Source organism: Diceros bicornis, chromosome 3, assembly GCF_020826845.1.
Source record: "Diceros bicornis minor isolate mBicDic1 chromosome 3, mDicBic1.mat.cur, whole genome shotgun sequence".
In the NCBI taxonomy this organism is placed as follows: domain Eukaryota; kingdom Metazoa; phylum Chordata; class Mammalia; order Perissodactyla; family Rhinocerotidae; genus Diceros; species Diceros bicornis.
The window spans coordinates 52,190,928-52,479,285 of record NC_080742.1 but is presented as its reverse complement, the minus strand read 5'-3'; the positions used below and the strand labels follow the sequence as shown (position 1 = coordinate 52,479,285).

Here is a 288,358-nt window from a genome sequence, read left to right as displayed (position 1 = left end):
AAGCCACGGGGCCAGCCCCCAAACTCAGTGTTTCTTAAGGTGAATTTGTAATCCTTTCCTCATCTCACCCCACCCTCACCTATATTCTACACCAATCAAGGTCCTGGCAGGAAATAGATAACACAGTCAAGAAGTCACTGAAGAGAGTTTAGTGAAGGGTTTAAGAGATTTAGCTAGCCAACAGAGGAGAAGCTGTGATCCCTGCTGGGCCTAAAGCGGTGTTACCTGCATATGGAGGAAGTGCCGCCTGACAGAAGCTGTGGCCATATCCATTACTACGCTGTGGCCTGTCACCGTGATCTCTTGCTGATACCACCCATTGGGCAAACCCAACCTGAAAACAGTTGGGTTTGTTTTTTGCTTTTTTCAGGCAGGGACCACAGATTTATTAGGGGCTCCACGCATACACACTCACAGCATCACATGACAACGGCTCAGTTACTCAGTACACACAAGGTGGCCTCCACAAGCAGCTTGAGCCCAGAGGCAGTAGGGTGCAGTCTTCTCCCTTGTGGCCCAGACCCAGCTGGGTGCCTTCTTCCTGGGCACCTGAGGGAGGGGGTTGCTGGGGGCGGGCTCTGGGCCTCGACTCTGGGGACTGCAGCTTCAGCAGCTGTTTCAGCACCTTCATCTGGCTGGTCATGTGGATCTTTTTTTTTTTTTTTTTGGTGAGGCAGATTGGCCCTGAGCTAACATCTGTGCCCATCTTCCTCTATTTTGTATGTGGGATGCTGCCACAACATGGCTTGATAAGCGGTGCGTAGGTCCATGCCCAGGATCTGAACCTGCAAGCCCTGGCTGCCAAAGCGGAGCACGCAAACCTAACCACTATGCCACCAGGCCAGCCCTAGTCTTGAGGATCTTGCTAGCCAAAAACACCTCATCCACGACTGTACAAAGCTTACAGAAGTTGAACACCAGGTCCAGTTCACAGACGTTGTGGAAATACTTGTTTAAAACCTCAACAAAGTTGTTGATGGCCTCTAGGTATGCCAGATTGTTGTCATTGACATCGACACAGATGCAGAAGTAGAGGCCCGTGTAACATCAGTAAATGATCTTAAAGTTCCAGAACTCCACAAAGCTGGTGTGTTTGGCATCTTGGATGGTGATCATGGTGGCGTGCATCTCCTCAAACAACTCCTGTTTCTCATCATCATCAAACTGCATGTACCACTTGGTCAGGCTCATCTTGCCCGTCTGGTTCTGGATGAGGATGAAGCAGATCATGAAACTAGAGGTCAAAAGATCCCAGGTGATTCAGTCCACAAAAGTCAGTTTCCTGGGGCACAAAGCAATAGGGTAAAGGGTGGAGAACAGCTCTGGTGGGGCAAATGGAGAATCACCAGCATATCAACTCAATGATTGGCATCACCAACAATCCAGTTTCTCTGGCCAGGAACCTGGGAGTCTTTCTCAACTCTTCTTTTTTACTTCTTCTACTATATCCAATCAATCACCAAAACTTGTACATGTTACTTTCTGAATGTTTCTCACATTCATCCCTTCCTTGCCATTCCTTACCAGTGTTCCAGCTCAGGTGTTTGTCTCTTCTCATCTTGATAAATGCACACGTCTCTTATCTAGTCTCTCTCAGCTTCTAGCTTCAAACCATCCCCTTACCATGCCTTCACACTGCTACTGAAGTTATCTCTAAAAGGCTAATCTCTAAGCACTTTAATGGCAGGCCTTCCCCCCGCCCCAATTTTTAATTTTCCCTTCAATTTTTAATTTAAAGAAATTTTAAATTAATTACCAAAATCATACACCATAATTCCAAGGAAAGCCAAACTGTATTAAGTGTTAAATAAAATGTGAAATCTTCTAAAGAGGTAACCATTGTTAACCTGGTTTTATTTTTTCAGATAGGTTTTTTCCCCCAGCTTTATTGAGGTATAATAGACAGATATAGGGATTTTTTAAATTTTATTTTGAAATAATTATAGACTCAGAGGAAGCTGCAAACAATAGTACAGAGAGTCTGCCATACATTTCACCCAGTGTTGTCAGTTGAATTGTGTCCCCCAAAGAGATATGTTCAAATCCTGATCCCAGGTACCTATGATTGTGACCTTATTTGGAAATAGGGTCTTTTCAGATGTAATCAAGTTAAAACGAGGTCATACTGGATCAGGGTGGGCCCTAATCCAATGACTGGTGTCCTTATAAGAAGTGGGAAATTTGGAGCAGACACAGACCCACAGAGAACACCATGTGACAACAAAGGCAGACATTAGAGGCAGCCCAGGAATGCCAAGAATTGCTGGCAACCGCTAGAAGCTAGGGAAGAGGCAAGAAAGTATCCTCCTCCAGAGCCTTCAGAGAGAGCATGGCCCTTTTAACACCCTGATAATGGGCTTCTAGCCTTCAGAAATGTGAGAGAGTAAATTTCTGTTGTTTTAAGTCACCAAGTTTGTCGTGATTTATTACAGCAGCCCTAGGAAACTAATACACACAGCTTCCCCCAATGGTAATATTTAATTTAACTATAGTACAATATCAAAGCAAGGAAATTGACATTAGCACAATATTGTTAACTAGGCTACAGGCCTTGTTCAAATTTCACCCCAGATTGATTTTTTAATCGCAGGGAAGTACACACACACACACTTCCATTGCTTTTTAAGTTCCTTAGTTTTTAGTTTAGATAGTTTAACCATTGGTAACATATTTGACAGACAAAGGATTTTTGCATAAAGCGCACCCTCAAATCAAGAAAAAGACTAACCAATGGAGAAAATGAGTTAAAAGATATAAATAGGCAATTCATAGAAGGAAAAATATAAATAGCTATTGAACACATCAAAGATGCTGAGCTTTGCTATGATCAAGGAAATATAAATTAAAATCACAATGAAATATTTTTCACCATTAAATTGTCACAAATGTAGAAGCCAGTAAAAGAAAGAGATACTCAGAACTTCAGTTTCCTCATAGGGAAATGAAAATAATAATGTTGGTCTCTATCTCATAGGATTGTTATGAGCATTAAATTAGTTAATTCGTATAAGCATATATTAAAATGGTATCTGGTACACAGCAATTGTTCAGTAAATGTTAGCTACATACTGTTATTATTGTTTATATTAAAAAATCTATATATGTTATCAATACTTTAGCTACATACATACATATTAAATTGCGAGTTCCTCTGGGAAGGAGTGTAACTTTCACCTTCACAATATAGACTTCTATATCATTTGCAGAAGCAGTTGACTTTTGTTATTGTTCTTGGTCAATCAACATCTGAACCACCTCGCTATTTCTGGAGAATCCCATACCTCATGAAGCAAGCCAAGCATTCCACTATAGCAACTGAAATGCAAGATTCATGCTTTCCCATACTCCCTTGTGGTCAGGGCATCAGCTACACCAGTCAGAAGCTTACTGAATCCATTCTGCCCCAGCAGAGGCAGCAGCTTGGTGACAGCTATATTCCATCTCCAGAGGAAGACATAGCAGCAATTGCAGCATCAGTGGAATTAGCAGAACCAGCTGTCAGGTTGATGGGGCAGGGCAAGGAGCTCTTCAGGGGTCATACTGGGCATTATGATTTTCAAGGCTTCCCAGAGGATCTGTGAGCCACCCACTATCTTTTTAATAAAGACTTTTTTCCTAAATTAGCCACAGTTGGTTTCTTTACTACAAACTAAGAACACTGACTGATGGAGTATATTTGTGTGTGTGTGTGTGTGTGTGTGATTTTTTTTAACTGAGCTATAATTGACATATAACATTATATTAGTTTCAGGTGTTGATGGAGTATATTTTTGAAATTTAAAAACCTTCCCAACTTTTTATTATGAACAATTTCAAACATTTTAGAAAAGTTAAAAGAATAGTAAAATGAATACTTGTATACCATCCACCCAGATTCAACAATTAGTAATATTTTGGTGTATTTGCTTTGTCTCTGTGTGTACGTGTGTGTGTGTGTGTGTGTATTTTTTTGCTGAACATTTGAAAGCTTCTTGCATGCACCTAAGTAAAACATAGCTTCTGAATGTTACGGCCATTACTGTAAATAATAAAATAATTCTAATGTTTCCCATTGGATATCCCACAATATCCTCATATATCTGGGACATATTCAAATTTCCTCAAACTCCCAAGAATACCTTTTGTACCTATTTTTCTTCAAGCCAAGTTTGTATTTGGTTATGTCTGTTTAGTGTCTTTTTGTAATTAAAAAAATGTAACTGAAAAAAAATAAGGAAATATATGGGCTTTGGTCCTTCTTGTACTGATTTCTACTTAATGATTGAGAAGATAAAAATGGGAACTAACAGTTATTATTTTTTGTGTGTGTGTGAGGAAGATCAGCCCTGAGCTAACATCCATGCCAATCCTCCTCTTTTTGCTGAGGAGGACCAGCTCTGAGCTAACATCTATTGCCAATCCTCCTCCTTTTTTTCCCCAAAGCCCCAGTAGATAGTTGTATGTCATAGTTGCACATCCTTCTAGTTGCTGCATGTGGGACACCACCTCAGCATGGCCGGAGAAGCGGTGCGTCGGTGCGCGCCGGGATCCCAACCGGGGCCGCCAGCAGCTGAGCACGCTCACTTAACCGCTAAGCCACAGGCCGGCCCCGGAACTAACAATTATTAAGCACGAATCTTATGCCAAGCTTATGAGAGGCACTAGGCATATCAATATGATTAGGACAAGGTCCCTGACCTCAAGGATGCAGGCCCTCTGTGTTTCTCCAAATACTCAATTTGTTGGTCTCACTTTTAAAACCAGCTTAAGGAACAGACAGAGACAGGGGATATCAGAGTTCATCATTTCCTCGGCTCAGAACCACGTTATGGAGTGGGAGAGCTGAGCAAGGCTGGTTGCACACGTCTAATAATTTATCTTCCGCTGCTTTCTGAATCCTGTACTAATTTCTCAGCACAGCAATCAAGGACTGTCACAGCCTGATTCCAATCTAACCTTCCAGCCTCAACTCTCACCACTTCCTCTTACAGAACTCGAACTGGACCCACAATTTCTAGGGTATATTTCATGTTTTCCCACCCATACATTCTACTGAAATGCTTTTCCTCCTATGTCTGTCTTCAAACTCCCACTCATACTGCAAGACCCAAAGTATATGCCACATGTTCAGTGAAAACGTTCTAGAGTCTACTTCTAACTAGAAGAAAGTTTTCCTTCTTTTGTGCTCTTGCTTGTATGTCTTATTTTGCTTATCAAATTTTGTTTTATGTTATTATATTGCGCTTTTCTCCCTACTAAGTAAACTCATTGAAGACAAGAACTTTATTTTCTTTCCCATGTTACCTGTAATCAATTTTTGTTAATTTGATTAAAATTATCATACAGCTCTGAGAGCAATTTGAGAATAACTCTAGCAAAACATCAGGCATTAAAAGGACTTCTAGGGAAAATAAGATTCAAATGTTTGATTTTATATATCTGGGGTTCTTCACATCAAACATCACATCCTTGGGGAAGCCATCTGAGATCCTCCCTAACTAAGGCATATTTCCCCCGTTATAATCTTTCAACACCATATGCATTTTCTTTCTCCACATTTTGTAATTATAAGTTTCTTTTTGTGATATTTCATTAATATCTTTCTCCATGACTAAATAGAAAGTTCTTTGAGGTAAAGGATCCTATTTGGTTTTAATGATTATCATGTCCCCAGCACCTAGCAAAGTGAATGAATGAATGAATGAATGAATGAATAGATATTGTATTATCGTGGTGCCTTAGAATCACAAGTTTACAAAGGGCAATATTAATAACAACATAAGAAAGTCCCAGAAAAGTGATCAGATCCTTAAGCTACACAATAATACCTATTTATCATGTTCTGTGCAATGCACCATTCTTGGATGATCATAATTTTTAGAAACTACATGTGAATTAATTTACTAGAAAATCAGTTTAGGTCTATTTTTATAAACCTGATGCTACTTATTCTAAGAACAGTGGGTAGTTTTTTGAAAATACATTTTCCACATATATGTATGTGTATATATATATAGGTATGCATATATGATATATAATATACATACACATACACACAGCCTTCTTTAATTGGCTTATTAAAAACTATTATTAAATTTGTAAGAAAATTACCTTGTAGCCTGGATCAACAATTGACATTGTGTCTAATCTGAAGAAAATAAGGTGGATATTTAGCAATTATCTGATTCATGTGATAGACATTCAATTGACAATATAAACCAAAAAGTAAAGGTGTGCAAATTAGCAGTTTCTTTACGTTGATCATATCTTCTGGGTGATTTGTAAATCTTCCTTTTCATTACGAAGAGAGTAAGCATAGTTATAAATTTTTTATTGTCTCAAACTTATCATTAAAAATAATGAAGAAATTTCCTTTTCAGAGCACTTTTAATACTCTCCAAAAGAGTCTGACCTTAGACCCCAGTACAAGTACTGTCTTTGTCACACAGCTAAGGTCACATGCTCTTAACACTCCTTACTAAGGAAAAAGCCTCGTTGTGTGTTTTCGATTTTCATTTTTGACACTTAATTAGAATTAATGAATTCACTCCATTTACGGATTGCAATAGCTGCCAGGACTTCTGAAACTTCTAAAAAGAAGGATGAAATCTGTGACTTTGCACACATGAGGCCAAGTGATATCAGACATATTAATTCCACATGTGTAGTTGAAAGTTTGTGTGCCTCCCTGTCTGTGGGGAAGAAGCCAAGTGAATCTTAGGTGTGATCTTTGGCAGCTTTATGCAATACAATGGACATGAAGAAAAATGTTTGTAAAAGAACTAATTCGAATCACTGGTACCTCTCGGTGGGATCACCACATTGTCAAACAGTAAAGGAATGTTTAAATACAAATAAATCATGCTTTCCTTGAAGGAAGTCTCCTTTCTGGTGTGTAATACTGGATGTGTGCTTGGGAGTTCCACATTTGAGTGAGTGTTTCATTTCTCACTTACGGGGTTCAGCTCACCTCTTGGCACCCATGATGCAGTAAACAACAGCTTCCAGATGCCAGAAGTACACTCCTGCCAGCAGCCAGTAAATGGCTGGGCAGATGACAGACGGTTGCCTTTACACACAGCTCCATCCTGGGCTGGCTGCTTGCTTTATGTATTTATTTGATCTTTGATACATAAAAAAGAAGTCACATAATTTATATCTAAGCTTTGAAGCATTATAATAAACAGCCACGAACATACCACCCAAACTTAAGAACCAGAACATAATCGGTTTTTCGCATCTAACTTATATATGTTCCTCTTCTACTTCATTCCTCTGCCTCGTCTTCAGAGGAAACTACAAGCTTGAATTTTTGTGTTTATTCTTCCTATGCTTAAAAAAGTAGTTTTAGGGGCTGGCCTGGTGGCGTAGTGGTTGAGTTTGCGCGCTCCACTACGGCAGCTTGGGGTTTGCGGGTTTGGATCCCAGGCGTGGACGTACACACTGCTTGTCAGACCATGCTGTGGCAGCATCCCATGTACAAAATAGAAGACTGGCACAGGTGTTAGCTCAGGGACAATCTTCCTCAAGCAAAAAGAGGAAGATTGGCAACAGATGTTAGCTCAGGGTCTATCTTCCTCACCAAGAAAAAAAAATAGTTTTAGCACATATGTATATATCTTTAAACTTTATATTGTTTCATTTTCCTTGTTTTGTGCTTTATAAAAATGATATCATATTTAATGCAGTCTTCTGCAACTTCGTTTTTTTTTTATCCAAGGTTATGTTTCTAAGATTCATATGTGTTGTTGCTTGCAGCTGTAGTTCACATATTCATTTTCACTGCTGTATAAAATTCCATTTGATGATAGCAAAACTTATGAATTCATTCCAAAGTCCCTGGACATTTGGGTTGTGTAGTGCGTTGTGTTTTGTTTGCCATTATGAACAATGCTGCTGCGAATGTGTCTCCTGGTGAACAGGTGCAAGAGTTATCTAGGAATGAGGCCTAGAGGGGGAAATTGTTGAGTCTTAAAGTATGCAGAAGTTCAATTTTACAAGATAGTGCCAAATTTTTTCAAAGTGATTGTATCGGTTCACATTCCGACCAGTGGTATGTAAGGATTCCTGTTAATCTACATCCTCACCAACACTTGATATTATCAGACCTCGCTTTTTACCGATCTAGTAGATATAAAGTTGTAACTCATTTGGGATCAATCCTGAGCTTTCTTCACCTTGCCCAACCTTGATGACATTCCAAGCCATCCCAGAGCTGTGGATCTAAAAGGAATTGAAGGAGATAGTGAAGACCCTGAAATTTGTAGAGTTGATCTCTACAAAAGCATTTTCTGTAAGACTCAAGGTTATATAACATGTACATTCATTCATTGAATTGATATTTTTAATTTCTCCTATGGGCCAGGCACTTTCCTAGGCCCAGGAAGATCACAGTGAGTTAAACAGACAAGATCCTTGCCCTCATGGAGCTTACATACCGGTTGGGGAAGAAACAGACAATAAACAAATGAATATATGACATAATATCAGAAAATGAAGACCAGCTTTGGGACCACAGAGGCCAGTGTTCAAATTCATTTTCTACACCACACCAGACACTTGACCTCTCTGAACCTCAGTTTCATCTTTTATAAAAAATAATTAGTATCTTTTAGGGTTATTGTGAGAATGAAAAGCTGATGTATAAAGGTTCCTAGTTTAATGCTGAGCAGAAATGTTGATATTCCCTCCTCTCTGGCCATTTTGCCTCCTGTCTAGGGGTGAGGAATTCAAGAACCTCAAGGATGGGGCAATCTCATCTCCTACATCGCTCCTCCTGGAGGCTGGACCCACAGGGCAACATTTGTAAATGGAAACAGAAGCCTGTGCATCTCTGCCAGCCAGCATCAGCCTGTTCATTTTGTCCTCATAACCACTGCTCACCTTCTCTCCTTTGCTTTGATGTTTTGATCCTGATTCTATTTTTATCCTCCTCCATGAGGCTATGAGACTTGGTATTGAGTTCTATTCTTTCCAGCCACACTACCCTCTTTGCTATTTTTCAGACATTCCAGATAACCTCATTTAACAAATTGATTTTAACAAACCAATTAGTAAAAATATATATGAGCCAATATATATTGGAAGGTTGAACACCAGTGTATATTGGATGATAGTAAGGAATTATTGATAATTTTTTAAGTGAGATAGCGATATTGCAGCATGTCAAAGACAAGTATTCGTAACTTGAGAAATACATACTGAATATTTATATGATGTCTTCGATTTGGTTTCAAATAATCCAGTATAGGGGAGAGGCTGGTGAATTGGTTGGATGTATAGAAGCAAAGTAATGGATACATGGGGTTCATTATACAATGCTATCTACTTTTGTATATGTTTAAATTGTTCCATAATAAAAAGTAAAAAATGATACAAATATACTTCTGCCTCAGAATATGCTTTGCATGTGCTGTTACTCCTGCCTGGAATGTTGTTCTTCCAGATAGCTACATAGCATACTTCTTTGATTTATTTCAGTCTCTGCTCAAATGTCACCTCCTTAGAAGAGGTGAGACATTCCTTTTCTCCTGCTTTACTTTACTAGCCCTTTGTCCCGCTTCATTTTTCTTTACAGCACTTCTCTCCAGCTGATATTTGTCAGATTTTCACTTATAAAAATGTAGGCTCCATTAGGACAGGGCCTTTGTTTCATTTATTGCAATGTCTCCATGCGTTGAACAGTGCCTGGCACATAAGAAAAACTCAAAAAATGTTAATTAAATGAATGAATGTACATGTTACACAGCTTAGAGTTCCCATCAAAACCAGATCAGAACTCCTGCTATATTGAGTTCCTTTTTCTACTACCAATTGATTCTCTGTTCAGAGTTTTATTCATGAATTTAAGGATGGGAGAAAGCACTTTGTAAATGCTCAAGTGCTATATAATTTGTTATCATCATTCCCGATCCAGTTTGGAGGCACTGAAAACGAATTATCAGATTACTACACTGAAGTCACCAGGTCTGCAGTGATTTAGGAAAAGTTTCCATGGTAAAATCAGCTCTTCTCAAGGCCATTGCCTAGAAGCAAATGTACTCTGGCTAATTAAACCCTTAGAAACACAGACCAATTACAATATTCCACAACTGACCACTGGAGTCTCCTCTTCCTGGAGATAATGTAACCACCTCATCCTTTGAAGAATATAATTTTGGATTGCTTTTCTGATAGAAGTGAATTTACTCTGGGCTCCTAACAGCTATAGACGGGGCCTACCCAGGACCAGTCATGCACATTCACATGACACTGACCTGGCCACTGCCTATGGAGCTGAGAAAACCAAGATCCTGGCTTCATTCACCAAGCCACAGAGACTTGCAGGATCCATGCCCCTAGTTCTCCTTCCTTTACCCTGTTTAAGGTGACAACAGTGATTGCTGGACACTCTTGCCAGACTTTGACTTCTTGCTCTTCCTTGGTTCTGCTCCTGGTGTTCCCCACATTGCTTTTGGGGGGGTTAATAAGCATAGACAGCTATTGAGCCAGAAGGCCATTCCACGAAGACCTGCCTACAGGCAGAGGGTAAACAATACCAGCAAAACCTAGGTGTCCTCTTTATGAAGCAACACATTTTGAAAATCCTAAGTTTATTTGAGGATTTCAAATTTACCATATTTTACTTCAGAGAAATAAACATACTTCTCCAAGATTCTAAGAACAATCACATTGCAAACACTATACATAACACATATATCCATGATATCAAAGACCTTTCTTATCTGAACCACACTCATAAGGGAATGCTACATAATTACTGGGATGATATTTGAAAGGAGAGCAAAACTTTAATATGAGAAACTGTTAAATATACTAAAGTTTGTGTAAACAGTGCTAAATAAGCATTTTCATAATGTTTGCTTAACATTTGCTTTCAAGGAGATTTTTTCTGCCTACCAAACAGAGCTATGACTAGGTTTCCACATCTTGTTAAGGCTGACTGGAGTGGACTCTCACTCTTCTTGCATATAAATTTTTATGGAAAAAAGTCTGGGATTCTGGGAAAGGCCTCTCCCATGGAATAATGAAGCTTATTTTCATAGCTTCCATGAGAAAGGAAGCACAGAACAAAAAATGCAGATAGCATAACAAAAGACCAACTTCTGCATCATGTAAAGGTAAGGCTAGGAGGAGACATGCGAGAGGAGACCTAGAGGGCAGAAATGTGATTGCAGTGGGCCTTGGGGGAGGCCAGGATTTTCTCCAGTGCTTTCAGTCTTCCTCTCAGAATAAAATGTCACACTTCACATTCAAAATGGAATCATTTTCCACAGACACTTTGTCTGCAGGCCTTTCCTTTTGTCTACCAACTAAAGAAATCCGAGCAAGAAGGGCATTCAATGATCAAGAAACTCAGAGAGGGGCCGGCCCCGTGGCATAGCGGTTAAGTGTGCACGCTCTGCTGCTGGCGGCCCGGGTTCGGATCCCGGGCGCGGACCGACGCACCGCTTGTCAGGCCACGCTGTGGCAGCGTCCCACGTAAAGTGGAGGAAGATCGGCCGGGATGTTAGCTCAGGGCCAGTCTTCCTCAGCAAAAAGAGGAGGATTGGCATGGATGTTAGCTCAGGGCTGATCTTCCTCACAAAAAAAAAAAAAACAAAAAAGAAAAAGAAACAGAAAACATGGGAAGCAAATCCATGGAAGGATGGCTAAACAGTAAATAATTCATCTATCAAGATATTTGACACAGGGGCCGGCCAGGTGGCATAGTGGTTAAGTTTGTGCGTTCTGCTTCGGCGGCTGGGGGTGCGCCAGTTCGGATCCTGGGCACAGACCTACTCACTGCTCATGAAGCCATGCTGAGGTTGTGTCCCATATAGAAGAGCTACAACTCTACAACTATGATACACAACTATGTACTGGGGTTTTGGGGAGAAAAAAGAAAAGAAAAGAGGAAGATTGGCAACAGATGTTAGAGCAGGGCCCATCTTCATCATAAAAAGAAAAAAAAAGATATTTGACACAGAAGTGTATTTTGTGCTTCTCTTGCCCTAGCCTTGATGAATTAATGAAAATTATACATATGTGTTTAATTTATCATGAAATATTTCAGACATTCACAAAAGTATAAAGAATAATAAATACCCAGGTACCCTTAATCCAGTTTAGGGAACAAAATTTTATCAACACAGTTATAGGCCCCTATTTACCCCTCAAAGATTGCATTTCCCTCCCTCAGGGATAACTACTATTCTGAATTGAGTGTTTATCATCCCATGTATTTCTTGAAAATTATATTTCATGCCAACCCTGTGGAAGTTATGAACATACTCTTTCAATTTTAAAGCTCTAGGGCACTTTTAACATTGTGCTAAAAATATCTCTCTTATTGCTGTAATAAGTTAGTACTAAAAATATTTTTAGCATAACATGAAGCTTTCTATAGTATATTATTTTAAATGGGTCAATTAATTGGTAGTGAATATCTTATATTAAACAATAAATTTAAGTAATCTGAGGACTTTGTGGATTAAATTTATTGTTTTTATTTTACCTTTTCTTAAACTTAAAAAAAAAATCAGCCATTACAAAGTAGAAGGAATCCTTGATTACCTGGAGCTTGGCCAAAATCCATGGCACATGTAATCAACTGACAGTAGCCGGAATGTTATACTTTAAAAGGACTACTGACTAAGGAGTGTACTCTGTACTCTTTAAGGTGGGTAACATTCCCATTGAACTCAGCCTTGTGCCTGACGCTCCCTGGTTATAATTAGGCATGTTTCAGAGAGCTGTATGAATGCTTGTTAACCAGCAGGGCACTGTTTAATAAATCTCTGTACTGTTTGTTATAGTTATCCAAGAGGCCTGTCTGCTAGACACCAAGAACTTTTGCCAGAGTGGTAGAACAATTGATGCACTTAGAAAGGGCATTGTTTTAGGCTAACTCAGTAAAACATGAATGGATCAAATGAAACACAGTTTATTTTGTAAAGAGCCAGTTCAATGATGCTTTGTTGGGAATCAGCAGTGAGGGTAGCTATAGTTCAGTGGCTTAGTTTGCTGGTTTTCAATTCCTAGGACAAAGACCTTGTATTATTAAGTCAAGTCCACAATCTTTTATCTGAAACTGAAAACTAAGGAGCTCTGTAAGCTGACAATTTGTTCACAACTCATTTGATGCCAAAACCATATACATGTCTGAACTCATTTAGTGGCAAATCATCACCTGTATTGACATTAGGCTATTTAAAGTCTTTATTTAAACCAGTTACTGTGACTATTTATATGTTTCACTACAGAAATATTAATGTACTTGATTAGAGGGTTTTGCTCCAGACCCCCTGGGGGTGCTACACACTAAATAGAATTACCAATTCAAAATCCAGAAACTTCTGAATTCTGGAACATAGTTAGCCCTTCAGCTTTCAAATTAGGGCTTGTCGAACTATGATGGCTACCACTGATTTAATAGCAACCGCGGGCTGGGGTCAGCCCTTTCATTATTTCATGTTACTCTCACATCGACACTATGATTAAGTATATTTCTGCACCTTTGTTGTTGCGTTAACATCCATAATCAAATGTTGAATGAGATTTTTCCTGTTGTCTCTGATTGCTGGGAAAACCCCAAAGCTGAGAACATTAGGTGCTAAAACTGAGAAAAACAGGTACTTGTACTTCCCACCTTCCATTCTGAAGAAAGCCTTCAGATATGTGCCCTGGGAACTTGCTAAAAGCAAAGCTAGATCACTACTCCAACTATCACCTCTATCCTCAGCAGCTTATATACAAAAACCAAAGATTCTAAAAGAAATATCAGAGTTGTGTGCTTCCTCCCTCGACCATGCTTTTTTTCTGCTTCTTCCGTTCTCATTCCCCACCCAAGCCAAGTGAGGAGGGCACTAAGAGACCACTGATAGATTCATAAATTTGAGAGAGAAGTGCCTGCAAGAAGAAGAGAGTATTTTCCAGCTGAAGTTAGAATTGTGCCCGGGAATTGCTGATCTACTCTCTGTACCTATTTGAGCAGAGGGAAAAGGAATTGAGGAGTGATGACAAGGAGGAGAGGGGATAGTCGAGGAGCAGCCTGCTCCTTCACTAAAGCAGAATAGTTGATATACTCAGACAGGGCACTGTTTTAGGCTTATCTGGTAAAACATGAAGGCATCGATTAATGTGCAATTGTTTTTTTAATTAGATTCCCAACAGGCATGGCAAAAATGTGGGAGCTTCTTTGGCCAAGTGTACAAAGAAAAAGATGGGCAGGCTTGAGCTATCTTGTGGGTACCCCACTCAAGAGGCCTGCCTGTGGGACAAGATGACCTAGCATCAAGCAGGTAGTAGAGTTATATGGGGGAGAGAAGAAGGAGTTGATGGACTTTAAAATCTATCAGGCTAGTTTATCCCAAATCAGAGAAACAAACAGTGGAGAGGTCCACTATAGAGACCTCCAAAGAACCCCTACATGTGCTCCACTGGATGCCTGTTTCACAGGGAGCACCTGCAGTCAAAGAGGACAACAGCCCAAGTTAAGTAAAAAGGCATTTGCCCCTTTTGACTGCCCTCCCCCCGCCACAATACGTAGAGGAGAAAAGGACCCAGAAGTGTGTGCATGAGGAGCTCCCTTTTAGGCGTCTCTCACTTCGCTATCCACCGTTACCCCCATGTCCCCCTCCATCTCATTCCATCCTTTTCTCCATCCCTCACAGAGAAAGTGTTGTTCCTCAATCTCTGGCTCAGGCATGAACAAAAGAACATTGTTTCTCTCAGCACAGCAAAACAAGCTGGACTTTTACAAAGGAACTTGACTAAAGAAAAAGGAACATAAGCAAAGAAAAGACAAAGTTCATAAGTGTTGTCAAGCTAACAAAGTACAAGTTTCCAACTCTACAACAGCTACACAGTGCCAGGCTCTCAACTGTTGTGTCCACTCTCTCTCTCAGAGTCCTGTCCAGAGAAACTCTGTTTCAGATCATCCATAGACTTTCCCTCCACACATTTCTTTGTCTCCATGCCTTCTTAGAGGAGGTTTGAAAGATATCCTGACTGAACAATGGGTGATACATACATGGATTAAGAAATACTACTACTTTCTTAGCTTTTGAGTCAGAAAGACTCGAGTGACTTTATGAGAGTTACTTCATGTCTCTGCACCTTATTTTTTCTCATCTATATAGCACCTATTTGGTACAGTCGTAAAGTGTTCACATAAATGCTTGCATATGACCAGTACTCAAAAAATATTTGCTATTATTATCATTATTCAGTGTAGGAAGACAATGCTGGGTGGTTTCAAAACCACCCAGCATTGTCTTCCTTCTTCTCCTTATATTTTTGTCTCCATCTCCCCATTCTTACATTCCTCTTACCCTCATGGATAGGTAAAGTCTATTTCTTCATACCTGGATGTATCTAACAGGTTGCCCTATTGATTTACACAAACCATATCATAGGATTATTGGAAAACCATGTCAAACTCATCAATCACTCATAGGTGAAGCTTAGCTTTTTTTTTTGGTTTGTAAGATTGGCCCTTGGGCTAACATCTGTTGGCAATCTTCCTCTTTTTGCTGAGGAAGATTGGCCCTGAGCTAACATCTGTTGCCAATCTTCCTCTTTTTGTGAGGACGATTGACCCTGAGCTAACATCTGTGCCCATCTTCCTCTATTTTGTATATGAGATGCCACCACAGCATGGCTTGATGAGCGGTGCATAGGTCCACCCCCGGGATTCAAACCTGCAAACCTCAGACTGCCGAAGCAGAGCGCGTAAACTTAACCACTACGCCACCAGGCCAGCCTGAAGTTTAGCTTCTTTACCTAAAGTTCTAGCCTGGCATCTGGACCATGGGACCTTAGTACCGTGACACATTATTACATCCCAGGACTAGCTGAACATTTCTATCTGTTTCATCTCTGAAGGACATTTTCATTTCCAAAACTAAGGTGGTGGACCTAGTCAAGGTCAGCCACTCATTACACTTTCCCCAACTAATATGGCTCATGTTTGATCAGGCGAACCGCACCCGTCTCATCCCCATCCAGGGTGAGACAGACACAGGTGTAAACCTTGGCTTAGTACTAAGTTACTAATGGTAAGTGCTTAATCTTTTTAAGCTTCGGTTCACTCTTTGCGGAATAGTGATTAGAATGTCTCCCAGACAGAGTCTTTGAAGATTAAATGAGAAAATGAATGTCAAGCACTTAAGGCAGAGGCTGGCCCACAGTACCACAGGCACAATAAATGGCGGGCGACATCATCACTACATGTTTGTAATATTACAATTACTTTACATGAGCAATTAAGTGGACAATTTATATCAAAAGATAAAAAAAGAACTTTCTTTGACATAGTCTCTCACTAACATAGAACCTAGTCAGTAAACCAGTGGTTCTCAACCTTGAGGTTCATAAGAGTCACCTGTTTACCTCTGAACCCTGATAAATGTCCTACTCACCTTAGATAGAAGGACAAATAGCACATTTATGGACCTGGGTACCCTTGGTGTCCTAATTATGGTCCATCTTTATTGCTAACTCCAATCACACGATTAAACAGAGTTTCCCTGCATTTATTGTTCTTGGAAGCCTGTCGGTTAAGGGTGAAGAATTTGACTGACTACTAATGTGTTTACATTTCACAGTCACCTTTACTAGCTGGGGCCCCACACCCCAGTCTGCCCTTCGTTTCTATCCAAAGTCCTGCCTGCAAAATACAGCCATTCTGCTCCATAGTAGGAGCTAAAATGTTTGTTAAATAAGTGAATCCACAGGCAGAGGATGGCTAGATGCCCCTCATGTTGGCATCTTGTCTGAACAATGAGTGGTTCATGATAGCAGACATGGCATACTTTCTTTGAAATACACCAGTGGGAGGCAGTGCACTGAGCTTCTGAGTCAGACACATCTGGATTAGAGGCTTGGCTCTGTGTCACCCTGGAAAGATCAATTAATCTCTCTGAGCCTCTGTGAAGATAGAGATAATAATAGCATCTGCCCCCTTGATTGTTGGGAGGATTAAATGCGTTAATCAACGAGAAGGGTACAGCTTTTAAGAGACAGTCTCCTGGGTGTGGACCTCATCTCTGTCCTTGGAATTGCCCTATCCTCGCTTATTTTTGTTCACCATCTAGTTTCTGATGAGAGATCTGCCCTGGCCAGATCATATATGGAGAATTATGTTTATTTCTGGACATTTAAAGAGGACTTTGACCAAGATTATAAAGGTCAGAAAACTGGCATGTGAAAAATTGACTTCTGACATTAGGTAAAAACTAAGGAAATATGAGTAGAGTATGGACTTTACTTAATAATACTGGTTCATTAGCTATGACAAATGTACCATAATAATGTTAATATTAGGAAAAACTAGGTGCGGGGCAAATGGGAACTCTGTAACATTATTGCAACTTTCCTATCCATATAATCCGATTTTAAAACATTGAGCTTATTAACTGTTAAAAATATCTATCACTATCAAAACTATAAAAAGTCAAAAATTATATCTATGTTTATAATTTATCTCTATATGTAAATAAGAAAATATCAGAATAAAAATGGAAAGAAATTTTTTAAATGGACTTTAGCTGGGAATAAGGAACACCTTGGTAAGATGATAAAATTGATCATTTTCTTCAAAAATTTGCAGGTTTCTTTTGTGTGGAAGATAAGGTACATGCTGTATAGTGCCCAAGGCAGAAATAATGAGCAGAAATTACAGATGATCCAGTTTCACCTAAGGTAATGATTAAAACTGTCCACAAACCCACAAAAATGTGCACATCTGAAGTAGTGTATGACCTCTTTCAAAGTTGTTCATGGAGAGGGTGGATGACAAGCCGTGAAGGGCATGTTGCAATAGTGGGTAGGAAGTTTCACTTGATAAAATTTTGTGTATTTATGATCGCCTACTTATCCTTATGTCCATCTGTTCTACCTAGCCCTTTTCTATCTTTATCCTTTTGGTACATCTAGTTTCGGATTTGGAAAGGACTTCAGAGACCGTTTAGTTCTTATCTGGTGTGTGGATTTTCCACAGTCCTCTTGGCCTCTGATATTATGTACAAACATATCACTAGGAATCCCACTTGCTCAGCTTAAACCTTATTTGTTGTTCTTTCTTACATTGGCTCAAGATCCTCGTCTCAGGCTTTCCCTGCTTGACAACCTGTTTGGATACTCCAGCTCTGACATCAGAACGCCCATAGATTTGTTCTTGCCCTCCTGCCACACACTGAAGCCATGGCTGGTCCTGCTGCCGGTAAAGTCCCAGAGTCCTTCTAGGCAACGAGGAACAGAAAAACATCTATCACTGCCTGGCCCTGGGGCTGACATCCAATCTCAGTAATTCTTTTCATGCAACACTTATAATCAGGCCATGGCCTTTCATGCCCTTGTACATTTGCACAAATGAATCCTGAGAAATGACAGAAATGCAACTTGAAGAACGCATCATGACTCAGAAAACAGATCAACCACGCTGAACCACAATGTGCCACACACACTAAGATCAAACTAACTGAACTTTAGCTCCTTCTGATTCTGATATCTTCCAAGACTAAGTTAACAATTAAATTTGTAGACTCTTGTGTTCTATAGATAGGACCACTAGCTCTTCCAACAGCTCACCTCATTTACAAATTCTGACCAGCTTCTGCCCAGACCACACCTACTAACTGCTACCTAAGACCCAGTTGATGATTAACTGCAGCCTCTAACTAAGCAACCTTCCCTAACTCCTCCCTTTTGAGATGCCATAATGTATGTGCTCTGCCTCACTAGATATATGTAAAACCAACTTTGGATGGTCAACAGGTTTCCCTAGTGATCTTTGATTAGGGAGTTGAACAATTCTTTTGCCTGGTTATGCCCATTTTCTTCTTATTTGCCCAGCACACACCTACTCGTGCTTCAAGAACCCATTTACATACCACTATGAGTCTTCCCTGATTCCTTCTTTCTCCTCAGTTCTCAGCGCCGTTTGTTACTGCATCCACGGTGTTCCCCAAGCACTTGGCTTAGACTTCCATTAGATTTTTTTCTCACTATATTTTCAGTCTTTTATTTATGTCTACCCACTGTCTCCACCTTTCCTTAAGGGCAAGATCGCTTCTATGCATCTTTGTATGTCCAGTGTCTACTCTGGTCCTGGGCACAGACTAGGCACTGAATAAATAGTTGTAACTTAAACCCAGGTTATTATTCAAAACAAGACTGCAAACAGAGCCGTAAGGGATACATGTGTTAATTATTTTTTCTCAGGCATTATCTATATATGGGGGAGATTCATGGGGAATAAATATCTATAATGCCCATTCCTTTGTGGTGAGAAGAGTCTACATAATCAAGTACTGAGTGGCCAGGGTCACAAGTACTGATATAGGATTATAGGGACCCAGATGATGGGCATAGCAAATGCTGTTAGCAATTCTGTTTTGCAAAGAGGAAAATCAACCGCATTAAACATTTTCATTTTTTGAAATTCTTTTTTTTTTTTTTTTTTTTGCTGAGTAAGATTCGTCCTGAGCTAACATCTGTTGCCAATCTTCCTCTTTTTTTTGCTTGAGGAAGATCCCTGAGCTAACATCTATGCCAATCTTCCTCCACTTTGTATGTGGGACTCCGCCACAGCATGGCCGACAAGTGGTGCAAGTCCACGCCCAGGATCCAAACCCGCAAACCCGAGCCACCAAAGCGGAGCGCGCCAAACTTAAAACCATTAGGCCACGTGCCCCTAAAATTCTTTTAATTATTAAAATAATAAATATATACATACCATAGATAAAGCTAAAGTCTGCTTAGAACAATATCTCCATCCTGAACCTAGCCCTACTTCCCAAGAGGTATTCGTTATTATCAATTAAGCATGCATCCTTCCAGATTATTTCCATGCATTTGCATACTTAGGAAAAATAAAGTACTGTTTTGTATATGTGTTTAGTATAAATTTATCAGTAAGTGTCTTTAGACCTTCATAAACACGAAGTTTTACATGTGCAATACCAATGGCAAAAAATGCATAAAAGACATTCATTTACTTGGCTGTTACTTAACCTGTGTCTAAGTAAAAATGTCAAGAATTAAGCATACTCAGAGTATGTATTTTATATATAATATAGAAATACCTATATTAATAAATGTAAGTGTTTATTACATTAACCTTATGTTCCCCAAAGATTATGACTGATTCCCAATATAGCTCAGGGGAACGTTGTGAAGATTAATGAGATAATTCATAAGACTATTTCAGCTGTTTAGAATGCAAAAGTTGAAAATAAAGCAGTAAGCTTTAAGTGACCAAAAACATCTAAATGCACAAAAGCCATATATTGTCTTTAGTAGAAAATTTATTATTACTTTATAATCAAAAGGCCTGCATAGTCACAAAGTACTTATTCAACACTAGAGAGATAATAAATGCAGATATCACTTTTTTCTCAGTTACCTATATAAAACTCTAGTTTGCCTATATAAATGGGTCATCATTACATGTAGAACTTGATATCTTATAATACGAAAATCACATTCATGCTTAATAATTTTATTTAACACCAACTTGAAGTTTTTCCAACCAAACACTGAGAATGCACTTCTGAAATGTTTGATGAAAAAGTATCAAGGAATGATAAATTGATGCATTCACATTTGGAAAGTAGTGTTTGTGGCTGTAGACTATATTTGCTAATAACTTGTGTTTTAAAATCTGCCAAAAGCTTTTAGGATGCAATTAATATGCACATTAATAATCATTCCAGGAAATCACCAGCTCAATATTGAAAAGTAAAATGAATAAAACATACAGTCAATGTAATACCTTATTTATATAGTCCCTACTTTATATGTGAAGGCGTTGTCTGTCCTAAACATGGCTGGAATAGGCAAGGTATATTTATACTCAGCTAAGAGTTTATTCTTTCCTCATTTACCATCCTAACAGAGGTTTACTGTAACCAATATTCTTGGTATTGGGTCATTACCTTGTGATATCAAATAGGCTGATGTTTAAATGACACATCTTAAAAGGGGTGATTTTTACCAAGGGAGAAACTAGGCTGGAGGAGGCTACAGTGAAATTAATCCCTGAGTTTTCTGTCAGAGAATGTATTAGTCAGGCTTCTCTAGTAAAAGAGAATCAATAGAATATATTTATATTTATAGAGGAGAGAAAGAGAGATTTATTTTAAAGAATTGGCTCAAGTGATTATGGAGGTTGACAAATCCAAAATCTGCAGTTCAAGTCCGAAGATCATCAGGCTGAATCCACAGGAAAGTGCTGCTGTTGCAGTCCCAGTCCAAAGGCCGTCTGCTGCTAGAATTCCCTCTTGCTTTGGAGAAGTCAGTCTTTTGTTCTATTCAAGCCTTCAACTGATTGGATGAGGCCCAGCCACATTATGGATGGCAATCTCTTTACTCAAAATCCACTGATTTAAATTTTAATCTCATCCAAAAACGCCCTCACAGAAACATCCAGAATAATGTTTGACCACATACCTAAGCACCGTGGCCCAGCCAAGTTGCCACATTAAATTAACCATCACAGAGAACTTGACCACTATGGCAGAAAAGGCTCTGGGGCTTCCCAGAAGGAAACAAGCGGCAGCCCATTAGAGATAGTTCTGAGATCCAGGAGAACCAATTAGCTTTTGCTTGCAACATGAAGTCTGCTGTCCTGAGAGGTCCTTCTAAGTACAGCTCCAGCCTTGGATCTCCTCTTTTAAAATCACTTTTCAGCAGATAAATTACAAAAAAGCTCCCACTTACTACCTCATTTAATTTTTGCAGTAACCTTGCCAAGCACTTTTATTCTCCCCATTTATTCAAGAGAAAATTAGGACTCAGATAGCAGTCTGCCTGAGGCCATGTAGTTAGTAAGTAGCAGATGTAGTACCAAAACCAGGTTTCAGAGAGACTACAAATTTCATGCACTTGCTCCCTAGAGGAACAACTGTCCTTGCTTCAACTCTATTTTCATCGCCATGGGGAGTTTTGTTGGAAGTCTGACAGAAAGCTAGTCGTCCACCTAATATCCATTCTTATCTTCTTCTTTAGTATAGAATCACTATCTTTTTTCGGGCAACAGTGTGCCCATCTAAAAGAGTACAATTCCCCAGCCATGGGAATAAGTTCTGGTCCAACTACCCACTTCCTGCTTCCTGGCTGGAATGCGGACCTGATGGGTCAAGCATGAACAAGGGTAGTCTGATCTTTGCGGCCAATAGTACATAGAATATAAGCCTACTAAGTTTTTTAATAAATTTTATTTTGAAATAATTTTAGACTTACAGAAAAGTTGCAAAGCTAGTACAAAGAGTTCCCATACTTTGAAAACATTATGCAAAGTGAGAGAAACCATTTCAGAGGAGGAGAAAGTTTTCTTCAACTCTTAGGGTCCCTGGCTGGGTCTGAAAATAAAACTGACAAAGACAGACTAATAGGAGAAAAACATACAAATTTATTTAATATAAGTTTTACAAGACATGGGAGCCTTCATAAGGAAATGAAGACTCAAAGAAACAGACCTGAGTATTTTGATGATAGGATTGATGAAGAGTGGACAGTCATGTAGAAATATGATAGATTAAGGAGTACGAGGTGATTGTAGTAAACTGGGGGAAACTTAGCAAGGCCTGTTTCTTCAGATTCTTTTCGGTGTCCTTTTATCTTAGGAGATAAAGATGCTCCTTTCCTCCAGGTATAGAGAGGGCACCTCTCACATGGGGGTTTTATGACCTGTTTCAGGGGAAAAGGCTGGGGGAGGAGGAGGTCAGAGTGACCTTCCTGCTTCTGCTGTTTCCTCAAACTCCTTCAGCTTAAAATATTCAATATACCAAGGTGCCATATTTTGGGGTAACATGTCCTGAACCCCATCACCAGTCACAAAATGCCACTTGGTGTATGATTCCATTTATTAAAATATTCAGAATAGGCAAATCCATAGAGATCAAAAACAGATTAGTGGTTGCCAAAAGCTGGAGAGTGGGGAATGGGGAGTGACTGCTTAATGAGTACAGGGTTTCTTTTGGGGGTGATGAAAATGTTCTAGAATTAGATAATGGTGATGGCTGTACAACATTGTGAATGCACTAAACACCACCAAACTGTACACTTTTAAGTGGTTAAAATGGTGAATTTTGTCTTATGTGAATTTTATCACAATAAAAAAAGAGTTCCTATACACCTTTCAACCAACTTCCCCTAATGTTAACATCTTACATTTGTCAAAAGTAAGAAATCAACATTGGAATAATGCTTTAACTAAAGCATTATTCCTCACTGCTGTACATTTCACATTCTCTCTTTCTCTGAAAAGGTGTCTTGATGGCAATTACCTTGTTGATAAACCACTCCCTGCCCCCCCAACTATTATATGCTGGATGTGTTGGAGGCAAACTTGTCTTTTAGTTTCTAAGACCACAGAGGATCACATCCAGACATGAGAGTGAGGACTGCGTCTAGAGATCTTAGAGTTCTGCTGGGTACGATAACTGGAGGAGGCCTTGAGAAAGGGGTGAGTATATTCTATGCATGGGGAGAAGGGTGTTGGATCACCAAATGGTCAGACTGTTCCAGAGTCCACTAACTGTGTACCCACTATCCATGCTCCACTTCCTCCTGGTTACAGGACCCTAATTTAACTTGGGAGGGCAATGTGCTCAACTAAAAGTCTTCATTTCCCATCTTTCCTTGTCGCTAGGTCAAAGTTCTGGCCAATGAAATGGAAGCAGACATTCTTAGGTGGGGCTTCCTACAAAGATCCTTAAAATAGGGGCAAACAGCTGGTTCATGCCCTTTTCCCCCCCTCCTCCCTTCCTCCTGCTGGAATGCAGACATGATGGCTGGAATAAGAAAGGAAGCCATGCATCAAGGATGGCAGTGCTTGGGTCCCTGATGACTTTGTGAAGTCATTACACCAGCCCTAAACTGCCATGTCTGGACTTCTTTTTTTATTTTAATTGAGATATAATTGATATAACACTGTGTAAGTTTAAGGTGTACAACATGTTGATTTGATACATTTATATATTATAGTGTGATTACCACCATAGCTTTAGCTAACACCCCTATCCCATCACATAATTGTCATTTCATTATTGTGGTGAGAACATTTAAGATCTAGTCTCTCAGCAATGCTGAAGTATATAATACAGTAATGTTGACGATAATCACTATGCTGTACATTAAATCTTCAGAACTTATTCATCTTCTAGTTGCAAGTTTGTATCCTTTGAACTTATTTTATGATAGATAATTAATATACTTGAGTCTCTGTTGCCAACGTGGGGGATCAGAATTGGCCACCCCAAAATGTGTCTCTTGGGCATGAGGATTATATTGGGCTGGGTTACTTTTAAAAAACTGCAGACAGGAGAGAATCTCTGAAAAGTAGAAGTTACCCTTTGTAAGAGACATTTACATTTGTAAGGGAAATCCCCATTTGTAAAGTTATCTCCCTGTCTGTACCAAGAAGGGGAGATGACCTTATCTCTAGAAACTCTTATCAATGCTGAAGGCAAGGACTTAAATATGCATAATAACTTTACTCTTGTTTACTGTGTGCTTTTCTGGTAATCTCCCATAACTGACTCCCCCCTACCCCCAAAATCCTCCTTTGTCTTTAGCTGAAGATGGTATTTAAGATGACAACCTTGGCCATTTTGGTGAGTTGCTCAGTATTCCTAGGTTTCTTCCACGTATACATTATTAAACTTGTTTAATTTTTCTCCTATTATTCTGTCTCACGTCAATTTAATTCGTAGACCAGCCAGAAAGACCTAGAGTGGGTAGAAGAATTGTCTTCCTCCCTACACCAACTGCTGAGCCTAATCCTAACTGACATAAGGTCATAGATCATATGGAGTTAACTCAAATTTTCCAATCTCACAAAGGAGATTCAGGTACTGTCAATAATATTGACTCCATATTAAAGAACAGGCTATGAAGGGAGAGACTACAAGACGAAGTGATTTAGTCAAGATTTTATATTTGAGCTCCAAATTAATTCAATGATGGCCTCAGGATAGATAGATCTGACTCTTAAGCCAATTCCCAAACATATTTAATGTCCTTTCCATATTTTATTCTTCTGCGTAAACAAATAATTGTGATGCTTCTAGGAGACAGTAGGTTTTGCCAAATTTTCTAGCTGAGAATAGATGCAAAAGATTCCTTTTGCTAATGTTCCTAAGATGAACTCAAAACCCAAGGTTTAAATATTTACATTTTTGTTTCTTCTGGTTTGTGATTATATGAGAATGAGTTGCATGAACAAAAAATGGAAGTCAATTTGTTTTTCTTTTTGAATTCTTATCACTACTTTTGGCTCTTAATAGCTGTGATTCTTGTCTTTTCATATTTTGCATTCCACAAACCATTTTATCCACAACGATTTTTAAAAAACTATCTTTTCTGAGAAACACATTTTTATGTTCACAGGCATTCTATCTTATGTTTATAGAACTATCAAGGAGAAAAATTGCATTAGTGTTGGGGTAGGTGAATTTTGTCTTGAAGTATAAGCAATTGTCTCACAGACCATTGTTCTACTTAGATTTTACTTAAATCTCAAAAAATGGCATGTATATCTTTAGTTGAGGACTGCTTTTCTATAGCATCAAAGAAAGTGCATTGAGAAATAACCAAGTAGATACTAGGAACTATCTGAAAGGCAACTTGAATCATCACAGAGTCAGACTGTTCGTGCTGGCAAACTATACTGATTTTAAGAGTAAATATAAGTTAAGATGCTTTTGGGTGGAAGTAAAAAAATAAATAAAAATTAAAAGCAGCTTTAAAAATAACTTATTTTTATCACACAATGAAAGTCTAGAAAGCTCTAAGCTGGCTTTTCTGCAATTTCTTGATCTTTACTCTCATTGTCACAAGATGGTTTCCTGGGCTCCAAGCGAGCATCACATCTTCACACAATCACATTAAAAACAGAAAGGCTGGGCCGGCCCCATGGCTTAGCGGTTAAGTGCACACGCTCCGCTGCCGGCGGCCCGGGGTTCAGATCCCGGGTGCGCACCGATGCACCGCTTCTCCGGCCATGCTGAGGCCACGTCCCACATACAGCAACTAGAAGGATGTGCAACTATGACATACAACTATCTACTGGGGCTTTGGGGGGGAAATAAATAAATAAATAAAATCTTTAAAAAAAAAAACAGAAAGGCTGGGGTGGGAAGTGGGGAGAAACTTTTCTTTCTTTTCTTCTTTCCCAGAAATTCCTGGCAGACTCCCCCTTCCACCACTGGCCAGAACTGGGGTCAAAAGGGAGGCTGAGAATGTGAGTACTTGGCATTTTCTGCCTCTACGGTTGAGACAGTCCTGCCAGCAAGGAAGACAGGGGAGAGGAGATATGACCTTGGAAAGGCAGCCAACAGTGTCTGCCTCAGGGGCCTTGGAGCTACTTGTAGCTATGGTCACTGCGTGTGCCTTGCCGGTTCCTTATGGCCAATGAGCTAAAATATGCAATGTGCGATGTCACATGAAGATGACGAAGAAGAGAGAGTAGAAAACACATGGCTGGTATAGAAAGGCAGTCTGATGAATCAATAACCTGCGAGAAAAGTTGTGCTATCCCTACTCCACAAAGCTATTCAAGTCAGTATGACAAAATCACAAGGTTCATCAGCTGAATACTAAGTACTGAGAGTTCCCTCAGAAACCCTCATTGATCTTTTCCCCACTCTCTGAAGCCTCACACATATTGAAAGTGATCTTTCTGTTGAGGTTTCCTCTCTTAATGGGGAAGTTTACTTCACATAAGTTCTCTTGCACTGCCCTAAGATCAGGTCAGTAGGTAGTTAGGAATTCATAGTTAGAAATTCAGAAGCCAATGGACTGGGCCGGCCCCGTGGCTTAGCGGTTAAGTGCACGCCCTCCGCTGCTGGCGGCCCGCGTTTGGATCCCGGGCGAGCACCGACACATGGCTTCTCCGGCCATGCTGAGGCCGCGTCCCACATACAGCAACTAGAAGGATGTGCAACTATGACGTACAACTATCTACTGGGGCTTTGGGGGAAAAATAAATAAATAAATAAAATCTTTAAAAAAAAAAAAGCCAATGGACAGAGCATTGTTTACTCTGCTTATTAAAGACAATATGATCTCTCATTTGCATTTATTAATGACACCCTTCCTTACAGAATCCAAAGAATGATGCCATGCCAGATTTTTGTTTCATTCAGTACAATTCCATCTTCCCAGCAGCCTTGAAAGAGCTATTCTCGGTATTTTCATTTGAACAAAACAGTTTATGCACAGCAAAGAAGAGGGGGGTTGACGGGTCACCGTATATTGTAAAGTGTAGACAAACATTTTTTGTCTTGTGGTTTTTAATAAAAACATGATAATAAACATCCTAATCAAATTTAAAAGGTGGGCATTTGAATATTTTTAATTAGAAGGATTAGTGCATAGTGCCATATTTAGCCAAATCTAGAGTTCCCATTTCAGGTTTAAATCATAAGTGTGGGCATTATGGCTTTTACAATACACCATTGATAGAACACCAACTTTAAAGCCAATTAAAGGTTGGCAATCTTCCTACCATTGGCAAAGTAACACTTGTTAACAGTTCCCCTTGTGACATGTTTCAGCATAATCACTGATTTCTGGAAACCTTATTTAGCACTTACGGATATTTTGAAATCTCTAATGAATTTCTTTTTATAGACATTTTTACATTTTACTCTAATTTTTTAAAGGTGTTCAGGTAGTTTAATTTTATACACTCAGATGGTACATGTACCCAGATATTTATATGTGAAGGACAAAATGTTAGAGTATGTAGAACTATACTCTATAAATAATAGTTTGCTCATAATACTCAGAGTTTAATGGTTCCATATCTGAAATCCAAATGTACCCAAATTCATTCAGAAAAATTCATATTAGCATGTGAATACGCAGATACTCTTCTATTTAATAAATTACAAGTTCTTGTCATTTAAGAATTGGTTCAAAATAGTTAGAATAAGTAAATTCTTTCACAGTTATTTACTTCAAATAAAAGTGTTTTGGGGGCTAGTAAATAATTTTTTCATTTCATATGGAAATAATTTGATAAGCTTGGCAAAGATGTGACAAACAAATGAGCTAAGAACAGTCAAGTTATTTTAGTCTTGAGTTACTAACACTGAACAGAGAACTAGTTTTCACCAACTAAAGAGCAGCTTGATTATACGCTATGCAAATGCTAATGAAAAAATGAACAAGAGCTAGTTCTCACTTAGGTTTTGTATTCTGGCATGCTTCAAGTAGATAATATTAATTCAAGATGACACAATGCATCCAGATACTCAATATTAGAAATAGACAATATTAGTACAAGATGATAAAATGTATCAGGATATTGACAGTAGATTGATTCAGGTAGAAGTAAGCAATCTTCAAAAAACCAGTAACCATCAGGGCTAGCCCCGTGGCATAGTGGTTAAGTTCATGTGCTCTGCTTTGGCGGCCCAGGGTTCGTGGGTTTAGATCCCAGATGTGGACCTACACACTGCTCATCAAGCCATGCTGTGGCAGGGTCTCACATACAAAATAGAGGAAGATTGGCACAGATGTTGACTCAGCGACAATCTTCCTCAAGCAAAAAGAGGAAGATTGGCAACATATGTTAGCTCAGGGCCGGTCTTCCTCACCAAAAAAAAAAAAATCAGTAACCTTCAGCAGCTGATTATGTCATTTTTGCTTTGTGTCAGCTAGTCACACATAAATTAACAATACTGTACAGGATCAGAGAATCATAAAAGCCACATAATTTAACATATCTTTATCTTTAGCCCTCTATTCCTTGCCCCACATGGTATTTTTCAGGACTAAATATCAATATAAATGTTTAATTGCCCCCTTTTGCTGGTAAAAAAATGAACTCTACTATTGTTATCATTGCAAGTTTAATTAAGCACATATTGTTTAGTCTGATTTAACAAATGGAAAAATTCTTCCAAAGAAATGTACTAGTTGTTTAGGAATATGTTTTTAAACATTTAGAGGAAGATACAATTTAAAAGTTTGTAAATGATATTGATAATGCTAAAAAATCAGAAACAATCCCCATAAATAAAAATTAAGATTTTGATTAAATAAATTATATTTTAGGTTGGCATGGCAGAGACAATTCATTGCCTATCTGTATCAATTAACCGTTATTTCTTAGGAACATCATTCAAAGTGGTAATGTATTCAGCAAAAGGACTACATTTTCCAGGAGCCGGCCTGGTGGCATAGCGGTTAAGTGCACATGCTGGGCTTCCAGCGGCCCAGGGTTCTGATACTGGGTGTGCACCACCTGTCAAGCCATGCTGTGGTGGCGTCCCACATAAAAGTGGAGGAAGATGGGCATAGATTTTAGCCCAGGGCCAGTCTTCCTCAGCAAAAAGAGGAGGAGTGGCTACACTTTCCAGCCACACTTAAGAGTTAAGTCTCATGATTAAATTCTGGCTCTCATGATTAAGTTCTGGCTAATGAGGTGGAAGGGGAGCTGGGCTTGTGAGAAGACTCTTTCTATGGTGCTGATTCAGCCTGGAGAGCTGGCCCATTTGTACTTCTCCCATTCTCATTTTTGCCGATGTTAAACTCAAGCAGCCAACTTGGATTATGAAGTGATCTCGAAGATGGAAGCCCACACAGAGGATAAGGGAGAAAAAGATAAAAGGAATCTATGTCCTTGAAGACTTGGTGGAGTGTGCCAGCTTCACAGAATGCAAACTGTGCAGTCTCACAAGGACCCCCGCTCAGAAGGACCCCATGCTTGGCTTAGTGCTCTATTGTTGCTATCTTGAAATTCTTGATAATTTTGTCTTTGAAGTTGTATTTTGTAAGCAAGGTCTGATAGAACAACAGAGCTTGTGTGTCTGAAGAGGGGTACACGCAATATGCTTGTCTGTTGTTCCTTGTTGCCACATTTGCATATAGGCCCATGAGCTCAGAATTCCTGCGGTCCCACAATGAGCCAGAGTCCAGCAGGACTCAAAGTGAGTACAATGAAAGTGTGTTACATCTACAATCTATTAAGCTGGGTCTCTAACAGCCCTCAGAGGCCACACTTTCCATTTAAACCAGAAGTCGCTATGTAGAAAGAAGGCAATGGAATTCCTAGAAACACGACAATCAAGGAACTCTTTTGTATCATTTCTTACTCATGTTACTTCCCTTTAGTTGTCAGTTAACTTACCCTAAAATGATGACATAGCAGGAAAAGGAAAGATAGACAATCCACAGCTCCTTTCCCTTTCAGTCTTTCTTACTCATCAGTAAGCTGAAGGTAGAGAGTGCTGGTAGAAGGTGTGTGTATCAAGAAGTGAAATAGGAGCCAGCCTGGTGGTGCAGCAGTTAAGTTCATGTGTTCCGCTTCAGTGGCCCAGGGGTTCACATGTTCAGATCCTGGGCGGGGACCTACTCACCACTGGTCAAGCCATGCTGAGGTGGCTTCCCACACAGAAGAACTAAAAGGACCTACAACTAGGATATACAACTATGTACTGGGGGCTTTGGGGAGAAAAAATAAGAAAAGAGGAAGCTTGGCAACAGATGTTAGCTTAGGGCCAATCTTCCTCAAAAAAAAAAACTGAAATAAAAACAGTTGATTTCATTTTGTGCAGCGTTGCTACTGTTCTGGTAAGAACAAGGTACAAATGCATGCACATGCTGTGAAATGCAAATTACACGATTTTAGTGATTCCATATACAATTTAAATGTTCTTATATTTGCATTTAAAATGGGAATTAATCAATATAAAGATGAAGGATAAAATTCATACTAATAATTAAAAATTTTATTTTTTGTTACTTAGATTGACATTAAATAGAAAATAAAAAACACCATGATAAATCAAGAGAGATCTCAGAAGAAAACAAGAATCTTTGTATTTTAGTACTTTTAATGGAACTTTCTCCTACTTTTTAAACAAAAGGACCCATATTTTCTTTTAGCACTGGGCCCCACAGTTATGTAGCCAGCCTTGACTTCTTGGGGCCAACACACCATCTGTAATCTGCCTACATTTGTGTTTAAATAATTGTTATTTTGTTATAGTCAAATCTAATCCTAGGTGACACTCATAGTATACAGTGTAGCCACAAATCACTACTAAAGAAAGATATTTGATTATTGGGGAAACTTACTTTTGTTTGGTTTTTAAAAAGTGAGTTATGCACAGTGTGTGACATTTTTGTTTTTGTTTTGTTTTTTTAAATACACAAACACATAAACACACATAGAAAAAAAAGACCAGAAATAATTACACCAAAATATTCATAGTCTTTATCTCTAGGGATTGGGATTATTGATGATATTTATTCTCTTTTTGTGTGTGTGATTTTCTATATTTTTCAATCTTTTAAAAATGAATTTTGGTTAATTTTATAATTAGATAGAATTTGGAAAATTTACAAATGAATCCTGAGCCAGTATGAAATTTACCATTAAATCTAGAAATTGTGTGGGCCGGCCCTGTGGCTTAGCGGTTAAGTGCGCGCACTCTGCTACTGGTGGCCCAGGTTCAGATCCCGGGCGCACACCAACGCACGGCTTCTCCGGCCATGCTGAGGCCGCGTCCCACATACAGCAACTAGAAGGATGTGCAACTATGACATACAACTATCTACTGGGACTTTGGGGAAAAAAGAAAAAGGAGGAGGATTGGCAATAGATGTTAGCTCAGAGCCGGACTTCCTCAGCAAAAAGAGGAGGATTAGCACGGATGTTAGCTCAGGGCTGATCTTCCTTACACACACAAAATAATAAATAAATAAAAATAAAAGTTAAAAAAAATCTAGAAATTGTGTAAAACTCAGCCTCATATAATTTTCTACAGTTTCCTTAATTTGGGGTTTTTCAAACTATAAAAATCATACACACTGGTTGTAACAACTGAAACAATACAAAGTTATATAAAGAGAAACCGATTTCATCTCTCTATTCTATCCCTGCTGTCTGTCTAAGGTAAACATGTTAAAAGATTGACATGTATTTTTTCACAAATTGCATAGTATAATCAAACCTATATAATTTGTTCATCACACAGACATACATACACACATAGATTAAAAAAAGAGAGAGAAAGAGAAATTGACTGATTTGGAAGTTTACTTGTTTTCCGTGAAATAGCATTCTTTTATACACATTACTCCACATTACTCCACAACTTACTATTTTCACTTAATATATCATGAACTTCTCTAAAAGTCAAAAGATACAAATTTAACTTCATCATTTTTCTCATTTCTCTATGCATACATAGAGATAGATCATTTTATATCCCATTTTACCCATCTTATTTTGGAGCTTGGAGGTATCTTTTAAATATAATTTATTAAACATTCTGTCTATTATGCTGTGGAGGGCAGGAGGTGGTTGGTGTGGGTGGGATGTTGCTTCTGAGTGAACTCACTCTGCCAGTCTTGATCAGAAGCTCATCAAAGGAAATGCTTTAAATTTGTGTTTCCAAACAAGATAAATTCCCCACCTATATGTTTTCTCTTTGCCTCTACTTTCTTATTCCATGTCTCACCTTGTATCATACTAAAATGTCTAGTCAGTCCTCTTGGTTGCAATTTGCTTTTTGATGCACCATCCTCTTACTCTTTAGAGAGAAACTAGATTTGGTGCCTTGAAGAAGTAAGCCAGCATATAATTTAATATTTATTAGTTTTACCTTAGAAGGCTAGGGAAACCAGAAGCTTTCAATATAGCAGTACCTGCTGAGGAATTGAGGAACTTGAGGGAAACTTTTTAGGACTGCAAAAGAATTACAAAATGGACCATGTTGGTATTTAAAAATTAACGTTATTTCTACATGATACTGAAAACAGATTTGTAGGCATTGTCTCAGAACTGACCAATGTGGGGCTTTGTGTAGACAAAGTCTCAGTGAATTCTCAGTGACCTCAGTGTCCTTATTAGTAAGAGATAGTTAAAAGAAGATTCTATTTTCAAGTGCATGTGCATGCACTTAAGCGCACTTAAGTCTTCATTTAACCTGAGCTGGTGAGGAGTTACTCTACAAACCAGTGGTTCTCTTATCATTTTAAAATATATTGCATGAATAATTAAGTTCTTTCTTCTCTGTAACAAGATCACCACTGCATCATCTACTCATAATGAATTCACACCTTCTTAATTTTGCTTATTTATGGCTTTATCATCATTAACAATTATTCATTGTGCACTGACTGTGTTCTGCTGTCTCTGCTGCTGAGACTAGAAAATGTTCCTTTCACCACAGGGAATATGTAATTACCCTTTGGGGATTATTTTCTTGAAAAAAAAATTGATGGAGGTTTTACTCCCCAAATGAGTGGATGGAAAGATGTTTACAGGATGTAAATGCAAAATATAGATGGAACAGCCATAACATTGAAAATATTGTGAAAACGAGAAAATAAGAGAAACCCCTCAAATTCGATAGCTAGAATATCTTCCTGAAAGCTCGATTTTTGTTCCCAAAGATATAGTTTGATCAATTTGTTACTTTAAGGGCTTGGCCCACCATGCAGATAGAAAATAAAAACTAAACAAAGAAAAACGAAATAAAACGAACCCTCTGTTCCAAATGCATATCAAGAAGTTACTATTTCTCCCAAACCAAAGTTATGCCAGGCTAAATGTGGAGGTTAATGAGTGCCTTGTCCTCAAGGACTGGCCTCAGCAGAGGCAAGCTTGTGCAACAGGAAGTGTGTCCCTGGCACATTCACTCTGCAAACAGCTCCCTTTGCCCTTTGTAGCCACCTCTCCACCTCTCTCTCTTGCTCTCAGGAGTCTTTCTGTCCCTGGCTAAATTTTGCTCTCATTTGGCAGCTAATTAATGGGTAAGAGGGTATGTTTGTGGAGAAAACTGTGTTGCTAAGTATTTACAATGTCTTTATACCTTTCCACATTTTTCAGTTATTAGAAACAGGGAGGAAAATTCTGGTAGTAGAAAAAATAGTTTGGCTCTGGGTCAGTAAACCCATCTGGCAATTTAATAGAACCAAACCTCAGTAATTAATTTTGCCTTGTATTGTGTTAAATGACCCAAAGGATATCTAAGCAGCAGAGGGGGAAGAGAGAAGGTAAAAGTTAGTAGTGCTTTTGCAATTGTATTTTTCATAGTGTTGAAACAGTCACGGGATCTACCAGAGCCTGGAAAAACTGTTATTTTCTTCTTCTTTGATATTTGGGGGTGGGGGGTGGGGAGTGGGGTGGAGGGTGTGTGTGATGGACAATGCCAGGAGAACTGTAATCAGAAAGTTTTGGTCTTGTGGGGATTCAAATATAGGCTTCATAGGCTTAAATATCAGGAAAATAGAGTTTAAGCACCAGCCACTTCCCATCTACAGCATAAACAAACAGGCTGAAAGATGGTGGGATGGAAAGCTTTAGTATGTCCTCTGGCCAAATTCCATATTTAACAGGAAGAAACCCACATTTGATTAAAGAGTAAAAAAGTTAAGTCAACATGAGAAAAATGTTAGCTTCGTTAAGTATGAATTTTTACTAAGATGTCATGTTCTTTTACATCATTCTTTTAAATGAGACATTTTTCAGAGTTAATTATAGCTGTAAATTATATAGTCATATTTTCCTCACAAAGAGTTTAAATTGCTTGAGATGGTTTCCTGGTTCTTTAGACCAGAGATCTTCAAAATTCTTTGCATATGTAATCCTGAAAGCATTTGAAAAACGTAGAGTCCCCTTGAACATTTACATTGATATCTAAAAATTTTTTTATCTTAAGTTTAAATCATTGCAAAGAATGTACTTCCTGGTGTATTGTAATTTGAATACATACTTTAACTTTGTTTTTATCAAATCCCTGGAGCTGTAGGTTTAGCTCATTCAGTTTATGGAATAAGTCTGCCATATAAATATATCACTTTTGAAGCCAGTCTTCATTGTCAAACCAAACAGTTAAATCAGACTTAACTATCCATCAATTTAAAATTTGAACGACTGGGATAATATCCTTTTGAATCCTAATTCCACTTGACGAGACAGAGGAGAGATAGAGAAGGCATGGGCACTTACCAAAAGTTTGTTGCCTAGATAAAATAAGACTTTAGTACTTTTTACTGAGGCTTTCTTTGTTTTATTTTTGGGTGGGGATGCCTCCTCAGAGGCAGTCCATGTTTAATTATCCCCTTATGAGGTGCCTCTAAGACTTTTATAGCCCAGAGCAATGCACTAAGGTAAGATTCAGGTTGGGAGAGAAATAAGTCTGTCTTCTGTGGGAGGTGGGAGAAGGGTGAAGGTGCAAAGGGAGGTATTGACAGGCCTTGGGAGGAGGGCTCTAGGGAAAGGGACGTGTGGAAGTTGAGATCTGGAAATTGATTGCATTAAAACTATCCAATCACCATGTGTTTTTGGAGAGTCCTCATGTACCCTAGGAGTATGAGTACCCAGTTTGAAGTCTGCTGCTCTAAACCTTTTTTAGAAGAGAAGTGCATGTGTTACAAAGATACAAGATACAACATAGCCTTACCAGTGGTGAGACACTCAAATAGCAACAGGCATTCCAGAAACTTAGTAGGACAAAGGGAATTACTTTGTTAATACTTCCCATTATTGGAACATCTCATATTCTAAGGCGTAATTCTCCTATTTTGATACAGAATTTTTAGAGATGAAAAAGCCTATAAATCACAAAATTATAAAGCTAGAATGGTGGGGTGAGTAAAGAGTAGTGAGATTATTTTACATTTTTTGCCTCTGCCTAAGTAGCATAAGGCATCTTCTGATTTAATGTTTCCACTGAAGGTTCTAAATTATCATATCGCAGTAAGTGAAAACTTAAAGTAATAGCAAATGTCAGAGGGTTTGAAAGCATGCAAAAATGGTGCCCCACTTTGAGAATACCAATTGAACAAAAATCTAAACTTCATAATAGATAAACTAATATTTAAAGGAGTGCTTCAAAGGACATCCTTCAGTATTACTTTATGTTAAATATGTTTTCATTTTACAGTTCTTTCCCACGAAGCATACCTTTCTCTATTGTTCTCCAGGAATTGTAAAAACATCCAAAAAGAGAGACCTGGCCATGAGGAAGAGTCAAATCTCTACCAGTAGTGGATGTTTGTTGCTTTTGTTCTCTCAGCATTTCTGTCTTTCATCTTCAGGTACTATTTCCCATTTCCTTTGGAATATTCTACTTCCCTCACTCCATGCAGTTCTGGGCTGCCACTCACACTTCCCCCATCATAGAAGTTGGCATATGTTAGAGATCTAGTCAGTCATACTGTTCCATCCTCCTGACCATACACTGGCCCAGTGGTAGGCACATGACCTAAGCTGGGCCAATTAGAGTCCTTCCCTGGAATATTTATATGAAATTGGGAACACTTCAATGAAGTTGCGCAAACACAAAAATGCTGAGTTTTATTGAATTTCTTGTGGAACATGATAAAGAATGGAGTTTTTCCATTGGGGTCTAATGTGGAACAGAACCTAGCAGGCCATGTGGATACAATGGACAGCAAAAGAAAGAAAGACACAAATAAGGACACATAAATTACAAAAAGGGCTTGAGCTTCCCCAGGCCCTGGACTAGTATTCAAAGATTTACCTGCGTCACTAAATCCGAGACAGGGAGGCCCCCAGTGACATAGGGATGACAGAGTCTAAAAACCAGAGGTCAACAAGTAGAAGTTGCTGGGACAGATGCAACAGGAAGGTCCTGTTATACAACTTTTAGGCAAGCAGAATGCCCATGGGCTTGTTTGCATTGATGGAATTTCCTGTGCTGAAAGGAACTGTGTGTGAAAGGGTAGAGGGATGCTAGGTTTGTAGAGGAGATGTAAGCTGGTTCACTATAAAGCTTTGCATGACTTGGGGCAAGCTGGGGTTGGGGTGTGTGTGTGCATAGGGGTACTGAGGCAGCTGCAATGCCTGTGTTTCAATAGCACCACCATGTGGCTGTGACACCAGCAACAGCCTAGCCCTAGCCCAATATGCCACCTTGATGGACCAGCTGAATTTCTAGTTTTCTCTTCTGGAGGTGACTATGTAAGGCTAATTCCCCAGTCCCCAAGACGTATGGATTTATTATGGTGGGAGATGGGGAACGGTTAGAGAGCAGGGATTACAGAAAAGAATGATGTTTTCATGATATCAGAGAAGCATTATTTGGATTAAAAGAATAGATGGGTCCTCATTTTGATCCCCAGGTCAGAGAAGTGGGGTTTACAGGTAGTGGTATACTGGAGTTGGCTTGCGCCAGCTTGTGAGAGCTGATTGTTAACTTTTCAGGAATTTTGCAAGCTGGTTGTTAAGCAAAGCTGTTATGAAAAATTGACTACATATGTCAGACTTAATGACAATAGATTTATTAGGAAAAGAGTTAGCAGATTGGGATGCAACTCCATTCGTCAAATAATAGTTCAATTGCAACCATATGTTGGCTACAGATACAAAAGTTTGGCAAAAGTCAACAAATGCATTCTGTAAGAATATACATATATATATATACACACACACACACTTTTTTTCCCTGAAGAGTTGGCTGTTAAATATTTACTAGCACACCACTGCTTATAGGTTATATGTTTATAATGAATTGCTAGTAATAACAAAATATGAATAATACATACTTTCACTCCACTCACAACCGCTTAGTTCCAGACTAATATAACTCCATCCTGAGTCATACTCCATCAATGCTACAAAAAGTTCAGGATGTCACAATGTTTAATAGGAATACCCATTCAGTTGTTTCCTTAAATGCTTTGGTGATAAACAGACAAGTAAATTCCTATGACGTCTATGGTGATACTTTAAAACCATCTTGAAGGACTAAGTGCCTAATATTTCTGGAAGGTGACATTTTATTCCCATCCATATAGTTCAACTTTATATAATTATATAAGCAATTAGATCTCACTAATTATATAAGCATTAGATCTACTTTTTCTATGAAAAAGTAGACAGATGAATTCTTGTGCATGATAACAACCAACACTATTATTTTGAGATTCTAAAAAATAAGAAGGACTAGGGAGAGGCTTCCCACTTGAATGGCAAACTGCACACATGTTTGATCTGGATGTAATTAAAATGATAGTAAAGGAACAAAATCAAAAAAGGAAATAAAATCACAAGAATGAAGAGAATAGGATGAAAGTCACCAACAGATGAAAGAGCTTTTTAAATTTATGGAAGTCAGAAAAGAGATGCAACCACGTGATGGATTAAACACAGGGAAGGAAGCTACAATCCAGATACAATCACGAGGGACTGCAGGGGCAGCAGGAGTGAATTTGTGCAGTAGAACCTCAGAGATGTTCTGGCGTTGGAAACTTGGAGTTGACTGTCAAATAAGCAATAGAAGAAGATAAGGATATTCAAGGACTCAGAAACTCCCTTTCTTAGAAGGTTACCTCACGTACTTGAAAAAAACAAGTGGGAGGGAAATCAGAAAGAAAATGACCCGGAATATGGAAAACATAGAACTAACCCAGGGTTCAAAACAGAACAGAAACTGTTTAGAACAGAAATCCCAAATGACTGCTTGTGCTGTAGGCCTAGAAATGTCTTTCCAGATTAAAACAAGAAGTCAGTGGGCACCAAAAGTAATGTCTGTAATAAGAAAGGAATAAATTCCATGCTGTAGATAGAATAAACAAGGTGTTGGAAGATATTTGAATATGGTGAAGAAAGCATGTTCCTTTATTTAGGGGGAAAAAAAGAAAGGGAAAACTCTGGGAAAACAAAAAAAACTGAAATAAAGTTGTGGTCCAAATACTAATCAATCTAAAATACAGTATAATTTTGAGCAGTTGGTAGAGTATAAAGTAAAACAATCTATTTGACTCTGATGTCAAAAAATGTATGCATTTTATATTTTAACAGTCACTGCCAAAATCCCTTCTATTGATTCTGGTTTTATTGATTTTGGCAATAACTGTTAAAACATAAAATGTACACACTTTTTTTTTTTTTTTATAATTTTATTTATTTATTTTTCCCCCAAAGCCCCAGTAGATAGTTGTATGCCATAGCTGCGCGTCCTTCCAGCTGCCGCATGTGGGACGCAGCCTCAGCATGGCCAGAGAAGCGGTGCGTCGGTGCGCGTCCGGGATCCGAACCCCAGCCGCCGGTAGTGGAGCGCGCGCACTTAACCGCTAAGCCACGGGGCCGGCCCAAAATGTACACACTTTTTGATCCAGATATTCCACTTCTAGGAATTTCTCCTCAGATTTACACTCACATCTTTGTTTAAATACATAAATTTAAGGTTGTTAATTTCATCATTATTTATAATGGCAAAAAATAGAATTGCTTAAATAAATTTTGGTACATCCATACAATAGAATAGCATGCAGCCTTTAAAAAGAATGAGATAAATCTATACGTATGATTTGAAATGACCTCCAAGATTTATAAAGAACAAAAAGCAAGATGTTAGAACATTGTGTATATTGTGCTTCTATTTGAGTATAGAAACAAGGACACACATGTGTGAAACTTACTTTGTAGTTGACTCTGGAGAGGTGGATGATGTCTGAAATGAGATGGACGTTTATTTGATTGTCCTTTTATACTGTTTGAATGTTACCATATGCTTGTAAAAAACTTTTTAAAGCTTTAAAATATTTTTAAAATGAAATAAAATTAAAACTATCTCACCTTTTCAGGGGGATACTTTTGCCTGAAAGTAACAGAGAAAAAGACTCCATTTAGTTTTTATTGGCTCAGGAAACTGGGAATTCATTGGTCCACATAATAGAAGTCCAGAGCAGGGCAGGCTGCATGTTCAGTCTAGTCCAGCCTGCCTAGACTGTTATTTCTCTGGATTCATCCTTACACTGGCTTTTCTCATGGCAAAATGCTGCCTTCACATCTGTTGTCCTCAATGTCCGGAGAAAGAGAGAGTATTTCTTCCTGCGATTCTCTTGTAACAACACAGAAAACTCTTTCTCAGAAGATTCTGCACGTCTCTTCTCATTTCTTAACAGCCCAAACCGGTTTATATGTTGTTGCTGAACCAGTCCCTGGGGCCAGAGGAATGTCATGTGACGATCAGCTTAGGTCTGGATTCCAGCACCAGTCGCTAAGCAAGAGAGATGGCATTACCCTTAACTCAAAACAGCCTTTCTCTGGAGCTGGGTGTGACAGTTTCCCCTGACGTACATGAGAAGAGTCATACTGGTACCTGAATTAGGATACTGTTATGAAGAGGAGAGAGGGAAATGGAAATGGCTGCCTCGCAGGCAATCAACAAGGACCATCACTCTCAACCTAATCTTTCTCAATACTGTTACGAAAACCTTTTCACTGTTGCCTTCACAAAATTATCCTAGTTCATAAAATTACTGTCAAAGAAAACTAATTTCTCATCTGCAGCAATAAACAGAGTAAAGCCTGACAATAATGATCATGATATGTCCTTTGAAAAGATATAATTTATAGGAAGCTCTCCCATTTGATATAGACTAGGTCTTTTGTTAGATTATCTTATTACTTAGAATGCAACCATTGGGGAACTAGGACTATATCCTTCAAGAATGTCAGGTTGGAGAGAATACAGAAAAATGATTGTTGTGATGAATGTACAATCATTATAAACTCCAAAGTGAAATTCATTAGGTTCAACTCTCTCACTAATGATTGGCTACAAAGAAACAATGTAAAGGTTACAGAAAGAAGCCAACAAAAAGCCTAACAAATAAGCAACAGAATATTTCCTTGCTAACAATAGGATCAAGTTAAAATTACTATGGACATTCTGTCTCTCTCAGATCCAGCCCAATGTAGAGCAAATATTGGTGCTCTCAAGGGAAGGAACAGCAATTCTGAACATTCTACTTTATCTATTTTTCATAGTGTGCCCAGCAAAAGATGATATTCCTGAAGGACTGCATAATGAAGTAAAGCTGAAAATTTCAGTGCCACCTACAAAACAATCATTGTTTGGCCAAATTTCAGACTTCAGAGTCCAATCATTTAGGTCTCAAAAAGACTGAATTTTTTCCTGGACTGCATGGAATTCTTCTAGGTGGATTGCTTGAGCGGTAACTGAAGTGAGTAAGGGAGAATTACTTGGAGTAAAACCCATAATTGTAGTAGGTATTTTAAATACTGGTTGAATGGACTTATAGAAAAATTCCATAGTGTGAAGTTTGCTCTATTAAGAGCAATTGCAATATTAAGAAGATGGCCTAAATCTGAAACATTCTAATACTTGGTCCATGGATTCTTGGCCATGAGTTTAGGGTGATAGGAAACAGACTTGGACCTGCAGTTGAAATGCCTTACAGGTATGGGTTACAAGTATGGGGACTCTCAAGGGTTCTGTAGGAGAGGAACCTGTTTGGTGGTCTGTACCATTCCACCACGTTTTGCAGGTGCCTGGTTGCAGGTGCATCTTGCAGGTGCATGATTGAGTGTCCAGTGCCAAGTGTGAGCAGGCATAGGTGATACATAAACTATCTTCATCAATAGCTCTATTACCCCAAGATAGACCCAGAGAAAAAGGAAGGTTTATGATCAAAGTGCATGACATGTCCTCTAGCAGGCTTAGGGGCAGGAAAAGGAATAATAAATAACAGCTCCTTGGGAATCACTGACTTATCTTTTGGCCAAGAATATCCTTTGTATTTTTCTGACTAATGAAAAAGTTATGTTGCATCTGGGACTATTAGAGTCCCTAATGAGTCAAATTAGTTCTTTTGAAGGAGCCCCAGCGGCCCTCTCAGTTTGCATCCTGGCACAGCGGAAAGGCGTGGATCCAAGCTTTGTCTGTTGGGACATGTAACTGGCTGTAGTTGCATGAGAGGCCTTCCTTAACTCCCAGTTCACACTACTAACTGTCAGGGTATCCCCAGAGCTCTGGCAAGCACGGACAGATGTAGAAACAGCTGGCTGTATGTTGTGGGAATACTATCCACAGACGTCAGCCTCTGCCACAAATGTACTCTGAAAGGTTGCTTGGGTCTGTGTCAAACACTGTAGAGATGTCAGACTTTGGCTGGCACCAAAGAAGCAGGGACAGTGGAAAAACTGAGGCCTAGAAAATTGGCATGGCACTGGCTTTCCAAGACAAGCATTCGCCTCAATGACCAGTCTCAGGCTTTCTTCCCTGAGGTATCCTTGCCATGTCGTGGGGGCATCTGGAGAGCATTTGCCAGTCTTGAATCTATACCTTTAAACAGCTGATTCAGCCATGTACCACGAGGGGAACCCTCAGGCACACAGCAGCATTTGGGATCAACCACCTCTGATCGAAACCCTCAGAGGGCTTTACTTCAATCAGATTCTTGCTTGATTTCCCATTTTTGGTTTTCTTTCTCATTCACTGTCTAGCTGCAGATCTTTGGACTTCACAATTATGTCTGGAAGCTCCAGGCTCAGACTCTTGACTCTCCCTCAGGAACTTTGCCTTAGACCTGTTCTATCTGATCTCCTTTATTTGTACTTCCTCAGGCATTCAAAAAAGAGTTAACACAGCAGACCGACTGCTAGCCTTTGAAAGATCTCCTTGTAAGATTGGCCCTTGGCTGGTGCCTCGGAACTTGGATTTCGGAAGGGTTCTCATTGCCCAAACTGATAAGAATGGTTCACTGTACCTAAACTGTTTGTACCAACAATGTGGTTTATGCTGAATACCTGCTTTCCTTCTGGAGTCTGGAATTTTGTGCTAGGCAGAGGATGCCTATATGATTAGCCCCAGTAAAACCTTTGGGCACTGAGTCTCTAACGAGCTTCCCTGGTAGGCAACATTTTGCATGTATCATCACAACTCATTGCTGGGGAATTAAGTGTGTCCTGTGTGACTCCCTTGGGAGAGGATTCTTAGATGTTTGTGCTTGGTTTCCTCCAGACTTTGCCCCACGTGCCTTTTACCTTTGCTGATTTTGCTTTGTATCTTTTTGCTGTAATGAATCATAGCCATGAATATGACTATATGCTGAGTCCTGAGTCCTTCTAGCAAATCTCTAAACCTGGGGGTGGTCTTGGGGACCCTTGACACATGAGGTAATATATAGAACCTGCTGGAGGAAGACTTGAATGTGAATAATTTTTGGTGTGATTTTCTTTCTTAAAGAGTTAGGAATTGGAACCCCTGGAGACACCTGACATTTCAGAATGTGGTTGGGAGACCCAAAGCACTAAAGCTGAGGCTAACAGTATGTGGAAAATTGGCAGGTGATGTAGACTTCTAAAAGTGCACCTGTTAGCAAGGGTTACATAGAGTACACTCAAGAGAGGTCAGTGGAGGAAGGCCAAGGAAGATTTGGAGGATTCAACATGGCGGAAAGACACACAAACCAGAGGCAGGACCCTCCTAAAACAGAATCCAAAGCCACGTTCCAGAAAAAGGAATAGAGAGACAAGGGCTAGTCTTGTCTCAGTTGCACTGACAGAGTAGGTTAAAACCAGGAAGTTTCTTGATTAAAAAGAAAAAAACTACATCAGCACAAGGAAAAACTCCTTTCTTAAGAAACACTGTTCTTGAAAAAGCTGCAGTCAGGAATTATTTTAGGGACAAAATGTTCACAAATAGAAGAGTGAAAAAGGATAGAGGGAGTTATTGAGAAGTATTTTCATTTTTCTACCCTAGAAAATGCAAGTTGTTTGCGTACTTCTATAGATAGAGTGGATTAGGTTTAGAACTGAATATTTTTTAACTACCAAATATTGAAAAATATACTAAACAAAGCCCTACTAGGTCTCTTTAGTTTTGCTGTCTCACCAGAAACCAGGGTTTAATTTCCCAATGAGAAGGCAGCCTCTGATTTTTTGAGAGACATAACGTGAGCATGGACTTTGGAATCAGATATCTAGTTTTGAGTTCCAGGTCTAGTTACTAGCATGTGATCTTGAACAAATTAATAACCTCTTTATGCCTTGATCATCTCATTTTAAAATGCAGATAATTATAATTACTTCATAGGGTTGCTGAAAGGACTATCTGAATTAATCCACGTAAAGAACTTATAGTGCCTGGCATAGTATATGCTCAAGAAATGGTAGATATTATTATTATTATTGTTACAAGACTTGATTCCTGTGCTCTTAGAAAGTGAATTCATAAGATGTTCTAAATACTTGAGGGCTATAATGATATGCCCGGATAACTTGTAAATGAGATAAATAAAACATCTAAGAATTTAGCCATGAAACGAACAAAAAATGGATCACCTAAAGGATAGCTTGAAGGCTCAGAAAATTTCAGTGTAACCAGTTTTAAGTTATTATCATATCTTAAGAATGTGTCAATCAAAAAAAGCTGTTGTTCATCTGTGGGAGGATAGAACAGTAGTTCCAGGCCTTTAGGTTTTGTTACTCAGTTAAAAAAAACATTGGAAGACCTGATGAAGTGCTGCTAACTTTCCAATTTACCAAAAACACAGGCATGAAAAAGATTCAACAGTCTGCTACCACCATTATGTCATAGAAAAGATGCTTTACTACCAAAAAAATAATAAACAGCATATTCTCAGTCGTTCCCAGAAAGTCTACTAATCTAGGGAGGTGTTTTTTCTTTTCTTCCAAAACAGGTGAAAATCTCATTAAAGACAAGCAAGACTCTCTTGGACCAGCCCTTGGGATAAGAAAAGAAGAGTCACAGAGGCAAACATTGGCAGTGCCCGTTGTTCAGGGAAAAGGAAGACTTACCGTCTGCCTTTGACCTATTCCTGGTCCCAGTTGCAACACCCTTTCTAATGTGAAGATAAACAGGAGATTTAGGCATTTGATTTTGAGTACTTCTTGTCACTACAGTCACAAAAGTGAAAGGACATTCACTAGACATTTGATTCCTCTGTTTCTCCTTGTTTTGATTTCATGCTCATGAAGCAAGCTTCGAAGTTCCATATAGGTCTGCCTATAGGGAGAGAATGAGTTGACTACATGAACTTCAAAAATTTCTGGCAAGTCACTGAAATGGCTTCTGATGATTTAGCTTTCCATGTAGCTTTATCATAGGGGAGAGAATGAGCTAATTATGCCTACAGGGTTATTGCTGTTTTATTTCTCCTAGTAAATTAACAAATTTGCTTTCAGGTGTCAATTTTGGTCTCTTGTGCTTTTTAGACTTGTGTCAGTCTCTCAGGGCCTGATCACTCCTAGACACTGATAAAATGAAATTTCTAGGCTGTGGAAGCAGCTGGTTTTCTCGTAGATAATACCACACATGCATTGTTCCATTTTCGGAATTATGTCTCTCTACTGATGTTTACAAGGAACATCTAAAGAATGGTAATGGCTTTATTAGTCAAGGAACAAGCTAAGCTGCTACAATAAAGAGACCCCAGAATGTAGCGACTTAAATAATCTAGGGTAAGAGGTCCAGGACTGGCCTGATGGTCCTGCTCCACAAGAGCCGAGGCCCAGGTTTCACTTAGAGACCCAGGTTTTTTCCATCTTATCCTTTCACCATCTCCTTGGGTGTTGTCTTCATCCACATGGTTGAAACTGCCTCCCTCCTCGTCCTGGGGAAGGGGAAAGAAAATGTCCAGGATAATGGTGTCCAGCTTTAAGGAAAGACCTGGAAGTGGCACACATCACTTTTGTTCATATCCTGATGGCTCAAATTTAGTCACATTGCCATATCCAGCTACAAAGGAGACTGGAAGTATTCTGCTCAGTGTCATGGCCTATGACCAAAAATATATAAAACTCTTCGATGTCTTTGAATAATTTGTCTGAACTTGTAAATGATCCCTGTGAAACTGGTTCTAACCATTAATTTGTGAAAACTTTATATTCTCAGGACACACTATGGGCATGTGGCTTAGTTTTTAAAAATTAGCTCCAAGTTGTTCCTTTTTATTTTTATTTTTTTGCTGAGGAAGAGTCACCCTAAGCTAACATCTGTTGCCAATCCTCCTCTTTTTTTGCTTGAGGAAGATTATCCCTGAGCTAACATCTGTGCCAATCTTCCTCTATTTTGTAGGTGGGTAACTGCCACAGCACGGCTTGAAGAGTGGTGTAGGTCCATGCCTGGGATCCAAACCCACAAACCCGGGCCGCCAAAGTGGAGCACACAGAACTTTAACCACTTGGTCACGGGGCTGGGGCTTGGGCCGGCCCCCAAGTTGTTCCTTTTTAAAACTCTTTTACTTTGCAAAATATACCTACCAAAAAAGTGTTTGAGATATAAATATATTTTTAATAATAACCTTATCATTATTTAGAAATAATAATAAAATGAACCCCAGTATCTATCACGAAGCTTAAGAAATAGAACTCTGCTAATAGTTCTGCAGGTTCCCATGCGCCTCTCCCCAACCATTCCTGCCTCCCCTTCCTCCCAATCAGAGGTAGCCTCTATACTGAAATCTGTTAATCATTCCCTTGCTTTAATATAGTTTTACATGTGTATGTATTCATAAAAAGAAAGACTTTTTGTTCTTCCTCTTTTGAGCTCTATTTAAAAGTATTTATTTTTTTGTGACTTGCTCAACATTGCTTTTGAGGGTCATGCATGTTGATGAGAGCAGCTGTATTGCTTTCATTCTCACTGCTATAATGACATTCTGTTTTATGCATAAACTACAATATACGTACCTGTTCTGTTGGCTATTTGGGTTATTTCCACTTTTTTGCCATTTGGAACAATAGTGTTGTGATGTTTCCTGCAGAGGGCTCCTAAAGAACATATGGATGCTTTTCTCTAAGCTAAATATTCAAGAGTGGAATTATCGAGTTTGTGCAACTTTACTATGTAATGTCAAGTAATTTTCCAGCGTCATTGACCCAATTTGCCCTCCTCCTAGTTGTGTAAGAAAGTTCCTGTTGTTCCATTTCTTCATTGTGATTTTAATGCACTGTGAATTTAATGCGTTCCATGATTATTAATGAAATGCCTGTTTATATCTTTTACCTATTTTTTCTTTTTTTTAATATGTTTCATGTTGTTATATGTTTATATGTTTCATGTTGATTTGTGGAATTTTTAAAAATATATTCTGGATACTGACCCTTTGATGGTTTTGTGTGTTGCAAATGTCTTCTCCCAGTGACTTGTTTTTTCTCTTTCTTTTTAGTCTTTTGATGAACAGATGTTTTTAATTATAATGCTGTTGAATATATTAATACTTTTCTTTATTGTTTGTGCTTTTGTGACTCGTTTAAAAATTCTTCCTTATCTCAAAGTCATAAAGATATTCTTCCATATTTTCTTCTAATAGCTTTAAAGTTTTGCCTTCCATATATAAGTCTGGTTTTTCTGGGCTTGATTTTTGTATATGGTCAGTAGGGAGGGTGAAGAAAAGCAGACAGAAGAAAAAACATCCATAATCCTACTTTTTTTCAATGCATATATGTATACATTTAATACAATACAAAATATTGCAAGAACAATTTTGTACCCTGATTTTTTTCACTTAACATTGTTATTATGAGAATTTTCCTATACAACTAAAAATTCTTAGGAAACAATATTATAAATGTTTTCATAAATGTTCATAGATGTATCAGTTAGAATTCGGTTTGTCTGTGAGTGATCAAAACCCCAAAATAACAGTGACTTAAACAAGATAGAAGTTCATTTCCGTCTCCTGTATAAGTCTGGAGGTGGGTGACAGCTTGGCTCCATGCAATACTTGAGTATCCTTGGGCACTCCTTTTATCTCTTTGCTCTGTCACTCTTCAAGCACGGCCCTCGTGTTCATGGTCTAAGATAGCAGGCCAGCTGTCACATCTAAGTCCCAATTAGCAGGATAAAGGAAGAAGGGACAAAGTGTATACCATGTGCCTCCTAAGGATGGTTTCTACTATGCTGATGTCCCAATGGCCAGAACTAGGTTGTACTGCCACACCTAACTGCAAAAGAAGCTGGGAAATGCAGTTTTTATGCTGGCTAGCCATATTTTCAGCTAGAAATTCTACTACTCTGGAAGAAGGGAAGAACAGATATTGGAGGACAGTGTTTCGCAGTATATATGTAACAGAACGTATTTAATCTAGTCCTTCCTTTTGTATGTTTTAATTGTCCCCCCTTTATAAATGGCACTTTTATGAACATATCTCTCTATATCTACGATTATGTCTTTTTGATAGATTTCTAGGGTTGTAACCTTTGGGTCAAAGGATATGATTTTTAAAAGCTTTTCAAAAAAATTGGCACAATGGATAAATATATCCTCAGTGTATCCTTTGATGAAAAGTTACACAGAGATCTGCATGAAAAACATGCTTAAGAGCACCCAGAGCACTGCTGCATGTCAAGATTCTTTTCCCTCAGGGATGAATACTTGGTGCAGAATGTCGCTAATTAAACCAGGGCTTCAGCTGAACTCATTGGTCATCTCCATATCATCTAGTAATAGAAAAGAGGAACCATAAGATGACAAGACCTGGGAACTAGTTTCTCCCTCTGATTAGAACTATAAATGTACCGTTACCCATACACAGAGGGAGTCTGACTCAAAAGTAAGAGAAGAGGTGGCAGCAACTTTCCCTTTCTCTAAAATTCTTGCTGCCAAGTAGTCACCTTAGAGGCATGTGTGTTCCTGCCTTGATTCATATTTTAAAAAATTATTATCCCTCACTATGCTTGTATTTGTGGGATTGTTTCAAGTTTGTGTTGTTGCTGGAAAGAAAATCCACAGCTTCATTAACTAAGGCTCTCTATGTGTTTTCTCTCTGACTGTAGGTCTTACATGTAGAAACTGAGCGGGGAAGCATTTTTTGCAAGCTAAACAAATTAAAGAGGAAGAATCCTGGAGGTTGTTCAGTAATAACCTCAAAGCTATCTTCCATTAGCCCTCCTCCTTCGACTCAGTCTCTCAACTGACTTTTTCCCCTTAGCATTTAAATATACTCAAATCTCTTTCCTCTCTAAAATGAAAACAAACAAACAAAAATCTCCCTTGAATTTACTTCCTGCTCATTTCTCCTTTCCTTCACAGGTCAAGTTTCTTGAAAAAGCAGACAATATTCACTATCTCCATTTCTCCATTTTGCCATTTGTCATTTTCTCCTCGATCTATTGTGGTCTGGCCCCACTATTTCACTGCAACTGCTCTCCTTTACTAAAGTCAACAATAACTCTGAGTTGCAAAAGCCCACAAAGACTTTTCTGTGCTTATCTTACCACTCACTTGATAGTAACTGGTACTGTGAAATATTCCCTCCTTGAATTTTCTCCTGCTTTGACTTCTCTAACATCACTCTGTCCTTGTTTCCCTCCTTCTCTGGACCCTCCCTCTCAGTCTTCATAAGCTCTAATTCTTCTATCCACTCCTTAGTGTGTTCTCTGGAGTTTTATCATCAACCATATGTTCCTTTATCATTCTAGAAATGTTCAGAGTGATCCCACGTACACCCATGACTTTTATTATCATCTATTAGCCTGTGACTTCCAAATATATATATCTCTAACTTAGACTCTCCATATGGCCAACTGCCCCTGGACATGTCCGCTTCAAACTCAACATAACCCCAGTTCCCTATCTTGGGAAATGGCGCTTTCATCTATCCACTCACCTAAGCCAAAAACCCAGGAGTTTTTGTATTTCTTCCCTTTCAATGCTCCTTCAACTCCTGGAAGTAAATGGTAACATCTCTTCTGCCTCCCAGATATCTCTCATACCTGACTCTTTTTCTCTACACTTACTGTCATTGCCAACATGATGAGTTCCTGAGCATCTCTTATGTCTTAAATAGTTTTACCTTCTATGGCTATGGCTCTCAATACTCATTATGCAGCAGAATCATTTGAAGAAATTAAAAATAAATTCAAATGCTCTATGACTAACTCCAGAAATTACTTGTGGATGAGGACTGGGCTTTGGTATTTTGAAAAAGTTCTAATGTGCATTTGGGATTGCAAACCACTGCTTTATAGTCTTTACAGATGAATCGGGCCAGACATAGAAATAATATCACTAGGAAATAGCAGAGCAGTTGAAGGCTACCAAAATTATGTCATGGGACTCTGGTAATTATATCTTTAAAAAAACCCAAATAAACCAAACAAAACCAAAAATCTCTATTCTTTTTGTTATACTTGATATATGGGATATAGAACAAAGTTGATCCACTGCATCTTCAAACACAAAAGGGCCAATGGGTTATATAAACATAAAGATGTGAATATTGGAGAATGTACGACTTGTTCAAAGGCATTCTGATGCCAATTTTTTTTTTTTTTTGAGGAAGATTCGCCCTGAGCTAACATCTGTCACCAATCTTCCTCTTTTTGCTTGAGGAAGATTCACCCTGAGCTAACATCTGTGCCAGTCTTCCTCTACTTTGTATGTGGGTCGCTGCCACAGCATGGCTTGATGAGCAGTGCATAGGTCTGCACCTGGGATCCAAACCCGTGAACCCTTCCATGTCGAAGTGGAGCATGACAAACTTAACCACTACGCCATGGGGGCTTGCCCCCTGATGCCAATTTTTTAAAGTACTGTAGCATATTTTGGGGACCAGATTTGACCTGGAGCTCCAGTCTAAAAGCCTGTCTAAAGGTGTGTTTATGTATTAATTTTCTCAGTCATGTCTGAGGTTAACAGCCATTGTTGTTGCTCTGTATCCTTTCATCCTCCTTTGGGTAAAAAAACAGTACCTACCTTTTCCCCATCCTCTACTCTCAAGCTATTTGGTTTGAGTGAGAATGACTTCAGCTTAGCTGCAGAAGTGGGCCTCAATTCCACGGCTTTGGGCCCAGCAGTTGGTTCAGAGATAAACTAGAATCTGATCAGAACTAGAGTTTCTGTGAGGAAGAAACTTTCTTCTCTTTTCCAGAAGGACTAAGGTCTTTTCTGACCCAGGGATGATGTGGTACAAAAATATAAGCAGCTGCAACTATTGGTAACTGCTAGGGGAGCAACTACAATAGTGCACGGTGCTTGAAGACGAAGTCAACTCTGCAGTAGGCATTGTCGAGCAGAGACAATGACAAAGAGAACAAGCCTCTCTTAAAGCCAGGCCTGCTATGGACTTTTCAGTAACGGGAACCAATAAATTCTTTTTATTTCTTTAAGAAAATTAAATTTTTTAAATCACTTATGACATGATGATTGAATTGATATGCTGTCTTTATTAGAATTAAAATAGCTATCATTTGTAAACATCCCTATAGACTATTGTTAATTCTTCCTATTATATTAAACAACTAGCAAAAATGTAAGCATGATTCTGAATTTTTCCTTTCTCAGAAGTGATGGAAATTCAAGTCCATGATTGAGGAACAAAATTATCAAGATGAAATATAGTGAGGATTTTGTGGATTTATAACACCTTGTCACCATAGACACCATCAAAAGAAGTAAGACTTAGTATAGTTACTATCATGTCATATGAAACAGTATGTAGTACATTGCTGCATAGTATTTATGAGTACTAACATGTTTATATGCTTTATAAAACAGAGTAAAGGAATACAATTAATTAATCTGATTAAATGTTTATGTTGAATTTACACGTTAAGGACCATATAGTAAATAAAATAACTATAGATATAAATTAGGTTGTATAATCATAATTATTGGCAGAATCAACATACATTTATTTCATGTTAATTAAATTTATTCAATAATCTTGTTTAATCCATATTTATAAGGTTAGATAATTATTGACCACCACAGTCAAAGGTAGACATATGACTGGAAAACACAAAATCCTAGGTATGCTCATTGCTACTGGAGTATCATTGCTTCTAAGCCCTCTCAGATGACAGAGCAAGGAGATATATGTGTGTGTACTAACCTCTGTATATATACATATTGATAAATATTTCTTTATGCAAACCATCTGTACTTATATTAAGCATGAGTTCATACTAATGTCTCCAACTCTAATCCATTTAAATAAATATAACAGTCTGTACTTAGATATGCTCTCAACTTGAGACACAATTCAATTATTTTATCAATGTTTTGCATTTCAAAACATTTTTGAAACTACCTGTGGCAAGACTGGTCACTGCCTATCCAAATACGTTATTCTTCTTTTTTTTTCCCCCAGCTAAAAGACTATATTTCTAATCTTTCTTTGCAGCTAAGTATGGCTAAATGACTAAGTCCTGGCCTGTGGGAAGTGAAATTGTAGGGGAGGACTAACAGGAAGACTAATAGGGTAGGACTAATAAGACAGTCCACTGGTACATCCCCTTTCTTTAGCTTTCCCTCTTCTTTTCTCTTGCCTGGAACTCAGACAAGATGGCTGGACCACTAGCAGACATCTTGGATCATGAAGTAATCATGAGGCTAGAAGCCAATGCTAGATAGTAAAACAAAAAGAGAAGCCTGGATTTTTGATAACTCAGAGCTGCCATACTGACCCTGGTCTGCCTACATTCAGACTTCTTTTATGTGAGGGAAAAAATAGACTGCTATCATTTGGCTTTTCTCTCTCATTCAGCCAAACCTGATACTAACTGGTACAGTTTTTGAAAGTGCCTTTAGATATACTTTCTTAACCAAACTAGATTATTTTCTTGACTGCTTATTTTTTTGCACCTCTTCTCTCCCCCAAAAAAGAGACTTCTTGGGGAAGATCATTTAGAATTGAGTCTTAAAGAATGGAGAGTAGACAAGGGATATTGGAACTTGTGGAGGGGGCCGGCCCTGTGGCTTTGCTGTTGGGTGCGCACACTCTACTACTGGCGGCCGAGGTTCGGATCCCGGGCGCACACCGACGCGCCGCTTGTCCGGCCATGCTGAGGCGGTGTCCCACGTGCAGCAACTGGAAGGATGAGCAACTATGACGTGCAGCTATCTACTGGGGCCTTGGGGAGAAAAAGGGAAAAAAAGGATCAGGATTGGCAATGGATGTTGGTTCACGGCTGGTCTTCCTCAGCAAAAAGGAAGAGGATTTGCATGGATGTTAGCTCAGGGCTGATCTTCCTACAAAAAAAAAAAAAAAAAAAAAAAAGAACTGTGGAAAAGACAGGAAGAGAGAGAGAACTAACCTGGGGAGTTCAGAGGGATCTGGCAAGGGAGAGAGTATCATTCCATCATGGAGGTGAGTTTATAAGAGAAATATCTTGGGGACAGATATAAAAATGATTAGATAGCGTGGGCCTTGTTGGGAAAGTCTTTCTCCTCTGTTTCCCAGATTTTGATGACATGAATGTTAGATCTTTTATTATAGTCACACGTGTCTCTGAAGCCTCTTTTTTTTTCCCCATCTATTTTCTCTCTATTGTTTAATTTCTATCGTTCTATCTTCCTGTTCACTGATTCTTTCTTCCATTCTGCTGTTGAGCACACTCATTGTGGGTTTTTTAAAATTTCAGTTACTACATTTTTCAGTTCTAAAATGTCCATTTATTTCTTCTTTATATCTTCTATTTCTTTGCTGAGACTTTTTTTTTTTTCATTTTTTTAAGTGTGTTCTAATTGCTCATTGAAACATTTTTTCTAATGGCTGCTTTAAAATTGTTGTCAGATAATTTTCACTTCTCTGTCACCTTGGTATTGACATCTTTTTTTTTCATTCAGTTTGAGATATTCCTGGTTCTTGGTATGATGAATGATTTTCAATTTGAATCATGGATGTTTTGGTTATTATGACACACTGGATCTTATTTAAACCTTCTATTTTAGCTGGCTTTTCGTGATACTGCTCTGGCAAGGGAATGGAGGGGGCATCATCCTCATTAATGTCTGGTAGGGGTGGAAGTTTAGGTTCCCTATTCTGCCTCTGTTGACACCGATGGGATGGGGGTGTGACTCCTCATTACTGGTCAGCTAGGGTGGTAGGCTTTTATTGATACCTCCCTAGCTGGGAGGGGTAGCCTCATTATCTCTCCCCATGTGCGCTCCACTGGAACCATGGTGGGGAGGGGTGGCATCCTGACACTGGGCAGCTATGAAAGTCCTGACTCTTCTCTAGGCCCTTCCTCTGATTCCACCCCAGCAGGGAGATGGAGGGGTGTCTCATTATTGTCAGGTAAAGGTGGAAGCCCAGGCTCCCCACGTGGTCTCCAACGACACCTTAGGGATGGGGGGATGGCATGTGTGTGTGTGTGTAGAGGGGTACTTGTTACCATCCAGCAGTGGGGATATAAGTCCTGGCTACTAGGCCTTCTCTGACACCACACTGATGCAGCTGAGCTGTAGGTTTAGATTTAGATCAAAAATCTATTTTAGGTTTTAATAGATTTTAGATCTAAAATAGATTTTAATAAAATCTATTCCAGCTAAAATCAACTGTTGATTGGGGTGTCTCATTATAGCCTTGAGAGTGTGGAAGTGTAGGCTCTTCACTCGGCCTTTGCTGGCATGGGTGGGGGTGGGGCCATAGTTTTTAATTGTGTGGTGTTTGTCCACAGAGGTGTGGTTATTTTTTAAAGGTTATGTGTCTTGCTAGGCTGCCTCTTTTTGGTCCTTTGGCTGGAGAGAGCAGCCTTTTACTGGGGCATTTTTGTTTGTGGCTCTTGGCAATTTGGAGTTTCTGGTTTTGGCTTCTCCAGTACCCAGTATAGGATACATAAGGCTAAATGAAAACCCAAAAACTTACCTCTGTGTTCCTCCTTGGGTCCTGAGGTCCCTAGCTGGTATGCCTTCTTTTCTCCACCTTTCAGAGTCTTCTTATGTTTATTTTACTTGTAATGTCCAGAGTTATTAGTTGTACTTAGTGGGAGGAATAGAGAAAAATATATCTACTCCATCTTCCTAGAAGCAGAGTGGAGAGCCTACAATGCATTGAAACACAATTTCAAACCAAACTACATGGCAGAGACTTAGAAGCTACTACAATGTCTTTCAAACAAAGATATCAGGAAGGCAATCAAATAAAGAAAGCCAAGCATAGGCAGTAATTGCCTTTGCAAATACAGTAGTCCCCACTTATCTGTGGTTTCAGTTACCTGTGGTCAACCAAGGTCCGAAAATACTAAATGGAAATTCCAGAAATAAACAATTCCTAAGTTTTAAATTACGTGCCATTCTGAGAAGCATGAGAAAATCTTGCACTGTCCCGCTCCGTCTCGCCCTGGATGTGAATCATCCCTTTGTCCAACATATCCTCTCTGTATGTGCTACCCTCCCGTTCCTCACTTAGCAGCCACTTAGGTTATCAGACCGACTGTTGTGGTACTGCAGTGCTTGTGTTCAAGTAATCCTTATTTTTCTTATTAATGTCCCAAAGCACACGAGTAGTGATGCTGGCAATTTGGATGTGCCAAAGAGAAGCCCTAAAGTGCTTCCTTTAAGTGAAAAGGTGAAAGTTCTCAACTTAGTAAGGAAAGAAAAAAATCCATATGCTGAGGTTGCTAAGATCTACAGTAACTTTTATACTGCATATTGTTACAATTGTTCTATTATTAGTTCTATTATTAGTTATTGTTAATCTCTCACTGTGCCTAATTTATAAATTAAACTTTATCATAGGTATGTATGTATAGGAAAAATAATATATAGGGTTCGGTACCATCTGCAGTTTCAGGCATCCACTGGGAGTCTTGGAAAGTATCCCTAGGGATAAGGGGGGACCATTGTACAATAACATCTGCAAGCACCATCAAATAGTAATAATTACTTTAAAAATGTAATGCTTATGATAAACTTCTACAAACATCTCAGATCCTTAATTTATGAAACAGTATAGGGCTTCTGGAAGGGGCTATTAAACCACATGATGTAGGGATATGGAGAAATTGTGACTTATCCCCTGCTCCTGGTTGAGCAAAAAGAATCAAACTTTCAATGCCACTCACTCCCTTTTCAAAGCCATCACATCAGTTAAAACAAACAAAAAAAAAGCAAATTTAAAAGATCTCACCAGCTTTAGCTCTGAGTGCTCTTCTTTCTGAGCCCTTTCCCCATCTCTCCCCTTCCAGTCCGACGACAACGCTGTTCATAGGAGGCAGCCTTGTAAAGAAATACTCATTTTCAAGAAAAGAGCCCCATAAACAACCTAGAGAAACAAAAAGAGCAGCTCACAATAAAAATGACAAAAACAATCTGATTGGATATAAAATCTCAAGAGGACTGGGATATAAACTTTAGGAGCTGGGGAGATCAATTGATATGTTGTCTTGTGTTGTAAATAGCTCTGCTATGTAGGTTGACACACTTGAAAGGCATACCACATTTCAGTGGTTAATTATAGAAACCTGTAGGGCTACATTTATTGGTTGCAGGAGGTCAATTCCAGCTAAAATCTAAATAAACCAGGAAGAGAGGAGCAGGTAGGAAATGCTCCAGAAACCAATATATAGGTTTGGGTGGGGTTCTAGAAGACTGTCCCAATGGCAGAAATGAATTTTTCTTCCCTTTCTTTGTCCCATTCTTCTTTTTGGTTGGTGTGGAATAGAGGGTTGAGTTGGAGAGACAGCCAAAGAATGCAATTGTTGGCCGGCCCCGTGGCTTGGTGGTTAAGTGCGCACGCTCTGATGCTGGTGGCCCGGGTTCGGATCCCGGGCGCGCAGCGAGGCACCACTTCTCCGTCCATCCTGAGGCCGAGTCCCACATACAGCAACTAGAAGGATGTGCAGCTATGACATACAACCATCTACTGGGGCTTTGGGGGGAAAAAATAAATAAAATCTTAAAAAAAAAAAAAAAAGAATGCAATTGTTTTTCTACTAGTTACAAATGGGAACCTTGAACTCTGTACCAGTTCTTGAAAGCATTGCTAGCATGCCCAGAACCAGGAGACAGCCTGCTTGGACATTACCCAATTCCTTTGCTTTTCTTTTAGGCACTTCCAACTCCATGAGCGACTTGGCAGAAGAAAAAAAGAAGGTCAAAGTCAAATCTGTTGATTCTGCTACTTAGATTAAAAGGTTGGATGAGCACAACTAGGTAACGAATAAACAAAATGAATTTTGGGGAGGGGGTGGAGACCCTGGGGTTCCTATTGCCCTAGCCACCCCTCACTCTTTTCTCCTGTACTACCTTTCTGCAAAGGCTGCAAGTCTTGCTTTGGTGTGCCTGTGGCTCCCAACCCTTTGATGGGGTCAGGGGGGATGGGAAGCCCTACAATTATTGCCAAAGCGTTCAGAGATTCAAATATGTACACCAAGCACAGACAGAAGAATGAATAAATCTCTCTCTCTCTGACACACATACATACATATGTACTACTTTCTGGATTTTCATTTACCTTTAGTTTTTGCTTACGAAATGGATGCAGAATTTTCAAACATTAGAGAAATATATACTGGAATACAGTGCAAGTTCCTAGTAATTCTACCACTCAAAGAGAACAACGTTATCAACTTGTTTTCCCACTATATTTCAAATTTACAGAGAAACTGTTGGGTTAAATAAAATCAAATGAATTTAAAACAGTTATTGCATTCATGGTAGTTTTCTGTGATTGTTTCTCAATGAACAGACACTAAAAATACAAAGGCTAACATTAAGAGAACCATGTATCACTGAAATTAAAATGGGTCCCTATACTTGGAAAGATTGAGAATTTCTTCTCTTGCCTAAAAATCGTAGCACCTGCTGCGAGTCCAAGTTCTGTCCTTGCCTGCAAGCAGGCAACACACGCTATTACAGCCCTCCGAGAGGGCGGTCCTGGGGGGGCGGGGGTCAGCCTCTCGGAGGAGGAGGTAGCGAGCGACAGACACCGCCTCCCACAAACACTCGGCGTTTTGGTAAACAAGGGGATTCCCGCCCGCCGTCTGTCCACGTGGGAGGAGCTTGGGGGGGGGGAGCCAGAGCGCCTGACGTAGAGGTTCCAAAAGGCCTCCTATTGGTGATTCGGGAAGTGCGGATGACGTGGTAATCCTGATTGGTCCATTCTCCTGTCCGTAAGGGGATTGACGGACCCTGTCTCTCAGGGCCTCGCCTCTCAGCGCCGCGCTCCTCCCCTCGCAGGTGGGCGTCCGCCCCGAGAGGCAGAGCGCGTGCGCGCGCGGCCCCACGCCGCGGTCGTGCCCGCTCGCGCCGCCGCGCACAGCCGGAGTCAGTGGGCGAGCCGGGAGCGGCAGAGGTCACTGCAGGGAGGCGGGGCGGGGGCAGCATGGCATCCTCCTTACGGCTCCGTGGAGCCGCCTCCGGCCTCCGGTACTGGAGCCGCCGGCAGCAGCCGGCAGCGGCCAGCCTTGCACCGGGTAAGGACCTCGCGCCTTCTTACCCCGTCCCTCCTCCTGCTGCCCGCTTGTCGAGCCCTGACGGCCGCAGAGATCTTTTCACGGAGGCGCTGCGGTTAAGTCCGGGCTTAAAACCCAACATTCTGGCTGGTCTCAAGGCCTGGCCTCTTCTGCGACTGCTGCTTGCGCCGCTAGTTCTTCCCTCACTGCCCCCGCGCGGGATTCAGATGGATGGCGTTCAACGTCCTTTTCGGGACTTAGGAAGGGGTGGGAAGAGCTTGGGGTAAAGGGAGGAGTATTTGGGTCCATGGTGTGCTTCTTTGGAGTTAGGGCTCCGAGGACAGTTTCAGGGCCCAGCCCCAGGGGCGACCCCGCACCCACCCCGGCGACCTCTGGCCTTTCAGCGCTGGCTGGCCTTTCAACGCCCCCAGGGTGCACCCTGGGTGGGCGTGCCTTCCGGCAGCAGGGCCTGATTTTTGTTGAACTATCTTAATAGTATAAAATGGTTTTACACAAGTGGTGCCAGTACAAACTAGGTGATAAGTCATTCTAGCAAAGTCTTAAGTCACCCTTGACTAGCAAGGCGGCCTCCCGTCCCCCCGCCCGCCTTTGTAAATGTGCTACCTGAGGATGGTACTTCTGTCAAATTATTAACCAGAACGCTTTCAACGTCCTCAAAATTGTGGCCCAAGCTATCCTTTCTCCCTCCACCCATACCATCAAAAGTTATGGAAGCTAACTATCGTGTTTAGGAGGAGGCAGTTTTTAGATCCACAGAGATGTAATCTTTTTCATCTTTCAGATGAAGAACCAGAGGCCTGTTGGATAAGTGAATTGGGGTATCCAGCAGGGTCTAGAAAGTAGTCCTTGATTCTTCCTCATTCCTGCACTTTCAACCACACCAGGATTCTTGTTTAATTGAAAAATTGATTGCTTTGTGGGGACATGGCCATTGTCTTCCTGTAAAAGTTTGACAGTTGTAACAGTGCACTGTTCAGCAAGGTCATACTTTGCTAGCAAGGATTTTTAAAAAAGCATTGGTGTTAATTTTTTCTGATCTTTGCTTAAAAAAATAGCAGACTGGGAATTGAATTCTTAACAGCTCCCTTTCCTCCTCTTCAGTAAAACCTAAGCAGAAGAGAGCATTTCCTCTCTGGCTCTAGAAGCGCAGCGTCCAAGTGATGCAAAAAAACAGGTGTCTGATAAGAATCACACTAACAAGATACAAACTCACAGAATATGCCAAACTTGAGTGTAACCACTATTTGAGCTACGTGTATTGAGCTACAAAAAATGCCTCGCACTTCGGAGATGCTTTAAAAAAAGTCGATTAGTCACGTTTCCACAGTACTAATGCAGCACCGCTTTTCACATGAATGCACAATTCTTTCAGTTTTGATTAGTCAAGGAAGACACACGTGCTGTTTAGTGGTTTTACAAGGCGTACAAATGATATTTTAATGAACCATTGATGTACCTTTAGGGTTATGAAAGTTCTTAGAATTCGTAGTAGAAGAGCCTGAAGCGTAAGACTAATAGTTGCTTCTGTAAACTGGAAGGGCCTACCTCACAATGCTGGTTAAACTACTTTGGCATGTAATCTGGTTCTTTGGGTTCCCTGACTCAAAGAAGTACAAATACAGATTTATGATAAATTGTAAATCTTTTTGTGATGATTGTTTAAAACACTTCAGCAATTATTTTCACTCATGGAATTGTTTTATATGTTTCTGTTAATTTTAGTTTACTACAAAAGTGTTAACTCTTTTGACATTGGAATCTTAAAAAGTCTACATGCAAGTTTGGAGTCTAGGGACATTAAGAAAAAAGACCATGTTCAAATAGTTACATTATTTAGTGTTCTGAGTTCTGATGGGATATTTGACTCCATAGTGTGTTTAAGATGTTTAACATCATATGGATGGTAATATAAAAATCCATACAGTTATTTACTATTTTAAAAATAATGAGACCTAAAACTTACTGGTTAATAGCACATCTTAATTTTAAAGTATTTAAAGCATCAAAAAGGAAATAGAAAAATGAGAACTACTAAGCTATACATATATTACTATTTCATCACCATTTAATAAAAGTAAGTTTTGTATTTTACCTTAAAGGTAATTAAATTAGGTTCAGACTTCTTTGTATAGATCAAAAAATCTACAGATGTAGGCCCTGCACAGTCGTGGTGACTCATCAACATGTACATGGAAAAATAATTTGTATCAGATCATCTTAAAGTGACCTCCTGACTAAAGGTGAAATGGGAAAGTTAACCAGCATCGTGTACAGAAATGGGAATAAAATTTTTTTTTATTATTGGCCCTTTTTGTGTGTATGAAATCTACTTTCAAAGCAATGTGTAGCATAAATAAAATATATATTGGCATTTTTTCCCCTTTATGTTAGCTTTTAGGGTTGCACATGAAGCTCTGAAAAGCTGCACATGGCCTTGGGACTAAAAGTTGCCCTTAAACTTGTGAAATTACATAGGGAGAATACAGTAGTTCCCTCTTATCCTGGGGGGATATGTTTCAAGACCCCCAGTGGATGACTGAAACCTCGAATAGTACTGAACCTGATATATACTCTGTTTTTTCCTATACATATATACCTATGGTAAAGTTTAATTTATAAATCAGGCACAATAAAAGATTGACAACGATAACTAAGAATAAAATAGAGCAATTATAACAATATAATGTAATAAAAGTTGATGTTTGCAACCTCAGCATATGATTTTTTTTCTTTCCATATTAAGTTGAGAACTTTTCACTTAAAGGAAGCAATTTACAGTTTCTCTTTGGCATATCTGAGTTGCTAGCATCACTACTCTTGCGCTTTGGGGCCATTATTAAGTAAAATAAGGGTTACTTGAACATAAGCATTGTGATACCACGACAGTCGATCTGATAACTGAGATGAGCAGATAGTGTATACAGCGTGGATAGCTGGACAAAGGCATAATTCACGTCCCAGGTGGGACGGAGCTGCACAGCTCGAGATTTCATCATGCTACTCGGAACAGTGCGCAGTTTAAAACTTATGAATTATTTCTGGAATTTTCCATTTAATGATTTCAGACTACGTAATCATAATTTTCCAGGTAACTGAAATTGTGGAAAATGAAACCATGGATAAGGGGGTACTATATTTCTAAAATAACTTGACCCAAACAATAAAGGCCTCTATAGAGTAAGTCACCACCACTCTTAGTTCAGTAACTCTTAGTATTTAAGCACATAGAATGCTTATAATATTATGTGATAAAGTAGGACACAAAGTTGTATATACAATATAATCTCACAATATAATGGAAAAATGCATTCAAAAGACTAGAAGGGCTATGCAAAATGCTAACAGTGATTATTATTATTTTTTTTGGTGAGGAAAATTGGCCCTGAGCTAACATCTGTTGCCCATCTTCCTCTTTTTGCTTGAGGAAGATTGTTGCTGAGCTAACATCTCTGCCAGTCTCCCTCTATTTTGTATGTGGGATACCGCCACAGCGTGGCCTGATGACTGGTGCGTAGGTCCATGCCCAGGATCCGAAAGTGCGAACCCTGGGCTGCTGATGTGGAGTGTGTGTGACCTTAACCACTATGCCATTGGGCCTGACCCCAGTGATTATTTTTGTGTAGTGAGATTAACTTTTTCCCATATGACTTTATACTTTTTCATGTTTTCCAGTTTTCTACAATGAAATTCATTGCTTTGATTAGGGGAAAAAACCTTTGGAAATGTAAAATAATTAACCTCTTACCAGTTTTGCACTTTGAAACTTAAGAGTAGCCTGATTTTTGGTGGCACTTCATGTTACCAAGATATGGACAATTTTGCCCATGTCCCATTGTAGAAAGAGGACGTAATCTGTAAATTTACATCTATAAATTTAGAAACGAACTTTGTGCGTATTTGCTAGCTAGTTTCTTAACAGTTAACCAGTGTCACCTTTGTATTGTATTGACTCATTTTCTGCCAGTTTGATTTTAGCTGTGGTCTAACTCTACTATTTCCACACATTAGTGCATGTGATTTACTTAAAGGAAGATGTATTATTTAAGTTTGAAAGTTTCTAGGGTAATGATTCCATTGTACTTATTTGAATTTCTGCCCCTCTTGGAGCATATTCTTCTATATAATCCAGGCATTCCTTCTGATGCTTCACCTTAACTAAAAGCTGTGTTTCTCAGATACAGGGCATCCCCCAGAGTAGTCTCTATCTCTTCTTTTGGCACTCTGGCTCTTCAAACCTGTTAGGCAAAAAGGGGCATTTGGCACATGACTTGTACCCCAGTGCTGCTTCCTGACCATTGATAGTAAAAGTAGCAAATACAGTCATGCACTGCATAACAGATGTTTCAGTCAATGACAGACCACGTATATGATGGTGGTCCGGTAAGATTGGTATCATATAGCCTAGCTGTGTAGTAGGTGATGCTGTCTTGTGAAAGTACATTCTGTGATGTTCACACAACAAAGAAATTGCCTAATGACACATTTCTTAGAAGGTATCCCTGTCAAGCAAGGTGTGACTATACTTGTTGACTTAGCGTGCTTTACATGTATTATCTCAAGTAGTCTTTACAATAACCTTCTGAACTAGTTGATGTTGTTAATAAAAGTTAATGTCTAGAGAAGTTAAGTAACTTGTTAGTTCAAGGGCATACATCTAAGAAGTGATCTAGCCTGGTTAGGAATCTAGGTCTTCTAAACTCAGAGAAGTTCTTAAATATTATCACCATCAGTAAATAACCTCTTTTGATATCAGATCATCTAATTATACTACCTTTTCTCTAACTTTGCCACACACAAAAGTAAAATGAAAGGAACAACTGAGCCCATCATTACAGACTTCATTTTCATTGATTTTTGTATTGGCCCATCCAGAATCTGGACCTCATTATTTTTGACCTCAACTTCAACAGCTATCAGCACTCTACTGCAGCTCTTCTAAGATCTCATCACTAGGAATATAGTGCCAATATTTCAAAAGCCAAACTAGTCTTCTGGTGAATATAACTCTCCTCTGACTCTTGTTCTACTAACCAATATATATAATATAATATATAATTAAATTTTTAGATAATTTGGAACTTGACCCTGGGTCTGGGAGGAAAGGATATCGGAGAGTCAACCACAATGTTTAATGGTTGCTGCAAACAAATTACCTTTGCTGGATCCACTTAATCACCATCTTTACTCTGTAATTGCTTCAGAACTGAGTTTTGTCCCCATATGCCCATTTGATGAAACCTCTGTCTAGTTAGTCATTCATTCATAACAACATTATTAAACACTCACTGTGTATAAGTCATTTCATTTTATTGTAAAAGTAGTTACAAAAGTTATTTGCACGTGGTAAAAACTCAAAAGGTTATAAAATAAAAAGTAATAGTCTTTTCTCTTAACTGACCCATCAGTCCAACTCTCTAGACGTATCAGTCCAACTCTCTAGACGTAACTGTTTCTTATGTATCCTTACAGAAATTCAGAAAAATTTAATGCATATATATTCTTTTTTCTCTTCATACAGTGTATGTTATTATATATAATTCTCTGCATCTTGCTTTTTTTTCACTTAATTTATCCTGGAGAATTTTTCCTTATTCTTCTAGATAGATATATCACATTCTTTTGAACATCTGCGTAATATTTCATTGTATTGATTTTCTATGAATTATCAAGTGTCCTGTTAGTGTATATTTAGTTATTATGAATTATTAAGTGACTTGTTAATGTGTATTTAGTTATTTACAATTTTTATGCTGTTACAAACATTACTATAATAAACTATACTTTTGTGTTGTTCAGAGTTTATGTGCAGTAGGGGTTGGCAAACTATGGCCCATAGCTGGGCATCTGTTTTTGTAAATAAAATTGTCTTGGAACACAAGCACAACCATTTGTTTATATATTGTCTATGGCTGCTTTAAAACTAGAGTGGATGAGTTGAATAGTTGTGACAGAGGCCTCGTGGCCCACAAAGCTGAAAATGTTTACTACCTGACCCTTTAAGAAAAAGTGTACTGACCCCTCACGTGTAGTGTAAGTTCCTAGAAATGGAATTACTGGGTCAAAGAGTATGCACATTTTAAATTTAAATTTTATGATAAAATTCAAATGTAGATCGTTTTTTTCAAATTGCCATCCAAAGGATTGACCTAATGGATAATTCTACAGTATATGAGAGTATGTGTTTTCATCAGTTCTTCCTTGCCACTAGTGAGTTTTATCAGAGAAACAAATTTGTCTATGTGATAGGTGAAAAACGGTATTACATTGCTTTGTTTTGCATTACTTTATTAGAGAAGTTGAGTATATTGTCACAATTTTTTTTTCATTTACGTATTTTCTGTTAACTGTCATTTTGTAATTTTTGCCTACTTTTAAAAAATTGGATTTTTATTCCAGATTTTAAAGTTATTTGCATATAACGTAAAGTAGGCCTATTTCTATTGTGTGTTGCAAGTGTTTTTCCTAGTTATTTCTCTTTTTCATGTTTGTGGTATTTTTTCCATATAAATATGCTACGTTTCCCCTCCCCTTGTTTTATTATGAAAAATTTCAAACATAAAGTATTGAAAGAATAATACAGTGAACATCTGTGTACTCTTTGCTTAGAATCAACAATTGTTAACATTTTGCCATATTTGCTTTATTTCTTTTCAAATATATTCGTATCCCCCCTGTATCATTTGAAAGTCAAATTCAGGCATCATGACGCTTCAACCCTAAAAAATTCAGTATGAATCGACTAAGAGTAAAGACCACCATTACCTAAGACAATTAGCAATTCCATGGTATCATCTAATATACAGTTAATATTTAAGATTCCATAATTTTCTTAAGGACATCTTTTATAGCTTCTTTTTAATTCCCCAAATCAGGATCCATTTAAACTTCACATGTTGCCTTTGGTTGATATATCACTCTAGTATCTTTTAATTAAGAACTATCTTCTCTTATTTGTTCCATAAACGTTGACTTTTTAAAAACAACTTTATTGCAATATAGTTGACTTATAATAAACTGCATATATTTAAAGTGTACAATTTGATGAGTTTTGACATTTGTATGTACCTGTGAAATAATCACCACAATCAAGATAGTGAACATATCTGTCATCCCCAAGTTTCCTCATACACCTTAACATACACAAATATTTATAATTGTATATTTTCACTGGGTATAGATTCCTAGCTTGCCAGGTTTTTGTTTTAGTACTTTTAAGATGATGTGCTACTGTCTTCTCACTTGCTTTGTTTCTGACATGAAATCTGCCTCCATCTTTATCTTTGTTCTTCTGTACATAATGTCTTTTTTCCTCTGGCTGCATTTTGGTTATGGTGTGTCTTGGTACAGTTTTCTTCATGTTTCTTGTGTTGGGGTTCATTGAACTTCTTGGATGTGTTTGGTTTATTGTTTTCATCAAATTTGGAAATTTTTGTTCATTAGTTTGTCTCATATTTTTTCTGTCCTCACTTCTCTCTCCTCTCATTTGAGGACTCCAATTACATGTGTATTTGGCTGGTTGAAGCTGACTTAGAGCTCACTAGTGTTCTTTTTTATTTTTTAAATTATTTTTTCTGTCTTTGTTTTGTTTTGGATAGTTTCTATTGCTATGTCTTCAAAGTCACTAATCTTCTGCATTATCTAGTCTGCTTTTATTCCAGTGTAATTTTCATCTTACACTTCATCTTAAGAAATTCTATTTGGGTCTTTTTTTTTTTTTTTTTGGTGAGGAAGATTGGCCCTGAGCTAACCTCTGTCAATCTTCTTTTTGCTGAGGAAGGTTAGCTGTGAGCTAACATCTGTGCCCATCCTCCTCAATTTCTTTGTATATGGGATGCCACCGCAGCATAGCTAGACAAGTGGTGCGTAGGTCTGCGCCCAGGATCTGAACCCACAAACCCCAGGCCGCTGAAGCGGAGTACGTGAACTTAACCACTACGCCACTGGGCCGGCCTCAGGGTCTTTTTTTTATATCTTCTGTATCTCTACTTTTGGAACACATGGACTACAGTTATAATAACTTGTCTCCTAATTTTAACATCTGTGTCAGTTCAGGATTGGTTTCTTCTTTTTGACTTCTAAATGTTGACATTTCCTTGGGCTTGTTCTTCAACCTCTTTTACTCTCATTTGGTGATTTTTATCAACTCCCACAATTTCGATTCTCACCTCGTAACAGATAGTTACCAAATATCTCTTTTTTCTCTTCCTATCCTTGAGATGATTGTAATTGGTTATAATATTTCTAACAGTCTGTGGGACATCTTTAAGCTCATTGCCAGCTCAATTAACCTATTTAAAACTGAGCCATCTCTCCTTTTTGATTTCTCCACTTACGTTATTGATATCACTATTTTCTTGCTGTCATCTTTGACTTTTTCTTTATTTTAGCCCATAAACCAATCTGCTGCTACGTCCTTTTACTTCTGTCTTGGAAATATTTTTCATCTGTCTTTTCTGTGGCCACTACCCTTTTTTAACTCTGACGTTATTATAGACTGAATGTTTGTGTCTCCCCCAAATTCCTGTGTTGAAATCCTAATCCCCAATGTGATGGTATTAGGAGGTGGGGCCTTTGGGAAGTAATTAGGTTATGAGGATGGAGCCTTCTCCAGTGGGATTAGTGTCCTTATAAAAAGAGACAGGAGAGCTTGTCCTCTCTGCTCTCTGCTATGTGTGGGTACAACAAGAAGATGACCATCTACAAGCCAGAAAGTGGGCTCTCACCAGACAATGGATCTGTTGCCACCTTGATCTTAGACTTCCCAGCCTCCAGAACTGTGAGGAATAAATGTTTGTTGTTTAAGCCACCCAGTCTATGGTATATTTGTTATAGCAGCTTGAAGAGACTAAGACAGACCTAGAGTATTATTGCCACTTTTATATTGGTCTTCTTGCCTCCAGGCTCTTCTTCCAGTTTATCCATTGTACTCTGCTGCCTCATTTCTATTCCTAAAGTATAGGTCTTACCATGTCATTTTTCTTGCCCAGACCTTTCAGTAACTACCTGTCTTAGTCGAGTTAAAAGGAATTAATATGCTTTTAACCCAATAAAAGAAATCAAGTTAAAAGGAATTAAGTATGCTTCTAACCCAAGAAGACCTCTAGTTCTTAAGCATTAGGGCTTCAAATAATTAGCTTTTAGGAAATCTCATTACATTTAGATTAAGTTCAAAGAAGCACAGGGATCCATGAGTTGAAAGCATCTGAAGCTTAAAAGGGTGACTGTGATTAGTTGATGCACTACACAGTTATAAAACTGGAGTCCTTGAAAGGAAAAGGAAGAATAAAGCTGAGAAATGATAGGGGAAAGAGCAGGTGGAGTTGTTTCTCTTTCTTCTCTTGCTAGACTCTGAACTTTTCGAGGGCAAGACAGTATCTTGCTTGTGTCTTTCTCTGAGCTCTGTCATAGTACTTCATGCAGTAAATGTTTTTTTTTTTTTTTTGGTGAGGAAGATTAGCCCTGAGCTAACATTTATTGCCAATTCTCCTCTTTTTGCTGAGGAAGATTGGCCCTGGGCTAACATCTGTGCCCATCTTCCTCTACTTTATATGTGGGACGCCTGCCACAGGATGGCTTGATAAGGGCTGCGTCAGTCTGTGCCTGGGATCCGAACCTGCTAACCCCAGGCTGCCAAAGCAGAGCGGGCAAACTTAACCACTACACCACTGGGCAGGCCCCAGTAACTGTTTCTTGAGTAGAGTTCTAAATCTAGAGACGGAGAAATAGTGTCTGATGTTATTTTCATGGTAATGCAAAGCCTCTCTGCTCTCTCTGGTGAAAAGCAGTGCTTTGAATTGTGTGCCCCAGTGTAATTTCAAAAAACCTTTTGTGAAAAAGAAGAAAATCAAATAAAACAAAACCTGCGTACAGATTTTAAAGAACAATTTTTTTTTCTGCATATGTAAATGCCTCTTCTTTGAAAGTGCAGAAGTTGTTAGCCTAAGGTCCTGAGACTGTTATTCTTGCCATTTAAAGCCATGGAAACATCCCCCTCCTCTCTACTAGGACCCTATTTATAAACTGGTGACTTTTGGTTGAAATACATTCTCCTGGGTTTAATATTTTATTAAGATTGTTTTTTATACCATTGGAGGGGATGATTTCTATAAATGTGGAGGAGGGAAGGTAAAAAGCTTTTCCATTCTTGGATTTTGTCCAAGATACAAGTTTTATTGAATACTTCCAGTTTTTTATACACATTATTAAAGGAGATAATAGATAAGAGGAATCTATAATACTTCACATAATACGTAAAGTACATAATAGGTATTTTATAAGCGATAACATTATTAAGTTTATTGTTAAAAATGGTAAAGGGATGTTAAAGAGGTAGAAAACAGAAGAGAGATTGCTTAAAATTTTATGATTGTTTCCTGGAGAACTAAATAATTGGAAGTTAGCCTGCCTGCACATCGTTGATATCTTTAAATATGATTAGATCATCAGTTTAAAACTACCCTTTAAAAAGTTTTTTTTAATAGAAAACATGTAAATAACAAGTGACTTACTAATATTGAATGAATATTTACAATAAAAAATGTTATCTTATTGAAAGTAATGTCTTGAAATCAGTGTGTTCTAGGTCAATGGCTTCTAAGACTCCAGTTGGATTCATTGGACTAGGCAACATGGGGAATCCAATGGCAAAAAATCTCATGAAACATGGCTATCCGCTCGTTATTTATGATGTGTTCCCTGATGCGTGTAAAGAGTTTCAAGAGGCGGGTGAACAGGTAAGTCGTTTTCGTAAGATTTTTTTAGATTTTGATGTTTAAAATGAATATACATTCAAATAAGTGACAACTTCTTAGAAAGAAGTATACCCAGTGGAGTTGTAAACCTAATTCATTCTTAATTTTATTTCTATATATACATATAAAATTATATATGTTTATATTATATATAATATGTAAAACATATATATATATATCCAGGAGACCATGTGTTAGTAACTGAGTTTAGAGTTTTGGTTTTTTGAGATATGAAGGAAATTTCTTCTTGTACAAGTTGTAGAGTGGTAACTGAGGGCTGAATATAATCCTAGAACTGGAGACTACTAAAAAAATTCCTGAGAACTATAGAACAAGGTGAGAGAAAGAATAAAATTAAACAGTCAACTTCTGGATAATAGACTTGAAATAAATACTGAGAGATACAATGCATATGTAAAGAGCAGGTTTAGGCAACTTAGAAAGGCCATTTGCAGAACTGGGTATCCTCCAATTCCTTCCCTTCTGTGGTTTGTCTACCATATGGGGAGGGCAGCAGTGTTGTATGAGGATGTGAGTATCTTTTTGGAACTTTTCAGGGTAGGGTTCTGGCTGCTTGTGCTCACAGAGTCTATGAATACTGACACCGTACCACCAGTTGAGCAGGCTTACAGATGACCTTAAGTAGCTTAGGGGCTTAGTAGCCTTGTTGGAGAGATTTGATCAGTTCTTTGTTTTAGTAAAAAATCTGAGAAAGATGGCCTTTATCATCTTCAGGGATGGTAAACAGTTGAAGTTGATATTCAGTCTAGGATGAATTAATTGTTATTTTGAGGAGATGGATATTACTTTTGGGAATAACACATCTGTTTGATGTTGGTACTTTACAGTGGTTTATATATTTGTTTGTAAGAATAAAAATGGTATTTGGTCTCCAAAGAGACAAAATATCTTCAATTAATTACATAATTTAATCAAAGTAATAACGAATTACTTTGGCATTTTGGAGAATAACGTTCCAGAAATTATTCATTGTGTGTGTGTGTATGAAAAATCACATGCATTTCTCTTCCTTTTCCTACCTCTCCTAGTAAGAGAGAGGTAGGAATTGAAAGGAGACTCATTTACCCTGGTCTGGCAAAGCAGAAGCTTAGGGCTTTTCAAATTGTTACCAATGGCATTACTCTTCCCTCTATGCCTGTAGACTTTACAGCTCGTCTATGGAAAACTGAAATGATCATCACCCCTTTGTAAGTCTCTTTTCTGCTTCTTCCCAGATTTCCAGAGCTTTCTGATTCTCTGCCTGAATTGCCTCATACTCTGAAGTTACCTTTTTACCTCCATTTCCCAACAAAATTCTAATTTTTCAGTGTTGGTGATTTTAGGTAGATGTGAAGGAAGGCTACTTTTTTTAAAGAAAGACTCAAAGACTCATCCTTGAGTGAAGGAGATATTTATTTTTTTCAAAGGAGAGAAAAGAAGCTGATATTTAGTGAGTACCTACTATGTGTCAGGTCTTTTACTAAATATTTTGTATATATTATCTAATTTTATCTTTGTAACAGAAGTATTATCAGGAAACTGATGCTTGGAGAAGTTCAGTAACATCCCCAAGGTTACACAGTGAGTGAATGGCAAGAGCCAGGATTTGAACAGAGGTCTGTCTTTGACTTGGAAGCTTTTGCTCTTTTCAATTATATGATGCATATTCACTAATTAATGAAATTAATGTGTGAGACATTTTAGAGAGTGTGTGCAGCGTCTGCCTTGATGATTCTGAAATGTAGCTACCTGTTATCTGTTTATAAACTAGACTACTAGAAAATAAAGTGCCTGGATTCCTTTGGGATCCGTAATGTCAAGCCACTGATCACATACCACCCCCCCTTTCTCTCTTTAAGGTGTTGTTCTGCACCCACGGAGTTTGTTGGAATTAAATAATAATTATCTATAATAATGGATTGTATAGTGAGTGGGTATACAGTGGGTTGATATCCTACAAAATTCTTTGAAGAAAACATAGTGGTAAATCTTTATTGGATTGGCAATCTTGGATTTGGCAAAGGATTCTTATATACGACACTAAGAGCATGAGCAACAGAATTAAAAATAGGACTTCATTAAAATTAAAAACTTTTGCATTCCAAAGAACATTGGGAAGAAAGTAAAAAGACAACTCACAGAATGGGATAAAATATTTGCAAATCATATATGTGATAAGGGACTTGTATCTAGAATATATAAAGAAGTCATACAACTCAAAAATAAAAAGACAAGTAACTTAATTAAATGGGCAAAAGATCTGAATAGACATTTCTCCAAAGAAGAAATACAAATGGCTAATAAACACATGAAAAGGTGCCAACTTCATTAGTCATCAGAGAAATGTAATCAAAACCACGATGAGATTACAACACCCACTAGGATGGCTATAATCAAAAGGTCAGATAACAAGTGTGGAGAAATTGAACCCTCACACACTGCTGATGAGAATGTAAAATGGTCCAGCCACTTTGGAGAAGAGTCTGGCAGTTCCTTAGACAATTAAACTTAGAATTACAATATGACCCAGTAATTCCACTCCTAGGTATATGCGCAAGAGAAATGAAAACACTTGCCCGCATAGAAACTTGTATATAAATAGCAGCATTATTCAAAAGATAGAAACAACCCAAATGTCCATCAGTGGATGAATGGATAAACAAAATGTGGTGTACCCATGCAATGAAATATTATTCAGTCATAAAAAGGAATGAAGTATTAATACATGCCACAACATGGATGAACCTTGTAAACTTAAGTGAAAGAAGCCAGTTACAAAAGACCACATACCATACAATTCCATTCATATGAAAGTCCAGAATAGAGCAATCTGTAGAGACAGAAAGTAGATTAGTGGTTGCTCAGTGCTGGGTGGGTGTGTGGGCAGGGGTAGGATAGGGGGAGACAGGCAGGCACAGAGTGATGGCTAATGGATATAGGATTTCTTGAAGTGATGAAAAGGTTCTAAATTTGTGGTGATGGTTGCACACATCTGTGAATACACAATATGTTGCACATATCTGTGAAAAACCATCAAATTATATACTTTGGGCAAATTGTATGGTATGTGAATTATATCTCAGTAAAGCTGTTTAAAAAGTTATGTCCAAGTCCTAACCCCCACTACCTGTGAATGTGACCTTATTTGGAAAAAAAGTTCTATGCAGATGTAATTAAGTTAAAGATCTTGCGATGAGATCATCCTGGATCTGCGGTGGGCCCTAAAGGCAATGATGAGTGTCCTTACAAGAGACAAAAATGGAGAACACACAGAGAGACACAAAGGAGAAGGCCATATGAAGTCGGAGACAGACTTTAGCGTTATGCTGTGGCAAGCCACAGAACCCCAGGAGCCACCAGAGGCTAGGAGAGGCAAATAAGGATCCTCCTGTGGAGAGAGCGTGGCACTGCTTACACCTTGATTTCAGACTTCTGGCCTCCAGAGCTGTGAGAGAATAAATTTCTGTTGGTTTAAGCCATCATGCTTATGGTAATTTGTTGTGGCAGCCGCAGAAACAAGTACAGCAAGTATTGAGAATCTACAAAATGCATGGGTTTGAAATCCTCCTTTACCGCTTAGTATCTGCAATCTTGGGCAAGTTATTTAAGGTCCCTATATCTCTGTTTCCTCATGTGTGAAATTAGGATAACGTTTCTCAGAGAGTTGTTATGAGGATTAAATGAATTAATCTTAAAATAGTGTTTGGCATATTGTTAAGTACTGTATGTGTTAGCTCTAAGTTCCTGTAAGTCTTAGTTTCACCTCTGCTGTACAGAGCTGTTATTCCTTTTCTAATGCTTTCCATTCAAGTGACAATGTCAGAATCTCTTGCTTCTTTGTGAAGAAAAGCTACTTTTTATTGCTCTGATCACTATGGGTTAAGGCCACGTAGAATCTGTTAACAAAACGGGATAGGACCTTTATTGATTTACTAATTTAACAGATGTTTCTTCATTACTTTCTATGTGCCAGGCACTGGGAATATAGCCCACAACAAAATAGTCACAGTTCCTGCCTTTGGGGGCTAATAGGAGGTGTTAGATTATCAAATCACACAATATGTGATGCCAGATTGTGGTAAGTCGAAAGAAAAAGTAGAGTCTCATCAGTTTTTAGTAAAATATGCATTACATTGGGAGAGAGGGCAGTTAGGGAAGTTCTCTCTGAAGACTAGACATTTAGGCAGAAAGCACAAGAATAGGTAGATTTTATCCAGGTGAAGAATGGGGACAGAAGAACAGTTTTCTTTAAAAGTGGAAGCCTCAGTCTCCAGGCTTCTAGAGATTTCTGATAGACTGAGTACCTACCATATGTCTAGTAGTCCACTTAGTGCTATGGAGAATAAAACAGATCGTTAGATATCGCAAGGTTTTAGATGTGTCTCAGGTGGCAAGGCTAATTAATATTACAAGAAAGTTTCTATTAAAATTGTATTTTGACTAACAAAGTGCAGAAGTAGGTTCTTTTTTTGTTTTTTTTTTTTTTTGCTGAGGAAGATTTGCCCTGAGCTAACATCTCTTGCCATTCTTGCTCTATTTTGTATGTGGGTTGCCACCACAACATGGCCGACGAGTGGTGTAGGTCTGTGCCTGGGATCTGAACCTGCAAACCTGGGCCGCTGAAGTGGAGCATGCCAAACTAAACCATTAGGCCACGGGGCCGGCCCCTGAAGTAGTTTTTGAGGAGGAAAAAATAATAAGTAATTAACAAGAGTCATTTCATTCCTGACAGAAAACTACATAAATATTGTGTATAATCTTTGCTTACTAGCACACAGAAATGATGTAGTCTGAAATGAAAGTCATGAAGACCATCTCTCAGATTCCTGAATAGAAATTAGAAGGTTCTAGGACACAGACTCAATTATTAGATTTTCCTTTTTTCCCTCTTCCTTGAGATATGTAAGTGGTTGTGAGGAAGGAAAGAAGATGGGTTCTGGGTAGCTGCCCCTCCCAGATTAGTAAAGAGTGAAGACTTGTCTTTGCTTCCTGTCTGCAATTCCCACCCCTGTCCCCAACACACAGTGGGAAAAGTTCTGTAGGTGGTTCACACTAAAACCTGAGAGGTTAAGTGATTTGTACAAAATCACACATGACTTAGTGGCTCAGCTACAACTAAACTTGCGTCTCTGGCTTCCCAAATTAGTGTTTTTTTTCACTGATACATGCTGTCTTTGCTTATCCATTCAATTAGCAAGTGTAATTGAAGGGACTCTAATTAGTTTGGCTCCTAAAGGCTTTTGTGGTTAGTGTCAGACTGGCAATCAGGTGTTTTTTTTCCCCCAGCTTTTGAGTTGTGGCCAAATTTTGTCAGTCAATTATTTTAGAGTCTTGAAGTCGTCACATGGAAGGCAAGATGATTTGAATAGTTGGACATACATGTCTGTCTGTCTGCCTAATAAACATGCTGTCTGTAGGACAAATTAGTGACTGTTATTAGAATGTACCAAATGTATGTAGTCATTAGATATGGAGCAGTTGTGGCCAGTACAGTGGTGACATTTCAGCTATCACTATCATTGTGTGTTTTTTCCAGATCTGTGAGCTTTGACACTGCTTTCCTCTATAATTGAGGGGTTAGCAGTACTCTGGCAACCCAAGCATCCCAAGAAGCAGATGCTAGGAATGCAGGGGGCTGATTGGCCGCGCCATGCACTTGGCAGTTGCATGAATTGGCATTGCCAGTTCAAGGGCCTGAGAAGCTTGGAGGTGTAAAGTGTCCTGAGACCTGTGAATTAATTGTTGGTGTCCCTGAGGGCAACTCTCAAGGAGTTATCTAGACGGAACTGAATTTCCTTCAATGGAAGAGACTTTCTCAATTCCTAAGAGAAAGTCTGAAATTGATTCTTAGACCTCAGGGCTTACTGTAGTCCCTGAAAGATCTAGAGAGATGGAGCGGCGATAGAAGGAAAGGCCGCTGAAAGGTATGCCACTGTTTTGCATTGTGTTTATTACTTCATTTAAGTAGAAATGAACAGATGGGGCTTTCTATGTAACCCATATTCTTGATACAGTCCAGGAGTGGAGAATTATGACTCCTCCTTCAACTTTTCGTTTTCTTATCTCCTCATCTTAAATGAGCTGTGTTATTCTTGAGTGAACTTAAACTGTTTGCCAGGAAGTAGTTGCCTCTTTTTGAATCTCAGTATTTATTTGGGTGTAGGAAAGGTTTTCATTTAACTTCAGTGTTTCTTTGTAATTTGACAGAAAAATTTTTTTTTTCAGAATTATTTGTGGCAAATCCCCATATATCAAAATATATGTGTTGAATGTGCCACATTGTAGACTCTGAAATGCTGTATTGCCTTTAGAATGAAACATTAAAAGACAGAGAATATCTTTTTTTTGTTTTAGGACATTAAAAGACAGAGAATATCTTTTTTTTGTTTTAGGATCTGAGATGTTTTATATTATCATTTAATGTTAATACACAAACTGCGAGGATACTTGCCTGAAATTTTAAAGTATGACTTATGAAATTACTTTATATTAAAACTACATTCATCTAGAATTTGATATAGAAGCCAATAGTCTTTTATAGAAAATTGAAATGTAATGACTTCTAGCTTGTAATATTTAGTTTACACGCTGTGTTTGGCTTCCCATTCTTTCACTTTCAACAACTGCCCATCAAAGACAAAAAGGAAATGTTATGTAAACTTCCACCACATGAAAGGCATTCCCATTCCCAAGATGCTTACGTGTCACTTCACATTTCCTAGTAGAAAATATGTCAGTTTCTAATACATATGTAAATTATTCTATGGAGAAATCCTCAATTATCCTCCTGATAGTCCTTTGTCTTTTTTTTAAAGAGAGAAAAGGATTTAGAGGAGCTTTTGTGACAATTGTGGTGATGGATTCTTTTTGTCAAAGGAGAGTTGGAGCCAAATAGTGAGCTCCTGGTCTCCTCTCAGCTGTTTGGTTGCTGACTGGCTGGCCAGGTATATCAAGGTGTATACTATATGAGAGACAGCAGGGGGCTGGGGAACTGTGAGTGAGGGTGCGTACGCCCGTGTATGCACCTACATACACAGAGAATAGACAGAGCAGCTTTCCTTTACAGTATGTTTGTGGTCATCGTTAAAGCAGAAATGAGGGTTGAAATGAGAGTGCAGCTTGATGCCTATTCGTATGTCTTTCTTGTATATACAGTTTCCACATGAGTCCTGGTACCCCACACTCTCAGCCTTCGTGGTGGTAGTCACAGTGCAGTAAGTGCTCATGTCCTTGTCCTGACCTTTTCTTTTCTCAAACAGGCTTAATTTTGTTTTTTCCCTTGAAAACAGAGACTGCAGGATCATGGTGATTGGGGCTTGAGAATCTACTAGGGGATTTTGCTGCCCATGAAATCACTAGTGAATCCTGTACTTTGGCTACCAGCTCTGTTGTACTAGAATGTTTTTCTTAGTCAAAGTATCTACCAAAAAGTATGCTTTAAGAATCCAAGTTGGAGGAATCCATGAGAAGTGTGTCTGTTCCCAGGACTGTTGGGTTTTGCCCTTTCCCCCTCAACTCACTTCACACTTTTTAAAATAAACAGTTGATTTGATTCCATAGAAACTGCATCTGTATGTGTGTAAGGAATGGACTCTGTATTTCAGGCAGTAAGCTATTTTTTGTCATTTGGAAACAAGGATTAGTTTTTATTCACTGTCACTGTTATCGGCATGCATAAGTGGATCCTACTTGTGCTCTAGAAACTGCTTGCATTTTAATTTAAATAATGTGCCTTTGCAATTTTTTTTAAAGGTAGTGTCTTCCCCAGCAGATGTAGCCGAAAAAGCTGACAGAATTATTACAGTGTTGCCCACCAGTATCAATGCAATAGAAGCTTATTCTGGAGCAAATGGAATTCTAAAGTATGTATTTCTCAACTGTGGATATTTTCTTGTTATGATAGTTCATGCACTTCACTTTTGTTAGAACTGTTAGGAAATTACAATGATGTTTGTTAAACTTTTCTATACTGTTTTCTTATTTCTTAAAAGTCAATGGTGTGGTTTCTCTCTCATTGTAAAGGGTTTATTTTTTCACTGAAGTCAAGTATGTGACTTTTGGGAATAAATTTTTTTGCTACTGTTTCTTTCCTATAACTCTTGCATTAAACTTATGCTTTCATTGGTAACATGTTTAAAAGACTTTTAAAGTTTGCATTTTAAACTGTACAGATGTTACAAGCATAATTTTCTTATGGTTTATAGAAATTCAGGGAAAGGTTTCTATGAAAAATAAAACCAAACATTGGAAAGAACACCATTATTTAACATTTTATTATACAATAAAAAGTTATTGTATGTCCTCTGGGTTAGTACATCTGTCGTAAGAACTTTGAGAAGTTGGAATTAAAGGTTAGCAGTAGCTCTTTAAATAAAATATGATTTAGGTCAGAGTTTCCTAGCCAGTGCCTAGCTTCCCTGGCTTTGAGAACCTTTTGGTTAATTGCTGCCTATTGCCAAACCCTTGTGGTTATGTTGGGATGACAGCGGTTGAATTCCCAATTTAGTTTTCTGGTCTTACTGATTCATGTTCCTAACTTGTTTTGTTTTTGAATTTCAGCAAAGAGCTAGAACAAACTGTAGAAACATGAAGGGCTAAAAGAAAGGGTTTAATTTCTTGAAGCTGTAGTACATGAGATTTGAGGTTTTGGGAAATTGAATTGCTTTTGAAAACTAACAAACTTGGAAGCAAAAGACACTTGGATATTAGGCAGAAAACTGATAAGATAAATGTTTAGATTTCAGGGAAGGTTGAGAGACACTTATTTTGGATGGAGCCCTCAGGCCCACAGTGTGTGTGGTCCTGAGACGACCTAGCTGTCTCGTTACCTGGTCTGTTCCAATTATGGCCCTGCTTTGCCGCTCAGGGAAAAGCTACTAAAAACTTGTGTGGAGACAAAATACTACATTTATTAATATCCTGTACTAAGGTATATGGTGGCCAGCTACCAGAGCACTTTTGTCTAGGGAGTGCTTTGAAAGAGTTTGGCTTTATGTTGAACTGTAATTTGCATCTCATGGGTGGTTATTTATTTTCTTCTGGGTCAGTATCATTTCCCCACACCCAGTGCATGTGTCATTTTTGAGAGATTTCCCATTTGCTTAAAGATTTAAGATCTTAAAACTGTTAATATCACAGAAGACTGGTAAACTTAATTCTCATTTTTTAGGTTGCATCAAGTAAAACTCTGCATACTGAGGTGATCTGTAATGGCGTATGTTATTTCTTTTCTGGGAAATATATACCCAATCATTGAATTTGGATCAGATCAATTCATATATCTAAAAGTATTGTTTACAGCATTTTGTGTGCTATTTTTTTCTATAGGAAGATTTTTCTTTTCTTGTTTGTAGTTCTTAGAAATGATTTTCTGTTTTCCCCTTCAATATTTATATTTATTCATTTCTAATTTTCCAATCATAATTAGGATTAAATGTCCTCTAGATTAGTTTATCTGTAGTAAGAACTTGGGGAAGTTTGAATTAAAGGTTAGTCATAGCCCTTTAAATAAATTATAATGTAGGTCAGAGTTTCCTAGCCAGTGAAGATAGGCGTAGATTATAGTTAATAAGGAAACTATGTAGGGATATACTCTACTTACAGTACAAATAAAAATGTTTTACTATAAGAATGCCCTTTAAATATTGACGTAAAATATGATATATGAAAAGACTGTTTCTGCCCTTTACCAATGGATATATATAAATTTGCCATAAAGAACAAAAAGACTTTGTCTAGGAGATTTCCAGGTCCATTCCTATATTTTCCTTTCTGTCTGTTTGATGTTTTATTTAGTAACTTTAAAAAGTTACAGTTATTAAAGAATATGCCATCCTGAAGCAAATGACTAAATTTCAATTGCTTATGTTTATTCTACCTAGTGGAAATGACATGGATATGTGAAATTTGCAACATGGCTTGTTAAAGACAAATAAATTACTTTTTAAAGAGACCTAGCTACTTTACAAACAAAAATTGAAATCCTACCAAATAGCCCTTTTAAAGTTAATAGGTGTTTTAAATTGCTTACATCTTAGCTTACTTATATTAATATGGTTAGTGTGTATTTCACCTGGAACCAGAATTTATATCCCATAGTTTATTAGATTATTTTGGTTTGTTTGAAAGAGTTTGGGTGTACTGTGAACTATAATTGATGTGAAAATGAATTTGAGATTTTGAAGCAGTTCTAATAATGTTTTTAATACTAAACCAAAGACCTCCTTGATATCTGGCAGCTTTTAGCAGATTCTGCTTCTGTAGGCAGTTGCGTGAATTCAGAGTTGTAAACTGTATTTTTAAAACTATAAAACTATAGTTTTTTTAAAACTATATTTTTGTATATTTACTTAGAAAAGTGAAGAAAGGCTCACTATTAATAGATTCCAGTACTATTGATCCTGCGATTTCGAAAGAATTGGCCAAAGAAGTTGAGAAAATGGGAGCAGTTTTCATGGATGCCCCTGTTTCTGGTGGTAAGTGTAGCTAAGACATATGCACATCTATTTCTGTTTGTCAAAAGTAGCAATTATGGTTTTGTGGTACCCAAGATATATCCAGTTATTTTTAGACCTATTACAGGATTCTCAGTTCCCTCATTAAAAATAAAAACGGGCTGGCCTGGTGGCATAGTGGTTGGGTTTGTGTGCTTCGCTTTGGCGGCCCGGGGTTCACAGATTCGCATCCTGGGCACGGACCTACACACTGCCCATCAAGCCATGCTGTGGTGGCATCCCACATACAAGATAGAGGGTTGGCACAGACGTTAGCTCAGGGAAAAAGAGGAAGATTGGCAACAGATCTTAGCTTAGGGCTAGTCTTTCTCACCAAAAAAATAAATTAATTAAATTAAAAACAAAACAAAACTTACGTTATTTAGTACTCTCAAAATACATTGCTTGTTCTAAATTCAAATAAAAAGATGTCACAACTTTAAAAAGTTGTGAATTTTTGGTCCAAATTGCTGTGGGTAGGGATAGATCAATTCCTAGAAAATTTAACTTTTCAGAACAGATTCAAGAAATAATTAGCTTTGAATAATCTTGTAACTATTAAAGAAGTTGAAGAAGTGGTAAAAAAGAAAAAATCATTTCACAAGGGAAACATTAGGCCCAAATATTTTTACAGATGAGTGTTACCAAAATTTCAAGGAGCAGATCATATCAATTTTATACGAACTTTTCCAGACAGTAGAAAAAGAGGAAATACTTCCCAACTCATTCTATAGGACCTGTATAACTCTGATATTTAAACCAGACGGGAACATTATGAGAGAGAAAAATTATAGGTCTATATCAGTCATGAATATAGAAGTAAAAACTTTAAAAATGTATATTAGCAAACTAAATCCAACCATGTATAAAAGAGATCAGATACTACAACCAGGTTTGGTTTATCTTATATATGCACAGATGGCTTAATATTAAAAAATCTATAAATATATTTCATCACATTAACATACTTAAAAATCATATGATCATCTCAGAGGACAAGGAGACCCACTAATAAAATTTTAACAGCTTATTACTATATCAAATATTAATAGTGGGTATCTGGATATTTTGGAATGGCAGGATTATGGGTATCATGATTTGTCATAATTTCCGCGTTTTCCAAAATTACTGTAATCAAATACCATACACGCACACACGGGTACGTAATTACAGCAATATAGCGGTAGACAGTGGAATAGCAATTTTATTCCAATTACATTAAGTTTGATTATAGGCTTTGGAATTAAAAGAAAACAAAATATGATAATTTAAATCAGATTCTATTTTTTCATAAAGAACATAATGGTCTTGTTGTAAGGGTATCTTATATCTCAAACATTTTTTTTTTTTTTTTGATTTTTATTGATATTTTAATGGTTTCTAACATTGTGAAATTTTGGGTTGTACATTTTTGTTTGTCCATCACCCCATATATGACTCCCTTCACCCCTTGTGCCCACCCCCCACCCCCACTTCCCGGGTAACCACAGTCCAGTTTTCTCTGTCCATGTGTTGGTTTATATTCCACATATGAGTGAGATCATACAGTGTTTGTCTTTCTCTTTCTGGCTTATTTCACTTAACATAATACGCTCCAGGCCCATCCATGTTGTTGCAAATGGGACGATTTTGTCTTTTTTTATGGCTGAGTAGTATTCCATTGTATATATATACCACATTTTCTTAATCCAATCGTCAGTCGAGGGACACTTAGGTTGCTTCCACTTCTTGGCTATGGTGAATAATGCTGCAATGAACATAGGGGTGCATAAGCCTCTTTGGATTGTTGATTTCAGGTGCGTTGGATAGATTCCCAGTAGTGGGATGGCTGGATCATAGGGCATCTCTATTTTTAATTCTTTGAGGAATCTCCATACCGTTTTCCATAGAGGCTGCACCAATTTGCATTCCCACCAGCTGTGTATGAGGGTTCCTGTTTCTCCACATCCTCTCCAACATTTGTTGTTTTTTGTCTTGGTGATTATGGCCATTCTAACGGGCGTGAGGTGGTATCTTAGTGTTGTTTTGATTTGCATTTCCCTGATGATTAGTGATGTTGAGCATCTTTTCATGTGCCTATTGGCCATCTGTATATCTTCCTTGGAGAAGTGTCTGTTCATTTCCTCTGCCCATTTTTTGATCGGGTTGTTTGTTTTTTTGTTGTTCAATTGTGTGAGTTCTTTATATATTATGGAGATCAACCCCTTGTCAGATGTATGTTTTGCAAATATTCTCTCCCAGCTGGTTGGTTGTTTGTTCATCTTGATTCTGATTTCATTTGTCTTATAAAAGCTCTTTAGTCTGATAAAGTCCCACTTGTTTATTTTTTCTTTAGTTTCCCTAGTCTGGGTAGGCATGTCATCCGAAAAGATTCCTTTAAACCCAATGTCAAATAGTGTGTTGCCTATATTTTCTTCTATGAGTTTTATAGTTTCAGGTCTCACCTTCAGGTCTTTGATCCATTTTGAGTTAATTTTTGTGAATGGCGATAGCAGATGGTCCACTTTCATTCTTTTGCATGTGGATGTCCAGTTTTCCCAACACCATTTATTGAAGAGACTTTCCTTTCTCCATTGCATGTCCTTAGCACCTTTGTCGAAAATTAGCTGTCCGTATATGTGTGGTTTTATTTCTGGGCTTTCAATTCTGTTCCATTGATCTGTGTGTCTGTTTTTGTACCAGTACCATGCTGTTTTGATTACTATTGCTTTGTAGTATGTTTTGAAGTCAGGAATTGTGATGCCTCCTGCTTTGTTCTTTTTCTTTAGGATTTCTTTAGCTATTCGGGGTCTTTTGTTGCCCCATATAAATTTTAGTATTCTTTTTTCTATTTCTGTGAAGAATGTCATTGGGATTCTGATTGGGATTGCATTGAATCTGTAGATTGCTTTAGGTAATGTAGACATTTTAACTATGTTTATTCTTCCAATCCACGTGCATGGGATATCTTTCCATTTCTTTATGTCATCATAGATTTCCCTCAATAATGTCTTGTAGTTCTCATTGTATAGGTCCTTCACCTCCTTGGTAAGATTTATTCCTAGGTATTTTATTCTTTTTGATGCAATTGTAAATGGTATTATCTTTTTGAGCTCTCTTTCTGTTAGTTCATTATTAGCATATAGAAATGCAACTGATTTTTGTAGATTGATTTTGTACCCTGCAACTTTGCTGTAGTTGTTGATTGTTTCTAACAGTTTTCCAACAGATTCTTTAGGGTTTTCTATATATACAATCATGTCATCTGCAAATAGTGAGAGTTTCACTTCTTCGTTACCTATTTGGATTCCTTTTATTCCTTTTTCTTGCCTAATTGCTCTGGCCAAAACCTCCAGTACTATGTTGAACAGGAGTGGTGAGAGTGGGCAGCCCTGCCTCGTTCCTGTTCTCAGAGGAATGGCTTTCAGTCTTTCCCCGTTGAGTATGATGTTAGCTGTGGGTTTGTCATATATGGCCTTTATTATGTTGAGGTACTTTCCTTCTATTCCCATTTTATTGAGAGTTTTTATCATAAATGGATGTTGTATCTTGTCAAATGCCTTCTCTGCGTCTATTGAGATGATCATGTGGTTTTTATTCTTTGTTTTGTTGATGTGATGTATCACGTTGATTGATTTGCGGATGTTGAACCATCCCTGCGTCTCTGGTATAAATCCCACTTGATCATGGTGTATGATCTTTTTAATATATTGTTGTATTCGGTTTGCCAATATTTTGTTGAGGATTTTTGCATCAATGTTCATCAGCGATATTGGCCTGTAATTTTCTTTCTTTGTATTGTCTTTGTCTGGTTTCGGTATCAGGGTGATGTTGGCCTCATAGAATGATTCAGGAAGTGTTCCATCTTCCTCTATTTTTTGGAATAGTTTGAGGAGGATGGGTATTAAATCTTCTTTGAATGTTTGGTAAAATTCACTGGAGAAGCCATCTGGTCCTGGAATTTTATTTTTTGGGAGGTTTTTGATTACTATTTCAATCTCTTTGCTTGTGATTGGTCTATTCAGATTCTCCATTTCTTCTTGGTTCAATTTTGGGAGGTTGTATAAGTCTAAGAATTTATCCATTTCTTCTAGATTGTCCAATTTGTTGGCATATTCTCAAACATTTTTTAGTATAGGTGGAGGTATAAATAACTGTTAGCCCCTCTAATTGTTATATTGAATTGGTTAAGTAGGATTTAGATGTAAAGATTTACAGTGTGGTATAGGCACTTTGGTCATAAGATACTAATAAGCAGTTTTAAGCTTGGTGTTGGTGTGTTTTTTTATAGACTAGAATTAATAAACTGAACAGTTCTTCTTTGAGTGGTTCTGTTATTGAATTTGAAAATTTATATGGTACATATGATCTTGCTGTTGGTTGACTTTCTTTTGCTTCAAGAGTAAAGCCTGAAATTATTATTTGATAGTGAAGAATACCAATTCGATTTTTAAACATTATTTTATTTTTTAAAATATAGTCTTTTATGTGATAAAACTTTGAAATTACTCTTGTGTTCTTAGTGAGCTATTTCTTAAACCCTGGTTTGTGATTTTAGGGTGCAAAAATGCTAGTTTATAATAGTGAATACACCTGAATCTGAGCTATATTGTAGATTGAAAGCTCCGTGTAGAGATGGTTTGTGACAATTCATTGGTTGACACATGATCATTATGAGATTGGCCAGTATATAATAGAAACTTATGTTTTTCTTCTCATAGTTATTGTTTTTATATTTTTAATATAGTGGATTAAAAATAGCTCCACTTTCTCAGTTAAAATAGAGGAAACTTTCTGTAAGTTAAATAGGCTGGTTTAAAATCATTTTATTTTAACTAAATAAAATTAAGGAAAAGTGACCTGGGAAAAGCATGGCTTAGACACCCAAGATGGGCCCACAATTTTATATAGTTCTCTATTCGTCAGTCTTGAAACATGGAATATTTGAGGTAATTTGAATAAAACCTTAAAAATTTCCCCCCATTTTCTCCCTTTCTCCACACCTCTGATCTCTTCTTTATCCTAGACTTTTAAAAAATGCATTGACATGTATTCATATAGAGATATTACATACATATATGGTAGTATTCTGAAAATATAAATGGAAAATATTATACTTCTTATTCTGTGGTTAGCATTTTAAAGAGAAGTTTTTTAACCCAAATAAATTTAAAATTGTATATATTTTTGAGCAAGTGATTGGTTTCTTCAGTCCAGCCTTTTCCTCTGCTTCCTGCTAACTGTTATTCTGGGGAATAAAGTGAAAAGAATAATTACTGTATCATTTTACCAGCCATGGAGTAGTAGATTGAAGGTTTTCCCCAGGTTTCATTTTGGTATTTATTAGACCCACCCTATAGCAGCTCCTCCCCATTACAAATAATACAATTTTATTTAAGTTCTGTATGACTTTTTTTTTTAGTCAAAAGCAAATGATGCTTAAATTTCATCCTGAAACCAATGTGAATAACTGTTTTATACTTGTATAGTATATACAAGTTTATACTTGTATAGTTATCACTTTATAGTATAGATATTACTTTATAAAGTCCTTTGGCATGCCTCAGCTGATTTGGTGTTTCCTTTTGAAGCTGTCAAACTGTACATACCTTTACCAAAGCCCACATTACGTTATATTTATAGGCATTGATTCTCTTCCTCCTTTAGAGTTTAAGCTTTTTGAGTACAGAAAGTGAAGTCTTTCTTTCCCAGTTGTTTTTATTAAATACTGAATATATATACAAAATATTTATAAAATATATAAAGGTATAAAGTATAAGTATACATTGAACTCATGTATATCCCTCTCCCAGTTTGTGAAATAGAGCTTTACTGTTACCTTTGAGGTTCTTGTGTGCTTCTCCCCATCCTATTCTTTTTTTCTCCTTGATTAGAAGGAACCAGTGTCCTGAATTTTGTGGCTCATTCCCATGCTTTTCTTTATAGGTTAGCCCCATATGTTTTCATCTCTAACCAGTAGTTTATTTTCCATGATTTGGAACATTATAGAAATGGAATCATAATGAGTGTATTCTGTGACTTGCTTTTTCACCTCACGTTATGTTCCCATTTGGATTATTTCCAGTTTTTAAAATATTACTCACTTTCTTATACACTGTAGAAGTGTGTTTTTTAGTCTCTGTTTTCCCAGCACAATGCCTGGAACGTAATTAGTCTTCAATAAATGTTTAAAAACTTGGGTTGAGTTCAACTGGAAAAACAACCATGTGAGATAGACAGAACAAGTGGTGATATTCCCGTTTTACCAAGGATGGAAGTAACACCCAGAGAACTTATCTCAAGATCACATTGTTGGTCCATGGCAGAGTTGAAGACTAGTTTTCACCTTGTTGTTCTAGTTGAAGACTAGAAAGGCTGGACTGAAGAAACGAATCATTTGCTCAAGAGTAAAACTAATTTAATATTCTACTGAATTAGGAAATATTATTTTCTGTTAAGTTCTGATTTATTCTAAGAGGAAAATAAAAATTGCTAAATGGAAGGCTGTTCTTTAAATTATAAAATCATTCTCATTATTTGGCTAAAACTAGTAAACAGCTAATGTGGTACACTGTTACAGTAATGGTGCTTAATGACTCACATCTTTGAATCCACACTGTGTAGCCACTCCTTACGTTGACTCTGGGCTTAGCCATCTGACTTGTTTTGGCCAGTGGTGTGTTTGCATATGTAACACAAAGAATTCAAAAGTACTTTGTACGTTGAGTCTTGCCCCCTCTTGCTTCTGGGAACTCGTCCACTGCCACATAGAAAAGCCTGGACTAGCCAGCTGGAGACATGTGTTAATCACCACGCGTGCAAGTGAGGCCGTCTTGACCATCCAGCCAGAGTCAAGTTCCCAGGTGACTGCAGTTGCATTAGTGACCTCAGGCTAACCAGAAAATGAACTGCCCAGCTACGATAGTCTAAATTGCTCACCCACAGAATTGTGAGCAAATAAAGCCACTAAGTTTTGGAGTGAGTGTTATGTAGCAGTTGATAACTGATGGAGCCAATATAGTTGATATTTCCCTAATTATGTAGAAGTGTTTGTTACTTATTGTATCAATTAGTGTGCTACTTATGCTTATTTAGTATAAGTGTTATAAATCCTTTCTGAAGGAGGATTATTGTAATGTAGTTAGCGTAAAGGCCAACTTTAATGCCAAAGCTAAGTTGCTAAAATGAAGTTTTATTAAGACAGTTCAGAAAAGAGTTATGTTTTCTGTAAACAGGTTCCTGACTTATGTCTCTATATTTATGATTACAAAGGGGAATGTCTGACTGTAGCTACCTTGGTGAGCTGATATGAGATACCCATATTTAGTAAGATCTGGAAAAGTAAGTTGGTGAAAATGCAATAAATGTCATTATAGTGTTCTTGTGGACTGCTGGGGTTAAATAGTGTGTCTAGTTTTTAAGTGTCTGTTGTGCTCTTAGAATTGAATTTTATTATTAGAAGGGACTTGAGTGATGATTTAATTTGACTCTGTTATTTTGTAGATAGCAAATTGAGGTCCAAAGAGGTTAAGTGACTTGCCCAGGGTTCTCCAGTTTGATAGCAGATCTAAGACTAGAATCCTACTCTTCCAGCTCAGTCTAAGGTTCTTACCACATTCCGCTAGACCTTCTTCCTTTCACTCCTATCCTGTGGTGGCCTTCTGTCTTTTTCATAGCAGTTGCCTACTGTTAACTCCATTTCTAACAATTTTATCTACCCCAGTGGCTGGTGCTGTTATCTTCTGTCTTGCTAGCTGACCTTTGAGGGTTGAGGGGAGGAATTGCCTTCTTTTCTAATCTGGAAGGGGCCTAACATTTCTGTTCCAGAGTCATTTGAGAGGAAGTGGTTGAGAAGCCATTATTCTCGAATCTGGAGAACCCCAGAGAGATCAGATCAGTCCTATTGTGTTAACCCCAACCTGGAATATTTATTATCTGGCTATGAGGAGTCTTCTGTTCTGCAGTTGGGTTGGGATAGAACCAGAGTTTTTGGGTCCTTCCTGTTGGGGATCCAGCTGGCTGGTGTTGTCTAATCAAATAAATCTCCAGAAAAAGAGAAAGTAAAGTGATATTTTGACATATCCGTAACATGTATGAGTTTGACTGGGACAGAATCTGTTCTGAGGTATAAGGACTTGGAGTTGAACATGATTATACCTGAAAGCAGAGGGATGAGAGGATTGTTTTGTATAGCAATAATGAGGCTGTTTTCTGTGTTCTCATAGTATAGTATCTGTGCTGTTGCAAGGACCACTGTATTGTGCTTATGTTTGTGCCTGTTTCTGCCACAACTAGACTCTGAAGAGGGCAGATTCTATGTCTTTTTCAACTTACTATCTCCAGTGTATATCTCCTGGGGGCCTTTAATACAGTCTGGTTGATTAAATCAAGAATCTTCTATTTTTTTAAATTCAAGATTAATGCTAAATATTTTGAGCCTTCTTGCAGTTATTTCTCAACTCCTGAACTGTTCTCCAGATTATTTATCTCCAGATTATTGACCTCTCTCTGAAGTTAAACTAAGTAACTGCCTCTACGTGTTAACATCAGTCAGAAAGTAAGTATTTACTGTGTTCAAAATGTTATACAGTCAGGCATCACTAAACAAAGGGGATATGGTCTGGGAAATGCGTTGTTAGGCAATTTTGTCATTGTGCCAACATCATAGAGTGTACTTACACAAACCTAGATGATATAGCATACTACACACCTGGGCTGAATGGTACTAATCTTATGGGACCACCATCGTATATGCGATCTGTTGTTGACCAAAACATCATTATGCAGCACATGACTGTATTGTAATATTAGACATGCTTCCACTGGGAATTGTGACTATGATCAAAGTGGTAGGGTTAGTATAAAAGAAGTAGAATAATATTCAGAACAACTTAAAGAGGAAGTCTTTACATTAGAAATTTAGAATTTAGAAAAACATACTATTAAAATGATTTGCAAATAGTTACAAAATACAAAATAATACAGTACAGCAGTATTCCCAATACTTAACAACTAGAAAGAGAACTCTTCATTAACAGTTTTATCACAGCAACATGGTAGGCATTGTAGGGAAACACTGTCTTTGTCCTATCTGGGGTAGTTATTAATACTTATTTTGACTTTTATCTTATATTCATCTCTTTGGATATTTAAAGAGAGAGAGCAACACCAAATTTGATTTATACGCCTGATTCCAGGGCAACAGAGGATTTTTAGTTTTGGAAATGGAAAATTTATGTTAAAGATCAACTAGGGAACTCAAAGATGATTCCCAGTTACGTCTGCAGGGAACCAATGGAATTTGGAATTAGATTTGGTAGTTCTTTAGTAAATATTCTTTAAGCAAGAAAGAAAGGAAATTGGTTAGTTCATCTAATTCTGTTATCATCTTTAGTTTCATCTTTTTTTGTGCTTCTGTTAATACATTAAAAGAAGTTCACTTGGATATTAGGGAGAGCCTGGAACTTTTAGAGAGAGAAAGTAACTCTAAACTTGAAGGTCTTCATTTTTTTGTTCAATGAAATGTCTTGTACTTAAAATTACTATATTTATATAATTCTTACAAGATTATATACTGTCTTCTGTTTATACACTCTTACCTAATCTTCTCTGTTATGCTAACAGCACCTTAATTGCAAGGGACATGCTTCATTCTTCATTTCATGCAATAAACATTTATTGAGTACTTCCTATGTGCTAGGCATGTTCTGGGCACTAGGTTAGGGCTTTAAAGATGTTCAAGGTCTTCTGCCTCATGGAGTTTATGATTTAGTAGGAACAGAGATAATAAATAAACAAAAATAATTTCAATGGTAAGTGCTTTGAAGGAAAAAAAACGCAGAGTAAACAGTTAAGGAGACAGACTAAGGGAGGGCCCTTTTACGTAGAGCGGACAGGATGCCTTCTCTGGGGAAGTGACACTTAAGCAGAGATCTGAATGCACAGGTCCAGGGAAAGAGTGTTTCACTGGAGGGAGCTATTCTGTAAGGGCTCTGAGGCATAAAGAAGCTTGGTATGTTTGTGGAACATTTATCTTTGTATTACAAGGAGTTAGCAGGTAGTTTCGCTCAGATTTGTTAAATTGAATCAGCTATAAATTGACTCCCCATATGTCTAATACCATGCCTTTGTTTAACAGTTTGTGGTTGTCAAAGTAAAGCTAACTGGGCTTTATGTAAATTAGCCCATGACACTGACCTCATAAGTATGTGCCCTAATCTATTTATCTGTCTTGTGTAAATTACATCTTTATGAAAGTTGTAATTCTTCTTTAATGTCAAATGTTATTTAGTCACACCATTTTGGATACACACATTTTTTTTAGTGTGGAGTGGGTCTGCTACCACCGAGTTAGTTCCAATTTGATCAGCTCTCTTGTATAATAAATGCTAGACATAAAGCAAATTAAAAACTATTGTTTGTGACTAATGACCAAATACTGTTCAGTCTGCTCCAAGGACGTAATTACAGCACTTAACTGTGCTTGAATAATTGAAGAATAAACTCACTGATTGCCTAATGTGTCTGTAGATATGCACAGAGACCTTGAGTTGAAGTGACTCTGAAGTGGCACTTGTAGTTAGCCCAAGGCTTTCCATGCTGGCAAGCCTCATTGATTTGCTAAACTGTATTGCTCTAGTTAGGGATTAATGTCAAAATTAAATAATTGAACTTGTATGTATGTGTTTGTATAACAGTTCCCTACCAGGAGACCAAATTTTATACTCTACTGGGCTGGGTTAAGTTTTAGTAATTTGTTTGAGGTATTCTTAGAATATGGAGTAGTAAGCACAAAACCTACTAAGGAGTTTCTCTTAGAGCACTAGACTTGTTTGCTAAATTCTTCAATGAAGGTCTCATACAGACTCCATTATTGTTTTTAAAATCCTGTGTGCAGTCTTGGCCTTTACTGCTCACTGAACTGGATACCTACTGTTTTTCCACCAGATCTGTATCTAATTTATGGTAAAGGGACCACAAAAAACAAAAATTATTTATATTTTTGGCACATAATACCATTATAGTTAAGGGTCTGTTGGCATTTCCATTAAAACATTTTCTTAGAGAGGTTTATAACTTGGCAATTTTACTTGGCTTTGGGCTGAAACTATTGCTATTTCTGTCCAAAAGCAAATTCTTTTACCAAATTTTATATAACTGAATTTCCCTTGGTTTATAATGTGTGGAGGGGGAAGGGCTATCACAATAGGTCTTTTTTGATGTTCTCACAAGCTGGTTGATTACCCAGTAGAGTTGTGTGCAGCATATGTTCTTACATTTTAGTTTTACCTCAGTAAGAGTGTTTTTTTAGTGTTTTGAGATAAGTTGGTTTAACATGGTAAAGGTAATTCACTTCATTGGTTCTTGCCTTCAAAGAATTGTACTACTATGATGATTTTTAGTTCTTTTAAAATTATCAACTTCTATTTTTATTATAAAATTTACAAGTACGTTGTGGCATTAACTTTTGTATGAGAGACTGGAATTATTCTATCTTGAAAAATATTAAATAAAATAAGCCTCTCCTTGGTCTGATTTGGTGGTATTTAAAACTTTAGTAACTCAGATAATTAAAATTTTCTTTGAACTTTGTTTGATGGACAAATCCATTTCCTTAGAAATGACATAAGATTCATCAATACCAATACACCAGAAATGAGTTAATTATGTTAGCCATTTACATTTACCCGTAATTTTGCTTATCACCCTGTGTCCATTAAGTAACCTTTTTGTCTCTGGAGGATACCTTTGCCTGGGATTTTCTCCAGTTTGAACAAGTAGTTCAGAATGTTTGGTAAATAAATTCCAAGGATTTCTTTGAAATTAGTCCCAAAGAAGAGATGCCCATAAAAACTTCTTTTTACATTCTTTGGCATGCCTAAGACTCCCTTAGAACAGTTGCCATGGACAAGAGACCCTATATACGGTGTTAATGAGTTCTTGAAGACTGCTGACTCACTGCCCAATAATAATTTGTCTCCTAAGAAAATAGTAGAAAAATGGGTCAGAGAAGGCAAAGTGATCACTTCACTCAGTGTTTGTATTATTGCTGTTATTGTTAGTAATAATTATTATTGCTAACAACAACCTAGTTGATTTCTAAGAATTTTACTCTCTTGCAGTTTGCAATTCCCTCTTCTCCAAATCTGCAGGCCAGATTTTAATTGCTTTGCAATTTCCAGTCAAGTAACCATTACTGGGGTTGCTCTTGCCAGGCTCTGTCCTGTGGTGGAGGGACACTGTGTTCTCTTCACATGGTTATGTTGGAAAGTGCATGGATAAGGCAGGGGTCCTGCCTGAAGTAATCCCAGGGTATTTTTAATGTCCTTTAATTGCCATTCAGGATGTAAGTCAGACCAGACACAATTGGGTCTGCTCATGTAGTTCAGGACTGCCTAGCAGTGTTTATATAAAGGTGAAGTAGATTTAGCAAATAAATCTCCTGAAGCTATTACTTATTTATAATTTATTGTTCATTAACATCTATTGATTCCTAAGCACTGTGAAATTAGTTCCAGTATACCTTATGTATTATATGTCTTTATTTTGTTGTGCTTGTGATCCCTGGATAGCATTGGGAGTGAAGGACATGGAGGACATGGAATTAAGAATTTGACAAGGGCTGTGTCATCATGATCAAACCGTTATCAGACTTATTTGCAGTATTCTAGATGTCTGATTTTCTTAAAGAAAGACAATTTGATAATGTTAACAGATAAAAAGTACATTGAGTTTAAATCCTTCTCTGTGTATATTTGCCCCGTGATTCTATTTTGTTTTGCATTACTTTGGATGTTTTAGTTGTGAAAATTTTAAATTTACATGCACATTTTATAGTAGCCATCCTCCCACCATAGCCAGTGGTATGGAGGCAGGCTTACCTTCTCTCTTCTGCCTCTAAGTGATTTTTACTCAAGATAGAAGTGTTATGTTCATATTGTTTTGTATTTAGCTCCAGTGATATGAGAGATATGGACTGTTTTAGAAGAGTATTAAGAATTTTAAGATTTGTACCTGACATGTTTTTTTATTGAGTTATTTACTGTTGTGGTCATCAGAATGCTTATCCATTGCAGTCTCTAAGAGAGCATTGTTCGGAGGGAGGTTTTTTTTAATGAAACATAATATGAGGCCAGGCATACAAATAGTTTTATCATTAATTACATTTCATCTCCCCTAATTTTTTGTGTGTGAGGGTAATACTTGTTCTCAAGTGGCCAACATTTTTAATGTACTATGTACATATATTAAAATAGTAGAAAAATAGTCTTGGCAGACACTGAAATAGTTAATTGGCTTTTCCAGCCAAGATAGGTTTGTAAAACTTTCTGAAAATTAAGAAGTGGGAGGGAAAGAATTTTTCTTTGCATTAATACCATATTTTATTAACCCTTTACGCTATAAAAATTTTCTTGTAGGATTTTTTTCATTAAACAGCTAGAAGAAGGGTAGTTGATTTATTGTAATTGTCAAATATCTGTAAACATTCAGATAGTTAAAAGAAGTATTTTGACATAGAATCCTGAGTAGAGATGTTTTTCTAAAAGTAAATGATAATTTTGAGAAAGGAATAAGACCAACAGCATAATTCTGACTTTGAGATCTGTAATCTTTAACAGCAAACTTTTAAAAACAGCGTTTAGAAATATTTGATAGTATCTCATGATCTTTAATTGGGCTTTACTTTTATATTCTTATTAGGTCTCATATAAAATCAACAGCTTTTCATGATCGGGCGTTTACATCTTAAATCTTGCACACTGCACTGTTAGGACATAGATGGATATTTTGAAGTTACTAGGAATAGTCTGTATTGGATACAGAAAAGTTACTTTATATAATATCCAAGGGCTAGTGGACAAAGGTGAGAGAGGGGAGGCGGGGTGGGAGCATGTGGGGGAATAAGAGAGAGCTTACATTGTCCTTTTCCATTTTAGCTGGTAGTTTGGAGTAAAACTGTAAAATTAACCTTTTTGAAATTGTTACTACCCCAAGTGGGAATATAAACTGTATTGAACAAAATTTATTTAGCCTGTTAAAAAGTCAACCTAAAACTATAGTTAATTAGTGTACATTATTACATCACTCCTAGTAGAGACTCAAACTGGTAGAGTAAGAGGAGCTCTATCAGGTGAGCTGACTGCTACCCATATGGGGCTTTAAGATAATGATGAGTTTAAATTTCCTCTTAGAGCTAAGTGAGAATAAAACTGGAGGCAATAAATACTCTTGGCCAAAGCCATTAAACGAAAAAGCTGGGAATTCTCCAGCTCTTGACTTAAATTGTTTGTTTATCAGCTGGCGCCTAGTCTGGAGTCAAGAGCTGGAGATTTCTATCTGTGACAGAACTTTGAAACTCTTGCAGGACACTTTCATTTCAACTTAAGGTAACTTGAGTTTATAGCTTTGGCTTTAAAGATTACTAATGATTTACTCATTTCCTTACCATTTAACCAGAGTGGACTTTTTCCCAGGAAGGGATCTGTGTTTATTTAGGGCCTTTGTCTGCGGAGGGATTAAAAGGCAGCCCACCAGCATTGTGAACTTGATGGTAATAAAAGGTCACCAAAACACACCATAAAAACATTCTTACCATGGAATTAATTATACAGTGTAATTTTACAGAGCAGCTCAGTCATTCCATCTCTACCCACCCCCCAAATCTTCAACATTTTATCTTTTAAAAATTAAAGCTTTGGTACAATTTAGGTTTTTGAAAAAATTATTTTTTTTAAATGGTATTTAAACACTGAGGAAATTGTCACTTGCAGTTAATTGCTTAAAAATTTTAAAGTTTTTAAATAAACTTTATCATTTATTGTTAAACTGTGGGATGAATAACTTCTTTGGAAGGAGGGTAGTCAAAAGGGATGGTTTGTGTTTCATAGAACAGCTCAGTTTGTTAAAACCTAAGCCTAGTTAAGAGTCTTCCTGTGCCACCAGGTGGCATTGCATCCAAACCTGCTTGTGATAAAGGGACGATTTTAAAATTCTTTTTTGTTGAAGAGAGGTCGTAATACTTTTTCTAGAATTTGCTTTTGAAGTTGGCTTAAGAATACATCTAATATCAAGGTTGATTTAATATCTCCAAAGAACTGAAAAGATTTCTGAACTCTGCAAGTGTTTGCTTTTAGGTGGTGAATATTGAAATGAAAGTATATTAAAATGTTGAAACATTTGCAGAGGATTGCTGTTAACAGTTGGTTATTTGCGTTTTTTTTGTTTTACTTGTCTAAACACTTGAGAGGGGATCCTGCCTATAAAGACCCTCACAAATGTTGCAGAAACCCCCAGTGTGGTAGATCCCCCGCCCAACACACACTCATACCTGCCCCAGCCCTTATAAAAAAAAGTGTCAGCGGGTCTCACTGTATGGGAATTTTTAAAAAGAGGGAAAGACCTCTGAAAGGTGCAAGTTGGTCCTTTTCACAAGCCTAACTATGAGATTCATTAGGCAGTTCACATTCATGTCTTAAAAGCTGTTTTTGGGAAAGTAAATTCTTGCAGTTTCCTGTACTGGTTTTGAGGGAGTCTTTATAGTCTTTTGAATCAGCTCATTTTAAGAAAGTGATAATATAAAAGCAAAAAACAAAAAAAGTTCATTATAAATTTTAGAAAAGTAAGATTGTTTTCATTAAAATGAGTATTAATGTTCTATTTTTATGAACCCATATGTATAAGTTAATAAACTGTACAGTAACAATTAAATTATTTAATATAACTATCCAGGTGCTATGATATGTTGTCAGAATAAATAAGGTTCAGTTATTCAATATTCAATATTCAATTGATTTTTATTCTCTTAAAAAATGTATTCACTATGCAGAGAGATGTTTAATGTGTAGCTATGATCATTTATCAAAAAGCTTTATAAAGTGTTACTCATTTTATACTCTTGCCTCTTCTCTGAGACTTCTTAGTGTGCACAACCTGTTTAAGAAATGTATGTTTTCAAAGTAAATGTTTGATGACCTCCCACCTTGATGTTCCTGCTTTTAAAAACACACACATACACACACACACAAAACATAACGCTCCCCTTCCCTATATTTTGAATAAGTTGTCTGGAATATGTGTTGTGCTAAAACTAAATATATACAGCCTTCAGTATTGCAAAGAGAGAACTTGGCTTTAAAAATTATGAAAATTTCACATTTGAAAGTAGTCTAGACAAAGGTACTCATGACATTTGACCCTGAATATTTTACTTTTAAACTTGATACAACAGTCTGCTTCTTAGCTTTTTTGTATGCTGATATTTCTACTTATTTAACATCAAAAAGCTGTAGTGGTTTCCCTTTATAGATTGTGCCTGTGTTCTGGAATTGCCTCCTGCTGTCCATGAATTGCTTCTTGGCTTGTTCTGTTAGAATTTCTCACCAGGATTTTCCTGAGCTATGTAGCGAACATTTAAAAAAAAAAAATGAATTTGATACAGTAGACTAGATTAGTAAAGATTATACTTACTATTCGTAATTATAATTGAGTAAGCCTCGTGGCTCAGCATATCAGTTTTACGCAATAAGAGTAAGCATATGTGAATCTCATGTAATAATATGCATATATATAATTGCCTACAATGACTCTATTTATATAGTTTTTTCTGTAATATTAAATGACTATTTTTGCTGAAATTCCAGATATCTTCTTTTTCATTAAAAAAATTAGTCAAAAAAATCCTTACTCGTTAGAATGTGTGTAATTTAGTAATGAAGCATTTAGATTTTGGCTTCTCTCTTTCAGTTGGAAATAGTATTGGTGTAAGTGAATGTTGCCATGGGAACCTCCACACAGATATAAAAGGCAAGACTGTCTAAGTGGAGGAGGAGGGGCGATGTTCTAAAATACCACGGGCCTAAATGATCTATTTTATGTACATATTGGGGGTGTAGAAGGAGCTAGGATGAGAAGGGAAGAGAAAGTAGTGCAGAAAGTAAATGTTAAAAGTTAAAACTCTGACATCTACTCACACTCATAGGTAGAAGTGTTTTAAAATTTCAAATGTGGTTCTTAATTATTTGTATCATTTGCGTATATTGGAGAGTCTTTGCATACCTTGTTTTTTAAACTGTGTCGATGGGACATGTTTAACTTATTTGATTTTAGATGAAATATTTAATTCAGTGAACTTTGTTGGAAAGTTAGGATTTCAGTCTCTGAGATGGCTTTAATTATAAATTTTATTAAAGATAGTTATCATAATTCTTTTTCAGATATCTGAAAAATTTTTAAAGAGCTGCAGCTTTGCTGAGTTGGAGAGTTAATGTAGCTTTCAAAGAAAAGCTGGCAGTTAGACTTTATAGTATTTTTAATATTCGATTTTAAAAATTAAATAATTTTAGTGCTTTTCTATAAATATTAGTCAAGGAAACAATGACTTACTGTATCTGCATAAATAATATTGTATGGTTTTCTAAAAAAAATAAAACAGCAAAAGCAAGCATCAAATCCACCATATCCTTTAGAAGCACATGTGTAGCAACTGATAAAGATGATTAGAGAATAGCCAATTTAGCTGTAAATGTAAAGTAACATTTTTGTTTTTTATATATTCGGGTTGCAAAAAACAATGAAATTGTGCTGAACATGAGTTAGCGTGGTAAAATGCAACATAATCTTCGCAGTTTTAACACTATGGATTCTGGTTGTCAGATACCTGTGTAAAAAAAGAAAAGACATTAACCTGACAAAAACTATTTAAACTTACCTTTTTAGTCAATCCAGAGAAAAAGCGAAGCTGCCAAGGTAATAAAACATCCAGAAGTTGTTAAATTAAAAAGAGTAATTTAAATTAAAAAAAGAGAGAGGGAAGCCGGAGAAGAAAGGGGGGAGAAAAGCTCACTGCTCCCCAGGCCTGACCGTATCTGATGTAAATTAACCAGCAGTGGAAGGGTGTTGTTTCCACTCCGCTCAAACAATGCCGGGCATCTCTTGGGGGTGGGTGGGTGTTAGGGTAGAGAGGAGGTATTGAGAAGTGAACTGGGATGCAAAGAGTTTAGTCATCAGTGGATTCTTGGCATAAAAACCAGCAGGATTGAGAGTAAAGAATGAGAAAGTATGTTTGCATGTAAAATTAACCAAGTGAAACCTTCAGGTGGCGTGAAATAATTCATAACTGTGAGAGAATGTTTAGTCGTTAGTCTTCTTGAGTCTTTTTTTTTTTTTTTTTAAAGAGACTGAGGCGTTATACTGTAAAATGTTCAGCAACCAAGTTACCCTATCACTTTTTAGGTGTACTTTTGGCATAGGATATCTGCTCTTAGTTTTAGACTTGACTTCTTAAAAACTAAAAGACTGAGTAAAATTGTATTTCTTGGAAAAATAGGTATTGAGAGGGATAAAAAGTCACGTTTATAAAAAATACTTAAGAGAAGGAAAGTGTTGTTTTTCTGTTTCAGTTTTTCTCTGCTGCTCTCCCACCCACCCCACCTTCCTTGGAAAAAAAATCTGACAATCTTAATGGAGTGGAAAGCATAAAAATGCACACAGCCTTATCAATAAGTGGATTCAAAATAGTTTTGCTTTAATCACTTTTAAAAAGTTTCATAATACAGAATGTTCTAGAAGGCAACTAATATTTATTAAGTACCTTTGGTGTGTCAGGCTATCATGCTGGGTGGTTTGTATATTTTAAACCATTTAATCCTTACGGCAACCTCATGAAATGTAGGTCATCCTCATTTTTTAGTGAGGAAATTGAGGCTCATTTAGGAAGGGATGATATGACAACATGCAGTTATTATAAGAATTAGCCTGATGTAGCAAAAAGAAGACATTTTAGAGGATTTTAAAATATGATAGGACTAGTACCTTTAAGTTGGAAATTTCTTTTGGTGGCTAGAATAATGAAAAGACTTCCATTTGTTTTATTTAGAAACAAAATCAACTGAAATACTTTTTCATGCTCCATTGATATCACCATTTAATGACACCCCCGCCCCCCATCAAAATAGAGAAAGAATTATTAGCCAACTAAAAAAGTCCACTTGGTAATTTAAAGCAGTTGTTGTTTTGGATCTTATATGCTTGGATCTAGTCAACTACAGGAATAAAAGGGACGAGAAAATGGGGAACCAGAAGTGGAAACCAGGAGTTTTAAACCTAAAAGAACTTCCTTGGAAGGTCTTCTAAAACTTGGATATTAAAAAAGAGCCAAAGGGTATCTTATTTAGCTACGTAGCCAGAGTATGAGCATATAGGACAGTTTCATATATATTTTCCCTTTTAACTTGTATTTTAAAATTTTTATTTTCCAAAATAAATTATTTAGTTAAATGTAGTTTTACAACTTTTTAAATACCCAAAATTGGCCTTTACAAAATATCAATGAGAGTTTCAGTGTACATGTATACTTTTTCTCTTGTGTTTATAATATTCAACATTAACACGACTAACAATGTATCAAAGCTTAGTAGTAATAATAATAAAGTACGCTAGTTAGTCTAATTTGACGTTACTATTATAATGTATTGGGAATTGACGATTTTCATCTTTTTAATATTTTTAACCCCTCTCAATATACATAATTCTTTAGTCATATTACTAAAAGAAATCTGTCCCAATAGCTTTTAGCAGAAGGCCTTTAAGAGTAGTGTGGGGTCTATATGTATGTTTTAATAGTTTAATCTTAAAGATAACTCTGTGAAAGATACTTTTTATACCTAATTCACATTATGTTAAAAAAAAATGAACAAACAAACCCATATTCGTCATAGCTTAACTATAGGTTTCATTGAAGGCTATAAGAAAATCTGATGTTTATGACATTTTGCTTTGCCAGTTTTCCTCTGAATTTTGTAAAAGGTCACATTACGCTGAAGTGCGAAATGCTAGTGCGTATTTGGGAAACAAACTGAACCCCACCCAACCTCCTGTTTTGCATATTCTAAGATTGAGAATTTCAAGTGTTTAAATAGTCTGATATGTCTAGTTTCATCCTCGTAGATTTCTAGCTCCAAATGTGATTGGCAGCAGTTTGGAATCTTCTGGCTTCCCCTTATATTGGTCTGTTCAACAGGGAAAAAACACACCAGTATTCGTGTTATTATAGCTTGGAGCGCTAAAGAAGAGCCTTGTTCCAGTTCCCAGGTTATTTTGGAAGTCATATGAAGCTTCTTTCATTTCAGTTTGTTCTCCTTATTCTAAAGATTCCCAGCTTGTTATATACCAAATTGTTTCCAGAAATGCTTACTAGATGGATTGCTGTGAAAGGAAAGGGTAGAAAAGGCAGAGTAGAGAATATTGGCAAGAAATTTCTGGAAAAAAATTTTTTTAAAAGATATTCTGACCCTGACCCTTACTGGGGTAAAGTTCCCAGGGAATAATGATTATTGTTGGTCAGAAAATTGTCCAACTGGGTAATGATGAAAACTGGAGTTTAGCCAAATCTTATTTTTGTGTAGTTTTGCTCTTTCTTTTCCTGTTGTTGGCTGTTTGGAAGGGACCTTTAGTGGGTCATCTGATTATGACAGGGTGAAGGTCAAGTTTAGCTTTGCCTGACTTCAGTTATGTTATCTTTTCTAACCAAAGTGGCCTATGATAATGAGATTCTTCATCAGAAAAAAAATGGGCAGTTCTGGATCTTTATCTATACATCAGTTTTAAACAGTGATGTGTTTTTTGAAGATTGAGGTTGTGAATTTAAATGAGTGAGCTGTGATATTTCAGGAAGTATGCTAATGTGAACATATGACAGTGTTTTTGTCAAGAGGAGGTGATATGGGAAAACTATAGTAATGAGAGTGAAGAAAAATAAGAAACCTAAAGGAAGAAGGACCGTTCTGTTTTTGTTGTTGAAGGGAGAGAACTAGGGAATTTGTATATATTATCAATTATATGTGGATGTAAGGTTAAAAAAAAAAAGGAAAAAACAACTTCAGAATGGTAATTTATATCCACGCTGAGCACCCCTTAAAAAGTATATTTGCGGGGCCGGCCCGGTGGCGCAAGCGGTTAAGTGCGCGCGCTCCGCCGCGGCGGCCCGGGGTTCGCTGGTTCGGATCCCGGGCGCGCACCGACGCACTGCTTGGTAAGCCATGCTGTGGCGGCGTCCCATATAAAGTGGAGGAAGATGGGCACCGATGTTAGCCCAGGGCCGTCTTCCTCAGCGAAAAAAGAGGAGGATTGGCGGATGTTAGCTCAGGGCTGATCTCCTCACAAAAAAAAAAAAAAAAAAAAAAGTATATTTGCAATACAGTTGAACACCAAAATAAACTACAAATAAATTCCAAAATAAAAGAGTTGTTGACTTTTATTTTAACTTGTAGTATGTGTCATGTGGATATGAGAGTCACTACTGGGGAATGAGTTTTGGGAAAAGGTACTGTGAAAATGAGCTGTTTGTGGTTTCACACCTAACCATTTACTATTTCCCACTTATTTCCCACCAAGAATCGTAGATGTGCATCTGTGTGGATGCACATCTTCACCTGTCTCTTCTCCCTACCCTGCCAAAACAAAATTTTAGTGTCTAAGAAATGAGGTTATTTTTCTGTTTCTGCTGCATCCTATAGTATCCTAAACTCTGAATTTTTTTTCATGGGCAATAAAAGTGAAGATGATATACCTTCCTTTTACTTATGTCTGAATTTTAAATGTTCTTGAATTTTTATATGATGATACCACATTATACACAATTACAAAGAGAGGACCAACAAGCATCTACTCACAGGTTTTCATGCAAACCTTTTTTTGAGGGAAAAAACCACAACCTTTCCTAAAAAACACCTCTAATCTTTTGAATAATTGCTATTTAATTTTATTTGCATTATTTTACTTTCTCCTGCTTAATTTTAATCATAATTTTTAAAACTAATAAAAAGTATAAATGAAAAGAATTCAAAATGAAGTTTAGGATGAAAAATGTATCCAATTGCATCTGTTTTTTTCTGTTTTCTACTGAAATTCCTTAAATAAAGTTCCTTCCTTTTAACCTTTCTTTAAATTAGACCCAAGGAAGCATTAATAAACTTTTTTCTCTGGACCCAAAACCACAGCTATGACGGACTATTATTGGTATATACTCATATGTGAACACATGTCTTTGATATGGTGTTTGCTTTCTGAAAGGTTCCTTAATTATTCCCTCCCAGTAATGAGCAAGAATGGATAGATGGGATCCTTCTCATAGTCTCTTAAGATGTTTCTGCATCTAACCTTCCTTTGATAGGGGTGATTGTGTTATTATATGTCTAGTTTGAGTTGTACCCACTTTGTGTTGGTTATGCTTCTGAGTGGACATACTTTTTGCTTTTCTTTTTAATGTTCACTCAATACGTAATTATTGAAATGAACTGGTGATGAAGCTTGTGTGGGAAAGAAGTTCTTGTTTCCTGTCTTTGTTGGTACTTCTGGGTTCCTAATCTCCTAAGAGCCTTGGGATGTAGATCTGTACATCACAACTAGGAGTGGGTAGTTTTTATGGTGAGGAAGAGGGGAAAAGATAGTATTGAAGCAATTCCTGTCTAGGTCTGCAAAGTGCAGATTGCATTTCTCTTTTCAGTGGTGGTAGGTTTATGGCCCTTTTTTTGGAAAGTGCTATTAAGTGTTTGGAGACCTTTATCTTTCTCTGTTTTGTTGTAGCAGATGGAGTTGTCCTTCAGTGGTTTTGCTAGGTATGATAAATGTTGTACTAAAACTGCTTGGTGGAAGTTTGATCCTGCAAGATTACTGTTTCTTTCAGTTTCCTGAAGAAAATGGAATCATAGTATTCAAACTATTGAGCAACAAGCCTGTAAGCAGATCAACAATAATAATGTGTACTTCTCATTGATACCTGTGATTTTTTTTTCTTCCTTTTAAAAAGAAAATTTAGGAATATAAACTAGAAGTGATCAGTTTTGTCTGAAATAAGATAAACAGTATAAATATAAAATAAATAAACCTTTCTCCTCAGAGCATACAGGGAGAGATGTCCACGTAATGAAGGATTATCTCTATTTTATAAAAGAAGAATGAAAGCGGAGAAATTATGCAGTTCTCTTGTGTTCACAGAAAGATGATTCAAGGGACACACTGTTGAAGTCTTATAAACCATAGCTATACTTAGTATTATTGCTAGAAAGACTTCCTTGTGCATATTTCTAGTATTCTGAGGGTTTTCCCTCTTCAGCCACACCTTTTTAAATTTAATTCTGATTCATTTGAATATACTAGTGTTTTTAGATAATTGTGTACTTCTAATAGCTTTTATGCAAATCTGTGATTTATCTACAATTGGAGTTGAAAGATGTTAGCCACCACTTAGCTACGGTATTGAAATAAATTTTTGATTGATTGAATCCTCCCAACAAATAAACTTGTTACTAAAAACAGGAGGTTCTAACCAAATTACCTGGCGTTTGAAGACAGTTTCTTTCTTTCTTGAGTGATTCTTACTCCATATTGGCTGTGATGAAGCTGGGAATAACATTGTAGCCTGAACTGAGTCTGTGGGGTGATTTGCAAATTTTTATTATCCTCACATTTCAGTTGTTTGCATTAATACTTCCTTACATTAATATAGGTAATTGAAAATTGACTGCAAGTTTTGGATCGGAAACTCCCTCTTGCAGCTCCTTTATCTTTTATGTTATCCTTTTATGTTCTAGATCCTATGTATTTCTAGCTTCAATAGTTAGGAGCAACATAGGGAAGGATAGTAGCAGTGTCCACAATCTTAAGCCCCTCTTTTTACTGGTATTGGGGGAAAATAGTGAACCATCATCAGAGTACTAGTTGGTCTCAGTGGTGCCTGGAGTGCTCTCAGGTCTTTGACTGTGGTCACAGCACCTGAGGTATAGGATGCAAAAGAGTCTGGTTTTGGATGCTCCTGGCAGTACCTCCCACAGTAATGTAGCTTGTGTTATCTCTTGGAGGATTATTGACTCACAGCATCATGTTTTTCTTTTTACTGAGGCTGCTAAGAAACTCAGAGCTAGATTTTGGTACCAGTAATCCTCATCATTTTTCCCAGCCTTCCCTTTTTCTATATGATTTTCGTTCTCATTTGTAACTTTAGCTTAACACATTAAATAGTCCTTACTGTCTGCTAGGCAGTGGGAATACAAGGGTAAACATGAGAGACCTGCTTTCCCTCCTTTTAGTGCTTATAGTCCATGTGTTTGTGTCATCTTGTAAACTATCTCCAAATCTTTTTTGGAAGTAAGGATATGAATCATAAATATAGACTCAGGGCCAACAGATTTTCTTACTGCTTCTCTCTCTCTCTCTCTCTTTATTTATTTATTTCTTTTTGTGAGGAAGGTTAGCTCTGAGCTAACATCCATTGCCAGTCTTCCTCTTTTTGCTGAGGAAGACTGGCCCTGGGCTAACATCCATGCCCATCTTCCTCTACTTTATATGGGACGCCGCCACAGCATGGCTTCACAAGCAGTGTGTCGGTGCACGCCCGGGATCTGAACCTGCGAACCCCGGGCCGCCACAGCGGAGCACTTGAGCTTAACCCCTACGCCATTGGGCCGGCCCCCTCTCTCTCTTTTTAAAATCTTCCTCTGTGTACTTTTATTCCTGCCTTTATCTTCATTTTCTTTGCTTACTTTTTCTTCAGCTTTTTTTAATGAAATGAAGACTCCCCTTGTCTCCTTTTTCTTCTTTAAGCTTCTCTATATTGTAATCCAAGACTGTCTTAATAGTGTAAAAATATTTTATTGCATGTGTATGCATATGCCCACTTTAAAAAAAGAGTTATTTTTTGCAATTTATTTTTTTCATTTAATGTAATTTATTCTGTCTTCTAATATGTAATAGATTTATTTTATACTTTTTAATTACTGCAAAGTATTCTGTGGACAGATTTCTGCTATTACAAAAAGGCTACTCTGCTTGTTCTTGAACATAGATCTTTTCATATATATGCGAATTTATCAGTAAGAGAAACCCTAAAACAGAATTTCTGGGTCAGAGTTTGTATTTTAAATTTTGGTAGACATTGCCAATTTTTTCACCAAAGTTTGTGCTTCCGTCAACAATGTATGAAAGTATTTGTTCATACTCTTGCCAACACTATCTTTACATTTCTTTTCTAGTCTGATAGTTTAAAAATGGCATAATGTGGTTTTGATTTTCTTTCTTTCTTTTTTCCAAATTATGAGTTTGAGCATTTTAAGAATGTTTATTGGCCATTTATTTGTTTTTTTTTTTTTTTAGTGACTGCTTCTTCCTGTCCCTTGGGCATATTTTCATTGGATTCATTCATTCGGTAGCTATTTGTTGAGTGCTTAGAGTGTGCTGGGCATTGATCTTTTCTAATTGATATGTCTGAATGTCAGATGCTCATTCATTTATTCCACAAATATTTGTTGACTCTCTACCATGTACTGAGTACTAGTCTAGGCCTGGGAATACATCAAAGAGAGAAAACACACACACACACACCCTCCTGCTCTTAGGAATGTTATGTTTTAATGAGTGTGAATTGGTGTGGGGAAATATATATGTTGCACATATTTTCTGCCAGTTTGTCCTTTTTCTGTTCATTTTGTTTATAGTACTTTTTGAAATACAGAAGTTTTGATTTTTATGTAGTTGAATTTGTCAGTCTTACTTTTATGGCGTCAGAGTTTTATGTCCTGTTAAGAGAGGCCTTACCCTCTCCAATATTGTAAAATAAAAAAAAAGAAAATTTACACATTTTTCTTTTAATTATTTTATGATTTCATTTTTAAAAATTTGAATCATTGATTCATTTGGAATTTATTATGGTAGAGGGAATGAGGGTAGAGTTCTAGATTACTTTTTCTTTTTTAAATCCATTTAATGAAAAGTCCATCTTCCCCATTAATTTTAAATACTTTATTAATTTTATACACTCAATTCCCATATGTATTTGGGTCTACTCCGAGCTCTCTATACTCCTCTATCGATATATCATTGTTGACTCTTTCCTAAGTAGGATATTTTTACTTTCTTTTGCTTTATTTTCCTGTCTGGGAGGATAGTCTTCTTTCATTGGTCGTTTTTCCCTCTTAGAATTTTCCAGATTACTTTTGCTTGTTTATTGTTCCAAATAGACATGAGCGTTATTTTATCATGTTTCTCCCAAAACATTCTCTTACTATTTTGATTGGGATTGCACTGAGTTTATGGATTGATTTATGGAAAATTTATATATTTATGAAACTAAATCCATCTAAGAGTACGAGTTACTCATTATTCATTTCTTCTTTTATGTGTCTTTCTAGGATTTTAAAGTTTTCTTTTTGTACATCCTAAACATTTCTTGTATAGTTTATTCCAAAGTCTTTTTTTTTTTGGGGAGGAAGATTGGACCTGAGCTAACATCTGTCAATCCTCCTCTTTTTGCTGAGGAAGACTGGCCCTGGGCTAACATCCATGCCCATCTTCCTCCACTTTGTGTGGGACGCCGCCACAGCATGGCTTGCCAAGCGGTGCGTCCTCCGTGCGCGCCCGGGATCCAAACTGGCGAACCCCGGGCCGCCGCAGTGGAGTGCGCACACTTCACTGGTTGTGCCACTTGGCTAGCCCCCCAAAGTCTTTTTATCTTTGTTATTGTTGTTGGTGTACATAGAGCCCTTTCTTTTCTTATATTTCTAACTGTTGTTGTTTATAAATATGAGAAGTATTGATTTCTATATATTAATTTGAATTCCACTTCTTTTGAATTCTCTTATTCTTGCTAGTAGTTTTTCTGTTGGTTGTCTTGGGTTTTCCAGTTCTAAAAATAATAATAATTTTCCCTCTTCTTTTCTAAATTTTAGATCTCTTTCTTTCTTTACTAATTCTGTAATTAGTACTTCCAGGACAATTTTGAATGTAGTAGTGATAACAGGTGCCCTTGTCATGTTCCTGACAGTAATGAGAATGCTTTTATGGATTTGATCTTAAATACAGTGGTAACTTTTGGTTTCAGGAAGATTTTTAATGTTCAGGAAGTGTCCCATTATTTTTATTTTAATGTGTGTTTTCATTATTCATTTTTTCAACCAATATTTATTATGTTTCTAGTATGGATCAGACACTACATTGGCACTAGAACGTAAGCAATCAGAATATGCACAGTCCCTGCCCTCACGGAACTTACAGTCCAGTTGAGAGGAAACAGATATTAATTGTATGATCACAAAAAGCTGTACAGTATTTTTTTTTTTTTTTTGCTAAGGAAGATTAGTCCTGAGCTAACATGTGTGCCCATCTTCCTCTATTTTCTATATGGGTTGCCACCACAGCATGGCTTGATGAGCAGTGCCTAGGTCCGTGCCCAGGATCCAAACCCGCGAACCCCAGCCTGCTGAAGCGGAGCATGTGAACTTAACCACTATGCCACTGGGCCGGCCCCTGTACTGTATTGTTATTACTGTGATGCAGTGGGGATACATTTGGGCTATAGGAGTATATAAATAGGGAGATGTTCTTAGAGGTTAGGAAAGTCTTCTTGGGGAAAGTAACCATTGATTTGTCACTTCTAATAAGGGAATGAATTAACTAGGCACAGGGAAAGAACATTCCCAGCAGAGGATGGCATGTTTGAAGGGAAGCATGGTGTTGGATGAGGCTGAAGAGAGAGTTTAGGCTGGACTATCAAGACCCTTCAGTCATGCTACTCATTTTGTTCTTGATGCTAAGAAGAGTGGGGAGCTATTGAAAATTTTAAGCAGGGAGGCAGCAATGATTGGATTTGGATTTCTAAAAGATCGCAGTAGCTGTAGTGTGGAAAACATTTTAGAGGCAGAGTGAGGGTAAAAGCTGAGAGACTAATTGGGAGGTTACTGCAATAGGCTAGACACATGAGGATGGTAGTTCAAGCTAGAGTTGTGGGTGTGGAGTCAGAGAAAAATGGTACCATGATTGATTGATTGGTTGTTTTCCTAAAAGTACCTTAGATTTAGGCATTAAAAGAAGTCAGCCTATAAAATTCACCAAGAATAACTCATAGGATGGATAGAGCCAGGTGGAGGTGTGGGTTTTTGGATAAAAATAATCCAAAATAAATACTGGTCTCAGTAGTTTGTTTTATTATTTTTATCCTTGTCCTCCATTTCTTCTCATTGTTCGTCTATTTGTTCCTGACCTGAAAATTCAATCTCTCTTTATCAGATTTCTATTGTTTATTCTTCAACATCCTTTCATCCAGCAGACATTTATTGAGCACCTCCCTTGTGTAGTGTACTCTGCTGAGTGCTGAGGAAAGAATGGGGGGAGGGGTGTGCCTTCAACCTTGAATGGGCCTTCAAGGTTGTCATAATGTATTAGATCAGGCAGATGCTTATTCATAAAACTACACATTGTACTAAATGTAACATACAAAACATGCAAAATGAAGTTATTGATGCATTTGGAACCATCTCATGGTTGGCTTTTTGGAATAGGTGAGGTCTAAATTACATTTTTAAAGATAAGTAGAAGTTTGTCAAGGGGAGAAGGGGAGGCTTATTTTTAGGCAAAGGGAATATAGCATGTGCAAGGACAGAAATGTGAAATAGCACAAGGTTTTGCTGAAATATGGCAGTTTGATATTTCTGGATTTTGACATTTCTGGTTGTAAGTGGAGGGAGAAGTGGCAAGAAGTGAGATGGGCCAGATTGGTAAGACACTTACCATGAAGTTTCTTCCAGGATTGCCGTATTCGGGAAAGCATTACGTTGATTAGGGGGTAGAAAAGGAGCGCATGAGAAATTAAGATAGCAATATAGTTTTTAGAAGCCCAGAATTCCATTTAAAAAATATCTTTTTACCCAGGCTAACAAGTAAGTTGTTAGACTAAGTTTGAAGAAGGCAGATTTAGTTATACTTTGTAGAAACTGCCATCTTTGTAAATGCCTTACATTGTGTCATATGCAAATGCTTGCAGATAATAAAACTAAATAATGAAAGTGCGTATGTCATTCACTGGAGGCAGTCAGAACTTGCAGTGGGCTCTGTGACATATAAGTGAGCTGACAGGGCTCAGGTTGTCACCAAACTTATAATTTACTTCCAGGGAGAGACTTGAGATTTGTGGAGAATTTTTTAAATGATAATTTTGATTGTACTCAATTGAATTTATGTCGTGCTTCCATTTAGAAAAGCTGAAAGCTAAGCTTAAAATTTAAGACGTACATGAGACCATTTAATACCAAAATATGATGGTGTTGTTATTTAAGTCTTTTAAAAAGAAAAACTAAGGTGGTTCTCTTGCAGTATTAGCATTTTTCCTGAGCTATTTTCTCCTCCCATTAACCATTTCTCCGTTCCTTGAGGGAGATATTCAAGGATTGAGACAAATAGAGTGCCTCACTGACAGACTAGAAATATAATTTCACTTAACCATTCCTGGTAGTATCTTTTAAAAGTGATAAGAAAGTGCTTGTCTAATTGCAAATGCTAGTATTATGACCAGACTTTGAAGAAAGTGATATTTCTAGTTTACAGAATTCAGTGAGATCTTTATCGAGGACTGTGAAGGAATGAACAGATACCTTCAGAGTGCTGTACAACTGAGGTGTAGATAGAGCTAAAGCTCCAAAGGGGTCAGATGGGTGGTGGTTAAGTAACAGCAGATGTTCCCTTTAAAATCTGCGAACCAGAAGTCTGTTAAGAACAGTGCTTGTTTTTGGCTGACTTCATCCTGTGGGAAACGTTTATATTTGTGCTTTATGCTTCTCAAAGAATCAAGAAGAAACTATTCAGATGATTTAGAAATTTGGAGACCAGTATTTTTGCTTTGCACAGTGGACAGATTTGCATAAGAAGGAAATTCTGATTAACTGGTGGGGCGGCAGAGTATTTAATTACAGTATGAAAGCCAATTGGGTATCGTGAAACAAGCGCTTATATTAGCAATCTGAAGACAGATTTGAGTTACATTGTTTTCTCTACCTGTTGTGTGATTTTGGGTAAACTGTTTGACTTCTCTGAGCCAGGACTTTTCTGGGTGTAAATAAAAGTGGTGAGAGTATTAATACTGGGTCTATCTATGTTGATTATTTTGAGGCTTAAATGAAATAATGTATAAAATGAAAGCTCTCATTGGTCTGTAAAAATGTAAGCATTGAATCTCCCCAAGTGAGCATATTCCTCTCTGTAATGCCATTGTAAGGCCTTTGCTTTTTGTGAAAATCAAATAATTAGATTTCTATCTTTCCTTTTTTTTTTGTTTCACCAAAATCCTGACTTCAGGATTGCCTTTACCAGAATGTTCTAATGTAATCGGAGTGGAAAAGTATACATTACTGTTTACTTGGGAATGTTGTAACCCAAATCAGAACTCTGACTCTGATTCACAAAACAGGACTTCTAGAGCTTTGAGAAGAGACAGTGTGGTGTGATGGGAAGATCATGAGTTCTGGATTCAGGACTCAAGTTCAGGTCACTTACTAGTTGTATAGACTTGGGCAAGTTCACATGTTTCCAGAAGTGAACCACAGAACCCCTGCCATAGAGAAAACCACTCAGGGAACATAACTGTCTTCAGTTAATTTATATTCAAAGGAGTATTTCCCTGGACTACATTTACAATCTGGTGATGGTCTTACACCAAGTGGTTGATTGCTAATTTTCTCCTAGTTTCTACAATAAATTGGAGGTAGGGAGTTCAGAGTTAGTTTCTCTGCTGCATACTGGCCATATGACCTTGAGCAACTTATTTAACATTTCTGTGCCTCAGTTTCTTCATCTGTAAAATGGACGTTATAAATAATACCTACCTCGTAGAGTTGCCTTCAGAGAAAGGTATCTATCTGATCCTTATTATGTGCTCAATAGTGTTAGTTACTTCTATTATTATTAAGATCACTGTTGAAATTATTAAGAAGAAAAAAGTAAAGTTCTTATTTAGTTGATAAGAATTTGAAAACCTAGCAGAGTAGTTTAGTGATGAATCCTAGTTACTGGTTTTCTACTTTGTAGATAAAGATTTGGGGGAAAATCCACTGTAGGGGAGGAAAAAAATATCTTTTTACTTCTACCCTCCTAGTTTCTCTGGCTGAGGCCCTGTAAATGAGACTGACAAAAGACAGGTTAGCAAGAGAAAAGCATACAAATTTATTTAATATTAGTTTTACCTAACAGGAAACCTTCATAAGGAAATGAAGACCCAAAGAAATGGTTAAATCTGAGTGTTTTCATACTGAGTCAAAAGTGGTGGAAAAATTTGATAGGACAGCAGAGTATGAGCTACGGCTAGTAAACCAGGAGAGACTTAGCAAGGCCTGTTGGTTTGGATTTCTCTGAGTCACTCTGGAGATGAGGATGCTCTTTTCCTCTGGGTATGGGGAGGGCACCTCTCACATGAAAGTCTGAAGACCTGCTTCAGAGGAGAAGGGGAAAGTCAGAGACTCCTTCCTACATCTACTGTTTGTCAGATTCCTTCAGCTTAAAATATTCAGTATGTTAAGGCACCATATTTTGGGATAGTGTATTTTGAACCCTATCACCACATAAAAATTAAAACAACTAAAATAAATCATAGGTTTCTCCAAATTAAAAGTATAAGCATTTGAGTGATTTCTAAATGTAATAGAAGTATACTTACCTTTTTTTTTAATTTGTAAGTGGAAATATAATATGCTGATAAAAATATTTCGTTAGATAAAAGTACACATTTTCAATATTACTTTATTTCCTAATATTGGCATTGCCACATTTTAAAAAGTCTCATTACTGTGGGATAGCTATTTGTTCTTACAACTACAAATGGTTTCTAATTTGTGTACATAATATATTTATACTTTTACATACTTGAGTAAGATAATTTACTTTCTATTTCAGTTTTAACTTGTGTGAATTTTTTTAAAACTTTGGTCTCTCAAAAGTTAAAAGATATTTGGTTTTAAAAATCATTAAAAATGAAGCATTTGAGAAGCAATTCTTAAACAATTTGGTTTTCGGGTTTAAGGCCAAGGATATAGGCACTATGCTTTTGCCCATCTGATCAAGAACAGAGTAAAACAGTAAAAATAATTAGAGAATATAACACCTTATGCTTTTAGAGTGTTGATCCCTCAGATATAGTTGAGGAAATGTTAGTAATTTCTAGAAGCAAAATTATAGAATTATGAATTAGTAAATCATCAGATAAGATGATTTTGTGATATATTTTAAAATACTATATATTTTATTATCTATATTTAAAATACTATATATACTGATATAAAATACTATATATACTGATATTAAAAGTGAGAGAGAGAGAGAGAGACTTACCAAAAATCTCCTGCCTTGTATTTATCTTAGACCTCCTTTCCTTACTTATTTCCAGGTTCAGTTAGAAAATGAAGCAAACTGAAAAAACCAGTAACCGTCCCTCACTTGTCTTACAGACTCTAAACCTGAAACTCATTTTAAATTTGGCTTGTGCCTGTCTAGCTGTCTTTTCATTCTTTCAGTTTTGCAATCAATAGTGAATTGTTCTTTTCAGAGTAAAGATCCTAAACGTTCCTGTGTTAGAAACATTCCTTGGGGACTGGGGTCCAAGTATCATTCTGTCACTCTGTAATACCTTGTTTTAGCTAAATTTGTGGTGCTATTTGTATCATTGCACGATTCATAAACATTTACTTAGACCCTTTCCCTCCTAACTCAGATCATAGAAACTTCGAGTTTGGAACTGCAACTACTGATACTCTCATCTTTTTCTCTTACCTTCTCAGTTGTTTAAAATGTCTAATTTTATAATGACATTATTTGGGTGAGAATCTGAATTACAGCTTTAGCCTGGGTGGAATCTTTTCTCATATCCCAAATAATCTTCAAATTATCGGTTGGTTAAAATGAGTTATTAAAAGAGAAAGAAACCTAACTGTAGGAGGAAGTGAACAGGGGGCATACAGAGGAGGGAGGAGGGAGTGCATGTGGGGGTGCATGGCTGGGGAGGGGGTTCGGGGTAGGGGAGAATATGGACAAGACAAGGAGCCATCGACATGAACTTTACCTGATGAAATTTCTTGTCACTTCTTTCCTTTTTGTTTAAAAGTGGGTATTAGTAAAAGTACTGCTACAGCATTTTTCTTCTGATAATTCATTTTTTTGGTCCAGTATAACTTGTTATACCAGATTTTCCTTTCAGTCATTAAGATTTAAATTTCATATTTCTGGTAGTAAAATCATCTCTGTCAAGTGTAGGGAGGCTGCAGCTTTAACACCACTTCATGTCTGATTAAAAGGTTTTCTTTTGTAATTAATTTTCCTCTGAGCTCTTTGTGGAGAACAGTAGCCCACTGCAGAGAGGTTAGAAGACCGTGGACTTTGGCTGTTCAGCTTTAATGATACAAGGGAATAGCAAAGCAAGAATAAATGAGGTACTTTTTGGTGAGCAAAAAATGTGAACTGACTGTCAGTGTGAGATTGGTTCTAGGAGCAGTTAGCCAGCGGTAATAGGGCACACTTGAGTAATTGAATTTGCATAACAAGGCTTGCTGAAGAGATCTGACAGGCATAGAGATTTGTCTAGCTGGAGAGCTCCAGATGGACGTGACCACGAAGCAGCTGGGTGGCACGTTGCTCAGCATGGACAGCACCGCCCAGACTGGCAGCTGGACCCTGGCGACTGCAAGGCTGTGGCAGGCCAGCTGGTGACTTCTGACAGCCAGTGGCCCTGTTAGAGAGCCTTTTCATAATGGCCTGTCAGGGTACTGGACCTGCAGGGACCGGCAGGAGAATGTCACAAGTCACCAGTGAGGGTTGTTAAACTGAAGAAATCTGTCCCAGGGAAGTAGAGGTGGTCACCGTTGCAGCCACAAAGCTCACACCTCCCAGAGTGATTCTCCTCCTTTTCAAAGAGAACAGGCCTTTTTTTTTTTTTTTTTATTTTTTTTTTAACACATTTGCTCTACACTGCAGTCATTCTGGATTATGTTGTATTCTTAAAACCTTGAAACCAAGTTGGCCACCTTCCTGAGAGCCCATGTTGGCTGTCAGTTGAGATGGAAAAGAATATTGCTTTTCATGTTTTTCCTTTTTCTTTGCATATATGCAACAAGGGCATATTTGTTTTTTAGGAAATCGGTGATAATTTAATAATTTATCTTGGATTTATTGCTCATAGGAAAAAACAACATGTTTAAAGAATAAACTGCAGAGAAAATGAGTGAACTGGTATGAAGTCAGTTTGTTCAGGTCCCCCCCTCCCCGCCACATCCAGGTGGACTGCGTTTATGTGGAGGAATTAAATAACCACCCGTCTTCTCAGATTAGAATAAACATGGAAGAAGGCTGGCTTTGTGCTTGCTATTAATAAAGTTTACATCTGTGTTCTTAAATTGAGAATTTTGCTGTCTTATAACATTTCTACTCTAAAAAATCATGTAACTAGACAATGCAACTTTTTTTAAGGACAGGAAAACTCTGCTTAGAAGCATTTTCCAGTAAAATGAGAAACTCGCTGTTACAAGCCCCGAGCTCACTTACTTTTAGTACAACCAAATTCTGGTGGAAGAAAATAATTCATACTGGAGCAACTTGGACTTTACAGCAGTAAGAACAGTCCAAAGGAGTTACCATTTTTAACCTTCAAATTGGCAAAGATACAAAAGTCTGTTCTTAGCAAAGTAGGGGAAATATGTAGCTTTATAGACTGCTCTTGGGGATGTAAATTATTTCAGCTAACTCAGAGAACAGTTTGGTTGTATGCAGCAAAAGCTTAAAAAATTGTATATATAGATCAATCTATATCTAGATCTATATATATATATCATAATTTATCTGGTAATTTTACTTCTAAGAATATATCTTCCCAAATTAAGAATGTATGTAAAGACTTAGCTATAAAAATGTACTTTTAGCATTGTCAAGAACACTGGGTCTCAGTGTGCCATCCATGGACCCCCAGGTGGGCCACGAGGTCAAAATTATTTTCATAATAATACTATTATTACCCACAGTGCAAAAGTAATGGTGGGTAAAACTATTGGCCCTTAGCATGAATCAAGACAGTGGCATTGTGTTCTTCACTGCTACATGCTTCTGGTTTCACTTAAGAATGTCCTTGATGAAGCAATAAAAATTATTAATTTTATTAAATCTTGATCTTTGCATGTATTTTTTTTTTTTACATTCCATGTGATGAAATGGAAAGTATTCATAAAACATTTCTGCTGCAATAGGTACTATGGTTGTCTTGAGGAAAAGTACTTTTGTGATTGAGTTGCCAGCTGAACTATCTGCTTTTTCGTGGAACAACATTTTTATTTAAAAGAATGACTAACAAGACATTTTATAGAGAAAGAAAAAAGTGAGCCTGTTACTTCAAGGAAAGCAACTGACAATATTTGTTGCCAATGGTAAAATTGGATCTTTCAAGCAAAAATTAGAATTTTAGAGAACTTGTATCTGATTCTATGAGTCTGACAGCTTCCTAATACTAAAGACCTGTATGATGAGATTTGTGGTACTGTTAAAAAATGTGAATTTCTAATATTGTATATTGGGAATTTGGAATATCTGCATAACTCACTGAACCACTATGTTCCAAAAGACCATTTATGGTGTTGCAGAATTATACCTGGGTAAAAGATGCATTCAAAATGCAAAATAGACAGATTTTAATATAACGGACTAAAAAAGTTCGTTGATGACAATTTTAGATTTCACACTGCAACTATCCTTTACTAAACCACCATTTGTCAAGTTTTGGTTTAATATCATGGAGGGATATCCACAGTTATCTGAAAAGGTTATTAAAATACTCCTCTTTTCCAACTACATATCTGTACGAGGCCAGCTTTTCTTTATATACTTCAACCAAAACAACATATATCTGCTTCTGCATTCAATCTGGTCTGAAAATCCAGCTGCTTTTTACTAAGTCAGAATTAAAGAGATTTGCAGAATTGTAAAGCAAAGCTACTTCTTCTCACTAAATATTTTTTTTGCTTTGTAAAGTCTTATTATTTTTCATAAAAATATGTTAACATGTAGTGAGTTTAATATTGTTATTTTTAAGTGAATTAAGAAATATTTTAAATTGTTCTCAGTTTTAATTACTAATATTGTAAATACTGATAGATCTAATCCACATAAGCAAAAGCTTTGGGGTCCTCAATAATATTTAAGACCAAAAGTTTAAGAACCACTGATTTAAAATAACCCAGTGTCCACTAGGAGGGAATTAATAATAAGGGATTAAATTTCATAATATGAATCAAAATGATTAATATTTGATATGAAAAAATTTTACAGTATTTTTGTAGAAAAACAGGTTATAAAACAATATACACAATATGATTCTATTTTTGTAAAAAATTATGTGTTTGTTACAAATGTATTCTATAACAGTAAGGTATTAAGGAGTTTTCTCTGGGGAAAGAAGGTAGAAAAAGTTTTTAACAAGTTGTGAGAGTGTTATGCTGCATCACGAGATACTGGGTTCCTCCTGGCTCTTGATGAAGACATCTTGTTCTTTCCTAGTTTTGTGGCATTGGCCAAGTTACCTAACCTGAATTTTTTTCCCCCTTATTTTAAAAATCAGGACAACAATAGCTACCTCTCAGGCTTGTTTAAAGAATTGAGTGAGGTAATATACCTGGCGTATGATAATTGTTCAGTATATTTACTTCCCTCTAACATCTCTCTCAGCTTTAAAATTCTGTATACTAGCAGTGTATCTGTGACATTCAATGGCTAGTAAAGCTTCCTTTGAAGTCAAAATAAGGGTCCTTTGAAAACAAGAAGAGTGTGTCATGTGAATATCATCTTATTTCTGTGAAAAAGATTTATTTTTGTGGAATAATAGCTGTAACACAGGAAGTAAATAGTGTCATACACATGCCTTTTGGTAAGGACAGGTAAGGGAAACTAATATTTAATGAGCTGCAATTACATAATAAGTTCTCAGCCAGCTACTTTTGTAAAATAGCTGGATGCTTTACGTACATTATCTTATTTAATCCTCACAACAATTCTGTGATGTAAGTACTGTCCTTACCCCATTTTACTGATGTAGAAATGATCAAAAAAAGAGGTTAAGGAACAAGGCCTGGTGATTTGTGGAGGTGAAGCGAATTCAAACCCAAGCCTGTCTGACTTCATGGTTTGTTCTTTTTACCATGTAATATGCTACCTCTGATTCAAGAGAAATGAAAACCACCAGATGAACACAAGGAACAGCTAGCCCAGCTCCTCACTCTGAGAGACCAGATGGATGGATTCTGAGGTGGGGAAAAGCCTGGATTAAGGTTCATAAATTTCAAGATCTCTGGGACTTAAAGACTCATTCCCCAGTGTTCAATTAAATTAAAATAACGTATAGAAAGCACAGTGCCTGGTACATCATAATCAGTCAGTAAATGAAAGTGAATTATTATAACTCTCTGACTTAGCCAAAATTTTGGGTTCCTGTTCATAAAATAGGAAAAGAAAAAAAATCACTATAGGTCCATAATCCCTTTCTTGAAGCTCTTGGAGCCATGTGAGTTTTGTTTTCAATTTTTAGAAAGATAATTCCTTGTATTTACCATATATTATGTAATATCCCTAGCAGGGTCCAGGGCAGCCCTCTGTAATCAAACACATTAATTATTTCTGCAGTGGAATATATGAATATTCATACTAAGACTAAATGAAGATTGTAAATAACTTCACATCAGTTAAAGTAAGGTTTTGCTGTCAGTGAGTGAAACAACGCTCTTTTGCTTTTAGAGATTTTTGTGTAACAGAGTTGTAGAAAAGGGATTGTGGTCTCATAAAGCACACAATAATGTTTCAAGGAGAATAAAGAAGCATGGATTACCTTACCAACTGAGGAATAGGTGGTCAAGTGATAATTCTGTTCAAAAGAGACTTAAATCCTAAATCAAAGCAGTAAGTCTTTTTGGCCACTAATCTCAAATACTAATTATATCCAAAGAGAGAAAACAAGTACCTCTTCTTTTATCTTCTCTCAAATAAATATGCTTCACTTTAAATAAAATTGGGGACAAAATCAAGTACATTTCTTCTAGAGGACCTGCCTTTATCAGAGAAACCATAAGAAGCCAAATCTATTTGAATTGGTCTCTCTTTCCAGATTTCTTCTTACAACAGAATCTTCTTTCTTTTTGGTAAGAATGGAAAAATGATATTCTGTGTCTTGATCTTTAAGTGCTGAAAGACCTGCAAATACTAAATTCTCCTGAACTGTAAAAGAGACTAACATTTTAGGCTATTTTTGGTTATTCCTGAGTGAAAGTAATCAAGAAATCGACCTTTTGTAAAAGAAAAAGAATTGAGTAATTTTAAAAGAAGGAAATTTCAAATGTTAGGAAGATAAGCAATACAGCTAATGGCAATTTCTAATGGAGCTAGAACTGAAGCAGAATAATGAAATAGCCTCTGCTTTTTTTTCGGCTGAGGAAGATTAGCCCTGAGCTAACATCTTTGCCCATCTTCCTCTATTTTGTATGTGGGATGCTGCCACAGCATGGCTTGATGAGCAGTGCATAGGTCTGCACCCGGAATCCAAACCTGCGAACCCTGGGCTGGCAAAGCGGAGCGTGTGGACTTAACCACTTCACCACCGGGCTGGCCCCAAAATAGCCTCTTCTTTGTCCCTATCCTCCTCATGTTCTCACTTCCTCTCCTAACCAGTTTATGTTCCATATGGTACATGATTATCTGTCGTCAGCTCCCTTGTTCCTCTTTCTCTGTGTTGAATTTGACCTCATTCCTGATCAGATCCAACTGTTCATTTGCCCTGCACCTGCCCCTGAGTAGTTGAACATGGTTGGAGTAAATGGATGACCAGGTTGGGTTGGAGTAAATGGATGACCAGGTTGCATGCCAGGGTGCACTTTTAAATTAATGATCACTAATCTCAAGTGGGCCCTTAAGGCTGCTTGACAGTTCTTCATTTTCTTAGTTCATTCACCCTTTCCGTCACCGAACAATTATTTCATACCTTCTCTTCTCTCTTCAAACCTCTAGTACCCTTCCCCAGTGTCAGCTGATGACCTTCCTTCTTACTTTCGTGGAGAAAATAGACAGTCATGAAAGAGCTTCCACATTATCCTACCACTACATCTACTAACCTACGTGCATTTACGCACATACACCTTGCCTTCCCTCCTGTCAGAGTGGATGAACCGTCAGGGTCTGTCTAAAGGCAGACTCTTCACTTCTGCTCTGATTTCTACCTCTCTTGCTTTCTCCCCAATTAAATTAGAATCTCTGAGTTGTTCCTGATACGCAGTTGGGGTTGAGAACCACTTCCTAGAATGGAAGCTCCACCAGAGCAGAGATTTTTCTGTTTTGTTCACTGCTGTGTTCTCAGTGCCTAGATCAGTACCTGACACATAGTAGGCCCCCGGGTTTGTGCTGAATGGATAGATGAGCGAATGGATGAATGAATCTTTCTGGAAAGAAAAAATATAAATTACAGTATAAAATCTGAAGAGCCCAAAACATGCCTAATAAATCATCTTCCCCTCTGTTTTATAATCAAATTGGAAGCTCAAATCTGCTCACCAAAAAATTGCTTTAAAGAGTTTTCTACTGAGTTTCTACAGGTATGCTCATCTGAAAATTTTTTCTAGAATTCTTATGCAGATAATCATAGTTATCTGGGTATTTTTTGGTTACTGGGAGCTGGGATTTTTCTGCTTTCTGAGTGTTCAAGCTTTTCTTTTCAAGTGGATTTCATTGGTGGCAGTTTCACAAACGAGTGGATCTGTACAAATCCAGAGCTGCTTGTTACCCAACACTGCTGCTCGGAGGACCTGGGTTCAAATGCCCGCTCCATCACTTTTTCTTATCTATTAAGGAGGCGAGGGATGATGATTCTTATATTGAGTAATGTCTATTATGATCTTACTATAATTGGTAGTATTTCTTTTATTAAAATCAGGGGAAGAATGTTTATTTTCTTGATGCCTCTATTTCATGAAAAGTCGTAGGAAAAACAGCCACATATATTTAAATTTGGTTCTATGTCTCTTTTCTGCAAGTCCTAATTTATAGAAATGTGGCTATCCAAATGGAATCCTGTGTATTTTGAAAATGTACATATGCAATATACATGCAGTGTGGTTTTAGGATGGAAGTAAGCATTATGGATTTTCATGGGCTATAACTCAATAGCATGGCAGTGTGTTATAGAAACAGTCTATGAGGCCTACTTTCAGCTTTTCTTATTAATGTGAGTCAAATAGTATTAGGATACAGATACTTAGCTTCTTTTCTTGGCGATTAAGTTTTTATTTGTAAAACAACCCTAAAATGGAACTCAGCTAGGTAATTTTTATACATAATGCCCTAGAACAAACACCATTAGTGCAGTTAGTTACATGGGAAGCTATTGCCAGGGCCAACTCATAGCTGCTAGGGACAGAAAGCACATATGCAAACTTATTTGTAAAAATGGAGATACAAAGGAACTCAGCAATATAATAATGTAAATTAATGAAGAATTATTCAGTTTATGGAAGTGTGACTCAGATGTTTTAAGAAAGTATCTTTTTGGGGCAGGCCCGGTGGCGCAGCGGTTAAGTGCACGAGCTCGGCTTCGCTGGCCCAGGGTTTGCAGGTTCGGATCCTGGGCGTGCACCGACGCACCGCTTGTTAAGCCATGCTGTGGCGGTGTCCCATATAAAGTAGAGGAAGACGAGCACGGATGTTAGCCCAGGGCCAATCCTCCTCAAGAAAAAAGGTGAGGATTGGCATCGGATGTTAGCTCATGGCTAGTCCTCCTCACACACACAAAAAAAGAAAGTATCTTTTGTAAATCAAGATGCAAGTATTTCTCTCTATTGGTCGTTGGGTGAGAATTTTTCCTGCTTCACCCCCTGCCTTTTTAAAAGACAGCAAAAATAGAATTCATGAAATATTTCTAAATAATAAGTGTATAGAGATTCCATTTATATGTAGATCATTGCTCTGCTATCTAATTATTTGTTTTATTTCTAATTTCAATTTATCGGCTCCCGCCTGCCCATGCTTTTTCTTTTTGGCCGAACCATTCACCCACACCGAAATACTTTTAGCATAAATCTCCTGAGAACAGGGGCATTCTCCTCTATAACTCCGAGACTACTGTCAACACCCAGGAAATTTGACATTGATGCAGTGTCATCTAATAAATAGCCTAATATTCAGATTTTCTCACTTATCCCCCAAATAACTGGGCTTTTTTCTTTTCTTTGATCCAGTGTCTAATAAAGGTACGTGCTTTACATTTGGTTGTCATGTTTCTTTAGCCTTCTTTAATCTAGAGGGGTTCCCATACTCTCCCTTTTTTAAAAAAGTCTTCTGTGATGTTGACATTTTTGCAGTCCAGATCAGTTGTCTTATGGAATTTTTCTCATTCTGAATTTGTCTGATTGTTTCCTTAATACTGGTTTCAGGTTAAACCTTTTTGGATACCATATAGAGCCTGACTTAAAAAATTAATTAATTAATTTAAAAAAGGTTGGCATTCAGTTGTAGAGAATCTTGACTTGTTCTGCCTATTCTCAGATGCTTTTCTTAGAGTCCCAATCTCTCAACCAGGTGTGAAGAAGCAGTGGTTGAATTTATTTTTTTGTAGATACGAAAACCCAGCTTATTGTAATGAAGAAGATTTGGTTCTGTTTTTAGTAAAAATCACTGTCCAGTTTGTGATTTAATGAGCCTTTCTGAAACCTGATGATAGGATGTGTGTTTTTCTGTTACCTCATAGGAATCTAAAAACAGCAGCATTAAATAATCTACTCTGAAATGCCCTGATTTCAGGTTTACATCCAATCAAAAATGGCCCATTGTGTAAAACAGAAACAGGCTGAATTACAAGTGGATATACTACAATTACACCAAGAAAATGAAGTATTTCATACCAGCACTCTTATACCTATGCTCATGGAAGGAAATATGGCATTCCAAAATCTGTGCTTTTAGATCCTTCTGATCTTATCTCTGGTTGATTTTGAAACTTGTGTATAAGAAGTAAGAGTTTAACAGTGAACTTTGTAACCAAAATGATATCTAACTCTAACCTAGTTATAAAATCATATATCTCCAAGTAAATGTTTCCCTTTGTTGTAACAAATATTTATATTTAAGTATTGTCTTCAACTCTACCTTTTCAGAACCCTACAAACTCTCACTTAGCAAACTTTGCATACCAAATTCTCTAAAAATATTGTTTTTCTTTAAAGATTTGGTTTTTATATTTTCATATCAAAGAATAGTAGATGTTAATAACAGCGAGTAAGGTTGTTTCTTTTTTTGAGGTCAGCAGGTTTAGATTAATCAGGTTGACATTTCTTGCTGGTGGGTCATGAACTGTTGATAATAGCATTAAATGGTGATTTCGGTTCTTGCAGAAGGTATAACTCATTATCCAGCTACTATATTAAATCATCATGGAAATACAACTGGCACCCCACACCCGTGTGTTCTGTAGAAATAGTACGTTTTGTTTACATCCTAAATTTATTGGAGGCTTAGTCATATTCTCTAAGGAAGCTGCAGCATAGCCACTACTTTAGAGAACTAGGATCAATACCTTGACTGGTTTTGGGGATGAAGGGATGTATAATTTTTTTGATAACATACCCAGAGTCGCCTCTTCATATTGTGAGCTTTTCTGAAACCTGGTTTTAGTATTGACTGTGCCTGGGTAGCAAGTAATAAAAGCAAATATGTTTACAGATTTTTAAGTTGGGTTTACTTTTAACTTAAATTACTACTATAGGCATATGGATACTTAAAAAATATATGTATTCATTTTCAGGGAGAGATGATGCTTGAAAAGTTAACTTATGTGCTATAGAAGTAGATTTTTTGAGAAGCATTGTTATAAAAGCCTCTTCTTTAAGAAAAATTTAAGAAATGAGGTAGATTTTTTTTTCAATTGCTAATCAATTGCCTTTTAAGATAAATCTCAGTAGTTTTGTATGCAGTGAATCTGAAATTACTTGTATCTTTGAATTTAAATTAAAATGTGTTTTTAGCATGTCTCATGTATGTATTGTATTAACGTTGATTTAGTTTCTGATTGGATAGTATAGAATGAATGAAGTCAGTTTCCAAGTATTAATAAAATACCCCAAACACCTAGCTCAGGGTCTTATAGATGGGTGCTCAGTCACGATTTGTTACTGAATGTGTGATACTTGGGCAGAAGGAGGAGAGTGTTTTAGCGTTTGTATTTGTTACACATGTATTTTAAAGAGGGAAGAATGGGTGAAAGAGATGTTTCCCTTTATAGGGAAAAGGAATATTAACATCTTCAAAGTAACAGCTTTATTTGGGGTAAATAGGTTCTTGGAATCTATGCTGGGAAACAATATAGCATTAGAAAATTATGGGCCACTAGAGGTCACTGTTTAGTAATCAACTTTTAATGAACCAGAAAGGTCAGGAGAGCCAATAAATTAGCGAGTGGATTTTTCTAATTATGAATTCATATTTAATCATTCAATGACAAGTTAACTGTGGCAGTAGTTCTATGTACTTTGCATATGTGGTTATGCTAATATACTGTTATATTCTCAGATGCTGGTCCTCCATCATTAGAGTAGTGCATTGCCAAAGGCTTTGTTATCTAGTCTTAATTACTAATTATGAGATGTAACTAAGTTTGTCACCACCTCCACCCCTTTCACGGACCAAAAGTTCTTTTGAAAATAGTTTCACTGTAAATGAAAGTTACATCTACGTGATCACAGGTCTAATGGTTCTGATCCATTCCTCCCTCTTCCCCTTGTCTAAAGTCTTCATGCTTCATTCATGATTTCTCCTGCTCCCGTCCCTGCTCTCTGCTCTGTCTCACCTGGTTTCTTTCCTCCCTCCTTTGGGTTCCTTTTCCACTTTAATATGAATCAGCCACTTTATTTCCTCAGTGACTGAATATTTCTTCTCAAGCTTTCCAGCCTTGATTCAGTGAGTATTAGAATGTGACTCTTGCTGCATGTCTTGAAGGAATCTCATTGGTGGGCAACTTGGGCCAAGCCAACCAGCAAAGGGAAGATTGTATGTGTGCAAGCAAGTGTGCTGCCGTTGCTGCTGCTGCCGGCACCACTGCTGCAAGCAGATGGCTCTTCTCAGCCTGTGCATCCCGGAATCCACTCAGGAAAAGGCATATTTCCCTACTCATGTGTCAGAAATTTGTTTTCTTCCTTAAAGGCTAGGCTGGTTGCCCAAGAGGAGGCCTCTGGAATCATAGGGAAAAAACAACACATGCACATGTGTTTCCTTTTCTTGAAAACAATCCTGTGCGCTCAGAGCAGGTACATCAGCACATTGCTGCTCAGATTTCCTTTGCTTCTTGTTGCCTGTACTACTCCTGCTGCTAGGCCACTGCTTTGTGCTTATATGTACTCGCTGTTCTTAGGTCTGCTTCTGTCTGCACAAGGCACACAGCTGATACGTTGTTCACCCAAGCTGGCCCATTCTTCTCAGCCTGCCATTCAAGGCCCCGGACAGTCTGGATCCAGCTTACTTTTCTGCTCTTGTTTCTTACTACTTCCCTCCACATGCCTTAACTTCTAGCCAACCTGGACCATTAACTATTTCTTAAATGTGTATCTCATTTACTCAAGTCTCTGGTTCTTGTTTATACTTTACTTTTACTGGGATTTTAATCTCTTCCTCATTTTTTATCTGTCAAACTCTAAGCCCAACGTAGATGCCAGCTCCTGTGATGTCCTCCTTAGGTAGAGCTGACCCTTCCTGTGAACCACCGTTCCGGGATTGCACTTACCATTCCACCTCGCGTTATAACGGCTTGTGTACCTGTCTTCTCTCCTCAACTACATTGTACGTCCATTGAGTCCAGGGATTCTTGGCAAATGAAAGTACTAAAATTTCCAACAAAAAACCTATTTGGCAGAGTGTCTAGCTTTATAATTTTATTCTGGAAAAATTAGTTTTATAATGCTAAGGTTTGTGATATTAGGGAAGGTTGGGATATCCTTTTGCTGGAAATCTTTTTCACAAAGTGAGTTTTGTCTGAATACATGAAAAATAATAGTCAACTTGCCCTTCTTGATTACCTGCTTTGTAATATCACTGGGAATGCAAACAGTTCTTTATTAAATCTCCGAAGTGAGAGGAGAATGTATTTTATACTTAGAAATGATGTTCCTCATATTTGCATAGCTCTATTTTGAAGAAATTGAGAGTTTAGTTAAAAATAACTTTTTGCTTATAATGCTACAGATTTCTTGTGTTTTTATAAAAATGAAAGGAAACATGGAGGATATGTGGATTTTGAACTTGATATTTTTCAGCTCTTTTTCAGTTATTCTTTCCAGTGGCTGAATACAGTATATAAATTCCATGTTATTAGAACGAGAAGTTTGCATAACCAATTCTTTTTTCTCTCCTAGAGGAGTAATAACTAAAAAGTTTTGCCTGCCTAAACCTATGTATGCACTTTATTATGATAAAAACTATCTTGCAGGGTTTTTTGTGTGTTTGTTTATAAATCCAACATGTAGAGAGTTACCTGTTTGAACTTGGAATATACTTTTCCTTGGAAACAATGTTTTCTAATATATTTAGGTCCCTATTTTGGACTTCAAATGTATTCAACCCAGAATATTCCTAAATTATAATACTATTAGTGTCATGTTTCTGTGGGAAATGATTTCAGAGATCCAGCTTGGGATACTGGCCAGGATGCCAGCCCTTTCTGCCCGTTAAGAAAATCCACCTGCTGCCTCTTTTTTCTCTTTCTAAGCTGTGGGATCTAAATTTTCCTGTGGGAATTCACCTACTCTTCCACAATGTCAACTCTCTCATCTCTGTAGAGTTTTCCTAATTCTATATTCCCCTCATAGACTTTACTGCTTTCTAGACCTGCATTTTTATCTGTTGGACCCCTTAAGTCAGACTAATTTTCCAAGTCAACCTCATCTTTTCTGTAAAACCAGGTCTTCCTCTTGATTCCCTAATTATAGTATAGCATAATTTTAAATTTTCTAATCTTTTAGGTTCAGACTCGGAGAGCAGCACTGTCCAGTAGAAATATAATGTGAGCCACATAGGTAATTTTAAATTTTCTAGTAGCCACATTAAAAAAATAAGAAACACAAGTGAACATAATTTTAATAATAGATTTTATTTAACCCAGTATATCTAAAATATTATAATTTCCACATTTAATCAATGTAAAAATTATTGAGATATTTTACGTTCTTTTTTTCGTAAGTCTTTTAAATCTGGTGTGTATTTGGTACCTAGAACATATCTCAGTTTGAACTAACTATATTTCAAGTGTTTAACAGTCACATGTGGCTAGTATCTCCTCTACTGGACACCGCACAGGCTTAGAGTCTGTTGCTACCTTTCTCTCTCATCAGCCAGTGACATATTGTGGTTCTTCATTGTCTGCCCAAGTTCCTTCAATTCTTGCATGGAAATTTACAGGTTTTTCGTCCTTCCCGTTCTCCTATCCGTCTTCCATTCCTGTTGTTAGAATAATATGCATCTCTGTTACTGTGCTAGAATAAATCATAGTCCTTGTTCTCAGGGAACTCACACTCTAGTAAGTGAGATGGACGTGGAACAAGATACTGGACGTGGAACAAGATACTGCATTGCGGTGCAGATTGATAATTGCTGCAACAGAGATATAAACCAGTTCCATGATAAGTTGATGCTGTAGTTTGGGCTATTTGCATTTATTGGATCTGACTTCTAGGCCAGTTGCTTTCCTGAAGAACTGATAGGTGTTTACCATGTATTGTGGAGCTGGGTAAGAACATTCCAAGAAAAAGAGATAGTTTTTGAGGTTAGGAATTGGAAAAGGGCATGGCATATTTGAAGAAGGTTAAGTGTGAGTGAGTATCTGGAGTTTTAATTGTTCCAAATTCAACTGCTTACTGTATTCTGAACAGATCCCATACTTTTACACCTTTGTGTGTTTGCTTTCACAATTCACTTCACCTAGAATTTCTCTCTCTGCCTCAAGTCATTCCCTGCCAGCTTAATCTTAATCATCTTGCATAGCCCATATTGATCTGATCTTTTATTCCACAAATGAATGTGATGTTTCCCTCCTTTGAATTTTGAACATTTTAACCTTTTTATGGCAATTAATTTTCTTTGTATTAAAGTTAATTTTATAGTGCAGTAACTTGTCTGGATCACAAAACTTAATTTAAGCAAGAATTAAGTATTAATTATTTGTATATACTCTGAAGAGCCAAGAGTGGGTTCCTTGTATGTAGAAGATAGTCACTAAATACTTGATTTGTGTGTAGTACATATTTTTTAATGAGATGTTTAAAATAAAAAAAAATAAAGCGCAAAATTAAAGTGATCTAGAGATTCCAAGTACCTAATGTTTCCTTTTAGATTACTTTCACAGAAAGTGTCCATAAACTTGATTGACTGCTATGTCTAGTTGGACGTAATTTCTTGATTTCACTTGTAAAAGTAAATGCCGTAAAAGCAACATTCTGTTGTAAATTTTTAGTGTAATACAGGTGCTAATGGTAAAGATGAAACCTATTTTATTATCAGAAAAGAGTTAAAGATATCCTGGCATAAAAATAGGATGGAAGTCAATCTTTCCTTTGACATTTAAGGACCCTTTTTGTTTTTTTACATAGCCATCTACTGCTTCTGGCAGTATGGTGGATTAGGTATGTTAAAATATCCTGCTGCCATAAAACGCCCTGGTGCTGGATAAATTACAGCAAACATACTTTTAAATGCATTTCAGATTCCTCAAAAAATAGGGGAAATCCTCAATGACCAAATAATTGAATAGTAGCCTGAAATTAGAGTGATAAACGTAGAAGCTCTGGCTGCCCTGGGGGCAGATGTTGATTTCAGCCTTTGGGGATTAATCTTCATGGGTAAAGAATCATGGGGATGATAGGAAACTAAGCCTTGTGCTCACACAAAGTGAGAAAGCTGACCGTGCTTCCCATTGCTCTCCCCACAAAAAGCCAAAATACACAGAGGCCATACCCTCAGGGAAAAGAGTGGCCTGTGGATAATCTGCTTGCTGATAAAGGGGACTAATTAGGAAATCTGTCTGTCTGTACTGGTTATAGGTTGGGAAATAAAATATTAGTCTCCACTGAGTCTTTGTAACAGTAGGTCTGACCTCATGGGTATAGAGTTCAAATTTAAACAACTCACCCAATTGGGAAAACACCCAACCAATAAATTTAAGGGCTTGTGAGTTGGTAGGACTGGTAGGGCTTGTCACCCACAGAAACAATAAAAATCCTCTCTGGAGAAAGTCCTCCTCAATCCAGGACTCTTAAGAATTCACAAATATTAAGCACAGTAAATATGAGCTCACCAAAAAAAAAAAAAAAAAAATCCAGACACATAAAAAGACAAGTCACCAGAGCAAGAGTCAACAGGAACAAACAAATTTAATTCCTAACTACAGATACTGAAATTCCCAAAATAGAATATAAAATGACTATATATAAAACATTTAAAGAAATAAAAGATGAAATGGAAAATAAATGAATAAGGAAAAAGAATATCAGAAAAGACAGATCAAATTTGGGAAAAAAATCATTGAAATTTAAAAGTCAATAGATGAGTTAAATGGCATATGGGAGCTGAAGAGAGAATTAGCAAAGAGGAAGAGAGACCTAAAGAAATAACCCAAATGTAGTGCAGAAAGACTTGGAGATAGAAAATATGGAAGAAGGTTAAGAGACATGTATACATGGCTAGAAAGAAAAAGTCAAACAATGCATCTGATTGGAATGCATGCAGTAGGGGGGAAATGGTCAATATGATAATGTCTGAGAACTTTCCAGAATGACAAATCCACAGAAATAGGAAACACAAGGTATACCAAATAGGAGTTTAAAAAAAGAAAAAGAAATCTTACTAAGTACGTGGTTGTAAAACTACAAAATACCAACGATAAAGAGCAAAATATTTAAAACAGCTAGAAAGAAAAGACAGATTACCTACAAAAGAACAATAGACTGATACGAGACTCTCCCCTCCAGCATTGTTGAGGTATAACTTGTGTACAATAAGATTCACCCATTTTAACTGTAGAGATTGATGAGTTTGGACAATCATATATAGTCATGTAACCATCATCACAATTAAATATAGAATATTTCTATCTCTCCAGAAAGTTCCCTCATGCCACTTTGTAGTCACTCCCTTCCCCCAGTTCCAGGTAATCACTGATTCACTTTCTGTTACTACAGTTTTGTCTATTCTAGAATATTATGTGACAACAACATGTAAATATGTGTGTAGGATTCATACAATATGTAGTCTTTTGCGTAACATAGCAGACTTCTTAAGAGCAACAGTGGAAGCCTGGAGACAGTGGAACAATATTGTCAAAGCGCTGACAGATAACTTGTCAACTTAGAATTTGGATCCAGTAAAACTTTTCTTCAAGAATGATGGGTAGGTTCCAGTTCTGGTTAAGATGGAGTAAAAACACTCTACCCTTTTTCTTCTACTGAGTGTAACCAGAAGCCTTGGACAGAATGGATGGAGCAGCTGTTTGAGAACTCTGACAAGTAAACGGTAGCAGATAGATTGGAGGAGGAGAACAGAACCTGAAGTGCAAAAGCTCTGCTGGTGAATTTCCTGAAACCCTCTTTCCCCCGCTTTGTGTCTCCCAGCCTGGATTCAAAGGCTGCATGAATTTTGATAATGTGTACAGGTACACACAAAGGGAGTTCTAGGAAAAGGAAACTTTCTAGTCCAAGGAGCAGGAAGAGGGGCCCTATGAGACAGAGACAGTGGGGGAAATTCCCTTTTATTTTCCCCCAGCTCTGCCACAAGGCAAGCCTGACTTCTGAAACTGCAGTTTTGTGGTGGCAGCAGCAGCTGTGCAGACACTTAAAAATCTGAGGGAGAGGAATCCTTCTGTCTGACCAGAGGAACTATGGTCCAAAGAGTATGGAGGAGTCCCTGTTGCTTTTTACTTTCTTTATTCTTCTGCTCCTTGGCCCCAGAGACAGACCTAGTTGCAGGAATTGCAGGACTTGAGAGGTAGAGCACCAGAAGGGGAGGATTGAAAATGGGGCTACTGGAGTGTCCGTGATGGGAGAGGAAGTTCACAGATAGGAGGAAGCTCAAGAAAGGGAATCCCATAATGTTTTATGAACTGTTGGGTCCACCTTGGAGCTGTACAGCATGAATTTTACCCTAAAGGCTTTAAGAACTTAACCATGGGGTAGAGAGCCTCCCAAGTATCAGACTGGCCCCTGGCTGGTGCACATGTAGGACAGATTCAATAGCACTGTAGACTTTGAAAACTGAACTAACATTGTAACCACAGCCCGCAAAAGGCAGGTTGCAATTTGCAGCTTGACCCTAAGTTGATTGATTAAAACAGACAAAAACCAAAACACAATATTCTTCATAGAATTTGAACAAGACCCAGAGTCTCATATAATATTCCAGTTGTCTGTGATATGATGAAAAATTACTTGATGTAGAAAGAACCAGGAAGGTCTGATAAGTTTCTCAAGTGAGAAGACAATCAAGATGCCAACCCTGAGATTACCCAGATGTTTCATATCAGGCAATGACTTTAAACAGCTATTATAACCATGTTTCCAATAAGTAAAGAAATAGAAGCTATAAAAAGGGACCAAATTGAAATTTTATAACTGAAAAATAAATAACCCAAAATTTGAAAAAAGATCACTGGATATGTTCAGAAGCAGAGGGGATATGAGAAAGGAAAGAATCAGTGAATGTGAAGGTAGAATGACATGAATAGAAATTATTCATTCTCAACAACAGAGAGAAAAAAGACTTTGAAAAAAATGAACAGAGCCTTAGGATCCTGTGAGATAATATCAAAAGGTCTAACATTTGTGCCCTTGAAGTTCCAAAAGGGAATGAAAGAGTGTGGTTCAGAAAAAAATATTTCAAGAAAAAAATGACTGAAATCTTCCCCAATTTGACAAAAGACAAAGTTATAAATCCAACAAGCTCAGTGAGCCTGAAACAGGATAAACGCAAAGTAATCCATGCCCAGATATATCATAATCAGACTGCCAAAAACCAGAGAAAAAGAAAAAATCTTGAAGGTAGCCAGAGAAAAAATGATGCGTAACGGGAGAAGAATGATTTGAATGACTTCAGAGAAGCCATGAAGCCCAGAAGGCAGTGGAATGCTTTTAGAGTGCTGAAACCAAACTTCCGTATGGCAGATACCCCTCAGGAATGACGGTGCAATAGAGGCACTCTCAGCTAAAGTAAAACTAATAGAAGTTATCTCCAGCAGACCTGCTTTAAAAACATGTATGCACCTAATAAAATAATCTCAAAAATATAAAAAGGAAAAATGTGTAGAACCACAAGGAGAAATTGATAAATGGCTGTCATCATAGTGGGACATTTCAGTATACCTCTCTTAGTTAATCCGTGATCAAACAACAAAAAAAATTGATGATAGATTTGAATAACACAATTAACAAGCTTGATCAGGAGGACATAAATAGAACCTCATACTCAGCAATTGAAAAAGAAGTGTATTTCTCAAGACATATGGAAAAATTATTAAAAATTGACCATACAATGGGCCATAAAGCAAGTCTTCAACACCAAAGAATCTATATCTTATTGATTGTGTTCTCTAACCACAATGCAATTTAATTAGATATCCATAGAAAAAATACAATTAAAACCTTTCTATACATTTGAAATTTAAAATCACATTTTTTTAAAAATTTTATTTATTTATTTTTTTCCCCCCAAAGCCCCAGTAGATAGTTGTATGTCATAGTTGCACATCCTTCTAGTTGCTATATGTGGGACTTGGCCTCAGCATGGCCGGAGAAGCGGTGCGGCGGTGCGCGCCTGGGGTCCGAACCCAGGCCGCTAGCAGTGGAGCATGCGCACTTAAGTGCTAAGCCACGGGGCCGGCCCTAAAATCACATTTCTAAAGAATTTATATTCTTTAGTCGAAGTATATAAGAAAAAAAGACTAGAATGCAATAATAATGAAAAAATATATATTAAACTGGGATGCGGCTAAAGCAGGCTTTTAGGAAAAAGTAAAGGCAAGTTTTGAATGGAATTTGAAAGTATATTATAAGGAAGCAAGCTGAGTATAAGAAAAAGCATTTAAAAATTAAAAAAAAATTTCCAAAACAAAAATAAAATATATATAGAAAAATAAAATGAACTTAACAACAGCAGCAACAGCACAAACCAAATAACCCAATTAAAAAATGAACAAAGGATTTGAGTAGACGTTTCTCTAAAGAAGCTATACAAGTAGCCAATAAACCCATGAAAAGATGCTCATATCACTAATCATTAGGGAAATGCAAATCAAAACCACAATGAGATACCACTTCATACTCATCAGAATGGCTATTATGAACAACAAAACAAAGCAGAAAACAAGTGTTGGCCAGGATGTGGAGAAATTGGAATGCTTGTGTCTTGTTGGTGGAAATGTGAAAGGGTGCACTGTCTGTTGAAAACAGTATGGTAGTTCCTCAAAAAGTTAAACATAGAAGTACCATAAGATCTCACAATTTTACTTCTGACTATATACCTAAAAGAATTGAAAGCAGGGATTAGAAAAGATATTTGTACATCAGGGTTAATATTATTAGCAGCAGTATGCACAGTAGCCAGAAGGTGAGAACTACTCACATGTCCATTGATAGCTGAATGGATAAACAAAATGTGGTATATACATACAGTCCAGTGTTCTTCAGCCTTAAAATGGAATGATTGTGATACATGCTACAATATGGGTGAACCTTGAAGACATTATGCTAAGTGAAATAAGCCAGACACAAAAGGACAAATACTATATGATTTCACTTATATGAGATATCTAGAGTAACCGAATTCATAGAGACAGAAAGTAGTGGTTACTGTAGGGTAGGAGAGGGGGAATTGAGGAGTTATTGTTTAATGGGTAGAGAGTTTCAGTATGGGAAGATGAAAAAGTTCTGGAAATGGATATTGGTGATGGTTGTACAACAGTGTGAATGTAATGCCATTGAACTGTACAATTAAAAATGGCTAAAATGGTAAATTTTATGTTGTGTACATTTTACATTGTTGTTGACATTTTGTTGTTTACATTTTTTGTAAATTTGTGTACAATTTAAAAAAGATCACTAGATAAATAAATTAAATGGACATTACTAAAAACTGAATTGGTGATATAGAAGTTCAGTTTATGAAAATATTCCAGAATATGTAGAGTGAAAATTGAGTAAAAAGATAGCTTTCTTAATTCAGCAAGAGAGAAGAAAGAGAAAAAGTGGAAAAAAAAGTAGAAAATAAAAATCCAGGAATGAAATTTAAATTACAACACTAGTGAATGACTTAAATTTTACTATGAGAGAAAGATTCCTAGAGTTAAAGAACAAAATTCAGTTCTTTGCTCTAATGCCTAAAATAAAATTATATTGAAAGGCCAACAATAAAGGGAAGAACAAAGATACATTTAAAAGTGCAACTATAAAGAAAGTGTGGATGGCAACATCATATTACATAAGGCAAAATTTACAGTAAAATTTGGGATTAACAAGGATATCTTACAATGAAAAAAAGGAACAGCTCTTAAAGAGGAAACACTACATATTTTTATGTATACAGCATTATTACATCAATGAGTACATAAGGCAAAATCTTCAGAAATTTGAGTTTGATTTAAAACCACAGTTATAATGGAAAATCTTAATATTTCTCTCAGCATTTGACAGATCAAGACCACAAAATGTAAAAAGTATTTGGTTAACACAATTAACAAGCTTAGTTTAATAGTTATTTATAGAGCCCTACAAATAGAAAATATGCCTCCTTGTTACCTTCCCATGGATTATTTACAAAAATTCACCAAGAACTTGGCCACAAATAAAACCTTAAAAGATTCAGAAATAGAAAGTGTGCCACATTCTCTAATTATAGAGTCATCAAACAGTAAAAATAGTTTTAAGCTACTGTTATGGGTTGAATTATGTCTCTCCAAAATTCATATGTTGACGTTCTAAAACCCCAGTACCTCAGAATGTGACCTTATTTGGAGACACGGTCTTTACAGATGTAATCAAGTTAAAGTAAGGTCATTCGAGTGGGCCCTAATTTAATATGGCAGGTGTCCTTATAAAAAGGGGAAGTTTGAACACAGACACCTACAGAAGAAAGATGATGAAGGATGCAAGGATAAGACAGCAGCCATCTACAAGCCAAGGAGAGAGGCCTGGAACAGATTCACAGCCCTCTGAAGGAACTAACCCTGCTAATGCTTTGTCTTGGACTTAACAGAGTTTCAGCACTGAGACAATAAATTTCTATTGTTTTAAGCCACTCAATTTTTGTTACTTTGTTAGGACAGCGCTAGCAACTACTATGGCTACTTTTTGAAAATTGAAAATATTCTTCTAAATAGTTTTGATATCAAGGAAATTTAAAGCTAAAATTAATGAAAATGAGAACAGTTTACATCATATTAAGTAAAGCTAAAACTGTGAAAGAGATTTTATAGAAATTTCATGAGATTTTAAATAATTTTTAAGGTTTAAAATAAACAGCTTCTGAAACTCTAACTAGAAGAAAACAAAAACAAACCAATATAAAGAAAATAATAAATGTGAACATTAACCGGAATTAATTAGGAAATGTTAACAACAAAAAAATAGATTTGTTAAATAGAACGAAGAACTGGTCTTTCAAAAAGACAAATCTTTAAGATGTCTGACCAAGAAAAATAGAGAAAACATGAATATCAAGAATGAGATAGAATGAACAGAGATATGAATGAAATTAAAGGAATTATAAGCTTTAGGGCAGTAAAGTGGAAAGTCTAGATGAAATGGATGGTTTTCTAGGAAAACTTAAGTTATCAAAATTGAGTCAAGAGGAGGCAAAATTAGACTTTTAATAAATAAAGACATTGAAACAGAGCTATTACAAAAAAGAAACCAAGCACAAAGAGAACCGATTAGTGGTTACCAGAGAGGAAGAGAGTTGGGGGGTGGGCATAAGGGGTAAAGGGGCACATATATATGGTCATGGACAAATAATAACGTACAACTGAAATTTCACGATGTTATAAACTATTATGACCCTAATAAAAAAAGAAAGGAACCAAGCAAAGATGGTTTTAAAAGACAAATTTTATATTCTTCAATTAATATTATAATTCTTTTATATATGTAAATATATAATATAGTTTAAACAACATTATTCCAGATTCTAAGCTCTAGACTAATGCTTAACCATGCATTTAACAAGAAATCTGCAAGGCCCATATGAAGAAGATGATAAAAGTGTATGAAGGAGAAATAGGATCTGAATAAATGGAGAGGTGACATTTAGCTGCTTTGGAAAGCATGTAAAGATGTCAGTTCTCTTGAGAGAATATATAAATTAGAATGCAAAACTGCGTTCTGTTTCTTTTTTAAAAGCTTAAGCTTTTAAGAGTAAATCAATAAATATAGCCAATTTAAGAGTAAATCAATAAAAATAACCAAAAGTTTTTTTTTTTTTTAATAGGACAAGTAGGACTCTGCTAGATATTAGAACATAGTATTAAGTTACAGTGACTAAAACAGCATGGTATTTGCTCAAGAATGAGCAGTAAATTGAAGAACTGAATTGAGTCCCCAGACAGACCTATGTCCATATGGGGATTTAGTATATGAGTAAGCTGGTCAGATCAGTGGGAAAACAGTGAGTGATTTAATAAACCGCTTTAGGACAATTGACTATCCATTGGTGGGGGTCAGATCCTTACTTCACACCATACACAAAAGTAAATAGCAGATGGATTCAAGAGTTAAGTGTTAAGAAACAAAAAGTGTGAAAAGACCAGAGAAAAATGTGAGAGAATATTTTCATAATCTTAGCATGAGGAAAACTTTCTGAAGCAAGACATATCGTCAGAAGCCATTAAGAAAATTAACAGATCTGAGAATTAAAAAAAAAAGTCTTCTGTATAACAAGATACAAAGTTAAAAGACAATGATAGACTGAGAGAAAATATTTGCAACATATATAGCAGAGTAGACATAAAAACTATAACAAGAAAAAGACCAAGAAATCAGGAGAAAAATAGACAAATATATGAAAGGCAGTTTACAAGAAGAAATATAATGGCCTGTATGAAAAGAGACTCAACTTTGCTGGAGGACGGAGAATGACTGTTGTGTCAAGCACTGCTTATTTAATCTTTCATGATCATGAGAAGTAGGTATTATTGAGCCCATTTAACTGGTGAGAAAACTGAGTCTTAGGATTAGTGAACTGACTTACTGGTGGACATTTTTCCAAATACTGCAGCTTATAGAAGGAGTGGAATGTTTTCTCAATTAAATTAAAACTCTGTATTCTCTTTTTTTTTTTTTTAATTGGTTTATAACATTGTAAAAATTTCAGGTGTACATCATTGTACTTCTATTTCTGCATAGATTACATCATGTTCACCACCCAAATACTAATTACAACCCATCACCACACACATGTACTGAATTATCCCTTTCACCCTCCTCCCTCCCCCCTTCCCCTCTGGTAACCACCAATCCAATCTCTGTCCCTATGTGTTTGTTTATTGTTGTTATTATCTACTACTTAATGAAGGAAATCATACGGTATTTGACCTTCTCCCTCTGACTTATTTCACTTTGCATTATACCCTCAATGTCCATCCATGTTGTCACAAATGGCTGGATTTCATCGTTTCTTATGGCTGAGTAGTATTCCATTGTGTATATATACCACATCTTCTTTATCCATTCGTCCCTTGATGGGCACTTAGGTTGCTTCCAAGTCTTGGCTATTGTGAATAACGCTGCAATGAACACAGGGGTGGGTGCATGTGCCTTTGCAAATTGGTGTTTTCAAGTTCTTTGGATAAATACCCAACAGTGGAATAGCTGGATCATATGGTAGTTCTATCCTTGATTTTTTGAGGAATCTCCATACTATTTTCCATAGTGGCTGCACCAGTTTGCACTCCCACCAGCAGTGTATGCGAGTTCCCTTCTCTCCACATCCTCTCCAACGCATGTTGTTTCCTGTCTTGTTAATTATAGCCATTCTGATGGGCGTGAGGTGATATCTCATTGTAGTTTTGATTTGCATTTCCCTGATAGTTAGTGATTTTGAACATCTTTTCATGTGTCTGTTGGCCATCTGTATATCTTCTTTGGAGAAATGTCTGTTCAGGTCTTTTGCCCATTTTTTAATTGGGTTGGTAGTTTTTTTGTTGTTGAGATGCATGAGTTCTTTATATATTTTGGAGATTAAGCCCTTATCAGAAGTATGGTTTGCAAATATCTTCTCCCAATTGTTAGGTTGTCTTTTCGTTTTGTTGGTGGTTTCCTTTGCTGTGCAGAAGCTTTTTAGTTTGATGTAGTCCCATTTGTTTATTTTTTCTATTGTTTCTCTTGCCCCGTCAGATGTGGTGTTTGAAAAGATGTTGCTAAGACCGATGTGGAAGAGCGTACTGCCTGTGTTTTCTTCTAGAAGTTTCATAGTTTCAGGTCTTACATTCAAGTGTTTAATCCATTTGGAGTTAATTTTTGTGCATGGTGTAAGGCAAGGGTCTACTTTCATTTTTTTGCATGTGGCTATCCAGTTTTCCCAACACCATTTGTTGAAGAGACTTTCTTTTCCCCATTGTATGTTCTTGGCTCTTTTGTCAAAGATTAGCTGTCCATAGATGTGTGGGTTTATTTCTGGGCTTTCGATTCTATTCCATTGATCTGTGTGTCTGTTTTTGTGCCAGTACCATGCTGTTTTGGTTACTATAGCTTTGTAGTATATTTTGAAATCAGGAAGTGTGATACCTCCAGCTTTGTTCTTTTTTCTCAGGATTCCTTTAGCTATTCGGGGTCTTTTGTTGTTCCATATAAATTTTAGGATTCTTTGTTCTATTTCTGTGAAAAATGTTGTTGGAACTTTGATAGGGATTGCATTGAATCTATAGATGGCTTTAGGAAGTATGGACATCTTAACTATGTTAATTCTTCCAATCCAAGAGCACGGAATATCTTTCCATTTCTTTGTGTCTTCTTCAATTTCTTTCAGAAATGTTTTATAGTTTTCGGTGTACAGATCTTTCACCTCTTTGGTTAAGTTTATTCCTAGGTATTTTATTCTTTTGTTGCAATTGTAAATGGGATGGTATTCTTAATTTCTCTTTCTGCTACTTCGTTGTTAGTGTACAGAAATGCAACTGATTTTTGTATGTTGATTTTGTATCCTGCAACTTTACCATATTCGTTTATTACTTCTAAAAGTTTTCTGGTGGATTCTTTAGGGTTTTCTATATATAAAATCATGTCATCTGCAAATAGTGACAGTTTCACTTCTTCCTTTCCAATTTGGATCCCTTTTATTTCTTTCTCTTGCCTGATTGCTCTGGCTAGGACTTCCAGTACTATGTTAAATAGGAGTGGTGACAGTGGGCATCCTTGTCTGGTTCCTGTTCTTAGAGGGATAGCTTTCAGTTTTTCACCATTGAGGATGATATTAGCTGTGGGTTTCTCATATATGGTCTTTATTATGTTGAGGTACTTTCCTTCTATCCCCATTTTATTCAGAGTTTTTATCATAAATGGATGCTGTATCTTGTCAAATGCTTTCTCTGCGTCTATTGAGATGATCATGTGATTTTTGTTCTTCATTTTATTAATGTGGTGTATTACGTTGATTGATTTGCGAATGTTAAACCATCCCTGCATACCTGGAATAAATCCCACTTGATCATGGTGTATCTTTTTAACGTATTGTTGTATGCAACTTGCTAGTATTTTGTTGAGGATTTTCGCATCGATGTTCATCAGTGATATTGGCCTGTAATTTTCTTTTTTTTTGTGTTGTCCTTGTCTGGTTTTGGTATCAGGGTAATGTCAGCTTCGTAGAATGAGTTAGGGAGCTTCCCCCCCTCCTCAATTTTTTGGAAGAGTTTGAGAAGGATAGGTATTAAGTCTTCTTTGAATGTTTGGTAGAATTCACCAGGGAAGCCGTCTGGTCCTGGACTTTTATTTTTGGGGAGGTTTTTGATTACTGTTTCGATCTCCTTACTGGTGATTGGTCTATTCAAATTCTCTACTTCTTCTTGATCCAGTTTTGGAAGGTTGTATGATTCTAAGAATTTATCCATTTCTTCCAGATTGTCGAATTGGTTGGCATATAGCCTTTCATAGTATTCTCTTATAGTCTTTTGTATTTCTGAGGTGTCTGTTGTAACCTCTCCTCTTTCATTTCTGATTTTACTTCATGATTATTTTTAATATAAATTTTATTTTCAGAATGTATTTATGGGTGTTAATTTGGTGTAGTCCCTGTAGAGAAAGAGCAAGGAAAAAAATACGGTGTACTACCCTTGATCATGTGACTCTTGGTTTCACCCTCTAACCAAGCTTTCAGGACACACACACACACACACACACACACACACACACACACACATTTGACTTGAGAGGATAAATGTGATTTTTACAAGGGCATGTTTATATTTTGTTTTAGTGAATACTGCATAATCTTGTCTCTAGATTTTGACTTATTGGATATTTTCTGGCATAGTGTTGAATTGCCTTTCAGTTGATGATCCAGGGTTTTGTTTTTTTTTTTGCAGCTTAATAGGGAGTCAACATCTAATTCATTATTTTATGAAATATGGTTTCTTTATCATATTTTCTTTGATAAAAGAATATTTTCCGGAATGGTGGACTATTTATACATATGTGTGTGTATATATGTATGTGTGTGTATTTTTGTTTTTAGTGCCGTAGAGTCGATTCCAACTCCTAGTGACCCTGTGTACAGCAGAGTGGAACCCTGCGTGGTCTTTTTGTGCTATCCTCTCACTTTCCGGTGCTATATCAGACAGTGCTCTGCTGATATTCATAGGGTTTTCATTGCCAGTTTTTTCGGAAGTGGGTGGCCAGGTCCTTTTTCCTAGTCTGTCTTAGTCTGGAAGCTCCATGGAAACCTGTCCACCATGAGTGACCCTGCTGGTATTTGAAATACTGGTGGCATAGCTTTCAGCATCACAGCAACGTGCAGCTGCCACAGTGTGACAACCGACAGATGTGGCGTGGTTCTCTGGGAAACAAACCCAGGCTGTGGCAGGAGAATGCCAAATCTTAACCACTAGACTGCCAGGGCTTGCCATATATATACACATATGTTTTTATTTATATATATATATATTTGTTTATGTTTATTTATATAATATATATTTTTAATTTAGTGGGTAAATTATATGTATTTTTATTTTAGTGGGTAAAGTTTTTTTTTCTTTTGTCATCAAGATTTATTCTTTTTAATCCTAGGATTAGCCTTTGACCCTCTTTTTTTAATCTTTTTAAGTACTGTAATGGCTTTCTTTCTGACATTACAGTGACAGAACTCAATAGTATTTATAAATTATATCAGACAAGTTTTCATGACTTTCCTCATATTCTATTTTCATTAAAAATCAAGAAAAAATTTTCTAATGCTGTTCATTATTTCTCTTCTAGTCATTATTTTTTACGTTATAAGACCTTCTCTACCTCTCTTTTTGCTGGAGATTTCTTTCAATTTATTAAATGGCTATTATGCAAAGAGCTCATGGTCTAGGGGAAGCAAACGGGTGAACAACTATAATAGAGAGTGATGTGATAACAGGAGTATGGATCAAGTATGTACAGAGGATGCATAGGCAGGCTTACTGAGTACTTTATGGGAGGAGTTTGGAAATGACAATGGAGCTGAACTTTGAAGAATAAGTGGATTTTTATTAGCTAAGCAGAGCCTGAGATAGGAGTGAATGTGAATACAGCATACCAGGAAGAGGAGACAGCACGAGTGTGGGAAGGCAAGAAGGATAAAGTTCATCTTTCATATTTGAGGAACAGAAGGGGTCATTTGGTTTGGTTAGAATGTCAGGCCTTGGGTATCAGGGGCTAAGAAGTTAGTCTAGAAAGTTGATCTGAGACCAGACTTTGAAGGACCTCGCACGCTTTCAAATGCAAGAAACCTCTAATCTTGAGGAAAGTTAGAGAAATTGAAAGATTTCAAGGAGACAAATAAGATGAATGGTTCTCACGGGATTCGTGAGAATTGGGTTCAATGGATGTGCAGGCATAGGAAGACCAGCTAAGTTATTGCAATATTCTAGGTGAGAGAAGAACAGAACCACAACCAGAGCAGTAGCTGGGAATGGAAAGAAAAAAACAATTGGAGAAAAACAAAATATGTTTTGTTAAGATGGTAGAGTAAATTCGTATTTTGACACACCTATTCTGTTCTAAGTGCATGAAAATAATATAGTAGTCATGCATCGTTAGGCAATTTTGTCATTGTGCAAACATCATAGAGTGTACTTATACAAACCTAGATTGTGTAGCCTACTATATACCTAGGCTGTATGGTACTAATCTTATGGGACCACCGTCATATATGCAATTCGTCACTGACCGAAATGTCATTGTGTGGCACATGATTATGATAGAACATACGAGAAAATCAGGAAGAAACAGTTATGCTCCAAGATAAGATACATGTCTTCATGGACCAAAAATAGAGTGGAAATATAGTACATTGAGTGATACTAAAGCCATCAGCAAGCTAAGCTCTGGGTCCAAAACTGAGCTGTAGTGGCTGGGAGTTCTGTTCCTGGGTAGAAAGCACCCCATGTGAGTAATGGGGACAGGGCCCAGGCTCACAGCCTGAGACAGGAAGCTGAAATCTCCTGATGACCATTGCCTACGCCTACAATTTTTCGCAAGCTTTGAACTCAGGACATGGGAAGACACAATGACAGTGGTAAGACCAGGTACTGAACCCAAGCCACCTGCTGGCTCCATGACTGGATCTGTGATGTCCCTAATACCCCCACAAAGCAGGTGCTCCCACTCCTGACCAGTGTAAGAACCAGTCATAAACTGGAGCCTGGGAAGCCAAAAGAGACAACTGTAAAATCATATACGAGGAGAAGTGAGCACAGATAGCCAGGGTGAGGGAGTGGTGGGGATTAAACAAAAAGTCCTCCATTCACAGTGAGCCAGCAAACTGAAATTCTACACATATAAAAAAGAAAAAAAGATAGTCAACAAAATAACCTTACCTAAGGAACTATTAAATGATATACTTCAGTAAGAAGAAAAATGAAAGTAAGGAGAAAGGCATAGGATATAAGAAATAACCATGAACACAAAATGATTTTAAAAATAAAATCATAAATTTTAAGTATTGACTATTTAAAGAACCTGTTCTTGTGTGTGCTTAAAAAAACAAAGGTAAAACTAAAACTCTGGACAACAGTAAGATAAGGTGTGTCGGGGAGTAGAGTGGTATCCCCTGGCTTAAAACACGCTAAGGTTGCATCATGTTTGGGAGGAGAATAGAAATACTGAAAAACTTCAGATATTATTATAAAAATTTGTAGTTAATTATGTATGCTTAAAAATTTTAAGAATTATCATTAAAAGAATAGAAAAGTGATCCATAGCTTCCAAAGCCCACAAGAAAAAAAAAAAAGAAACTTGGAAAACTTATCTATCCAGCAGAAAGCAAGAGAGGAAGTAAGAAAAAGCTCAAGGAAAAATGAAAGTAAATACAAAAAATGTGCTAGAAAATATGTCTAATCACAATAAATGTAAACAAATTCACTTTTCATGAGATTGCAATTTAAAAATCCAGTGATCTCTCTACTCCATGAGAAACATGCCCAAACATCTTTAAAAAAAGAAAGAAAAGAAAAGGTACTCCAAAAGATTAAACATAAAGGGAGAGAAAATAATCCACTGAGAAAATATTAACCAAAAGAGTAATTTCAGATCAGAATCAACAGAAATTAGTAGCTGGATATAGAAAGGTAGGAAGAAGTCAAATGACTTGAGCATTTCTTGAAGTATAGCCCCTGAGAAAACTAATCCTGAGGAAGTTCCTTGAAAAAAGGAATTTTGTGATCAAATAAATTTGAGAAATAGTGCATACTCTATCCCCGTCTTAGAAATATTCAAGGTGCATATTTGCATATCTTAAATTCTTAGACATATGTTTAGCTTTGTTTAGCCTGGTATGTATTTGACCACCAAACCTTTAATCAATTTGAGGGACTTTGGGTGGGGAGGGGGTCTAGGAAATTCCTGAGGTAGCTCTCAGATTGAAAGAAGATCTTCAAGAACCAGGGTTTTTAGTGATTAGAATGAGCAATTGGTGCTGCTAAAATGCTCTCCTTTTTTCTGTCTTTATTATCTGCTTGTTTCTGCTATGCTTTGCATGTCAACCTCATCTTTTCCTACAGACACTCTTTGTGTGAGCCGTCAGCAATCATAGTTTAGCGACCCAGGGCAGAACTCTTTTGGCTTTGTTGGATTTGCTTGGCTCCATGGACTAGTTCCTGTTGCCCGAAGGATGGGGTACCCTTATTGTTGATGAGCACAACCCTTTAGCCAGAGGGGCAGGATTTGTTAACAGAAGGAGGATGGGAAATCTTACTGGCCAGGAACAAACAAAACATAGCTTCTGCATCACTGTAAGTATCCATTAACATCTTGTAGAAGTAGTGTTCTGAGGAACTGACCTTAAGGAATGCTGCTGTGGAGTTTCTAGTGTATGAGGATAGTAGTAATGTCTTAACTGAGAGAGGATATACAGGAGGAAGAACAAATTTGGGGTCTCTGTGAGGGGAGGGTGGGAGGACAAAAGTTGTTTCCACACTAGACTGGAAATTTTTTGTTTGTTTTGTTTTGGAATGGAAGATTTTTGAGCCTAGGGTCTGTTAAATACAACCCTGCCTTGAAGTTGCCTGGCATAGTGCTGTGTACTGTAGTAGAAGTTCAGTAGTGTTGAATGAATATATGAATTAGCTGTAATAAATTTATTGATTTCACAGATGGGTAGAATTGGAGATGAGATTCATTTTATAGGTGAGGGTATTGAGGCTCAAATCGGTTGATGTGCCCAAAATAACACTGTCAGTGTCAGAACTGGAGCTAGAACCTCGGTCAAATGAGTCTTCCCAAGGCCACTGTGTTCACCTGTGCAGGTTGTGCCCAGCTGAGACCTGAATTGGGGGTGAAATTCAGCTTACTCTCCATGTGCCAAACTTTATTTTCTTACCATCTTCTAATTGTCTGCTTAGGGTAAAGCCTTTTTCTGATTTGTTCACCCAAAGGGGCTGCCTTTTTGTGGTAGATCTACCTTGAAGAGTAACGTTTTATAGTTCATACAAAGGCACCACCACGTCTCATGCCCTTGGGAAAACGAAGATTAAATAACTCTGGCCTGTTGCTCTAAATCTGGCTTCATAATTAGGCAGACCCAGATAGCCCTCACTCTGCTTCCAGGTATTATCTTGGGATTATTATCATTGGGATTATTATTCTCTTGAATCTTGAAGCCATTTCACTTTGCTTTACATCCTCATATTCTACATCCCAACCCTTCACCCCAACCATGCCAAGACCCTGTGTGGTATCTTATTTTTGTGTGTGGTGGCATGTATAAATGTGGAACGTATAACATGTTGGGATTTTTTTTTCCTTACTACCCAGTTTGTGGGTTAAGTTTAAGTACCAAGCCCTATGGACTTATAATTTACTTTTTTCTTTAGCCTGTGCTTTTGGTTTAACCAGTTCTTGATTCTAGGTCTTGTGCTTTGGTCAGTCTCTTGCTTTTTTCATGTTGTCTCCTAGACATGACGAAATTCTGATGACCACACATCAGAATTTATGCATGTTGTCTTCGGGGGAGCGACCTGGCCTAGTGAAGTGAACATAATATTGAAAATTAGAAGATCTTAGTTTTACCCATTTGCCTCAACTGTGTACATTTACTTATTTTCTCTTAACTGTTATTTTTTAAATGGAAGTTATAAGACTAGTATGGCTTTCCTCAATTTTCTCTAGATAACTACATTAAAGATTTGTAAAATTCATTATATTAAACAGTATCAGTATATTAAAAGTTGATAGTATCTCATTGAAATACTCTGGTCTTTTGCAGTGTGTGAGAATAAGAATACTGCCAATAGAGAAATTATTTTTCTTTTTAAATTTATTTCATTTTTAATTGTGGTAAAATATACATAACATAAAATTTGCCATGTTAACCATTTTTAATTGTACAGTTCAGTAGTATTAAGTACTTGCACATTTTTGTGAAACTGTCACCACTATCTATTTCCAGAACTCTTTTCATCCTTCAAAACTGAAACTCTGTACTCATTAAACAGCAAATCCCTATTCCCCTCTCATCCCAGCCCCTGGCAACCACCATTCTACTTTCTGTCTTTATGAATTTGACTGCTCTGGGTACCTTATATAAGTGGAATCATACAGTATTTGTCTTTTTGTGACTGGCTTTATTTCACTTAGCATGATGTCCTCAAGGTTCATCCATGTTTAGCATGTGTTAGAATTTCTTTTCTTTTTAAGGCTGAATAATATTTCATTGTATGTATATGTCACATTTTGTTTATTCATCCATCAATGGATGTTTGGGTTGCTTCTACCTTTTGGCAATTGTGAATAATGCCGCTATGAACATTGGTGTACAAATATCTCTTCAAGATCCTGCTTTCAATTCTTTTGGGTATATACCCAGAAGTGGAATTACTAGATCATATGGTAATTCTATTTTTAATTTTTTGAGCAACTGCCGTACTGTTTTCCATAGAGGCTGCACCATTTTACATTCCCACCAACATTGCACAAGCGTTCTAATTTCTCACGTTCTTACCAACACCGCTTATATTTTCTGTTTTGTTTTATAGTAGCCGTCCACATGAGTGTGAGGTTTTCTTTGGTATTCTTACAGAATAAATTCTGATTCAGATATGTTGAGCCAGAGTCTAGACTTGGAAAGACAAGTTGACTGTTGCCTTTGTGCTCAGCATACTAAACAAATTATAGCTATTGGCTATGCATGTGTTTAGGAGGTAGGTTGTATTAAGGGGTGAGGAGGGAGAAGGCTATCTACCGTCCATGATAGGGTGATGTATATGGCTTATTCTTTACTTTCCAAAAAAAAAAAAGTAGGGCAAGAAACATTCTTTTCTGCTGTGATTCATTCTCATGAAACCAGATGAAGAGTTCGCCCCACTTGCATCATCAACATTTGGTAGTTGCCTTTATCACATGTTGGGTCTCACAGCACTTTCTAAAAGTTCTATTCCACAGGTTTTAGTACTTGAAGTTGACCACAAATATAATATTTTTTTTTATTACTTCCCATAAGAGTGTTTTTCTACTCAATAAGGAAATGGTAAGTGGGATCCAAACCCTGTGTAAACAGTAATGTGTCCTTGATCCTCATGCAAATCTGGTTACTCTGCCTTAATGTTATGTTATGCAACATCGGAAATGGTTGCAAAAAGATACGTCATAGCTGAGGGCCTAGAAAGAATGGCAGAGTGCATTAAGTCCAGCTTACAATTAGAAATGTCACTTCTTCAACTATCCCCACTCCAAAATTCAAGAGTCCAGATTCTCAAGGAATTCACAGCTGGTTTCCAGAGGTGATAATTCCTGATTAGCTGACTGTGGCTTATTAGCACAGCCTTCCCTTAATTTTTAGTTTCTTGTTATCTTCAGTTTACTCTGATTTGCTACCAGGTTATCTATCATCTTGTCTTTTCTTATTCCTCCTTACTCTCTACCCTCCCTTCTCTGTCGGCCATCACTTCTTTTTACCTACTCTAGTTATAACATATGAACAATCAATTCTCTATAAAATAGAGGGCAGTTGATCATCACATGTTTTTCTTTTCAAATAAACTAGAGAGAGGATATCCCCAGAGTGGTGAGGAATATGGCAGTGATTGGATTACTCAGAATTTGGTTATTAGCCTTGTTTTACATTGTGATTGTTAATGCTGAATGCAAGGAATATATAGAGATTGTATAGGAAAATATCTGATTCCTATAACAGAAAAATGTTGCAAATTACGCAACTCCTAAAGAAAGTAAAATAGAAAGACATTAAGGTTGCAAGCTGTTTAATGCAAGATTTCTTATTTGGCTTTTAAAAAATGATTTACGTTATCTGTAAGATGGAGTTTTAAAAATCACGTTCTCCAAAGGCATTAAGTTAACTTTCTCCTTGAGCTCCAGATATTGAGCTTTCAAGAGCCTAGCGTTTCATTGCAATCCAGCATTATGCACCGTCTTGATCTGCGGTGAGTGTCAGAGAATTGGTTTTTTAAGTGATTTTCAAAATGAAAGCAAACCATTTCATACTCTGATTTACTCCTTCCTTTCAAAACCTCATTCTCCGTTTCTGTCTGATGGCTTCCGTCCTGCGCTGGTCCTTCTCAAGCCAGCCCAGCTCCATGCGGAACATTCTGTTGCTCTTTCAGCATAAGCAGGTCTATTGTGATATTTATCTGAATTCAAACAAGGCTAATTAAAAGAGCTGCTGACAGTTGTTGTGATCTGACTTTGACTGCAGCTTGATGGTCATTATGGGTAAATAATGAACCAGGTTTGCAAATGTAGCAGCTGCCAACTTGGGATAGAAGAACGGCTATTGCTTCCAATTTAAGGATCTATCGACCGCTTCCCTTCTCCCTGCAGATCTTCTGCAGAAAACTAATGTTTTCTGCTGCTGTGTATTGTGGTTTCAGCTGTTTCGGATATAGCCTATAATTTCCTTCTTTAATATTTAACTTAGGGCATTATTAGCTTTCAGAGTTAACAACTTTTCTATTTTGAAGAAGTTCAGCTTTGTCTTGTTGTATGCTATAACTAGCTAACCAGCTGTAGTTTATTTATATGTGTTTAATTTGTATTATGCAGGAAACAGCTAGTCTAGAAGAGTAAGTCATAGCTTTCTGAAGATGTTTCAAAATCCTATGTAGATAGGTTGTTTTTTTTTTTTAAAGAGATAGATGTATGTCCCTTGCTTTTGTTTTCTTAAGGATAAACACCTCCTGCCAAACCTCAGTTTTGGGTATTGTTCACCTCATCAATGACTTATGAAATATTTTGATGCAAAGCTCTATCAATTCAGAGGAACTACAAGTGACTTTCATCAAAAGGCAATACTGAATATATTGTTGCTCCATCATGAGCTTTTCCTTGTCCTATTAGCAAGTAGGAACAGGTGCATTAAAGGTAACAGAAAAGGCACCTAGCATTCGTAGATTAATATAATTCCCTGCACATTTCCCACACTTACAAAATACAGCTTCTGGATTTAAAAGTCACATTCTAGAATTTAACACCAGCCGGTACTTAACAACATGTCCCTAGCATTTGTTCACCTGCCATGGAAAAGGCTATCTGCTTTATGTAAAGTCTGAGGGTACAGTGGAGCTTTGTGCATAATGCAGCAGAGCTTTGAGATCTTGCTGCGAGGAAATGATCCCAAACATGCCCCTGAAAGACAAGTCTTACTTTGAAAAATAATGATGAAAAATTGCTTATTTCTCCAAGTATTTGTGTCTTTGTTTATTTCAGGAAAAACTAACTAAACTTTATCTGACTCCAGAATAGTGCTGTGAGTGTTTTTGCTTTTCCATTGCCAGCTTGGATAATGCCAGAAATAGTGTTAACAAGGGGTTATGTTATGCTGGCTTATGTTAAACCAGATCACTTCTCTAACATGTGCAGAGCCATTCATCTGTGTCACCAAAACCCGAGAGAACATCTGACATGGACTCTGAAACAGAAACAGTGATCACTTACAAATCAAACATGGCACGCTCTAAACTGATTGTGCATGGCAATCTTTTCTAGAAAGGACAACTAATTGAACATGATAAAGTGTAAAGTTAATTAACACCCTTAAATTTGTTGATTACTTTCACGGGATTATATTGTTCATTGAGTAGCAGCTTTCTGTCCCAGCTGTCGCCTTTTTCAGCGAATGTCGCTGGTAAACAATAGAGACACCATAACAAGTCGTAAATGGTCCCTGTGACAGCAGCCCCTTGTGAGGCTGCATCTGTAGAAAATGATTAGAACAATTGCATTTTAAAGACGGCTCACATTGCAGCCCAAGTCCCATTGGTCCTCTTCTTGATCTCTTTTGATAGCAGACTGGTTAAAACATTTAAGTTCTTTTGAGTAAATTAAGTGATTTACTACATTTTGCTATATATATATAAAGTGCTTTGGTGGCAAGATTTTTACAGTATTAAAGATAAATATAATTTGATTGTACTTTTTAGATTTCCATCTATTCCCTCTCTGGATTTGAAGGCCTCTTTCCAATAGTCATAGAATTGGAAATGATCTCCTTATTTGTGACTCGTAAATGGTTATTCTAGGTTATCAGCACTTGCATAATGGTTTTTCTGTCATAGCTCTCGTTCTGGCTTCTCAGCAAGGCTAAATTCCAAATTTCAGTTCTTTGCTACAGTTAGGCCAAAGACTTGGACATGTTCAAGCTGAGTAGATTTACTTGTTATATTTAAATTTTTTTATAACACTTGTATAATAACTGTGTAAAATACCTTTCCATGTATTCTTTATTTGAGCTTCAAATTAAGAATGGCAAGTGTTTTTATCATCCTTTTCAGATGGAGGAACCAAGATTGAGAGGTGTTATAGCTTGTCCAAGTGATGTGACCTTGAATTCTGACTTCACTCCAGGTCTCTTAACTCAGATCACATGTTCTTCATTTTTTAAGTCTTCATAATAATGTCTCCATACATGTGCACTTATGCTTGTGCATGTTTATGCAGCCATAAGTGAAAATGCGTTAACACGTGTGGAGAATCATGCTACTCCAAAGTTGAGCTTTTTTGATAAGCTAGAAAGTATTATTTTACTTAGTCTTAATTAGTATTCTTGGTTATTTTATTAGCGATTGATTTCTTCTCTGCCTACCTCCTAAAAAGACAATGAACATTTAATCAAATATGTGCTACATGCTGGGTGCTGAGATTCAAACAGCTCATGCCCATGAGGATCTTAACATGACACATCAGAAAAATTGTTGATTAGAGTAGTGTAAGTGCTTTATTAGAGATATCACTGGGACTATTATAAGAACAGAGAAAAGAGCTCATGGTCATGAACTGCTTCTCAGAGTTGTCATGAGTTGAGTCTTGAAAGATAAGCAGGAGTTAGCCAGGCAAAAAAGGAAGTGAGGGGGCGGCCTGGTGGTGTAGTAGTTAAGTTCAGCGCATTCCACCTTCGTGGCCTGGGTTTGGTTCCTGGGCGCAGACCTACACCATTCATCAGCCATGCTGTGGCAGTGACCCACATACAACATAGAGGAAGATTGGCCACAGACATTAGCTCGGGGCAAATCTTCTTCAAGCAAAAAGAGGAATATTGAAGACAGATGTCAACTCAGGGCAGATCTTCCTCGGGAAAAAAAAAAAAGGAAAGAAAAGAAATTTCATACAGTGAAACAGCTCAAGAAAGGCATGGATGCATGAAAAATCATTACACATTCCAGCCACTGTAAATAGTTCAGATGCATAGCATGGCAGTTTTTGTTGCAGGGAGTAGATGAGGAAACTAGAGAAGTGGTTAGAGTTCATTGACAAGAAAAGTAAAACTTAAAAAAATCAGAAACCATTTAAGGAGAAAAAAGACAAAGTTCATTGCTTCCTACAGCACAAGACAAAAGGGAAGATACAGGGAGTTATGTAGTTCTCCTTTTTGCTGAACATAAACATGCAAGTACTTCAGAAAGAATAACTTACTTAATAGAAAAAAATAGGAGGAACTGTGAAACTCTTTCTATAGAAATGCTGAGTAATAGTAAATAATATCTTCAGCTGCTGGTTGTGTCCATGTTGATGCATAATTTGAGACTTAAGCCTCTTTTGGTTCTTATATCAAATAAAACTGCCAAAGATTGGGAGATAGATAAGCATAAATATTAGACTGACGTGACTAATGTTAATATTGACCTCTATTACAGGTACAAGGCTAAGATTAGAAAAGAATATAAAGCAAGAAATGAGTTACCTTGAAAAAATTATCACTGCTTTTGATATAAAAAGTATGATGAACATTACCTATTACTTCGTTTACTGTCTCCTACATAAAATTCCAAATGAAAATTTTTTAAAACATGTAACTCAGTTCAAGGAAGAGATATGTTTTCCTTGAGGCTGCTTTATTCCTTTCCCAAATAACGTTTGCCAAAACTTCTAAGATACTGATATCCGTATTTGCAATTCATTGTGAAATCGTAGGGTTTTATTTTTGTATTTGTTCTTAGTCTGATTTTCCGTTTTCTAATTGTTTTTTTCTAATAAGCAAACTCAAATCTGTTGTGAAGAGAGGTAGGGTATTATGTGCATTTGGATACCAGGCAGAAATGAGAGTCCATATACAAAACATACAAAATTATTTGTTCGGTTCATGTTATTTTAAACTGCTCTGAACATGATTTGCAAAGATTCGGAATACCTATATTCTTATCAAAGTTTTCACAATTCTACCCACAGCTGACAGCAAGACCATTACTCTTTGAGAACAATTTCTAGTTTCCTTTTTCACCCTTTCTCTTTCTGAGAATTCATGATTCTTTCAGTGACAGAGGTTGAGACATCGAAGGAAATTGGGAATCAGGATTTGGTGGTGATTGTCCTCATCCATCTGACACTTGGTATATGATGCTACCTTTTGGCATTCACTTCTGAGTATATGTGTTTTTTCTCTAATTATATTTTAGAACTTTTGAGGGTGAAGACTGTGTTTTATACTTACCTTGACCTTAAAATTTGGACTTTCTGGAATAGTTGTATTTCAAATATTCTCCTAATACCAGAAAACTCCTGATTTTTTGAGTCAGAAAATATGCTTACTCGTAACTTCAATCTTTACACGTAACACAAAGATCTAGCAAATTGTTAAAGGCACTGAACAGATACTTGCTGATCATATTTTTCTTCTTTGAACCTCCACATGATTATATTTATACTTCTGTAGTATGCATCTGTCTTTTATTGTTTATAATTGTGTAATTTGCCTTATCTCTTCTCACATCTACACACATACACACCCACATCCACACACACCCCTTCACCGCCACAAACACTAGATTTTGAACTCCTTGAGGGCAAGGACTGCTTCTTCCTCATTCCTGGGGTTGAGAACCAATGAAAAATGTATCTCTAATCGTCAATTTTTTTATGTCAACCATAAGTAGGAGTGGAAAGAAAGAAAGAAGGAAGATAGCTTAGATAATGGAGGTTTCTTATGGCACCTTTTTTTAAAGGAGAGAGAAAGAGAAGCTGACTTAGAGATTCTAGTTAAATTTATAGTGCTACTGTACTATAAGTTGATTGAAATTGAAGCAGACTACCAAGAGAAATGATAGATGTCTGCTACTTTAAAAGTAGGGTGGTCAGCCACCTATTTTGAATGGTTTGGATATTTGCCTTTTGATTTGTTTGTATAAATGAGTTTGATTTTTCTGATTCTAGGGGTAATGGGAGAGAAACACTAGAGACATCATCACAGGAAAGTGTTAGATAAAGCATTAAAGACAACCACAAATATTTAGGCTTGTTAGATTTAATTAATGTAGTTACATGAGAAAATTCATTTTCTGACTCTTTTCTCTAATTTGGAACTGTTGGTATGTTATTTGTATGAAATGAAACATCTTAGTTTTGTGTATTAATATGATAAACGTGGGAAGGTGGATATACGTGAACTTGAAAATCCCAAATTATAGAATTTCAAAAACTTAAAAGTAATTCAGTGATAATCTTGTCTAATATCTTACTTTATAAGTGAAACAACTAAGGCAAGGATCATTTAATGACTTACTAGTATGACAGATGCTTTGTCTGTAATACTTGGCATTTTATGCTTATCTCTATGAGCAGTTGTCGCACAGCCCTGTAGTCATCCGTTTCCTTGCTCTTCCGTCCGTCCTTGCCGCCTCCTCTCTCTTTCGTTGAACAAATATTGTATTTACTGAGCATCTCTTATGTACCAGACACTGTGCATATGGGATGAGTGAGCCAACAAAGTCACTGCCCTCATGGAGCCAACATTCATGTGGTGAAAACAGACCAGAAACAAATAAATAGAGGCGTTAAAATAAACTGGTGGTAATAAATGCTCTGAATAAAATTAAAACAAGAAAAGGGGATAGAGAGTGGTGGGGTGCCATCCTAGATTATTAGATTGAGTGGTCAGAGAAGGCCACTCTGAAGAGGTGAATTTTGAGAAGAAACCTGAATGAAGTGAAAGAAACAAGTCATGAATATCTAGGGGAAGAACATTCCAGGCAAAAGAAACAGCAAATGGAAGGCTTTGAGGTGGGAACATACTTGACCTGTTTCAGGAACAGCAAGGAGGCCAGGGTGGCTGGAAAGCAGTGAGCAATGAAGACAATGGTATGAAATGAGATAGGAGAGGTAATGAAGGGCCACATCATAGAGGGCTTTGTAGGACTTTGGATTTTATACTGGGAGTGATGGGAAGCTTTTGGAGGCTTGAGAGTAGGGAAGAAACATGAACGAGATTTATGTTTTAAAAGGATCCCTCTGGCTGCTGCTTGGAGAATAGACTATGGAGGCAAGAGCTGAAGGGAAATCAAGTGGGAGGCTATTGCAATAATCCAGGTGAGAGATGGTGAGGTGGCTGGATCACAAATATGTAACTTCTTAGGAGCAGGGATATATGTTATTCATCCATAACCTCAGGGCTTACCACAGGGTTTGATTCTTAATAGGTTCCCAGTTAATTTCGTTAAGTGAATAAAACAAATGCAGCATTCTTGTCACTTTTCCATACACTAAGCTGCCATTGAGAGGTTTTACAAGAGGTCTTCACTGTAATTTTAACATCACTGGCCATGGGCCACTTTAGTACTTCTTAACCTGGGTCAGCCTACTTCCATTGTTTATAGATTCAGCCCAAATGAGCTAATATTTAGCCAAAGAGGCTAAAATTATTCTAGAGAAGACAACAGCTTAGATAACCAAATAGGAAAGGACTCAAGGTAAAGATAAAACTCCCACTTCACAAACTCAAGTTATAAAGTAGTAAGGCCTTAATTTCCGTAGCATTTTGTATTTTACAGCATATATACACTCATATATTCACAGTCACTCTATGAGGAAGTAATTAATGCTTTTCCTGTTTTATACACTTAGACTCAGAAGTTAAGTAATTTGTTTATAATCACATAGCCAGCAAGTGGCACATTCCCAAAACCAGATATGCCATTTTCAGATCCTTTATTCTTTCTACTGTGTTCATAAATTTATTTATCAAACGACCATCTGTTGAATGTATCATGCACCATGATAGATAATGGGAATGATGACATAAACAAGACCCCAGTGGTGATCTTGTAGCAGCTGATAGTGTAGTGGAGGAATCCGGTATGAAAATCAAAGATTTTAATAAGGTTTGTAAATCCTGTAAGTTAAGCACAAGATATTTTTTGGTTTTCTATATACAATTACTACAATATAAGGTAAAATAAATACTTCTCCCAGTATTCTAGCAGCTGCCTGAGGGTGTATTCCATGTTTTCTTATTTTAGGAAGTGGACTTGAATAAAAATGGCATGGCAATGTAATAAATTTATTGTATATTATTGATAGACATCAAAATCTATACTGTATCTTCTGAAATCCATAAGATGTCTTGCACAGCTTTAGAGTTCCAGCTTTGTAGATGTTATTTCCTAAGCTCAAAATAGTACATTTATTTTAGGATTACTAAGGTCTTAATTTTGCCTTTGCAAGGGCACTAGGCTTGATAGTGTCATACGGTTAGAGGAATAGATTACGTGTAGAAAGATATGATTTGGTCTTAGAATTACCCAGTTTAGTCAGACCCTTACGTTGGAATGTAGGTTATGATAAAATCAGAATAATTACACCACCACATTGAGAGGAAGAGAGTGGAAATACCACAGACTTCTGAATTAAAAGATGAATTATTATTTCCTTTCTGTTCTTCTCTTGCTTAAATAACTTACTTATTCTTTTTGAAATATATGTTTGAACAAGTGAGAAAGTACACCTGTCAAAAAGTTAACCAGCTGAGGGGCCAGCCCCATGGCTTAGCGGTTAATTGCGCACTCCGCTACTGGCGGCCTGGGTTCGGATCCCGGGCGTGCACCAACGCACCGCTTCTCCGGCCATGCTGAGGCCGCATCCCACATACAGCAACTAGAAGGATGTGCAGCTATGACATACAACTATCTACTGGGGCTTTGGGAAAAAAAAAGAGGAGGATTGGCAGTAGATGTTAGCTCAGAGCCGGTCTTCCTCAGCAAAAACAGGAGGATTAGCATGGATGTTAGCTCAGGGCTGATCTTCCTCACACACACACACACACAAACCAGCTGAGAACCATTGTCAGCATTAATTTTCCTTTAATAAATGACTCTCTGAAGCTATTTAGCAGTCTGTAATCTAGATACAAAGCTATTGACCTATGATGGGTAGTGATGGATTTGTTTGTAAGCTTTGACTTAAATCGTCTACTTAATTTCTCTAGGTCAGATCAACGGGATTAGGAGTAAGGGTGGTTATGTGGTTTGAATAAAAATGGCTGTAGAAATTGAGCAAAATAATTGTAAAACGTTAATGATCCACCATCTTGGTAAAGTAAATTAGAAACTAACAAAGTGACAGTCACTTAAACTTCCGCATTATCACAAATGTTCAAATGACACAGATTGGCTAATTAAAAGCGTTTGTTATAATTGAGTTTCTGTACATAATTCCAAAGTGTGTCTGAAAATAATGCAAAATAATGTAATTTAACCATATGTGTGAGCATCTCAGGCTTTCATAACATGTGGGCACTCCCTTTTCCAAGATTGTTTGGCTAACATCATGCTGACTTCTTTTGCTTTTTTTTTTTGGAGGAAGATCCGCCCTGAGCTAACATCTGCCTATCCTCCTCTTTTTTTGCTGAGGAAGACTGGCCCTGGGCTAACATCCATGCCCATCTTCCTCCACTTTATGTGGGATGCCGCCACAGCATGGCTTGCCAAGCGGTGCGTCGGTGCACAACCAGGATCCGAACCAGCGAACCCCGGGCCACCGCAGCGGAGCGCGCACACCCAACCGCTTGCGCCACCGGGCCCGCCCCTGACTTCTTTTGCTTTTAATAATTAGATAAAAATAGTATGCACTGTAAAATAGAAAGGCTACTTGATTTGGCAATAGCAAAATACAATTTGAATGAAATAGGGATCTTCTCACTTAGGCTTTTTATGTGTAAAAACTGTGTATTTCATTGAATAAATTAAATTCAAAAGTAGGCCCTTACTCGCAGCTGTGTCTATTCTAGTGGTCAGGTTTGATACCTAGTACAGACAATTACGGTTTCTTTATTCCTAGCTATACTATAAAATAAGGTGTAAAGGCAGAAATTGTACTCATATAACTCTTCCACATACTTTCCTAGTTTTGATCAGCAAAACCTAACTTGAAAATTATGAATTAAGACTTCTCTAATACTAACAATACTAATAATACTCTGGGTTTTATTTTATAGTTAATAAAAATTTAAATGAATGAAGCTTTCCTCCCTTTTTAGGACAAGTCTAGGCCATGTTTTCTGGGCTAAAGTAGAAGTTGTTTCTCCAATCATTTCAGTCAATGAACATGCATCAAACCTTTGTTAAAATTACTAAGTAGCCAGACCAAAGTTTATTTCTTCTTCCTGCTCATATCGCTAGGAGTGAATTGCCCAAAAGGCGTATAGCAGGAGGGAAAAGAAAAATCAAATAATATCAGAAAGTGCACCTCGGAATAATCAGTCTAAATAAAAAACCCTTTTCTTTACCTTAAAAAAGAATCTTACCGTCTGAAATGCTTATTTATGCTGAAATGCTACTTATTTATGGGAGAAAGAGCCAGGTCTCTCTCTTTCTACATCTCATCTGTAGATAGTATGCAGAGAGCTAGTGAGTGAGCCAGAGACCTCGAATTCAAATTTGGGCTGCAGACCCCTCTGGCTGCTCCTGTGCTGGTCAGGGCACAAGTAACGTTTTTCATACTTTCTCTTACTAAATAGATTTCTTAGGAGAATAATAGATGCATGGGAATAATAAAATTCACATTTCAAATTCCCATGTCTGTCATGCCGTGATTGCGCCAAATATTTGAGATGAATTGAGAAGGAGAGTTTGACTGAATCTGTATATTTCTCTTGGTTTATGATTAACCTGCATGATACGTGATTATTAAAATATTCCAGGAGGGATTTAGAGTATCTTACATATGTCTGACATAAATACAATTTGGAGGCAAGATATTTTCATTTGATTTGGGGGTTTTCTCTAATTTTACTATCTACTTAAACACTTGGAGAAATGTATCCTTCTGCTTCTAACCTTTTACCCCCAAACCATTCAGGTGTAGGAGCTGCTCGGTCTGGGAACCTCACGTTTATGGTGGGAGGAGTTGAAGACGAATTTGCTGCTGCCCAAGAGTTGCTGGGGTGCATGGGCTCCCATGTCGTGTATTGTGGAGCTGTTGGGACTGGGCAGGTAACATTTTCACACTAATGACCCTGACTTGATGATGAAAAATCGGCTAACGTTCATTTCTCTTTCCTGAGCACATTCTTATTCCTTCTTACTCTGTTCAATCTATCGATTCTTTGTTTGCTCAGATTTTCTTAAATTAATTTGGAATAAATTAGTTTTCCATCAGTCCTGGTGGAATTAAATAGACATCGGCCAGTTAACTTATTTAAAAAAGATATCAAAAGTTCCATCATTCATATTTTGACTAATCATCCCAGTAACCACTGAAATCATCCTTAAAATTGTTTCTATATGAAGTGCTCATGTTGTCTGAATTGCTATTATCCTCCATCTAATTTTGTAATTACTTGCTACAGCTCTGTTTATAGTACAGTCATGTAGAAGTAACCTATGCACTTTAATCTTTTTCTTGAAAACCAAATAATTTTCATTTAGAAATATGTTATATCAATTCTCTAATCAGATAGAGGTGAATGACAACTCTGACATCAAAAGCATTATCCTGGGGCCAGCCTGGTGGCGTAGTGGTTAAGTTCATGCATTCCACTTCTGTGGCTCGGGGTTTGCAGGTTCAGATCCCAGGCGCAGATGTATGTACTGCTTATCAAGCCATGCTGTGGCAGGTATCCCACATATGAAGTAGAGGAAGATGGGCACGGATGTTAGCCCAGGGCCAATCTTCCTCAGCAAAAAAGAGGAGGATTGGCAACAGATGTTAGCTCAGAGGTAATCTTCCTCACCAGAAAAAAAAAAAAGGAGTTATCCCCCTCCCACCCAGCACACATACTCTCATTCATTCCGTCACTCCTCTTAATGCTTTGTCCTGGTCACTGGCAGCCTCTGATCTTATTCTTAGATATATCTATTGTCTCCATTCCCTTGTCCAGTCAGTCTCCAAGTTCTATTGATTTTTGCTTCAGTGCCTCTCATTGTTGACTGTTTTCTCCATTCCATACGTTACAATCCAGTCTTTCTCTCATCATCTCACCTCATTTACTGCTCAGAGGACCTAATGGGTCTCTGGCTGCCAGGTTTACCGCTCTGCCCAACACTGTACCAAAACCAACTCCATCAAGATGCTTGTATCATCATAGACTTCCCCATTCTGAAACTTTGAATAGATTCCTGTGTCCTAGGGGTCTATTTCAAATTTTAACTCTCCACCCCAGCTGTCATAGCTCTTGCCCCAGTCTTAACTATCAAATTTCTCACCATTCCTTAAAATATATGCACATGAGTCCATTTTCTTACTGTTCTCAGGAACATCCCTTATATGTTTAATGCCATATATGTTTAGTGTATATGCTCTTATATATTTAATCCCTCTTATATATTTACCTTTTTCCCTGCTCTCCTATTTTCTCTCTCTTGCCTATTTAAATCCTGCCTGGCCTTATGAGAGATGGTTTCAGGTTCCACTTCCTCTCTGCTCCTGCCCTCAGTGATCTTGTTTCTCTGAACTCCTGCTCTCTATCTCGTAGCCATACAATTTGCCACTTAATTGTTTTTGTTTGTTTGTTACCTTTGCATTCAGTGTGTACTCTCATTTCCCCAATTAGAATGTAAGCCCCATTCCTTAAAGAGCAGTCGTACTAGGGATGTAATATACAACATGATGACTGTAGTTAACTCTGCTCTGTGATATATTGTTGTTCAGCGAGTAAACCATAGAGTTCTCATCACGAGGAAAAAAATATATACACATATATTTTTTGTATCTATATGAGATGATTCATGTTTACTAAACTTATTGTGGTAATCATTGCATGATATATGTAAGTCAAATCATTATGCTGTACAACCTAAGCTTATATAGTGCTATATGTCAACTATATCTCAATAAAACTGGGGGAATAAAAAAGAGCAGTCATGCCACATAGATCAATATTCCCTATAGGACTGAGGCTACAGGAGGAGCTTGGTCACCACTGCGGGGCTCTTACCTAGTGGAAGAAACTCCCCAGTCTGCTTTGGGATAACTTGTTAGGCTGGGAGGGAGGCATACGGTACCATGTTCCTTTCCCCATTTGAGAGAATCAACAGTTGAATGCTCTTACTTTTAGAAAGAAGCCTGTAGAATTGGGTAAAGAACAACTTCCTATAAGTTATAACTTGAAAATAAACATATTTAACGTGTACTCTATTTTCAGGCTGCAAAGATCTGCAACAACATGCTGTTAGGTATTAGTATGATTGGAACTGCTGAAGCTATGAATCTTGGAATCAGGTTTGTTGAATAGCACATTTTCATACACTAAAAATTTTTATGAGCTTTCCTAATTGATTTTCTGATGTTGAAAAGAAATATTCATGAGAAATAAATGAGTTGATGGAGGAACATTTTGAAAGTACTTCATTATTGAACTTTCATAGACTTTGCTTATTTGATGACCAATAGGACCCTGAAGAGCGTGAATACTCTTTGCCATAGCCGTAAAATGTATTGCGCTGTATGTTAGTAGTTACATTATCCTTTTTATATGGGAGCTCCATTTCTTCTGTTATGTTGAAATGCAAGAAACACTTTTACTATAAAATTTAAACATACTTTGGCAGTATAGGACAAATTTGTGTAAAACGCAGTTTTAATGTATAGTCAATTCAAGTAATATGCTACCACGTGACTGGTTTTATGTCTCTATTTTAAATATAGTCCTCAAAATCTACACTAAAAGGGCTCTTGGTTGTTTATTCTCAGGGTAAACTGGATGGCATTCGTAAAGCTGCAACTCATGTGCATAACTCTTTCATTTTAACTTGCCTGTGTTTTGTTACTTTACATTAAGGATATATCTTTCCATTAAAATAAAATGGCATTTATACTTTGCTTAAAGTGAATCAGGACTCTGTTTTTCCTACGATGATGATCATCCTTTAGAATGTTTAAGGTTAATGTCTTAATTTTAACCTTTAATCTTTTGAGTTAGGAATGCTACATATGATTAATCACCTAATTAAATTTTTGAATGTTTTGTGTTTCATGAATATAATAAATACACATTTCTTACTTTAGAAAATGTTTAGTGAGCAAGATACTTTATTCAGGTGTTTTCTTCATGCTTCCCAAAACTGCTTACCAAACATATCACAAATCAGAGTAGTGTTTCATATCACAGCTTTTGATAAAAGCAATAAAAAGAGCCAAAGTGCTTGAGATATTTTTTAAAACACAGTAATGGATTCACATTTCCTCTTAATTACCATATCAAGATGCTGTTGTATTATTGAATTGCCCTTGTCTCAGATGTTAAACTATCTTGACCTATTAAGTTGTCATGTTGTAATTGAGATAAAAGAGGAATTTGCTTTGCATCAGCGCTAATTGGTTTATCAATATCCTGTACCATTTACATTTTAAAATTGAATGTCTGTAAGATGGTAAGGCATATCTGTAGAAAGCCTTAATAAAACTGGTAGTATATAGGAAGCTGTTCAGAGTGTTATGTCTGTGTTGTAGCCAGTTTTAGGGTATGGGTCACTTATCATAATTGAAAAACAAGTTACCACTAACTTGTTTTTATGTCCATCCTGTAGGCTAATTTCATGGAAGAGGAAAATGTAAATTTCTGGCACCAAAATTGCATACAAAATTAATTGATGTTGACAATAGGATTAGAGCATTAGTATGCATACGCATCTTTAGAATTTTATCTTCATTTTTCTGGATGTAAATGAATATATAATGAAAAAGTAAAAGCCTGGATGAATCTAGGTTATACTATACTGAGATTTCCCTCTTTATCTTTTCCAGTTTATTTTGTATTCTGCTTCTTACTTTGAGCATCACTGGATCAGGATGTTCCTTAGGCATAGTGATGCATCCTCTGGCATTCCTCAGATAATTTTCCTAGCAAAACTCTTATTAGATGATCATTTGCCATTCTAAAATGAAGTTTTTGTATGGTAAGTGCTTGTGGAATTCTTAATTCCAAACACTAGCTAATAAAGAATAGTGTAAAAATCGGTTGAATCAAATGAATAAAATGTATACAATGAAATGTGTACATTGGCTACTAGAGTGGGTTTGTTATCAGAGAGAAGATGAGCAGTGATGAAATTCCAAATAGAAATGTTAAGAGCAGAAACAATAAGTAGATTTTCCCTTACTGTTGGACTTGATCCACTATGATCAAAACAATGCTTAGAAAGATGAAACTTTTAAATGTTTAACACAAAACTCTACATACATTACTGGTACTGATATATATATTTATATATATAATATTTACATATATATAAAAAAGTATTTGAACACAAAGCAGAAAATCACTAGTTTTACTTAACTGTTACAATACTTTGTAAATTTCTGGTGCTTCAGATTGTACTAATGAATTGCTTATTTTCATAACATTAGGGTTTTATCAGTTTATCTTACAAAGATTCTCAGTGGTTTGAAAGTCCTAAAAATGATTGCTTCTGCTATTGTCTTTTCTCCATGGTTTACAGACGTGGTTTAAAATGACAGGATTGTTCTCTAATAGAGTATAGAGAGCGGCCACGATTTATTGAGCTTTGCAAGGTGAAAGAGAAAATTGGCATCAGCAAGCATAAATTCCCAAGTAGTAGATTCCCACGAAGTAGTACAGCATCAAAGTGGTTCAGCCACATTTATGTTCTGTTCACTGTGAAGTGAAATTTTTTTTAGAGCATTAATGTCAACATTTACAAATTGAGTCACCTATTCCTATGAAGTGATCATTTCTGATTAATTTCATTCTATAAGTCAGTGTTTTTTCCAGGACACTGATGTTTCCCTTTTTTTTAAAAGTAGAAGAATAAAATCTTACAGTTTGGAATTTTTATTGACCCTATGATCTTTCACATGAATCTTTATGGATGTTAGTGAAATTTTAAAATGCTGTAAAAAAAAAAGCGTAAAAAATATTAGTACACAACATATTCTAGTCTGAGAATCTTTTTTATTAGACCTTTCTGCCTTCTAATTGGGTTTTAGTTAGGACTCAGAACATAATTTTATGGCACTGAGAGTGCCCTCCTTGCATTAGAAAGGTTTGTACCTGTGCATCACATAGGAACAATGTTGATAATGTGGGTTTTGTTGTTTTGTTTTTATTTTTGCTCCACCGGAAATTGTTTTTTTGGTTTTTCAATATTGGTGGTATAACAAGTTATTTGCATTACCAACCAGGGCCCAGGCCCCTCCAGCAACAACCATCATGTCTTCTTCCACTATAAGAAACTTAGAACAGTTGAACTTCTGGAAGGCTGTTCAGGATGAGAACTATCCCACAAGCATGATTTTAGTTTCTTGGCTGCTGCCCTTAGAAGAAGATGTCTTTTCCTTTAGGTGATGATGAAGCCTCTTAGTTGATACTTTAATAGATATAACAAATGGCAAAAGGTGTGTAATAAAAGTTTGACCAAATTTCTTAATAACCTGATGAAATGCCATCAGACTGGCTGATTGACTGTTAAGTTCACTATCCACATGACCCAGGGAGACTCAGGATGGTGCGAGTTTGGATGTCTATCAATGCCTGCATCCCAGCTTTGCCACAGACTTACGCTTTTCTCATCTATAAAATGACAAAAATAATAGTATCTATACAAAGGGTTGTTGTGAGGATTAAATGAGTTAATCCATGTAAATCTTTTACAACAGTTCCTGGCACATAGTAGATGCTCTGTACGTGGTAGTTATTGATGTGATGGTGGTGGTGGTTAGTATTTCAATTGAGTTGTCCTTTAAAGTTTTTTTCTTTGTAACACTTCTCACTAGCTGGCATTATATATTTATTTGTTTGTTTATTGCCTGTCTCCCCAACTAGAATGCAAGCTCCGTGATGGGGATTGGCTTTGTCTGCTCTTTGCCCTATCTTAAGAACATACCTGGCACACAGAAGGCATTCAGGGAAGATTTGTCAAGTGGATGAGGAGAGGAGAGAGGGAGGGAGAGAGGCACTTTTCCTGCCTCAGGTAACAGTACCTGGATGTGTGTCGTAACTGGCCCATTCCTGGAGGGCAGGCACAGCTTCTTCTTAGCTTCTTTCCTGTGGTCTCCTTGGCTCCAAGCACAGCAGATCTGTGTAAACATTGGTGAATAAGCGAATGATTGATTAAAACTGACACGATCTTGGATGTGTCATTTTCAGATCTGTTCCTCTGTTACAAACATCTCAGTTTAGTGACATAATTTGCTACAGGTAGTATAGATACTTATAGAGAATATAAAGTGAACAAACTTTTTTGGTCCTTAGAAGCCTTGGTTATAGTGAAGGCAAATGTTTGGATTCTCTTTAATTTTGTTACAGTTGATGTATCGTTTTTACTTCTCCCAAAAGTTCATTTAAAATTCTTGTGTTTTAAAGGTGAGTGGATTTGACACAGTGACGTTTATTTGAGTTGCGTTATATATGCGGTCAGAGTGATGAATTCATTCTGTTTGTATCAGAGAACATTCCAGCAATTGTAGAGCCACATGCACGCACACGCGCACTCTCAAACCATATCCAGTGGCAAGTTATTATGGGGACTGACAGACTGTCATCCTTTTGATGGCTTGAGCTGTATATCTCCTGAGCAGCAATGGGGCTCTTATGCAGAAAGTATCATATGTTCCCAGCCAATTTACAGGGAAACAGCAATAACATTTTATCATGGTTGAGAGCCCAGTAGCTGCTTCCTATTAAACTTGCCCTTTCAGATACCTGTCTTGGATTAATTTGTTGATTTCAAATGGAAACTCAGTCTTCTCCAGTGAAGCATGACGTTCTAGGATAGACTCTGAATGACAATTACTGTGTATTCTAGCTGGTTTCAGACCATTACAAGCCTTGGGCACAGTGGAAGACAGAGGACTTTAGTAACTGATTTTAATACCATGTCTGATTTTAACTGTCAGTTATATGTGTGCCAGTGAAAGAATCCTCAGAAAGATGAAATGCAAAACACTTCTAACTTGCTCTTTTTAATGATACACTTTGCTGTAGGGTGGGGAGAGGAAAAGCGGAGAGGGAGTAACCATCTCCTGAAGGGAATCAGCACGGTGGGGAAGCATCAAACTTGAAAAGTGAGCACATTAACAACTGCCCCCTCATTTTTTTGTGTGCCCTTCAGGATGCTTCTAAATAATCATGTGTTTACCAAAAAGGGTTCCATAAATCAGTGCCGGTATTTTTCCTCGAACATTCAAGAAAAATGCGATGTAGGGTTTTACAAAGGATAATAAGCTTTGCTCACCATTTTGGTGAGTATTTTAGACAGATCATGAATTTCTTTAGCAACGAAGACTTGTGAGGTACTGCCAAGTATAACCTAGTAGAGTATATGCAATGTCAATGTATTGGATACATACATAGAGGGAAGTAACTCTGCTGCTTTAAATGTGATGTGCCGTTTTAAAAGAAAATCTAAATTAGGAAGCCCCTAAATTATATTTCAAATGGGAGGGAAAAGTGATATTTTGGAGTCTTTAAAAATATTCCCTGCTCACGGAATACATACATGTTCTTGAAAATTTGTGCTTAGAGAATATATTTTCAGTTTACAGCAAATTAACTAATTATTAATTTGTGTTTTTACTTTTCACAATTATTCCCTAAGCACATTGGCTTTATCTTTTCCTAAGTCATCTGTTACAACAGCATACTGATAGCCTAATTTTATTTAAAGAGGAAAGAAAGCATCAGTAGCAAACTACACGTGATAAATTTGGATCTTTGTAAAAGAGTGAATGAAACTGTTGAGTTTCTTTCTGCATTCTACAATTGAACAGAATGTATGATAGCTGATTTAAATTGAATCTTCTGTCTCTCTTATAATCTTTAGTAAAAACCCCTCATTATATCATGGCCCACCATATGAATTCATATACGTGGCATGCCATATAGTATTCCTTGAACCACAGCTACTCTTGGAAAGCCTAATTACATAACAGTTGTATTACATGAGAAGTCCATACATGCCTTGGCTGTTAGCTCTAGCCCCATATTCTGCATTGGAAAAATGTTTTACTGGTCATGATATTCAGATTTGGAAATAAACAGACGTATATTTTGAACACATAAAGTAAATAAGAACTTAAGCATGCCAAAATGCACCATTCGTTTAACATTTATATGTGTCTTTTTTCAATCTTTTTTTATTCTGGAAGAGATTGGTTATAAGAAAAGGCAGAAAGCTTTTATGACAATTGTTTTATAATGGCTCTTTGTATGAAAGAAACCAGCAAATTGCTGGGTATAAAGTTTTATTTGAAACTTGATTCAGTGATACTTAGCAAAACTGTGCTTCCCAAACAGCATTAAGATACTTAGAATCAATGTAATATAGCAATTGGGTTCCACTTTTCTCTGGGTCCACATTGAACAGCCGTTTATGCCCTCAGCTCAGTGATAGAACAAATGATGTTTCCGCTTGGGCAAGCTTTGTTTTATCAGGATCAGTAACCTTATCAGCAGTTGACCCAGAACTATAATGCATGTCTCTGAATAGATAGCATATGTCACAACTCGGTGCAGACTTGCTTCATAAGCAAGATTGTCTAATGAAGATTTAATAAACAAGGAAAAGTTTGCAGCAAGAAATGTCTTCTTCTATAATGATAACTTCTCTTAAGCTCATTTCATTGCTCATGACTCATCTCTTGAATTTATTCTCATAAAAGTTAGTAGAATAAATATACATATAAATGCATCCACACAGACTCCCATGATACATAGTTATTCTGTCCATATTTCTTTCTGAAATATATCATTTGTGAGTAAAGAATGTATAATTTAGATTATCATATTGGTTTAAGGTTCATATGTGACACATAAATGCAGTAATGTCCAAAAGACTAGAAGACCCATGTGTGTGATAAACCAATAGCACTTTTATGTGATTGTGTATTCTTTCTTGAAAGTAGGATAGTATAGAAGGTTTTCTCTCAGTGTAGAATGTCCTGGCTCAGAAATGTGTAATCACTAGCTTTTAATACCCTATAATTTAAGATTGGATTCTTCACTCTCATCAAACTGCTTTGATATTTGAAGACATATAACAAATGGAGAGAGAAGATGGAGCATCCTCATATGTAAATAAGTCACGCATGACTTGTACATTTTGACATTTAACACTTCTTTTCTTTGACCTTTGACAGGTTAGGCCTTGACCCAAAACTATTGGCTAAAATTCTAAATATGAGCTCAGGACGGTGTTGGTCAAGTGACAGTTACAATCCTGTACCTGGGGTGATGGATGGAGTTCCTTCAGCTAATAACTATCAGGGTGGATTCGGAACAACACTCATGGCTAAGGTATGATAAATGCAGACTACCCAAAAGAGGGAAAAAATGTTTAATAGTCTAATTCCCCTCCCCCCGTCCCTCCCTCCCTCCCTCTCTCTCTCTCCCCCTCCTGTTCCCTTTTAACAAAGCGTATGTCTATCCTAAAAGGCAAGACTACTAAAATAGTTACTCACTTTCTCATTCGAAATGCGTTAAAACTCAGCTTAGATAAAAATCCTTACCTTATTCATTTTTTTATTCCTGGCCTTTCAGATGAGAAGAATGGGCTGGGATTTTTCTTTTGTGCTTGGATTTGTTTGTAATTTGAGCTGGTAAAATTTTGTTCTTCATCATAAATTTACCAAGTCCTTAGAATGGAAGCAGTAAGAATTTTCTGATGGTTTATAATACATTGACATTGGATATACCTATCACAAAAGAAGAGAGGATCTTTCTCATCATACTAGATTTCTAAATACATCTTCCTGCTTTAAGAATATATATGTATTTGTGTGTAAAGTCATTTGAAAAGCAAATTGTTGGCCTCCTCTCGTTTGTGATCTCAACGTTAGGAAATACTTTTTGTTGTTTTTTTTTTTTTTTTAAAGATTTTATTTATTTATTTTTCCCCCCAAAGCCCCAGTAGATAGTTGTGTGTCATAGCTGCACATCCTTGTAGTTGCTGTATGTGGGACGCGGCCTCAGCATGGCCGGAGAAGCAGCGCGTCGGTGCGAGCCCGGGATCCGAACCCGGGTCGCCAGCAGTGGAGCGCGCTCACTTAACCACTAAGCCACGGGGCCGGCCCAGGAAATACTTTTTGGATGAACAGACTTTCAGATTTCTGCATAGAGCTTATTCCCCGCGCCCCACTCCCGCAATTGACTTTTTTCCCCTGGGTTACAAAAGTAATAACACACATGTGTGGATACCATACTCAGCTTACTGTCCTTCATTCCCCATGACATTCTGTCCATTCTACTTTTTGAATAGGCCTTGAATTCATCCAGTTCCTCCTTCTGCTACTACCAGTGTCTTGACTGAGCCTCATTTAGATTAGACCACATCAGCCCTTAACTTGTCTCCTTCCCTTTCATCCTCGTCTTCTCCAGTTCATTTTCCACACCATGGTAAAGAGTGGGCTTCCTAAAATGTAAAAACCTGATTATGTCGTTTCTCCCAAGTCTCTTTCATGGTTGCAATTGCTTGTAGGTTCAAGTCCATCTCTGCCAGCTGTCTTACAAGGCCCTCCATGATTTGGCCCTGGCTTGCCTCACCAGCTCATTTTTGCCTTCCCACCCTCCTCTCCTTGCTTCAGCCATACTGAACTCATTTCTGCCTCTTGTTCTCTCCCGCTTGCAAACCTCCGTGCTTGCTGTTCCCCCTGCCTGGATTGTTCTTCCTTGTCCCCCGACCCCAGCTTTTGGCACAGTACCTGTCACATTGTCGGCACACTTTAAATATTTATTGGGTGAAGCAATATTTGAAACTATGTTTCTTATTTTGCAGTTTTCTTTCTCTTCATGTTTCATTTAAGAAAGTATTTATTTTTATGCCAATCTGTACCTCGTATTTAGGTTTGCATATCCTCTACACAGGCTTTTATAATTGTGCTTTGTGGCTGTTGTTGGAAACAGAAAGTAGCTCCTTAAGTGTACTGTTTTCATCAAAGCTGCAGGGTGATTTATTAGGGCACATGGAAGAAGGAGAGAATCACGTTTGTGCCCAGTTTCCGTTACATATCTGTATGAAGTAGGTTGAGACCTATTAGCTTATTTGTTTCCTAAAATACTGCTAATGGCTCAAACGGAAGAAACAGCTGACAAGTCAAGTGTAATAAGAAGTAGAGGCTTCTAATCAGAAGGGGATGAATTTGTCCAGCTCCTGCCCTTCTGTAGGGCTGGCTTTGCTTTGGGACTCTCCACCGTAGCTGTCCCCTACTCTGTGTTACACCTTTCCTTTAGTTGTTTTCTCCAGTGTTCTGCCACTGTGAATGTCCTTCCTTTAAAATTATTTTCTTGATAATACAATATAGCTTTTTCAACTAATAGCATAAGACAGTGCAGTAGTAAAACATGTTTACTGTTCTCTTTTACTTTCATTTCCTCTGTGAAATGCACTTGTCATTTCCCTTAGAAAGAAGAAGACCTCTTAATTTTGTTAAGAATGAGAGTACTTAGAAACAAACTTTTAAAAATCTTTCATCACCTCAGATAGCTGTTAGCAAAAACACCATAGCTAATTAGATTTGTGTAGAGAAATTGATAGAGATTTTAAAAATCCCGCATTGGTGCTACAGTGATTAAAGCAGTTGTACCTGCTTGGGCAGATCAAGGCTTTACTACTAAGAGATATTTTGCTCAACTGCCATTGAATCTCATTGTGCTGGAGGATATGATGTTAGCATGTCATTGAGGAAGAGGCTTGTACATTATGTCTAGGTCTTAACATCATAAAATTCTAACATATTATGTATGTATAATCAGAACATAATTAGTAGAAAAAGTAGATCATTCTTCAGAACTCTCCAACCTAGAAGTCAGTTTCTGATGGACACTAAGGAACGACTTACGGAAAATCATGACAACTCTTGGTACTCCCCCAATATACTGTTTCCTTGTAAAACATAACAAATCGGTCCTCCATTAATTTGTTGAAACCTTTTTGCAATTGTTTTATATTTTTTTTGAACCACCCAGTGAGCTCATAAATATTTTGATTAGTGGAGTATTTGTTTGTTTTAAATTATATATTATAAGCTTCAAAGGATGCTTTCTTTTTCTGACATGTCAGGATTGACAAGCTACTCAGGCTTTTATGGACTAATCACCTTCCTCTTTGTAGAATGTCCGTCCTTTAAGGTAGCAGCCACGAAAGCTGTTTTAGTTTCCCTTTTTTTTTGGTTTTATTAGCTCTTATTTGGTATATTTACTTGCCCCTTTAAAAAAAAACTCTATTAGACTTTTCTTCTCGATAGTGTTTTCTTCTCCTCAGTATGTTATGCTTACTCTAAGTTCTTATATTCTAGTTATATTACTAGGCTAAAAATTAAATGCAGTTTTTCTATGTAGATTTTCTCTCTGTCATTTAAAAATAAGTGCACCTTGCAGATGTGCTGCAAAATGATGTCGACGAAAGAGGCTCGTTTGCTTGGCTGGGTATAAGCAGTAACGTGGCTGTCCACATTTGTTAGGTGTGTGAGTATTAATTAAACTTGCTTTTAAGTGGAACCTATAGAACAATTTAAGGTTAAGTAGATTTTCCAAATCTATATGTTTACAGGTGAAAATTATACAAATAAGCACAAAATAATGTTTGCACCTGTAGCATCGTACATATTCAAGAGGCTAGAGATTTAAGTCATTCTTTAAATTTTCCTTATTTTTTCTTTGATTTATTTTCTCCTTTGAGTGGATGGTATCAGTAACTGCTTGGTTATCAAGGATGTTCCCCAAAGAGTAGAAATATTTCTTGTCTTGCTTCTTATCTTCCCCTTTCATTGCTTGTTGACTTTTCCATTGGTGGGGGAAATGAGGGTGGTAATGGTAAGAAGAAAATCTAGTTGGTTTTTCCACTTGTTTGCAGCTCTTATAAAATCACAAATAGAATGAAATGTAGGAATATTGTTTCAATTATCCATGTCTTCATTGTCTTCCATTTATCCCAGATATTTCAAGTTTGGACAAGATTCCATTTTTATGGTAGTACATATACATTAGCTACAGCTTAACTATAAAAGATTTATAATGTTAACCTTTTTCTGTATTTAAACAGCTGTAGTTTTTCTGAAACTCTCGGAATGAAGCATTAGCTTTCTGAGATGTTAAAGGGTTGTTGCCAAGATGATTGTCCCATGGCACTTAAAATAAAATCCAAACTCCTTACCAAACATATTAAAGCTTCCGTGTTCTGCCTCTGCCCATCCCCACGCTATTTTTCCTCCCCAGCCCCTTTGCTCACTCTAATTCAGCCTCACTGGCCTTCTTTCTATTTCTTGAATATCCAAGCCCTGTCCCACCACAGAGCCTTTACTTTGCTGTTCCATCTGCCTGAAACTCTCTTCCCCCAGCTCTCCAAAGAGCTCACTACTGCCTAATATTCAGATCTTACGTCAAGTGTCTTCGCCTCAGGGAGGTCTTCCCTAAACATTTCATCTAACAGAACTCTCTTCCTTCCAGCCCACCTCTTGCTGTCCATCACTTTCTAACCCCTTACTCTGCTTTATTTTTCTTCATAGCACTTGTCATTGTCTGGAATTTTAGTATTTGTTTTGTTGTCACTCTTCCACTGGACAGTGAGCTTCACGAGAACAGTGACTTGGTTTTGTCATGACTGTCACCAGCATTTAGAACAGTGCCCAGCACACAGATGTTGCTAAATATTTATATTGTTGAATGAGAGATTGGATGGATATTCAGTAGTTCCATAATGGGGTTTGTCTTAGGCTTACAGATTTCTGCAGATTTGAGAAAGCATTTCCCTATGTGATCTCACCTGTATAATAACCCCTGTGCAAGGTCAAAACAAGACAGATAGGTCTGGTGGAGGGTGGAGGAGTGGAGAGGACACTTGGGAATCGAGGTTTCTGTCTGGAGCAGTTTTGCAGCCCTATGAAAGCACTTATAAAAATATATATAATTTACCATAGTGCTTCTAAGTATCTTGTTTTTTCAGGCTTCATTTTTCCTTCTTTGAAACCAAAGCATTAGGAGCCACAGTTCCAGAGTGAGCTCTGACTACCAGTCTCAACGTGTTTCCTCCTGCCCTTGTTTGATTTAGGATCTGGGATTAGCACAAGACTCTGCTACCAACACAAAGAGCCCAATCTTTCTGGGAAGTCAAGCCCATCAGATCTACAGGATGATGTGTGCAAAGGGCTACTCAAAGAAAGACTTCTCGTCCGTGTTCCAGTTTCTACGAGAGGAGGAGACCTTCTGAGTTTGCACCTTGGCCGTGGACACTGTTGGAAACCAAACTCTGTCTCAGAGCCTCCTTAGAGCTCACTCCACAAGTAAATGGGCTTAATCAAAGGTCACCTGCCTGCTTTTGATTGTCTAGGTCACAGTAAACCCCAGGATTTTTCACCCACTTTTAACTGCTTATTCTTTTTATCTATTTAGCAAACATATATTATCTATAATTTTTTTTCTGCAAGCCACTGATGGTCTCTGCTAACTAGCTGACTGACCTTTCTCAAAAGTTTGATCCCTGAATGTCTTCAACTAAATCATTGCATACTTCAATCAGGATATTATTTACTCCACTTTATAAATAAAACCAAATACTCTTTCAACGGGATGAAACCTATCTTAAAGGAAGGAAAAGAAATTGGTGTGAGCAAAGGAGTTAGGGAAAGGAGAAGTCTAGTGAATTACTACCTGTCCTCCTCAGGAAGTTTGTCCTGTTAACCAAGTGGTGGTATTCTTGCATTACTGAGGTTACTGATTTACTTTCCAGGGAGTTGACAGAGCAAGAGAACACCTGGCTGCATGTCTTATAATTTGGATTCCGTTACAGTATCTTAGTGTGTCCCTCTTGTAACGACTCCCAATACTCAGCAAACTTGTTCTTATATTTTGCTTCCTTGTACTTTCTTACTACATATTTTTTGACTTCAAGTGAATGACATCTTTAGACCTCTTTCAGAGCCAAGCAGATATTTGCTTTAGATAATTATTACATTATTCTAAATATAACCATATTATTTTGAATTCAAATAAATTTCTATGCTGATAATACTTTACTTGGAGTTTTTGTGTTTTCTCAACCATTTGGTGAACAATGAAATGCTCTGACAAACTGGTGTTGCTGACTAATGGGGAAAGGATGGGAAGAAGGGGAAGGGAGAGGAGGTCAAAAGGAACCAAGCTCTGAATTGGCCAGTGGCAAGCCAGCATCCTGTCTCTCTACCTGAATCCTAATGGACGTTCATTTGAATGTTTTCTAGGTTGTGGGTGTTATAGGAATTCAGCCTCATTAAATGTAATATGTCCCAATATGGAGCACAGTTGCCACTTTCCCTACCTCAACCCCTAGAAATATTCCAGGTGATAGACCTAGATACCAAATTTGGCGGAAAGTACTACTACTTCCATCATTTTCCTGGTGATAAATAATTCCCAGCACTTTTATAAGTGCTGGGGCTACAGTGGTGAACAAACGAGACAAAATCCTGCCTTTGTAGATCATAAATTCTGGTGTCTTGTGTGTATATGTGAGGAGGTGAAGAAAATAGATGTTTAATGCTTATGTCAGGTGATAATAAGGGCTAAAAGGAAAAATAAAGCAGGATAAGGGGGATGGATGGGGAGTGCCAGGGGTATTTTGTTAGGGTGACAAGGGGAGTTCTGTTTGATAAAGTGGCATTTGAGCAGGAATAAGAAGGAAGTAAGGGAGCAAGCCATGCAGATATCTGAGGAAAGAACATTCTCGGCACAGGGAACAGAAAGTACAGAGGCCCCGAGATAGGATAACACTAGATATGAGGAATAACAAGGAGGCTGTAAGTGAAGTGTCATGAGATGAGGGGGCCAGATCATGTAGGACCTTGGAGGCTATGTTAGGACATTGGCTTTTATTCTGAGTGAAACAGGCCATGTATCAGCAAAAGCTAACTGATACACTGCTACCCCCAAATTTAGTGGCTTAAAATAATAAATGTTTATTATTTTTCAAGATTCTTTAGCTTGACTGTGTTACTGTTCTGCACTGGGCCAACTCATCTGGAGCTGGAGGGTCTAGTTTGGCCTCACTCAGCTGGGACAGCTGGGATGGTTGGGGCTTCTCTCCACATGGTCACTCATCCTCCAGGAGGCTAACCCAAGTTTGTTCACATGGTGGCAGAAGGACTCCCAGCAGCAACATAGGACAAGCCCCGATGAACAAGCACTCTTCAAGCCTCTGCTTGCTTCATGTCTGCACTGTACCATTGGCCAAAGCAAGCCACCTAGCCAAGCCCAGAGTCAACATGGAGCCATAGAGTGTGGACATAGAGAGGGATATCAGGGTGACCATTTTGCAAGGTGGTCCTACCACAGTCAGCCCATGGAAGATTTTATTCAGAGGATTGATATGCTCTGAGCTACTTTGTGTGTGTGTGTGTGTGTGTGTGTGTGTGAGGAAGATTAGCCCTCAGCTAACATCTGTTGCCAATCCTCCTCTTTTTTTTTGCTGAGGAAGATTGTCCCTGGGCTAACATCCATGCCCATCTTCCTCTACTTTATATGTGGGACGCCTGCCACAGCATGGCTTGATGAGTGGTGCATTGGTCTGCACCTGGGATCCGAACCTGCAAACCCCGGACCACCGAAGCGGAGCGCGTGAACTTAACTGTTATGCCACCAGGCTGGCCCCTCTGACCTACTTTTTAAAGGGATGACTCCTGCTGCTGTGTTGAAAATAGACTGTAGGGGCAAGGGTGGAAGCAAGGAGACCAGCTGGGAGGCAATTGTAATAATCTGGGTGAGATGTGGTGGCAGCTGGGACTGGAATGCTAATGATGGAGGAGACAAGAAGTGGTTAGATTCTGAACATAAAAGAGCCAGTAACTGATGGATGGAGTGAGAGAGAAAGGGAGGAGTCAAGGTTGGTGGAGAAAGTGGAAGAAAAGAGTTACCATTTACCATGTGGGGAAGATTGTGGGAGAAGGATTTAGGGAGAATTGTGGGAGGTTTATGAGAAAAAAAATCAGGAGTTTATTTGAGATGCCCAGTAGACATCCAAGTAGAGAAAAACAAAGGTCCAAGGGCCAAGCCCTGTGTTACTCTAACTTTTAGTGGTTGGGAAAAGGAGGAAGAACCAGCAAATGAGATTGAGGAGGAGTGACCAGTAAGGTAGGAAAAAAATGGGAGCAGTGTCCTGCTGGAAGCCAATGAAGACAGTGTTTTAAGGAGGGAATGATTATTTGTATCAAAGGCTACTGGTAAGTTGAGTGATATAAGGGCCGAGAATCATTTGGATGTGGCAAAATAGAAGTCATTGGTGACTCTGACAAGTGTTTTGGTGGAGTGTTGGAAATAAGATTGAGGATGAGAGAGAGATTGGAAGCAATGAGTAGAGACAACTCGCAAGACGTTTTGCTGTTAAAGAAAACAGACAAATGTGATAGATACTGGCAGGGAATATAGATCAAGGGAAGTTTTGTTATGTTTTTAAGATGGGAGATATGGGGTTATCCTGATGGACGTGGAATGATCAAATAGAGAAAAATTAATGATGCACGAAAGGGAACACTTGCTAAGTGATATCTTTGAGTAGTTGAGAGGAGAAAGGTATAGGTGGGTGGATCTTTGAAAACTAAAAACCAGCACAAATATCATGTGTCAGATGCCAGCATCTTATATGAAGGATAGAGCAGTATTGTAGTTAATTATACAGTTTTTCAACATAGAATAATAAATGTTAGTGGTGGAAAGGACTTTCCTGACCTCTAAGCGTGACCTATATTAAGGCATCCTCCTCTGACCATTAGTTTTCTCATCTATAAAGTTGTCGTAAACAATATAGTCTAATGTTAAATGCTTGCTTGGAAACTTGAAACAATATGTGTTAAGGACAATCACAAGTGTTGGTGAGCATATGGAGAAAGTGGAACCCCTCATACATTGCAACCACCTTGGAAAATAGTTTGGCAGTTCCTTGAAAGGTTAAACACAGGGTTAGCACATGATCCAGCAATTCCGCTCCTAGATACATACTCAAGAAAAGTGAAAACATAATGTCTGCACAACAACTTGTACATGAATGTTCATAGCAGCATTATTCATAATAGCCAAAAAGTGAAGCAATCCACATGTCCCTCAACGGATGATTGCATAAACAAACTGTGATATACCCATGCAATGGAAGATTGGCCATAAAAATGAATGAAGTACTGACACATGCTACAACATGGGTGAACCTTGAAAACATTATGTCAAGTGAAAGAAGTCAGTCACGAAAGGCCACATACCATATGATGCTGTATGAAATGCAGGAATAGGCACATCTGCAGAGACAAAGTAAATTAGTGGTTTCCAGGGACTAGTGAGGAGGGGGAAATGGGGAATGACTGCTAATAGGTAAGGAGTTTCTTTTTGGGGTGATGAAAATGCTCTGGAATTAGATAGTAGTGATGGTTGCACAACTTTGTGGATGTATTGAAAACTACTGAATTGTACACTTTTTTTTAGGTGAGAGAGATCAGCCCTGAGCTAACATCCATGCTAATCCTCCTCTTTTTGCTGAGGAAGACCGGCTCTGAGCTAACATCTATTGCCAATCCTCCTCCTTTTTTTTCCCCAAAGCCCCGGTAGATAGTTGTATGTCATAGTTGCACATCCTTCTAGTTGGTGTATGTGGGATACAGCCTCAGCATGGCCGGAGAAGCGGTGCGTCGGTGCGCGCCCGGGATCCAAACCCGGGCCGCCAGTAGCGGAGCGCACGCACTTAACCACTAAGCCACGGGGCCAGCCCCTGAATTGTACACTTTTAAATGGTGAATTTTATGATGTGTGAAATATCCATGAAAAAGAAAAACTAAGGAAAAATCCTGAGTTAAGATCTTTCTCTCTTGATAAGTGGTTCTCAACTGGGGCAGTTTGGCCCCCAGGGGACTTATGGCAATGTGTGGAGACATTTTTGGTTGTCATACTGGGGGAGGGGGATACTACTGGCATCTAGGGGGTAGAGGCCACTGCTGCTAAACATCCTACAATGCTCAGGACAGGTCCCACAACAAGAATTATCCTGCCCCAAATATCGATAATGTGGAGTTTGCAAAACCCTGCTCAGGTGTATGTTCCACAGGTAGCTATTCAGCGTATCAAAACCTGAGCTCCCCATCCTCCCCAGCAGACCTGCTTCTCCTCCTGGTCCCTGTCCAATTCAGGTTCCCAGGAACTGTCTCGGACTCCTCTCTCTCCTCCACCCACCCGTAGTGAATTCTAAATCTCTAGTGCCTGCTTCAGACACTCATCGATTCTTGTCTAGCATACTTCAGTATCTTTGCAGTTGCTTCTCTTTTTTTCTAACAGCTTTACTGAGGTATAATTTACATCAATAAAATTTGCTTATTTTAAGTGTACAATTCAATGGCTTTCAGTAAATTTACAGAGTTGTACAATCATCACCACAATCCGATTTTAGAACGTTTCCATCACCTCCCCCTCCCACCGGAAAAATCTCTCCAGACCGTTTGCAGTCACTCCTCATTCTCTTCCTTCCCCAACCCCACAGCTATAAGGCAACCACTGCTCTTTCTGTCTCTATAGATTTGCAGCTGCTTCTTGGCTAGCAATCTGGTTCTTCCTCAATTCATCCTTCACACAGCTGTAAGAGAAGTCTTTCTAAGACTGAAATCCAATCCAGTTATTCCCCTGTATAAAATCCTCTAGGCTCGGTTGCAGTCTGAGCTCCTCAGCGTGGTGTTCAGGTCCTCTGTGCTCTGGCTCCTGTTTTTCTTCACCAGCACAGTTGCCCTTCACTTGCTTTATGGCACCCTGTATGCCAAAGGTGGTGAATCACAGCACTTGCCATTTCCCAAGCACGCCATGCTTCTCACACCTCAGTACCTTTGCACGTGCCACTTCCTTCGTCTGAAATGCCTTTCTTCACTCCTGGCCGGCTGGCTCAGGCACCATATCATCTAAAAGGCTTTCCTTAGCCTCCTCAGGCTGAGTCATTTGCCCTCTGTTTCCATAGCTCCTCGTTGATACCTCTTGTATCATAGCATTTACCCTATTACATTATATTTGCCGGTTTGCCCGTCTGTCTTCCACGCTAGACTGTGAGCTATTTGAGGGCACAGAATGTATCATATTCAGCTTTGAGTCCCTGTGTTGAGTTCAGCACCTGGCAGTTAGTAAGAGCTCAATAAATGTGTGAATGACCGAGTGAGTGGAAGCTACAGGATCGCATTTGTGTTCAGTGATCTACTAACTGCATAAACTTTTTTCTTAAAGATTCTTCCTCAGCAGATCAAGTTTATTTTATTTTGGGTAATAAATGATGCAGTCTGTTACACACAGTTGCCCAAGAAGTCTTGCAGAGTGTAGATCTTTTACAAAGTTTTCTTAGTCAAAGGGTTAGCTTATGCTGTTTGACTGAAGAAACTTATGGGGAAAAATATGCATTTTTGGTAGCAAGCTTTATTCTCATTTTTTATGTACTTTAAATATCAACTTGCATGCAGATAAAGCATGCCCATATTTCCCGTGATGGAGCACAGCAGTTCCAAATGTGATATTTTATAACATGCTACATAGACCTTGAGGCATAAGGTGAATCTCACCATAACACAGGTTTGATTTATTCAAGGGATTCTGTGAATAGTTAGGTGTTTAAGACACTCTTTTGCTATCCTATTGATCTGACACCATGATAATAAGAGCATATGCTCAGCCACAGCTGTGTCCATATTTAAGTGAACCCCAAATGGACTGGGCCTGTGCTTTGGCCATTCTCATTGCACGGATTTTGATCTTGACTTGTTTTCTAAGCAATCAGAAAATGTGTGTGATCTGTCCACTGTCTATGTGGGGAGAAAGGCAAATCTGAGCAGAGAACGAGGTAGCGTTATCCGTGTGCATAAATTCTACCCAGGCTACTGTCAGAAGCCTGCTGCTGCTCAGGAAAACAGCACAAGTTACTACCAACCTCAGCTGCAGTAACTGCACCCTTGAGCATTCTCAAATGGCCAGCCAATGGGGAGTCGTCTGCCCAAGTGGGGTTTTTAGCCATCTTTCAGTTCAATTGAAGAGGGAGCTTAAGAACATCATAGGGATTTGTAATGTTCCATGCAAGGTGTCAGACCCATAAACTAGCACGTCCATCGCACCGATGCGCGCATGGAATCATCTCTCGTGGGTGGCAGAGAGATTGAAGATGACCTTTTACTATTTAATTGTATTCATCATTTAATAATTCAAGAATACCTAAAAGGGGTGAGGACTTCTGCATTCAGACTAGAGTTAGACTCTTTCAGAACGTTAATAGGAAAATAGAGGAAAGCAGAAGCACTTTGCAACCAGCCTGCAGGGAGTGCTTTTGAGTGTCTTGGTTATTATAACTAACCCTGGCTGGGAGACAGGAGACCCATGTTCTAGCCATAGGTCAGCACTAGCCTGTGCAATATCGTGGGTTAGTTTCCTTCTCTTTAAAATGAGGGCATTGTGCTGATCTCCCTGGTTTGTTTTAGCTCTAAAATTCTGATTCCTCTTAGTTAAGGGTTTAAGAAAATGGGAGGCATGTGCTTCTGACAGTTTTTAGACTCTCTCTAGTTAAGTATTATTTATTGCTCATATAGCCATCTCATTTATTAGGGTTTTTTTTTATAGCTGGGAATAGATTCAGAGATCAATACATTTTTATTAATGATAGTCCGTCATGCCTGGTAAAGAGATGGCAAGAGAGCTCATCTAGAATGAGCCACTTGAATAAACCTGACACACAAGCTTAGCTACAAGCTGCATTTTGGCAGGCCTCTCTGTAGAATAAGGACATTGGCAGAGGGAGAGACTATGGAAACCTTCCTCATAGCCACACTCATAAAATCAAAGGGCAGGTTTGGGGTGTTTCTGAGCCTTGGCTGTATATGCAAATCCTATGACTTTTGGAGTGTAGCATTTTATCTTCAAAAGGACAAAATTTGGCATTTGCCATAGTCATTAAAAATGATAAATGCCTGAAATGCTTTAGAGTTGGGATTATTGTAGGTTAGAACAAATATTGTTTCAGTACCAAACAGAATCAGAGTAGAAAACTTCTCCCTGACGTTGTCAAATCATAAAATTAAAAATCCTTCATTATTTTCCCTTTAAATCATATGAAATTGGGCATAATTGTTGCCAGTTCTCCTTATAAAAATGAATGGTCTGGGCCTTTTGGAGGTGAATTACTCCTCCCAACACCATTAAGAGATAGCCTTGTGCCCTAAAAGAGTTAATTTGCCTCCAGCTGGAGCTTTTCAGCCCCTTGGAGCAGAGTTCAGATGATATCAAGTTCACTATTCTTCTGGTTTGTGCCTGTTGAACTTAATTTTCACTCCATTTATGGATCAAATTTGAAATATTCTATGGTAATTTTAAACTATTTGAGACCTTTTCCAGAAACTTCACCTTAAGAGTTCTGATCTCAGACACCCTAAGAGCAAATGTAGCTTTAATCCCTGTCTGTCTCCTCCTCTTAATGACCTTAACCCTGACCCCAGGCCTGCTCTCTGTAAGTGCCAAATGTGATTCATTCTCCTTGCTTGGTTTAGTTTTGTCCCTTTAATGAGCCAAGATGACCAGGGAGACCTGATAGCTTATTTGTGCTAATGTAAGTATGCTCTACTAGTTAACTCCTAACTCATTTATTTGGCTTTTACTTTTCCCTAGAATTGACCCTTTGTCTCAGGGATGAAAAGTCCATATTTTAGACAAAGGAGGTACAAACAGTTAACATTAACAAGCGAGTCAGGAGACAGACACTACACTGGAATGCAGGATAAAGCGAACTGCTGGAGAAGAAGAGAGTCTTTGTATTCTGTACCTCAACTGTCATATTACAGATACAGTGTACATGGTCGTTAAGACCATATTTTATTGTGCAGTTAACAGCCTAATGAGCCACTGCTCAGAACCACTTTCCTCTTCTGATTTCTAGGAGTCATAACGTCTCCAAGTTAAAAATTTTCGTGCTTGTGACTTTGTGTTCTGAATGTCTTATTTCTCCAGCCTCTATAACATAATTTCTGATACTGTTTGTGTGTGCAGGAATGCTTTTTCACTTGGTTATTTGATACATATTATCTGATTTTTTTTTCAATGTTGCAGTGGCAGAACTGGGCTATCAAGAATGCTTAGAAGGTGATAAGCAGGAAGAGACTTTTAAAGAAATTTATGATAGGTTTAGTTTCCCTGTTTTCTGGGTTACCACTTTTAGCCCAACTCATTTTAGGTTGGTGGGGGTGTGACCATGGGTTTCTGACAAATGTGTTTTTATCCTCGTGAATTTATGCTTGCTTCAGTGTCAAAAAAAAAAAAAAAACTATTAAAAACTGATATGGCTTTGAACAGTGGGTTGATCCCTGATTATGGCCTTTCCTGGCCATTCCATTTAATTTCTGGCTGGACCAACTAGCAACATTAAAAGCAGCCCCTTCCGAGGTTGGATGTTGCCTGCATTGCACTGTACTCATAGCAGTTTAGTCTGGCCCTTTTTATAGGTCAGTGACACCCTTAAGCTTGTATACCTGTGTCACCACAAATCTTAAAAGATGCAATTTTCTTGGCAGCTTCATCCTCCTAAGATGAATTGGAGGCGAGAGTGAAGGACAGGATTCTAATCTCCGAGTTAGGACCAGGGAGGGCGGATGCCTTTGTCCTCCCTCACGCAGGCCCCATGGAGACCACTGGCTGAAGGACTGTGAAAGAGGATTCCGCTAGTGGTATTAGTCACATGCTGGAATTTTTGTTTTTTAAACAATCTGCTTGTTCTCTTCTGAAAATGCCTGGTTGTGCTTCTCCTGAAACAGTACTGATGGCATCCCTCATCCACAGTACAGCTTTACATACTCGCTCTCTTTGGAAGAAATAAAATTAAATTTTCAAAGAAAATTCACCTCAAGGCAGTCGAACTGTTATCTCCAGCCCTTCAGAGTGGGGGAATCTTTTCTTGTGTTAGCCCTATTATGCCAGATGGTTTCTTCTTAAAAAAAAAAAAAAAATCATAAATGAATTCTGCATGGTCAGGTATTGTCATCTTTGCAGAGAATTTTCTTTGCTTAATGTCCTATCTGATGGGCCATTCTATGTATTATATGCTACATAATCTCCACAAATGTATACTGTGGTCCGTAAAACTGCCATACTGTTTTCAGAAACTTGTAATTCACAAAGTAAACCTGAGACAGTGCTGTTAATAAACACAAATTGCAAACAAGAAGGTAGTAAGTGGAAATAATGCACTCATTTAGGAGCAATAAAGCCTTTGATCTTACTTTGAAGGAAAGAGTCCATGTTGAAACTACCCATTCAGGGACAGCCAGATGCCCATAAAGAGCAGGGCTTTGCTTTGATAGAAAATCACTGAGGCCTGTCTAGCAGGTCTGGTTTGTAAACAGATTAGTTAAGGGCTCATCAGGACTGATTTGCATAGGATTCAGCGAGCCCCACTTTTTCAACCTTAATGAGCAATGCCATTTGCAGGTTGGAAATTGCGCTAGTTTTTTTTCTAGCTAGAAATCTTAGGTAATTACTTTGTGGGAAAGGGAAAGAATATTCATATAAAGGGAACCCTTGCTGTCCTTAGCTAATGAGAAAATGATGACCTGAGACTTGTTTTGCTTGCTCCAAATGGTGAGGGATATAATGAAGGGAATAAGTTATGAGTTTAAAATTTGGTTACAGAAAGGTTTTCCTCCCCTTCTCTGTTATTTGAGAGATAAAGGAGGATTAATCCGAATTATAATAGAAAAGGTAACACGGGACTGCAGACTCAGACCGCAAATATTTATTTATCTGCACATGTTTATGGAGGACCTCCTTGGAGCCAGGCCATGTTCTAGGGGCCTCCCATCCCTCAGTGCTCGAGGCAGACAAAGGCCCTGCCCTTATGGAGCCTACCTTCCAGAGCCTACTGTTATGGAGAAATGGGAACAGTAAAGGAAAGGAGTTGAGCCAATTTAAGCACATGTTCTGAAATTTCTACTAGTTAGCAGCCATTTGCTTGAGAGATGGCAAGACCAGTATTTCCAGAGAGAAAAGACCAATCTAATTGCACTTTTATTTTTGATTTTCAGGATAATCAGTAATTGCCTTGCTGTCAGTAATCAAGAATATCTCCTCTCCTTAAATTTTGGAGCGAAGAAAATGTCAAAAGAAAACCTTTGGTTACTCTGATCACTTAATAGATAACAAATGGAGCAGCTCAGTAGAGACAAAGAGTAACTTTCAAAATAAACAGTTCCCAAATTAAATGAAATGATATTGGAAGTTTTCAACTCTGACCTTCTAAAAGTGCAGTGAGGTGATGATGGACAACGGTCTATTTCTTCGTCTGGCTTGCAGCAGCATCGTTCTGCTTATGAGAGGTGTTTTAAGTATTGGAAACATTGGTGACACTAACTTGCTCAGTTGGGAACTTGGGTTTAAATAACAATCTTCAGTCTTTGTGTCCTGCCTTGTCAAGGCCAAGGACCTCAGCCTTACCCTGCTTCCTGGAAGCGAGATCAGATCGGCACGCTCCCATAAATGTCACCTTGGATACATTCCACTCTGAAAAAAAACGGTCCAGCTCTGGTAAGTGTTAGAAGAGAGGCTGGGGACAATTTCATACTGCCTTGGGCAGGACTCCAGGTCCTGTCCAGGTAATTCAGATGGATAGGGGGTGTAAAGGGAGGCCATGCCCTCTGTTTCTCCAGATGGATTTGATTAGGCTGAGGAGGAAGAGGAGGCCTTGTTGGGTTGCCTGCTTGTGAAGAGTGCAAGGGAGAGGCTTCCAGTAAAATCCATTTGAGACCAAGTAAGACACCTGTACTCCATAGGAAACCTGGGCCACGTGAACTCTGTACCTCTCAAGGGGACGTGTGTGAGGCCTTGGAGGGCCTTGCAGCTCCCCTTCCTGGCAACCTCCACCCGCTATCTCCTAATGGAGAGATCTTTCTCCAGCTTGCTGTTTTCCACATCTCTCTCAGCTTCTGTATGGGAGTATACCTGACAACCTCTTCCAGGCAGGTACCCTTGCCTGGAGGAGCCCTCTAGATGGGCGTTGACAAGATGGCTCCAACCTGCCTTTCAGGAGGCCCCTTGACACATGGCAACACCTGCATGTTTGATGCACACGGTGGGAATCCAGACTGTTCCACCTTCTCCCCTCTTTCTATAGACATGTCTCTCCAGTTCACTTCCCTCTAGCTTAGGCCAGCCTGAGGCAGATGAGCAAAACCACTGCCTGAGGCAACGTCCAAATGTGAGCCCCATGAGGGCAAGGACCATCATTTTGTCACTGATGTATCCTAAGTACCTAGCACAGTGCCTGGCACATAGTATGGATCCACTAAATAACGTGTTTGTTGGGAGAATGAATGAATGAGATACCAGTTTTCTCTTATAAGCGTCCCAATTTTTATTAGTAATACTCTTGACGCTCCCCCTTCTTTGGCTCAGCAGGAACGGAGCCAAAGCTGGAGCTCCTGTGGACTCTGCTTCATGGGCTCCAGAGCAGGAAGGATTGGAGGGAGAGGGACTGTTGTGGTAAGGCAGGTGTGCCAGTTCTTAGGAGGCCTGAGGTGAGGCAATATGGATGGTGCTCAGCCCCAGTATTTGGAAGCTCTCCTTGAGTTGAAACAAAGAACACTTAGCCCCTGTTGTTATGGGCCCCAAGGCCAATTCCAGGGCATCAGGAAAAGTCCATCTGAATAGCCAGTTACACATGTAAAGCCACCAGCACAGATTCTGACCTGTGGTAGACACTCAGTAAATGTCCCCGTCTCAACGTGGCTGTATCTGAATGCTGGCAGGCAAGAGCTTCGACTGAAGTCACAAGCCTGTTACACTGAAATGCTGCTTGTGCTAACCAAGCTTAGAGAACACAGAACCCAGTGTAGCAAGAAGCCAGGAACTCTGCTTAATCTTATTTTCCTGGGTTAATATATATGAATGAGATAGGTTTTAAAACCCCCCTTTATATTACAAACTTGTAATCAAATTTTGAAAATAATAATGAAAACCATCCTTCGTTCCCTCACTCACCTCTTTCATCTCTTAACACAGCAACATTGAGGCAATATACTTGGGCCACGAAGAGGTCAGCCCTGAATTTGACCTTACCATTTATTTCCTGGTGTGTGGCCTTGGGCAAGTGATAGCCTCTCTCAGCCTCAGTTTTCTCATCTTAAAATAGAAATGATAACAGTACCTACCTCATGAGGGAGTTGAAAGGCTTTAAAAAGACAATATATGTGCAGCGCATGGCCACATAGTAAATTCTTTGACCCAGTCATTTCATTTCTAGGAATGTATCTTAAAGAAATAATAAAACATTTTTGATAACTAAACACATAGAGACGTATTTACAAGTGTACCCAGTCTCTTAGCTTGTTTTACAGTATTGACAAGTGGTTTGGTTCCTTTTCTGTGTCTTGGTCTCCTTGTCAGGCTGTTTCCAGCCGAGCTTTGCCAGGCCTGGAGTCACCTGGTGAAGAGGTTTGGCTTTGGAAGTGGAAGAAAGATAGGACGAGCTACCACAGAACTCTAGGAACCCCAGAATGTTTCCTACATCTGTTAAATTGTCAATGGAGGCATGGCATGGCCAGTGAAAATTATCTATCCATCCTCGCTTCTAGCCACCCATAGCCCTCCTAGTTATTAGAGAGGGAATACAAATGATTGTGTATTGGCAGCCAAATATAATCCTAGAATAATAGAGCCATAGAAAGTGAAATAGAGCTACTGTGTGCAGCCAGAAGACGGGGTCGGGAATGGAGGAGGAGAGATGAGAGAACTGCTGTTACCTGGCATAGTACCTAGGGAGACAAGGAAAAGAAGAGGGACTTTGGAATACGGGAGACTTACATTTGAATACCAGCATTGCCAATAATTAGCAAACTAACAATTCCAAAGCTTAGTTTTCTTATCTTTAAAATGGACAAGCAATTCCTAGAGCTATTGGGAGAATTAAATGAGATGAAAGAGTAAATATAAAGGTCTGACTAGTGGAAGATACTCAATAAAACTAAATCCCATTTTCAAATATTTTGTCATGATTTCTCCTCAAGAAACCTGTGTGCTGTACAATGTGTGTTGATTTCAGGTTCAGTGGACATGATCAGTGTGACAGCTTTAAAATTATCTTATGTCTCAGACATGAATGGTCTGGTTTGTATGGTTTGCATAGTTTTCATTATCTTAGTGAGGTTTTAAACCATTTACCCTTGTACTAACCTTTTCAATTAAAAACTCTGTTGTTGATTGATCTAAGAAGAAGTTGGTGGGATAATGAAGAAGTAGATTAGTAAGGCCAAGAGAAGCATTTTAAAAATGTGATTATATGCAATGTGGTGGATAGCTCTCCAGTAGGCAGTTGTGATTATCATCATAATGAGTTGTCTTCACAACTATTCCATGACTCACAGAGGGCTTTGAAGTTTACTCAAAATACAATTAAGAAGGCTGGTCAGGTAAGGGATGGGGGATGGTACAAAACCTTCCTTTCCCCAAGTGTCCTATGCAGATAAGCACCAGGGTAGAGGAAGAATAAGAAATGGTTCTCCAAGCTTGGGTCTTCTGTTTCACTTCCTTCTGTCCAGAGTAGTTGCTAAAGTAACTTACAGTTTGGAAAGCTGTGGTCCCCTTCCTGAAGCATTAAAGCTCATGGGGAAGCTCCCAGCATATCACAGGCAGCAGATGCTCACAAATTGGACCAGAAGAGCCGTTGCCCAAGATTTTAACCCAGATGATAATACCACTGAGGCAAAACCTTTTTTATTTTTTCTTAGGATGAGTGAGTGTGTAGTCTACTGGATATTTTTCGAGCTCACATTCTTATATTATGCTTTTTGATTTCAGTAAACTAGCTCCAAGGTTGGCTTTCATATTTGCAGTAATGTACCCTTGTCTTCCCTTTATTTCTTGTCTCACTTTTACGTCTAACTCTGGCTTTTCTGGTGTTTGAAGAGGGTGTGCAGTTTGATTGATCTTGCAATTGAAACAGGGAAACGCACAAGGAAAGTGACATCAGCGTTTGCATTCAATCAGGAGTTAACCTTCTAATTTCAGTAGCAAAATATGCATCCACAACGTCATGGACAGACCTCAGCAGCAATGGAAAGCGGCACTGTTGGATATTGCGCAGTAGGAAACATACCTGCTGAGTTTAGAATGATTACCAAATTCCATCATCCTGGCTTCTAGTGAAATCTAACAGTTTCTTGTTAGCATCCTAGAAATTATTCAAAACCAATCCATTTAGCAAAATGAGTGAATTTATTGATGCCAGAGAACAGATTTTAAAACCTAAGAGTTCTGCCCTAAAAAAAAAATTTAAAAAAAATTGCCTTAAGATATGACAGTATCCTGGAATGTCAAGGCCCTTGGTCTTGTCAGTGTTGACCATAAACATCTTTTCTCTTTCTAAACGCCGTAGAAGGGAAAAGAGCTCAGAGTATCACCGATTTTGCCTCTTTGTTGCCTGTCTTTTGGGCAGGTTGGAAACCTAGGTTTTTGGCTTTGTTTGGTTTAGGTTTTTCTTTCTTTCCAGGTAAGTGACAGCAGTCACCTGTCCTCTTGCTCTTGTGGACCAGGGACCAGCAGGAGTGGCATCACCTGGGAGCAGGACAGAAACGCAGAACCTCAGCCCCAGCCCAGACCTGCTGAGGCAGACTCTGCAGTATAGCAGGATCCCCAGAGGATTCCTTTTCACATTCAGGTCTGAAAAGACCTGATGTCTGAGAATGGCTCAGCCCATGCTGTGTTGGGGGTACTATGTTATGCTGTCAGGTTTTTAGTTTGAAGGGATGTTCTTTGGAGCAAACAACACAGATTCAGAACACTTCAAGAAACAGAGGGTTTACTGAAGGGGTATACACGGAGCTGAGCTGGAGTCTGAAAGCAAGATCTGAGGCAGCTCTAAGGACGGGCTACCCTCTGTGTCTGCTGCCTCATAACTTTGGCTTCCACTTGGCCCATCGTGCCCCCCCGCCAGAGTCCTTCACTCCATTATCCCATCTTTCAGCTTCGTCTCACATTGGTGTCTGTTTCCTCCATGTTTGCCAAATCAGACTCGCAAGAGCTAGAATCCAATTGGCCCATTTCAGTGTTTTGCTCTCAGCCACCCGTAGGTCACTGGCCAGCCTATTGACTGGACTTGGATCAGCTGGGTGGGGGCAGGCAAGTGGTCTGCAGAAAGGCTGTCCCTTGACTGGTGGGCAGGGAGAGAGGTCTGAGAGGCAGGCTCCTGACCACTCGTAAATCTAATCACAGCTTATAAGATCCACAGCATAAAATTCTGAATGCACCTTGGGAAAAAGCACTTACCTGCTTCTCAAAGCAAATGTCGGTTTGAGCCAAGGAAATAGAAATTGTTTCTAAATTCATTTATTTCCAGACCTATTCTAGGGCAGGAAAGAGGGAAAGATGAGTGTGAGGAACTGAACATTAATTTTAAGGTATGTTGTGGGCCAGTTAATTTTAGAGAGTTATCATGATAAGATACGAAACTATGTATGTAGGAGCCTGGTGAGAGAAGGTTGCACTGGCTGAGACTTGCTGAGTGATTATTCAGAAAAGAGGGCACCCCCTTACATCTCTTCAAAGAGCCTTATAGCATAGCCCAGTTTAGGAAGCCTGGAAGAAATTGTTAGAGAAAATTTTAGTGTTTAAAAATTATTACTGAAGGATCTGAAATCTTTAATAATTCCAGGTATGGAAGCAACCTAAGTGTTTATTGATAGATGAATGGATAAAGATGATGTGGTATATATACATTCACACACACACACACACACAATGGAATGCTACTCAGCCATAGAAAAGAAAGAAGTCTTGCCATTTGCAACAACATGTATGGATGTAGAAGGTATTATGCTAAGTGAAATAAGTCAGACAGAGAAAGACAAATATGTATGTGTTTTTTTTTTAATAATTTTATTTATTTATTTTTTTCCCCCAAAGCCCTAGTAGATAGTTGTATGTCATAGCTGCACATCCTTCTAGTCACTGTATGTGAGATGCGGCCTCAGCATGGCTGGAGAAGCGGGGCGTCAGTGCACGCCCGGGATCCAAACCCGGGCCACCAGCAGCGGAGCACACGCACCTAACCGCTAAGCCACGGGGTCGGCCCAATATGTATGTATTTGTATACGTATAAGTATGATTTAACTTATATGTGAAATATAAAAAACAAAACAAATGAACAAACAAACCAAACAGAAACAAACTCACAGATACAGGAAACAAACTACTGGTTACCAGAGGGAAGAGTGGTTAGGAGGCAGGTGAAATAGGTGAAGGGAATTAAGAGGTACAAACTTTCAGTTATAAAATTAATGTCATAGGAATGTAATGTACAGCACAGGGAATATAGTCAATAATATCATAACTTTGTATGGTGACAGATGGTAACTAGACTTATCACGGTGATCATTTTGTAATATGTATAAATATTGAATCACTATGATGTACCCTTGAAACTAATAGGATATTGTATGTCAATTATACTTCAATTAAAAAAAAAAGAATTCCAGGAATTTGAGTATTTCTAGAGAAATTATAAATCCCAGAGCAGATATATGAGCCATCTGGGGACCAAAAACTAACTCCTTTGATGCTGCAACAAGATTACCTAACATTATGGAAGCCCCATAGCCTCGTTTTATAGGCACCGCCTAGAGTCTATTACACCTCTGTAAATGGGGATGATTCAGTTTGCACAACGTCTCTCTGCGGGTCAGGCCCCTCTTTTCCTCCTAGTTTCTCCCTCTTGGCTCAGCCCTGGGTATGGCAGCAGTGGGACTGATCCCCGCTTCCTCCACCCTTTCCTCTCTGCCCTATCCCAGACACAGTTGCCACTTAAGCCTTCCTGGAGCACAGCTCCAACCACAGACCTGCCCTGCTCATACACCTTCAGAGGTTGCAACGGCAGCAGGCATCTGCACCATGGCCAGCGGGTTCCCACCACCCCCTTACCTGACCAAACTCCCTGTCATTCTGAAGGGCTTCCTGCCCCAGGAGCCCTGGGCCAGTCCCCCACCTCTCCCATCTCTGCCTAGAATCTCCTCTGATCTCCATCCACCCCAATGCTGCCCCCTTTCCAAGTGCGTCTCTGACGCTGCCTCTTCAGGATCCCCCTCCTCTCTCCTGCTTGGTCAGGTCTCTTCCACCTCAGCAACTGTGACTCTCACGGGCCACTTCCCTTTTTGTTTTTGTGGGGCTTTTTTAACTCAAAGATGCCATTCCTTTCCCATTGAATGGAAGTCCCTCAAGTCAGAAGACCCTTGAGAGTGGGGACGTTAAAACCTTACACCGAGCATGGTCTAGTGGAAAATCAGAGGGGTAGAGTAAGGCGTGTAGAATCTGGACTCCAATTTCTGTGAGAACTCATACTCCTGGCGGACTTAGTCCCTGTAGTTTGTGTGGTGTTGAAGAAGTCACTCACCTCTCCCAGCCTCAGCTTCCAGATCTGTAAAATAAGACAAGATTGGCCCCACCTCACAGGCTTGCTGGAGAATCGCCCAGCTCAACGTCTCCCAAAGCACTCTGTGAACTCCCGAGTGCCTCTTGAACCGTCAGTTGCTGCTCTGGTGATTACAGTAGGTGCTCAGTAAACGCCAAGCCCCAGGGCAGCCTCTGGACAGGGAGGCCGGAGGCTCCAGTTTTAGCCAATGGCATTAACCTGCTCATCCATCAAGGCTTTTCTAAGAGCTGCCAGCAGGCAGGAGAATTGCTGGGTTCAAGTTTCACCTCCTTCCCCTAACCCAGTCACCTTCTGACCAAAAGGTGGAATATGAGGGAGGCGGAGGAGGAAGCAGCCGAGGGGCTTGGACAGCCCTCTGCTAGATAATCAGCTCCTGAACAAGCAAGGCCTAACAAGCATCCTAGAGACCAGTGCTCGGAGCTGCTTGGCACTGAGAGGAGAATAACTGTGCAGGGTCCAGAGTGGCAGCTCTGGTTCAGGAGGAGCTCTGGAAAGAAGCCCAAATCAGGCCTCTTTCTCTGGCCATATGAGTAAGCTTCCAGCCCCCAGCGTCCACCATGGGCATCCCGGTTTTTTAACAGCTGCTCTTCTCTTGAGCAGGTTCTGTTTTTACTGATCACCTTCTTGACAGAAATGTTAAGCCACAGAATGTTCCTGGCAAGTGGCAGCCTAAGAGTGCCATCAGCAGTGGAGAGCAAGCTCACTCGGGAGCAATTGCAGAGTTCTCTGCCCCAGGGAGGGGGGCAATCCCAACGTGCAATCAGCTGGTGGAGTTTGTGGGTAGTCCCTAGATGTGGTCCCCATCGCCATCTCTGAGCCTTCCTGGGAACTAGGCCACCTAATCCTTAATAATAATTAAGAGAGTTAATTTTTGTCAAGCTCTTGTTATGTGTCATGCATTGTACTTCTTTACCTGACGTGCTCCTCACAGGAACCCTATGAGACAGGTGCTGTTGTTATCATCACCACACCTGTCTTACAGACAAGACAACTGAGGCTCAGGGAAGTCATATAACTTGCCCAAGGTCACACTACCTGTGAGTGATAGAGCCAGAATTTGAACCCAGGAAGTCAAGAACTATGAAGGGTCTGAGGTTTTACTCAACTTGCAGTCTAACACATTAGCCCACTACAGTTCTTGGATGCTGGCCATAGACATGATACTCCTGGGTCAGAGACAAAGGACAGTTTATTGCTCAGAGCAATAGCAGTAGCCAGAGTTTCGGCATTTTCTTGTGTTTCCTGAACCTCAATTCCCACAGGGCAACAGGATGAGGTCTAGTTGCCACCTTTACGTGTAGTGGGTTGAGTTATGGGAGAGGAACCCAAAGATTAAGGAACCTGAATCTTTTACAGTGGGCAGAAAGCATGCCTGACCTCTTTTGTGGAGGGAGATACTATATCTTCTGAGGCTGTTCACTATAAAAAATCCTTAAAAAGATAGTATGGAACAGTGTCATTCAGTGCCTCTGCTTTGCAGGATGTGCAGAAATATGAGAGACCCATGGAGAATTGTCTCCTAACAAGTCTATGCTCTTAATACTCTACATCAGGGTCAGTAAACTACAGTCCATCAACCTGCAGCCTGTTTTTCTACTGCAAGTGAGCTAAGAATGATTTTTATATTTTAAAAGGCTATAAACACATATACACACAAAGAACGATACGCAACAAAAGAACTTTATGTGGCCTGCAAAGCCCTCCTGTGGCCTGCAAAGCCCTCCTATCAGGCCCTTTACAGAAAAGTTTGCCAACCACTGCCCCGATACAATACTGCTTCTGTAGCCCTGACTAGACTAATGTCAAGAAGTGGATGAACCTGACTTATTCTAGCATTTTCTATAACCATTAGATTTTTCTAGGGCAGGTCGGATTCCCTAGGAAGCAGACTCTGAGATGGAGTTTAATGTGTAGAATGTTTACTAAGGGATGCCTTTGGTATTGACACCTGTGGAAGACAAGAGAGGGAAGTTGGAGTGGACAGAGGGAGAAGCCAAGCTTGGATGCAGGCCCAGCCGTAGACTCAGCCAATTCTACAGGGAGCTCTGGACCTAGAATATCCCCTCAGAATGTTCCCAAGTTGGGCTGAAATGTCCAGGTTTTATACTCCTGTATCAATCAGTCATTGGATGTCAGCCACCTGTGAAGAGGCCAGACCTTGGGCAAGGTAGCTTTCTGGAGCTAAGGCAATCCCTTAGGGGCTGACAACTGAAGGCTGTCTGCCCAACACTGCAGCTAGGACAAAAGATCTTTTGTTGAGGTGTATCGCAGTGTCCACGATATAGTGCACACATTTTAGGGCGATGACAGTGAAATCTGCTAGATTATAAACTCCTTACAGGTAGGAGTGATTTTTATAATCTCTTCATCCCCTGAAGTACTTAGCGTAGGGTCCTGCAAGTAGTCAGTATCTAATGAGTATATATTCAATGAGGGGATGAATTAATGAATGGATGGATGGATGGATGGATGAGATGAATAAATTATGTAAGTTTAAGTACAAGGACCTTGCCTTCTAGTACTCTGGTCTTCCTTTCATGGTTATTTCCTGCTTCCCCTACCCTCCCCCAACCCAATCCATTTTAACTCTAAAAATCACCTGGTAGTAAAATGCTAAGAATAAAGATGTTCAAAAAATATATGTGGAATTAATGAAAAATGAATCACAGAACAGAATTTTAAATCTAAGGTAACTTAAAATTCTGAATATTCCAGTGATTTTTTTTCATGAAACTCTTTCAAAGCCTCTATTTTAAAAATTTTTAAATTTTTATTAAAAAGTAATTCTTACCATAAAAAAATAGAAAACAAAGTATATAAAGTAGAAAACTAAGCCCTCCCTTCCTAATTATATCAACAGCATGTTGTGTGTCCTTTGAGATTTTTTTTAAAATGTATATATTATCATTTACTTATATGTAAATGTGTTGTTTATTTACTTGTCTAAAATGGTATTATCATATATGCAGATTATTTTCTCCCCAAAAAGCATATGCCAGACATTTTGAGATTACTAAAGACTATTGTTTCTTTAGAAAATGCCCTAGTCATCTCTTATAACCTCAGCCCCAAGAATTCAGCAAAGGTTATTTGAATTGAATTCAGTTTCTAAAGTTTGCTCCCCTAGAACCATTACTTTAGATCCTCTGGGTTTGGAAGCTGGGTTAGGGTGGAGAAAGAGCTACTGAGAACTTGCCTGAGGGAGAAGGGGTAGCAATGTTGGTAAAATCCTGCATGAGCAATGGGGGAAGTTGGTACACCCATGAGCACGTGGAGTCTGGCAGATCTTCCTCTCATAGAAAGATGGAAGGGATATGAACTAAGATAAAGACTTCCCTGCCAGACTTAGAAACCCCCAGTTCTGTGAAGTTCTATGTTATTCATCAGTCAGTCAGGTGTCCAAATGTCACTAACTTACCTAGGGTTTATGGGTCACAGAAAACCCATTGCTTCTGATGCTTCCCTAAGAAGCCAGAGCCCATGAAGCTCCATGCCCCAAGGAGCAGGACCCTGGGGTCCTTGACACTGCTGCAATCATCTCCTCCTGGGACCCACCTCTGTTCACCAGGAGCCCTGGAGAGGGAAGCACTGTTATAGAATACCACCTCATCCTCTCTCCTTCCAAAGCCTGTTCTTAAAATGAGCTCAAACAGAAAAATAATTACTGTGATAGACTTGACCTTTGAAAAAGAAACATTAGATCCTCTTTCTGGTAGCTGGGAAATTCAGCACTAGCAACAAAATTATGTGAGTCACTGACAGAAAAGGGGCCAGTAGCTGCAGCTCTCACCAATACAAGTGAGAGGTGGGCAAAAGGCAAATTAAAATATTATCCTGTGGATGCTTCAGCTTTGTTTCCTGGGAATTCAGTGTGTGGAATTGCAGACTGTATTTTCCTTCTTCTCCACAGCTCCAGTGCCTTAGAATTGGGACGGTGGACCTGGCTCACTACAGGCTTTCGTCCTTGGCCAGAATTAGACTGCAGGAAGGAAAAGGCAGTACGGTTTGTACTCAGGAAGACATTAGCAGTCAGTCTCATCTTGGGCCTTGATTTGCCAGGTGATATCATGAATTGGTTTCTTACCAGTAAAGTGGGGAAAAGTAGCTGAACCACAGGAGAAAGAATCCTCCAATGTTACCCTCCACTAAAATCATCCCAGGCAGAAGTAATTTTCTGCAGTTTTTCTTGGTAATTCTTTTGAAATTCAAAGTAACAAACAACCAACTCAATAATAATGATAAGAAACAAACAGTGGCCAATTATCCAATAACAAGGGTAAAAAATAGTTATAGGAATCCTTTAGAAACTGACTTGCGTGATAGGTAACAGACTTCTTTCAGCAGTGGCAGACTAGGAAATTTGGATCAACCTACTTGTTGAGGACAATTAGAAAAGCTGGACAAAATCATTTTTAAAAATCTGCTTGAAGGCATTAGAGAGCTAATAAGGCAGGAAAGAATTACCAGGGTAAGATTGAGAGAAGATAGAAGCCCAGAGCAATGGAAACCCAGTGGCATCTAGGGTTACTTCTGTCAATTACAGAAGAGGTGGTTGAGAAGCCAAGCAGAGCCCTGATAGCCCTGCAGGACATGGGAAGACAAAGATTGGAGTCTAAGGCTTCCCAAGATGAGGGAGCCTAGTTAGCCTTCCATAATTTGGGTGATACCCCTAAATATCTATATGCTAGAAGTAAAGATGACCAGAAGTAAACTAACTCTCAAAGGGTCTGAAACCCAGCTTCAAATCCTCTCATCCCTAAATTTGGATTAAGAAGATCCCAGATTGCTAATGTACCTAGTTATTATCCAGAAGCAAAGATAAATCCTTTCTGAAGGAATGATAACAACATCCTAAACTTCAAATTTTTTCTACCATTTTTCTTATCCAATTTCCAGTACTCAATCAAAAATAACCAGGCACACAAGGGAAGAAAACACACAAATAAAAATCAAGAGAAACAACAGATGCAAAGGGAATCCAGACAATGCAAGTATTAACAAAGACTTTAAAATAATCATTCTTGATATGTGCCAAGAAATAAAAGATAAAAATCCAGATTTTTGGCAGAGAAAAATCAAAGGGAAACTGTAGAACTGAAAATTTCAATAACTGAAATTAAGAACTCATTGGGTTGGTTTAATAGATTAGACACAGCTGAATAGAAAATTAATGAACTAAAAGGTCATAAAAAATTTGGAATGATAGAGAAAAAAAACAGAAGAAAGAATAAGAGCCATGGAGATTCTGTGAGAAGGTCTAACATAATATGTAATTGGAATCCCAAAGTTAGAGGAGAGAAATTGGGTAGAAGCAATATTTGAAGACATAGTAGCTGGGAATTTGAAAAAATTGATGAAAGACATCAAGCCACAGATTCAAGAATCATTACAAACTCGAAGCAGGACTAATAAAAGAAAAACCAGACCTAGGCACATCAGAGTGAAACTGTTCAAAACATCTTCAAAGAATTGACAGAAAATCACTGCCAACTTAGAATCCTATACTCAGTGAAAATATCCTTCAAGAATGAAGGTAAAACAAAAACTTTTTCAGCCAAAAATGGATGAGTTTGTCGCCAACAGACATGTACTAAGGAAATACTAAAGAGTGTTTACACAGAAGGAAAATGATCACAGATGGAAATAAGAAATGTAGAAAGGAATAAACAGCAATGGAAGATGTAAACATGCAGGGAACATAAATAAATATTGATTACGATAATGCTTGTGGAATTTATAATATGTGTAGAATTAAAATGCATGGCAACAATATCACCTAAGGTCAGAAGCAAGGGGTAAATTAGTGTCCTTGTATTATCAGAAGAGGGTAAAAATATAAAATAACATTAGACTTTTATAAATCAAAGATGTATATTGTAGTCTCTAGGGTACTAGCTAAAAGAATAGTAAAGGAGTGTACACACGTGATACATGCAATCACCCCCAGGCATACAAGCACACACATAGAAGAAAGATGGGAAGGACCCATCAAAGTGTTAATTGTGGTTAAATGTGGGTGGAAGTGATCTGGTTAATTTTTCCTTTCCTTTGCTTATCTGTATTTAAATTTTTTTTCATCTAACATGTGGAGAAGGGAGCACCAAGGGAGCCATGCCTTTTAATTTTATGACTTGTCTATTTCCTTTTTTAGCTCTTCTGAGCTAAAGCTAGATGATTAAAAGTAAAATTTGCCATTAATTTGAAGTCTGGTTTTTTTTAACTTAACTATATAACCTGAATAACTTTCCCTGTCATTAAATATTATTATATAATATTTTTAATGGCTGTAGAATAATCCATTGTATAGCTGCTCTATAATTTATTTAGCCATTTTCCTATTGTTGGACATTTGAATTATTTCCAATTTTTAGAAGTAATAAATATTTCTAATGAGCATTCCTTCATACTTGAGTTTTTCTTGAGGATATATTCCTAGAGGTATAATTGGTGGGGCAAAGAGCAGACAAAATATTAAGGTTTCTGATTCATATTACCAAATTGCCTTCTATTAAGGCTGTATCTAGTTGCTTTTTAATTTAATTTAAATTTAATTTAATTTAATTTAATTGACCAGTATGAGAGTATTGGGGATATATAATAATAGTGTTAACAGTGTGCACACAATCTGTGTCTATGAGAGCTTGAGGCTTGCTGTCCATGCTGCGTGGTCACATCTGGAGAATTATGCCCAGCAGTGCAGGATGATATGGGATTCACAGAAAAGGAGTAGTCTTACGAGTTTGTGTTAGTCTGAGAAAGCTTCACGGAGGAGGTGAGGCTTGAGGGAGGCCTTGAAAGCAGGTAATTGACTGGTCCGGAGGTCAAGGAAACAACTGACTTAAAGCAGAGGCACAACTGGCCCATGCAGGTGGGTGGGGAGGGCAGAGTGGCTAGAGGGGAGAAGGCGCTTCATGCTGCCAAGTGGAGCAGGACCACGCTGGCTTTAGGTTGGCTGGGGACAGGGCAGCCAACCCATGCTGGACTGGATAAAATGGGTACCAGCATCGGGCCTCTGGAACAAGGCAAAGGTGTGATGAAAGGGCCCTGTCTGTGTTCTCATTTGACCCCCACACTTGATGATTCCTCAGAAATGGAAAGAAATTGGGGCTTTTCTCCTTTCTATTAGAAAAGGTATTAGGAAAAAAACCAAACAACACAAAACCCAACCCTGCCAATTTGTTAAATATTCTTGGAAGGATAATAAAAATAAAACTTTCTTCCTCTCTCAGCAGAATGGAATTAGACTCACTTTGTTGCAGATTGTGCTGCCACCAATTAAAAAGAGAGAAAAGAAACTCTGCTGAAACCTTCTCCACTTTCTGGCTGCTCTCATTTCATCTATGTAGTTTAAATTCCCTGAGGACCTTAAACTAAGTCGACCACCAAATATTGAAAAATAAAAACAAACTGTTAATTTAAGGGATTGGAAAGAATGCCTTTCCTTTCGTTTAGAAAAGCGGTCGGGGGAGTGGAGAAGATGTTGGATAGGAACCCTTTTAAAGGTGAGGAAGAAAGAAGTTTAGGACACCTTTCTTTCTCTCCAGGGATTCCAAAGCGGAGATTTGTACAGACTCCAGGAATACCAGGGACAGCACTGGCTCTTGTTAAAGCGGGTAGGGACCTCATTCGAGACTGATGAGAGCAGGCGGCCTCCCTGCTGGGAGCAGGTGCCGTGAAGCCTGAGCTGAGTCCGCGGCGCCAGGACCCGTGCGCTCAAGGACAGGCCCCGCGCAAGACCCGCCAGGGGAGGAGACGCTCCGCGCGCCAGGGACCCGCGACTAGGAGGAGCCCGGCGTCCAGAGGCAGAGCGGGCGACAGGTGACGGCTGCCGAGGTCTAGTTGGCCCCGCGGTTCCCTAAACACAGCCACAGTCTGCGGGGAAGAAGCCGCTTCTCACCGGGGCGGATCACCTGTGAACGCATCTCTTATGGCAGAGGAAGAGGAGAGAGAGGTGCCATCCATGGGACAGCGGTGAGCAGCGGTGCCCTCTCCCTACCTGTGCCCGGTACCCCACACGGCAGGCGGATTTTGACCTCAATCTCCCCTACCCTGCGGTTTTGGACTGCGGGGCCATGTCACTGAATTCAAAAACTGGACTTGGGGGGTCAAGAAATGGAATCTTGGATTTTTAACTTTTGAGTTATGTTATTTCTTAACTACTTAAAAGATGATGAGGTGTATCCAGTGATAGAGTCACACTGTCCCAGTGGCTTTAGATGACTTGCTTTTCCTCTCCAAACCTGTCTCCTCTCTGTCACATGGGGCTAGGAATAGAACACATCTCACAGGATGTTGTGAGGATTGGGTGAGATGATGCCCTCACCCACCTAGCAGACCTGGCACACAGGAAGTGCTGGCAGGTTGGGTCTCATTCACACTCCTGAGTCCAGGGGAGTGGGGAACTCCACTGCAGTCAGGCGTCAAGTAAAACTTACAAACCTCTCATTAAAAGAAAAAAAATCTTTGTTTTAAAAAAAATATCTTTACGTAGGGCAGATGCTTTCCCTCTGGGCAAATACGCCATACCTGAATCCAAGTATAAAGTGGGATTCAGAGGTAAGACAGGCGTGCCGTCACCTGTAGGACTCCCAGGCTAGGTGAGTATCGGCCAGATGAAACCAGGCCCCCCGCAAAACCCCAAGAGCTGGACCTTATCAACTAGTTAGTGCCCTCCTGCTCCGGTCAGGTCTTTATTTCCATGATTTTCTCTGGCTCAAACGTGTGTACTTTTGTGGTAATTCTGGCCTGTGTGGGAAGGCTGAGAACAATTATGTAGGCACTGAGGTGGAATACATTTATTTATCCACAGGATTTCAATCAAGGGAGCTCTCCGCTCTGCCGAGCCCTGCACACTAGGATTTAGAGACCTGTGCTTTAACTCTGCCTGATTCAGGGTCCTCCAGGTGACTGCCCCTGTGCCATGGGGATGTTGACTCAGTCTATCAGAACAGGTAGAAGTAGAGGGGGTCCAGGACTATGTGTTCATCAAGGGGGTCACCAAGAGCCTGGTCATTGGCAGATGGGCTGTCACTAAGGATGCAGTGGGGTCTTGGAGGCCATAGAGGCTCACAGGAAGGCTGGCCATCTCCGGTTGGCCCCTGGGGCCCAAGCTAAGCTGAAATTGAACTGGGCAGCAACCAGGTGCTGGAGCTCACAGAGGCCCCGCAGTGCAGGAGTTGATTCTGCATGGGCAGCCTTCCCCCTCAGAAACAGGGAGGGTTTGGGGGGGGTGGGGCTGTGGAGGGTAAATCATGCTTTTGAGGGACACTCAGAAACCTTCCCTGCTCTCCAGTCTGGGCTTTTACTTTCCTAGCATTTGCCAGGCTTCCTCACTGTCTCTGCATCCTCAAAATAGTCCTATTTTGCTACAAATATGTTAGTAACTGACATTCTGGAAAATAATGAATAGGACAAATCATAGTTTGATGCTTTGCCTCTTAAAATTCATATCCAGTTTCCCAGAGGGCAGGAGTGGGAATGATCTTTGATGTGGACTGTTGGCTAAGGCACCCAGAGAGAGACCCCTCCTCTGCTCAGACACCTCACCATGGAGCCACGTCTCCCGGCTGGGGAAGGCCCAAGGTCATGTCCACCCTGTGAGCCCCCTTCATGTGGATTATCCCTCCCTATTTCCTCCACACCCCCAGAAATCTTAGCTATACAGTCATTAAAAATGAGACACCTAAATATTAAATTTCCAATAATGTGCTTGTATTATTCCTTCAGCCCCAAAATATATCATTGAATTGTATATAGCACAGATCCTTTGCTGTGCCTTTATTGTATTGGTATTTTTAATTAATTTTACTAAATAATAATATGCACATAGAAACCAAAATGTCCAAAAGAGTGTACAATGAAGAGTGGGCTCCCTTCCTCCGGCCCCCCCACCGCCCCCCAGGCCTTTGTTTCCCTCGCACAAGGAGCGTCCATGGTTACCAGCTGTTCTGTGTCCTTCCAGTGCTGGTCCACATATATACCAGCATGTATGTGTGTGTATGTGGGTGAGTGTGCGTGTATACATATTATATGTGTGTGTGTATGTATATATAGTATCCTTCTTTTCAAACTGCAAGAGGTGGTACACTGTAAACATGGTTTTTGCATATTGATTTTTTTCACTCAGCAGTATATCTTGGAGCTTGTTCTGCATCAGAATGATCTGCCTCATTCTGTGTGCCATAATTTAACCAGCCCCCTATTGATGGACAGTTGTGTTGTTCCTAATCTTTTGAAATTATAAACAAACTGCAGAGAATATCCTTGTGCATACTTCTTTGGGTACAATACACATACCTGTGGGTTAAAATCCTAGTATTAGATGGCTGGGTCAAAAGACATATGTATTTGAAACTGTGACTGTTAATGTTCTATGTTTTTGTCCATCTGACAGTGTATCATTGGGTAAAGCTTAAAGTATGACTAAGAGGCATGTTATTAAAATAGCATTAAAAAGGATATTTTAAGCAGCTTTACACTGCACTGAAGAAATATAGAGCTTTCCACATATAAACTACCCTCAGAAAGCTTCTGTTGTAAGAAAACAATAACAGCACTCATCAAATCCTTACTTCATGTCAGGCAGTGTGCTTTACACACACAGTCTCATTTTATCCTTAGAACACCCCATGAGGTGTAATCTTCATCCTTAATTTTTTTTTTTTTTATAATTTTATTTATTTTTTTTTCCCCCAAAGCCCCAGTAGATAGTTGTATGTCATAGCTGCACATCCTTCTAGTTGCTGTATGTGGGACGTGGCCTCAGCATGGCCAGAGAAGCGGTGCTTCGGTGTGCGCCCGGGATCCGAACCCGGGCCGCCAGCAGCGGAGCGCATGCACTTAACTGCTAAGCCATGGGGCCGGCCCTTCATCCTTAATTTCTGAATGAGGGGACTAAAGCACAGAGAAGTTAAGTAACTCACTTAAGGCCACACAACTAATATATGGCAGAGCCAGGATTTGAACCCAGACTGTGTGATTCCAGAGCCTTGATGTCCACCACCATGCTGCCCTGCCTTGTGGTAATTGACATGGGACACAGAAACACTAATTCCTACATATGTTCACATCCAGGTATTTTTCAGAATACTACTGCAGCATTAGCATATACAGAGAGAAATAAGCCTCACTAACACAAAATAGGGATGATGCTTACCTCAGTTTTGCTCATTCTGGGCAGCAGAGTCTTGAATATAATAGTTAGGTTAGGCCTACAAGTGGGCCTTTGTGATCCAGGTATCTGTAGATTCTGGGTTACAGAATCTCTGAACATGTTCTTTAATTTAGCATGTTCTTATGCTCCAAATTCACCCTCTACTCTTCTCCACGCTGCTCTGTGCCTTGAGAGGCTGACCTCTAGGGAGTGTATGGCCCAGGCTTCCTGCCCTCTGGCTTCTGGTTTGGTTTGGCCAATGGGAGGCACCGGCAGGAGATAGAAGGGCAGGCGCTGAGAATGGTCGGGGTATTTAATCCACTGCCTCCTTCTTTCCAGGCTGCAGTATAAAATGTCTTAAATCTTGACATCTGCTTCTTGCTTCAGGTCACTAAATCTCAGGTATTGCTTCTACCATTTGCTCTAGGAACAGTCTTTTCAAATTGAGCCTTTGATTTCTTTGAAATACTCTGTTTTCCTCTACTAGGCTCTGCAAAATTTTGGCTCTGCCAGCAGAAGGCCTCTGTCTCTCTAAACTGAGTGTGCATGTTTCCATCCTCTCAGAAGAACCAACATTTTTCTGCATGCTGTGGCAAGAGAAGGGTTGTTTTTGGAAAACTCCTTTTGGTGGAGTAACTTCTTTCTTGTAACAGGGGTACTCTTGCCCTCACCTTCACTTTGCGCAGACAGAACAATTCTGTGCAAAGCTTTTACCTAGCTCCCTCATAAAAGTTTCTCTAGGTGTTACTCTCTAATAATTTCATGGAAGATTATATTTTCAAGGATGGATGCAGTAATATCTCCATCCCCCATGCTCTTCTGTAATGTGACTTTGACACTCTTCCCGACAAGAGGTGGGATTTTTGTCCCTCCCTCCCGTCACTTGGATCTGGGTAAGCTCGTGATTGCTTTTACCAGTGAAGTATGGCAGAAAGGATGCAATTGGACTTCCAAAACAGGGTCAGAAAAGGCCGTATGGCTTCAACCTGGTCTTTTTGGAATGCTCACTCTCCAAAGGCCCCCTCTTGGGACCCTTCCTCTCAGAACCTAGCCCAGGCTGTGAGAAGCCATGCGGGGTGGTCTAGTCCATGGTGCCCGTTGAACCAGCCTTCACTTATCCCAGCTCAGGCACCAGACAAGTGAGTGAAGAACCCATCTGGGAAGCAGATCCTCCAATTCCAGCTATTCCAGCCCCTAGCAGTCCACATCTTCCCAGCTGAGGCCCCAGACATTATGGAGCAGAGAAGAACCATCCCCACTGTGCCCTTTCCAACACTTGATCCCCGGAACCCATGAGCATAATAAATGGTTGTTGTTTAACACCACTGAGTTTGGGGCGGTTTGTTATGTAGTCGTGGTAACCGGAACGTGAGCACACTTCACATCCAACGTTGTGTGGTTACCTGGTGAAGGGACTGGCTGATTCATTCAGAAATGCACAACCCCCGAGAACCAAATTTTAAACAACAGCCCCTCTCCACCTCTATTTTAGAAGGAGGGGAGATAATGAAAGTTTGGATTTTTCTCCAAATATCCTTTCAGTGATTTGAGAACAAGCATGGGTATTTAAAATCAAAGGGATACTATAAACATTAAATACATGGCTCAAGTTCCAGGACCACTTTTATAATGTGGCGTTGCAAGTTTTCTTCCCTTTGCTGCCGTTGCTCTACTCTTACAGCCATCCACCCTGCTCTGATGAAAATAGAACACTCCATGCCTTCTCTCCCTGGTCCCTGCTCAGGTTACATGCTTATATTAGGTTGAACCATATGAAATTGTCATTTTATAGGTCATAAACGGTTAAATCTCAGCAATTTCATATGGTTCAACCTAATGCTAACCCCCAGCACCTCAAATACGTGTACCACTGAATTGTGTTCTTAGGTCTCAACCTAAATAGAACTTGCTCCCTGCTTTCCTTTCCTGCCCCACTCCATCTAAATTGGATTATTCTGTGTCATAGCATCTTGTGCTTTCCTCCATAGCACTTATCACAATTTGTAATTATGTATATGTTTATTATTTAATATCTAATACCCTAACTGGACTTATATAAACTCGATGAGTGCTGCACATCACTGTATCCCAGCCCCTGGCCCAGGGCCTGGCACATCATAGGCACTCAATAAATGTCAGCTGAATGATTGCATCTACAATATGGCTCTCTTCATATGCAGCCAACGTTTTTATTCTGTTGCCAGAGTGTCCTGTACACACTGTGGTCCCATTGTGTCTGGATTCCAATGTAAGCTTCTAGAACAGTGAATGGTTCCTAAACCTGACTGCCCATTAGAAACACTCAAGGAGATTTTAGAGAATATTTAGAGGTCTGTCCTCAGATCAGTCAAATCACAGTCTTCAAGGAATGGAGCCCAGCCATGGTTGAGAATCACTGTCCTGGAGGGCAGAGACCCCATCTACAGAGGTCTTTATGCCTACTGCTGTGAAATCATGATGCTTTCCTGCTGTTGCCCCAGTAGTAGAGTTTCAAACCCGGATCAGATAATTTTGTTCTCAGTCCGAGTTGCCTTCTTCGGGCATATCAGATACAGCTGCCAACTAGTAAGCTTTTGAGAACTAATCAAACTTATTTTGCAAGTAACTTTTCCAGGGGCCTACCAAGACGTGGCTTTAGCCTTTCCATAGTCTTGAACAGTGCCCCAAATCCACCCCAAATAAACATGAAATCTAAATTAAAAGAGTGTATGCTTCAAAGCAGGCTCTCCAACCTCTCCTTCCAACAGTACTCCCCTGCTTAGACCCTTCCGATAGAGAAATTCTCAAGCCATCACTTAATTTTTCCTTTCCTACTGTTCCAACTCTTGAGATTTTCCATAAGTCACAGTTTAAGGGGAATCCCCACATCCATCCATTTAACCTTCTTTTCTTCCATCCATCCATCCATCCATTTAAGTACTGAGCACCCATTATGTAGCCTTTCTACATGCCTGGGACCATGTCTTACCCTTTAGAGGGCACACCAACTGAATAAGGCTTAGTCTCTCCCCCAAAGAACTCTTGTAACCAGAAATTGAAACAAGGTGATAAGTGCTATTTTAACAACTTGTAAAAAGTCCCATTGGAACACAGTGAGGGAAATGATTAATTTTTGGTAGGAGAAATAAAGGAAGGCTTAACAGAGGTGGTGTTAACTGGACATTGGTAAGTAGGAGTCCACTGAGTTGGAGGCAAATGGGCAAGTCACAGATGCATGGGCAAAAGCAGAACCTAAAAAATTAGAATAAGCCCAATAGTCCTGAATGTAATCAAAATAAATAAGGCAGTAGATGGGCATTTGTTAACTCTTTATTCTGAATGTGGCCTCAGACCACAGAAGGCCCTCTCCTCATTTCCTAAATGCAGAACATGTTGTTACACACATTCACGCACAGCTAGTTCCATTTTCATAAACTTTATTGATTCCACGGTGCTCTTTACGGCCACTGATTTTATATACTCTTCTCATCAAACTGCAAGTTGATTATTTCACTTTGTACATATTGTAGTAATTAGATTGCTTACTTTAATGGCACGATAGTTTTTGCACACTTTGCCACTGACTCTGCTGACAAAGCAGTTTATCTCACTTACTTTACTGCATTGTTCTTATTAATTTTCTACAGCCAACTAAGCTGTTTCTCTTGGGAATTGCCCAAGAGGCAGAAAGTATTGTATTTCACAATTCTGTGAGTTGACTGGGCTCAGCTGGATGATTCTTCTGCTCCATGTGGTGTTGGATGGGGCTGCAGTCATCTGGGGGCTTCACTGGGATGGAACTTCTAAACTGACTCACCCACATGGCTGGCACTTGGTGCTGGCTGTTGAATGAAATCTCAGCTGGGGCTGTTGACCAGAGCACCTTAGGTCCCCATGTGGTTTTTCCACGTGGCTTGATCTGCTCATAGCATAGTCTGGATTCTAAGAAGGAGCGTTTCTAGCACGTGAAAGCAGAAATTGCAGATCTCTCAGGGCTCAGTATTGGAAGTTACACAGTGTCACTTCTGCCACATTCTATTGGATGAAGAAAATCACAGGGCCAGCCCAGACTCAAGGTGAAAGGATATAGGCTCCACCTCTCGATGAGAGGAATGGCAAAGAATTTGCAGCCATCTTTAATTCACTACGGGCATTTTCCACTATAGAGATCAATTCATTTGCTGAGGTCACAGTGTACCACAAAATGTACCTCTGACATTACCCAGTTGTTTCACAAATGTAACAAGTCTACTGCATTTCTTAGAAAATCAGCTCAAGGCCAGCAGCCTCTACTTTTTTTTTTTTAATTTAATATATCTTACTACTATGGAGAGTAATTAGGTTCAGGAACTATGCTTTTGTTTGCACTTCTAGCTCACAGCTATTGATGACCATTGGTAAATGAAAGCATGCTTGCATTTCATTTTTCCATTTATATTTTGTCATGATCGCATTTTTGGTGGAATAATACTTCTATATCCTTTATGAACTCTAATTTGAAAAAGCTCTAATCAAAGCAAGAGGGTACATTTAAATAGGTTTTCTTGAGAACAAAGGCGTAAACAAAAGCACAATTTGCCAGTTGTTCTGGTCTGATGTTGAGATTAACTCTTAACCATAACATTTGTCCAAGGCAATATTTTTCTAAATATGGCCAAATTGGTCTAGCATTTCATGTAACTTCACTTATTCATTAACTCATCCATCATTCATTCATACATTACCTTTTGGACATTTCCACTTGGATAACCCACTTTGGCACTGAGACACTACCTTGCAATGATCTCACAATTTGAGGAGCTAAAATGTACACAACTTTGTGTATAACATGCTAGACAATGACAAGGGCAATGCTGGTGTAAAGCAAGGGATGAGGGGACACAGACAAAAGGGCAATCAATTCTGCCTAGGAGAGTCAGGGAAGGCTTTGCAGAGTATGTGGGGAGAATGGCAAATGCCAACGGGAGGGACAGCAGAGGAGCTGGGAAAGGTGGTTTGGACAGATTGGGAACAGCATTGAATGCTGCATTTTGCCACCTTCTTATAGGCAATGGTGAAAAAGGAAAGGTTTTTAATAAGCGAGTGACACTGTCTTAAATGATAATGCTTTTGGCAGTGTGGGGTGAGAGCTGGAGGAGTGTGTTTTAGGAAACAACTTACAGAAAAAGCACACAGGTGTAGGAATGGGCGGCACGTTTGAAAAACTCACAAATGCGTCAGTATTGCTAGAGAATAGCAGGTGGCCTGGGAAAGCCAGTGGCAGCCCTTGAGGCCATTCCAGTTGTGTGCCCAGGCATCCTCCCTTTTGGTCCCCAGTCCTCCAGTCTGCCTGGGTATGCAAGCTCTCCAACACGTGTCTCCGTCCCGTCCCCAGCTGTTTCTCCTGCCTGTGGCATCAGGATGTGGTTGGACTGCCTTCCCAGTCTTCCAGTCCTTCTTGGCTCTTCATGCTCCCCACATTGTGGAGCTCCCCCTGTCAGAGACGTTTCCTCTGCCACCACGGCCCATAGCACATCCACCTCTTGGTGAGCCCTGATCCCTTGTCTTGTTGGGTAGAAGACTCAAAGAGCCCCTGGCTGCTGTAACTCTCAGCTCATAAGGAAAAAACCAAAAACAAAAACAGAATTAAGATCTCAAAGCAATTTATAATCTGTAAAGTTGTGTGCAAACAGTATTATTGCCATCATTATGTGTTCCAGAATTCTGGAAGTCCTTGGTGGTAAGAAACCTGTGTGTTTTTAATTTCCTCTAAGGCACTTGGCATAGTCCTTTGATGGTATGTTTGTCCTCAGCAGATAATAATGTGCAATGAATAGTAATAATGTGTAGTTTACTCAATTTCTGCGTTGACTCCTTCCAAGCATTGGGGTAATTTTTCTTCCAAGCATTGAAGTCTGTGGACAATTTAAAAAGGTGTGCCAAAGTTAAGAGTTCTGTGTGGATCCTTTCCTTTCCATTTTCAAATTTTAATAAAACAGCCACTGGCTATTAATGCCCACAGATCATGAGAGTGTAGGAACAAAATTAAAGTTGAGAAATTCTTGGGACAATGAGATACCACTTCACACCCATTAAGGTGGCTATAATAAAAAAGACAGGTAATAACGAGTGTAGGTGAGGATGTGGAAAAATTGGAACCTTCCATACGTGGCTGATGGAAATGTAAAATGGTGCTTTTGAAAACAGTTTGGCAGTTCCTCAAAATGTTTAACAGAGTTATCATATAACCCAGAAATTCCTCTCCCAGGTATGTATCCAAGAGAATTGAAAACATATGTTCACACTAAAACTTGTACATAAATGTTCACTGCAGTATTAATGATAATAGCCAAAAAGTGGAAACAATTCAAATGTCCAGCAACTGAGGAATGGATAAGCAAAATGTGGTACATACATACAATGGAATATTATTCTGCCATGAAAAGGAATGAAGTACTGGTGCATGCTACAACGTGGATGAACCTTGAAAGCATTATGCTTCCTGGAAGAAGCTAGTCTCAGAAGACCACATATTATGTGATTTTGTTTATATGAAATGTTCATAAAAAGCAAATCTATAGAGAGAGAAGGTAGAATAGTGGTTGCCTGGGCCTGTGTGTTGTGTGGGGAGGAGAAAGGGGCATGACTGCTAAGGGTTATGGGTTTTGTTGAGGGGTGCAGAAGATGTTCTAAAGTTGATTGATAGTTGCATAACTCTGTAAATATACTCAACATTATTGAATTTTACACTTTAAGTGGGTGAATTGTATAGCATGTGAATTATATCTCAATAAAGCTCTTTTAAAGAAGAAATTATTATGAAGAGAGATTTATAAGCCTTTCAACATTTGTTAGTATTCATGTATCTTCTAGTTCTGATCATCCCTTCGTGATGAGTTCCTCAGCTCCAAGAGTAAAGTGTGACTCCTGCTACAATTCTCTCCCTGTCCCTGCCAGAGACTGCAAGTGTGGTTTGCATCCAATATTTAGCCTTCCTTCCTTTCCCAGAATCCTTAGTGGGCCATTCCCTACTTCTGCAGCATTAGCCCTGGTCTCTCAGCTCTATAAATCACACTCTGCATTCTGCCCTCTCACTTTAAAGTGATCTGAGATACTTTGTATAAAGGATGAGGCAGCACATAAAAATAACTAGTATTGTACCGATTTGTCTCATCTGGTGGTTTGGGGGTACATATTTGTGAAGTTCTAGCAAACGTGAGAAGCCACAGAAAATTGCCTCTCATCCAAATGTAAGGGCTAGATTTTTTATTTTGTTTTATTTATCAGTGAGATAGGTACAATGATCTTTTACGTTGGAGTTTTCCTGCGGGAGCGACATCCACCCAGCCTGCTACAACTGCCAGGCCAGCTAGAGAAGCCAGCCATCCTACAGCACGCTGGAGGCAGGCTCTCCGGAGTCGTGGGCTGGCCTGCTGCATTTCCCCAAACTGCAAATGCAACTTGAAGTATGCGACTTACTAAGGGAGCACTTTGTTACAGACGAGTTGGAAGAGTCTGTTTGACAGTTGAAGTCAGACCGTTTTGATTTTTACATAAAGATGGTTAAACATTGTCTTGACAGGTTTATTCTAATTTGGTAAAGGCAATAATTTTATAGGATGGGAACTGTTTCCTTGCAGTCATGATTCCCGCTGTTACGCTTGCATTTTCTTCTAATTGACAGATTGATGGGCTCCCAAGAATTTGCTCAAAAACCTTTTGCAGGGGAAGAAAGACAAACCAGAGGGGCTTGCTTTCTCTTCTGAAAGATTGCTTCTAATAGTGTGGGTAAGGGGGCTATTTTTACACCACAATTTACAAATTATTTCTGGCATATTAATGGACTTGTTGGCTATTTAAATTTAATTTGTATGAAAGTAATAAATGTGCTTAATTTAAATGTCAAATCCTACTACAGGACTTATAAAGAAGAACAGCAATCCTTTTCCACCCAATCCCTCCCCCAATTCCTGCCTCCATGAGATTCCAGGAAATTCCTTTCATCTCTTTAGCTGTTCCTCCTGTTATTTACTTTCATGTTTCTACATAATGATGTTATACTGCTATTTATTTATTTTTCAATTATAGATATTACCCAATAACATTCTGCTGAGGAAGATGAGAATTCAGCTCTCTCATATTCCTCTGCCTTATCATCCTTGGAATTCCTTTTCCTTCTCTTCTGTGTAGGATCCTCTGATTTTTGTTTAGTTGTTGTTGTTAATCTCATGCCTTGCTCTTTCTTAACTACCTTGTTTTGGTGAAGCTATCCTCTAGTAACTTTTTGAAAAGTGATACATGGAAGATACATTTTGAGATCTCCTCTTTCTTTCCAGTAATATTTGATTGAAAGCTTAGCTGGGTATGAGATTCTATTTTGGAGATTATTTTCCCTTAGGACCTCAAAGACATTATTCCATTGTCTTCTAACTTCTGGTGTTGCTATTGAGAGGTCTGATAAACATTCTGACTCTCCATGTGACTGTTCTCTCTCTCTTTCTCTCTCAGTGTCTCAGAGATTTTATTCTTTATCCCCAGAACTCTACAATAACATGATGATATGCTTTGTTGTGGGTCATTTCCATTCATTGTGCTGGGTCTTTGTTGAGCCCATTCAATCTGAAAACTCACATCCTTCAGGAAAGTTTCCTTGTATAATTTCTTTAATAATTCCCTGTCCATTTTACTGTCCTATCTTTCAGAAATTAGACGTCCTGAATTAATTTTCCAACTTCCTTTTCTCCATATTTTTGCCTATTTATTCTATTTTGTGGAAGAGTTAGTCAATTACTTTCCAATTCTATTACCTTTAAAATTTTTGTTATCATGTATTTAATTTCCAAGAGTTTTGTATTTTGGATACTCCGCTTTTCTAGCATCTTGCTATTTTTCTTACTCTCTGAGGATATCAATCATTGTTCCCTGAAGTTTTGCCCTGCTTTGCCTTTGTGTCCTCTAAGATATAATACTTGCATCATGGGACAGATAACTCAATGTACAGCTCTAGCATGGCTTGAGCCAAATTAACAGAAGGACATCACTGTTGAAATTTTCTTCTTTTTGTTTCTGGAGATACTGCACCATACTGAGTCTCTTCCTAACATATTTGACCTTTCCTTTCTCACTTCAGTGCATCCTCTTCTCTCCTTCTTTAGTTGAGGGTCCATCATTTGATGGATCTGTTACTCTTCTATTTCTAAACTTAAAAAGAAAAGAAAACTCTGAGACTTTCCTTATTCTCACAGCTTCAACTATTACCTCTCTGTAAATCTATAGTGCTTCCATCTGTATTTCCAAACTGTCTTGTACACAAGACCTGGTTCTATATCAACTACTGCCTATCAGACATTTCCCCTTGAAGATTCTGACGCACTTCATATGCAACGTTTGCACCAAACTAATTTCAAACCAATTTTCCACAAAATTAACTTCTGCCCCCAGCAGCATCCTTCTTTCTTCTTTCAGTCTCTCAGACTTGAAACTCAGGAACCACCTATTAGTCATTCTTGCCTTTAATCTCAATAACCATCAGCACTCAGCTGATGCTTCCTCAGAATTCCTCATATTCACATATCCCTCCCCATTCATTATTATCTTTTCATTGGGGGTCATATTTGAGAGTGTTCTATGTACTAGGGACTGTCGTGGGGCCCAGCGCAATGAAAGGTGTGAGACGTGGTCTCTGTTCAAGGAGCTTACAGTCTACAATCTGGAAGCATGGAATACTCAAGTTTAGGGTTGTGTCTCTGCATCTTCTAGTTCCCTGCTGTTGCTGGTGGGTTTTCCAGGAAGCAGACTTTGAAGTGGAGATTAATGTGCAGGAAGTTTATTGGAGGATCTTAGGGTCAACACCTGAGGAAAGGAGGAGAAGGAAGCAGGATTGGGCAGAGGGAGAAGTTGAGCTACAATGTGGTCTTTGTGGCAGCCTCAGCAGACACTAAGGGGAGTTCTGTAGCTGGGACAACTCTTCAGAGCTGTCCCCAGTTGGGGCACAGGGACCAGGCCTTTCTACCTCCATGGACCAGTCATTGGATGCAGGCCACCCTAGGAGAGGGGGTGACTTTGGACAAAGCAGCTCCTTTTAGGAGAGGCAATCCCCAAGGGCTTTCTGCCAGCAGCACTCCCAGCAGCTGGGAGAGTCAGGCCCTCATCCCTGAAGGGGCATGGGTCTTGTAGTGCTTCCTGGCACCCACTATATCTATAGACTTAAGCATGGTCTTGGTGTAGTATAAACCCTTACAGTTGGGGTTTTTTTTTTTTCTTTTTTGTAATGCAAGTGCCTGCCTTAAGCTCTGATTGTGAGGCATCCACTTCAAAGACAGCTATCTTGGTTATCTCAAATAAATCCATTGCCAGCCACACAACTAGATAAAGAGCCAGGCTGCCTCCCCTGACTGAGGGTCCTTTGTTTTAGATCCTGGGTGATTTCCATAACTGACCATTTGGGCCATTTGTTTTTTTCTCTTCTTGCACTTAAAATTCCCCCTCCTATGTTTTAAATTCACCGGTAGAGAGTGAGCCAGTGAGCCCCTAGGCCCCCACCCTTGACCCCAATAAAAGCAGAACCCCAGGCCCGTGCACTCTCTCTCTCTCTACTTGCAACCTTACTGTGTGGCCCCAGGTGTGCCTTGTAATTTTCAGGTCTTGTAAGAAATAAACCGTTTTTCTTTCCCCCCCAAAATTTCCTGATGGTCGTTGCTGAAGGGCGTCTTGCAATCACAGTAAGAACCACAACAGCTGGTCCAGCCACAACATTGGTTATTGGTAGGCTGAGACCAGCACACAAAACCCTTGGACACCTCGGCAGTAGATAACAAATAGTCAGGGGTTGGTTGACTGAGTAAAGAATTCAGGAAGAGTGAGGTAATCTTTCATTCATTCATTTTATTACATGCTAACCAAATAGTCAAACTGTGTCAGATATTAGATGTAAAACGATAAAGTTCACAGGCCCTATCTTAAATAAGCTTGTAGTCTGGGGTGGGGTACCAAAAAGTAAGAAAACACTACAATACAGTAAGAATTGAAAAACAGAAGATTATAGACTGAAAATGAATTTTCAAAGAAGTTTTAGAACATGATAAAATGTCAAATAAAAAAACAAAATACAAACTATTTAAATAGATTTTCCTAAGTACTCATTTTCCAGAACATATTTTTGTTAAACTGGTGCTTAAATCCCTTGAATCTGATTTTTAAAATTTCTAAACTATTTAAGTTACCAGTCACCTGGAAACACTTCATGCACTAAACTGTTTTCAGTCAATATTCTCCTTGTCTTTTTTGCAGCACTTGATTTTTTTCCTTTTCTGATTATGTAAAAATGTATAAATATATGCACAGAAGAAAATACTAGAAAGGATTCATCAAAATGTTAATAGTGCTTATAACCCCAAGTTGTTGATTTATGTGTAATTTTTTTCTCCTTTAAGATTTTTTATAGTGTCCAAATTTTCTACAATAAGTTTGAGTGACTTTTATAATGAGAGAAAAAAATACCTTAAAATACAGTGGGAAAGTGTTGTGACAAAGCCACGTGAACACAGAAGAAGAAAACTCAGAGCAGTGGGTGAGATAGAGCTTCTTGGAAGAGGTCTCACATATGCCAAGCATTAAAGGTGAGTCAGAACTCTGTGGAGAAGGGAGGAGTGTGGGGGCTGCCCGGTGGTATAGTGGTTAAGTTCGGCGTGCTGGGCTATGGCAGACTGGTTCGCGGGCTCGGATCCCTATACCACTCATCAAGCCATGCTTCGGCGGCAACCCACATACAAAATGGAGGAAAGATTGGCATAGATGTTAGCTCAGAGCCAATCTTCCTCAAGCAAAAAGAAGAAGATTGGCAACAGACGTTAGCTCAGGGCTACTCTTTCTCAAGCAAAAAGCAGAAGATTGGCAACAGTGTTAGCTCAGGGCCAATCTTCCTTGCCAAAAAAAAAGGGAGGGGTGTGCATGGTGCTGGCACTTGAAGGACATTTCAAGCAGAAAGAACAAAATGTGCCCCTGCCCCTGGGTGTGAAGCATGTCGGGGGAACTGCAAGTTCGCAAAGGCTGAGAAATAGGGAGCTCCTGAGTGGTAAGACATGAGGCTGGAAGGGCAAGAAGGGAGCAGGTTGTGAAGGGCTGGAGGGACCAGGAGTGAGAACTTCATCCGGAAGCCCAAGTCAGACGCCTACACGTCACCTTATCCCAGCTTAAAAGGACTCACGGCTGAACAAGATGTTGATTAATGGATGCTGTTTTGTGAAACTAGTTTGGAAACAAAACTGATTTAGAATGAAAAGCTTCATGCTTCACATAAAGTTTCCTGGCCACAGCAACGTGACCTGACTCAGGCAGGGAAACCGTCTGCTGAATGTGGACAGAAGATGACTTAGACATTACCACACACACACACACACACACACACACACACACACCCTTAAGACTCCAGCATCTACATTTTGAAAAGATGAAGAGAAGAAAAGAGCCAGCCCAGGTTCACTTTGCATACTTTATAGGTAATAACCAAGATTTGCTGGTAGCCCTTATCAATGTATCTGAACTCTCCGCAGGTCACTGCCGGTGTTAACTGTTAGCTGCCTGGCAATCCATTACACACGCGTGTTCCGGCCTTCGCTGTCTACTGCTGCAGGATGCGTTTTGCTGAGCGCTGATCTTACCTTGCAGAGCTCAGCACCTCTCCGTCATGTGTGCCAGCTGGGCTGGGCTCGTGGCGAAGCCTGCAGATCTGCTTTTTTCCAGGGCACCTTGGATAGCACCCACACTGTTTTCCTGTCCTTGCCTCGGTTCTCTCTTTGTGTTTGGACAACTAGTGGGCACCTCAGGTCACTGCTTTTTCTCCTGCCCCAGTCCCTCCTCCTCCATCCCCACCTGCACTGCCTCATGGACTCCTGACCCCTCTCGCTCGGACAGTTGCAACATGCTTCTAACTGCAGCCCTGCGCCCCTCTACCTGTTCTCCACTCTACCACCTGGACCGTCTCTGAAACAGAGATATGAGGGAGTCACTTACCTGCTCAAAACTTTAATGACTCCGATTATCTCTGGCAGAGTCCAAACTTCCCTGCCACTTTTTCCATGCACATCACACAGTCGAGGCCCTCCGCAATCTGGCCTCAGCCTCCCTCTGCAGACCCATCTGCCACCACTCCTACCAGCTTCTACGTCTGCAGCTCCCGGGGAGCACTTGCCATCAGAGGCACAGACATCACAGGCTCACCCTTCACAGCCCTGCTTATGCTGGGATATTTTTACCTTCTTTTCTGCCAGGGTGTGGTGGCAGCTTTGGAATCAGACCGATCTGGGTTTTAATCCTGTAATAGCATTACTGAATATGTGATCTGGATAAGCATTTAATCTCTCCGCAAGTCCTCATTTGTAACCTGGAATCTCCCTATCTCCCTGAGAAGGCTGTTGTGAGGATTAAGTCAGATAATGTTTGTGCAACAGAATGTGGGAGGGGACTTATCCTGTTGTCTCAGATTTCAACTGACTTTCCAAGGTGGAGACATTAGGTGATAAGGAAATCCACGTTTGAAAGGGTGGAAGAAGACACATCCCTCAGGATTCACAAAGAGGAGCCTAAGAGATCCAGCAATCACGGCCCCAACAGACTGTGCAAGAGAAGGCTAGAGATTCACTGAAGTTCACGGGACTTACACACTAAGTTCGTCTAGTACCCCCATCTCACTGGAGGTGAGACGGCAGAACCTCTCTCACGATCAAGGACGAGGCTTTCCCCCAAAATACCCTCCTCAAAAAAAAATCCTCTTTCCCCCTCTTTTGGTGCCTAGTTGAAACTTCAGCCTCAACATCCTTTTACACAAACAAAGATGTTAGTTAAAAAATCACACCACCACGACGCATGAGCTCTCCAAGGGAGAAAGGCAGAGAAAGGCAGCAATTACTGCCAGAGCAAGTGGGTGGTGGCCAATGTGGTTGCAGCAGCCAAAATGTCTTGTTTGTCAAAAGCTCTGCTGAGAATTTATTGCCCATTTTCTTCTAGTCAGGGAAGGTTGGTTGTAAGGTTGCCAGCTTGCTCAAATAAAGAGAGGAGGATATTGAACAATTACAGGGGCCGCGAGCGCATGAAGTCAGGCACAGCTGGTCTTCATGGATATTGCAGATGGGGACTGGGAAGCCCTTAGGGATCCAGGCAGATTTAAACCTGATCTGAGTCTGAAGTTTTGTTATAGTCTGGACTGGACTTTGTCATACCTGAAATTGGGACTATTTTAATAATTGAAAGTGACCAGGAGAGAGAGGTATCTGATATTGTCCAATTTCTGAGAGGCTGTGTTTGAAGGAGATAAAGATGTTTCTCGATTAAAGCCTACTTCATTGGGCCCATTCAGTAAATAAGTATATCCAGTATATAAAAACATTTAGCACAGTGTTTAGCCTATAATAAGTGCTAAATAATTATTAGCTATACTGAGAATGGTTTTTATTATTATAGTATTATCGCCCAGTGCCTGCCACACAGCATTATTATTAAAGTTATTCATGTGCATCTCTCCCTCAATCAGACCAATACTCCACATGTTGAATTAATTGTAGCTGGTGGGGGAAGAGCAAACCCTATGAACAGGGATTCCTTGCACCCAACAACGAAGAGCCATGATGTACATTTTCTGTAGATCCCTACAGAAAATAGTAGGGACTGGGAGAGCTTGATCCCAACAGCAGAGTGTGATGTTCATTGGCTCTGACTGCCTGTAGCACAGATATGCTGGAATTCTGGGTTCTCTTCAGATATGATTTCTGACAAAAAGCAGGGGCAACAAGACAAAAGTGAAAGGGGGAGAAAAAGGACATTTCTAGGTGGCCTACTATGTGCCATGGACTGTGCTGGGCCCTTTATATTTGTTATCTCATTTAACAAGATGAAATAATGAACAAATGCAAATTGTCTTGCATTACCCTGAGAGAACATGGATTCGTTTTTAAAATGTGAAATGCTTGTACAAAGAACTATGAGCCTTTTTTCTTCCATTATAATTTTTGTGTAAACATGAAACGACAAGAGTTTAAAGATGGAGCCTCCCTGGGCACAAGCATAAGAGTTCCTAATATAATCAAAACCCTCTTATTTATTTTCTTGCCTAAGTGGCTTCTCCCAGGGGGACAGCAGTTGCATTTCCTTCATTCCGTGCAGCAGTGGTTGCAAATTAATGTTCTCTGCCATCAAAACAGCTCTACGCACCTCTGCCAAATGTAGTTATCTCATCCAATAATAGGTACAGCCTAGAGACAGTGGAGTTCTAAACTCCAGATCTTAGAAATTCTGGGCAATTAGCCACTCACTTGCAGAAAAGAGCAAGGAAGGGCAAGGCTGCAGTAAAACAAATCCTTGTGACAGCTGTTATTCTAAGTAATATCTCCTTTATGCTTCTAGACACTTCTCCCAATCTATAGGTAGAGTAAGTGAATTGAGGTAATAAGTAGGAGGAAAGAGAAGGTGAAGAATGGGGAAGTGATGAATAATTAGCAAGTTCTTAGCTTAGAGTTGGCTCAAGGTGGTGCGAATTGGCTGGAGAATGCCTTTACTTTCAAACTGGGATTGGAAGATGAAAGCTGAAGAAAAAGTCATAGAAATGTAGCTTTAGAGAGAATGTTAGGCTCCAGATATATTCGAAGCACATGAAATGAGTGATGTCCTACAAGATTAAAGTAATCTCTCTAAGTAAACCTGTAGCATTATTATACCAATAGAAACATCTGTCGAATTAAATCGGGTTTTTTTCTATCTGATGTTTATTAGCCAGGGTATATTTTTCAGTTTAGAAACTGCTTGTGTGAAAAACTACTGATTCTAGAATAGACATTTCTTGACATGGATCTTAGGATAGTTGTATCTGGAAAGAATTTGCTTCCAGAGACCTGGCTTTCAAGTCTGCTGGGGATAGGAGGTGAATTCAGTCATAAAAATATCTACATGATTTGGTTCAGTAAAGACTCCATGTGCCCTGCTAAAAGCATATTACTGTATCTTTCACTTCTTGTATTGAACAACTCTAAAATGTTACTGTCTTATTGTTCTGTCTTCAGATTTATACGGAAAAGTGGGCATAATAAGTCCATTTAGCTCAAAGCTCGTGGGATGTGGGGTTAGAGGCTCTCTGTTAGTGTCCCAGATTTGCCCCGACTGGCTCTGTAACATCTCCCCAGCAGACACGGTTAGCCGCCCACCGGATACTCACTCTCTTTTTGCCCCTCAAATCAGAAACACCATTTTGCCTAGAGCAGCAACGTGTCCAACTCAAAATATTCACTTCTCAAGACCCCCTTGCAGACAGGGCTGATACTTCATTTTCTAACTTGTTGAGTATATTCTCTTGTTACTACTGAATGGTTCCCTCAATTGCAGGCATGGTTCTAGATTTTATTCACGATTTTATTCAGGAGTCATTCTAGAACTAAGCTTCATTTGATGTGCAGAAGCAGGAAGCCTTGATTTCTGTCAGAAGAGTGAATCAGGGTTTAAACTGGAAAATATTTAACTCAGAAAAAATTAAAAAGTTCTGCAAGATTTCAAATAGTGTTCACTGTTAGCTGTCTTTTAAAAAATGAAGACCCCTGAATTGAAGAATCATAGGTACTTGTTAATTTTCTTTATACTTTTCTCTGTTTTCCAGATATTCTACAATGAAGATCTACTACTCTGTAACCAGAAAAGAAAGATATTTTGGAGTACAATGAAAGGATTTAGAGGGAAAAAGAAAGGCCTAATAAATATAATTTCCTTAGGGAATAATACGACATAAAATAATATTAATAAAAATAAATATCAGCATTAACATTTTCATCAAACATGCTTTTGAATGTCAGCTGCAGTTTGCTTCTGTCACAAGTGTGTTCCAAGTAACTGAAATTTTTAATGTCCAGGGATTTAATAACGGACTCTGTAAAATTCCCACTGATCTAATAATTTTTCTCCTTATGGAGAAGCAAGAAAAGCCTATTATCTTCAATGCGGTATTCTGCTTGCAGAAGTGGCCTAAATCACGGGGCTGGAAACAAGAATCGAGCAAATCCAAATAACTCCCAGCTAACACTGGTGTGACATTTGGTTAGGGAAGATGTCCCAAGAGAAATGTAAACTATTTGAAAACATCCTGTTACTAAAACTTGGACATAAAAAGAATGACAAATGGACTGGACTCACAACTTAATTCCAGGCACGCATGAGTTTGGCTCCCGTGAATACATTTTTAGCACATACTATTTTTCATGTTCTCTTATACGGATATGGTTCCTACCATATGCAGAAAGATCAATTGACATTTATTACTCGCCAAAGAACAGGTTGGAAGCAATCAGCACCCTCCCTCCCGGCCTGGGGTCGAGCTGAGTGAGTCATAGAATCCTCAATCTTTGCAGAGTCTTTCGTCCAAGTTCCCGCCAAAGCTCACCCCTGGGGACTGATTACAACCATCTGCTTAAGAGCTATTACTCTGACCAAAAAAATTAAAAGCTACAAATTGTCAAACAGAAGGAATACAAGAACAACAGGGAGAAATGACCAGATCGTAAACCATGGCTGGAATTTATAATCCCCACACAGCTTCACATGCCTCCAGCTGAGATCTCAGAAGGTGTGGGTCAAGCGTCCAGGAAGCGACAGGCTGAGGCTTCGTTTCCACGCAAGTTGGACCGGTCGATATGTGGGTCCAGGAGCTCCGAGACTGTGTGAACGTTATTGCTACATTTTCTCCACTCACAGTCCAGCTCCATTTGAGAGAATTTGTGGAACGGCTTTTTGGTCTGGGTAGTTTCTTTACTGGCAGATTTACTCTTTCGAGATATTTTTAAGGCAAAGGAAGTGTAATAGGAAAACTGCAGCGTATTAAGAGTTAGCTATTCTTGGAGAAAGTGGAATGATTAAGTGAACACTTCGAAGCATACAATGTGTGATCAATCTGTGGAGAGAGAGGATCAAGATGAGAAAATCTTAACTAGAAAGAGACAAGAGAAGAGGATTTCAGTGTTAGCACCATTTAAAAGCCAAGCGTTCCTCTGATAATGAACTGTAGCTACAAACCACAAGGGGTAACTGCCTATTGCTTTATTAAAAAATAAATAGGACTTTTTTTTAGAAAAAATATTTTCTAAACAATGAGCATGTCTAGACAAGAAAAGGATGCCTAGACAATGAGGATATCTAGACAAGAAAAATATTAGAGATCATGTCTTAAATGTTCTTGTACTAGAAAATGTTAAACCAAATACAATTCTTTCTTACCTTCCTGTTTTTCACAACCCAAACCCAAGAGGTGAAGAAATTGTCTGGGACTCAGGGCCATTCTCACATAAAAGACAAGCAGGTGCTTCAACATGACTGAAAGGTTTCCTCTCATCTCCTTTGTAAGACAGTAGGTGCTTTGAGGGTAGGGTCTGTATCTGAATTTTTTAACATGCTCTCTCCCCCACAAACACTGTATTAGCCACAGAGAAGGCTCTCAATAAATGCTAGATGAATTGAATTGTAATAACTTAGATTTTTGTTGGCCTTGTTCTTTAAGTCATATTTTCTGTTAGTTGCTATTATATTTGAGTCTTAATATGAGTTGTACACAGGCTTAGGACATATTAGAGAAAGATGGAGAACGAGGACCAGACAGTTTGGGATAAAGAGAGTACAATGTGGCCTCGATTGCCCCCATCTGTGAAATGAGGAAGATGGATGAGGGTGACTTCTAAGTTCCTTCCAGTCTTAACACGTTATAAGCTTTGCTGCATCCTCGCATCTCATTGACATTTTTGCTTTTAGCACCTCCCAATTCAAACCCCCTCAGAAACATTGCATTTTTCATTCATTTCATCACTATTAATCTAAAATATGGGAAGATCCAACAAAAAGGGGCTTTAAAAAGTATTTATTAAAGAAAATATGAGACATCTCTATAACAGAATACTATTAACAATGTATCTGGTAACACATTGATAATGTCACCAGGTGGCCATTTATTAATGTGGAAAATTGTTCATAGGTAAAGAAAAAGTTAAAACCTATGGTATCATAGCAAAAGAAACCCTGGAATATCTGAAAGGAGATTCCCCAATATATGATTATCTCCTGATGGTGGGATTATGAGTGGCTTTTATTTTTCTTTTTGGGTTAATGTATTTTCTAATATTTTTTACAGTGAATATAAATTACTTACATTATAAAAACAGGAAAGAAATAAAAGGCTGCATCTCAAATCATCCTAAAAAAGACTGCTTGAGCTGTTCTTAAACTTTTCTGTAGAAAGTGATTCCTCGCCCTCCATTTATCCATTCAAGACTTCTTGCTGACTTCCCAGCGGGCCTATAGATTTCCACTTGGCCCAGAATTCATCCTCCTGTTTGCATTGCTCCACCTTTGCTCAGGCTCTTCCCAAACATTGCCTCTCCCCCAATTCTTCTGGACTAGATCCAGTCAGCTCCTTCTAGGTTCCTTCTTGTGTCATGGAGCTGGAGGGTGAAAAGTCTATTCCCAGACTCCTTTGAGGCTACGGTTTTGGATGTGATTTAGGTTCTGCAGTGAGATGCTCTTGCATGAAGATTAGAAGACAGAAGGAGGCAGAGGCTATCTTCCTGCAGCGGTGCTGCTTGACAAGCAGACACTGACAAACGTGGCTGCAGCAGCCCGGCTCCACCAGCTCGTGCATGTATGGTGGCTGTGGAGCAGCCAGAGTGGTGGTAATATGGTTTCTGGCAGTTCTCTGACCTCTGCATCACAGTGGCTGTGGTGTGACCTTGAAGTCAAACAGCCGACCTAAAGACCCCTAACTTATTCCTGCTGCCCTTGCAGTGATTCTGTAGGCATCTAATTCCCTGTGTTTCATCCCTTTCTGCTTGACATGCCTGGAGTGGTTTCTTTTTCTTGCACTGAACTCTGAGAGACCCATCACCCAGGCCAATTCTACCAGCATTGCAAAGCCCGGTTCAGGTCCCATCTTCTTCATGAACACTTCACTGAAGATTGTGTGGATGTAACTAACAATGACCTCACTTTGTGGATTCCACTAGATTAGAGCAGTGATAACAGACTGCAGAGGGCCCCCTTGGAGGGCTTTTATTTGTTTTCTATTTGGGGGTTCATATTAAGATTTCCTTGAACAAAGTGTTCCATATCAAAAAGAGCCTTGGAACCCACCAAACTACTCTTAAGACAAAAATCTTCTTACATAGAGTGTACTATTTCTTGAAAAAATATCTATGATGTTGCAACCAAAAGGAACAGAGACAAGAATGGGGTTCATGCTATGTTTCCTTAAGGTGAGGGACTTGTACATTTCACTGTGGCTCCTTTCAGAGACATAAAACCCCACCCTTCCCCATTCAGTTAAGCCCAGCCTCATCTTCAGGGAGGCAGGGAACAGCTGCCCACCATCCTCTCTTTAACACGCCCTCTAGTCTGTGCGATCTCTCCTCCTCCCATTTTCAAATTTGTGTCCATCCAGAGTGAAATTTGAAACTTTCTGCAAAAGGATTGTTGGTTTATATCATTTTGTACAGAGGGCTGGGGCTGCAAGAAAATTGGCTTCTGAGGAGAGCCTCACTGTGCTCTGTCCCATCATGGTAAGGCTCAAAAATGAGAGGTCAAAATAGAAATGCCATTTTTCACCCATAAATTTGAGTAGTTCATCTGACATACACATAAAACTAATAGTTGTAGATTTAGTACATTTCTCCATAAATAAATTTCTCTGTAAATCTGGATTTAAAGACACACACAAAATTATTGTTTGGACTGCAGCTCCTATAGAAGTGGGAATCACCTCTCAGTCCCCCAAAGATGTTATAAAGAAAGAACAAGATGATGGTAATGACGCATGTTAGTACACCTTTCATCAAAAGCAGTCTAATAACTTTTAGACTCCATATAGGGATAACGTCTGGTCATCACTGTCTTGGAGGTGAAGCATAGCAACTGTTTAATGATGTAATGCCTGGTGATCATAGTGTTGGGAAGTACTGGAGAATCTTGTCTCCAAAAAAACGCTGAGAAGCATAAAAGTAACTCTGGGCAGTATTACAAATTTTCTAGGGCCTGGGAGTATTGTTTCAAATATCATGGACTCTTTAAAAGCATCAAGTCAATCTTGTGTATGAGAAGAGCTTCCTTTGCCCCCCATCCCCCCTAACTTGCTGGACAACTCAGAGGAAGACTGTTTCCTTCCAAAGAGGCATCTCATGTGAGTTTGCATTTAGGCTTGGGATTTAGGTGGCAGACACACACCAAATAACTAAGTCAATGGGTGCCAAGAGGATTGGAAGAATTAGAAGAATGTAGCATTATTATTATTATTTTAATTAAGTATAATTGCCTTATTAATCCTAATTTGCATAATACTTGGTAAAGCACTTTGCTAGTACATGGCTATATTTGCAATTTTATTCACTCAGAATATTCCTATTCAGCATTTATATAGCACCTATTGGTTTATGATGCTAATATAGTAGATTCATGTTTCTGTTAAGGCTTAAATGAAAGAAGTTGAAAGCCAAGTCCATTATATTACCTTCTTTATATAGAACCTTTCATCATGAAGGATTCCAAATTGCTTTACAAAGTACAGTGAAACCCTTTTACAATGAATTCCTAAGGGGGCAGCTACAGCGGCATTAGCCGAGGCATTTCGTTGCATGAGTGTTGTATTCAGCATTATGGGATTGATGGGGAAGGGGTAGATTTTAAAATCTTATATCCCTTGGGAACTTAGGTTGTGTTATTTGCCAAGGTGTCTACAGTCCAGAGCAAGGGAAAAATTAAACTCTGCTATTGACCTCTTATTAGATGAAATTTTAGTCTTACAATATAAAGAAAGTGTGCACAAGGAAAATATTTAATGCAAATTAAAAAACACCACCTTAATACAATAAGTGAGAAATACATCACATGCAGAGAACCTGCTAGTAAATACCAAGTATTCAATAATTAACACATTTTCTCAAAAACATAGGTTTCCTTCTTTTTAGCAGTTTGTTCAAATATAACTTTCAGAAAAGTGCACAAACCACAAAGTGACAGCTCAATGGATTTTCACAAAGTGAGCTCACCTGTATAACCAGTGTCCTGTTGGAGAAACAGAATGTCACCAGGACCCCAGACCATATATTTCCTCTCAGTTATTACTCAATATCCTAAAGGGAACTACTCTCCTGATTTAAACAAAGTAGGTGAGTTTTGCCAGTTTTTTTTGTGTGTGTGTGAAGAAGATCAGCCCTGAGCTAACATCCATGCCAATCCTCCTCTTTTTGCTGAGGAAGACTGGCCCTGGCCTAACATCTGTGCCTATCTTCCTCCACTTTATGTGGGACACCGCCACAGCATGGCCTGACAAGCAGTGCATCAGTGCGCACCTGGGATCTGAACCCGGGCCGCCAGCAGTAGAGCATGTGCACTTATCCACTACGCCACGGGGCCGGCCCCAAGTTTTGCCAGTTTTTGAACCTTATGTAGATGGAATTATACAGTATGTACTCTTCTATGATAGCTTCTTTTGCTCATTATCACATCTGTGAGTTTGTTCACATAATTCTATGTAGCAACAGTTCATTCACTCTGCTGTTGCTTTATAGTAGTCCATTGTATGAATGTACCATAGGGGAGGAAAACTATCTTTTTCCTCCACCCCTTCAAGTTCTTGACTGGGACCCCTGTAACAAAAGACAGATTAACAACAGAAAAGCATACAAATTTATTTAATATAAGTTTTGTGTGACACAGGAGCCTTCACAAGGAAACAAAGACCCAAAGAAATGGTTAAATCTGAGTGTTTTTATGCTAGGTTTTGGTGAAGAGTGGAAAGTTGTATGAGGTATGAGGTAGCTGCAGTAAACTGGGGGAAAGTTAGCGAGTCTTGTTTATTCAGATTCCTCTCTGTGTCCCTCCATCTTTGGGGATAAGGGTGCTGCTTTCCTCTGGATATAAGGAGGGCACCTCTCACATGAGGGTTTTATGACCTGTTTCAGGAGAAGGTAAGAAAGTCTTTCTTGTACATGCCATTTCTCAAATTCCTTCAGCTTGGAATATTCAATATGCCATGGTGCCATATTTTGGGGTAGCATGTTCTTAACCCCATCAGTACTATAGTTTATTTGACAAAGGACACACATGCAGAATATATAAAGAGCTCAAATCAACAAGAAAAAGGCAGACAACCCAACAGAAAAGGGGACAAAATATTGGACAGTAACTTTGACAGAAGTGAAAAGGTGATCAATCTCATTAATTATCAGGGAAATGCAAACTAAAACCAGGAGATACCACTATCCTCCTAGCAGAAGGGTTAAAAGGAAAAAGACTGGCAATACCAAATATTGGGAGGGTGTGTCAATTCTCATAGATTTCTGGTTGGAGTGTAAAATGTTACGACTACTTTGTAAAACTGTTTGACAGTTTCTTATAAAGTTAAACATACATCAATCCCATTCCCATTCTATTCCTAGATATTTACTCAAGAGAAATGAAAATATATGTTCATATAAATACACGTAAAAGAATGTTCATCCAACTTTATACATAATAGCCTTAACCTGGAAATAATCCAAATGGCTACCTATAATATACTGGATAAATAATTTTTTCTTCTTTTCAATAATTCAAAAATAGCACTGTTAGCAAGCAGAAGGAAGGCAATAAAAAGTATTAGAGCAGAAATTAATGAAATAAAGAATAGAAAAATTATAGAGAAAATCAATGAAGCCAAAAGTTGATCCTTCAAAAAGATCAACAAAATTGACAAAACTTTAGCTAAACTGAACAAGAAAAAAATAGAGAAAACTCAAATTACTAAAATTAGAAATGAAAGAGGGACATTACTACCAACTTTACAGAAATAAAAAGAATTATAAGGGAATACTATGAACAACTATATGTCAACAAATTAGATAACTTAGATGAAATGGACAAATTCCTGGAAAGAAACAAACTGCTAAATTTACTCAAGAACAAATAGAAAATCTGAATAAACCTAAAATAAGTAAAGAGGTTGAATTAGTAATCAAAAAACCTCCCACAAAGAAAAGCCCAGGCCCAGATGGCTTCACTAATGAATTCCATCAAGCATTCAAAAAAGAATTAATACCAATTCTTCAAAAACTTTTCCAAACAACAGAACAGAAGGAAAGACTTCCCAACTCACTCTATGATGCCAATATTACTCTGATACCAAAATCAGACAAAGCCATTACAAGAAAACTACAGAGCAATATCTCTTATGAATATAGACCAAAAAATACTCAACAAAATACTACCAATATATAAAAAGGGTCATACACTATGCTCAAGTGGGATTTATTCCAGGAATGCAGCATTGGTTTAACACCTGAAAATCAATTAGTGTAATACACCACATCAATAGAATTAGGACAAAAACTATGTAATCATCTCAGTAGATACAGAAAAAGCATTTGACAAAATTCAACACCGCTTCTTGATAAAAACACTCAACAAACTAGGAATAGAAGGGAACTTCCTCAATCTGATAAAAGCCATCTATGAGAAAACCACAGCCAATATCATACTTCATGGTATGTTTTCCCTCTAAGATCAAGAACAAAACAAGAATGTCCACTCTTATCACTTCTATTCAACATTGTACTGGAAGGTTTAGCCAAGGCAATTAGGCAAGAAAATGAAATAAAAGGTATCTAGATTGGAGATGAAGAAATAAAATGATCTCTATTTGCAGGTGACATAATCTTGTGTATAGTAAATAGCAAGAAATCCACTAATAAACTATTAGAACTAATAAATGAGTTCAGCAGGGTTGCAGAATACAAGATTAATACACAAAACTCAACTGTATTGCCATATGGTAGCAATGAACCAACCAAAGTGATATTAAGAAAACGATTACATTTGCAATAGCATCAAAAAGAATAAAATACTTAGGAATAAATTTAACAAAAATTTATTGTTTAGTAAATTTAACAAAAGTATGAGTGCGATATTCATATTCTGAAAACTATAAAACATTGCTGAAACAAATTAAAGAAGACCTAAATAAATGGAAAGATATCACATGTTTGTGGATCAGAAGGTGTAATATTGTTAAGATGGCAATATCCCCCAAATTGATCTACAGATTCAACACAATCCTTTTCAAAATTCCAGCTGACTTCTTTGCAGAAGTTGGCAAACATCCTAAAATTCATATGAAAATACAAAGAACTCAGAACAGTCAAAACAATCTTGAAAATGAAGAACTAAGTTGGAGGACCCACATGTCCCAATTTCAAATCTTAATACAAAGCTATGGTAATCAACACAGTGTAGTATTAGCATAACGATATAGATCAGTGAATAAAATTGATGTCAGAAATAAATCTTTATGGAAGCAAAATAACATAAACAAACATTTATGTCAATTGAATTTCGACAAGTGTGCCAAAACAATACAATGGGGAAAAGAATAGTCTCTTCCACAAATACTACTTGGACAATCAGATATCCACATGCAAAAGAATGAAATTGGACCCCTACTTCACATCATATACAAAAATTAACTCGAAATGGGTCACACCTAAATGTAACAGCTAAAACTATAAAACTCTTAGAAGAAAACATAGGGGTAAATCTTTGTGAACTTGTATTAGGCAGTGGCTTTTTATATATGACACTAAAGCACAACAACAGAAGAAAAAATAGATAAACTGGGCATCATCAAAATTAAAAACTTTTGTGCTTCAAAGGACGCCATCAAGAAAGTGAAAAGAACCTGCAGAATGGGAGAAAAGTCTGGCACATCATACATTTGACAAGGGACTTGTATCTAGAATATACAAAGGTCTACAACTCCATTAAAAAAAGACAACTCAGTTGAAAAATAGGAAAGGAGTTGAACAGACATTTCTCCTAAGAAGACATACAAATGGCCAACAAGCATATGAAAAAATGCTTAACATCTTTAGCCATTTGAAAAATGTAAATCAAAACCACAATAAGATACCACTTGGCATCCTGTAGGATGACTAGAATAAAAAAGAGAGAGAATGATTTGTGTTGGCAAGAATGTGGAAAACTTAGAACCTCATAACTGCTGGCGGGAATGAAAAATGGTGCACCCACTTTGTAAACAGTCTGGTGTTTCATCAAATGGTTAAACAGAGTTACTACTGATCTAGCAATTCCATTCCTAGGTAATACCCAAGAGAAGTGGAAACGTATGTCCACTCAAGACTTGTAAATGAATGTTCATAGCAGCATTATTTGTAATAACCAAAAAGTAGAAACAACTCAAATGTCTATTAACTAATAAATGGTTAAATAAAATGTGATATATCCATACAGTGAAATATTATTCAGCAATAAAAAGAAAAGAAGTGCTGATATACATGCTATAACGTATATGAACCTTGAAAAACATTATGCTACATAAAAGGAGCTAGTCACAAAAGATCACATATTATATTATTCCATTTATATGAAAGGCCCAGGATAGCCAAATTTATAGAGTCAAAAAATAGGGGATGCATTGCGGGGCGCAGTTTGGAGAAGTGACAGGTAAGGAGTATGGGGTTTCTTTCTGGGGTAATAAAAATGCTCTAAAGTTGATTGCGGTGATGGCTACACAACTCTGTGAATATACCAAAGCCACTGAATTGTACACTTAAAAATAGTGAGTTGTGTGGTGTGTGAGTTATATCTCAATAAAGCTGTTAAAAAATAGCTTTGTTTCCAAATTACAAAATCAATATGCATTCTTTGTGGAAAACTTATAAAAGATTGAAAATACAAAAGGATAAAAGAAAAGTCAACCTAATTCCACAGATAACAAGAGTTAACATCCTGCTGTATATCAAGGACACTTTTTTGCTCTTTTGAAGAAAAGAGAAAATTCCTTAACAGCACAAATTATCAAGAACTTTATTGGCTTTACCAGTTCTAAAAACCATGCCTTGGCATATGACATTGTTTTCATAAAGCCCTGATACTGTAGAAATGTGTTCATTCTCTGAGATGGCTAAAAAGTTAAGCCATTTTTGCTTTAGCAAGTGAGTTTTAAAGTGAGATCTCCTGGGGCCCTGGTGGAATGGGACACTCGAGGATAAGTTTGCTTGGGAGGTAGAGGAATAGAAAAGTTTGGAGCCTGGGCACCTAGGAGGCATTATGGAAAGATGAGACACTGGGAGAGAAGGAAGCAAAAATAGAAGACTGAAGTAGAAGGCTAGGGGCAGGGACACATCTTTGAAGATAAGCCTTACCTATTTCATTGATTTTCTATAGGGCTAGTCCAGGATCTGACAAAAGAGTCATGCCAACAACCATGTCTAGTAGACCTTCCTAGCATTGATATTATTACCGAAAATAATCTTTACTCCATTGGATAGTATGACAGATTGTATTTTCCAGAGATGGCCAGATCTAGACATTTTTTTTTTACATGCTCTTTTACAATGTGCCTGACACTTCATCAAGAGATGGAGGTCCATACTCCCATCCCTAGAATCTTGGTGAGACTGCCCCAAACAATGGAGTATGGTGGAAGTGATGCTACATGACTTCTGAGGCTAGGTCGTAAAAAGGATATAGCTTCCACCTAGCTCGTTCTCTCAAGACACTTGCCCTGGGAACCAACCTACCATGTTTTCAGGAAGCCCAGACCACATAGAGAAGCCATGTATGTAGGTTATTATCCTCAGCTAGACCTTCAGCCGACAGTCAGCATCAACAGCCAGACATATGAGTGAAGAGCTTTTAGATAATTCCAGCTCTCAGGCTCCCAGAATTCCAGCTTAAGCCACCAACATCGAGGAACAGAAAAAGATATCCCCACCATGCCTGTCTTGATTCCCTCAAAAGGATCCATAAAGATAAAAAGTGAGGCAAGTGTTGAGGAAGTTAGATTATTTTCTTTCTCCTTAAATTTGGTGCCATTTATACTCCACTTTCTGACACTCGATAACCATAATGGTGAATCAGTTTTAGAACTATATAACCTGAAGAATCTCACCATCTTAAAAAAAAATCTGAATCTAATAGATCTACCATCTCGTCAAGACATTTCAAGCTGTAAATTAGAACATCTAAATTTCTGAAGATCATGGTAATATAGGCTTCCGAATTTCACATTATTCCCTAAAGAACCTTTGCAATTGCTAGTTAACTACTCAAGACACATTTCTTTCTTCTGGAATATTTTGCCTGCTGTCATGTTAGGCTACCCATGTTAAGTCGCCTATGTTAGGTGAGTAAAGGTCTTGGTTATGAAATGATAAGGTGACCAAATGATAAGGTGCCTGCTTTGATTTGAGATGTAATTAAGAACCATGAGTTTTATACTCAGTCAGTAGCTTATATTTATTTTTTGAAGAGAAAGTAATGTTATTTGTTTTTGTTTTTGTTTTTTGAGGAAGATCAGCCCTGAGCTAACATCCATGCCAATCCTCCTCTTTTTGCTGAGGAAGACTGGCCCTGGGCTAACATCCGTGCCCATCTTCCTCCACTTTATATGGGACACCGCCACAGCATGGCCTGACAAGCGGTGCCTCGGTGCATGCCCGGGATCCAAACCCTGGCCGCCAGCTGTGGCGCGCGCACACACTTAACCACTACACCACAGGGCGAGCCCAGTAATGTTATTTGTTAAATTGGCTTCTAGATGCTTGACAGATCATCTTTGATCAGAAATATGACTCAATAGAACATTTCTAGACAGATATGCAAGAAGCATATGTTCCTTTGTGGGGTAGGTAGGGAGGGAAAAGAAATATTACTTTTCACTTTTTACCTTTTTTTATTTTTTGAATTTTTTATTGTAAGCATGTTCTGCTTTTATAACAATAATAAATGCAAAACAAAAACCCAAAAGCTAATTTTTAAAAAGGATTCTGTTTCTGCAAGATGTTCACCCACCTTCACCTGGATCAAATTTCTTAATTTCCTCTGTCTTTACATCTGTGTTACAGGTATAACAAAGAGAAGTTCACAATTCTTGGCAGTTGCCAAGGAAAAGGAAGAAAGATCTTTTCCTAAATCCCCACCCACATTCCTCAGGCAACTGTGGTGCCATCAGTACTTGGAGAAACCTATTAGTTTGCAAAGACTACCATACTTCGATCTCAGACCTTAAAATTCCTTGTATAGTTCAAGGTGGAGACTTGAATTGACTCTTGGGAGTTTGAGCTCTCACTTAGGACAAAACACTTCAATAGGTATTTGGTTATTTAAAGATAAACCCAAATCAAATTCTGAGTTAGAGGTCTCAGGATAAATAGCCCTGGATCGTAATATAGGGGGTATCTACACGTTATGAGATGACATCTTATTCGATCTGTTAAAAAGAGGGAGGAAACCTAGTCCTGGGAACTCCATCTGGGAGAAGTAAGAGGACTTGCGATGTGGGGATTGGTTGGGGGGAGAGGGAGGCATAAGGAAAGAGATTCAGGGGGCAGCCTCTCACAAGGGCCACGGCCAGTAGACTCTTAGAGCGGTTCTGAGATCCAGTTGTAAGCTTTTCTTCCATGATTTGTAATCCTTTTATAATCCAAGATTTCTTGACTACCAAGAAAAAGTCTGGCTGAAAGATATTAATTTACAGAGGATAGTTTGATGGCCATGTGGTACACCAAGTGTTCTAGATTATGTAGATTTTCTCTTCTTCAAGCCAACTTCAAAAATATCATCTTGTACCATATTGTTTTGGCAGACTCTAGGATTATTTCCACCGAGTTTGTTGGTATAATACCCTCTGCTTACATCAAAGGACACTCAATAAACAGCCATGTGAGAGTTGTTATTGCATTTACCCTTAGGATATTGTTAAACGCAGTGTTTCTGACATGATTCAATATCCTCTATATAAAGATACATGTGTAAAATTTCTTTCAGACCAAATTCCGAGAAAATCTCTTATTCCCCTGAGAAATTGATTCTTTCCCTCATGGACAATATGAATTATATTATAGATTATGTTTTCCTTTTTTCTTTGACTGCCAGGAAGCTCAGAGCCAGATTTGCCACTCAATTTTAATAATGATTGGATCAAATGGCCAGCATATCTCTGTTTCAACTTTAACCTTGATCTTGTTCTTCTATTCTAGATGTTTTTGTGACCCTGGCTTTAAAATCTACTTATGTTTTTCTATTTTATCCTTATAAGCTTCCTCAAATCATTGGTAAGAGTAGTCCAAATACATGTAAATAAGCAAATAAAATAATGGAACAACTTAAGGTAACCGGTTTTATCTGGAACTAAATGGGACTTAAGAGATAATCTAACCCAATTCTCTTATTTTACAGATGAGTAAAGAGAGACTGGGCATAGTTAGGGAGAGTGAACAGCCATCCTTATTTGCCTGAGACTGAGGAGTTTCCAGGAACACGAGACTTTCAGGGCTACAAGCAGGATTAGTCGGCTGCCCTACTGGGTTAAGTGGTTTTCCTACAGACACACAGCAGTAAGTAGCAGAATGGCATCAAAGCCCACGCCTCTGGACCATAATGCAGCACTCTTCCTTATTAAATGTCATCTTAGAATGTGGTTTTATGAAAACAAGAGTTAAAAATATACATTCAGGAAAAATTTTGTGTCCATTTCTTAATTTTTATGTTTAAAATTTTTTTCTTTCTTTTTTGAGTTTTAAACTTACACATTTTAGATTTTCATAGGGAGTTATACTTGACTCTTTTCTCTTATATATAGTCGTACCCACAGCTATAAAGTGGAGAGCATTCCCTGAAGATCAAGGCCTCATCCTCACAGCTTCTTTGGCAGGTGAGGCTGAGGATGAGCTTCTTGAGGGTGAGAAAGGAAATTTCCCTTTGTCTGGCTTCTTCCAGCCTCCCTCTCTTTTCAGGGCAGAAGCTGAAAGGCCGAGACCTTACACTCACAGTGGAGCCATTCGAAATCATCTGATCTCCTATGTCTTTTTTGCAATATAACATTGCCCATTTTGAGGAAAGAAAACTAAAAATATCTCCTTCTCCCACTCCTTTTACTTCCTCAGCCGGATCTGAAAATTGCCTCCAGTGGTTCTCTGAGCAACACAGCGGCCTTTACAACTTCCTGAGGAAGCAGATTCCAAAAAAGTTTTATAATCTCAGCTTATACCTGAAACTATGCTATTCTTGGTCCAATATCCAACAATTTAAACCAGTGTTAAGCAAAACTTAGCACATTTGAAAATGGAAATCTAAATAGTTTTCCTGCCAGTTTGGGGGAAAAATGAGAAGTGCAAGCTTACTGGGGGAGCAAAGATGGTTCTAATTCTCTCTTGGTACCGGGTTCCTCTGGGGCAAAACAAAGTGATCCTGTGTCAGAGCTGATGACAATGACTGCACAGGAAACTCTCAGTGATGGCACTTGTGGCCTCTGTAAGGGGACCTGGCAGGGTCCCATTCCTAATGTGGCTGGCTGCCTCAGCTGCTTCCCAAAGGGAGATTTAATAGAATGTACAGACAATGCCGTGTAATCCTCAGAAGACTCTTCTTTTAATTTTTAATTTCGACTTTATCTTATGCAGACCTATGCAGAAGGAGAAAGTAACTTAGTACTCAGCCCCATTGCTCAGTAGCCAAAATATTCACCCTGTCAGCAATTTCTTCCCCCTCCCTCCAGACCTCCTTCCCTCTCTCTTTCCTTCCTATTCTTCCTCTCTCCCTCCCTTCCTCCATTCCTTCCCTTATTGAGAAGGGTGTTATAAATGTGGGGACAAGCTATACTTAAATTATATTAGTTCTCAATCCATGATTCTATTATTGCTTCCCCCTTTTGGAGTATATTTCTTGATGGCTGGAAATGATCACTCTTTCTAATGGTATCTTTCAATTTCAAAAAACAATTGAAGTGAATCATTGGTGGTATTATTAGTTATGCTTGTTGTAGAGTACCTCCGTTAAAGAGAGAGTAGTCTTTGCAAGAATCTTGGTGTGGGTTTGTGACTGTGCTCACTACTTCAGTTCCACTTGCTACACATGTTTATTTAATGTCTGCACTGTACCAGGTGTCAGGTTTGGTGTCATGAAGGTTCTGCCTGCAAGGACCTTACAATATGGTGGCAAGAAACAAAAATGGCAGCAAGTTGGAGTAAAATAAGTTCTACATAGAGGTCTAAGCAACATGCTCTTTTATATTATGGTGGTGTACGTGCTGCGCTTAGAGAAAGCTCTCCTGTGGGAAATAGTATTTAAATTGGAAGTTCTTTTTCCCATTGGCATTAGGTTAGCATTCTCTCTGGGTGAGAATACATAGCTACCAACATGCTGTGGCCTAAGGGGCTCCAAAACCTCCTCTGCCCAACAATGTCTTGTCCCAGGGGCCTGTTATGATACCTGAACTCCCATTATTGGGCTCTATCCTTTCACTCAAGATTCTGAGACTCCAGAGGACCCTGGCTAAAAGTGTGACTTTGCAAACACAGAGTAAAAAGTTAAGGGCATCAAAAGACCCAAGCTTGGCAAAGAATGCAGAGCACACACTCTTCACCAACTCTTGTAGCCAAAGGCTCTGTTGACTGGCTACCCAGCGTCCATCCTTCCATAACCCCTCCTACAGTATCCAGTTTTTATTTTACCTGTTAGCCACTTCTTGCCCGTGAAGCCCTTGTGCTTCAAAGGAACCTCCTCTCTTGTCCAACTCAAGAGGTAGGGCCTGATGGGCTTAAGCAAATTTCCTATATCCCATTCCTCTGACCAGTCACTGACTCCTGGGTGGGCCCATGATCTAAGCTCATCCAATCAGGGTGAATTTCCAGAGCTTTGCTTGGCAATCTCTCACTGGATGAGAGTGAAGAGACAAGCACTGGAAGCTGTTATATGAGCTCTGGAGGAAGCATCCTTCGGCTTCAGCCAAAGCTGTAGCCGGCAGTGCAGACGTGGAAAGAAGCTGGATTCCTGAGGACAAGGTAGAGCCTCTGGATAAGGAATCCTGAAGCTACAATTGTCTATAGGAATCCCCTACAGTTGTCTTGTCAGGGATGGCCTATTAAATACCGTAACGAGTGTGGTCTGAGGACCAGCAGCATCAGCATTACCTGGGAGCTTGCTAGAAAGGCAGAATCTCAGGTCCCACCCTAGACTTACTGAATTAGAATCTGGATTTTAATAACATCTTCAGGTGATTAATGTGAACTTTAAAGTTTAAGAAGTACTGCCCAATATAGTTTAATCCTGTTGACTTGGGTTTTCTACTCTCTCAATTGAACAACTCCTGTCACAGGCTCCCTCACCTGGTGGCTCTAGGCTTCTCCGGTTCTGTGGTCTTGATTAGCTGCTTTTTGTTTCACCACAACTCCCCCTCCAACCCCCCTCCCCTCACTCCTTTCTTCTTACCATTGTCCATTTAGACAACCATCTGGAGATGTCTCGTTTTCCCTGCTGACCTCTTAATCTATTTCTTAAACAACCAACAGATATGTAAGCTGGACCAATTCCAAATGGTTTTTAGAGCAGCGAGAGGGAGTTTTGTACTGACTAGCAAAAGACAACTTTACTATTTGTTTATTGCAAGGGTCAGAAGGTTAGCTCTTAGCACACCAACCCAACTCTTTGCAAGTGGTTTCTTGCTCAGGCCACCAGAGGTGTAGAGTTTCTGAAACACTTGGGAGACGAAGATTCATTGGTTAGTTCCATTGTTGTGTCTGAGCTTTAGAGGAAACATTTTAGGCAGAAGGGTATGAAAGGATCCTACTTTCTTCATTTATTTGGTGGGGGATGGGAATCCCATCAGAAAGCTTACTGATCAGGGCAGCACCTGACAGATGGCACATGCCTAATAAATGTCATATCATTGGTGCCCTCTTTAATATAGACGTGGCAATGACACCCATTTCAAAAGGGAATGGCCTGACCATGTGACTATCAGCTAATGCTCTTTCTGAGAAACAAGCAGTAAATGCTGTGCAACCCATTGTGTGTCAAATTTAAGGAATAAGTTGTGATTTTTGCATTGTATTCCACACAGCACTTAAGGCTTTCCTGGAGAGGCCCTTGGTCTGGGACTCAGAGACTTGCTTCCCTCTCTGGCCTTGCAACAAACTGACTGTGTGGCCTGGGGCAGTCACTCTACCTCCCAGGCCCTCAGTCCCTCCCATTGTCAAAGAGGGGACTGGACAGCACGGCTGTCCAAGTCCCTTCCAACTTGCTAGGAACCCGTGATTCTGCTCTGCTCTGTTTCTATAGCATTTTTCTCAATAGCCCTCCTTAGAAGTGATTCTGTTTTAGAAAACTCCATTAAGTGAAAAGTGAAGTACAGAAAAGTAAAGGGACTTACCTTACCCTGAGGTCTGACCATAAACAATTAGAAGCAGAGCTCCAGAGAAGTTCTGTTCTTCCTGATGCCAGCTCAGGACCTGGAGCTCGCCATGCGACTGCATTGTCTCCGGTACTCTCTGAGCCTCAAAACAAGGCCATAGAAGAGTTCAGCTGATGGCAATATGTTTATCCTATTTCATGAAATCTAATTTTTAAGTAAAAATTCTAGATTAGAATGTGGTTTCTTGGTCTAAAAGGATTTTGTTGACCTCAAAGATAGTTGTATCATTCGTGAAAACGTTTGAATGGGGACAGACAGCCACCTCCCTAGGTCTTAAGATGCTGCCTCAACTGAACGGTGTTTTTGGTGTTTTTTTAATCCTGTATTTGCGTAATAAAACCAGTTAGCAGAGCAGCCAGTGCGTTTGCTCTGGGGGGCTATTCATCAAGGTTATAATGGAACGAAGAACACCTGGTAGCATCACAAAAGCAGACTTCATTTCCCTTTGTAATTACAACTGTAAAATAACTTCCAAAAACCCAAATTGCTATTAAGAACCAGATACAGCAATTCTCACGTCTCCACCTCAGTGAGTGACAGTCTCATTTCTGCTTAATTGAGCAGCAGTCAATTGCTTTTTGTAGTTGAGGTGGTCGTGTTGGCTCGTTTGTCACTTGGGTGAACTGGTTATGATGGTGGGAGCGGCAGTGGCCTCCCTCTGCCGCTGGTGCTCATCTGGTAATTCCGCTGTCTGCCCCTGCAGACTGGCTCAGCAGAGTGCTCCTAGCGAGCACTACTGTAACTCATAATTTCTTAAGGAAAGCAGAAAAATAATCACTGAGAGTAACTGCATTACATGGTGTCTGCTCTAACAGCAGTCAATTACAAACAGCAAGAATTCCATAAATGGTCCCTCTTAGGCTGAAACAAATAGATTGAAAATTTTTGCATTTGCTGAAAAATCTCAGCGCTAAATTTAATCAATATTAGCATATGACATGGCTAGATTAGAGGATTGTTGGCCTTCACACAGACTATAAAATGCTGTCAATTACCCTCCCACATTCTCTCTCTCATTTTTAAAAAAAGGCTATTACTACAGAAATAAGTGATTGTAGGCTAAGGGACAGCAGCTGTTTAATTTTAGTCTTAATTTAAAAATTCTGGTCAGACTGCCATTTAAAAAATCAATGTTAACCATAGGTAAAGAACTGTTTTAGTTAGAACAAGACATATATGTATATGTTTCTTAAATAAAAAACAGTGACCTGTTACTAAATGTTTATTATTAATCTCCTTGAATCCCAGTTGCACTATGTCCCAGCTATATGTCCTGGGGCAAGTTCTTTAACCTCACGTATCTCAGTTTCTTCATTTGTAAAGTGGCAATAATAGCTCCTATCTCACAGGGCAGTGGTGAGAATTAGGTAATAGATACACATATGGAGAGTGCACAGGACAGTGCTTGGTATTATTGTTGGAGGCGCTCTACTATGTGTTTGCTATTATTATTATTACACATTTTCCACTCATTAAAAAGTCTTAATTGCAATAACTATGTCATGTGATGCCCAGGGGGATAAATATATTCTTTAGTCTTCCTAATTTGATTTAGCATACAATGGAATATTTAGGCTGGAGACTGCTCCTCTGAGGAGCTTGGCTTGAGGAAAAGGAAGGAAGAGGAGTGAGGTAACTAACACAGTGTAGAGATTGGCCACCTACACCAGTGGAGGCCTTAGCCTAGGGCAGGCACACGTCATCCTAGTAGCCTGGAAGGAAGGAGAAAAGCACTCGAGAAAGTGAAAACGGTTGGAATAAGCAAGAAGTCTGCAGAAGGAGCTCGAGTAAAATGATCTTGGTCTGGCTAGGAGTGGTTCTCAACCTTGGTTGCACATCGGAATAACCTAGGGTACTCTCCAACCCATTACACCAAATTTGCTGGGGGTTGGACCCAGGTATTTTTCAGGATCCCCAGGTGATGCCAGTGTGTAGCCAGGGTTGAGAACCACTGCACTAAAGAGGAGGAGGTGGAGGGCTGAGTGAGTTCTGAGTAGAGAAAATTTCAAACTGCTGCTGCTGTGGGGAATTCCCCAAGAAATGAAAAAAGAGATGTATAAATAAAGTGCTGAGCTGTAGTGATGGACCATCGAGATTAAAGAGCACAATTTTATAGAAGACCTCATTGTAATTGTTTCTCGAAGCCTCAGTTGAGCTTCCTTTGGTTTGTGAAAGGTAGAAACGCACTTTGGCCAGCATATGAGAAAGGAGGAATTTATTGGAAAGACACAGGGGTACCTCAACAGAAGCCGAGAGAAATGAGGGAGCCACGGCAATGCTCAGGGCCTCAGCATCAAGAGGTTAGGGACCTTCTCTCTCAAGTTCTGCCATTAAAGGCTCAAATCAAGGCCTCCATTCCAATTTCAACTTCCTGGGAGAGAGAATGATGGGCCCACCCTGGGCCAATAGTCTGTTCCTAGACCAATCAGCTACAGCCAGGGAACAAGAGCTGGCAGCCCACCCCTCTGTACGGAAGACAGTTCCCAAGAAGCGGATCATAGTGAGCCTAACAGACATGCCAAGAGAGGTCCATGACTCCGTCTTTCTCTAACAACACTGGACATCTTAGCAGTGGGAGTGGAGAAGACCAATTCCAGGGATCTCCAGGGCTGTGCATTGTGAAGGCAGGTATGGCAGACCGACTGGCATCAATCGGGAGGTGAGAGAAGCCATACTGCTGGAGACTAACTGTCTGAGCATAAAGAGCAGAGATTGTAATGGGAGCAAACACCTACACAGTGCTTATGAGCCAGCTACTGTTCTGAAGCTTTACTTGTGTTACTAAATTCACTTAATCCCCATGACGACCTTATGAAATAGTACCATTATTATCCTCATTTTTCAGATGAGGAAACTGAGGCACACTGTAATTAGGTGACTTACCCAAGATCACATAAACCAGAATGTCAGGCTCCAGAGTCTATGTTCCTATGTGTTCCAAATCACCACATTTGTCTGAAAAGATAGGAAGTCCTGGTGATGTTTAATGAGAATGGGGTACAGGAAAAGTGAGAGTAATAACCATAAGATGGGGAACGGAATCTGAATTCAACATCTTAGAGGGAGGAGAGCACCAAGGGATGAAGAACCCATGTTGTTGGGTGGCTAACATGAGTGTTAAGAAAATGGACATGAAAATTTTTATTTAAAATGACTCCATAAAATGACTCTTATTGTAACCAATCCGAATTATCACAGCATTATCTGGATGGTGCTCCTGACATATCATGGGTGAACTATATTTTGTTGTTGACTTTTTGTTCTTCCTGAGACTGTAGGCTCCTTGAGGGCAGGGATCACCTCAGTTGGTGCTCTAGAAGTGTTCTTTTGGTGGATCTAAATTGAGAGTTTATTTCCCTCCACCTCCATTTGCTGGTGTGGAGTACTTAGCCTCATGTAAGAGAAATTTACTAATAAAGAAATGCTTCCTCTGCATACTCCATGTTCTATTAGTGCTGTCTAACTGTTCCTGCAATGATTTGCTGCCATCAAGGCTGTGATTTAATTATGCAAAGTATGACAGATCATTTGAAAGTTGTTAGTTGCTGAGGAAGCACATTTGTGATGTGGGGAAAAAAAAAAGCCTTTGCATTTTGCTAAGTTTCATATCCTCTATGAACACTTTTTAGTAGGAAAGAACTTAAATTCTAAATGATTACTCTGCAGATTTATGAAATACCTCAACTAGATGTGACAATGCAAATGTGCTCAACTGTCTCCAGCAGTGGAAAAGAAAATGATATACTCCAAGACTCCAACTCTATTACTAGTGCAAAGTATGGAAATGCCTCACTTCCCATCAGCATCCAGACTGCATCCACCATTACATCTCTTCCACATCTTGGCAGAACTGTAAGGTAATTCTGACTGCCCTCAGGTTACCTGTGCTGCGAGGTGTGCACTCTAGGACTCAAACACCTCTGGGGATAATAAGACTGGGGCTAAGTCTGTACATGGTAAGGGAATCAGGCTATGACTCAGTTTGTTGACAGAGCCATCTTCCCAGTTGCCATGACACAATCAGATGTGCCAGAATGCTTTGTTCCTCAAAGTGTTGCAGCTCAACAACATCAGCATCACCTGGGAGTGTTTTAGAAATAGAGAATTTCAGGCCCTGCTGTAGACCTACTGAAGCAAAATCTGCATTTTTAACAAGATCTCCAGGGATTCATTAAAGTCTGAGAAGCACTGGCATAATTCGCTGATCAGTCAAGAGTTCTCTCAAGGCAGATTCTGTGCCATTTGTCCACGTATCTCCCATCCCCAGTACAGTTGTCGGGAGCTCAGTTATTCGTTGTGTTGAATTGAGTGGTTTATACGCAAAGGCACACATTTATGAAAGTATCGGGGCTTCTGAAGAATGCACAGTGGCTGTAGCATAAAAGAAAAGCAAGGAATTCTCTTTTGTCATTTCTTCAACTGTTATGTATTGAGTACCTACCATGTGCCAAGTACTGGTCTAGGCACTTGGCCTACAGTGATGAGCAAGACGCACCAGTGCCGGCCCTCAAAGAGCTTAACTTCCCAGCTACTCAATAAATAAGCAGTGAGAATTTCTCTTTGAACCAAAGATGAATAGGATCTTTTGGTTATTGGTTATAGGAAACGTAACTGCTCTTTGCTAAAAATTAAGATAGCCACGTTATTTTTCATCTGTTCTTCCTTATTTTTTTTTTCTCCCTCCACTTATAAGAATAGAAAAAGGCATGATTTTTAGTCATTATCCTTACTGGCAGCAATGCCACTTTTCGGTTATATTAAAAGTCTAAATCAGGACTTTATAATGGCTCTTTCATACTTTTAATGTTTCTCAGCTTTATGGTCTGTTTAAGATTCACCTCCTGCCCCGGTTGTGTATCCTGCAGAATACAAGCAGATGACCGCCATGAATCATACCATTTCAGGATATTCCTTCTGTAACAGGTGGATGTCTGACAATCACAAGAAAGGAGAAATTTACTTTAAAATGTCCTTTCCTTTTTTCATGTTACCTTCCAAATCTTGGGACCCTGAAATATGACACCGGAATTGAACCAACACATTTTTAGCGTTGAAAGTATGTCACTTTTTTCTTAGTGAGAAGGCATGGAATTCATCTCTTCACAAAGGTGGTAGAGGAAACATCTAGCTTTGGGTGAGCTACCTAATATCCTTAAACAAATTCCTTTTCTGCTTAAACTGGCTAGTTAGAGGGATTTCTGTGTCTGCAACTGAGAATACTGACACAGGTATCTATTTAGATGATTTTGATTATTTTATATTACTAATTCTCAAACTTTTTGGTTTCAGGATCCCTTTACTTGCTTAAAAATTATTGCAGACTCCAAAGAATTTTTGTTTATGTAGGTTGTATTTATCAATATTTACTGTATTATCTCTTAAAAATTTTAAAATATATCTACTAATTCATTTAAAAATAACAATAATAAACTCATTTCATGTCAACATAAATAACATATTTTTATAAAAAATCACTACAGTTTCCAAAACAAAAAATTAGTGAGAAGAATAACATTATTCTCTTTATTTAAGCAAATCTCTTTGATGTCTGCATAGATAAAAGTCAGCTCAGTTTTCATATCATGTTGCATATGCACTGCAACATAGCATGTTGCAATATGCTGTTTTGGTTGAAGTATATTAAAAAAACTGGTTTTACACAGATATTAATAGCCTTTCAGATAATTGTGGACACTCTTCTTCAATACTACACCAAAACTTGACAAGTAGCACTTTCTTAAATGTTATTTACAATGTGAAATCTAAAACCATTATCGATGAACATTTCATACATGGTTACCTTAAAATTCACTGATATCGCTTTCAGTTTGATTAGATCTTTTACCCATGCATGATTTTGAAACATCACAGGTTGTTCATTTGGAAAATATACAGTCAACATTTCATTATATAATATAAAAAAAACATATCCCTTACTATTATCTCTAATCTTATCAGAAAACTCTTTAAGTATTGGGGAACTGTCAAGCTCCCAGGAGCAAATACAAGTTTCCTAAAATTCTAATTTTCATTTGAAAGACCAAATTTTAGCATTGGCAACAAATACTGTCAGTTGTTTTCCTTGAAGTGACACTTTCAGGAGGAATTCTGCAAAATTCCCAAGTTGGACTAATCATAGCTTATTTGTTGGTTGTTCTTTCAAGTCAAAAATGGCATTCCCTGAAAAAAGCAACCAGTTCAATTACAATTCAATTGCACAAGTGTTCTTCCTCAAGACGACTGTCATCCTTGTTATGCAGAAGTGCTTTATGTGAACTTTCCATTTCACCGCACAGAATATTAAAAGGATGTGTACTCAAGAGTTGAGATTTAATAAAACTAATAAGTTTTACTGCATCATCAAGGACATTCTTAAGCAAAACTAACTTTTTTTCTACAAGTACATGGTGCTAAAAATTATAACGACTATTCACATAATTTCGTGCAATTACCTGGATACCTGGTATTGCTTTTGTACCATCAGGGCAAAGTCAACACAGTGCAGAAGGCAAATAAGGTCTTAATATTATTATGAAAATAATTTTGACCATGCAGACCCCCTGAAAGGATCTTGGGGACTCCCAGGAGTTATGAACCACACCTTGAAAACTGCGGATCTATGTAAAATGCTTAACACAAAGTTGTGAGGTAGAAAGGGCTTAATAAATAGTGACTATTCTTAGCTTATAAATGGAGGATGAACACAAGAAAGCCAAGAACACGTGAGGAGAATGTTCCTCTCCCTACCCCTACATATAAATGGCTAATATTATAGACTGAATTGTGTCCCCCCAAAATCCATATGTTGAAGTCTTAGTCCTCAGTGTGACTGTATTTAGAGATAGGGCCTTAAAAGAGGCAGTTAAGGTTAAATGAGGTCCTAAGGATGGGACCCTGATCCAGTAGGACTAGTGTCCTTACAAAGGAGTAAGAGACGCTGGGAGAGCACATGCACTGAAGAAAGGCCATGTGAAGACATGGTGAGAGAGCAGCTGTCTGCAAGCCAGGGAGAAAGTTCTCATGAGAAACCAGCCCTGCCAGCACCTTGATCTTGGACCTCCAGTCTCCAGAACTGTAAGAAAATAAATTTATGTTGTTTAAGCCACTCAGTGTGTGGCATTCTGGCATGGTGGCCTGAGCTAAGACAGTTAAACACGAGGTTTTTGGTAGTCATCATGGAGCAGGCTTCCAGCCTGAGCCGGTCTGTCCATACAGTCCCACACTCAATTGCTTTAATATGTAGTCGAGGTTCTCTTCACTACCAGCTGGGTTAACTGACATTTTATCACTTAGGATTCTTTTAGTCATAAGTAACAGAAAAGTGTCTTAAACTGAAAGAAACTCAACCGAAAGTGCTATAAACTGGAAGAACAAGAAGTCTGAAAGTGGAGTGTCTCCTGGGTTGGTAACTCAGAGACTCAGGGACCCAAAAGTTTCCATCTTTCCACTATACTACCTCATCCTGTCAGTGATTACCTCATATGGTGACAAAGTGGGTGCAGAAGTCCCAGGCATCAGAAGCAGACTCTAAGATGTCCAGCAAAAAAGAGGGATTTTCTTAGCCAGGCATCTCTTTTAGGAGCGAGAAAAACCTTTTCCATATTCCCTGCACCCACAATCCCAGTTTCTCCTCAGGTTTCACAAGGAGGACTGGGACACATGGCCACATCTATGCCAATCATTGGTAAGAGGACTGAAACCACCCATCATGACTTCTCTCCCGCAGTCTAGGGCAGGTCCAGCCTCCTCTGATAGATGGTCTAAAGGAAAAACGAAGGACTGTTTTGTACCATTCTCTGGATCCTGGTGTATATTTGTGATCATGCTATAATAAGCTTGTAATTGGGTTATAATAAGTCTGCACTTTGGACTTTCAGATGCTTGAGCTATGACTACAGCATTACTCAAGGCACATTGCCAATGTGAGTCTAAATGAGCTTGCCTCTTTTATAGCTGCCAGAGGAAGGAGGCAGTCTCCTGGTCAGAGTCCACTATTCTGTCCCTGAAGCGTCTTCCAACTTGCACCCTTGAGCAAGAAAGGGCAAACGTTATGATTCAAACTGTAGCAGCTGTCCCATCCATATCCCTCTAACCCCACTGTTTCAGTGTGCTCTCAAGAACAAGGAAAACTTTCTACTGTCAGTACCTGTATCTCCAAGCCCAAGGGCTCTTTCTGGAACTATGCAAAACTCTCTGCCAGGAATCAACAACCCCTCCCCAGCAGCCTTCAACCAATGACTGACTGGAGTTGGTGTTTAAATACCCCAGTTCACCTGCTGTCTGGTGGGCTAGTTCTGAGGCACATGTTCTACACCATTTCCCAGATTCAGCTCCAGTCACACACTGTGACAGTCGGCTTCATTACTCACTCTTTATTGGCCACCTTCCCTGTCTTGCTTCCCCTCTCCCCTGCTAATATTCCCTGCCCCTCCCAAATAAATTACTTGCATTTGAATCCTTGCCTCTGGGTCTACTTCTGAGAAAACTCAAACTAAGACACAAACTATCCTATATTATATAAATCAAGCCAGACTTAGAGTCTAGGGAATGCCTGGGGTAAGTTTCAACTCCATCCTGAACCGTGAAAGACACGAGGAATTTGAACGAAACTGGGCAGATGGCCTGACCACATCTCTTAGGTGCTGGAGTCAGAATCAGTTTTGAACCTGCTGTTCTAATTTTATAAGATCTCTTAAGAGAGTTGTCTTGCCAAAGCGTCCTCATTAAGCAAGTCTCCCAGGAAGTCAGAAACCTACATTATATTTTGGGTTGAAGGTTGGGGGATCCCCAGAGACAAACAAAATGACTTCATACTTACAAGGGCAAATAAATGTAGTGCAAGCTGAGTATGTATGAAAAGTGAAAAACAGAGAAGTAATCAAAGATGCGAGTGGTTCAACATCTCCGTCCTTAGGAATATCGACTCTGGCTAGTGTCTGACCTGTAAAAGGATTTTAGAGAGTGTTCGCCTGGCTTTTGACTAATTAAGTGCAAGGAAAAAATCTGAAGTCAATAATAGTGTTGTAAATGCAGAAGGAAGAAAATCTTTAAAACCTCTTTATGAGATGTTTGTCCAGTTTTCCATTTCTACCCATTGTTTTCTGTGTCTCACTAAGCTAAGCAAATTCATTGTTCGGCGTTTTCACGGCAGGTCCTCACTCTGTGAAGTGTGTTGCCATATTTTTTATCAGTTTTTCCCCACAGCAGCGGTAAGTTAGGCCAATATCATTTTCCCTGTTTGAGGAAGAGAAAAGCAGGACAAGCAAGAGGGAAAATGACATCGGCTCGGGTCAAACAGCAAGCTGCTGAGAAACGTTGACTGACCCACCAGCCTGTGGGCAAGGCACCTCGGGGCCCTGTCGGTGTAAACTAACTCACACAAGGCCTGTTACTTCCTTCAGGCAATTAGACACTACTAATTGGGGCCAGCCCCATGGCCTAGCAGTTAAGTTTGGTGCCCTCTGCTTTGGCGGCCCGGGTTAGGTTCCTGGGCGCAGACCTACACCACTCATCAGGTGCACATGCTGTGGCGGCAACCCACAAACAAAATAGAGGAAGATTGGCCCAGATGTTAGCTCAGGGTGAATCCACCTCAAGCAAAAAGAGGAAGACTGGCAATGGATGTTAGCTCAGGGCGAATCTTCCTCAGCAAAAAAAAAGAAACTACTAATTGGAAAATAGAAAGCCTTTTAAGAAAAATTACTGCTACACTAAACACCCGGATATTATTTAGACATTTATGTACCATAAATTGTGATGCCAAATTAATTTTCTCCTTGAAGTCCCCTACCTTCATCTCTTTGTCTATCCGATTTCTCCCCAGATCAAACCCCACCTCCTTCAGGAAGTTCTCCAAGACTACGTCAGCCTTCCAGAGTTGACCTTTCCTCTCTGCGTTGACAACATTTGTCATCATATCACAAGTGTTTTGCTGTTCAGTGCCATTTGCCTAATCCCTTGCATGATTTCTGGCACATACTAGAAGTTCAATATGTATTATTAAATGAATGAATAAAATATTGCAACAAACATGGTGTATGTATGTATGTGTGTTTGGGAAATGGTAGGGAAGGTCCAAACCCAACCTTATGCTTAACTAACCAGCAAAGGCAGGCAAAGTCTCAGGGACGGCTAAGGGATTCCTTGAAGAAAGACTAGACTGCCATAGTCACAACGTATCTTTTGGGGATCACAAAACCATGTAACTTCCTGCACATTCCTGACAAAATTATTTCTATCTTTGAAATTCTGATTGTTCTCACTGTCATAGCGCTTGAAATTACTGCAGTTGAAGGCACATGAATGAGCCAGTCCACCCAACAGAAAGCTCTATTACAGGTGCTAGGGGGAAGCAAGCAGAAGGCTGCACTGCGGAGGCCACTGCCTTATGCACGCTGGCACATACATGACAACAGAGTTGTCACATTCCACAGATGAGAACTCCTTTAATTGCCTGGCTCTTAGGTGCACACTTGGCCACTAATCATTCATTCATTCACAAGTGTTTATTGAACAGCTATCATGTGCCAAGCGCTAAACCAGGGACTAGACATATAGAGCACATTTACTCCCACATCACCAATGTTTCAGGTATTCTTCAAAGCTTCTGGCCCACTGATAACGACTTTTCTTTCCAGGGCTGTTTATACTCTTCGTTGTTATTTTATAGTAATTATTATTACAGATGATAATCAAGAAGAATAGATGATGCTTTTGAGCTTGATCTAATCCTCCTGTGCTTTTAGTGGACATTTCCTGTGGCTTAGTGGAGGAAGGGCAGCAGCAAAAGTCATGTCCCCCTTTTGGTCCTCGGTTTCTTCATCTGTAACATGACAGTACCCTGGGCGATCGCAAAGCCACCACTTTCAGTAGTAGCATGCTGAACTCTGAGTCTCCATTCAACAGTTTCTTCCTTTCCTCCCCACCACCTGCGCTTTCCCAGAGGGCCTCCCTCTGGTCCACTCGGCACACTCCCACTGAGGAAGATGAAGAAATCACTCTGCTTGGTGCTTTTCCCTGCTGAACGCTTCATCATAACCCAACAGGAAAGAAGTTTAAACTAAACAAATGCTCACTTTCCTTTTCTTCCCCCACCCATCAGTCTCTGTCAGCTTGATCGAGAAAATATGGCTGTTAATAGCCTACAGTGGAACAAACATTTGCATAACTGTTACCTCAGAGCCCATAACTCTGAGCTAATTGGCTGATGGTGATTAAAATGATTAAGTGATTGTAATTTATATGATTAACCAATTAAACCATTCTCCAGTGATTGGCTCAGGGTAGGCCTTGAGATGTGCGCTTGTTTCCCAGCATGAAGGCCAAGCTGAACAGAGTTAAATGTTCTTTCAAACGCTGAGTTTTTCCTGTGACCAGCGGGAAAATGTTTTACACTGGGTGATTGTATGTGATCGTGTTAAATGAGTGGCTACCAAAAAATTCAGTGCCTGGCATAAAAGAATTGGGAGGCAGGGCAATGGTTATTTAATGTGGAGGGACAAGGTGGATATGTCATTCCCCAGAACCATGATTGTTATTTGAAAGTAGCCCACATTCCACTAAAATGAAAGAAATGTATGGTTAAGACTTAGACTTGGGAGCTGTGTTGGCTGGTTCCAGCCTGGCCCTGCCACTCACCAGCTGTGTTGTGTGATCAAGGATTTTTTTTTTTTTTTTTTTTTTTTTTGTGAGGGCGATCAGCCCTGAGCTAACATCCATGCTAATCCTCCTCTTTTTGCTGAGGAAGACCAGCTCTGAGCTAACATCTGTTGCCAATCCTCCTCCCTTTTTTTTTTCTTCCCCAAAGCCCCAGTAGATAGTTGTATGTCGTAGCTGCACATCCTTCTAGTTGCTGTATGTGGGACGCGGCCTCAGGATGGCCAGAGAAGCTGCGCGTTGGTGCGCACCCGGGATCCGAACCCGGGCCGCCAGCAGCGGAGCGCGCGCACTTAACCGCTAAGCCACTGGCCCGGCCCATGATCAAGGTATTTAACGTTTCTAAGCCTGTGGATTCTTCTCCTTTAAATAATATTCTTACTTACCCTTTTAGGTTAGTATCAAGATCAAATTCGATTATGCATATTATATTCCCAACAAACATTAGCTGCCATTGTTATTGTTATTTTTGTTATGATTTTATTATTACTCCACTAGAATATAAGCTCCAAAGATATCCTCACTTTTCTATTCCTGGTGTTCAGCATGGTGCCGGGTACACAACAGGGACTACAAATATGTGTTGATGATTGGAATAATAACAGTGAGCACAGAGCACTAAACTCGTGTGGGCACTTTTCTCAATGCTGTACATTCATTAACCTGGGTAATCCTTATAACTGCTCCATGAGGTAGGTACTGCTATTATCTTCTCCATTTTAGAGGTGAGGAAACTCAGGTAGAGAGGTAAATTAATGTGCTCAGGGTCCCACTGCTAGTCAGAGTTGGTTTTGAGAGTGAGGCCTACATTCAGGCGTCTCTATAACTAGTAAGTAGGAGGATATTTAGACATTTCCCCCATCCAAGGTAAAATAGCATTGCCAAATGTTAATAAGAAAATAACATGGTTCCTTCCACTTAGTGGAAAAAAACCAAACTGGGTTAATTTGCCTCGTGACACATTTCAGTGTCTTGGCAAATTTGGCAAACGCAATAAGAAGAAATAAGTCACGGGGATGTAATATACAGTATAGGGAATATAGTCAATAATATTGTTATGGCTTTGTATGGCGACAGATGGTTACTAGACTTATCATGGTAATCATTTCGAAACGTATATAAATGTTGAACTACTATGTTGAACACCTGAAACTAACGTAATATTGTATGTCAACTACACTTCAATTAAATAAATAAGTAAATAAATAACTTGAGTTCTCAGAACCAACCAGACAGGTAAGCACAAAGCAGAAATTGAACATATTCTTTGTTAATCTGTTAGGTAAAGTCAAGTTCATTGTAATTCAGCGCGTGTGCGCGCGCGCGCCCCATTGCCTTCTACCAGCAACCACTTTACTTTCCCTGAGCCCCGGGCTAAACACATCACCTTCTTCCCAAGACTTCCCAGGCTTTTAATCAGTGGGCGAGCTGAGAGACTCAGCTGGTGGTAGACTGCTGGCTGTTGATTTTCAGGCTACAATTTGTTCGAAAGTGGGAAGAGAGGCAGGTAATGGGTATCCCTATTCTGAGAGCTGCAGCCAACATTCCAAAGGCAGCTACTTGTGGGTGTCCTTCCCCCAGGCCTCTTCTAGTTATTAAATGTCATAGCAAAGACAGCGAGTGTTTTACTTCCATGTGAAGAATAACATGTAATTGTGCCATAGATGATACCAGGGACGAGGGGTATCGTACTGCTGCTGCGGCTACTTACTGCAATAAATGCAGGAGTGAGGCGAGCTGCCATTTCCCTACACCAAACCGAACACTTTATTGGTTCTACAGCCGTCTGACTCAACTCACTTTCTTTTCCTGACTCTTCATTTTCTCTTCCTTTTATTCCCTTTCTTCCTAGCCCAGGACTTTATCCTTTTCTCCTCTCTCTTTTCCTCCCTCCTTTCCCTGCTTCCTCACTCCATTTCTTGAACATGAATGCTTAAAACACCTACTTTCGGGGCGGCCCAGTGGCGCAAGCGGTTGGGTGCGCGCGCTCTGCTGCGGCGGCCCGGGGTTCGCTGGTTCGGATCCTGGGCGCGCACCGACGCACTGCTTGGCAAGCCATGCTGTGGCGGCGTCCCATATAAAGTGGAGGAGGATGGGGACAGATGTTAGCCCAGGGCCGTCTTCCTCAGCAAAAAAAAAAAAAAAAAAAAGGATTGGCAGATGTTAGCACAGGGCTGATCTCCTCACAAAAACAAAACAAAACAAAACAAAACAACACCTACTTTCGTGGGACAAACTATATAGTTCATTGTGATGAATACGGCCATTCAGTAGTGATTGGTTTTCTTTAGTAACTTCCATGTTATGGAAGTTGGAATTTTTATTGTTAACCTAGGGCCCAAATTAATTTCACTTTTTTTTCACCACAGATTCTTGATGTCATGTTGGTGTGACTTTACCTAAGTTCTTACTTAAAAAAAAAACAACTTTTTTTCTTATAAAAGTAATACATTTTCATATTAGAAATTTAAAGAATACAGAAAAGACAAAGAGGAAAATAAAAATCACTTTGGCATATCTCCTAATGTGTTTTTTTCTCCTTTAAATCCTCTCTACTACAAAAGAGTGAAAAAATATTTTTAAACCTGAAAGACCGTGCTCCATATGTATGCATGTGCAGAGGAGGAGGAATGGGTTTTGGAGAAAACCCTTTGTGATTCACTGGGCTTGGAGAAATAAATCAAGATGTTTGACAAGTTCAAATTATGGCTGGGTCCCCACAGCACGAACCCCTGGATCCCTGATCTTTCTCAGGGTTTAGAGAAGCCAGTCTCTGGCTACCGCATGGGAGAGAGAGAAACCCAAGCTCTGGACTTGGCAGGTCAAAGCTATTCATCTCTAAATCTTTACAAATCCAAGAATTTCCCTAAAGTCATCATTCACTCTGAACTTGTCTGTTGCTTTTTGTAAAGGAGAGAAAAGAATCTTGCTTTGGTTAAACATCGGCTCCTATGAAACCAAGTGTTGAAAGGGGGCAGAGTCCGTAATTGATTTTCTGACAGGTTATAAAATATTAAAAGATGGGAAAGTTTTAAAACTAATTTTTAGGTATCCGTCTGAAGCCATGTCCAGTTGGCCTGCAGGATCAATGAAACAACATTACATAGAAATGCTGAACTCATACTCTCCTGGCTAATCTATATTTCAAAGATGAGATTGAGCTCTTAAATGACCTACACACAGAGTGAGCTGATCCCCAGTTTAAACCTCCCATTTGGAACCTTGGTTGCAAAGATTAACTATTTCAAGGAAATGAAAGTCAATACATTCCTGAAGTCTTGGCAGGATGTGGAGGTGAGAGAGAATTCCGACCAACCATGGAAAACAGGGCAAGTAAAACCCACAGGATCTTTTTGTCAATTTAATGTCAACTTCTTGGAATGATTTTTGGCTTTTTATTTTATGTATTCTGGTTTACCTCTTGAATTGGGGAAAGGCATGGAAGACAGCCTTTATTATCCCTGGATATTCCCTCAAGGGTGGCGTTAGGGAAATTTGTCTGATCTCATGCGTAAATGAGGTCTATCCTAGGAAGGATGGAGGTGTTTTTCAGTTTCTATAGCTCCATCTCCAACAGGAAGTCCCACCTGAGGAATACAGGAATTCAGGAAGTTGCAGGGTTTCAGGAGCAGGATGTGAATCAGGGATGTGGCCGTAGGGCTTCCATTCCTGTCTTCACCACTATTTCTCAAGTGACCTAGAAGCAAAGGTAAAAATTCTGGCCTAAGGTAAATTTGGATGGGGATTCCATCTAACCATTTCTAGAAACTATTTCTTTTTTTTTTACCTCTGAGGCTGGCCTTCCCTGAGAGGCATTCTACTCTGTAAATGTCCTAACCCTCTCGGAAGGTTTTCCTGAAGCTTAGATCAGAAGTTTCAAAATTTCAGCCTTCCCCTAGCTTTCAGGCATGTCTCAATGACCTCTCTGTGACCTTGGGGACTCCTCACACTGGGGCATAGTATTTAAGTGCTCTTTCCTCCTTCCCCCCCCAAAACCTCCACTGCTCCTCTCCCACCTCTTACATCCCCCCTCCTTCCCACCTCCATGACAATAGACTCCTTGAAAGTAGGGATTGGGCCCAGCTCATTTCTGTTCCCAGAACGTAGTGTAGCACCTGGCACCACGACCATCTGGCATGTATTTAGTTATTTATTTTATTTTCTAGCTCCCTATGTAGAATATAAGCTCAGCGAAGGAAGAGCTTTTTGCCAGATTTGTTTATATCTCAATCCCCTGGTTCTAGAAGAGTGCCTGGCACATAGTAGTGCTCAACAAACATTTTCTGGCTGGGTAGCTGGCTGGATGCATGGATGCATGGATGGACAGACGGATGAGCTGAGATACGTTGCAGTGGTAGAACCCTGATCAAAGTGCTATGGGAATGTAGTTCCAGAGCCATTTATTTTGAAAGGGTTAAGAAGAATGTTGGGAAATACTTAGCTGAAGAGATACAATTGGAGCTGAGCCCTAAAGGACAAGTCAGTCTTTGCCACTTAAAAGTGAGGAAATCAGGACTGGCCCCTGGCCTAGTGGTTAAGTTCGGGCGCTCTGCTTCGGCGGCACAGGATCATGGGTTTGGATCCCAGGTACAGACCAATACCACTCATCAGCCACGCTGTGGCGGTGACCCACATACAAAACAGAGGAAGACTGGCACAGAGGTTAGCTCAGGAACAATCTTCCTCAGCAAAAAAAAAAAAAAAAAGTGAGGAACTAGAGCCAAAGCAGAGGGGAGATTGTGGTCAGGGCAAGAGAGTAGGACCTCATCTGGAACACACAGACCAAACGGAGAGGCTAGAGCATTAGGCTGAGGCAGCACACCATGGAGATGAGGCTAGACAGGTAGGTTGAGGCCAGACTGTGAAGGGGCTGGGATATGATGATGGGCATTAGGATTTTATTCTGTAAGACTGTGGAAGGCTTTTAAAGACAGGCGTGATAGCATCAGATCTCATAAAAACTGTATGGAGGAGGGATAGGGTGTGGCAGGGGGCAGACTTGTGGCAGGAAGACCAAAGAGGAGGGATTTGCTATGTACGGGCAGGTGGCAGGAAATGGGTGTGAGCCAACCTAGAGTTTCCACATACTGCACCTGGACCACAGGAGGGGCTCACCAGAGTAGCTGAATGAATGCTGCTGAATCAGTGCTGAGGTTTCTCGAGTTTCTCTTAAATACATGTATTTTCAAAGTTAATTCAGTTCATATTAGGTCACTGGTTCTCGAATGGGGTGATTTTGCCCCTCAGGGCAAAGTCTGGAGACATCTTTGACAGTCGCAACTAAGGCAGGAGGTGTGGTTCTACTGGTATCTACTAAGTAGAGCCCAGGGATGCTGCTAAACATCCTGCAAAGCACAGGACGGCCCCCACAACAAAGACTTTTCCAGTCCAAAATGTTAATAGTGCCAGGGGTAATACAATCAATAGAAAAATTAACAGACTATCTTTGTAAAGGGTCCAGGAAATGCATGTTTTTGCTCTGCTGCAGACAAGTGCTCAGTCTGAGTGACTCCTTTGAGTCATTAGACGCAGGGAGGACTTCAGAGTTGGGTTGACAGACACCCTGAGGCACTAGCCTAGGTACATTTGACCTTGATCGCAATTAGATGAGTGCCAAGTGAGGCACTATTGAATTACAGAGATAACACAGGTAAAGTGACCAACATTGTGCCTGTCACAGGGTGGCATTCCATAAATGCTAGTCCTATCCCTTCTTTTAATAACTTGTCCTGATATTTCTTCCTGATTCCAATTCTAGTTGTGCCAAGAAGCACTTTCTCAGGTGTCTACTCAAGTGTCCCCTTCTCAGTGTGCTCTTTTCTGGCTGTCCTATCTAAGATTGAAGCCCACTCCCACACATACTTCCTATCCTCCTTCTCTACGTTATGTCCCCCCATCCGACATACTCATATTTTGCTTATGTGTTTATTGTGCATCTCTCTTTACTAGAATGTAAGCTCTATCAGGGCAAGGATCTCTGTCTGTCGTGTTATTGCCATGTCCTCAGCACCCAGAACAGAGCCTGGCATACAGCAGATGCTCAATAAATGTTTGTTGAATGAATAAACGAAACGAATCCCAGTTCGTAGCAGCCAGAGAAAGTTGTTATGTATGCTATGTGAGAGTTTGCATTTTTCTATGATTGGTATACAATGAATGTTTTGTGAGCGACCAGAAGGAAAGAAATTCCATGAGCCGCTGAGGCCAAATTTTCTCTTGAAAGCAGGCAAACTGTAGTGGTTCATATGGCTCCCAATTCTTCTCCACGTGAAGGAGAGACGTTCAAGGATGATTTTGCTCGCTTTCTCCGCTCTCTCACCCCATCCCTCTGAGGGAGGTGGGCCATCAGGCCCTATCAGCACTGCTGGGCTCAGAATCAGATTTTAATGACTGTCTGCTTCCTTTCCTACATGTTTATAGTCCTCTGCACTCTGATTAGGTTTTTGGTCCCACAAGATAGTTAAAAGCCCACAATTTGAGCTGGGTGTTTTATTTTTTTCTAAGTTAAGTGAGTGGCTAAACGTTCCTTTGATCTTCCCGCTGTGGATGAGAGCTGTTTGTGTTTTTAAGGCCCTCACCAATTATGTGAAATGGACACAGGGCTGGGTTTGAGGCTGGCCTTCCAGGTGGTTCAAAAGTCCCTCAAATGTTTTTATTCTTTCTCCTCCTGTCCTCTCCACATCCCAGGTGCTGGAGGAACAGAGCAAAAGAAAGCAGCAAGAAGCTCTGGGAAGAAAATTGAACTGATGGTATAGGCCAGCCTGGGGTCCGCTTTCAGAGCTGGTGTTCTGGGAGATCAGAAACACTTCTCTCTTCAGTGTTTCCCTCACTTTTGATTGGGTAGGTTGCCAGGGGTGGGCAAAGCACACAGCTTAACTTGTCACCTCCATGGAGTTTGGTAAGCAGCTCCATGGGAAGGCTAACCAGGAGAAGACAGTCCCAACCGTCTGCTGGGTTGGGTTTGCAGCCGACATGAGTAACACTCAGACCTCTTGTCAATGCACTATTCCAGCAATTATGTGTGCAAGAGGGATGAGGGACTGTGGGCCAAGGGAGAAGAGAAGAGACCACGGGAATCACATACAATGCCTCTGGGGCTCCCAGGTTGTGTCAGGATTGAAATGTGAACGCCACGCTGGCTGGTGACTTCCTTGTGGCACGTATACGTTATCCCACCTGTACCGAAACCAAGTCGCACGCAACAGCACTTCATTATTATAATTAAGCTTATTGCAAGAGTAATCATCATTGCCATCAGTATCAATCATCAGTGATTTTTCCGATTATGGCCGTAAGTGGTGACAGTCTATGTTGACAATAAATGATAATGCCTCTGGCTTGAACTGACACTTCATTGGACTTTGCAAGGTTGCTCTGAACACTCCTAGGCTCGCTATGTAAAGAACTATTTATCTATGACAAAAGCCGGGTCTATCCGGTATTTGTTTTTGCTTCCCAAACGGATAAGTTCATAATATTTGCAAAATTCATCCTTTAGTAGATGACAGCCACAGAGTTCAAAACACATTTAGAAAGAAGTTATATGCTCTTAGCTCAGGGCTGCAGCACCACAGCCATTCCCCTCCCCGTCCTAAATGCGTATTCGTTGAGTTATGGCTCTTTCTTCCAAATGGACATGGGAAATGAAGTTGTTTCGATTGCAAAATGGCTCTTGGCTGTTTTCTATTTGTAAGTGGAAGCAGGAGGAAAGGAATCTGAGGGAAAAGAGCTCCACTTTCCTTTATAACTGGCCTTTTCTGGCATCTGACATGATTGAAATTCTTCAACAGTTAAATAAGACTTCTGAACAACAAGAACCTGGTTGCTTATTATTCTTGTTACTGCATTTCCATGGTTTAAAGCACTCCCTCGTCTCAACCATTCGTGCTACAAATAATTTTAATTGAGCAGAGAAACCCTTGACATTTTAGAAATTACCTTCTATTTATAAGACTTAAGAAGGAACCTTCCTGGCAGTCCTGACCTCTATGTGATTTGGCCTTTTTTTCCCCTATTTTGAGTTTAGTTTTTTATTTTCATTGAACCAAATTACTTTCATTCCTAATGTAATTTTTGCAGCAGCAAATAAAAAGCCAATTTGATATGTCTGTAAAATCCCACACAGGCTATGAAATGCCCAGGCTCCTTCGACTCACACGTATCAGGAAGCTGCTCATCTGAAGCCCATTCCATTAAGGTTGATGAAATGAGTTCTGGGAAGATTACTAATGATGAGGGTCTAAAAACAGAGGCTCTTTTGGATCCTAAAATATCCTTTTGAGTTTATGGAAGTTTTCTGAATAGTGAAAATTCTAATTTTTGTTATTTATTTTCTCCAATATCACAAATCCTACTCGTGTAGGCCTTGTTGCAATAAATTTCATTTTGATATGAATAATAAAATACTGCAAATTTCTATAGTCCTTTCACATTCATTGTCTTCTTTGATCTTCAAAAGAAACTCCTTCATTCAGGAAATATTTATAGACCATTTACTATGTTCCAGGCACTATTCTAGGCAATCTAAATACAGCAGTGAACCAAACAGCTCATGGAAATTACATTTTAGGGGGAGAAAAATAAAAAACAAACAAACAAAATACATTTGTTTGGTGTTAAGTGTTGAATGGTGCTAACTGTATTGTAATATAAAACAAAAACTAAGCAGGGAAGGGGAATAGGGAATGCCAGGAGGGGAAGACCTCACTGGTAAGATGACATTTAAGCAGAGATCTGGAGGAGCACAGGGCAGGAGCAACCTTCCAGGTAGAGAAAACAGCAAGTACAAAGGCCCTGAGGCAGGAATGGAAAGGAGAGCATTGTGTGAAGAAGGGAGTGAGCAAGGGGACTGGTGGTAAGAAATAAGACCAGAGTGGAAGCAAGAGTCCCATGATGTAGGACCTTGAAGGCCAGTGTAAAGACTTAGGGCTTTTACCCTGACTGAGCTGAGAGCTCTGGAGGGTTCTGAGCAGAGGAGTGACATAGTCTGACTTATGTTTGAAAGGACCAGCCTTATGGCAGCATAACAGTAGGTTGGTAGGGGCAAAGGCAGAAGGAGGGAGACCAGTTAGGAGACCAATGCATTTATCAAAGAAAAGATGACAGTGGCTCAAATCAGGGTGGTAGCAAAGGAGGTTTTGAGAAGCAATCAGTTTCTGGATATTGAAATTAATTAAGGAAAATGTTATTTAGTCCCATTTTAAAGCACAAAATCTCAGTCTCAGAATAACTGACTTTCTCAAGAATACAGAGCAAGTGTGTGACAAAGTTGGCTTTGCAACCAGACCTGTTGGTGGCAGTCCCTCCACAGCATGCTGTGCAGACCACCTGCCACTGAATACAGCCCAAATATCCATCTTGGAGCTTCTGCCTCAGAGTCGCGGTCATGTTCTCGTTAACATAATAAATAAGGAATCGGGAGGGGCAGGGGCGTTCCAGTCCCCTGGATACCTGTACGACTAATGCCTCCTGACAAGCAGCAGCTAGGAGCCTCATGAATGGCTGGGAGGAGGAGCAGGAGCATTTGCTTCTGGGGGAGGAGAGGCGCTCATTAGCGGCCTAGTTGCTCAGATGGTCCAGGGTCTTGTTTCAAGAAGATTTCTACACCGCCGGGCGTCTTTCTGGAAACAAACAACACTACTATTTCTTTGGAGCCCATGGCTTTTTTCTTTTAAACTGAGGTAAGATTCATATAACATAAAATTAACCATTTTAATTTTAAAGTGAACCATTCAGTGGCATTTAGTACACTCAAAGTATTGTGCAACCACCACATCTATCTAGTTCAAAACATTTTCACCATCTCCAAAGGAAACCTCATTAAGCAGTTATTCCCCATTCTTTTCTTCCTCCAGCCCCTGGCAACCACCAATCTACTTTCTGTCTCTATGAGTTTACCCATTCTAGATACTTCCTATAAATGGAATCATACAATACGTTAACTTTTTATGTCTGACTTCTGTCATTTAGCATAACATCTTTGAGGTTCAGCCATATTATAGCATGTATCAGTACATCATTCCTTATTATGGCTGAATAATATTCTATTGTACATGTATGTAACCATGTGTTTATCCATTCATATGTTGATGGACATTTGAATTGTTTCCACCTTTTGGCTATTGTGAATAGTGCTGCTATGAACATGTGTGTACATGTATTTATTTGAGTACTGGTTTTCAGGTCTTTTGGGCATATGCCTAGGAGTAGGATTGCTGGGTCGTATGGTAATTCTATGTTTAACTTTTTGAGGAACCACCAAACTGTTTCCCACAGCAGCTAAATCATTTTCATTCCCACCATCAGTGTACAAGGATTCCAATTTCTCCACATCCTAGCCAACTCTTGTTATTTTCCTTTTTTTTTTTAAATTATAGCCATTCTAGTGGGTGTGAAGTGGCATCTCACTGTGGTTTTGATTTGCATTTCCCTAAAGACTAATGATGATGAGCATCTTTTCATGTGCTTGTATATCTTCTTTGGAGAAATAAATGTCTTTTTAAGTTCTTTGCCCACTTTTGTTTTTTGTGAGGAAGATCGGCCCTGAGCTAACATCTGCCAATCCTCCTCTTTTTGCTGAGGAAGACTGGCCCTGGGCTAACATCCATGCCCATCTTCCTCTACTTTATATGGGACGCTGCCACAGCATGGCTTGACAAGCGGTGTGTCAGTGCGCGCACGGGATCTGAACCTGCGAACCCCAGGTTCCCGCAGCGGAGCGCACAGCAAACTTAACCGCTTGGGCCACTGGGCCGGCTGCCTTTGCCCACTTTTTAATTGGGTTGTTTATCTTTTTGTTGTTGGGTTGTAAAGTTTCCTTATATATTCTGGGTATAGACTCTTATCAGACATATGATTTATAAGTATTTTCTCCCTTTCTGTAGATTGTCTTTTCACTTTCGTAATGTCCTTTTATGCACAAAAGTTTAATTTCAAAGTCCAACTTAATCTATTTTTTTGTTGTTCTTGCTCGTGCTCATATTCCCTGGCTTATTGAAAGTAATGTTAATGATAATAACAACAACAACAGTAATAATAATAATAACACTAACACAGAAAGAGGAAGTCATAGCAGAGTATCTGTGAGTTTTTCCTATTTTAGACCAAGCTCTAGATCAGACATGGAATTTCCCAAGTTCAAAAAGCTGTAGATCTCAAAGTATTCCTCTTATAACCTCTGTTATGATATACATCAGGCTGCCATCACAAGAGACCCACAAATATAGTGGCGTAAACCAGAGAGAAATTCATTTCTCTGCCTCATGTCAAAGGTAGGATGGCTTGGTAGGATCAGGGACCCAAGCTGCTTCTTATGTCTCGGTTGCCATTCGTAACACCTGGCTTCCATCTTGTGGTCTGAGATGACTGTTCCAATGACCACGGTCACGTCAGCATTCCACCCAGCAGGAAGGCGAGGATAGGTGAGTTTGTGTTTCTTCCTTTTAAGCATATGTCCCAGAATTTGCACACATCACTTCTGCTCACCTCCCATTGGCCAGAACTTAGTCACATGGTCACACTTAAGGGAGGCTGGGAGATGTGGTCTTTAATTCAGCAGCCATGTGCCCAGCTAAAGGCTCTGTAATTATTGAAGAAGAGAAAACACCTATTGGGGGACAAAAGCCAGTCCCTGACATAAAACCCCAGCTTGAGTAACTCTCAGAGTAGCAGTCTGAGCAGTGTTGCTAAAATTAGGAGGAACAGAAGGGAAACTTCATTTTCACCCTGTAGTTACTTCTCCATCCATTAAATGGGTCTCTCTCAAGGTCCCTTCAGATGGCGTGGGAAGGAGGACTAAACCTTGGTACTAAGATAAGTCATCAGGGAAGGGACTCAGGTAAGCAGAGGGAAAAAGAGAAGAAAGAAATTCACTGGCAAGCTGTCTAAAGGGGCACATAGACGATGAGGTAATGGAGACACGGCACGTGTTTGTATCAGTGTCCCTCTACCGTGGAAGATTTTTATGGGCAGAGATTTCTATCTGGAAGACAAACCAACGACAACAAAAACCCAAACAGATGTTATCTTGGTGCTTTAGAGTTTTTAAAGTGCTTTCGCAAACTTCTTTTCTTTGGGTCATTATAACAATCTTAAATACCAGGAATGGCAGATAATGCTACCTCCATTTCATCTCCATGATAAAAGAGAATTTCAGAGGTTAGGAGGGTTCTAGCTATTTGGTGGCAGAGGCAAGATTCAAACTCAGCTCCCTTGACCCTCTCTTGTGTTTGTTCACTGCAGGGCTTTCCCACAATGCTTTGCTCCCCAACCACGTGCACACATAGAGCTAATGAGCCACTTGAAACTTGAAGCCCGACACACCTTCCAGGAGAGCCTAGAGATCCTACCTTTAGGCCTCCCATCTATGCAGACCTGCTGTTAAACTGAATAGAGGCTTGTAAAGTTCCTGGAGCGTCAGTTCCACTCGCCTGCCTTTCTGGCCTGAGGCAAGGGTGGTATGGATGGTGGGACAGCAGGCCAGGGGAAGAGTGATGAGGGATGAGTGAGGTTGGCAAACATGCCGTGGGGAACCTCTGTGCCCTCTTGAGCAACATGGGAGTTCATGGCCCTGGATTCATGTGGAACACACTGTCCAGGGCCCAGTCAGGGCTGGGAGTGAGGGCAGTGGAGAGTCAGAGGTGGCCACCTGTACATCCTGGCTATTCCCTCTCAAGCAAGCCCCTTCCCCGTTTCAGGAGACACCTCAGAGGCACACTGGGCATTTTGTATTAGCTGCATGAAAAAAATACAGCAAAATAAAACATCTGGTCTAATTTTTTTCCAACAAGTTGGTGAGGGTTTTAATGATAATAACAGGAGGTTATGACCCAAGATTTCTTATCTGGGGACCAACATTGTTTCGAGGAAAAGGCAAGAGATTTGAAGGCAGAGGTCCTGTTGCTAACCGACCATATGATCTTGGGCAAGTCATTTAAGCTCATTGAGCCTCAGTTGCCTCATTTAAGGAACGGGAGCTAACAGTCACCACAGGAGCACTTGCACACATCTCTTGGGAAGTTCAAAGTTCAAATAGGAAAATAAGGGGGAAATTGCTTTGTAAACTGTTAAGTGATATACAAATATTAATTACTATTATCGTAGAAACCTAGCCTTTAAATTTCAGGACCACACTGGGTGAGGAGGGAATATAAGTGACAGAGAAGTTCAAGGACAGCCATGAGATCATTGACTGGGCTTTGGTCCTGGTTTGCTGACATGTCTTTCTTCTGGGGGACAGGAGGGAGGTTCCATGTCAATCACGGGTGAGAATCATTAGGATGACAGATAGTGACTGATAACCTCACCTCCCTATATTGCTACAAACACAAAGTTTTTCAAAGTACTTTATACAACTTTTCACAAAAATAGCATTCCTGTAAATGTTGGAAAAGGTTCTTTTTTTTTTTTTTAATAGTAATAGAAGCTTATTTGTTAATTCTCAGGCAAATAGACTTGGGGCTCCAATGTCATGATATGGAAAAACTTAAAGGGACAAAAATATAGAGCATGGGAAAACCAGCTATTGTACAAATCACAGCAATTTAGAAAACGATTTTTCCCATCTAGGGATTTCTGTTACATGGTTGTCTTTCATATTATTTTTAGTATATGTTTTTAAATTGTTTTTCTCAGCAACTTTGTATCATATCACGGTCTAGGCCTATATTTATTTTAAGCAGTTCTGCAAATGAGGCGTCTACTAAGATATTTGAAGAGGTGGGACTACACACCAAACTCTTCATGGTGGTCACCCCTGAGGGGGGTGGGAGCAGAACTGAGGAGGCGGGGGAATCTATTGCTTCTTGACTCTGTTACAACGAGCATGTAATGCAGCAAAATTACATATAATGTACATTTATAAAAATAATAAATATAGAAATTGTTTCAGAAAATAGATACTCTATCTGTCTAGACAAGTCCTCATATTACCCAGCAAAAAATATCATCCACTTAGAACTCCATTTTATTTCCCCAGCCCTTCTCCATGCCTTCACCTCTCCTCCCCCACAACACATTGACTCGACAAATCTTTGCCTATTATTGGAAATTTTGAAGAGGAAAGCAAATTCAATTTTGGTGTAAGTGGCTGTATTGACAAATCTGAAACCAAAGTCCACTAGACTACGAACTCCTTAAGAGCAAGGGGCTTTTATGTTTCATTCTTTAAATCATTCATCCATTCATCTATTCAATAAATGCTTATTGAGTGCCAGGTACTGTTCTATGCATAAAAATACAGCAGCTAACAAAACAGATACCAATTTATGCCTACAATTAACTTATTTTCTAGTCTTTATGCATAGTCAACAAAAATTTGTTAAATGAGTGAATTTGTTAATAAAAAATTATTGAGCACTTACTATGACCCAGGCACTATTTTAAGCATTGGAGCTATAGCAATGAACCTGAAAAAGCTTATATTCTAACAAGAGAAAGACAGACATAAACCAGATAAAGTCAATATATCAATGTCAGATGATAAATTGCATATAGCTTGAACATTGGCCCTGATATTACTTCCTGTGCATACAACTGTAGCTTCACAAATGGAAAAATTTGCAGACCTTACTTGTTGCCTGCTGGTTTAGGTCTTTGAACTTATCATGACAAATGGAACTAAAATTCCATTGACATCATGTGTGGCATTGGGTCAAGCCTCTCATTCTTCTGCCCAGTCTTCCCACAAAGGTAGCTTGCCTAAGAAGCTCTTAGGCAATATATTAATTTTCCATTGCTGCCATAACAAATTACCACAAAGGTAGTGGCTTCAACAATACAAATTTATTATCTACAGTTGTGGAGATCAGAAATATGAAATGGGTCTCACTGGACTAAAATCAAGGTGTCAGTAGGATTGTGTTCCTTCTGGAGGCTTTAGGGGAGAATCCATTTCCTTCCATTTTCCAGCTTTTAGAGGTTGCTCAAGTTCCTCACCTCATAGCCTTTTCTTCCATCTTCAAAACCAGCAACATTGAGTTGAATCTTTCCCATACTGCCATCTCTCTGCTTCTCCCTCTTCTGCCTCCCTCTTCCACTTTTAAGGACTTTGTAATTACACTGGGCCTATCTAGATAATCTCCCATCTCAAGGTCAGCTGATTAGCAACTGTAATTCCATCTGCAACCTTATTTCTCCTTTGCCATGTAGCCTAACATATTCCCAGGTTCCAGGGATTAAGGACATGGACATCTTTGGGGAACCTTTATTCTGCCTACCACAGACAGGCGAGAAAAGAAGAAACTACTTTTTCTTCTTCTGCCCCCATCCCCAATTTGTAGCACAGTGTTGAATGTCTAGGAAACATTGATTGGTTTTTATGATGCTGGTAAACAGAACAGAAAATGCCATACCCTCCAACCATCAGGAAACATGGAGCCTGTATTTATTTGCTGAGCTACCTCACCTTTCCCTGAATAATAGCTATATGGGGCAGCGAGCTCAGTAACTCCCACAGGCAAACTCAAAAACTTCCTGCAGAAAAGTCTTTAATCATCTACTCTGTGTTTTCTCAGAACTGCTTAAGTACAAGGAAGATTCCTTTTAGCCACAATCTCATATCTCTTATCTTAATATTCTTTCCTTTTGCATAGTACTTTACAGTTTATAGAGCACTTTCACATACTCTCACTTGACCCTCATGAAAACTTTGTCAGGGGAAGGGGCAGGGAGTACAGTTATTCTCATTTTAACAGTTAGGAAACTGAACTTCAGATGGAAGGCATGACTTGTTCAAGGTTATGAAGCTAGGACTTGGACCAGGTTTTCTGAGGCCAAGCCTATGCTCTCTCCATTACAACAGTAGTTATTTCTCTTGATTCAGGACTCTGGAGGCCCTGGACCATGTTCCACTCTTACTACACAATCATCACTGCCATCACCACCATCATCTTCATCGTCCTTATCATCATCATTGCCATCCTCCTCATCATCATATCATCATTGCCATCATCATTGCTATGAATTTCCTCAAAGTTATTATTTATCTTAAGAAATCTCCTTCAAGTGTCAGTAACCACTTTTACCTCTGTCCATTAGTGGAGAACCGTGACTGGGCTTATGGCCTCACTTTCTGATTTGAGCTATCAACATGTCAGGAAATCAGTCATTCTGATCTCTGTCACTGTGAGTAATCCCTTTACCTGCTCTCCCTAGTGACACCCCTACTCAGTCTTCAGATGGTTGAAAAAAATTACAGAGATCCCCAGTCAAGATCACCAATACTATCAGCATCAACATGCGTCCCTGACCTGCCTATTCCAATTATCTATGGCTGCAAAACAAACCACTCTATAACTCAGTGGTTTAAAACAACAACCATTTTATTTGCTTATGATTCTGCAATCTGAACAGTGTTCAGCTGGTGATTCTTCCCTTAGTCCTGTTGGTGGTCACTCATGTGAGAATGACAATGAAAAAGACAAATAGTACCCTGATATTATTGTGAAAATAGATTTGACCTTATATACCAACTGGAAGGGTCTCAGGGACCACCTCCAAAGGGTCCCTGGAACACACCTTAAGAACCACTATCCTACGTATTTTTGGTTCTCCATTTTCAGACTGGACATTTTCAGCTTGCCTGGGAGGAGGGACACCAGTTAGCTCCAGGGAATCTCTCTAAAGTCCTGAGAGTGCTGGAGAACTTTTATAATTGTCAAACAGTGAGCAAGAGTAATTGGTGCCTAGCCTGCCTGACACCACTAAATTCAGTTTCCAATCTCCAGAGCTACTTAGCCTCCTCGCATTGCTCTTACATGCAGACTCCAGCTAAGGGATGACGTCCAAGGCAGAATTCCTATCATTTTGTTACAAGGTGTGTGGGATTTGTTTTGGGTCAATTTTTTTTTCTCATCAGAATTTAAAATTTCCACCATCTAGCCTGAGCCTTGCTCCATGTTATAGCTTCCATGACATTTGCCATATTTTCAAAATGTCTCCCAGCAGCATCACCCTTACATTTATTAAAGGGAGGAGGGATTGAGCCATGCAGCTCTTATTAAAACCCATGCAGTCACACTGCTTTGAAAATTTAGTGGTTAGCTAATATAAAAGTCATAAAAGGTTTGGGGTTCTGGAGACTTCCATAAACTTACAATTTTAGGTGCCCTGAGATGCAATTTCTGAGCAATTTCTTTGATCTCTGGCTGCCCTGGTAAATCATTTATTAGAGCTGCCTTTTTAAACAGAATCCTCTCAACCTCTCCCACAAGATATATAAAATAACATACTCTGCAAAGAGTCATCAACCCCCTGCACTTACTGTACTCACTGATTACAAACTGATGGAGACATTAGGAGTTTTTTCAGCCAATTCCTTTTATTTTCAGAAATTTGCAGAAGAGACAGTGATGATGTGCTACGTGATGCCAGATTGTGGCTGCCGGAAATTTCCAGAATGGGACATGCCACACTAAGAATACTTCAGCAGTATTTGTTTTTTAAAGACTATGATATTTATAACTAATAGAGTTCCAAGCCTTCCTTGGTCAATCTCCAAGTCAGCCTGCTCATACCAGTTTCTGGCAGCATCCTTGTATTTCTTTCCTCCTCTCTCCCTAACCTGCTCAATCCTTCTACCTGCCATTGAGTTTTAGGGACTCCAAGCAGAGAAGGGAGTAGTCATCAGATCTCCATAACCACCCTGCCCCCACTCCTGCCTGCCTGTCTCTCTCTCTCTCTCTCAGACACACACACACACACACACACGCACACACACACACATACGTGCACTTGCCTCCCTGCCTTCTCTGAGGATTTCAGAGAAGTCAAAAGTAGCTGTCATCAGGAAAATATTTGGGGACTTCTGGCTTAGAAGAATATAAGTGTCACAATATTTATCCTTTGGAGGGGGTCTCTGAGACCCTTCCAGATGGTATGTAAGGTCAAAACTATTTCCATAATAATACCAAGGTACTATCTGTCTTTTCATTCTCATTCTCACAGGTACTTACCAAGTGTCTAACACAACATGAGAGGAGGGGTTTGTGGGGAGAAGTCCTGGAGAAGGTTTGGAAACAACAAATTTTCAAGTCCCCACCACAATTATTATATTTAAGGCCTAAAGTTTCCAGTGTTGTGGATTAAGGAAAACATTGGTTAAGCCACCCTGAAAAGAATTACTCTCGTGGTCTATTTAAGTAACTGTTCCTGCCTCAAGATTAGGGAGAAAAACTTATCCCTGAATTTGTAAATCTTGAAGAAGGAAAGACCATTCTAAGCAAGACAAGAAGGCATAAAGAAAAAGACTGATATGTTTGGTTATATAAAAATTTAGAATTTCTGCTCAAAACCGATATAAACTAAATCAAAAGACAAAAGACCAATTCAGAAAAATATTTGTAATATATACAACAAAGGACTAATTTCTTTAAAATTCAAAAGTTCTTATTAATCAGTAGGGTAGGAAAATGGATAAGGAAGCTAATCAGGCAGTTAATGGAAAAATAAATATGAATGGCAAATAAACACATAAAAGATTCACAAATAAAAACAAACAAATATCTCCTCCCATTCGGTAGGTTGTCTTTTCATTTTGTTGATGGTTTGGAAACAACCTAAGTGCTCATGGATGGATGCACGGATAAAGAAGATATATATATATATATATATATATATATATATATATATATATATGGAATGGAATATTATTCAGCCATAAAAAAGATGAAATCTTGCCATTTGTGACAACATGGATGGACCTTGAGGGTATTATGCTGAGTGAAATAAGTCAGAGGGAGAAAGGCAAATAATGTATAATCTCACTCATATGAGGAGTACAAAAAAAAAAAAGGAACCAACAAAACAAAACAAAAACAAACACATAGATACAGAGGAACGATTGATGGTTACCAGAGGGGAAGATGGGTGGAGGGAGAGTGAAACGGGTAAGGGGGGGGGTCAGTTGTACGGTGATAGATGGAAACCAGACTTTTGGTAGTGAGCACACTGTAGTACACACAGAAGTTGAATTATAATGTTGTACACCTGGAACTTATATAATGTTATAAACCAATGTTACCCCAATTAAAAAAAATTAAATAAAATTAAAAAATCATAAAAACAAAGAAACAATGAGATACTGTTGTAAACTGAATGTTTGTGTTCTCCCCAAATTCATTTGCTGAAGCACTAACCCCCAAAGTGATGGTTTTTGGAGATGAGGCTTTTGGGAGATAATTAGATTTAGATGAGGTCATAAGAGTGGGGTCTTCATGATGGGATGAGTGTCCTCATAAGAAGAGACACCAAAAAGCTTGCTCACTCTCTCTCTCTCTTCCATGTGAGGACACAGGGAGAAGGTAGCTGTCCGCAAGCCAGGAAGAGAGCGCTCACCAGAATCCAACCATGCTGGCACCCTGAACTAGGACTGCCAGCTTCCAGAACTGTGAGAAATGTTTCTGTTGTTTAAGCCTCCCAGTCTGTGATATTTTGATATGGCAGCCCTAGGAGACTAAGAGAGAGACCGTTTTCATTTGTGAGATTGTAAGCTATTTCAAATGTTTGATGATACCCAATGTTGGCAAACGTGAAGTGTCTCCTCTCTTGTTGCAGCCATTTTGGTAAGCCATATGACAATACATATCAACTTCTAGAATCCATGTATCTTTTTGACTCAGCAATTCTCACCTCTGAGAATTTATACCGTGAACCTATTTGTATACATACACACGGAGTATGTACTAAGATGATTATTGATGTGCTGTATCACACCCAAACCCAGAAGAAGCATAAATGTACATCAGTAAGGAACAAGTTAAATAGTTTGCCCTTCGATGGGCTACTCTACAGCCTTTTAAAAAATGTGGTAATTGTAGAATTGAAAAAGTGAATACACAGATGTTCGTTGTATGATTCTTTAAACTTTTCTGTTTATTACAAAATTTTCATGAGAAAAAGTTGGGCAGTAGGGAGAGAATATAGTAGACTTACAGGTGCTGTTATGGAAAATAAGATAGGTTAAGTAAAAATAAATAAATAAATTGCAGAACAATGTATATAGTATTATTCAAAGTTTTCCAATCTTTGAGCCATCAATTGTGGATTTACCTAAATTCTATCCCCTAATTTCTTGTTTTTATTATTAAAAATAATTCTTTAATGAACATATTTGTTCATAACCTTCTTGCACATCTCTCTTATTTCAGAGTAAAATCATAGATGCTTAGAACTGGGGCTTATGACCATTATTAAGGCTACAGATACATATTTTTAAAATGCCTCTGGAAATGTTTTTCCAATTTGTTCTTTACCAGAAATTCCACAATTTAATAAGTACCTATTCTGTGCCCATATTATTGAAAATACTAGGAAGAACACCTTATCAAAATTCCTGAGGAGTTTCAAAAACTTCTCTTAAGCCACTGATGTAATAACTAATACTTATGAAGTGCTACTACATGCCAGGACCTGGGCTGGGTGTTTTACAGGCAATAACCACTGCCAAATCCTGACTCACTGCTGGAGGTTTTGTCTGAGTCAGTTCTTTGGGGAACCGATTTTTAAAAGAGGAGCTAATCTCCCTGGCCTTCCCCACTCTCCACTCCCACGCTAATTTAAAAAAGAAAAAGATGAGTTCATTCCTTTGCATACACCCAGCCCTGCTCTTTGAAGTGGAGCCTTCTTCCCCTGTGGTTAACATTTCGGCACCGGTGGTAAACGCCCTCGGAGGCTTTCTGCGGGAGGAGCAGCCAAGGTCTTCCACCTAATTGCTGTGAAGGTGGAAAGTCAGCGAGGGCTCTGTGGAATTGCCGGCCCCAACTCAGAATAGATCCGTAAACTGAGGATGAGCGAAATCGCAGAATGTCATTGATGGGCAGAAAAAAGGACGCAGATCCTTTCAGGATAATCCAAATGGAGCACCTTATAAAGTAAAACTCAGCTGTTCTTTTTCCCGAGTTTGCTGAAAGACCCTTGTCCATTATGTCACTTAATGATTGCTATTATGTCAGAGCCTGCATGAGCCATGTATTTAGAATGTAGCTCCAGGATAATTTTTTCTAAGAAATTGATGTGTTTTCTTTCTGAGCAAAAGAATGAGGGAAGCTCAGAGCCAAAACTGATGTTTAATCTCAGCAACTCTATTAGTGTTGATGATTTGTAAGTTTCTTTCTTTTTCCTTTTCTTCCCCTGATTTTCTATTTGAATTTCTATTTTACTGATGATATTGTACAGATGCTCTTTAATATACTTTGCTTTGTCATTTTTAGAAGGGAGCCTAAGATATAAATTAAGTATTCTTGGCTAATGTGTACTGCCCTTGGTGGCCGTGCACTTACAGGATGCTGAATACCATGTGTGCTTCCCCTCCATCCCTTCACCCAACAGAGATTTATAGACACAGGGGAGCAGTGTAGGGCAGTGGGAAAGGACACAGGTCCCAGAATCAAACAGGCTCCACCACTTACAACCTGTGACCTCCAGCAGGTCACCAAATTTCTCTGTGTCTCCATTTCATCATCTGGAAATTGGAAATGATAATAGTGACATTTTTAATTCTTAATCTTAACAGTGAAGATTAAGATAACACAGGGACAGCACTTGAAACTATGTCCAGCACATAATAGCTCAATAATATTAGCTTTCCTGATCATCACTATTATTTTTTATTAGATGCTGTTATGGACTGAATTCCATCCCTCCCCAAAATTCATATGTTGAAGCCCTAACCCCCAGTACCTCAGAATGTGACTGTATTTAGAAATAGGGCCTTTAGAGAGGTAATTAAGTTAAAATGAGGTCATTAGGGTGGCCCCTAATCCAATATGATTGGTGTCCTTATAAGAGGAGTAAATTTGGACATAGACATGTAACAGGGAAGACCATGTAAAGACACAGGGAGAAGGTGGCCATCTACAAGCCAAGGAGAGAGGCCTTGGAAGAAACCAACCCTGCCAACACCTTGATCTTAGAAGCTCCAGAATCTTGAGAGAATACATTTCTGTAGTTTAATTCACCAGATCTGTGGTACTTTGTTACGGCAGCCCTAGGAAACTAATACAGATGCCTACTATGTGCCTGGTTGTTTCCTAGGCACTGGATATACATTGGTGAAGATGGCAGACAAGGGCCCTGTTTTTATGGAGGTTAAATTCTAGTGGAGAAAGGTAATAAATATGTAACCAAATCTATGAACAACATAATGTCAAGAAATGGTAGGTGCGATGAAGAAAATAGTAATGATGACGTGAAGGATGTCACGTGGGATGGAGGTGCACCTATTTAGACTAGATGGCTGGACAGCCAGGGAGGGCCTGCTCATGGAATGACAAGAGGGAGCTAGCATGGGAACACCAGCTCCAGAGCATTCCAGGCAGAAGGAATGTGCTTGATCTGTTTGAGGATCAAAGAGGTGCACAGCGTGGCTGGAGGACAATGAGAGAGGAGAGGTGGGCGGGAGAGGAGGTCAGAGAAGAACAAAGCCAGGTCACATAGAGCCTGCAGGCCAAGGAAAGACATTTGGATTCATATTTTTAAAGCGTACTCTGCTAGAAGGAGAATGAATGAGGGAGCTGGGGTGGAAGCTGGGAAAGCAGTCAGAAAGATGGTGGACTTGGACTGGGGGAGACTGGTGGAGACAGAAAAAAGAAGAGTCATGGATGGATTCCAGACATATTTTGAAGGAAACGTTTATAGGACTTGTTTGTGGATTAGATACAAAGTGAGGGGCGGGTGAATATCAGAGAAGGATTAAAAAGGTGCTAGGTTTTTAAATTAAACAACTGCATGGAAAGCGGTATCAGTTGCTGATTTGGGGAAGACAGCAGGGGAAGGAGGAGTGGGAAGCAGGTAGGAGGTGGAACTTAGAGCTACATCGTGGCCAGACCATGACTGAGATGCCTATTAACCATCCAAGCGGAAATATTATGAAGTCTCTTAACATCGGAGTTAGAGCTCAGGGAAATTGAGGGCCAGAGATACACACTTGTGAGTCAGCCACAGGAATGGATGACATCACCTAGAAAGATGCTAGAGCAGAAAGCCTGGGACTGGAAGAGAGCCCTCGTGCACTCCAACTTAAGAGCATAAGAGGAGACTAAGAAAGCCACCAGCGAGGTGGGAAGAAAAGCGGAGAAGTGCCTGTCACAGGAGTGGAGAGGAAACAAGAGGCAATAACTACACTCATTGATACCACATTCACGTGTGTACATGATATTAAGTACATCTGAGGACGCATGTGTGTTCCCAGAGGACTCACACGCACGTGTGTCCACATCATGGGGGCTGTCTGTCGGTGTATATAGCTATAGAATCCAATGCTTCTAGGGTTTGAAGATCTTTTTTTTTTTTTTTTTTTTTTTGGTGAGGAGATCAGCCCTGAGCTAACATCCACCAATCCTCCTCTTTTTTTTTTTTTTTTTTGCTGAGGAAGACGGCCCTGGGCTAACATCGGTGCCCATCTTCCTCCACTTTATATGGGACGCCGCCACAGCATGGCTTACCAAGCAGTGTGTCGGTGCGCGCCCGGGATCTGAACCAGCGAACCCCGGGCCGCCGCAGCGGAGCGCGCGCACTTAACCGCTTGCGCCACCGGGCCGGCCCCTGAAGATCTTTTTAAAATTACATTTTACACATCAGTAAACTTGCAATGCAGGAACGCTTTCTTAGAGTTATTTATATCCCTGGGTTGCAGAAGGATTTGTCAGGAAATAATATGAATGTTATTTATCTGACTGTTCAGCTTTATTGACTGCTACATTTCACATCCTTCAGTTCTTTTTGGCAGAGGAGTAAATAACACTGTTATTAACCTCTAACACCAGTATAAAAATAGGCAGTTATTAAGGGGTAAATATTACTTTGACGATTATTGCCCCAGTCTGCTTTCTCTGGGAGATGTAATAAATAAGGCCTCTCATGGGGTCCACAAAGTTCCCAATTTTGTTGAGGAAGCTGGCAGCTCTCCTGAACACGGGCTATGATTTGGAGCCATGTGGAGCTGAGAGAAAATACTCCCTGAGCTATTGCTTGTTCCTAGAGGAAATCAAGGCAGCGTTAATGCCCCACTGTGGCTGTGTACGCCAGAGCTGATGGTGTCAGGTCCTAAGGTTTCTACCGGGAGAGACTTAGAGAGGACTGAGACTCCTGCTAAGAACACAGGGAGCTGGGCTTAGGAGCAGGTGAGTATTAGAAGCATGGGGTTTGGTATGTCAACCTGTTGATGAACTCAAGCTATGGCTGTAGGAGCTTAGGGCCTAGAGTTTTCCATGGTCACTCTTAAGGTTAACTGGCAGGCTAACTACACGGAGTATTCCCATTTTGGAGGTAAAGAGATGAAGAGTTATGGTAACAGATAGAGAAAGAGTCTTAGACTAGAAGCCAAGAGCACTAAACTATAGTCTCAACTCTAGCCTTCATTTGCATTAAGATCCCGGGCAAGTTATTTGCCTTTTCATCCATAATCAATGAGAGGACTGAACTACGTGGTTTCCTAAGACCCTTCCAGTCCAAAAATGCTTCATCAATCATCCAGTTAGACCTGTTTGCAGGAGTCTATCTGGTCTGGGAAAAATTCTAGTGAGCAGTGAGCCATTGCCTAGTGAAGTCTGAAATATATAATGAGTGAAATATATAATGTTATAGACCCATTTGGCATAAATGTCAGCAGAATGGTTTGGAAATCCTGGCCTCATTTAATTTTCCCAGAATTTACTATTTTATACTGCAGTGTTAATAGACACCGTGCCGGGATTTCCTGAGGGTTGTAAATTGTTGCAAGGGGACATTGTAAATCATTATGAGGGCCACTTCAACTGGCTAGTAGCCCCTCAAATAACCAAAAAAAGAAATGTGCATTTTGGCAAAGGAAAAGATAATTGTATTTAAGGTAGCATAGGGTGTAGACACACATCATATCATACACATATAAGATGAGAATGGAGCAAATGGAGAGAAAAAATAGAACTTGGAAAAATGATGAGAAGGGCTCACAGAGAGGTTGGTACAACAGAAGGAGGGAGAGGTGATTCCTGAACCACAAAACTCTTCACTCACGAGGAACACTGCCCACCCATGGCCCGGTCACATAAGCTCCACTCTAGGATGAGACAGCCAGACTGTGGAAAGTTCTTGCACTAACACACTGCCAGGGAGTCCAGCCCTCCCTGCACAGCATAGCCTGTTGGTCATGAATCACAGGAAGTGTTCCTGTTGCTATTGAAATTGTGGCTGTAGTGCTCCTTGCCATGAACTCCTCTCAAGAACTCTTTCCCTCCTGTCTCCGCACTCCTTTTTCTATTGGACCTGTTTCGTTCTAGCAACACAACAAATCTTGGTATGGCCATGTTCCTACTTGAAAATGAGCAGGGATTCAGACAGGGTAGTCGTCTGGGGTGGGGGGGCCTGGATGCCTTTTTGTAATGGGCATTGGGGACCCTCCTGAAGAAGTCATTCTGGGGAAAGACAACTCTGACACCTGGAGTAGTACAGAGCAGTTTGGGACAAGTGATTCTGACACAAAAGGGTTGTGTCTTTTATCTAGAATTGGCTGCTGGCTGTATCCCCCATTGGAATCATTGTGGGTCTTGTGGTTGGGAGCAGGGGGTGGGGGTCTCAGTAAAAACAGAGTTAATCAAGAGAAGGGGGAAAATGTTGGTGATCCCATGTGAGACCATCCCTAAGACACCCTCCCCCCCACCTTCCCCATCACAGGACGATTGAACTTATTTATGGGGGTCTTTTTCCATGGGTGGGGTCAGGGATGCTATACACCTGTGAGAAATGGTTTACACAAGAGCTAATTTGAATTTGAGTGATTTTTGTTACATGATTCCATTTGCACTCCAGGTGAGGATACCTGGAGAAATCAGGTCCCCACTGTCAAATTAGATGCTCCCCCATATGCATCGGTGCATCTAATGTCACTGCCACTGTGTGGTCTTTGGGCTGGCAGCATCACTACCACCTGGGAGCTTGTTAGAAGTGCAGAATCTCAGGCCCCACTCTAGACCTACTGAATCAGAATCTGCATTTAACAAGACCCCATGCACATTAAAATTCAAGAAGCACTTCCCCAGAGCAGTGGTTCTCAGTTTGGGCTACACACCAGAATTATCTAGGGAGCTTTAAAAACTACTGATACCTGGGTCCTATTCCTAGATATTCTGATGGTTTGACCTGGGCTCTGGGATTTTTAAAAAGCTCCCTATATGATTTTAACGTGCAGCCGGGAAGGAGAACTAAAGGAAGAACTTTTTCAGAATCCAAACCAATGGCCCCTTTTGCCAAGTAACCCACAGTAGGAGCCTCTTGGCTTTATAAGGACAGAGCCCATTCTATCTTGTTCAACATTATAAACCTAGCATGGTACCTGCTACATAATAGGCACTCAGGAAATATTTGTAGTTGCTGTTAGAGTCCAACAGAGCTCTAACCCACGCGGGGCAGTGTTTCCCATCTCTCAGGACATATATATTAGGCTCCGACCATGTGCCCAGGAAGAAAAAAGCAACTATGATGGTAAGAGAAAATCAGGACCTCGAGATAAATCAGAGCCTTTGTACACAGCACAAAGGACACAAGTAGCTTTAGAAAGAATCGTGGAAAAATAATGGCTTTCTAAAAAGGAATATGAGGGGGACGAGAAGAGAAATACCAAGTGTAGAATTTGTGAGGAACATAGCACCCCTGGTTGTGTTGACACAGCTTCTGAGTAGCCCCCAGTAGGGGCTGCAGGTTGGGGAGGGGACTCTGATGGTGGTGGAGGGACAGCTGGGAGCCTCTGACATTGGCACAACAAATTCACCCATCCAGGTTAGCTCAGGCGCAGCCCAGAACCACGTTTAATATGATAGAGAAAAGAAGAACTTTTCTAATGCCAGAAATAAAGAACTGCTAGCAGGACATGAGATGAGGAAGAAAGAAAGTAAACTGTAGAGATACCTGATGTTAAAAAAAGAATACCATAAGTGAAGCTGATTTATTTGACTAAAAGGCCAGCTGTGGCATAAATGTTAAAAGGCCATTTGTTTTTCCATATCACAAAAGGCGAATCACTCAATTTGCAATATGAATGCTTTATTGTACTTTTAAAATTCTGAATTCTTTAGGCTGCTCTTTTTCTGTTCCAAAAAAGCTATTTTAAAAGCTCACATTAGAATATTTTATAACTCTTTTATCCCTCCTGAACATCTGTGAACTGGAAAGAATATAGTATATTACAGAAACAATCCATTTAAAGAAAAACAATTAAAATGAAAACTACTTCCATTTCTGTAGCATAAAACTCGAATTCTCTCCTCTTTGCAATTTTATTACCACCCTGACATGATATAGTCACGGCTTCACTTACACACAATGTTAATTTCACTCATGCTCTACTTAATCTTCAAAACACTGCAGAGTAACATTTTTCTTTAGTAATTTATCATTTGCTATGATAAGGCAATGTGTTTAGAGGATGTTAGAATTTTTTCTAAGTTTGCGTTTATCTCAATGCTGAAATGTGCTCTGAATGCTATTAAAATATATCATTTATACACTTTCACATTTAACTATATTAACTATACCTTAACTAGACATTTATTAAGAGCAGCATATTTATTTCCCATCCAGGACTTTTTAAATCTGTGGAGTCAGCTCTATGGAAATAAGCAATTTTTGCCAGCCTTATACTGTGTAATAGGTTAAACTGAGCAGAAACCCCAGGGCTCCATTGTGGTGAGGTATGCAATTGCTTATCTTCTCTGGGCTTCCTTAAATCATTTTCCAATGCAGAACCTCTCATCATTCCACCTGCTGCCAGCGATCTGTTCTGAACTCTAAATAAGCTCATGACAGCTCTCATTCATTCATTCACTCACTCATCATTTAACAAATATCTTCTATGTGTAGGTATTCTAAGATGAACATCTTACTGGTCACAACTTTCAATTTTTAGTCGTTTCTTCTTGCTTTTATCTCCATGTTTCTAAATAATGTTTATACTGTTATTTTTCGATTTTCTAGTTTTAGATAGTATCTTCTGACTCTCAGCTATATTGGGTTTTTTTCTTCTTATATTATCACTTCCCCACACACACCAAACACTTGCTCTCCCCCAACCTCTCAATGTAGTATTGATGATGAATTGTGATTGTATTGTGATGTATAAGTACTGTGATGATTAAGTAAATATTATTCATAATTGAGCCACAGTAGTAGCCTATAATTCCATTTCCTCTTTTGTATAGCCTTTTGTTTTCCTCAAAATTAATCATTTCCTTTCTCGTTTGTTTAGTTTTCCATGTTCCTATAACTAATTGAACCCTAAATCCTCTGATAGAACTGTAAAATCTCCTCTCTGTAGGTTCAATTACACCAGGTTGTTTATGAGTTTCTTCTTCTTTTTTCAAGACATCAACCTTGGAGTCTTTTGTCCTCCTGCTACAATCTGGACTGGTTGCTCCCTAGCATCAGTCAGGCTGGGACTTCCCTTCACTCTCATCCTGGAAATTTCCTTTACCTATCTCTTCTGTTAGATCCTTGTTTCCTCAATCCAAAGGTTTTTGTATCTCAATTCCTCCTCTGTTTTAGTGGAGTACATCCTCTAGTAACTTCCAGAGAAAGATGTGTGGGAGGTACAAGATGCCTCCAAATCCTGGGGGCTTTATTTTTAAGGATCCATGGCACAAACAGCTTGTTTCTAATTGGCTTCTCCCCTGCAGGCTTACATTTCAGCTCTTCCCAGCCTGGCAAAATAATTAAGACTATCAGTCATCAAAATTTTGTTGAAATCTCTTTTCTGTTGCTGTCTCTTCTCATTCTCTTAGTCCTTGTGAGTTTATGCCTTTTCTATTCTTTTGGAGGGGTTTCTGGAGGGGATATAGATAAACACATGGGTTCCATTTACCACATTTAGCCTAAAGTATAATAATTTCCTTTTATAATACTAGAGATTTAGTTCTGCAAATATGACTATTGATTTATTCTTTCATTTACTTAACAAATAGAGAGAGCACCTAATGTATGCCAGGCACGATTCCAGGACCTGGGGTTATGTGCCAAACAAAGCTGACGAAATTCCCTTCCCTCATGGAACCTACATTCTAGCGGAGGGAGGGCTGGGCAGTAAACAAAATAATTAATATATATCATGTAAGATCACGATGTTTCATGGAAAAATAAAATAAAATAAAGCCATAGTAGGCATTCACATTTATATATAATGGCCGTAGAAAGCCTCAGTGAAAAGGTGATATTTGACCCAAGACCCAAAGGAAGCAAGAGAGCGAAAGAGTGACTCTTTGGGGGAAGAGCACTCCAGACAGGAAGGGCATGTATGATGGCCCTGAGGTGGAAGTATGCCTGGAATGTTCCAGGAAGAGCAAAGAGGTCAGTGTGGCTGAGTAGAGAAAGCGCCGAGAGGCAATCAGAGAGGTTAAGTGGGGGTCAGGGCCATATCATCTGTCTTTAGAAACTTCACTGCGAGGACTTACTGTTTCCTCAGCTAGAGCTTGGTTTACAGAACTGTCTCCTGACTGGGCATTTCTCTCCTCATCTTCTTAAAGCCCTTTCAGAAAACAAGTTTCTGGGAGGGAGTTCATTTTCACTTTAAAGAATATTAATATTTCCATCTCAGAACACTCTTTGTTTGAATATCTGTATGATTAGCTTCTTCTCATCATCAGGCTTCCTTTCCAATGTCACCTCCTCAGACGTTAGTACTCTAAAGCGCTCCCCAGGGCATTCTCTACCATCTCCCCACCTCCACCATTTTTCATAGAACTTACTACATTTTGAAATTAAGTTCATTTATCTGTTTACTTGTTTGTTTGTTTGTTTTCATTTTTGGTCTCCACTCCTTAGAATAAAAGCTCCATAGAAGGGACAGCATCCATGTATGCTGTATGCTCCACACCCTCACCCCTCTAGTGCCCAGCCGTTGAATGGATAGATGGACGGATGGACGGAGGTGACTTTGGGCAAACCTGGGAATGTCTGAAAATTACATTAAATTGGGTCCTTTAAGATATCCTCCTTCTTTTATCCTATTCTTTAGTTTCATTTAGCTTGGACTTTCAACTATAAAGAGGCTAATGAAAAAAAATTGAAATGTCTTGAATTAACACTTCTAATATATTCTTAAAATGCATTTCCTTCTTCAGTGTGTTTTATAATCTTAATTTCATCTGCTAATTATAACAATATAAACCATAGCCTGCGAGCCTAACTCACATACAATTTAATAGAATGTAATAAATTTTCCAAAGAAAAATTCAAATCCACCATGATTTGAACCTCTACTTCTTTAATAAGCAAAATCCCAATTTTCTTAGCATAATAGTGTCTCCTGCATTATTACTTTGTTCATTTTTGAAAGCTGAGATTTGGGGGGAAAAAAGATGAGAGTAGATGGGGTAAGTCCCCTAAATGCTAATATCACTTATTAAAAGCTGGAGCCAGATGAGGAAGGAGGAAGAAAGAGCAGCAAGAGTCCCAGGAATTTTGGCCAGAGACCGATGGAAGCCTCTGAGCCTCCTACTAAAACAATCATATGCCAATGGCCACGTGAGTATTTGATGAATGATTCTAGGGGTCAAATAAAAGTGAATTAACACAGGCAGTAAACAATATGGAGGAATCAGCAGGCAGTGAGAGAAGGAAAAAAATCTGCCAGGAAAACTTTGAGCAGTAGCACACCAGAAGGAGAAAAAAAGAAAAAAAAAAGGAAGGGACAGTTGAGGCCCTTGGGACTCTTCTACAATGACTCTTAAATGTTGAGCTAAAATTGGCTTCTTGGACGAAGCCATCATTATTAGTTCAGTCTAAATCTTTTTAGAGAGGAAATTAAGATGTTGTAAAATCATTTAAAATGTTTATGTTTCTTTTTATATCCCTTTATCCTTTAGGGTTTTTTTTTTTTTAAGGAACTTAGGGTAAAGTTTCATATAAATATGAATCAGCGAAGTAAAATGGATCTTGGGGAACCACCTGGCCCAGCCCTCCTTTTTTTATTCATTAGGAAACTGAGGTCCAGGTTAACTTGGCTGAGGTTAACACAACACAGTCTTTCCTAGTTATTAGCAGCTCTCTGCTAGGCAGGTTGGGTCTGATTCACCCATGGTGTCCCTCCCATCTAGCACTCACAGAGTCTAACACGCTATAAGTGCTCCATAACATCAGTTGAGTGAATGAGAAATGGCAACTCACTGCTTCTATTTGGGGTTATTCCTCATGGGCCTGTCCTCTGAAAGGCTGCCCTATTCCCTCTAGCTCATTATTTCTAGCACACAAAGTAATAATGGCTATAGATAGGGGAATGAATGTTGCAGTGTGGCAACTGGGAATTTAAGAAAATGCGTCACATCGGTCAGAAACAGAGAGCTCTCCAGAGCACCAAGACTCCAGGGATCTGTGGCACCCTCTCCACACTCACAGAGGGAGCCCCCAGGTCCCACAGTGCCCTTTGTGAGAGCTGCTCATCCACAGAGCTGACCAGTGACTGACGTAGCTTGAGGTTTATGACCTTACTTCTTGAAGACTCCACTTTTCCTTCTGTTGAGTGGAAATCCATTTTTCCAAATCCTAAGGAGTTATTACATATACTTAATATAGAGTTTTGAGAGCCGACAGAGAAATTGACATAAGTTTCTAATTGAGCACAAATGATGATATAGCATTAGTTAGTCCTCTGTTTTCCATTTGCATGCTAACCTTTGACAACAAGTAGGATGTTGTGGTCAAGTGAAGTATACACCAAGTGGCAGATTCCTATATATAATCCTACCAAAGTATCTAAAGTAGAATTATTCCACTCTGTCTACATCTAAAGAAATAAAGGCTTGGCAAAGTTAAGTGCCTTTCTGAAGGCCATGCAGAAGCTCAGGTTCAAATCAAGGACTGTCTGACTAAAGCACCCTTTGTATTTGTTTCCACTAGCGAGATTTCAGTCAGATTGAAAAAATAATCAGGGCCAAGCAGGTGGCTTTAGGGTCAGGAAAAAGATTTACTGGCCCGTTGTAAAGGCTGGTCTTTGGAATTGGCGAGATCTGTACTGAGCTTTTCTTGGATGTCTCTCCGACCATATATATCACTATGTAATCTATACAGTGGTGTTTTAATGGACAGAGCTCTTACCTGTAATAATTTTCTTTGAACTCATATGCTCTAAGAAATGCCAATAAACTCAGTTGAAGTAATTTCTTACCCATTGCACATGCATTTGCGCAGAAGGACCCTAGATCTCGTGAACAAGAGAACACTCTGTAAAGTCTGCAAAGAGTAGCCATTACATACAAAATGGACGTCTGAAAAAGAAAACATTTGACCCTTCCATTGATTGAACTTTCTTCAAAGTGCCCTTCAGGGAGTACTGAGCTGGTTGCCAGGAAACAGAGATTCTTTTCTGGAATCAATTCTTGCCATTCTAAGGGTCTTTGAGTGTGTCACTTATTAGAATCTTGGGTCCCAACTTACAGTGGGGATGTTCTCCCCCTTGAGCTTCCTTAATCAAGAAATGTCAAGAGATTCAGAATATATCTGTAAGTAGATATGAGGTTATTGTGAATGTATGAAATGACAATCTTTTAAAATTGTACATTATAATGTAGCTATTTTCAAATATCATGTCATTTGGAAGGCACTGATGATAGTAATTAAAATAATGAAAAAATATTTTCCACATTAGTTCTGTGTGTGAACCCTTCCTTTGATATAGGATGTAAACTTTATGTGATGCATTTTGAAGGAGTCTGGCATTTTATAACAAGCTTGGGTGAGCCAATCTAAGTTCTAGCCCAGCTCCTGTCACTCACTAGCTCTGTGATGTAGGGGGAGTGTCTCTACCACCTGGGCCTTGGTTTCTTCGCTTGTAAAATGAGAGAGTTGGGTGAGATGATCTCAAAGGTCCTTTATAATGCTTGCTCTTATTCTGTAATTGTGTCACTTCTTCCGGGTCACACAAAAGCATACAAAGCCCTTGGCCTCAAGTATTTTATAGTCCACTGGGGGAGTCAAAGAACAAACAAGTAAACGAATAAATAGATGGAGTATAACGCGGAGAGGAGCTAATACTTAAGGGCAGGATGATATGGAGAGCAAGAAGAAGTCTTGGTAATTTCCTCATTTTTCACAGCAGGGTGTCAAAATACATTGTTTGAAGTTGACAAATCACGAAGAGTTTTTAATATATTATTAAAAGTTACTGGGCTAGGGGCCGGCCCGGTGGCGCAAGCGGTTAAGTGCGCGCGCTCCGCTGCGGCGGCCCGGGGTTCGCTGGTTCGGAGCCCGGGCGCGCACCGAAGTACTGCTTGGTAAGCCATGCTGTGGCGGCGTCCCATATAAAGTGGAGGAAGATGGGCACCGATGTTAGCCCAGGGCTGTCTTCCTCAGCAAAAAAAGAGGAGGATTGGCGGATGTTAGCTCAGGGCTGATCTCCTCACAAAAAAAAAAAAAAAAAAAAAAAGTTACTGGGCTATCATTAGAAAAACAAAAACTAGAATGTCAATCTTTAAAATTACTAGAAGGTAAGTATATTCACTCAGCATAGGGCATAAGGCAAGAAAACCCATGCCATATAGCAACAGACAAAAAAGAAGGGTAAAATGATAAATCACAAAATAAGATGACAGAACTAATATCAAAAAAGAGTTTCTCGGCAAATGTAAATGAGAAAACTTTTCTACTTAAAAGAAAAAGACTCTCAAATTGGTTAAAAATTATATAATGTATATAATATATTTCTTCAATGTATAAAATACATTGAAGAAATACATCTATAATAAAATTACTTGGAAAGGTTGAATGTAAAAGGATAACCAAAGATGTGGAAATTAAGTGCAAGCAAAAAATAGGAAAGATCATGATAATATTAGCCAAAGTTAAATACAAGGCAACACTATGCAAAACAATAGATGCTTTGCAACGATGAATGTACAATTTAGTGAATTTTCAGGCAGCAAAAAGCAATCCTTCAAAATGCATAAAAGAAAAATTGCAGTAAATATGAAGTGAAATAGACAAAAAGGCAATTACGGTGGGAAAATTTAAATCACTTTTCTTAGCCTATGCCAGATCAAGTAGACAAAAAAAAAGCAAGTAAGGCTATTGAAAAATCTGAATCCCACAGTTAATATGGTGGAGCGCGCGCGCGCGTGTGTGCATCTGTGTGCGCGCGCGCGCGCGTGTGTATCTATATCTATTGTTAAAAAGAAAAGTCAACAGGCCCAAAACAGAGTCACTTGTGCTAAGCCCCACCAGGAAACCAAGACTTAATACCTAACAAAATTGTAGTTTCAGTCTCTCCCAGGAATGTAACCTTTAACCATTCAATGTGGAATTACCAGGTCAGCACTGGTGAGGTAATCTGCCTGATAGATCCTCTGCCTTTCCCATAGGAAAGTGACCTTGTCTGAAACAATCTACTCTTTGCTAGAAAATTCCCTTTTCCCACCCAATTTCTGCCTATAAAAGTCTTCCATTTTGTACAGCTCCTCAGAGCTCCTTTCTATTTAATGGATGGGATGCTGCCCAATTCATGAATCATTGAATAAAGCCAATAAGATCTTTAAATTTTACCCAGTAAAATCTTGTTTTTTAACAATATCTCTCTATATATATACCTCTAAACTCTGAATACAGAGAATGTCTACTATTCAATTGTTCTTGAAATATTGATAAAAATAACCATATTTATAAAAGTTGAGCCACAAAGAAAAATCTCAATATACTTCAAAAAATAGAAATATTACATATCATGATCTCTGATCTCAGTGCAATTAAACTGGAAATTAATTTTTTAATCAAAGACAAAAATATCTTAACCACCTAGAAAGTCAGAAGCTCTCTCTTAACTCTTGGTCCAAAGAGGAAATAAAAAATATAGTATCTAGGGTCCGGCCAGTGGCGTAGTGGTTAAGTGCGCACACTCTGCCTCGGCGGCTCGGGGTTTGTAGGTTCGGATCCGGGCGTGCACTGACGCACTGCTTGTCAAGCCATGCTGTGGCGCTGTCCCATATAAAGTGAAGGAAGATGGGCACGGATGTTAGCCCAGGGCCAATCTTCCTCAGCAAAAAGAGGAGGATTGGCGACAGATGTTAGCTCGGGGCTGATCTTCCTCACAAAAAATAAATAAATAAGTAAAAATATAGTATCTAGAAAAGATTGATAATGCAAGAACTGTGTATCAGAATCTCTGAGATACTGCCTGTCATAGCATATTCTACTGACTAGCATTACTAAACAGGAAAGAATGAAAATAAATAATATGAGCAGTCAATTAGGCAAGTTAAAAAATAATAATGAGGAGCTGGCCCGGTGGCGCAAGCGGTTAAGTGTGCCTGCTCTGCTGCGGCGGCCCGGGGTTCGCTGGTTCGGTGTCGGGCGCGCACGGATGCACCGCTTGTCAGGCCATGCTGTGGCAGCGTCCCATCTAAAGTGGAGGAAGATGGGCATGGATGTTAGCCCACGGCCAGTCTTCCTCAGCAAAAAGAGGAGGATTGGCAGATGTTAGCACAGGGCTGATCTTCCTCACACACAAAAATAATAATAATAATAATAATAATAATAATGAAATATACCTAAATAAGGCAGAAGGAAATAATTTAAAAAAGAGTGGAACTAATAAATAGATCCAAGAGATGGTTCTCGGGAGAAATAAAAATAAAGCAAAGAAAACAATAAAATAGAACAACAAATCATTAGCCAACCTAGTCAAGTAAAAAGGTGGAACAAAAATATACAAAATTAGAAGTAATCACAGATAAAGAGAGAAGAGTTATAATAAAATGGAGAACCCACAAATAAATTCAAGAGCTAGTTCTCTGAAAACAAAACAATAGATCTACTGCTTAATATAGTTAAGAAAAAAATGAACAAACAATACCAAATGAAAACAGTAAATAGAGAACTAACAGATATATATAAAATTAAAAGCTAGCTCTACTGAGATAGAGCTGAAAATCTGGATGTAATGGATTATTTTCTAGAAAAATATAAATGACTAAAACAAACCATAGATGTTGTAGAAAATCTAAGTGACTAATTATCATAGAAAAATAGAATAAATGATCAAAAATCCACCACCCCTGCAAGCACCAGAATCAGACGCTTTCACAGGTGTGAAGAACGTCTTCTACCAAATCTTTACAGAAAAGATAATTCCAGGTCTACACTGGTCCAGGCCACAGTAAAAGAAGAAAAACCTCCAAATTAGTTTTTGAAGCTAATGAGATATCAATTTAAAACCTGACAAAGATAATACACACATACAAAAAGAAAAACTATAGTCCAAACTAATCTATTAATAGCAAGCTAAAAAAAATTCAATAAAATTTTAGCAGACAGAATCCAGCAGAACATTAAGAGAATGCTACCTCCTGACCAGAAATTCAAAGGCAGCTGATAAGCATAGCTGTCGAGAGCATAGATTCAGGAGCCGAGGTGCCCACGTTCAGTTCCCAGCTCTGTTACTCACCTGGTGTAGGACCTTGGACACATAATTATTTAATTTCCCTATGCCTCAGTTTTCTCGTTTGTAAAAGGGAGGTAATAGTGTATTGAAAGGATTCAATAAATTAATACGTATAAAGTGCTTACAACAGTGCCTGGCACACAGTAAACACTGAATAAATATTAGCTATTTATTATTCAATATTGGAAAAAGCCATTGCTATAATTCACCATATTAATAGATCAAAAGAGAGAAATCATAATCACTTCCATAGATGCTGAAAAGTCGTGGAATTATCTGACATCCATTTTTTGTTTTTATGCAACTTTTAACAAAACATTATTGATGGATGCTTCCCTAATATCTTAACTCAGTAAAATAATAAGATCATTAACCAAAGCCTGAATCATATTGAATGGAGAAACCCTAGAAGCCTTCCTATTCAAATCAGAAGACCAAGATATCCACTAGCCCCTCTGATATTTGACAATGTTCTAGATGTATTAACCATTGCAATAGAACAGGAGAAAAAATAAAAAGTGAAAATATAGAGAAAGTGTAAGTAAAATTATTATTTGCAGATTATATAAAAAGATACTCAATTGAAAAATTATTATAGACTAAAAGAATTTAGAAAATTAATGTATATGAGAATAAGATTAAAAAATATACACGTTAGAAAACAAAATGGAAAATGATATCCATTTGCAATAACAGATCAAAAACTATCTGGGAATGAACTTAACAAGAAATGTTCAAGTTAAATATGAAGGAAACTTTAAAACGCTACTAAGGGACACAAAAGAAAACTGGAATAAATGGAAATGCTAATCCTTTTATTGGATAGGAAGACAATAATCATAAACAGATCAATTCTCCCTAAATTAATCTATAAATTTAATGCAATCGCAATAGAAATATCAACAGGATAATTTTCAATTCCAGACAGACTAATTTTCAAGTTTCTATGGAAAAGTAAATATGCAAGTATATCTAGAAAATTCTGAAAAAGAAGAGTAATGGAGGATACCAGTCCTTCCAGATATTAAAATGCACTATAAAGTTGCACTATTTCTTATAATGAGATTCTGGCAAATGAAGATATTGATCTATGGAATGGATATAGATTGCACAAATAAGATGCTCAAATTCAAATGGGAATTTAGGTTATCACAGTGACATTTCATATTGCTAAATAAAAAGCAGATTATTCAGTAAGCAGTGTTGGAACAAATGGGGAGCCATCGAGAAGCAAAATAAAGTTGGATATTAAAAAGAAACCACAAAACCAGAAAATACAAAATTACTAGAAGAAAACAAAGGAAGAGCTTTTTAAAAAAATAATCTTGGATTGGGGAAGCCCTTTCTTTTTTAAACATGCCATAAAACCAAGAAGTCACTAATAAAAGATATGATTACATTTAACTACATGAAAATAAAAAATTGCTCCATGGTATAAAATACCTTAAACTAAATCAAAACTTAAACTAAATCAAAAGAGAAATGACAAATTGGGGAAAAATACTTAAAATTTGTACAACAGAATTTACAACACGTATGACAGTCAAAGATTAACTCCTGAAATGTAAAAATAGCCCACAAAACTATAGGAAAAAGTTCAACAACCAATAGAAAAATAGGTAAAAGGAAATATACAAACTTCAACGGAAAAGAAATACAAACAGTTCTTACACATCTGAAGAGGTGTTCATGAAACTCAGAATAAGAGGGATATGAATTATAGGTCTGAAGTAGCATTATTTTTTGCCTGTCAGGCTAAAATTTTAAAGTTTGTCAACACACAATAACATATAGCAAAACATCAGCACTTTTGAACATTATTGAGGTGAGTGAAAATTGGTGTAACCTCTACAAAATGTAATCTGATGAAACTAAAAATACGTAAAACTTTTGACCCAGCAACTCTGCTTTAGGAAATCTTATATTTGTCAACATAATCAAAGGTGTGTCTACAACATTGTCTGGAAGTACAAAACTGGAAACAGTCAAAAGATCATAAATAGAGAACTGATTAAATAATCTATTAGTATACTCTTATAAAGAGTGTATGTGTTAATGTGAAAAGACCCCAAGATGTGTCATTAAGTGAAAAAACAAAAAAAGACAATGTGTGTGTGCGTGTGTACTGCGAAGGGTTTCTAGACCCAATTCCAATGCGTGTGCGGGGAGGCTTCCCCACACCAACAAGCAGTTCTCGGATACCAGTAGAGTGTCTGAGAATTCAGCTCAATCAGACTCCACGAGTAAAGGGCTCAGTCCCATAAGACCACCCTCCACTTCAGATGCCAGTTGCAAGCCCAGGTTGTTGCCTGTGCCTCTGATGGATCGGCTACAAACTGGAGGTTCCAACAACACCCTCCAACTCAGGATGCCAATCTCATGTCCAGGTTGTTTCTTGTGCTTCTGACCGACTGGCTCTAAATCAGAGGTTCCCATGACCCCCTCCTCAGGTTCAATTAATTTGCTAGACTAGCTCACAGAACTCAAGAAAACCCGTTTATTCACTAGATTATCTGTTACAAATATGAATAAACAGCCAGATGAAGAGATAAATAGGGCAAGGTCCTGAATGAAGGAGCGTCTGTCCTCATGGATCTTGGGGCTGGGCAGGGTGGTATGTGGAAGCAATCTAGTTCCCCAACATGGAAGCTCTCAGAAAAAAAGGCTGATAGGTTGTCCTTTTGGGTTTTTATGGAGGCTTCATTACATAGTCATAATTGACTAAGTCATTGGTCACTGGCAGTTGATTCAACCTCCAGCCCCTCTGCACTTCCAGAGGTGGTGGAGGACTGAAAGTTCCAACCCTCTAATCACGGGATCGGGTCTCCTGGTGACCAGCCCCCATCCTTAGGTGTTTTCTAAAAGTCACTTCATTAACATAGCAAAAGACACCTTTATCACTCTCAACACTTAGGAAATTCCAAGGGTCTTTGGAGCTGTGAGCCAGGAACTGTGGATGAGGACCAAATACACGAGAAATATATTTTGGCCATCTGAATGACCAAATATATATATTTCCTATAAATCATAATACCACATGTACACAAATATATATTCACAAAACTTCTGGTAGATACATATGAAAGTGTTGTTGGAGGTTAATTCTGGGGAATCAGCCCAGGGGCCATGGGTGGGAATGGAAACTCACTTGTCATTGTACATCATTTTGTGCTATATAAATTTTTTTTACTGTGTGCAAGTGTTATCTGAGTAATAATAAATATTAATTTTTCTAATGTTGAAAGAAAAAGAAAAAGACTCAGGAGTGATTTTATAAGGGGCTTTAAGTGTATGAAGAACTGTTCTACCATGGACAGTGGCTAGCCATTCTCAATTTCCACAGAAGAGATCTTCTCCAAGAGAAAATAGCAGATTTAAAAGGAATATATATTTTGGATGAGAGAAAATGAATAATTTCCTGATGGAGTTGGAGGAGAGTTGTAAAATCATCTGAGGGGCTTTGGAAAGAGGGTTTGAGTCTGGGGTGCGTGGTGAGTGATTGGGGGAGGAAAGGACCCTGCTAGCCTGGGGAAGCTTCTTTCCACCCCGGGATGCTATGACCCTCTTCCCAGGAGCAACACTTCTGTGCTAGCTGACAGTTTAATGAGCATTTTACCCAAGGCATTCACACTGGTAGGAAATCCTGTTAGATTTACAAGTGCCCATTAGTTAAAACTTCTCCAGAGCCACTGTGTAGGGTTTCTGTTTGGACATCCTTGTGCTTCCCAGTGTTAACTATGCAGTGCAAAGAGAGCAGCACCTCTGGGAACTTGGTTCTTCTCTTGTACATTATAAACAGCCATGGGGACAAAATCTTAAAGCTCCTCTTAGCTGACAAACTACAAACCCTATCCCCCTCCCACAAGGAGCTTCAGCCTATATGGTAAAAACAGGGTTCTTTCCAAGAATGAATGATACAGGACACTTCAATGAATGGGGGAGCATATTGAGACGAAATGAACTAAACTAGAGTAGGGAGGAAGACAACTGAGTTAGCGCAGCTGCTGTTTTCTCTTTGCTGCAAAACACGCTCAGTCATTCATCCCAAAGGTCAGTGGTTCTCAAAGTGTGGTCCCTGGACCAGGAGCATCAGCATCACCTGGAAACTCGCTTGAGATGTAAGATGTAAATTATCCCAGACCTCCCGGATCAGAAACTCCCAGGGTGTGGCCTGGCAATCTGTACTTTGACAAGCTCTCAAAGAGATTCTTTTTTTTTTTTTTAAAGATGTTATTTATTTATTTATTTTCCCCCCAAAGCCCCAGTAGATAGTTGTATGTCATAGCTGCACATCCTTCTAGTTGATGTATGTGGGACGCAGCCTCAGCATGGCCGGAGAAGCGGTGCGTCGGCGCGCGCCCGGGATCCGAACCCGGGCCGCCAGCAGCGGAGCGCGCGCACTTAACCGCTAAGCCACGGGGCCGGCCCCTCAAAGGGATTTTGATGTGCTCAAGTTTGACAACCATTGCTCTAGGCTTCTGGAAGACCACCCACCGACAGGAGTGAGCACTGGCTTGCTCTGCATTCTTCTCTTCAAGACCTGACGTCTCTGGACAAATTTTTAAATTTCAGCCTCAAAGTGCCTCTCCAACTCTGAGTGTTAATTGAGAACATCAGTACTGTCTCTCCTAAGAAGAACATCATTTGATGACGTTGGTTATCCCACAGAAGGCTTGGCCATTTCAGCTCCTATGCTCTGGTGTGGACACATTCCAGAATGCCAAGGGAAGCAAGGCTGGCCCTATGTTCTTGCGCAAGCCATGACAGCCAGATATTGAAAGTCAAATATATGCCAGTGACTTTGGGGCACTAAATCTCACCATTGGAGACTGGATCCTTTGTAGGTCAAAATCTCCTATTCGGATGAATGTTCTCTTAAATGAAATAATCTAAAGCCTGGCAGGATTAGCTTGTTAACTGTTCTCTACATTAATTTAATATTTTCAGGTTCCAAAGTGTGTTTTCATCCCTCTTCTCCTTTTGATTTTGGGCCTCAGACAATCTAGAGAAACACATGCAGTGGATGCTGTCAGATGCTGCTCCAGCGTCCTCCACTCCCTCCCCTTTCTAAAGGGAGTTCAGTTTTTGTTTCAGCACCCTTCCCTTCCCCTTGCAGTCCCTTCACCCTTGCAGAGGTGACCTGAGTTGGTCGTGGTCTAAGGGCGATCCCACCCCCCTGCGACTCAATTCAGGCTACTGAGATTCAAGAACAGGTTTTCCAGGGCTGCTGGGCAATTCCTTGCTCACTTTCCTCTTCCAGGACAGCTTCCTGAGGCAGCCCTGTCTCACTCTGCTGGGTGCTTCCATGCCCCCACATCAGGTTGGGAATTGCTGCCCCCACTTCCCTATTCGCCCAAGGATGTGGCTGACATGGAAAGGAGGGCAGGAGATGCTGGGAAAGGAAGCCAGAGCCCCCTGGACTAATTTTCCCTATCTCTGGGCTTCCTGGGAGTCAGTATGTATTCTGATTGTTGAGGACAATTTGACTTGAATTTTCTGTTATTTGTCGCTGAAAACACCCTATTGGTAGAGCGAGGATTATTTATATCTTTACAGATATGGGGAAACTGAGGCATGGAGCGGTTTTGGCGACTCTGTAGTAAATGACAGAAGTCAAAGTGGAAGTTCATGGTGCCCTCTGGACCTGTGCTCTACCGCCCACTGGAGAGCAAGTCACTGAAGATATTTTCTGCACACTGGGGGTGGGGAGCAGGGAGATGAGGAGCAGCACAAACAGGGTATTGGAGTTGCCACAGGTAAGCTTTGCCTACACCACAATTTTGCATAAGGATGCCCAGATGGAAGGACTGGAGGCAGGGATACAAGAAAGAAGAAATGATGGGGAAGGGAGAGGATAGTTATTAAAGAAACATAAAGATGACAATAAAAAAAATACAATGTGTTTTTAGCACTAGGGAAAAATCCACCCACTATGAAAAAGTTAGTGAGTCTCTTACACGCTTCGTTAAAGGCATTTCTATTAGTTTACCATTGATGTGTACGGAGAGAACTGGCCCATGTCTGCCTGGGAACACTGAAGGCCACTCTGTCCAGCTTTCTCACCCAAAGACTCAACACTGCTGCCACAGAGCCCTGAGAACATTAACACCACCGCTCTGCAGAGCAGACACCACTTTTTCGCATCACAAATGTGCTTCCTAAGGGACACTATGGTAATTCACCCAGTTAGGGACTAGGAACACCACCCACAACATCCCTACCTTGAGTAGTACCCAGCAAAGCCCCACTCAGAGCTCCACTTTCAGCGGCCCC

At 38.9% G+C, this 288,358-nt stretch overlaps 1 protein-coding gene and 1 pseudogene across 1 annotated transcript; one reads left to right on the top strand and one right to left on the bottom strand.

Annotated features, from left to right (window-relative positions):
* Positions 1-828: 828 nt before the first annotated feature.
* LOC131399879 (AP-2 complex subunit sigma-like) lies at positions 829-1,230 on the bottom strand (annotated as a pseudogene).
* Positions 1,231-57,717: 56,487 nt separating this feature from the next.
* On the top strand, positions 57,718-171,278 carry HIBADH (3-hydroxyisobutyrate dehydrogenase). Its single transcript, XM_058527518.1, has 8 exons — positions 57,718-57,875; positions 68,448-68,608; positions 76,379-76,488; positions 78,980-79,101; positions 156,174-156,307; positions 158,458-158,534; positions 165,411-165,567; positions 170,315-171,278. Exons 1-8 carry the CDS (start codon positions 57,785-57,787, stop codon positions 170,471-170,473), a joined length of 1,011 nt encoding a protein of 336 aa, XP_058383501.1. The 5' UTR covers positions 57,718-57,784; the 3' UTR covers positions 170,474-171,278.
* The last annotated feature ends 117,080 nt before the right edge of the window (positions 171,279-288,358 follow it).

What these genes read in the sequence shown, in the direction of transcription:
- HIBADH (XM_058527518.1), top strand. Translation starts at nt 57,785, where the DNA reads ATGGCATCCTCCTTACGGCTCCGTGGAGCCGCCTCCGGCCTCCGGTAC. An exon ending in GGATGCCCCTGTTTCTGGTG is followed by an intron (nt 79,102 to 156,173) that starts GTAAGTGTAGCT and finishes CAAACCATTCAG; the next exon opens with GTGTAGGAGCTGCTCGGTCT. An exon ending in GAACAACACTCATGGCTAAG is followed by an intron (nt 165,568 to 170,314) that starts GTATGATAAATG and finishes TGTTTGATTTAG; the next exon opens with GATCTGGGATTAGCACAAGA.